General features: G+C 42.3%; 34 protein-coding genes and 7 long non-coding RNA genes across 52 annotated transcripts; 18 read left to right on the forward strand and 23 right to left on the reverse strand.

Annotated features, from left to right (window-relative positions):
- Nucleotides 1-571: 571 nt before the first annotated feature.
- On the reverse strand, nt 572-6695 carry LOC129602851 (uncharacterized). Its single transcript, XM_055502019.1, has 3 exons — nt 6601-6695; nt 1970-2760; nt 572-1383 (listed from the first exon to the last, which is right to left on the reverse strand). The coding sequence occupies exons 2-3, from the start codon at nt 2396-2398 to the stop codon at nt 1228-1230; spliced, it is 585 nt and encodes a 194-aa protein (XP_055357994.1). The 5' UTR covers nt 2399-2760; nt 6601-6695; the 3' UTR covers nt 572-1227.
- A 26159-nt stretch (nt 6696-32854) lies between these two features.
- Nucleotides 32855-45194, forward strand: LOC129580972 (uncharacterized). Its single transcript, XM_055471760.1, has 4 exons — nt 32855-33158; nt 43679-43882; nt 43943-44055; nt 44176-45194. Exons 1-4 carry the CDS (start codon nt 32885-32887, stop codon nt 45130-45132), a joined length of 1548 nt encoding a protein of 515 aa, XP_055327735.1. The 5' UTR covers nt 32855-32884; the 3' UTR covers nt 45133-45194.
- On the reverse strand, nt 41278-42672 carry LOC129580980 (uncharacterized). Its single transcript, XM_055471773.1, has 5 exons — nt 42521-42672; nt 42196-42362; nt 41995-42079; nt 41755-41921; nt 41278-41683 (listed from the first exon to the last, which is right to left on the reverse strand). The coding sequence occupies exons 1-5, from the start codon at nt 42570-42572 to the stop codon at nt 41279-41281; spliced, it is 876 nt and encodes a 291-aa protein (XP_055327748.1). The 5' UTR covers nt 42573-42672; the 3' UTR covers nt 41278.
- LOC129580983 (uncharacterized) lies at nt 42995-45702 on the reverse strand. Of its 2 annotated transcripts, none has more exons than XR_008689413.1 (3): nt 44313-45702; nt 44167-44243; nt 42995-44095 (listed from the first exon to the last, which is right to left on the reverse strand). It is a non-coding gene; the product is annotated as an uncharacterized LOC129580983 (long non-coding RNA). The 2 variants fall into 2 exon arrangements; XR_008689412.1 differs by having other exon boundaries at nt 44167-44255.
- A 293-nt stretch (nt 45703-45995) lies between these two features.
- Nucleotides 45996-47606, reverse strand: LOC129580866 (arp2/3 complex-activating protein rickA-like). Its single transcript, XM_055471592.1, has 4 exons — nt 47588-47606; nt 47410-47487; nt 47249-47346; nt 45996-47189 (listed from the first exon to the last, which is right to left on the reverse strand). Exon 4 carries the CDS (start codon nt 47106-47108, stop codon nt 46077-46079), a length of 1032 nt encoding a protein of 343 aa, XP_055327567.1. The 5' UTR covers nt 47109-47189; nt 47249-47346; nt 47410-47487; nt 47588-47606; the 3' UTR covers nt 45996-46076.
- A 2965-nt stretch (nt 47607-50571) lies between these two features.
- LOC129581246 (cysteinyl leukotriene receptor 1-like) lies at nt 50572-51706 on the reverse strand. The gene has a single exon (XM_055472217.1). It carries the CDS (start codon nt 51683-51685, stop codon nt 50612-50614), a length of 1074 nt encoding a protein of 357 aa, XP_055328192.1. The 5' UTR covers nt 51686-51706; the 3' UTR covers nt 50572-50611.
- Nucleotides 51707-54315: 2609 nt separating this feature from the next.
- LOC129602789 (soluble guanylate cyclase 88E-like) lies at nt 54316-59358 on the forward strand. The gene is made up of 17 exons (XM_055501942.1): nt 54316-54679; nt 55150-55176; nt 55250-55438; nt 55579-55807; nt 55970-56103; nt 56402-56568; nt 56639-56863; nt 56937-56985; nt 57047-57102; nt 57233; nt 57542-57611; nt 57812-57858; nt 57971-58118; nt 58334-58396; nt 58633-58668; nt 58766-58857; nt 58942-59358. Exons 1-17 carry the CDS (start codon nt 54449-54451, stop codon nt 59083-59085), a joined length of 1908 nt encoding a protein of 635 aa, XP_055357917.1. The 5' UTR covers nt 54316-54448; the 3' UTR covers nt 59086-59358.
- Nucleotides 59359-61205: 1847 nt separating this feature from the next.
- LOC129591163 (soluble guanylate cyclase 88E-like) lies at nt 61206-64694 on the forward strand. Its single transcript, XM_055486745.1, has 16 exons — nt 61206-61436; nt 61542-61568; nt 61638-61826; nt 62169-62391; nt 62476-62609; nt 62741-62907; nt 63088-63312; nt 63375-63438; nt 63504-63559; nt 63625-63695; nt 63787-63833; nt 63909-64056; nt 64123-64185; nt 64241-64276; nt 64383-64474; nt 64555-64694. The coding sequence occupies exons 1-16, from the start codon at nt 61206-61208 to the stop codon at nt 64606-64608; spliced, it is 1827 nt and encodes a 608-aa protein (XP_055342720.1). The 3' UTR covers nt 64609-64694.
- Nucleotides 64695-66465: 1771 nt separating this feature from the next.
- On the reverse strand, nt 66466-72089 carry LOC129587721 (putative carbonic anhydrase 3). Its single transcript, XM_055481632.1, has 7 exons — nt 71513-72089; nt 69305-69358; nt 68707-68895; nt 68215-68363; nt 67946-68105; nt 67686-67843; nt 66466-67192 (listed from the first exon to the last, which is right to left on the reverse strand). The coding sequence occupies exons 1-7, from the start codon at nt 71568-71570 to the stop codon at nt 66965-66967; spliced, it is 996 nt and encodes a 331-aa protein (XP_055337607.1). The 5' UTR covers nt 71571-72089; the 3' UTR covers nt 66466-66964.
- Nucleotides 72090-75129: 3040 nt separating this feature from the next.
- LOC129591245 (uncharacterized) lies at nt 75130-76725 on the reverse strand. The gene is made up of 5 exons (XM_055486868.1): nt 76440-76725; nt 76036-76132; nt 75882-75926; nt 75604-75715; nt 75130-75394 (listed from the first exon to the last, which is right to left on the reverse strand). Exons 2-5 carry the CDS (start codon nt 76088-76090, stop codon nt 75130-75132), a joined length of 477 nt encoding a protein of 158 aa, XP_055342843.1. The 5' UTR covers nt 76091-76132; nt 76440-76725.
- A 95-nt stretch (nt 76726-76820) lies between these two features.
- Nucleotides 76821-78354, reverse strand: LOC129581371 (uncharacterized). The gene is made up of 3 exons (XM_055472391.1): nt 77668-78354; nt 77088-77255; nt 76821-77012 (listed from the first exon to the last, which is right to left on the reverse strand). Exons 1-3 carry the CDS (start codon nt 77875-77877, stop codon nt 76983-76985), a joined length of 408 nt encoding a protein of 135 aa, XP_055328366.1. The 5' UTR covers nt 77878-78354; the 3' UTR covers nt 76821-76982.
- Nucleotides 78355-79330: 976 nt separating this feature from the next.
- On the reverse strand, nt 79331-81846 carry LOC129602608 (uncharacterized). The gene is made up of 5 exons (XM_055501683.1): nt 81467-81846; nt 80910-81150; nt 80304-80415; nt 79997-80179; nt 79331-79716 (listed from the first exon to the last, which is right to left on the reverse strand). Exons 1-5 carry the CDS (start codon nt 81549-81551, stop codon nt 79579-79581), a joined length of 759 nt encoding a protein of 252 aa, XP_055357658.1. The 5' UTR covers nt 81552-81846; the 3' UTR covers nt 79331-79578.
- Nucleotides 81847-82608: 762 nt separating this feature from the next.
- On the reverse strand, nt 82609-85129 carry LOC129587554 (dehydrogenase/reductase SDR family member 4-like). Its single transcript, XM_055481390.1, has 9 exons — nt 84914-85129; nt 84490-84667; nt 84018-84095; nt 83911-83934; nt 83771-83841; nt 83652-83706; nt 83396-83530; nt 83275-83333; nt 82609-82929 (listed from the first exon to the last, which is right to left on the reverse strand). The coding sequence occupies exons 1-9, from the start codon at nt 84964-84966 to the stop codon at nt 82815-82817; spliced, it is 768 nt and encodes a 255-aa protein (XP_055337365.1). The 5' UTR covers nt 84967-85129; the 3' UTR covers nt 82609-82814.
- A 989-nt stretch (nt 85130-86118) lies between these two features.
- Nucleotides 86119-90865, forward strand: LOC129602619 (serine protease 55-like). Its single transcript, XM_055501695.1, has 5 exons — nt 86119-86677; nt 87026-87441; nt 88803-88894; nt 89285-89420; nt 90094-90865. Exons 1-5 carry the CDS (start codon nt 86536-86538, stop codon nt 90757-90759), a joined length of 1452 nt encoding a protein of 483 aa, XP_055357670.1. The 5' UTR covers nt 86119-86535; the 3' UTR covers nt 90760-90865.
- Nucleotides 90866-92481: 1616 nt separating this feature from the next.
- On the forward strand, nt 92482-96899 carry LOC129598544 (potassium voltage-gated channel subfamily A member 2-like). Of its 3 annotated transcripts, none has more exons than XM_055496686.1 (4): nt 92482-92685; nt 94284-95432; nt 95861-96144; nt 96489-96899. In XM_055496686.1, the coding sequence occupies exons 2-4, from the start codon at nt 94378-94380 to the stop codon at nt 96695-96697; spliced, it is 1548 nt and encodes a 515-aa protein (XP_055352661.1). In that variant the 5' UTR covers nt 92482-92685; nt 94284-94377; the 3' UTR covers nt 96698-96899. The 3 variants fall into 3 exon arrangements, with proteins under 3 accessions (XP_055352661.1, XP_055352584.1, XP_055352520.1); XM_055496609.1 differs by lacking the exon at nt 92482-92685 and adding an exon at nt 93677-94015; XM_055496545.1 differs by lacking the exon at nt 92482-92685 and adding an exon at nt 94033-94165.
- A 544-nt stretch (nt 96900-97443) lies between these two features.
- LOC129602628 (uncharacterized) lies at nt 97444-98799 on the forward strand. The gene is made up of 2 exons (XM_055501708.1): nt 97444-97727; nt 97943-98799. The coding sequence occupies exons 1-2, from the start codon at nt 97665-97667 to the stop codon at nt 98420-98422; spliced, it is 543 nt and encodes a 180-aa protein (XP_055357683.1). The 5' UTR covers nt 97444-97664; the 3' UTR covers nt 98423-98799.
- Nucleotides 98800-99650: 851 nt separating this feature from the next.
- Nucleotides 99651-101378, forward strand: LOC129592064 (C-type lectin mannose-binding isoform-like). Its single transcript, XM_055488049.1, has 5 exons — nt 99651-99945; nt 100097-100200; nt 100365-100487; nt 100639-100779; nt 100966-101378. Exons 1-5 carry the CDS (start codon nt 99821-99823, stop codon nt 101028-101030), a joined length of 558 nt encoding a protein of 185 aa, XP_055344024.1. The 5' UTR covers nt 99651-99820; the 3' UTR covers nt 101031-101378.
- Nucleotides 101379-105966: 4588 nt separating this feature from the next.
- On the reverse strand, nt 105967-107665 carry LOC129598858 (serine/threonine-protein kinase 17A-like). Of its 2 annotated transcripts, XM_055496974.1 has the most exons (3): nt 107108-107665; nt 106489-107034; nt 105967-106422 (listed from the first exon to the last, which is right to left on the reverse strand). In XM_055496974.1, the coding sequence occupies exons 2-3, from the start codon at nt 106694-106696 to the stop codon at nt 106085-106087; spliced, it is 546 nt and encodes a 181-aa protein (XP_055352949.1). In that variant the 5' UTR covers nt 106697-107034; nt 107108-107665; the 3' UTR covers nt 105967-106084. The 2 variants fall into 2 exon arrangements, with proteins under 2 accessions (XP_055352949.1, XP_055353015.1); XM_055497040.1 differs by lacking the exon at nt 107108-107665 and having other exon boundaries at nt 106489-107084.
- A 175-nt stretch (nt 107666-107840) lies between these two features.
- LOC129586658 (uncharacterized) lies at nt 107841-111271 on the reverse strand. The gene is made up of 10 exons (XM_055480017.1): nt 111111-111271; nt 110907-111053; nt 110611-110746; nt 110326-110551; nt 109934-110171; nt 109351-109830; nt 109069-109259; nt 108772-108940; nt 108424-108668; nt 107841-108248 (listed from the first exon to the last, which is right to left on the reverse strand). Exons 1-10 carry the CDS (start codon nt 111172-111174, stop codon nt 108198-108200), a joined length of 1947 nt encoding a protein of 648 aa, XP_055335992.1. The 5' UTR covers nt 111175-111271; the 3' UTR covers nt 107841-108197.
- A 6374-nt stretch (nt 111272-117645) lies between these two features.
- Nucleotides 117646-120450, forward strand: LOC129580851 (uncharacterized). The gene is made up of 6 exons (XM_055471566.1): nt 117646-118024; nt 118107-118648; nt 118775-118900; nt 118998-119271; nt 119465-119970; nt 120046-120450. Exons 1-5 carry the CDS (start codon nt 117662-117664, stop codon nt 119924-119926), a joined length of 1767 nt encoding a protein of 588 aa, XP_055327541.1. The 5' UTR covers nt 117646-117661; the 3' UTR covers nt 119927-119970; nt 120046-120450.
- Nucleotides 120451-121880: 1430 nt separating this feature from the next.
- LOC129591329 (uncharacterized) lies at nt 121881-122882 on the forward strand. The gene is made up of 4 exons (XM_055486990.1): nt 121881-122114; nt 122189-122436; nt 122524-122744; nt 122863-122882. The coding sequence occupies exons 1-4, from the start codon at nt 121881-121883 to the stop codon at nt 122880-122882; spliced, it is 723 nt and encodes a 240-aa protein (XP_055342965.1).
- A 369-nt stretch (nt 122883-123251) lies between these two features.
- On the forward strand, nt 123252-126232 carry LOC129602732 (uncharacterized). 2 transcript variants are annotated; one of them, XR_008692436.1, is made up of 6 exons: nt 123252-123676; nt 123944-124490; nt 124575-124700; nt 124772-125045; nt 125117-125635; nt 125721-126232. XR_008692436.1 is itself a non-coding variant. In XM_055501864.1 (5 exons), exons 2-5 carry the CDS (start codon nt 124405-124407, stop codon nt 125501-125503), a joined length of 873 nt encoding a protein of 290 aa, XP_055357839.1. In that variant the 5' UTR covers nt 123252-123676; nt 123944-124404; the 3' UTR covers nt 125504-126232. The 2 variants fall into 2 exon arrangements, 1 of the variants encoding a protein (XP_055357839.1); XM_055501864.1 differs by having other exon boundaries at nt 125117-126232.
- Nucleotides 126233-126980: 748 nt separating this feature from the next.
- LOC129591423 (uncharacterized) lies at nt 126981-129235 on the forward strand. The gene is made up of 5 exons (XM_055487101.1): nt 126981-127316; nt 127671-128215; nt 128304-128429; nt 128493-128766; nt 128828-129235. Exons 1-5 carry the CDS (start codon nt 127137-127139, stop codon nt 129233-129235), a joined length of 1533 nt encoding a protein of 510 aa, XP_055343076.1. The 5' UTR covers nt 126981-127136.
- A 3974-nt stretch (nt 129236-133209) lies between these two features.
- LOC129580607 (potassium voltage-gated channel subfamily A member 2-like) lies at nt 133210-135258 on the forward strand. The gene is given in 3 exon segments (XM_055471209.1): nt 133210-133920; nt 133922-134642; nt 135011-135258. Coding segments are annotated over 3 exon segments (1545 nt in total). The 5' UTR covers nt 133210-133341; the 3' UTR covers nt 135256-135258.
- Nucleotides 135259-136403: 1145 nt separating this feature from the next.
- Nucleotides 136404-138857, reverse strand: LOC129581696 (uncharacterized). 2 transcript variants are annotated; one of them, XM_055472912.1, is made up of 5 exons: nt 137978-138857; nt 137796-137880; nt 137449-137648; nt 136727-137116; nt 136404-136691 (listed from the first exon to the last, which is right to left on the reverse strand). In XM_055472912.1, exons 2-4 carry the CDS (start codon nt 137804-137806, stop codon nt 136740-136742), a joined length of 588 nt encoding a protein of 195 aa, XP_055328887.1. In that variant the 5' UTR covers nt 137807-137880; nt 137978-138857; the 3' UTR covers nt 136404-136691; nt 136727-136739. The 2 variants fall into 2 exon arrangements, 1 of the variants encoding a protein (XP_055328887.1); XR_008689528.1 differs by lacking the exon at nt 136404-136691 and having other exon boundaries at nt 136698-137116; nt 137722-138856.
- Nucleotides 138858-139290: 433 nt separating this feature from the next.
- Nucleotides 139291-151282, forward strand: LOC129581685 (uncharacterized). Its single transcript, XM_055472900.1, has 4 exons — nt 139291-139590; nt 140034-140103; nt 147850-147900; nt 149046-151282. The coding sequence occupies exon 4, from the start codon at nt 149106-149108 to the stop codon at nt 150036-150038; it is 933 nt and encodes a 310-aa protein (XP_055328875.1). The 5' UTR covers nt 139291-139590; nt 140034-140103; nt 147850-147900; nt 149046-149105; the 3' UTR covers nt 150039-151282.
- A 179-nt stretch (nt 151283-151461) lies between these two features.
- LOC129581677 (trehalase-like) lies at nt 151462-154791 on the forward strand. Its single transcript, XM_055472889.1, has 9 exons — nt 151462-151785; nt 152078-152417; nt 152576-152769; nt 152857-153170; nt 153315-153500; nt 153644-153879; nt 153953-154073; nt 154154-154260; nt 154333-154791. The coding sequence occupies exons 1-9, from the start codon at nt 151613-151615 to the stop codon at nt 154555-154557; spliced, it is 1896 nt and encodes a 631-aa protein (XP_055328864.1). The 5' UTR covers nt 151462-151612; the 3' UTR covers nt 154558-154791.
- A 145-nt stretch (nt 154792-154936) lies between these two features.
- On the reverse strand, nt 154937-170554 carry LOC129581710 (dual specificity testis-specific protein kinase 2-like). Its single transcript, XM_055472927.1, is given in 8 exon segments — nt 154937-156058; nt 156515-156590; nt 156593-156926; nt 157388-157620; nt 157706-157754; nt 159036-159157; nt 168483-168966; nt 170008-170554. Coding segments are annotated over 7 exon segments (1890 nt in total). The 5' UTR covers nt 168708-168966; nt 170008-170554; the 3' UTR covers nt 154937-155207.
- On the forward strand, nt 170163-172807 carry LOC129581721 (uncharacterized). Its single transcript, XR_008689529.1, has 3 exons — nt 170163-170665; nt 171625-171694; nt 172279-172807. It is a non-coding gene; the product is annotated as an uncharacterized LOC129581721 (long non-coding RNA).
- A 5848-nt stretch (nt 172808-178655) lies between these two features.
- LOC129580590 (protein phosphatase Slingshot homolog 1-like) lies at nt 178656-185811 on the reverse strand. Its single transcript, XM_055475087.1, has 5 exons — nt 184991-185811; nt 183328-183869; nt 181328-181766; nt 180254-180864; nt 178656-179786 (listed from the first exon to the last, which is right to left on the reverse strand). The coding sequence occupies exons 1-5, from the start codon at nt 185123-185125 to the stop codon at nt 178847-178849; spliced, it is 2667 nt and encodes an 888-aa protein (XP_055331062.1). The 5' UTR covers nt 185126-185811; the 3' UTR covers nt 178656-178846.
- Nucleotides 185812-186794: 983 nt separating this feature from the next.
- Nucleotides 186795-191432, forward strand: LOC129588683 (V-type proton ATPase subunit H-like). The gene is made up of 12 exons (XM_055486988.1): nt 186795-187059; nt 187462-187693; nt 187908-188179; nt 188504-188722; nt 188998-189095; nt 189229-189339; nt 189400-189484; nt 189681-189862; nt 190112-190237; nt 190328-190429; nt 190805-190918; nt 191191-191432. The coding sequence occupies exons 1-12, from the start codon at nt 187033-187035 to the stop codon at nt 191252-191254; spliced, it is 1632 nt and encodes a 543-aa protein (XP_055342963.1). The 5' UTR covers nt 186795-187032; the 3' UTR covers nt 191255-191432.
- Nucleotides 191433-191469: 37 nt separating this feature from the next.
- LOC129597149 (homeobox protein orthopedia-like) lies at nt 191470-195570 on the reverse strand. Its single transcript, XM_055498349.1, has 5 exons — nt 195395-195570; nt 195008-195238; nt 194311-194357; nt 192464-192788; nt 191470-192150 (listed from the first exon to the last, which is right to left on the reverse strand). The coding sequence occupies exons 1-5, from the start codon at nt 195435-195437 to the stop codon at nt 191852-191854; spliced, it is 945 nt and encodes a 314-aa protein (XP_055354324.1). The 5' UTR covers nt 195438-195570; the 3' UTR covers nt 191470-191851.
- Nucleotides 195571-196020: 450 nt separating this feature from the next.
- On the reverse strand, nt 196021-198802 carry LOC129580781 (uncharacterized). Of its 5 annotated transcripts, none has more exons than XM_055471458.1 (6): nt 198699-198801; nt 198319-198611; nt 197368-197879; nt 196888-197102; nt 196377-196624; nt 196021-196281 (listed from the first exon to the last, which is right to left on the reverse strand). In XM_055471458.1, the coding sequence occupies exons 2-6, from the start codon at nt 198582-198584 to the stop codon at nt 196026-196028; spliced, it is 1497 nt and encodes a 498-aa protein (XP_055327433.1). In that variant the 5' UTR covers nt 198585-198611; nt 198699-198801; the 3' UTR covers nt 196021-196025. The 5 variants fall into 5 exon arrangements, with proteins under 5 accessions (XP_055327433.1, XP_055327438.1, XP_055327426.1 ...); XM_055471463.1 differs by having other exon boundaries at nt 198319-198605; nt 198699-198790; XM_055471451.1 differs by having other exon boundaries at nt 198319-198802.
- A 638-nt stretch (nt 198803-199440) lies between these two features.
- Nucleotides 199441-200812, forward strand: LOC129599003 (uncharacterized). The gene is made up of 2 exons (XR_008691854.1): nt 199441-200090; nt 200348-200812. It is a non-coding gene; the product is annotated as an uncharacterized LOC129599003 (long non-coding RNA).
- Nucleotides 200813-205377: 4565 nt separating this feature from the next.
- Nucleotides 205378-207159, reverse strand: LOC129601504 (uncharacterized). The gene is made up of 3 exons (XR_008692236.1): nt 206672-207159; nt 205981-206447; nt 205378-205912 (listed from the first exon to the last, which is right to left on the reverse strand). It is a non-coding gene; the product is annotated as an uncharacterized LOC129601504 (long non-coding RNA).
- LOC129601423 (uncharacterized) lies at nt 206373-208815 on the forward strand. Of its 2 annotated transcripts, XR_008692233.1 has the most exons (4): nt 206373-206433; nt 207602-207930; nt 208092-208381; nt 208646-208815. It is a non-coding gene; the product is annotated as an uncharacterized LOC129601423 (long non-coding RNA). The 2 variants fall into 2 exon arrangements; XR_008692230.1 differs by lacking the exon at nt 206373-206433 and having other exon boundaries at nt 207478-207930.
- Nucleotides 208816-231156: 22341 nt separating this feature from the next.
- On the reverse strand, nt 231157-232793 carry LOC129591504 (atrial natriuretic peptide receptor 1-like). Its single transcript, XM_055487208.1, has 6 exons — nt 232707-232793; nt 232509-232649; nt 232255-232431; nt 231855-232170; nt 231500-231770; nt 231157-231397 (listed from the first exon to the last, which is right to left on the reverse strand). Exons 1-6 carry the CDS (start codon nt 232782-232784, stop codon nt 231157-231159), a joined length of 1224 nt encoding a protein of 407 aa, XP_055343183.1. The 5' UTR covers nt 232785-232793.
- A 79-nt stretch (nt 232794-232872) lies between these two features.
- Nucleotides 232873-235637, reverse strand: LOC129591590 (uncharacterized). Its single transcript, XM_055487331.1, has 10 exons — nt 235138-235637; nt 234251-234406; nt 234145-234188; nt 234030-234068; nt 233891-233974; nt 233666-233812; nt 233556-233606; nt 233292-233480; nt 233080-233206; nt 232873-233000 (listed from the first exon to the last, which is right to left on the reverse strand). Exons 1-10 carry the CDS (start codon nt 235472-235474, stop codon nt 232900-232902), a joined length of 1275 nt encoding a protein of 424 aa, XP_055343306.1. The 5' UTR covers nt 235475-235637; the 3' UTR covers nt 232873-232899.
- Nucleotides 235638-236646: 1009 nt separating this feature from the next.
- Nucleotides 236647-237230, reverse strand: LOC129581759 (uncharacterized). Its single transcript, XR_008689536.1, has 3 exons — nt 237106-237230; nt 236942-236990; nt 236647-236776 (listed from the first exon to the last, which is right to left on the reverse strand). It is a non-coding gene; the product is annotated as an uncharacterized LOC129581759 (long non-coding RNA).
- Nucleotides 237231-238138: 908 nt separating this feature from the next.
- Nucleotides 238139-238643, reverse strand: LOC129581746 (uncharacterized). The gene is made up of 3 exons (XR_008689530.1): nt 238572-238643; nt 238329-238505; nt 238139-238240 (listed from the first exon to the last, which is right to left on the reverse strand). It is a non-coding gene; the product is annotated as an uncharacterized LOC129581746 (long non-coding RNA).
- Nucleotides 238644-245610: 6967 nt separating this feature from the next.
- Nucleotides 245611-250610, reverse strand: LOC129591668 (atrial natriuretic peptide receptor 1-like). The gene is made up of 21 exons (XM_055487449.1): nt 250265-250610; nt 250040-250081; nt 249933-249957; nt 249239-249543; nt 249133-249176; nt 249023-249061; nt 248881-248964; nt 248766-248825; nt 248681-248734; nt 248375-248614; nt 248163-248298; nt 248015-248102; nt 247854-247929; nt 247646-247783; nt 247387-247563; nt 247005-247323; nt 246634-246904; nt 246333-246552; nt 246131-246266; nt 245998-246046; nt 245611-245890 (listed from the first exon to the last, which is right to left on the reverse strand). Exons 1-21 carry the CDS (start codon nt 250590-250592, stop codon nt 245707-245709), a joined length of 3015 nt encoding a protein of 1004 aa, XP_055343424.1. The 5' UTR covers nt 250593-250610; the 3' UTR covers nt 245611-245706.
- Between the last annotated feature and the right edge of the window lie 2749 nt (nt 250611-253359).

Here is a 253359-nt window from a genome sequence, read left to right on the forward strand (position 1 = left end):
GGCAAGGCAAGCTTCCGCAAGCAGCACTGGTGGAAGCCACAAATAGCTATCGGCGACGTCCAACCGCTGACGCGTCGCCGCTCCCGTTAATTCCAAACGTAATATACATTAATCATTAATAAAGAACAACACGATTTTTTATAGCAATAAAAGGTCATTAAACTTTTCTGCTCCTTCCATTGCAAACTCAGATTGTTAAGATGCTGGGACTTTTTCCCATTCACCGCAAATTTACCCAGAGCGTAATTAAATATCTTGCCGCTGTGCGTGAAGTACTAACCAAGCGCAGTCAACCCAATCGTGCATTACCCAAGCAACATTTATTGTGTTCTTTTAAGCGATTCTGCAGATTCTCGGTAAATACCGGGATACATTCCGCAGCGTACCATTGTAGATTCTGAACGTCATCGTCAGCAAATACCGCACGGTAGTGAATCGCGGGTCAAGTTAACGATTGCCCTTCCTGAATGTGTACCAACTGTTCAGAACGGTGAATTGAGCGGATTAGATAACATTTATTTTGAAATCCACAAAGAGCACATAATGCAACGCTAGCTTAAAAGAAGGCTGAGCAAACGGATTTTCTATAAATAGACAAATTGTTGCACGGACACAGTCTTGTATGGAACGGTTAAATGAAAGTTGACGATTAACAGGTACAGTGCATGTAAGACAACAGAACGTGAGCAACACCAGTCGGTCCATGATTCCAAAATGGTGCAATAAAACCCGCAAGCAATGTGCAGCCGGAACACAACAACGCCATATGCATGCTCTGAGTTCGAGCAGGAAAGCGTTTTGTGGGAGCAATACTTTGACATTCGCTTTTCGGACATTTTGGGAATCCGGATTGACGTGATTCTCCGCGTTGCTTCACATGACAATAGCTTATTAAAAGCTGGCTACGTGGTTTTTATACAAGTTTATACATAAGATTAATAAAAATTCATCATGACGTTTTCCTATGTGGATCAATTTATCAACGTAGAGAAAACCATGTCTCCAGTACAGGAATCCGTATTGCAAAAGTATCCGAAACGCGATGAACTTCGCAGTATGCTACAGTTAGGCGTACAGGGATAATTACAAGTCTTCCAAACAAAATTAAGACAACGCTTCCGCCGGTAAACAGCAAAACTGCAGTTAACCATTGGCCATTTGATTCCGTACGGAGCCGACAGTGTTCCTCAACGATCGATAGTGGCAGTGATTTGGGAACTGGGAAAACTAAAAGGCTAACCGTCTCCGGCTTTCATTCAGAGCGACCGCCGTCAGTTGGGTCAGCTGGTTGACATCCAGCGTGGAGATATTGGCCTTGGACCACTCGCACTCGTGGAAATGGGAGGACGGGCGCGGGTCTGCGCTCTGATAGTAACGCAGTGTCTGCAAAACACCCGACAGACAAAGCTTTACAGCATTTACGTATCTCACCAAATTAAGCCAAAAACATGTAATTAACAAAAAATTTCAAAATTAACAAAAAATTGTTCCAGTGGCCTGGAAAAATATCTCTACCAAGAGGAGGAGCCTGCGTACATGCCTGCCCGGTTATCCAGCATGCAACAATACAGCCAAAGACGACAAAAACGCAGAAGTTACGTCAAACTACGCACAACAGCGTCATTTTTGTTCCACGGCGTGGCCGGTGCGCGCGAAATATTGATATGAAATCAGATATTGCAAATATTAAACAATGTATTACTAGAAAAGTAGATAAAAACTGGTAACTGACCAGAAGTATTAAATTTGTCTTCATTATGGTTGTATGTGCAGCCACTGGCCATTCGCTCGAACTGTGAACCGCTCAACGTAAAACTACATTAGCTGAGGGTGCTGCGCGTTAAATTTCAGGATAGGCTTGTACTGCTAAGACGGTAATCATAGTCTTAAGAAGAATGAGCTAAGAAACCTAAGAAGAACCTAAGAAGAGCCTAAGGGGAGCCAAGAAAACTATGTGAGAATAACGTACCGGCACTAGAAGATCTCTAACCGGCTCGTCTTCGTTTTCCGTAAATTGCGCAACGCAGCCAGCTATCCACCCGGCCAACTCCGGTCGATTCAGCGGACTGCGGAGAATGAGACCGGTTTCAAACAGATCCCACATCTGCAGCTCGATCTGATCTCGCAGGTCCACGCTGAAGGAGTGCTGCGCTACAAATGCTTCGAGAGGATCATCGAGCATCCAGCAGTTCTTCAGGATCACTCTGTCGCACGGCGAACACCGGCCGATCAGACGAGTCATGTCCTCCATAAGATCGGGAAAAAACAAATCGAAGCCAAGACCAAAACCACAGTCATGGAACACCAGCGCCCACAGGCGGCCGGGGCTGATAAGGCTCCTGATCAAACCGGTGATGTGATGGGCCTGGGGTGTGTCCAGCTGAGTAACAACCACCATCCTGGTTGCGCGGCTGAGGCATTTGAGTAGTCCAGCCGCCGGCAAGTACAAGCCGTGGGTGTCGAACGGTATTTCGTCGTACTCCGCCTCGGCATGGCCCCCGCATCCACGGACACGCGCACATCGGAAAAGTGTCCGTCCGTGTTGAGCAGCGTGTTCCACAAGGGACACACCCGCCGACAGCGAAAGCGCTGCATGGAGTCCAGCGAGCGGAAGACCTCTAGCAGCAGTACCGGCGGTAGCGACATGCCACCATCAGTTTCGGAAGGCTCAACTGGGCTCATGATCATCGGCTGCGCTGTTCGGGGTGACCGTGACCGTGACCACGTCGCCTTCTCCTGCGCAGCGGCGCAAACGTTTTCCTGCAGCCAGCCACATCATTCAGCAATATGATCACGTGCAGCAGATTAATAAATACGATATATAACTGTATCAGGTTGCTAGGGAACGGTGTTGGCTGGAATGAAAAGACCGAAGGGAAGCGGGAAACGAGATTAGCATTAGTCTGTTTACTGGGTTCAAAGACACATACTGTACGTTTCGTAATTCGTAGTATGTCTATCCAAGCACGGCAGATCTGTTTACTGGCTTCAGTAGCTTGGTGCTTAATTTTTTGTGAAAATACATAGTATTTAACTTTATAATTGCTGCTTTACTAAATTAACACAAAAATTAATGGGATAGTATTAATTTAACTTTAAAAAACCTAAGAAAATTATTTTTCAGCAAATTTTTAGAACAAACAATTTTACCGATATTTTTAAAAAAACCACTTCAAGCTTATTTTGCCATGCTCAGTTCGTTTTGGCGACCGTTTCCTCACGCTCCAACTGGGATCATTTTTTTATTTGATTAATGAATATTGTTTTTGTGACGCTGTCTACTATACTCAAGGTTAATACATTTTGCCATTTTACTTAAGTACTTTATTCATAACCATTCAGTGTTTTATTTTGCTTTTATTCACGAGGCGCATACCCCAACTCTTGATTCTCTGATCAGCCTGTGCTTGGTATCGTTAGAATCCTTAGAAATTAAGCGTTATTTTGCAAAAATTAACTTTTCCCCAGCTAAAGAACTGGGATTTAGAGATCGCTGAGAAACCAACGCATACATGATGGCTGACTTCGATCAGAACGTCAGCATGCGCCATACGCATTTGTGCGCAGTACCTGCGACTAGTCTCGCTTCGACACTGTTGATTCTGTATTGTGTTTTCTCGATTACTCCTACACGCCACGCGAGGGAACCGAAGGTGGGCTCGGAACTTTACTTCCTTTGGGCATTTATGCCGAACATGGCCGGAAACGGCCCCGAAGCCATCGCAGACAGAAAACAACAACAAACAAAAATTTTTCCTCTGGCAAATGCAAATGACGCGAGTAACAGTGCACATTTCCCTATTTATAGCCTTCACATGCATTTAACAAGAACACTACAGAGAGACGTGTCGTGTGTCGTAATACGCGGATTCCTTCGTCCGGCTGAATCCGTTCCATTACTCCTACACGCCACGCGAGGGAACCGAAGGTGGGCTCGGAACTTTACTTCCTTTGGGCATTTATGCCGAACATGGCCGGAAACGGCCCCGAAGCCCAAGAAACCCAAGACAAAAAACAACAGGAGCATGATCCGATGCCGCGCAGCATAGAAGACGACGAAGAGTTCACAATTACAAAGGCTGAATCCCGGGATTCCGGGCAATCGGACAAGGATAATCAGGAATGTACGGAATTCCGCGCATTTCCCAATGCATTAATGGGATACACAATAATAAAAAAAAATAAAGTAATTCTCTGGCGGAAATCACGCTCAGCGCATTACGGTGCTAGGAATGTATGCAGTCGCCGGGCCGTATACACAAAGCAGGGTGCTTAGGAAGTCCTGTCGCATCCCACGGCTACAGCAAAACGTTATCAACCGTTGTCCAGTCAATTTGGGAATTCCACAGATTGACCTGAATACACGCAAAATGAGGTCCGCATCGCGGAGGGAAGGCCAAAAGCTCACAACAACAATGCACATCAAAAATTCGCACAGATAAGGCAGTGGATCCGGGAAATGTCAAGTAAATGACCCGGTAATGACACGATTGGAGCAGCTGTAATTTATTAATGATGGCAAACTGGCGTAAGCGATGATAAAGTCCGGGTCAGAAGAACAATTAAAATCAGCACTTTGTAGAAATTGCACAGAAAACAAACCAGTACAGGAACTACAGGTCACGGTGGTTGAAGGTTATTTGGCGCTGGTTGCTGGATGCTGGCTGCAAGCAGAAGCACGGTGATCCTTTCGGCAAAACCCGCAAACATGTGGAAAACGGCAAGGGACATCTCGGCAAGCTCGGAGCTCGTTATAATTAAAGCAACAATAATGTGGGTAGCGGGATTCCGTTGTAGTTGTGCGATTCGCCTGGGGAAAGTTGACCTTGGCATTACCCGCTTGGAATCCGCAGTTTCGGCGGGAATCCGCTGAAAAGTACCCATCTGCTGTGCAGTCGCGACGCAAAGTGTCCGAAAGGTCAAACTTTTCAATCTCGGCTTCCTCACGAAATTCACAATCAAACGCTACAATAGCTGTGTCGTCGTACATACAGCGTTTGCGCGACAAGTAGACCTGGTATTCCAAGAACTCAATCAGCACCGGTAAGGCGTTGACCTTCCGTGCGAGGTCTAAGGCAGCCATAATGTTGCCGGCAAACAGTTCGTCGCATGAGATTTCATGCGGCTTAACATCCTTAGCGGCTTTGTGAGCTGCCTTCACGAATGGAAGCGTATGTGGTCTGGGTAATTCTCGGGCCTGGACGGACGTTCGGCCGCTCTGGGTGGAACTGCTGGAAGTACTTCCTGGGCTAATAGAGCCTTCTTTGTCCGAAGCTGACTGGTGGTGCTTGGTGGTGCGGTTTGGGGAACGACTGCAGCGGGAAGGCAGATCCTTGCCGGTTTCCGTCGCAGCAGAATGGCCGGCAGCGTGTTCCATGACAAACACCTCAAGCCGGTTGCGGTCACGCGTGTTGCTGATGAAGTCCAAATTGTCGGGAAATTTCCTGACCTTCGCCAACAGCATAACATCGTCAAGGGAATTGTATCCGTTGTCAAAGAGCTGGGAAACGGACGCTGCCGAAATTCCGATGGCTGCAGTCAGCTGTGAAGGGGGATCACCATCACCTGCTGCTGCGTCCTCCCCAGGATCCGAAGATTCATCCGGATGAAACAAATCGTAGAGCCGCTTGACAAGAACGGGTTTTGTTTCGTCAAATGCCTGCTCGCCTTCCTCTTCGACAATGAGCCGTTTGACCTCTTGGAGGTTCAAGCGGCCCAACTTCTTAAGGTTAAACGTGCGAGCTTCTTCAATAGTTACGGACATGATAACACGGTAAGGGTTAAACTGCTAAACCTAAAAAACGGTGGATAAGAATTAAAAATTTTTCCTCTGGCAAATGCAAATGACGCGAGTAACAGTGCACATTTCCCTATTTATAGCCTTCACATGCATTTAACAAGAACAATACAGAGAGACGTGTCGTGTGTCGTAATACGCGGATTCCTTCGTCCGGCTGAATCCGTTCCATTGCTGTCTCACCTTTTTTGCCCTACCGCGCGCCAGCGTCCACTGTTGCATTGATTCCGATGCAGCCAGTCGATGCTAGTACGGGCAGTGAGGCAAAAAGGTGCGATAGCTATCGTCAAAGCACTGTTTTGTAATCTCGATAAAAGACTGTTGCGTAAGCATTAATCCGTACATGGAAGCCGTAGATCGGTCTGAATAGCGTCTGCTGACGTTCTGGTCGAAGTTAACCATCATGTATGCGTAGGTTTCTCAGAGATCTCTAAATCCCAGTTCTTTCGCTGGGGAAAAGTTGATTTTTGGAAAAGATTGCTTAATTTTTAAGGATTCTAACGATACCAAGCGTAGACTGGTCAGAAAATCAAGAGCTGGGGTACGCGCCTCGTCAATGCAACTTATTTATGAAATGTTTACATTTTATTTCTTTTTTAATATTCTGTTTTGTGTTTACTAAACTTTGTATAACTAATTTTGTGTTTACAACAGCTGCCTCAGTATTTCTGATAATGATGTATGTGAATACTAATCGGTCAAGCGCTGGCATCGATCGATATTAAATATCGATAGCACTCCATATCGTGATATATCGATATCACTCCATAACCTTGCCGAATTATAATGATTAAGAAGCTTACCAAGTAGCTAGCAGTTAGCGGCCGGGCATCCCGACGTTGCAGATAGCGCAACGTCCGCTTGCGCGGACAGAATGAGATGCACACGATGTCTAACTGTCGCGCCAGCTCCCGCTTTAGGGTCTCCGCAAACAGCGGCGAAACACCTGCGCGGTGCGCCTCGGGCAGTCCATCAAAGCGGACCACAAAGTCCTTCTCTAACACACAACATCCCTCCCAGTCCCCGTCCGCGGGCGGTGGACGCACCTGGCCGCGGGGTACCAGCTCCTGGATACTGCCGGGCAGCGGCACTTGAACGCGTACGAAATTCTCATTAAGGTAGGCTCCCATGTCGACCATCGCTGCAGGATACCAAATCCACGCGCCATCGGGCGGACGGTGCAAGAGGACTTGCACGGCGCCCGGTGGCGGGAGCGAGTGGTCGTCGCCTCTGCTGTTGAAGCGGAAAATGCTTCCGTACTTGATTAACTGCGCCCGCTGTCCCGCACACAGGAAATCAATGATCAGACCGTCCTTGGCCACGTCGATGACTTCACCGTGCTGCAGGAGTCCATCGACGAGGACGTCCACGGCGTTCCACGCGTTTATCGGGTGCTCATCGTCTCCGCACAGATGCATCGCGCTGCTCGGTTCGGATAATGTGAGTCTCAAAAGTCGAGAAGCAATATTCTGAAAATGTGCACTTTCAATGTTTTATTCCCTGAATTCTAAGGTATAATCATCCATGAAACACGCTGCACTGGAAAAACACGAGTGACTTACAGTATCCTAGTTTTTCCAGTTCGATTTCAAAATGTGTAACGATATTCCATGCATCTTTGCACTGGCACATGTTTAAACGTGCAGTCTTCTCTAGGCGGTAGGCGCGGGCAAAATTTGCAGAACAGCCACCCACCCTTGGAAGCCGAGTTTCATACAATAGTGTACTGTACATAATTTGATTTAATTGCAATCAGAGCAGGTAGCCCATTTCCATTTTCGGTTAGGTTAACAGTCTAGCATGGAATTTTCAACCGGGCTGAACATCAAGAACTAATGTCGAAAAATCAGCATCCAATAACCACGATTTCAGAAAAAACACACAGGCAGAAAACAGAACGGTACAAAATTAAGAGTACAAAACCCCACATGAAAAAACAGGAGATAATTAAAAACAAACAACACAACATCTGGAGGTCACGGTGGTGCATACGTGAAATTAACTGAACGTCGCAAATAATTATACAATATAATTAGTGGCGTATTTATATACTGTTTTTATGAAATAACTGCACATCTTCAAATTTTCAGTAAATAAGCGAATCATGCAGAGCCTGTACTTTGTCCACTGTCCATGTCCTTGCCCAGCCACGGCCGTCCTCTATCTGAGGAGGCCACGTCTATCCACCGTCCATCCGTCCAGTTCGTCCACGTTCGCTAATTAGTAATACCCCGCGATTGGCACATGACACGGTGAAAAGTGAAAACCTTTACGGTCGATGTGTTAAGTGTTCACGTCTAGATTGGCAATGGCCGAGGCCGTCCAGCGCCACGCTGACAGCAATGAAAAAGCTCTCATGAATATGATTCCATCATACAAGTGTCGCGTGAAGCGGGAACACAACACGATAGCAAAATTAATAATGCGAATCATGTACGATTATGTGGTTTGAGAAGCGCATAGACACCATAGATGGAAAAGAAAAGTGACCAGCTGCACTTGTTGGCAAATTGAAAAATGCCCGTGATTCATACAGCCAGCACTCAATCTGTGATCTTATCTGTAACTGCCAAGCCACTCGCGCTGCGAAGTCATTAGCGCCCAGCGCTGCGATGCCCGAAACGGCCCACGCTGAAACTTGGATTCGAGCTCGGATTTGGATAACTCAACGGGTCAGCCAAGTTTACCTTCACCGCCCGTTCGCCTTTACCTTTACAGTAATGGTAAACGCCTCTTTCAAGTTTACCTTTGCCTTTACCGTTGCCATCGCAGAAAACTTCAGCGTTCTTTAGTTGACCGTTCCAAAAGCCTTCTCGATTACCTGTGCCGGTGCCACACAGGCAACGCTGAACATGGATTTGGATTGTCTAGCATCGCCGGCACCGCTTACGATGAAGGGCGTGATAAATCAACTGACATCATCGTCGGGTGAGGACCTGTTCGGGATCTGATTCTGACACGTAAGTTTTCTCAGATGTCAGGGTTTATTTCGAATTCTTTAAGTAAAAATTTATCAGGAATTATTCCATCGCAAGGGAAGAAACGAAGTCCAATGATGAGGACACAGATGAATATAAATTTACGCCTCCAGGGGCAGCCTTCGCGCTGACCGGAACTACTGATGCTAAAAGCACAGAAAAATAACACTCCTTGCTTGGGCCAGGTTACTCATGGTAAACGATTGTTTTCTTCAGTAGCTTACTCTAGAAAAACTAATTTTTCTTGAAAGGCAAATTTTTCGGACGCAATGAAGGGTCGAATTTACATAAAGTCAGCGCAAGCAACTTTGAGCGACCCATATGAAGCACTAAAGCTTCTTTGCTTTGAAGAAGATTGCGCCACTTCTGCGACGTCTGCCTCGAATAAACTGAGAAAGTTACCAGTACGAGGTATTTCCGATTTTAACTGCAGTAAGTTAACTGTATTTACATCTTTCGTTGTCGTTGCTTTATCATAAGCGTTTCTTTTAGTATTGTCAGAATTCAATGGTAAACTGCCTGACGCTATTCTGTCATGCAAAGGTCCCAGGCAACGGCAAAGGTAATTAAGAAAGCTTTTTGGAACGGTTAATTGAAATTGGGAGGTTTTTTCGATGGTAAAGGCAAAGGTAGCCTTGAAAAAGGCAGACTGTAAAGGCAAAGGCAAACAGGCGACAAAAGCAAACTTTGCCGGCCCGGCCGTAACCGGCCCATGTCAAAAGGAGGAAGGAAGTTTTCGAATAAGGAAATTTGTCGGGGTCAAAAGTAGGAAGGAAATTTTTCCGGTCAAAAAGAGGAAGGAAAATTTCATGGTACATGATAAAATTTTTAATTTAGTTTTATAAGTGGATAATTAATTTAGGGGATCGTAAGTGGGTAAGCATAATGTATAACGGCAGTTATCAGCATGTCAGTGTATTGCGCCAGCTATCTCGTTGTACAAAAGTTTTTTCAAACGAAATTTCATTTACCAGCTCCCGGAAGCGCTTCGGAACATGTGCAATCGCGTTACAGAAAATATTTTCTAAAACAAAAATTTATTCAAAAACACGAAACTACAAAAACGCAACGAGAAAACTTGAACCAAAATTACCAAAAGTAAAAACCTAACATTAAATTAAAGCAATAATGGAAATGACGAACGGTACTCGTTATGTCTAGAGTCAACGAGAATAAATGTAAAAACAACAAATTATATTGGTGAGAGTGTAGAGTAAGAAACCCACAATCTGGCGTACAAGCAGAACGAAAAGAATATTCCCTACACTTCCGTGCGGAGTTGCGCGACAAACGCGGTTCTTCGTAAAATTTTAACAGGAAATTAAGGTTGACCGCGTAAATAAGTCCCGGAAATTAAAAGTTAAAATTAATTAAATTAGATTTACTGCCGACTAGCGAATCTTTATGAGAACTGTAAGACTTCAACCACGAATTATTATTTGAAAATTTATCAGTTTAGCGCGCCTTCTTTCTTTGTTAGGCTCTTGAGTTTTTGGAACATTCTTCTGTGTCCTGTGTCAGACACAAAAAGTAAGTAAAACTACTCGGAAAATTTAAAATGGCCTTTTTTATACCATATACCCGTTTATACCATATTCCGATTGGGCCACCGGCCGGGACGAAGAGCAGCGCCTTTCGATGCCTTAAGGTCGGCTTTTCTGTTCGCAGTTCGCATCAACTTTTTTGCCTTCGCCTGACGAGGTTGGCCCTACCACTACTGAATATGCTGGGATCCTGTTGCGGAAATTCTCCAGAAACTTAGACATTCTGATTATATGTGTGCCACTGCGAGCAAATCACAATAAAACGATTTTGTTTTGAAATTCGCACAGTTGCACTCGGCGGTATCATCTGTTGACTACTTGACCTTCGCATAGGACCGGTATGGCTTCCACTTAAAAGACGTTGCTGTCCATTTACGCCGACGCGTTGTGGACCTTCCGGCATTTGATCTGTTGGTACGGAAGTTTTCAACAGACCTTCTGCATAGGTGAAACTCAAAAATTTTCTTTATGACAGAAATGCTGCAAGAGGAGTGATGCGGTGTGTAGAGTGCGCCCATGTGTCCCGGCGCCTTACCCGGCTACTGGCTAGATTGCAGTTGTCTCTCGTCAGCTGTGCAGGTCTAAACCTGGGGAAGTTTGGTTGTTTTGATGAGCATCAAAGAGATCAGACAAGATCGTATTTTCTTGTTATCGTGATTCGTGAAAAGCTCTTGTCCGTAAATTTATTTGGCTTCGCGGCGCGCGCATTAGTTTATGTCATGCCGATGTCCAGTGCCGCTGTGATTAAGTGCATGGCAAATCTACATTATTATGCGCTCATTCATTAGCAAAGAATAAATATATTCTGTCATCTACGATTGCTATTAAAATTAAGCATTTCCTTTTTTTAAAATAGCCGTGTAAGAAGAAATGTTTCGAAGCCTGTGATCATTTTTTCTGTCAGAAAAATTTCGATTTTGTCAAAACAATCCTTCCTCTTTTTGACCTGAGCAATTTCCTTCCCCTTTTTTACCACAAAGAATTTATCTCCTCGAAAATTTCCTTCCTCATTTTGACCACACACAATTTCCTTCCTTCTTTCGATATTGGCCACTCACACCTGAACTTATGCTAAGTCCGTACTTCGGTTGTAAGAAACAGCTGTAAGAAAAAGTTGTTTGGTTACGGTTGCATATTTTCACTTTCTGAAATTCAAGAAATGCAGGCAATGAAATGGAGATACAGCTTTTCGCTGACATTTGTAAGCCCTGGTCAAAATTCCGTTTTCAGCGCTTATGGCTAGTTAATTCCGAATATGGCAGCGCAGGAAATACACGGAAAAAGCCAGGCGGACAAAATGTAAGGTCAAAGTATCTTTTATTTGTGGGCAAGCAGTTTTACGCAAAAGTCCATTTACCAGCCATTACTTTATGTTTATGGAATAACCACAGTTTATGGAATCGGGGCATTTTGTTTGCTTATTCATAAGATTGCCGGCCGTCATTTTAGCTTACTCGTTAAGTACATGGGCTACTACGTAGTAGTATTGTTGGGCTGTGGAATAACGTATGTATGAAGGTGTACATTTTTTTGCTACCATGTACGGGTCACTCCTGTTACACGTTATTAACAACGAAACATAACTTTTTTTAAAAATAAATATAAGAAAACAGTGCATCTGTGAAATATGGTAACAGTTTACGAAATGTGAAGTTTAACGTCATATACATAAAATTAAAGATCTGTAATATGTTCCGAGCCCGCTTCCAGTTAGCACTTGTGCATCTGGGGGAGCGGAAGTACGTAGCCAAGTTTTAGCAACGGCGACGCCTTCTTGTCGTAGTTATTTATGACGATATTCTACATGTACGCTATATTTAGACGATATACTATATGTACGATATATTATCCAGATTCAGATCTATATTGCCACGAATGGGATACACCAGAGCCAGTAAACCAGAAAAGACTGACCCAGACCAATATTATATTCTGAAAGCCCGTAGTCGAAAACCCGGCCAGATAGTATTCATTTCTTTCTAAACCTCTCCCGCTTCGAACGCCAAAGCGGAAGAGTTTTGACTACCTTCACCAAATGCAACGAAATTATTATACTAATAATTATCATCGTGGTATTTTGAACCAGGCAATGTTGCCACGTAAACCAACTAAACGTATGTATACTACGTATGTAACGTATGTATACCACGTATGTATACTACGTATGTAACGTTGTCATCAAGTACAATTTCTGCACGAGTGCCGGCCGAGCAGCTATCGCTACGCTATCACTAGTCACGACCATGAGCGGTCACTACTGTTCGGTGCAAAGGGCGGTTAACAAGACCCGGTTAACACGGTTAACAAGACCGAACCGCGGTTAACAAGACTCTTTGGTGAACGAGCGACCGAACTACCACGGATGTCCGGTTACCAGAGCCCGCTAGGTTAGGGAGTAACCGAATTGTCTTAACCCTGTAGTAACAAGACTAGGTCAGTGAGTGACTGAACTATATTCAGTGCAAACGTTCTGGGATTTGTAGATTAGTACGTAGAAGACAGGGTAACCCGTCAATTGAACGAGTGACTGAGCTGACACTACCGTCCAGTTCGCAGAGCCCGTTAGGTCTACGATTGACCGAGCTACCGGTACTGTCCCGTGCACGGAGCCCGTTAGGTCAACTATGCCGTTAGGTAATATCCGATGCACAGTGCCGGTAAGGTGATAGGGTGACCGAGCTACCACTAGAGTCCATTTCACAGAGCCCGTTATTTGAACGAGTGACCCGTTAGTTGCACGAGTGACCGAGCTACCACTAATATCCAGTTCACAGAGCCCATTAGGTGACCGGGTGCCCGAGCTACCACTACTGTCTCAGTGCACAAATCCTGTTAGATAAGCAAGGTATCACTACTGACCGGACATATATTAGCGGGCACAAACCATTCGCCAGTGACAAAAGCCTGCGAAGTGACCGAGTTACCGAACTAGGGATGGTGTCCAGTGCACTTGCACTATTTCAGATTTAGTACTGTATAGACAGAGAGATTTTGGGTTTCTTTTCGGGTAAAGGATTTAACAAAAATTATCTGTACAGCCAGAGGGAATGCTTCCGACCTTAAGAGAATCATGAAGTTATTTTTATATAAATTCCATGCTTTTGCCTTATTGTGATGTACCTATCGATCATTTTTCGACGAAATATAGATGTATACCAACAAATATTCATTCCAAATTAAATAAAGTGGCCGTGGTCCGCGGACCACAAGAAACACGGAGGCGAAGCTGAGGCTGTTTCTTGTATACTATATTTAAACGATATACTAATTATTTGTACTAATTTGGACGATATACGATATGTAAGATGTAAAACGGTGCTATTCAATATCCACTCATACGGATGGCGCAATCGGCTGCACTTAATTCTTATTCTAATTATTTAATAATTTTATGAAGTTCATTGCAACTTTACGATTTGGGGTTCGTGTGACTGCGATGACTAAGAAAAGGAGTAAATAAACTCATATAACCAGGAAACTTGGAAATACGGATGGCCGGCCGTTAAGATTTATCAAATACTTACTGCTATACCTCGCAACGAACATTTGTCGCTTTTGGGCAAGCGGTTGAGGCGAGGCTGTATTCTTTGTGATGGTGGACGCAGTTACGTGAACCATGATCAGTTACGTGAACCTGAACAGTTACGCGATCCTGATAATTAAAAAAGATACAATGGACTTCATACATATTACACTCACAGCCGAATCCGATATCACAAGGCTCATGAGTGGATATTTCGTAACAACTTTTCGATTATACCTAAATACTGCCTCTTGTTCTGTCAGTCTGTGTTTGCAGCTACCAAATTATGGCAGGCCCTTGATAAAGCCATGTAACACGGAAACTAGGGAATATGGGTGACCCGGCTGTTGGAAACGCAAAAATGCCGTTTATGCCCTCCGGGGTGTGACAAAGTACCGCCGAAATATTTGCATGCAGACGGTCATATCGAAAAGCCATGCGCAAGGCCCCGAAAGAAGTCAAGCAGTGTGTATCCGGCTGTGTCTTTGTGGAAACGATTTGTCTTCGGGACCCCTGGCCATAAAATACCGGGTCCGGTAAATAGGCAATTAACAATGGTCTCCGCCTGGCCGATAGCTATCATAAAAACGAACGCGTCTGACCAATGGCTACCGTGAACACCAGTATCACACTGGAAATGCCAGTACCAATAAAGTCAATAGTTATGGAACTATCTTTCTGCGAAACTGCCAGCGCACCATTCCCGATATTATTATAAACCAGTTACCATTATTAACCAATTAAAATGAACTTACCTGTCTTACAAATGTTAAGACATCCCAGTTACGAGGGTACTTAATCAAGTCATGTCGTATATTTTTTATTTATTCCTAGATTCATACAATTAATCCAACATTTTCAAAAAACTGTTCATACACTCTCTACACATAGATTGCATCTATGTCCCGATTGGAAATGTTGATGCAAAAAAGTTACAAAATTATTAAGTGATGGCATCATCAAAATTTTCTTCGAGTTAGTCTTTCGTTCGTTAATTAATTAACTTGCAGAAAATCGTTTAGATCTGGAAATTTTTTTAAACTGCGCAAGTCTAAGGTAATTATTAATTTTATTTACGGAAGTATCTATACATCGGGCTTATCAGCATAAATTTTTTAGTATTTAGAAGCAACGGTCTTGGTCCGTCGTTATGCCAAATTGCACCGGTAAATCACCTTCCGTCCCTTTTTTTTGAATTTTCTCAAAGAAAGTTTCCAAAATATTTGCAGATTATTATACATAGATTATAATAGTTTCACGGCATAAAAATATTTTGTTACTAAAATCGTTATTACGCTGTAAAGAAGCAAAAACGTTCTTCGGAGTGTTCCCCGATTCAAGGCTTTGCACAGCAGTATCAGAACCTTGTCCTCTTCTGCAGCTTCCATCATGCATCGCGGTATGAAAACCAGAATCTTTCGTGGTTGTAGATGTTATACCGATGGCTACTTTATAGTAACTTGGCTATTCTTTGAGGAGTTAAACTGAAGAAAGCGTACCACCATAAGTCAGCAAAACAGGTACCCGAAGGTACGCCACACTGCGGAAAATCAGGTAGATGAGTAGAAAGGATTTCGGAGTTGCCTCAATAATCTGTGCTTGATTAGCTGTCTACCTAATAAATTTAATCGGGGATGGCTTTTAACCAGACGCTTTACAATGGCGCTCAAGTTTTGGCTCCTCCAAAAGTAGACTGTTCCGACCACCTCCTGTTGTCCCACGTCAAATTTTCAGAACGGAGACGAGAAGCACTTTGCTTACGAGTTTATAAAGAACGACCCTCATCCATAAACACAAGCGGCGCGTCAAAAAGTCAATGGGTTGGGTCCCACTTCTACAGGAATTTTTTATGTAAAATAGTGCAAAACCCATGTTACGATAATGTGCGCCAGTTTTTAATTGGTAATTAAATTTTATGTGAGTTAGGGTTGCTCTGACTCATGCTGACTGCCACCGAGAGGGGGCATTGACTCGGCCATCAGCCTACTGTTTCAGTTATGAATGCCCTATTTTTTAAAAATGATTTCATATTTTTATTTCATAACTTATATGCGAACGACATTACTTGATTAGGTACCCTCGTATCACAATACTGGTTCGCAAGGCTTATTTTGCCATTCAAACTGCCACGTTGTAATGAATTGAGTCTGTAATGATGAGGTGATGGTTTTTATGCAGTTTTTAAATCGAATAAAATTTGATATTGGTTTTTTCTCCATAGGCCGACGGCGAATTTTTGTTTACCGTTTTCCGGTTCCCTTTTTCTCTTTGTATTTGCTCTGTTTCATGGTGTACGGGAAGGTAATCATTTTTATGGAATTCTTAATTGGATTTATATTTAAATGCAGTTTTTCTCCGGACATGGGCGGTGCATTCTTATTAATCGTTTTACGGTCCAATTTTTCTATATTGATTTTTCACCTCGTTTGTTTGCGGCAAGGTGCTGTTTCTTATGGCATTTATTTAAATAAAATTATATTTTAACTCGGGTTTTTTCTCACTACGCCGGCGGTGCATCCTTAGTAAGTAACCTTTTTCTTTATATGCCTTATATTCACATGGTTTGCGGCAAAGTGGTCCTGCATATGACATTTACTTTTATTAGATAATATTGCAATACAGATTTTTTCTCAACACGTAGGCGGTGCATTCTTATTAACAGTTTTCCGGTCTCCTTTTTCCATAGGGCTTACTCACCCTGTTTTAAAGGTTATGCTTCTCATGACATTTATTTAAATTCGATAAAGTTTAAATACAGGTCTCTTCTTTATGCTTAGCCGGTGCAAGTTTAGTAAATATTTCCGGTCACCGGTCTGCATGGCCTATTCACTCTGTTTTCAAGAAATTCGGCTAAGTGATGCTTTTTACGGAATTTTTAAATTGGATAATACGAGTATTTTAATATGGAATAACTATGATAGTTACGTGCTCAGGTTCTGGGTACTCAGTACCTTAATGCTCTGGCCAATCGGGCGCTTAGTGAAGCGCAAAGTAGGCGGCAGACTGAAGTCTTTGGTGGATTTGGAGATGGCGGAAGTGGTGCGCGAAGGCGGACCCACGTACGTGTATACGCACTATGCTAGCACAATGCTAGCAGAATGCATACTACCCTACTGTCGTAAAAGGTAATATTATTACATTGTTCCTAATGCAGACGCCCTGCACTTAGCAAAGTCCAATGAACCACAAAAAGGATTTGAAATCAACCGTTCGTTGCGCGGTCGCGCTTCGTCAGCTTCTTTTAGTCATGCGCTGTATGTGCTAGATCGTTAGACATAATTATGTAGAACTAGAAGGAAGTTCGCTGCTGTTTTGGAAATGCGTCCCAAAAAAAGACTGATAGCGCTACCGATTTTGGTTGCTTCTTTACGATTAAATTTAAATCATTTATGTACAGTAGTATATTGCGAATGCGTTTTTTGTTAAATTAATGGCTTTTGCCCTATAACGGAGAATTTGTAAGATTCTTGACTGAAGCAGCATATTTTGCAGAAGTCCCGAATGGTCGAATTGTGCTTTGATGGGATAATAGTGCGTTGATGCACGGGCAGTTGATGCAACTTGTATTATTCCGTTGGTATAAGCATTTGCATGTCTTCGATCGCGGTGCGGTCATCGAGAAGATGCGGTTGATTATCAGCCGATTTCCGCTTATCTTATCGACTACCTTCGATGCAGTTCCGGTACTGCAAGTTCCGGTGCGTTTGCGGTCAACTGGCTTTACTTACTGGTCACTCTGGTGAGCAGGGTGAGTGGCTGCCACAGACACCATCTCAAAACTGCAGTCGCGGCTGTGACAGTTCTTTAAATTTTTGCATTTCCAGTTCAAGAGGTGGTGTAAGTTTCTGCTAAGTTATCTTAATAAAATTTTGCCGGCAGCACCTTTAACGCGAAATTTAAGACGACTGCCCGGCACACTCGCGACGTTTCAGTGATTCCAATGAAACTGTCATTAAAATCAGAAATCGGAAGTAAGTAAAAGGTGCCCGATGCACCGGAAACGTCTGCAGGAAGGCGCACAACCGCTTAAGGACCAGGGAATTTTACCTGCACTTGGTAAAGTATGTTCAACGCGTGAAAATCTAACACATGATTAACTTAAATTCGTGTAAGCGAGGTGTCCGTTCATTTTGGAAACCATACGTTATCACTTGTTATTGCAATACTAATATAACAGTAGTTGAATATCATTAGAACTGGTACTATTATGTTTAGTAGCCAGTGTACAGTCTGTGTATTTTGTATCTGTACAATTAAACGGGTTCCCAAAATAACAGTAATCCTTGTACAAATTCTGTACAATCTTCATTTCAGCGCAATGAAATGAAATACTTCTACGCGCAACTGCTGTGTTTTTTCGTGCAACAGAGATTATTGTTTTAGTTATGACGCCGCTTCTCTGCAGCTGTGTTCGATCGTGCGCACTTACAGTCGCCAAATGCGGGTAACATTGCTGCAGCTCGATTATGATGCAGTTAATTCTTGTGCTCACCTTGTAACCCACAACACAAGCAAATCGAACCGACATAGCAGTTGTCAGTTCAGTACATAAAAGACTAAAGTTTATGAAAAGATCCCTGAAAAGCTTTTTCGTTGGAATTCACAATTGTATAATCGTTTCTGTACAATAATGGCCGAAATAACTTTTTCTGTGACTAACTGTAAAGTAAAAGCGTTGAAATGCATGGTTTCTGGAATGAATGGTTCCGAAATGAATGGTTTCCGAAATGATAGGGTGCCGTAAGGCACCAGTGCCTAATCTTTTATCAACCTGATACGTTTTCGCGTAGGCTCTGTAAGAGCAGGACTTGGTGCAGCTGGAGGCTGTTGATGCAGCGCATCCGGTTGTGTGTATACCTGGTGGGGCATGCAGCCCGGTCTGTCACCAAGCCGTGGCTGGCGAACATTTCATACGGCGTCCGCAGTTGTCCACCCTGTGAACTACAGTATCCGGTCAGTCAGTTTTATGAACATCATTTTACCAACTGTCTAGTATTTTTCTGAGATTCTGTAAAGTTACTTCAAGCGTCAACAAAGGGAGCCGCTTGGACGACTAAAGACTACAACGGCGGAGATACAGTAAAACCTCCTCGTACGTACTCGCCTAAGGTACGTACACCTCTCGCTTGAGTACAAAAATTCTGTACCGAAACTCTCCGCAGACTACAAAACAAGGGGGAACCTGTACGTGATGCACACCTCTCCGATGCGTACACGTACACGTTTTCTCTGTACCGCCCAAGCAATGAACTGTACGCAATCACCTCGAACACACGTACACTTGTGAGTCAGCATTCGATTTTTTTAAAATTTAATATCTGACGGGAAAATTGTGAAAACCAAAAGAATTCAGCTCAGAATTGTAGGTTATGTTCTCTGAACTGATTCGGACGATGTTTTCTTTTTAAAGTGTGTGGGAGATACTTTTCCGCCTGCTGATATTCTTGTAAAAAGATAGAAAGTTGTGTAAACTAATGCATCGTATACATTTCAAAATGGCACGCAGTGTACACTGTACGGTGCAGTTGCATGCAGTATACAGAGCACTCCGCGGCGGTAGGGCAATGCCCCCATTATAGAGTCGTCCCCCAGTGGCGCTTGGGGGTGACGATTATGTGTTACGTACATTTCTGAGTTACGTACGAAATTTTTTGAAAGAAAGTGTACGTATCTTGGAGGTTTCACTTATCCATATCGGCCGAGGACGCTTTGGTTTGTAGCGGAAATGTCCGTTGTCGAGTACTAGCGTCCGAAACGGTGTTTTTGTATAGCATAATTTGTTTGCAGTTAATTATCAATTTGCAGTAAGTATCCTATAAGCCCTTATTGGACTAGTTTATCTGAATCAGCGTGGACAAACGGAAGAAAAGTCATCAATTACGAGGTGAAAAATTTAAAAGTAGTAGTTTGTAGTAATTCTTGGCCATGCTTACTGCGTACTAGCAAAACAGCAGAAAAATACTACGAGAAATGAAACTGAGTCACTGATGTAAACGTGTTCTTTCTTATTTTTAAATGCTTAACGGAAGCGATGCTGATGAGTTTTATTGAAAGTTGCAGTCAACCAACTGCCTGCGATTTTTATCCATTGCCGCAATCGAAGTTTATTTTAGGCAAGAGGCGCAATGATGCTAACACACCGCTGATTTTGTGGTTTACGCCTATTAATAATTGCACAATCTTGCAGAATTCCCACAACGAATAGGTGACAACAGACCAAACAACAGATCTGGTTATTGATACACCTCTACTCACAGAAGACAATAACAATTACACTAATAGCGTAAAAAGGTACAATTACGACAAGTTAGCTAGTGTACTGTGCAGGTGGCAAATCGAAAATTAATTCAAGGCAACGGCTCAGTTTAAAAACTGGATCCTGCAGCGCTTTGTCCAAGGCCAGACGGTTGACTGGATCGACACAAAGTAGCGATTTTATTAAATTAAACAGTGAAGTTACCATCAAATTATCGATATCTCCCTGGTAAACGTGCGACTGTAAACGTAAACATTTTTTTAAAAATGTTGAATGATAACCTAATAAGAAATAAAACCTAATAAGGAATACCTCCAGCAATTTGCAGCAGCCCCTGACCCCCCCCCCTGAATCTTTCTTTGGCAGTCGCATCCACAAAGGGCCAGGAGGCCAGAAGAAGCTCTGGAATTTCTCCAACCCCATTTTTGGGAATCTTCTGATCATGGTGTCACGAGTACGACTGGTTGAAGTACATTTTGTATGGACAGTCATACTGTGATGTGGTTTGCAGTGGAAGGAAGTGGCCAGAAAGTGTTAGCCAATTAGTAAAGTGTTAAGTGTACTTTGATCTCTCATAAAACAATCAATAAAATGTTGTCTCATGGTTTGTCTATGAGTGCTTTTAAGTTGAAGGCGTGTTTTGTCATCTTTCATATTTTTGCATCAGAAATCACTGTTGAGTGCTTGAGGGAGAAGAACTCCTTGTGAATGAATTAATGTCATCTTGCATAGCTAGCAGCTCTGGAATATCTGGTCTTGGAAAGTGTTCTCTAGAACGTCTTCTTAGCCTTGATGCTGTTGCAGTGTTAGCTTCAATCAGTTTACATAAAGGTCAACGTTAGCAGAACGATTGGGTTAGCGTCGTGTCTGAGTTTAGCTATTTAGTAAAGGTCATTCACCACCATAAACCATCAGTAGTTTACGCTATCTGACATGGAGGGCATTTGGTGGTGAAAGTTATTCAATGTGTGTTTCCGCGCAGTTGTTTGATTTTTCGGGTCGACGTATTTCAGTAGTCACTGTTACCTGTCCGATTTTACCTGTGCGATTTTACCTGTTCACCTGGATTGCCTGCCTGTTACCGGTCTACAGTGGGATACCTTTGTGTCTGTTGTTGCGGATTGGATGCCGGCGAGCACGGTGCCAACCGGATGACGCGGGTGAAGTTCGCGGATGAAAAACCACATGGATGGTGTAAGTGGCAGATCGATAGCCGTGCCTAGTGAAGCATGCTGTTTAATTTTGTTGCGATGAGTTTCTCCCTGCGTTAAGAAGATCGTTTCGTTTTGCACGATACTGCATGGAATGTTATTAATTATTATAATGGTTATTTCTACGTAACTTTCGATGGAACACCGGCGTGAATGGTATCGGTTAACTTTTGTTCTTGATACCGGGTTACGATTCAGTAAGACAGAAGTCAGCGTTAAATGTAATGGGATACAGCAGTTAGTGCACTACGTAGGTGATATTTGTTCTTATGTCCCTTGTGTACAAAGAGTGGAAGTTTTTTACCTAGACGGAAGTGTGGGGACGATATACCCATTGAGATAGAAAAATGTACGGGGTCAACGAACAGTATTTATTATGCTAATGATGCCTTTCGTTAAACTACGATAGCTGTGCTATTCTGTATAACTGCCGGCATACCACGCGTTTGTCAGCCATTTATCGGTTTGCTCCGTTGATGTGGTCGAAATGGCTTTCATAATGACGTAATGTACTCGTACATATATTTTTTTGGCCGTGACGGCAATGTCAGTTACTGATAGCCTAATGTACATAGCAGCTTTCAAAGAACTAGTCCCAGCAGTAATGGTCATTGTATAATGCATTACTTTTATAATAATTAATTATAAAATACACACAGGGCAGTTTCACATGCTTATGTTCATGATAACTTTTGTTGAACTGTAAGAGCTCTGTTCATTTTTTATTGATTGCCGGTATGACTGTAGTTCGGTTCGGCCGTGGTTATCCCGGCTTGTACGCATGCACTCGCATGACGCTTACTCATACAAAACTCTGTTAATACATGCAGAGTACTTGTACACTGCATACTCTGTACATGTATAAACTTAGTAACAGCAATGGCAATGCTGGTTGATACCAGTATGGTACTAAGCATGCATAAAAACATAATTATGCTCGTACCAGTTGTAACGATAATGCAGCTCTGCTCTTAGTAATAATTTTAATCATAATTGTAACTGTTAACCTTGAATTACAATGGCTAATAAACTATGCCTGCTACAAGAAGCACCTTACCGTTCATACATGTAAGTGAAAGGGAGCTTGTTGATAAAGGCGAAAAAGCTATAAAAAGTAGAAGTAACAAAGTGAGGCCGATTACCAGTAAAGAGCCGGTAACAGATGCGAGCAAAGTTATTAGAGTGGATGACCTGAATAGTACTTTTACTGACGATTCACAGGTTAAAATTATTAGGCCGGTCAGTGCATATTTAGATCTTTTGCAGAACGAAATAGCGGCTGAAGAAATAATCAAGAACAGCGAAATGGATGCAGCAGCGATAAACAAATTAGCTGATGCTTTAAATAAATTAAGTCCTGCCAAAGTCGAGAGAAAGGTTAACCTTACAGATTTGCCATCGTTTTCTGGGCAAAACTCAGAATCGGCAGCAGATTTTCTGATAAAATTCAAACTTTTCGGTGAGTATTTCGAATGGGATAACGAAAAACTGAAAGAAATGTTTCCGATGCGCTTAAGCAAAGACGCTTTAAAATGGTTTATTACGAATAAAACTAAGCTACCAGACTGGGATGAAGCTGAGAAAGAGTTTCTTAAAGTGTTTGGAAAAAGTGCGTACGACCTTGATTTGCAAACACTAAGCTTGTCTAATAATCCTTTAAAAAATCCTCTGGGTTACGTTTTCGAGATTCTCGATTACCTTCGCATAACAAACCCTCTTGCAACAGAGCAGGAGAAAGTACGAGTGATTTTTGAACACATGCCACCTGAACTGAAAGCAGCAGTTATCGAAGACAGACCAGATACTGTTGATAGGTTTGTTGAGAGGCTTAAAGATATTAAAAGAAAGCAACAGTACTTGTCGGTTGCCGGTAAAAATGATACATCGATAAAAAAACTAACGTGGCAATAAGTCCGAAATTTAATGAGAAAGTACGGTACACAACGTAGCGCAGGTGTAAAACTAAAGAAAAATAATAATATAGTAACTAATGATCGTCGATCAGTTTTTTATTGCTTGTTAGTTCAAATCCTTTAGAAATAAAACAAAACCATGACAGTAAGACAACAGGCGGACAGTATGGAGTATAGCAGTTAGCTGTGTGTTGAAAATAAAATTTTTTTGTGAGTGAATAAAGTTTTATCATGAATTTTAGCCATGGACAGTCAGGGCCCTGGTCTGTAAATGGTGCATATTCAAAAATGTACAAAAAAATTGTGTATGATGATGATGTAAGAAATGAGATTTTTGTGAGGAATTTAGAGAGTTGATAGTGTTAAATCAATGATTTATTTTGCCGCCTGTTGTCTATAAATTTTTATCTGTCAGTAATGATTTTGCAGTCTAGAGATCAATTAATTAAGAAAGGTTGCTACAAATTTTAAAAACTGATAAATTACCCTGCTACTTTCACTGAAAGTAAATTACAACTAAGTTCCTGTTTTGTTAAGTACCAAATCGGCTTTAACCGGCTTTGGGGGACGCCTCAATGATCGGTTACTTTAGTGCGCACCTGCGAATATCAAAGCGGCGGAAGCGAGTGCGATGACGTGTATGGTTTGTTATCAGATGCCCGCTCACTCAAGATATTATTAAGTACGTAAATGTAGCCCGCTGTCCAGTGTACAACCAAGTTGCCGCAGGGTACAGAGTGCATAAATGCCGAGCATGTTGCAAAGCGTCAATGGAAGCCTGCATGTTGTCAAACGAAAAGTGCAAGACGTGGTCCGTGGTATGCGAATTACAATTTATGATGATTTCTTTATCGTTTTCTATTTGCTCTTCAGTTATTCGTCCTAACTAAATTCGTTTTTCTCAGTTGGAATTTTCTCGGTTTTGCCAACTTCACGCATTCTTATATTTTGTTTGTTTTAAGTTTCGTTGTTTAGTATTTTGCGTTCAAATTTGGTTCTTTTTATTGAATTTGCATGCACGGCTATTAATCGATTCCTCTTGTAAGCGCCTTGTGCGGGTCGAAGCGCCGAGGTCGGGTGGATTTGTTTGTAGGCCCACCACAAGCTCACCACACAACCCATTAAAAGCACCGATTGCAGAGCAAGAAAAAAGGCGACTTACATTATTATTCCCCGTTGAATCAGTTTGTCGATAATGTACTGGAGAAAAATGTGCCAGTTCACGTGCACTGTACCGCAACGGAAGATCATTATGCGGCTGTGTCGGCAACGGAAACGTGTTGTTTAGACCGCAATGGATCGATAAGGAGCGTTTTGTGAATGACTCAGCGCAGATTGGCCTAGCGTCTGCGAATGCACTGACTTTTGCCACAGCGGAATTTGCTCAGCCTAAGAAGGAGCGCGTGACCTTTGCAGCAGATGCAGTGTGGATGCGGAGTGGAAAGCCCGATGTGGATAGTGGATACGGAGCGGAAGTAGATGCAGGAGCGAAGCGAGACTGGATTGGATGAACGGGTTGGTCGATAGCGCTCATTGTTCGGAAACGGGTTGGTCACTAACGCCCGCGTTGGAGCGCACATGTACTACGGCAGAGATATCAGGTTGGCTGCCGGCGCCTGGTGTTTTGTGAGTGCGCAGCGGCATATCATGTGGGCCGCGGAAGTTCTCTCATCAGTTGTTGCTGTTGCTGTTGTGACACCCATGGATGGTCCGAGTCCGTACCGCTACATGTTGCGGTGCTACCTAACGTTATTTTCGTGACCTTTCCTTGTATCGTCGTGACATCACTGGACGTTACCTGTCCTAGATTCCTAATCTTACTTCAAGTTCCTGTTCTCGTATTATCTTTATGACCTGACCATGTGTCACCACCTGTCAGCTGTATTGCGCCAGGAGTTTTACCCGGGGCCTCCATGTAGCCAACGGTTCTCGTGGCTGAAAGTCAGTTGTCTTAAGTTTCGTCAGCAATGGATGTTCGGATGGATCCTGTGGACGTTCGTGCCGGGGAGGTCACGGTCCAAAGAAGGAGCGTGTCACGAGTACGACTGGTTGAAGTACATTTTGTATGGACAGTCATACTGTGATGTGGTTTGCAGTGGAAGGAAGTGGCCAGAAAGTGTTAGCCAATTAGTAAAGTGTTAAGTGTACTTTGATCTCTCATAAAACAATCAATAAAATGTTGTCTCATGGTTTGTCTATGAGTGCTTTTAAGTTGAAGGCGTGTTTTGTCATCTTTCATATTTTTGCATCAGAAATCACTGTTGAGGTTGAGGAGAAGAACTCCTTGTGAATGAATTATCGTCATCTTGCATAGCTAGCAGCTCTGGAATATCTGGTCTTGGAAAGTGTTCTCTAGAACGTCTTCTTAGCCTTGATGCTGTTGCAGTGTTAGCTTCAATCAGTTTACATAAAGGTCAACGTTAGCAGAACGATTGGGTTAGCGTCGTGTCTGAGTTTAGCTATTTAGTAAAGGTCATTCACCACCATAAACCATCAGTAGTTTACGCTATCTGACAATGGCTTGTGAGATTGTTCCAAGCGTGCTGCTCAAGTAGCAAAATTTCAGGTTTTGTTAACGTCACATAACAGTTTCCAGTCAGTTTACCTTTCTATCATTGCGAGATGCACCTTTCGTTCGGCTGAAGGAAACAGGACCACACCAGTGTATAGCTCGAGAATAATACAGCCGATACTGAAGTTATCGGACTTCTGGTTCCATTCCAGTTCTAAAAAAAAACATTGTTAAAAATCCACTTTAAACTAACGGTAAAAGCAATTTTAATTATCAAAATTCAATTTCTTTTTGAAAACCGTAGCAATGCAATAATTAGACCATAAGAGAAATCTAAAAACTTACTCAGAAGAACCTCTGGGCCCTGTAATTCTTTGTTTAAATTTTCACTGGTTTTTTGAGTTCGCCATTGTGGATGGCCATTCCGAAATCAATAATACGGATTCTTGCGTCAGTCCGCTGTGTGATAAGGCTGCCTTCTGGTGGCTATGATCATACAATAATACGCATTTATTACTTCATGGCAGACAACTTAATTTGATTGTTTTGATTCGATTGGTTATTAGAAATTTAAATCCAATAAACTCTGCAGGTTAGCTGACGGCTTTTTTCCAAATTATATAAAGACATAATTATTTATCAAGATGATGTATTTACTTTAAAATCAGAACCCAGACACTTCGGCACTGGACAGTCGGTGTGTTCGACGGATGCCATGAGAATAGTCAAGAAATAGTATGTTTTCCGGCTTCAGATCTGTATGGGTATATCCCAAACCGTGCAGAAAATCCACGCCAGCGATTATCTGATGGCTTATGCTGATGACATGATTCAGTGGAAATCTGACGAATCCGTTATGGCGTAGCGTTTGGTACAAGCACGGTCCATGTTTTGGAAAGACAATACAATGGAATCCGTTCCAGTAAAAACTTTCGATCAGTCGCACGCAAAATCGTTTATTCGCGTTTTGGCTATCACGAATTTTTTTAAGGGCACTGATTTCTCGAGCTGTAGACTCTGCCCAACCGGTCTTATTTTCGATCAGTTTTATAGCTAGCTTCTCGCTCAGCGGATTAAACACGTCGCTGACTTCCACAACCTTTCCGTACATTCCCTTGCCCAGTTTTTTTTATTTGAAAACGTTTGTTGATGATGCTGACCGGCTTGAAAGCAAACGGCTTCCCACGCTTTCCTGCCGATGGATTAAGCAGAACTCTTTTCCTTATAATTTGGTCTTTTCTAAAAAGACAAATTGGCGGCAGTTCTACCGCTTTGGAACGCGGCTGGCCTCTGCCCGAAGAAGCGTTTTCCATTTCACTTCGAGACACGTGCTATTCAATAAACCTATTCTTACATCTTAGCGCAATGTGATAACAGTGAAAAGGAAAAACAAAAATTGTTAAGGGAAGTGGGCCGGTACATGATACCAAATTCGTGTACATGCACGAAGTTAAATTTCGCGCACTCGCAAACACATCTTTGTTTCGTTTCATGCCATTTTGTAGCCAGATGATTTGTATACACTGGCATGAAAACCGTTTGTGCGCGCAACATCTGGTGCAGAAGTTATGGCTGTTAGAAAATTAGAAGATATAGCGCTAGTTTACGGTCAACTCGGTTTCGGTCCGGTTCGGCTCGGTTTCGGTCCGGTTTTCAGTCGAACCGGTTTGGAGCCGGTTTGAACCGGTTGTTCCCCTTTCTTTGGTTTATTTTTCCCCACCCTCTTTTATTTATTCATGACATTTTATTTTATGGTATTTACAAATGAAAATATAAATTATCAGGACCATTGCTGGCAGGACAGTTGCTAGTCTTACATAAATGATCCCAACGGGGGTCAGAGAGAGGCTCAAAATCTTTAAGTTCACAGTTGCAGTAATAACACTGAACACAATCATGTGCGCCAAAATGAAAAATCCATCTCCAGCTAGTTCCATGGGTGAGGGTTTCAGATGTGGCCATCCTTTGAACGATTCCAAACGTGATCCTAAGGTACCGTAGTTGCAGAAATCATCTATTTCGCGATCGGTTAGAGTGTTGCTGGCGTGTTCGGCGAGTTTATCAGCGAGCGTAATACTGTTTTTGTATCCATCACACAGTTGGAACCATGTCTGCGGTATACTTTTGAGACCGTGCCAAGCTCCGGCAATAGCACCCGCCAAGGTTGCAATTCCGTCAGTGCATCCACCGACCCGTAGTGTGAGGGCCATGGTCGCTTCAAAAGCATTTTCAGGCGCCAGGCTGGTTCCTTTTAGTACGCAGTAAATAGCCATAGGTACAGCTTCTAGTCCCGCGGAATGATTACCAAGGGCTTTCACCACAACACTCGTTTCTTGAGACAGCAGCGTTTTCAAATGTACTAGTTTCGGAAGATACAGCTGAAGGTTAATGCCGGAGCCACACAGCGTGATTAGCATGTCCAGAAACTGTTCGGGAGTGAAGTAGGAGTAATGTAATGCTACGGCAATAGCGTAGGCTTGAAGTTCACACGCTCCGTAAGCTTCCATCGTAGGATGCGTGAGTTCGGCAACGCTACGTACGTTGCGGATCATTAGCTCTGTTTGATGTCTAAAGTATAGTGGGTACGCTGAAATCCACGCCGCTGGGCCGTATCCTTTGAGGAACGTTTTCGGTACAATGTTTTTCGGTAATGTGTCTAAGGTATTGTAATTGTTCCACTTCCAGTGATGTATTATATCCTTAAGCTTCCCGAAAGCTGAACGTATGACGGGATGTGCGCTGTAATAAGCTTCAACGCACGCTCGAGCGGCAGACACTGCATCATAACCCCCATTATCCAGCAATGCATTACCCAGCGCGTTTGTTAAGACAGTCTTCTCACGATAAGAGCGGTAGTCTCGTGTATCAACGAACAACTGCGCAACCTTGTGAACAATACCATGATACGCCTTCAAGGGAACGCATAAGCATTCCCCCAGCAAACCCCCAACTAAGCAACCACGAAATTGGTCCTTCTCCATTTTCCTTGCGAATGATAGATTTTTCAGTGCAACTCGAGTTTAAATATTCTAAAGAAAAAGTTGCTTTATTTACAACCAATCACCGCTCTCATTTCTAAAACATTTTTGAGTTTCCGAGCTACGTCACGTGCGGTTTGGCCAATCGGTAGGAGCCTACAGTATATAAGGGCGTATCTATTTTTGATTTTTCAGCCAATCATCGATGTAATAAAGTGTTTTTTTGTTTTGAATGACGTAAGCGTGAAAAAGGCGGAGTCTGATCGGAATTTACGACCAATGGGGTAAGCGGTTGGTTTTCTCAGACACAACTGGAGAGTATAAAAGCGACGCGACTGGTCTTTTCCAAATCATTCTGAAAAAAAGTTGAGAGCAAGTTTTTTACCATATCTCAAGAGAAATGGATTTCGCACGTATTTTAGATGTTGTTGGTGATCATGATGGCTACACTGTGTACAAAGTCAATAGTGTGGTTAGCCTGTTCTGGAATGCTAAAGAAGTACGGGCATTTCTTGTGTTCGAAGCAAATGCGGATGCTGAGGGCTTGCGCAAAGCATGGAATAAAGGAATCCGATTCGGATACAATGAAATCACTGAATTGCTAAAGATCCTGAAGAGTGGACATTTGAAAGATTCGCTGGATAACGCAGCATCTGAAGGCAAACAGGAGAAAATGAAATTCGATGGCCCCGCTTGCCTGGAATTGACTTTGAAGGTGCACGAAAAGTACGGGCGCACGATCAGGTTTTCTCAGCCCGGACGCTCTGTTCAGCTACCATACATGGGGTTCATCGATGTGGCTCGAATCTTGGACGATAGCTTTAAAGCGCAATCTCTTATTGTTTAACTGCCCTTCTCATGTTTTGTAACACTATAAAATTGTTGCTGTTGTTATTCTTGTTGGTTTTCTATTAGCCCCTTTTGTTATGAAAAAAAAAAGGCTGAAAAACGCCATTATTTGCGACAGTCTCAGCAGTGAAGTATATAAAGCCTTCTTGCTGACACTGTTGCAAGTAATGCGTTCAGTCATGGAAATCCACAACATTATTCTGGCGGTGCAATTCAACGAGAAAGTTGATCTTCAGCATGTTTTAGACGTTTTTGGGAAACATGCTACAAAGGTAAAAAATTTCAACGCAGTTAACATCAGACTTGCAGACCAGTCACATACATTCTGTCAAATCTTCCAGAATGGTAAGGTGATCGTAATAGGTGGTAAGTCCATAGAAGAATCAGATGGGCTATTAAAACAGTATTTAAGAATGTTGAGGGTAAACTGCATTGACGTGACTATTAAGGAGCGCTTTGTGGCAAATATAGTCTGCACGTATGCTTACAGTGAAATAATAAATTTAAATAAGCTGTACAGCCAGATTTTGAAAGAAAAACCAACGGGTGTCGCATTTTTCTACGAACCTGAGCTTTTTCCAGCGATCAAATTGCGGTTTCCGTTACTGAAAACTACCGTAAACGTTTTCCATACTGGAAAGTGTGTAGTTCTCGGAGGGAGATCACTGTTGCAGATTCAACGCACAATTGAACAGATTGAAACCCTCCTAGAAAAGTATACCAATACGGTGTGGAAAAGTTAAAACTTGATCGTTTCAGAAGCAACATTTGAAAGTTTTTGTATTCGAGTTTATTGTGAAGTGGCCGATAGTTAGCAACAAAAATCAGGAGAAATTAAAAATGGAAAAACTGAGTTTTGATTTCCGCTTTAAAACTCCCTGCGCGATATATATTTCTGGTCCAACTATGTCAGGAAAATCGACTTTTACAATGAATCTCTTGCGAAATCTGACGGAGAGTTTCACTCCACCCCCTGTTAGGATAGTATATGCTTATGGGACTTGGCAAGATGCCTTCCAAGATTTCGAAAAAAATATTGAACTTGTCCAAGGTCTTAGTCCCATCGTAGAAGATGAGAATTTTTTTGACAAAGACGTCCCAAGCCTGCTAGTTTTAGATGATTTAATGGAAGAAATTGCTGGAACGCCAAAGTGTTCCACGATTTTTACTCGCGACGTTCATCATAAAAATGTTTCTGTAATTTTTATATCTCAAAATTTGTACAAACAAGGAAGGAGCATGCGTGATATTGCTCTGAATTCTCAGTACTTGGTAATTTTTAAATCAGTTCGCGATGTTCAGCAAGTTAAAACACTTGCACGTCAGTTAGGTATGCCACATATGCTGGAGGCCTACCGAAAGGCTATAAAGGAACCTTTTGGTTATTTACTGATAAACCTTAGACCCGAAGCTCCAGACAATGTTCGCCTTCAGTCGCACGTGTTTGAGTATAGACGAATATATGTAGAAAAATGAAACCAGAAGATATTTTTCGACTTATTGAAGCGTTAAAGCTTCTGACACCACGTCAGAGAAGAAGCTTTTTTTCCAGCTGGCAACTAAACAACAAATAAGCGCAATCGAAGAAGCCTGCTTAAACCTAGTTAAGCAACCCACCGGTCTTAGCAAAGTTGATTTAGCTCGGGCTCGAAAACATTCTTCAACAATCAAGCGTCTAGCTGACCGCAGTACAGACCGTTCAAAAAAACGTAAAATATTACAACAAAAAAGGCGGATTTCTCAACGTTTTGCTTCCAGTTTTAGGAACGTTGGTCTCCACTTTTCTAGCAAAATGAAGACGTACGTTTTAGTTCCCGAAACCGAGTTTTTAAAACAAAAGCATGCTCGGGAAGGTGTTCCCGCGCCGACTGCTTGGAAAAAGGCTCAAGACATTGGTCATGAAATTACACAGCAGCTCATGGCGAAGGCTGCTTTTGATTACCAGCGTTCAAACAATACGGGTAACGCTCCAGTCGCGACTCCATTGTTGGAAACAGTGCAGGTTGAGTCTGCTGCTGCTACCAATACGTCACCCATAATGATTGATAAAAGTATACAAGCTCATTCTACAGGTGTTCTTAAAGATCAATATAGTCAAGCGGGTCCAAACGTAACCCATCAAGTTGTGCAGGCTGTGCCGACATTTCAAGAACAGGGTACTCAAGCAACAGCCTCACCGTTAGTTGAATATAAGTATGTCGAGGTACCATCACAACCAATTGTACAATATGTACAAGTGCCTGGTGAGCCGCAAATACAAGTTGTTCCAAGCAAACCGGTAGTCAAACATGTTTATCGGAAGCCGAAAAAACCCGCTTTGGTCAAAAAGTCCATGTTAGACGCATTCCGAAATCCGATAACACTTTAAATGCCGCTATAGAATACGCTCCTACTCCGCCTAGTGTTCCGATAGTAGAATTTCCTGCTGATGGTGTGTTAGAATATCAAGTACCTGTCAATGGATCTTTTCCGGCTTTGGAAAATACTCAACCAGCTATTGAAGGGTCAAAAGCGCTGTCCGTTAAACCGAAAACTTTAAACCGGCTCCGGCAAAAAGACAAAGATCAGCAACTTGCTATTGAAGGGTCGAAAACGGTGGCAATTAGGCCAAAAACCTCTAAAAAGCTCCAAAAGGCCACACCAAAACCTAAGAAAAGGGCTGCAATTGCTAGTGGTTCTGAAAGATTAGCAATAGAAGCCAGTGAGGAAGAGCAAGCAGCTATTACCGACGCAACGCCGCTTAAGGCTTTAACTTACATACAATCAAATAAGGCTGAAAGTTCAGGTCAGCACAAAATACAGTTGAGAAAACGTAATAAACCGTCAGGACCTCCCGCTAAAAGACACAAAGGTGGTATACAAAGAGGCGGCTGGCTCTCGTACACATGATGAAGCCCACATTAGATGATTTGTATTTGAATCCTGTTTCTCAAGGGAGTTTAGGTGGCATAGACCGCTTGTACAAAGAAGCCAGAAAACATGGATATACACGAAAGCAAGTTAAAGCTTACTTAGAAACCAAAGACGCATATACACAACACAAACCTTTTCGGTCAAAGTTCAAACGCCGAAAAATTATTTCCGTTAATGTGGGAGACCAACATCAAATTGATCTTGTGGATTTTCAAAAATTTGCTAGTTATAACGATGGCTTTAAGTATATTCTTATGTGTATCGACTGCTTTTCTCGTTATGCATGGGCTGAGCCGGTTAAATCAAAACGGCCTGCTAATATTCGTGAAGCGCTTTTGAAAATATACAAGAGCGATTATCCTCCATTACGCGTTCAAAGCGATAATGGTAAGGAATTTGTTAGTAAAGACATGCGTAAGTTTTTTGAAGAATGTAACGTTACATTTTTTACAACAAAAAACGATGATGTAAAGTGTGCGATGGTTGAACGTCTAAATCGTACAATTGAAGACCGGTTGTATGTGTTCATGACCGAAAACAACACATACCGATTCATTGATATCCTTCCTAAGGTTTTATCCGCTTACAATTCTACAAAACACTCGGCTACAGGAGTAGCCCCTAAAGACGTCGGTCCTGAAGAAGCTGAGCAAATTCTCCAGAAGATGGTTGATGAACAAAAAGGTATGAAAAATCCAGAACCAACATTTTCTGTTGGCGATCATGTACGTTTGGCAAAAAGAAACAGACATTTGAAAAAGGGTACGAGACTCGTTTCACAGAAGAAATTTTTAAAATAACCCACACTACACGAAGCAGGAGCCATTACCTTTACACGGTCGAAGATTTAGCAGGCGAACCTGTAGACGGTAAGTTTTATCCGGAAGAGTTATCTAAAGTCAAAATGGCAGAAAAGCCATATCACAGGATCTCTAGGATATTAAGGGAAAGGAAACATAAAGGAAAAGTACAATACTTAGTACGTTGGTATGGATACGGCCCTGCTTATGACTCTTGGGAAAACAAAGAAGATTTGAAATGAGTTTTTACATGACATTGCCGTCTTCGGCGTCAGAGGGGTTATACTCTGATAACTGCCCTGGTAAATTTACAACGCTTCTCGCTAGACCCATAGATTTAGACGGTGCGTGGGAAGTAGGTCTTTCGGAAATTATTCTACCGCCTATGCGGATAAAGTTTAATACCGGATTATCCATTGCTGTCTCGCGTGACGGTATGCCGTCTAGAATTCATAGATTCGTCGATCTACATGCTTTTGAGGATGAAAATCATTTAATTCGTACGGTTAACAAACTGCTGAGGGAAAACGTAGATGATAGGGACTCGAAAACCTACGGCCAGATAATAGTGAGTGGTCAAGCAGCTCAGTTAAACATCACGCCGGGCCTCTCTTTAACTTTTACGGGCTCCGAATACGCGCGCGCACTAGGCATACTACACCAGTACACATATAACAGCAGAGATGCTCTGACTCATATGTTATATCCGGGACAGCATAGTCGTCTCGTGCATGTATATTGTGACGTGATTACACATGGGTTGGTAGGTGACTCAATGGTGCCTTTACTACGCACCTTATCGACTCAAGCGAATTCATTTCGAGAGACAGTAATTCGTTTTGAAAATCCGCATTATATGCCGTTAGCCTACCATACGTTTCAAACTATAGAAATAGCGATGCGCGATGATTTAGGGAAAGAAGTACTCTTTCATCCAGGTACATCAGTAATTAAACTACACTTTCGACCAAAGAAGCATTAAAAATGGTTCTACAGGAGTTAAAATTTGACGAGCACCGCTACACCCAGATCTTTACCAAACAGCATGGGTACGGTATGCCATATTATCGTGGCGCACCCATGAAAGGTGGTAGTTTCTGGGGTCGCGTGATTGGCTTTGCAAAGGGTTTGTTCAGCAAAGCTGCACCACATATAAACAATTTAATTGCCACTGCACAACCTCACATGAAAACAATGGCCAGCAAAGCTGTGGAATCCGTAATCGATAAAGCTGTTGAGCGTGTTAGCGAGAAATTACGCAACACGGCTCAACAACAGGGGTCGGGTATTAAGGGTCGTCGTCGAAAGAGAATAATCAAAACCACGAAACGTCAACGCGCAATAGACGCTATAAAAGACAAACTGTAACGATGGCTCTTATTGAAGCTGGCTCAGAACCCTCCATGCTGTTGGAAAGTCACTTGTTTTATCTTCCAGCTACGCTAACGGAAAGGTGGAATACACATGACTATGACTTGGGACCGTCTCAAGCCGTAACTGACGATTCAAACGATATTGTATTTACAATTTCACCGTGTCAAACCGAGCTTATCAGTTTAGCTGACATTAGATTTTCATGTGATTTACACGTTACTAATTCTGCTGGTACTGTTCCAACAGAAAAAGACTGTCTTGCACCAATTAACAATATTTTGCATAGTTTATTTCAGTCAGTTACGGTTTCATTGGGAGGTCGCAACATAACCGATAACAGTCCTTTGTATCACATTCGAGCGTACATTGAATCCCTTCTGGGTTTCACTGTTCAGGCTCAGAACAGTCAGTTGAGCCTGTGTGGATTTGCGTTGGACACTGACCTTGACAAAGACCCGTTATACATGAATGAGATAAATGGGGCAACAACATTTCATAGTAAGGGTGCCGAAACGCGAAGAACATGGTTGCAGACTTTCCGTCCGTTGCAGTTGTCTGGTAAACTACACTGCGACTTGTTCCAGCAAGACCGACCACTAATTCCTGGTGTAGAGTTGAGCATTAAACTGATACGAAACAGGGCTAGTCTTTGTTTTCTTACTGATAATGATCTAGCAGCTCCAAAGGCTTTTGCTATTCGAAACCCCAAGCTGAAAGTTCGAAAGTATGAACCTTCTCCAGACTTTCTAGCAGCCATGACAAAGCAACTGGTCACAACTAATGCAAAATATCACATTGAACGGGTTGCTTTAAGACAGACCACAATGCAATCAGGCCAGCAGCAGCTATCCTGGGCAAATATTGTTATTGGACAGTTACCCAAGGTAATGTTCTTTGCAATGTCACCCAATCGGTCATTCGTTGGCGATTTTAAGTCAACTCCGTTCAATTTTCATCATTTCAACATATCTAACTTAAGTGCTGAAATTGATGGACAGCTTTTTCCTACGCGGGGGTACAATTTAGATTTCCAGAACGGTGCGTCAATTGAAGGGTATGAAGGGTTGTTAGATACTCTAGAGCGGCTGCATGAAGGTCATGGCGAACTACCATTTGACAGGTCCGTATTTAACAAGGGTGGTTTCAATATTTTTGGGTTTGACTTCACTCGCGGCCATACGGGCAGAGGAGCGTTGTCGCTGATAAGGCAAGGTAATTTAAACATCAATGTTAAATTTGCAAAACCGCTACCTGAAGGTATAGTTTGCGTAGCTATGATGGTCTTCGATAACATTATCGAAATTAACAACAATCGCCAAGTACTTTTCGACTTTGCGCCATGAACAGCCTACAAATAGATTCAGCGCTAAAGCAAGATCCTAACGTTCGCGACATTTTTGTCGGAGTATTTGCCAGTGATACACTGCCAGCAAAAGAATTTCCAGGTGCATACATATCTAACACTCAACCGTCAGGTGCGGCGGGTGAACACTGGGTAGCATTTTATTGTACGAAACCCGGTACGTTAGAAGTTTTTGATTCGTACGGAAAAAATCCCGGCGACTATTCAGATGACATTGAAAAATGGATAGACAACGACTTTGTTATAATGTCGAATACTGAGCGACAGAACGCTGATAGTACTGTATGTGGTCAATATTGTATGTTTTTCGTTTTATTACGTTGCTACGGGTTTTCGTATAAAGACGTCATGTCTGCTCTCACTAAGCATAAAGGTGTGAATGATAAATTTGTATGTAAATTCATCAACAAGTTTTTTCGACTAAGGACTGTAGTCCGTGACGCAACATTTATACGCGACCTTATAAGAAATGGTTAAGCCGTTAGCTAAAAAAGCAGCATCAGTATTCTTTGCAGTACTGGTCACCATGCTGCTGGTAGTTTTAATACTTTAGAGATTGTTTCCTATTTTATCAAGTCCGCCAATCGTACGCAGTTGGAAGAATCAAGAAAAATTACGAAAGAGGTGCTGGATGTAATGGTGAGCGACGAAGCGACGCAAACAGATTAGGTTTCCCCCTTTCTTTTATTGATTTTTTCCCCACCCTCTTTTTTTTATCGCGTGCCAAAAGGCAGCGTTGTAAAATCATCTAACATGATGCGCTTGTCGTAAACAAGCTTCAATTTTTAGCCAACTGAACAGTATTAATTTCTTGGGTTTTTCCATTTCGTTTGATGTATTCTGGATATACAACCTGCACATGCCCATCCACACCATCCAGTAACCGCTTCAGCTGGTTAAAATCCAAGGCTTTTCCAGTCCGCGTCAGCTCCTTCGTGACCGAGTCCCAATCCAGAATATCTTCCGTAAATCCGTTCTGCATCATCCCTTTCACTTTCAACTCAATGCGCCCCGTATTGGTTTCGTAGCTGTACACTTTTGGACCACACGAAACAAATTTGACGATATGATTCTCGCCAGCTTCTAGCTGGTTATCCCAGTCCCCAAGAATACTGCCGGTATCAGGAAGCCAGTCGCCAGGTCGGTGAATGAATATGACGGAATCCGTGTCGTAGTACAGGAGGCGCTCGCCCAACTTTTCCATGAGGGATAACAGTATAAGTCGCGCATGGCTGGTGGTGAAGGCGGCAATGACAACATTCGTACCGTTGCTACCTTCATTGTAGTCATCCACTTTCGAGTGTGTTACCATTAGACACGTTGGGCTTACGCCATACACATCATGTATTTCAATAGCTTTTGAACGACACAGATCAGAATACCGTTTGGGGTCGTAGACAAACTCCGTTGAGTTCATATCGCAACTTTGACCGGTTTTACCCCAAAGACTGTTCACCACAATCTTGGTAGTGCTTTTCTTTCCAGCATCGAAAACCATAGCATCAGGATCCAAGGAAATGCCTTCGCGTTCTCTAACCGTCTGAATAAACTTGGTTTTCTTTTCATCGGAATCGCACCACGCAGGCCAACCACTGGCTTCCATTTTCACTTTTAAAAACTTGTCCATGTATGCCGCAAAGAGTTTGGTGTCAGACTGCGTCCAGTGCCACACTTCATACATTTCCACAACACGATACCCCACATCGATGGCATGATGTAGCTCGGGTGTCGCCCAAACCCTTCGAAACAGCGATCATCGTCTGTATGCGCACAACGGCTTGACGCTTTTTCCATTGCGCATTTTTGCATAGAACAAACATAAGCTTGCCGTTTATTGTGGCCGGTAAGACTGGATACAGGCATTGATTCGGAGCCGCTACTTTGCAGTAGACCAGTCCAAAATAATCTTTGGCATCCTTGAAATTGGATACGATTACTTCAGGATGGCCGACCGGGTATGCCTTAGTCTTGTTCACGAATGGGTACAAGCTAACAACGTCATAGTGCCTAATTTCTTCGTCATCCTTCACTTGGTAGTACAAACGACTAGCATTCGTCCTGCCTCCTTTGAAGGCGTCACGAGGATTCATTGGCTCACGAATGTTCATATTCAGCAGAAATGCGGCAATATCGGGATCTTGTCGTTCTTTGAGCCACTCACAACTCCATTTCACCTCTACAGTGTAGCCCTGACTTTCAAGGAAGCGTTCGCGTTCCTGGAACTCTTCGTAAACTTCGCGCATTTTCTTTTTGGAGTATGGTACAACATCGTTTTCTTCAGTACAGAAAGGATGTCCATGGAAGACGCAGCCGTTATACTCGTAAACGGTTTGTGTCTCCTTGTCAAAACCGTCTACAAAGTATCGCCCAATTTTAACTTCTTTGCCGTTCCGACCATGTCGTATACGACCGTTTGCGCTCATGTTTTCCCATTCCAGCCATTGTGTGGCTTGAATGCTAGTCCGTCGGTTTCTGTGCGGTCCGTGACTGGATAACGCGGCAACTTTGTTCTCGGGAAGGTGAAACATTCTCCAGTACCGGTAGCAGGCCGAAGGCATGGTCATGCTTTCCATTGGATTCAGCGACGTCAGAGCTTGGTAATCGCTGATAAACTTCAGCGCACACACACGCAAAACCGTAACATCGTTCGAGCAGTATGTCATCATCTGCTCGCGAAAATTCGAACACCCCATTGGCGGCCGCTTTAGCTTCAGCGTGCCACTTTAGAAATTCTTCTTTTTGCTTTTTTCGCATTCCATCAATCATGTACTGTTCCGGCTCGGGCCAGGGCAAATCGGTTTTATCCCAATTTTCAGGCTTATTAAATCGATGTGGGAAGTCGCCTTTCTGCACTTCGATTTCCAAGCCAACTGCTTTTGGTAACTGGCTCAACTTCAAAGCCAGAAAGTTGAGTGTATCACGTGAACGGATCCCCAGTTTGCGGTACCGTAATTCCAACAACTGCGTCCCACGCTTGATGACCTCCACTCCTTTCAAACCATTGTCCAACATGTACTTTAGGACAAAATGTCCATCGTAGCCACGAAAATTGTGTGCTATGATAGTAAATCCCCGATGCTTTTCTTGAAACAGCCAGCGCCCAAATGCCTCATCAACTTCCGTATTCATCGGCTGACCATCTTCCGGAAAACGTACTTCCGAACCATCAGCATATTGCGCAACGATGCATGTGGGCACATGACCATTCACTGGATCGTTGTAGGTTTCGTAATCGAAGAAAATGTATTTCATTTCTTCTTGCTGCCATGGTGGCGGTGCCTTGAGCGGTTTTATGTAGCACAAATGCGTAGCTTGAAGAAAAAAACCATTGCACGTGTTGCAATAAATTTCTCCGCACTGGTGTTTTACGTTTTTGCCACGACTGGAAAGATTTACAAAAACACCGCATGCCTGGCAGATGAACATTTGCTCGCAATAATTCTTTCCATTTTTCCTTTTCTTCTTATGGATATCGAAACACTGTTGGTTGTGGAACCGACGGCTGCATTCAGTGCAGGAGATTGGGTTGTCCACCAGACAATCGCTCTTGTTGCGGTAGCACGACCTACATTTCCCCTCGCAACGATGACGTTCTTTATGATGATACGGTCGATCGCAATCATTGCAGAAGTAGGGAGAGCAGTAAAAGCCTGTCGCGGTTGTGACCAGGTCAAAATGCTCATTGTCCAGCAACAAAAAAATCTCCTGCATATCATGGGTTTTACGCTCGGGTACCCGTGCAATAATCATATCGCCTTGATTGGCCGATATAACTTTAATTTGAAACTCGGGAAATTCATTTTCCTGTAGCACGCCTAAGACATCAAGGTCGCAGTAATGGCCGGGTTGCAGATCGCAGTTATTCATTATCTTGGCGGCCTCCGCTTCCAAGTTGTGAGTGCGGTTAGCGCGAATATAATTGTACCATTTATTTTTATGCTGCGGAACTTCAAGGTCATGCGTCAGGCGAAATTTCCCCAGGAACAATGCGGCGGGTAAGCACAAGTTATTCCCTACACGAACGCTTACAATGGATTTCTTGAAACGATTTCTGTCATGCTTAACGTGCTGATGCCTGAGGAACCAGGATCCACCAGCCGGCATGATAGAACGCCAAATCCGTATGGTGAAAGAATCGTCAATCACCAACTTCTGGCCGGAGTTCAGAAGCTCAATACGATGCATAAAAGCGGGTATGCTAAAGTCAGAGAGCTTTCGCATGGTTAAATAAAACGCTCTTTCAAGCCCATCCGATTTAAGAGCCACAACAACGCGGTCCGTCGGGGCAAATTCTTTAAAACACAAATCCATTATGACGCGCAAGATTTCCGGCATGATGAGCATGGTTTCTTCTTTTGCAAATATTCGCGGTAGCGAGGCTATCTGGACACGGTATTTCTGTTCAGTGCTGTTGAATGTTTTGAAAACGCGTTCCGACTCTTTGACCAACTGGAATAGACCTGAGAAATCGGGCAGCGATTCATCACGGACCGCTTTTCCACCAGCTTGCGGCACTTGAGGATCTTCATACTGCCAGTCGTCCAGTTGCGCAAGAGCAAGAGCGGCAGCTAAAGATCCGGGGCTCAACTGATCAGCCTGATCCAGATGCAGCAAAGCCGTTGCTAGAGTCTGTTCATTGAACTCATTGGGATTAGCAAGCATGTGATCAAAAGCTGCTTGATCTTCAACGGTTAACTGGTACGCATCGTTAGCTTGCTGCTGCTGCTCATCATCAACATCCATCCACGGCTCACTGAGTATGGCCGCAATAGCCGCATGATCAGATGCAGACAACTCATAAGTCATTTTTTCGCCAGATGTGAGGGATTAAAATGAAGAAAAATCTCGTGCCGCGCGGGTTTTATACACGAGCTGAATTACTGCAGCGTGTGCTTATTGGTCTGATGTTTTCTGTAATGCGATGCAATTGGTTAACAGTGTTTAAGCCACACCTTTGGGCGTTCCAGTGGGCGCGAGTGGATACTTACCGGCGCTAGCAGCGCCGGTAAGTAACTGCTCGGCCTTTTTCGACATGTTTGAACGTGAAAAACTAACGAAAAAGAACCACGTTGTATTATTTCCAACAACAACCATCTCCATCGAAAACAGTCTACACCATTACCACAACACTGTAATTCCACTAATACTGTAACCATTATCCCACGGTATGCGGTATCAAATGAGAGGTATGAAAACTGTACTGCCGTTATCCCATGGTATGTATTGTATGTAAAAACAAAACCATAAAAGAAAAGCACTACGACATTTTAGTTTTGGGTGTTCACCTCAGTCTCTTGCTTCTTGGTAGGCGGTTCGTCGTTGTCGTCGTCGTCTTCCGAATGCTTCCGTTTGTTGCCACCTACGACAGTCTCCGCAGGCTCAGTGCTGTTCAGGTATTCTTCCAAGTCAATGTCTCCGACCAGGAGAGTGTCGTCCAGTTCCTCTTCGGCTTCGGTCTCCGGAACCGCGTCGTCGATTTCTCCTTCTTCAGCTTCAGTCGCCGGCTCACTCTCCAACGTGTCATCCGCAAGAACGTGTTCACCTTCTTCTTCGTTTTCGTCACCCACGTCGCTTTCAGCTTCATCCGACGGATCGCCCTCGAAGAAACCCGAGTCAAGCGAGTTGTCCGGGGCGCCAGCAATGCGTTCGTAGTAAAAGTCGTGCAGCCGCTTCTACAAACGCCATGCATTGAATATAAGTTAAACTATGCACAGAAAAATACATCAACGGTGAGGGTTCTTACCATAAAATCAGTTAGACGGAGAAACAAGAGGAGGACGCCAGCATTGCGGGTGTAACGCTGAAGATCGAACCACATATTCTTGGCCCGCTGGTAGTAAGTGTAGTAGGTGTGGATCTGGTCAAACTCAGTACGTGAAGCCCAGTCCGAAATCAAATCGTTGGCTTGCTCTAAAAGGTTAAGCATGTTATAAGTATTGGATTAGACGAACACGGAAATCTTCACGAAAATTCAGTGGCTCACCAATGTACTGTGCAAGTAGTGGAAATTCGTCAGGCAAATCCGGAGTGGGAACAATGAGCCGATAGTAGAAATCGTGAAGTTGTTTCTACATGGAAAATTTTAAAATTAGCGATAAATCGTAAACCAAAGTCAAAGGAGAATTGAGAAGTGCAAATTTAGGTGAAGAATAAGATTTACAGCTGAAATACAGTGGATGCTTACCAGAAATTCAGCGATATGGAGAAACAAGACGAGAGCATCATAATGGCGGATGTAGTGAGCAAGGTCAATCCACAACGCATAGGCTAGGTTGAAGTAGCCAGAATAACGCCGGATTCTGCGGCAGTGGTTGAGAGCCAACCAATCCGAAAACAATTCATTTGCGATCTCTATAAGAAGCCGAGGTTTTCTTTTGGCATTCGAGTAATAACCATGTTATAAAGAGCCTCAATCTAACTATGAAAGGTCACCATTGCTAATATTAGAAAATTAAATTTGACAGCTTTTGTAAATAAATAAGTTAGCAGTGCATACTGTTTGAACTTACCGGTGTACTCTTCAAGCAGTGGAAACTCGTCAGGAAAATCAGGAATAGCCATGGGAGATGCTGAAGATCCAGTTCCAGTGGTGTGTAAAAGAAAACTGTCCGAATGATTTGATTTTGTGCTAGAGAAATCGACTTATATCCTCTGGCTTGGAACTCAACATTTTTCCTGGTGCGGAGCCATTGGCTGTAGGTGATTTGTAAACTCCCACTACCCTTGACCAGACTGATGTGGTCCGAAGCAGAGAGTTTTTGGTCTGGTGGACACTGGTTCTCTAACGATGTGGGTTGGGCTGTATGATACGTGGAGCTACCAAGGAAAATTCCTTATGACCCATTCGGTAAAAAGGGCCGAGGAGAACTATTGTAAGAATCCGGAAAAACCGTTTTTTAAACAATGGAAGTCGCGACGGAATCCGGCTCCCAAATATCAAGGTACCAGACCAAATCAAAAGAACGTGTAACCCAGATAAACAGGATTATGTCGGTAGCAACACAATGCAATCTTAGTCAGTGTCGCGACAAATCCGGGATATTAGCTAGGCATCAGGGCAAATGGATAGGAGAACGACAGCCATTATACCAAAATTCTCAAACAATAGAAATCAGGTCGCTGACGCGACTTATTCAGGATCTAAGATACGGATGCAGGGTAAATCAAATCGTCGCTTGACCCAGAAAAACAAGAACATAATGGCTCTTATCCGGGTCGCGAGACGGATTACTGTTTATTGCTTGCGCTCTAACCTCTTGTCATAGGTCTCCTCTCAACTTTCCTTTACTTCAACGCATACCAAAATTCCACAAAAACTTGTCTTTTCTCTTAACATTTGTACTAAGAAACTCAGCCGTATGCTTCGTGCCTTGATGGTTAAAAGTTTTCCCTTACACGTATGTACGGAAACAGTAAGGTTTAGTCTTACGAAGGAGAAAGAGCCTTAACCAGACCGACTGTAAGGAAACAAAAGGCAAGTACGGTGAAAAATCTGGAAACCAAATTTTTGCTAATATAAACCAACTGCAGCCACAGTTAAACCATCAGTTGCTTGAGCAGTAGTTTTTGGACGCTTCTTGGATCTTTTACTGTTACCTTATAACAGCACTGTAGATTTAGTAAGCTTGAGTTAACGAGTGACCTTTACATAATGTCTTCCCGAGCAGATTCAGTAGCATCTACCGGATCTTCTTCATCCTCATTGTCCTACGCATCATCCACTTCCTCCGATGGCGTGTATCGCCCATACAACTTGGTGGATCCTGGTTGCCCGTTTGCTAACGCTTGCCTGGAGATCGACCAGTTTTTTCATGTGTTCACTCGCACGCCAACGACTGCAGAGCTGGCTGCCATCTCCAATAGAGCATTCGGTAAGATAATTTTCCAATTGATTTTTTTGTCTATTATTGCAACAAAATTAAATTAAACAGAAATTGCTACCCGTATACGCCGTGATATGCTGGCCCGACGTCCAAACGTAAGCGCCATGGATAATCTTCCGGATGCCTGGGTGCATGCTATCCATCTGGCTAATATGATTTTGGTAAGTTCCACGATAGTTTTGGTTTAGTTTATTGCCCCGTCTTCAAAGAAGTGATATATTTTGTTAGCAAAAATATATTAGACGCATTCTTTCTATAGTATAGTTTTCTACCATTTATAGGGAGACATTCAGTTTTTCCATGACGCCCGTCTTATTTCTTTGGTTGGTCCGTATGGCCCTTGCGCCGCCTACAATTCAGTCTACCAGTTTGGCGTGACCGGCACCGTGCCGTACATTGGTGAGAATACCTTACCCACCTTGCAGCTTTACGCACCGCCAAATCCACCACCACCACAACCACCTACTGGCTTCTACACTCCAGCCAACGACTATCCTCCAGACAACACCCGCCACATCTACACTCCAATCAACGACGGCTTCGTCTATACTGCCGCTTACGAGAACGTCTACTCTCCGTTGCCTGACGACCACGAGCAAGAGCTAGCATTTTCCCTGCCACAACGTTCTCGCACACCGGAACCGACCCAGATGGTGGAGTACAGTCCCGCTTCTCCTGACATGTCAACTTTGAGCCATTACCTTACGGAGCCAGCACATACCTCTCGTTGGAATGTTGCCCGCGTTGCCCGGGATCGAATGCCTTCACCGACTCGCACACAGCCTTTCAATTTGATTCGCTTGACGTCACCATCTTCTGCCAGCAGTCCATACCGCTCACGTCTTTTGGATGCGCCACGAGGTGGACGCCGCCGCTCTTCAACTCCACCGTCACCCACAATGCCTTCCACGTCTGATGCTTTTACTACACCGACACGCAATCCATGCCGACCACGCTTTGTGAATGCACCGCAACGCCGCCGCCGCCCGCCAACACCGTTCCATTCAACGCCTCCTCGCGCATCAACGCCAGTACAAGACTATTCACCAGACGACCAGACCGCCGTTGAAAGAATCAATAGCCTTCTTTCCCAGCCTTTCATCCTTGACCAGATCAACCGCATCGCTAACTCACCCCGGGACCATTATCCGGAGGAAATTTACAGCCAGCCGACTACGCGAAAGCGCTCCACCGATTCGCCAAATGAATCAGACCCTCGCCGTCGCCGCTATAATTAACTTGCAATTTGCCTAATTTTTAATATTTCTTGTTTTTTAAAAATTGTTTTGCTTGTTAGGAATCCAGGACTTGAACTATTGGTCACTGTCTTGTGTCTTTGTGGTAGAGGTTTAGCCTGGAACTAATGTTGTGGTATGTTGTACTACTGTTGTACTAATGTTGTACTAGCCAACTGTGTTATGTTGTAGTGGGTGGCGATTTGTATTAAACTACGTTAAACAGAGTGTGTGGTGCCATGTATTAAACTATGCTGACTAGCTTGTTTATAAGCACGAAGAAGCTCTGTCTAGCTTAGTCATTAAATCAAGTTTTTAGTCTATCTGTATTGGTATAATTGTAACAATGATAGGTCCGGCTGTAGAGGTTAACATACTATTACATTTTGTACCCATTCATTAAGTAAAAGAATGTCACAATTAGCTCCGGTTAGCTTTCCACGAATACGGAACTATCGTATTGTTTTATGAGATGAGTGGCATCGTTCTTTGAATATTAAATGCTTTCAATCCGGGTTCAACGTGTTTGTAGTCTGGAGTTTATTGTATATCAAATTATACACTAGCGGTCTATGGGTCAATAAAACAAAAGCCTTTTATGAACATCCGGGTTAATAAGATAGCTAGTGACGTAACGCGCGCGCCTCGGTCTGCCGCGGTCGCGCGCGCTCGCTTATGGACCTATGTTGCACTTCATTCTAAAGCGCTTTTGTGTTGCTGCGACAAGTCATTAAACCCGCATATCTCTTTTTTTTTTTTAAACAAACAGTTTAATAGACCGACAACTGATTTCATTCAGAGTTCACATCAAGAAGTTATTGTTAGACATATTGTTATTGTTAACATATTCTTAACAACATTGTACCCATCAACCGCAAGTTGCATAAAAGCATCATTAGCAAAATGGTTTAGCTTAGTTAACAGCATAAAGAAGAGAAAACAATTCATCAGTCTAAGTAATAACCAAATGCGTTCAACCAGCCCTCCACTGCCGTCATACCAGCTGTGTCCTCCATTGCATTGTTGTCCAATGAATACTGAGTAGACGTAAATGGCGGCTCGAAATCATCTTCGTCCATGTCTCCTAAGAATCCGTCGTCCATTTCATTACCGCCGTCTTCATCATTGTCCTCCATGTCGGTATCCTGGCCTCCGTCCAAAACGACCGCTCCACCCCCATTATCCGACTCAAAGCAAAGCGTTCTCATACCTTCGTCGTCCGAACTGTCAGAGTCATCCAAAGTAATGACGGGCGGCTCTTCTTTGTCTTCAATGATGATAGGATTTTCGGCACTGCCAAGTGGATCGTCTTTCACGGTAATCACGGTTTGAGTATTCGGGAAAGTAAACTTCTGCGGGATGAGAATTCCGTTATTCATAGGCAAAGGCACCTTGAAGTGTGAAGACGGTGGAGTAGGAATAGTGGGAGGGACAGGTAGTGTGTCTTCAATGGTCGTACCGTCAGCGAACGTTGCCTGGAATGTAATAATACCCTTGGAAACAATGGCGGTCTGGCTAACAGGAAACTCCATATGCATAGTAGCCGGATGGTCAGCAGTGACAGACACTGCCAATGGTGGAGTAGGCTGAGGTTGCTCAGTGATGACAGCCGCTGGCAATGGTGGAGTAGGCTGAGGTTGCTCAGTGATGACAGACACTGCCAATGGTGGAGTAGGCTGAGGTGGCTCAGTGATGACAGCCGCCGGCAAAGGTGGAGTAGGCTGAGCTGGCTCAGAGAAGACATGTGGCGATGGTTGGGGGGTGGGCTCCCGCTGCCGGGTGAAATCGTAACCGCCAAAGTCCGGGGTTGGAGAACGGCTTGACGGTGGAGAGGGTGTTGGTGATTGGATTACACGCTTAGCTGGGTTCTGCTTCTTCTTCTTCGGCTTGGCCTTGGAAGTGGATGGCTTCACTGATGATGAAGACTTGGCCTTCAGCTTCTCTTTCTTCTTTCGGTCACGCTCCACACTGCCTGCCATTATGATGGGGACCGTATCCAGTTGTAAGTTGGTACGACGCGGATCGGGAACAATGTCACAACTCAAGAAGGCAACCGACCACTAAACACATTATACAGATGTAACATTATTTTTGTGAAATTAAATAAAAATCAATATACCTCCAACCGGTTGACCGCATGTTGCAAACGGTCTACCTCCTTTCCCGGCTTACTCCATCTACAGCTTTCGACAAACTTCTTGACACTTGCACACAGATCTAATAAATTAAATTTTCATTGTTAAAGTTCAAACCTTTTAACAAATAATAACGAAAACGTACCGATATTATACTGGGCACACTCCCGTTGCTCTTGCTCCGAAAAACCATCCCACTGGGTTTTCAACCCCTTGATTATAGCTACAAATATTTTTCTCTTAGAACAATACTATTAGATAATTTCGATAATAAAAAAATTAAAAAATTATAAAGATTTTTAAAAAAAATGGATAAGACTTACCACATTGCTGGCGGCACCACTCCTGATAATCCGCAAGATACTTGAAGGAGCCATGGAGCAAAAGATAAACTGAACTAACTGAAAATATGAGGGGATCCAGGCAGGTATTCCAAGGTAAGTGGATAGGATTAAAAAACTTTGGAATGAAAAAATTTGCTTGGCCGCTGAGGTTTTATACTCAAAAAAGTGTAGGTTTCAAACCTCAAAATTTAAAACAACGTATTAACTATTGTTTTAATTACTTGTACTACGCCACCCGTTAACTGAACTCTGTTGACCAGACTAAAAATTGACGTTTAGACTAGTAACCAACCGTAACGTTTCACTGAACAATACCACCATTACTTGTATTACCGAAAGTAACTGGAACGTGCTAATATCAGAGAGAAACCTACGTGGGCGTACTGCAGTTTCCAATCAACCAGTAAAAATCGTTCCTAAAACAATGAGTGACTGAAACGCGCTAATATCAGAGAGAAACCTTTGGGGTCGTACTTCAGTTTGGAATCAACCAGTAAAAACCGTTCCTAAAACAATGAGTGACTGAAACGCGCTAATATCAGAGAGAACTCATGTGGGCGGGCTTAAACTAATACATCCATACTGATACAACAACCATCTAAAATACACAGACTTGAAATTGGGCATCGGCTTCACGCGCACACACCGAGAGGGCGCTGGTCTCTTCGCTCGGACCACTGTGTTACGTCACTAGCTATCTTATTAACCCGGATACTAATGAAATCTATGTTCATAAAAGGCTTTTGTTTTATTGACCCATAGACCGCTAGTGTATAATTTGATATACAATAAACTCCAGACTACAAACACGTTGAACCCGGATTGAAAGCATTTAATATTCAAAGAACGATGCCACTCATCTCATAAAACAATACGATAGTTCCGTATTCGTGGAAAGCTAACCGGAGCTAATTGTGACATTCTTTTACTTAATGAATGGGTACAAAATGTAATAGTATGTTAACCTCTACAGCCGGACCTATCATTGTTACAATTATACCAATACAGATAGACTAAAAACTTGATTTAATGACTAAGCTAGACAGAGCTTCTTCGTGCTTATAAACAAGCTAGTCAGCATAGTTTAATACATGGCACCACACACTCTGTTTAACGTAGTTTAATACAAATCGCCACCCACTACAACATAACACAGTTGGCTAGTACAACATTAGTACAACAGTAGTACAACATACCACAACATTAGTTCCAGGCTAAACCTCTACCACAAAGACACAAGACAGTGACCAATAGTTCAAGTCTAATACTCCAAGTAATGCTGTACTTGGAGACAACGAATCCGACCCATACGATAATCTTACAGTATAACTAGGGGTTGGGCTAAACGGTGATGAACCAATAGCTGGCGAGCGCACTGTACTAGGGGTTTTGCCTTGAGTTGTCACGCCTGATAGATACTATATAAACCCTAGCATTTCAGTTCGGTTGTTCAGTTGGTAGCCAAAATGGATATGACACAGATGAGCAATCGCTTCGAGAGTTTTGAAAACTGGGCGGATCAGTCCCTTGCCTTTATCAAGGGCAGCATGACGAAATCCAATGCGCATACTGTGGCCTTATTATGGGTGACTGGGTGAACTCACGGTATAAACCATACTACCGACACCGTTTAGCACGTCCAGACTGTGTTAGGGCTAAGGAGGGTTCCGAATCAAGAAAACACATTCCGCACTCACCGGCAATGAAAGACTACAAGACACGCTTTGCTACTTATGCTGAATGGCCTGTTAACAAACACCAGCATCCCAGGGATATGGCTGCAGCCGGCTTTTATTATGAAGGCCGGGATGACTGTGTACGCTGCTTTCACTGTGGTGGTGCACTTTATGCTTGGGACAAAGATGATGTTCCGTGGGAAGAGCACGCTTGGACTTACCCGAAATGTCCGTATCTTGTACAAACAAAGGGCTCAGCATTCATCATCGATGTTCGTAAAAACGCCAAGAAGCCGAAACAACATGTTGTGGACTAACGCGAAAAGCTGCAGCACCTACAACTTCCGAAGACCCCAAAGAGAAATTACGCTGTAAAGTATGCTATGAAAGTGATTCGGAAATCATGTTCAGACCATGCGGTCATTTAGTTTGCTGTGCGAAATGTTCAAGCAGGCTGCTGATGTGTCCGATTTGTCGGGGTGTCATTTTTCATAAGTGCTGGGCTTTCTTCTGTTAGTTTTACTGTCTGTATCATGCATGTTTATTCATGTTCATAGAAAAAAGAGGGTGGGGAAAAATAAACCAAAGAAAGGGGAACAACCGGTTCAAACCGGCTCCAAACCGGTTCGACTGAAAACCGGACCGAAACCGAGCCGAACCGGACCGAAACCGAGTTGACCGTAAACTAGCGCTATATCTTCTAATATACAGACTGTAGTTGTACAGACTTTGATCGGATCGGTGCCCAGTGTCTCCTGCTAATTTTAGCATGCTTGATGCATTTTTCAACATTATTAGTCAACAAATTCAACATTATTAGTCGAATAATTGTTTTAATATTTTTAGAAATGTCTTTGCATTAACGTAATCGAGGAAGCAGATTGAGTCCTTGGTAGCATGGGACTACATGTAATTTTTAAGCTTTATAATTTGATTTGATCAAGAACAGCCATTTCTAAAACCGGTACCTAATGTCTCATGCTAATTTTGGAGTGAAATTTTTTAACGCTAAAATTGTATATTTGCTGTCACCAGGAGTTACCCAACAAAGTTATTATGTACTTTAGCGGTTACAAGTTAAACCACAGAGTGTTCGCAAATTTACATTTTATACACATTGCTCGGTCTACAAGGCAGGCCGCTGCTTTTGCCCATCAGGCAAAAGCAGCGGCCGGATGGGCAAAAGCAGCGGCCGGAGCTGAAAGTGGTCTATAAACTGGTGACCCCGCTGCAGTACTTATTTCTGCGACGCTTCGGTCATGCAGTGCCCGCCAGAAGCGAGTGCACTTTCCTAATTAATTTAGTTTTTTTTTTGCTGTTACGAGTACTACACACATCGAAACACCCGTGCCCACCGTCTCAACCGGTCGTGCACCGATTGCCTCAAATCTCTTAAAACGAAAATAAAGGCAATGGGATCAACAACCGATTGTACCACATACAGAACAAAGCACACTTCGTCGGCCGTCTTGTTTTCCTGCAGTGTAAACATCATAATAGTCGTGTAAACTTGCGTCGGACCCCAGCATACGATAATGCTAGCCGTCAGGAAGCTGATGACCAGAAACGCCCGTGACGACACACGCCGCCGCCGCGGCTTTGTCGCACCTTCGCTCGCCGGCAGTCGCACTGTCGCTGGACCCTTGAACTTTTCACCGGGCGGCGGGGGCGGAGCTTCTCGCGAATCCGACGCATACCCACTGGATCCGGCCGCCTCGATTTTGAGCATCCGTTTGGTGGTTCCTGTGGGTCCCTTGGCCAGGGTTTCCAAACGATGGAGATCGGTGCGCCGTTGGGTTTTATACTGTATCAACAGCCAAGGGTAGGCCGCCGCCACGAATATCACCGGCAGATCGTACACGACAACCTGTGCCAGAAACAGCCACCCCCACACGGAGATTATATCGATATAGCAACCAATCGTAGCCGGCAACGCGTAATACGACAAATCCACGATGTAGGCCGGTAGCGCTACGACGTTGACGAATACGACAACGGCCAGACAGAGTATCGCGGCCGTTTGTTTGGAGTGATAATTGCGGTACGCGACCGGGAAGGTTATGGCCCAGATGCGGTTGGCCGTTATCAGCACGTGCAGGTATAAAATCACGCCGGAATAAACGTAAGTTCCGTATTTGTACATCTTACACAACGGTTCACCCAGCCACCAATAGTAAAAGTAAAGGTTATTGATGATATCCAGTGTCTGTTTAAAGATGACCCAGGCTAAGTTGCTTATCATCAGGATGATTATATACACGCCAAACGGTGTCTGGAGGTGGCGGTCACGTAGAAACGATAGCAGGACGAATCCGTTTAACGGCACGGAAATCAGACTGGATGCTAAAGCGGCGACGGAAGCGTAGCACCATGCCGGACTCGAGAATGGGGCGAGAACCATTGTCCCATCACCGAAAGCCGATGATTGGTTGGTTACTAACCACTGTGACCCGTCGGGAGTACCTACGGCTGTTACGGTAGCCATCGATGCCGACAATGGTAAGTATAGTTTTCCGCTAACTGACCGTGCGCCAAACCGTTAAACAGCAATACGTCCGCCTCTGGATAGTTCAAGAATTTCGGATAAAAAATGCATATATAGTTCAAGACAAATAGGCAAAAAAAGACTTCCGCAATCAGGATAAAAGCTTGACATCAACCGATACAGGAAGTTGGTCATTGAGGTGATGACTAATCAGATGACGGTCTGAGAGTCTGAGACAGTTAAATCCGTGAATGATACTAAATCGCGTGCGGTGTCCTGCGTATTATCAGCGTATATGTCACAATTTCTCTGTATTCCGTGCACAGTTGGAATAAATAACCTTTATCTGAACTATATATCCACAAAACAGTAAAGCATGCACAGTTTTGACGCGGCAAAGATCTGTACGAGAGGCCGGCATTTGGGTTACGCGATGGCTTTATATCGTTGCCGCACGGAACCATAGGAATACGCTGTACGTAATAAGGGACCGATCCTAGTGAAAAACGGATCTGCTGTTTGCAAAGTATTTATCGGCATTTATAGACTCGTTTCCATTTCTGCGTCTGAAAGGACCATACGCTGTGCTTGTGTCCATAGCTTGCTCAGCATAACTAGTATTATGCTTTGTGCGACCAAAGGATATCGCTCTTCGAAACGGACGAATCGACAAAATTTTCGGAAAAATGAACAATGTAAATTTATGTAGCTATTCCGGGATGGGAAATGCGTTGATCTTATAATAGAATTGGTCGAAGCTGAACGGTAAGCGGGCTCGGAAATCCTAATCGGCAATTATCGTCGACATTGGATTATGTGCTCTTTCTAAGCCTTGTTGTAGAAGTCATCGCACTAAGCATGCGTGGGCACATTGCTGATTGCGCGTTCGACGATATGAAAGGTCGTACACTGTGATGCAGATAAAGCGTAACACTTCATGACCATGATTCAGATGGGCGTTTCGCGTCGGTATTTAATTACAATTGTAAGCGGTATTTCATAAGCAAATGATAATTTGTCTTAATACAGTCGCTATTTTTCATGATTTGGATTCGGCACACAGACCCCCAAAGCTGTGACATAGTTCTTGCATGTTGCTTTCCCGCGCATGCACACCAATTTGATATCATATAATATGTATCAGGTCACTTCCCTTAACAAATTTACAACCAAACAGTCCAAACTTATCGGGCTTATACATGTATGTTTTCACAGGGTAACTAAATTCACAGCTAGAAAATGCACGGTGGATCACGTAATATCATTATAGACTAAGTGCGGTAAGTAAAAACAGCCAATTTTACGGTAGCTGATTGTCAGGTAAAACTACAAAAATGCAAAACACTTACTGATGTTGAAAGATGCGTAATCTCTTGAATATGCGTATTCGTAAGTCGTAAATACGTCGCCTAATAACGCTATCGTCACTAATTCCCTTATTTTAGCCAACCGTTTATTCGACATAAAACGATCCTAAGTAGTAAATTCCTTTTTTCAACCCATTTCGTTTCACAGTATGTAGAAAACAAGGTATTTATACTCGTACCGTCGTACGTATGTAAATAAGAACCGTTTTGTCGTTTAAGTGAAATCTGCTATATGGTTCATTTGGTGCTTCGAAAGCGTAGTATAATTGTATAGCCCGCAACCGAGCTGGACATTTCTGATTAATATGCACTGAAAATGGCTTATTGACTCCACTGCCGTTCCACGCTTTGGCGTATCCTTGAAACCTTGAAGCAAGCAGCATATACCCTGTTGTCCCATTCATAAAGAATTGCAATGCCTACCGTGCAAAAAGTCCACCGCCAATTATGGGATACATCAGGGAAGAAAGTATTAGTGTGGGGTTGATTACACTGACTCGCGCTATGTGGAAAACTATTTGGATGATTACAAAGAAAAACTCCCCTATGACCCAATAGATTAGCAACAATACCCCAGTCGTGCAAAACACCAATTGACACTGACGTTGCCGGTAGCCCCATTTCACTTCCTTATCTGCAGGGCGCAGTACACCCTCGCCTGACTGCATTATTACAAAACCTATCGATCCAGAAAATGACTGGCTCCGCCACTAGCGTCGCGAGGCTCATCTCGTTGTACGCTGCAAGTGGAGCGCTAATTTCTTTATTAAATCTCCAGCGCACTTCCATTAAATGCAGTAAAAAAAATAGCACCACTTCATCTGCAGTGGTTTTAACAAGAGATATTGCTGGGTGCCGTTGTATCATTAAGAAAATGGTACTGTTGCAAAAGTCCCTTATTTCCACTGCGGAGACGGAGATTTGTCCCAACTGGAGCGCGCTACGCCGGCCAATCAAACGTACGCTCAAGATATATACGCTTACAAAAGATCAGCAGCAAGCCTGCTTGACTGCCATTAGCTACTGTTACAACAGTGGCGCATTCAATTAGAGCGTACGTGTTAGCCGTTGCATACAATATATACCCCGGCGACGCGGAGCCATTCATCAGGCTATCACATCCGGCCACGCTTAACTTCATTTTCTTCACATCAAACAACAAATGACGGGGATCGCGAACTTGAGCATGTAATAATATAACAGCGACAGGCAGCCAGAAAATTGGTAGTGTGTACTGTGTAGTGTTGTGTGTTCTGCGTGTAAATGCCTGATCCCACCGACTACTTGATTATTTCAACAGCTGTCGCCCAAAATGTACGGCATGGTCATCCAGTCTATGGCGGCCTATCTGCAGCAGACCTATGGCGATCTGCTGTATCAAGAGGTCATCGAATGTGCCGGCATTCCGGTGACGGTTTTCAACACGCACGAAGTCTACCCGGATAAGTATGTAAAGGCGCTGGTACAGACCGCCGCCCGGGTGCTGGAGGAGGACAAAGAACCGGCGTTTTATTTGGAGATTTTCGGGAGGATGTTCGTCTTGGTATGTGATATCTGGGTTGCGCGTTATAACTGCATAATTACGCCGGTTTATGGCCGCAATGAAAGATGTAAAAGCAGGTTAATCGTATTAGCATTGTACTATTGATTCGCTGATAGATTGATCGGCTGATTTTATTGATAAGAAAAAAGTAATTACAATTACCATGGAAGACGTCTGCGGGTTAATTTGCTGACAGTGCAGTGTTGTCGGCATTGTCGTTCGTCATGGGATTCATTAGGTGACGGTTACGCATCGCTGATCAAGAATGTCTGGCTGCCAAGCGTTCTAAAAGATTTTGCTTAACCATTAGATTTTGAATTATGCGAGTAGTTAGGTTGCTTGTAAAGTTTATTTATTTCTTTGGAATTTTGAAGATATCAGTTATATACAGTATACAACTTACAGCATACTTATGTAATTAGCTAATGAGTGTTAGCAAAATAAGTTTAATTAATTTAATGCTATTGCAGTATTGCCATACATATGGACACGACAGGGTACGTAATACACTGTTTGCAAAGTACAAAGATATTAAAAAGATTATTTTATGAAATATTGTATGTAATGCAGATTCTTCGCGTGTCGGGCCGGCATTTTCGTGATTTAATTCGCAACATGAACCACCTCCATCACTGCATGCGCTACAGTTATCCCCGCATGATCCATCCATCCTTCGTGGTTGTCGCTGAGGATGTATCCGGTATGGTGCTGCATTATGAATCGGTGCGGCAAGGCTTCGCTCCCTATGTCACCGGTCAGGTAACCAAAGGAAATATTGCATTCCGCTGCCTTGCATAACTGCAGAATTATCAACATGACGACATTTTCCCAGTGTCACTACATGTACAATTTGACACATGGCCCGGGGCACGTGACTTGCTTTTCTTTATCTTGGACAGTTGAAAGAATTAGCCACTAACAGCAAATTCTTCAATAAGCCCTACTTCAATGTCAGCGTGATGGAAGAGCGCGAGCTGTCACAGCGTGGATCCTATCTGTCAGTATTACGTCTGGATTTCCCCAATACCGGATATGCAGGCTCAATATCCGGTTACAATCGCCAGTTTACACCCCGGTTCCCCTGCCTTAACTCGCAGACATTTTTCAATATTCTTCCCTATAGTCTCTGTGAGTTGGATTAAACTGTCTCATTCGTTGGTGTGGCGCACGCGTGCACATGGTGTCGTAACAGTGGCGTCGCGTCGTGTCAGTCCCTTTTTTCAGTGGGAAATTAATCACGTTACACTTGACGCCTGATCGTAGACGGGTTCTGATGTCATGTCGTTACAGTTCTGGACGAACAGCTGATAGTCAAGATGTGCAGTATCCGGCTGCAACGGTTGTTCGAAGACAAAGTTGCCGGCCGACCGTTGGCGGAGTTTTTCCGACCAGCGCAACCCACTTTTAATTTGACATTCGAAGAGGTACGACAACAGCAGTTAATGCTGAAAACGCATATAAGTACTACGAGTTTCAACAAATTTTTTTTTAAGTTGATGGTTGTCGAGTAATACTCGTACTATACTGACTTGTAATTTTGGCCTGCAACGCAGTTATACGGAAACGCCAAGCAGGATGATATAATAGTTTACGAATAGCATTCATATGATTGTGTACAGTCTATACAGGTACAATATTCGCAGCACCATTTGCTTAACGATGCCGTTAGCGACAATATGATAGCACAAGTAGGTATAACTATATTCTTGCGGCTTTTCGTAGATTTTACACTTGCAAGATGTCGTCATCGAACTGGAATCGGTGCCCACTATATGCGTGGAAAATCCTTACACCAAACAGAAATTCCTGTCACCTCACCGAGTACTGCTCAAGGGAGAATTCAAACAAACTGCCACCCAGCGCGTCCTATTCATAAGCTCAACGCCAACGTACGCGCCAAATTGACCCGATAAATTACTGAACCGTTGTCGTGCCTCACGGCGGGGTTTCTTTTTTCAGACTCAATGACCTTTCCGATTTAGAGCGCATCGGCTTCTATCTGAGTGATCTGCCGCTCCACAGCGGATCCGCGGATTTGGCCGCGTGCGGGTGGCATTCCCAGCAGAACACATTCCGACATTTTCAAAAAGAAGCAGAAAAAAGCAAACAGCTGGAAGATTCACTGAGGAAGTTAGACGAATGGCAGCGGCGTGGTGATTCTTTGCTGATGTCCATGATACCGAAGTAAGGCATTGCAGACCGCCCGGTGTATTAACGGTTGGCCGGTTACTGACGATCGGGAAATTATTTTGTTCAGGCACATAATCGAAAAAATGATGGATACAGGAGAACATTATTTTTGTGAGGTGGGAATCTAGTGCAATGTTTGCTACAGTGTGCTTGTATTTGGAGCAAGTCGTTTTGCAGCCGTATGATGAGGTCACCATCATGTTTGTTCGATTATTTGACTTCAACGTAGTTTGGTAAGTGCTTCAGTAAGAGTTTGGGGACATAACCCTGTTAACCCGGTCCATTTTGACTGAAGCACAAAAATATCTGCAAATGCCTATCATTATTCTGAAGAACGTGGAACCGATAATTATGGGCATGCAGTGCCCTGCACAGACATTTTTGTTTTTTTTTAAACCACATGAATACGTCCCAAATATTTAAAAGGATGTGAAATCGATATTTGGGATGTGTGTTGTGTGATTATGCGGCACATTTTTGCCTTTTGCATTCGGTCATTCAGCCAAAATTAATAATAAAAAAGATTTCTATAGCAAACACTCGTTTCTTGTAAATTTTTTCAATCTACAAAAAGTTCGTTTTTGCTGTTAATATCAGAATCGCCACATTTCATATATGTCTGAAAACAAAAAATATCGCTTATGGTATGATATATCTGCGCATGCATTGCAGTTCCAAAATTCCCCAACAGAAGTTGTGAAGGTCGTGAGTGAATGCTGGAGTGCACTGGATACTCTAACTGGTACAGAATTATCAAACTGTTTGTACAGCATTATCAAACTTCCATGTTTAATGTTTATATTGCAAGGGTAAATGATTTTTGCTATTTACTGTACAATGTGCATCGACATAAACCAATAATAACACTGAATATCTGAGTTTTAGCGTAAATGGCATTACTTCTAATAGTAACTGTTTAAACCAATTTTACCCTTTACGTAGATAATTATGACGTGTTAAAAGTGGAAAATCGAGGCGAAGAGTACATGGTACGTAGTGTTCTGAGCGGTGAAGCGGTGAAGCCAAGCCAACCAAAGCTCATTGTCCGCTTCTCATCAAGCTGATGTCGGCAAATAAACTCATCGTCCGGTTGTCCAATAGGTCGCCAGTGGGATTCCAGATAAAAACGGCAACCAGCACGCCAGCGAAACCGCTAGTCTAGCACTGCAAATCATGCAGACGGTTATGGACATGGACTTCGCCCCGCTACCCGATCGCAAACTGCAGATCAGAATCGGGATCAATTCCGGTAAATGTACCATCTGAAAAGCAGCGGATCGTAATGCAAGCAAGATTTTTTTGTGTTCATAAAAAGGTGTACATCTATCTGTAGACAGAAAAATTGTTATGCATCAGTTATTCAAGGTTCTGTATGCGGTAATTTTGACTTAGCCCTTACTCTAAGAAGGCTAGAATACGGTAGTCGGCATTAATTTTGTGATGCTTGAAGATCACTGTTTTTAGGGCCGGTTGTGGGGGGTGTTGTTGGACTGCATTTGCCTCGATTCTGCATATTCGGGGACACCGGTAAGATGACAAAGATACGCAGCACAAAATACTGCTATAGTGTAACCTTTAGACAATGCTGTGAGATCAGCCGTTGTTGCCGCACTGTTAGTAATAATTAATATTACTTAGCCAATACTACAGCAGCTTGAAAATTAAATTCATGGTAAGGGCCGCGTGTTACATCAGCTTTCCGGGTTTGCTGTGCTAGATCAGTTCCGCATGAACATTACCGTTTAATTTGTTCCTCATTGCAGTAAACACAGCATCCAGAATGGAATCTTCCGGCATGCGTAAGGCACCTCTGCTGATTAATTAACTTTATACCAATCGTATGATCGCATCCAACAAGTCTGTTCTTCCTAATGAAAATAGTGTCAATTTGTGCAGCTTTCCGGATTCAGTGTAGCGAGACAACAAGAAACATTCTGGTCACAACCGGTGATTTTGAGATGAAAAAGCGTGGAATTATGAAAATCAAAGTAACTACCCATGCGCTTTTATTAGTAATACTTTTATACAAATAATAATTTATAGTTAGTGCTAATCTGGCGTTTGATATACAGGGAAAAGGTGAAATGATGGTCTACTGGCTTGTGAGTAAACACGGATCGGATTTTGGTATTGAAATCGAAGACCATGCACTGCTTTCGTTGACTACAAGCACTTCTTATCTGATTGAGCCCGGTCCTCCGTCACCGGCATCTTAAAGGCCGGTTTGCTGAAGGCCTGCCTACCTGCTCGCCCTTTTTTAGGCGGTTTTAACACGACACAAAATCTGCGTGTTGCGATTTCTTACTAGGAGTATTTGGATGTTGCCTAACGCTGGGACGATGAGAAGATTAAGCTACCCAATCACAGCAGTATATCTTACCATTGGTTAGACTTTACTGAGCTCTGATTGTTGTTAAAAAACTTGGATTACAAGTTACGGCAAAGGGCACGCATACCCATTAGAAGGGTTCTAAATTTTGTAAACAAAGGTATTTAACGGAAAGCACCGATAAAGTAAAAGACCACTTGCTCTCTTACACTTTACATTTTTTGCCGCATGTACAGCATACATAAAACCAAGAGGTTTTGTACGTACAGAGTAGTGGAAAAGGTGAACAAAGGACAATCGACACATAAACAAGTCAGGAAACTTAAATCTGATATGCAGGGAATAACATGGTTTTTCACGGTCAGGAGAGCAAGGATGATTTGGTGGAATATGGGTAAATTTTCGTCGGAAACTCTGAATATTTAAGACATAATTACTTGTACAGTGTGTCTGTGAGTACTGCTATGGACTGCAGTTGCGCCGATCAGTAATGCATTCATGGTGCAGCGATGTTTGAACAAGTATGCAAAATTAATGTCCAATGCTCTCGGCAACACAGTGGTAATTTTTCATTTTTCTGAATCGCAGGACACGCAGGCCTGACCTTTAAACAACAAACCGAGGTCGTTTCTTTCACCATCACTGACTACCATTTAGTCATCGGTAAGGTGGATAACTGAACAAATGCTTCTTCGGCATGTTATTACAGGGTAGTCGAACGGATGAATGGATGGACTGGATGACTAGAAACTCCTAACAGTTTCATCTTCATCTGTCCCGCAAAAATGACAAATTTAAACCAGATGTTTCCCAACTTTCCAAGAAAGCAAAAATGAAGAATGATGATTGCTCACTGATGTATCGGACAGCAGGGTTGGCTCTGGTAGAACAAAGTCTGTAACCTTTGCTAACAACCATCAGGAGGCTCTAAAGGCTAATTAGAGCACAATAACCACTTCACCTCACTCACTTACTTCACTTATAGCACCAATAATCAGTTCACCTAAATGGACAATGCTAAGGAGAACATGATAGTCACAAAAACTTTAAAATCAACCCTCGCTCCACGGTACCTTTGCAGCTGCATAGTAGATGGGCACATTGATTGCCTTAAAAGCAAATTGCTGGATCCTGTCCATCTCACAAAAGCCAGAACAAAGAGTTTTCCGGCACCGGAACTAAAATGGCGAATGAAATGTAGCGTTGATCTGTCTACTTCGAATTTTGTAAAAGAAGATTAGTGTCCTACTTGAGCTTCTCTACGTATCTGTATAGATCCGTCTTAACCATCCATCTAATGCTTTGGACGGACGGAATATTTTTATCTGGTTTTATCTTGAAGCCAGTCAAAAAGTGCAGATACACAATTAACCAATAAAATGTTTTTACCTTACTAACCATTAAAACGTTTTTCCTTTCTGGTGTTTTATTAACTTTATTTAGCTTTAAAACACTATTCTAGTAAACCCCGTAACCGAAAGCATGGTGCATCTTACAAAGAGCTGCAGGTTAGTGAAGGAAGTCGCCCACATCCATAACGATTTGGAACGCCCACTATGTGTGAGCCACTGTGAGGCACCAGCATAGTAAATCTATCTGTTGTTAGCATGCCGGTTAATCGTCAGTGGTATAGGTCGAGCAGCAGAGGGATCACAGGAAGGACAATGCTCCTCCGGCATCCCGTTGGTCTGGTACATGTACGATTACCGTAACCATGATCGGCCATCCATCTTGCACAGTACTCCAGCGGTTCATCTTAATTGAGTATCTCCATAACTGCGAAAGCCTGCGGGCATTTAAGCAATAACAACTGGAAGTTCTGGAGCGTATCGCAAGCTCACCGGCATCGGTATAACAAGGATATATTCTCGACACTGGAGTTAATTATACGTTTTTAATAACTGTGACATCCAGGGCCCCCGTAACATCCAGGAACTTGTCTTAACCTGGTTACCTTATGAAATTTTCTGGCTTGGTGCTTTTATACCTTTTACACCTTTTATCATAATGTACGGTTTGTTACTGCAGTCGATCGCTGCGTATCTGCAAGAGACGTATGGAGAAATCATTTTTAAGAAAATAATCCATAAAGCGGGCATTCCGGTGACGATATTCAATACACACGACATCTATCCAGATGCTTACATGGAACAACTTACGGAAGGGGCAGCGGCGGTCATCGGAGACTGGCAAAGCGCTAAAGATTATCTCGAACTCTTTGGCCAGCTTTTTGTGCAGGTTTGTGGTTGCGAAATAATTAACGTTCGTTCATCTGTACTGTTACGTAGTTGCTGGTAAAGGTTCATTTTTTGTGAAACTGTTTGATCTAAATTTCTTTTACAGTACTGTCACACGTATGGACACGACAAGGTTAGAAATTATGGTGTAAAATGCCTACGTGAACATTTACCACATCTGGTGTTTCCTGGAAATATGTAGATTCTGCGAGTATCCGGAAAGAATTTTCGGGATGTAATGAAGAATATTAATCACATCCATCACTGTATGCGCTACAGTTATCCGCGCATGATCCATCCATCGTTTATTATCACGGCCGAAGATAGTTATGGAATGGTGTTACACTATGAATCCTGTCGGAAAGGTTACGCGCCGTACGTCACCGGACTAGTAAGGGTTAAATTAAGTATGGACCGTATAAAGCAGTTAATTTTCTCGAAAATTGTTCCATTGTGTGTGCCAATCAAATAATACAGGCGTCATATTGGAAAATGAGAATTTTAAATGATTTATCTGCTTTTGTACGCCCTGTGCACGGTTTGGACTACATTTGACAAATAGGAAGTTATTAACGTAATGTAAGACATTGTGTGACAATGTCCGTTTGGATCGCTTACACGGCTACACCCACACGGGTCAGGACAGGATCCCAGAAATGAACCACACAAAATTCTAGCGTATTATGAACCGTCTCTTGCTCACAAACATGTACTGAGCGTAATTAATTTTTAGCTGAAAGAACTGGCTCTGCGATTCTTCAACAAACGCCTGGGTAACGTTCGAGTTCTGCACGAAGAGGAAGTGCCGCACCGTGAAACATTTCTAACGGTGCTTCGGCTGGATTTTAACAACACCGGCTACGTGGAGGCACCCTCTATCTCGCAGATTGGACTTTGCCGGCGCTTTGCACAAATTACCACTAAGACCCTCTTTAATATACTGCCATATAGTATCTGTAAGTTGCGTGAGAAATCGCCACCTGTGTTGTTATTGTTCTACTACGAGTACCATGATTGCTGTATTTGTGGATTAAAAGCAGATTTGAATCACGCGTTGGTGGTTGCGCAATGCGGAGAAAAACTGAGTCGCCTGTTCAAAGACACAATCGAGGGTAAAACACTGGCTGACATTTTCCGACCAACCCAACCATGCTTTGACCTTTCTTTTGATATGGTATGGGCCTATGGCTATAATTTCTAGCATAATATTTACTTAAGCAAATTAGCAATTTCTCAAGAAAAAATTGTTAGCAACATAATCTGATTGGCTTGCAAAAAGCGACTTACGCAATAACTTTTTTATAGATTCTGCATCTGCAAGACGTACCTATTGAAATGGAATCTCTTCTGTACATCATGCTGGAGAATCCTAAAACGCGTGAAAGGGTTATGACAAAGCAGAAATTATTGCTCAAGGGACAATTTAAGCAGACATCGAGGAACAGTATTCTGTTCATGAGCTCGACTCCAACGTTAGCGAATTTGCTTTACTTTCTCTGTGCTACTACTGTCTATGCAGCAGCTATTTTTGTCTTGCTTGTCGCGCCTTTTACAATAATTGTTAGCGAAAAGATATTTTGCAATAGACTTGGGCACAATAGTCGCGCAGTTTTGAGGAAGTTGACAATAATAATTATTTTTAATGACTGCAGGGTAGGGGATCTGTCGGATTTGGAGCGTATAGGATTCTTCCTCAGCGATTTACCATTGCATAGCGGCTCCGCCGATCTGGCCGCCTGTGGCTGGCATTCGCATAAGCAGGTTTTCCAGCATTTTCAGACGGAATCGGAAAAAAGCCGCCAACTCGAGGAATCACTAACAAAGCTGGATGAATGGAAGAAACGGGGTGATATGTTGCTGGGATCCTTAGTTCCAAAGTAAGGCTTATGCATTTTACTTAATATTATCAACATGATTACTGTAATCGGCTTTCTGACAGTTATGTCCTGCAAAAATTGCAATCCAGCCAGATGAGTGGAACGCCAGGATACCACTACTGTGAGGTGAAAATCACAGACCGCCGCTCAAAAAGACTAGGTGAACTATATGCTGTACATTTTGTTCGCAGTTCTTCGAATCGGTAACCGTGACCTTTATCCGGCTGTATGATTTCGGGAGATTTTGGTACGCATTTATCGTTTACTGTCTTCCACAACCGTACGCTACTTTCATTACGGTACACTGTATAGTTCAAGCGTTGCTGCAACGGACCTGATGAAAATTGTCAGTCAGTGTTGGATGGCAATTGACTCTTTATCCGGTACAGATGTATTCAATTCATAAATGATGATGTAAACAGCCCTTTCCATTGCGACCGAACTGTGCTTGACTTACCTTTTGCGCCCCCACAGATAAGTATCGTGTTGTCAAAGTGGAAAACCGTGGAGAAGAATATTTGGTGAGATGCAGACCACCTTTACATTACAGCCACAATTCTGGGTGGCGTTTCTACAACGCTGGGCTTTATACGTAGATTGCCAGCGGGATTCCAGCAATGAAACCCTGTCAGCATGCTTCCGAAGCAGCCGCACTCTGTGTCGAGGTCATGAAACTAGTGGACAAAATGGATTTTCTGCGTCTACACGATACGCGATTGAAGATCCGAATTGGAATAAACACTGGTCAGTGTTGTTTGACTCATTAACAGTTCAAGATCTCGGTATTTTACAATAAAGTCTTGTTGGTAGGACCGGTTATGGCCGGTATTCTTGGATTCCAATTACCGCGATTTTGTCTTTTTGGAGACACCGGTATGTACAGCCTCGGTAACAGTGGGATAACCTAGCGTTTTGGTTTCTTTTACAGTAAACACCGCATCGCGCATGGAATCTACCGGTCTTCGTAAGTCATATTCGTAACTCTAATTCCTTACTCGCAAAAAACAATCTCACGTCAGCGAGGTTATAAAGTCAGTAAACTAGCTTGACCACGCTTCATTATTTTTCAGCATTTCGGATACAATGTAGTCAACAGACCGCGACATTTCTGAATTTGACAGAGAAATTCGTTCTGAACGAACGCGGCACTATTGAAATTAAGGTCAGACATGGATTCCAATTTCCAAATTCTTTTGCGCATGTAAGTGCGTTAAAAACGGGTTTAATGACAAGTTGTTGCAGGGAAAAGGCCGCATGAAAGTGTTTTGGTTAATTGCATATAAAACGCACATCTGATAAACCGCGTGGGTTTCGACTTTTCCTTTATAATTTTGATAAGAAAATTGCTGAAACCATAATTCCACAGTAAAATGTAGTTTTATACTGCTGTCAATAAATCAGAACAAAAAGCTACTTCTTTGGTATGGAACCTTTCGTTGTTGTGCGTTTTGATGAATTCGTTCGACAAGTGGTTACACTTTCCGGTGAGATTTTATCGGATTTGAGGGGTTTGAGTTTACTCTGACTATCACATTTTCCTTGGGATTTGGACGCTTTTGCTCTCACGCTGTCCGCTCTGGATTTCCACTCTACGTGGAAACTCGTGGAGTTTTTCGTTGATTGGCACTCACCCAGTTTGCTGTAGCTCATCGAGCACGGACAATGCGACAACATCGACGGCAACCATGGCGCTTCCTCTTCGGATGCATTCTTCCTGTACATCGTGGCGCCCTCTACCATCCCATCGTTTTGCGATAGAATACGGGAAAGGTGACCGGTTTGTTTCTCCAGCAACTGCCGCCGCAGGTGGTTCGCCGCAATCTGCATTTGCATATCGCGACGAGGATCCCCCGTCGGCCGGATCTTGCAGGGTCCGTACGGATCAGGATAGGCCAGAAGCAGGAGCTCCTGACGCTGGAGATTCTCAATCTCGTCCTCCAAGACCTTTATACGCGCTTGTGCCTGCTCGAACCGTTCATCGGGCTTGGGTTTGGTCTCCTTTGCGGCGACCAGTGGCAGTTTGGCACGGATAGCGGGGAGCTTTCCCGGGTTCGCCGCAGTTTGGCGGAGCTTCCTGCGTTCGGCCACAATAAACGTGGGGGAATTGCGCGTTTGCGCGACGAGTTTGATGGGCGTTGAAGGGGCATGATTGGTGGGTGGTTCCACAGTGAAAGTATCCATTGATTCGGAGCACTTGACAGGAAGTATTCGGAGAACCTTATTTTCATTCCTAGGATCGATGTCCTGACAGGGCAGTACTGAGGGTATTTGGACTGGAATTGGATCAAGTTGTCGCACATGAGAATTTTCATGGTGAAGAAATAAATTCAGAACTTCGACAAGCTTGCCAGTTATCTGCTTCAGACTGTGATTATTGTCAAGCGCATCCTCTGGGCGGCAAGCATCCCCTTCACCCGGATTGGCTGCAGATGTCTTTCGGGTCAAGGTCGTTGCGAGGAAATTTTCAATAGTTGAATGGAGACTTTCTAATTCTTGATAAAGGGAGTCAACAGAATTTCGTTCAACCCGCTCCATAAATACAGTACTCAAACACAGGCAACATAAAACCAGAATCTCTTTACCGACAAGCTACAGTATGTGGCCGTATGTCTCTGATACTTACCTGATTAATCTGGCTCCTTTGAACGTATCCATGACGATGCAGCTCTCCGCTTCGCAATAATTTTATTTACCACAATAAAAAACGTATATACTTGTACGTACTCTTCCTTACAAATTCACAGTAAGTACTGTTATCAATATTATGAATAAGTGCTTGTTTCAAAAAGAGGCACAATTTTTTGTCTTTGCAAGGTACCGAAGTAAGTAATTAACCTCTTCATGCGTACTTGTAGTACTTTAGCAGCAGCACTACGTAGTATTAATTTTAGCAGCAGAAAATTTATTGAATAATGAGTAAACGAGCAGAACGTAAACGCCTATCTAATTACGCGCAACCAGGTACGTTATCCTACGAAGTAAGTACGTGCCATACAAGTGAACGTTTAAGAATAATAACGTTGTTGTACAGTTTGCACCCGCTCAACTGCCTACTTTATAAGGTGTGGTAAATCTGCCACGAACCAGATCCACGCTAATACGGAATTTTACTCGAGTTAAACTGATGCACAATGTAGCCGCTTTAATGTACAGATACCGCAGTTTAATTTATTGCCATCGTTATGCAGGAAGCCCATCTTCGTTGTAGACATCATTCTTCATCTTCATTAATTACATTTAACACAATCACATACGCACATCTACCGTTAACGTTACAGTCATATGCCGCATCAGATTGGCTCACTTTTTAGACGTTCGGTTCAGAGCAAGGGACACAATTCTCACATGCTGTAGGTTGTTAACTTTTGTCAGCCAGTCAGTCTCATAATCTCATTAAGGCAATCCTTAGAAAATATTATTCACTATGAGCATTTTCCACACGAGAAAATCAAGAGGGCAACTTTAAATAATTAACTAATTTCTGGATATCCTCGTCGGTCGAGATACACCCACGGAAAGAATCTTCATCATGATCTGCACGAATAAACATCTCTCATTTCCATGTAGAATAATTGATTGTTTTGGTCAGAATCACAAGATAAACATCGACATTTCGGAAGAATCTCGTCGCTCCATGGCTTTTGGGCTGTGTTCAAAAGAAGGTGGCCACAAAGGTCACAGTCATCAAGAGGAACACAGTTACGGGTGATAGTTGGTTTGTTGTTCCGGAATCAAATGGTGTGTAGCCGCTGGATCGGTAACGTAGCACCTTCCTGTCGCCTACTTCCTGGACGGGTCGGTTGTTCTTGTCAATATACTTAGGGATATCGTTTGGATGGTGGTCGTCCGGAAAACGCTGCAGACTTCGGAATGCATCCAACTATACAGTGTCAAAACACATAGTAAGCGTTAAACAAATACAACGGAAAGGTCATAATTGTAGAATTTCCATGCCTAATGCTGAGCATGCGATGCGTCTTTTTGCGTCCCTTGTATTATAAAAAATCATTCTAAACATCGAGCCCGATAAATAACAAAACAATTAAAGACAAAATGTTTCAAAAACTCGTTTTTACTCTGTACAATACGATAGTTGTATGTTTAAGAGACCCTCGTTTTTGCTAGCAAAACGATGTCGAGTATTTTACGAGTACATATGTAATAAACAATATACGAGTATCAAAGTGCAAAAACTTGCTATTTATTTCACTGGATAGAAAAGTGAGTACAAAGAGCCCTTAATTTTTGTATCTCCTGTTTTGCTTTGGGAATTCTACCATACGGATATTATTTGTCAACTTAGGTTTTGTAAGGAGTTCGATAGCTCGCGCGCGACAACTAAACTTTTGTTAGTTGCCTTCGTCTGGTCTCACCTGACTTTTGGAAACTGTAACCGGTGCACGCATGACTGACCATTGGACAATTTGGTTACAGGGAGGCGTGGTTAATGAACCGTTGTAGCGGAAGTAATCGGCATTATGCGGCAAGAGGGATTTCAGTGTGAACCCGGGAAGCCTGATATATTTCGTTTCTGTAATGACATTGCATTTCCATCATCGACACAGCGTTGAGCAGTGCGCAGTGAGCCGGCTGTCAAGTGCCGAACCAGACAGCCATGCCGCCGCGTTCCTACCGTTCGTTGCAGCAATTTGGCTTAAGGCGTCGGTGATTGGCTTGAGATGCTCGTTAGGAGTGTTTGCATACTCGAAGAACACACCAATAACCGCCATCCCAATCTCATCCTGCATTAGAGCATCCGCTGCTTCGTTGCGGCGTGAGTGCACGATATGCATCTGTTGAGCAGCAGATGAAAGACATTAATTTAAAATCGTTGTCCTGACGTGTGCCGATGAAGTAACAACATATTCTCAGAATCTCAGGAACTTGGGTTTTGTAACTCACCTCTAAAGGATACAGTCGTCCGTCTATGTGATGCTCTGAGCCTTTCATTTTTTCTCCCCAGTGGAAATGCAATTGCGTGAACTGATATTTTGCCCTTAAGCTTCCGCCTTGTAATTGCGGTGGGCAGGTGTAATTTGCACTGATTGCCACTGTAAAGAGAAATTTCCGCCTTTACAAGACCGCAATAGCCTTATTTTATTGTGGAAAAGAATTTCTGCTCTACATACGCTAGAGTAAATAAATGCTAACCGCATCAGGAGAGCAACCTTTATCGTTACTAATCGTATGTATTTCTAAGGTATACGCGATAAATCAATCATTCTGCAAAAGTTTCTGTATCAGATTGCACGTATACTGTAAAATTTTTCCACCGATCCAGCATTTGCCCTTTTCTTCAGTAGCTACTGTACACTGAATACCGTAGACGCATGTGCGAAGAACTAGACTAGTTTGTACATACAGCGCATGTCACACAGAATTTGCGGCACATACCGGTATGGCCGTTATTTTGAAAATTCCACGTCCGCCCGGGTGGGAATTCATCGTAATCGACGAAGATGATCCTTTGCAGCGAGGGATCATCGATAACTTTTAGGGAATCAAAATTAATTGGACTCTGATGATGACGTCCACATGCCGGATATTCGTTGGCCCATGAAGACGGAGGAAACTCTCCCTCCACTACAAGAGCGGTAATGCAGTTAATTTGGAATGTTAATCTTGATTTGTGAAACCGATACGTAAGGAGCAACAAAATGTTTTCATTTGCGGGTACATGCAACGCTTGTTATATCCAAATACAGAAATGAAAAAGTTAATGGAACGTATGTTAAAATGGGCTTCACAAATTTCTACTCTAATAAATTTTGGAACGCTTTTTTTGCTATGAGTGCAAAACAGCTACAGTAGTTTAATCATCTATATATGAGAAAAGGTTAAACTAAGGAAAAGACAGCATTTGTCGTGTTTTAGTCGACATTTCGCTAAATCCTCTTGTAAACACCATAATTATCCTCAACACCGCCCAAACCGTTTTACTACCGCTAAACGGCAAGTAAATTGACGCCTAAAAAACCCCTCGTTCACAAACCTTTTCCGTGATAGCCCCAGTGTTCCGTGGCACGCGCAACGGCAAAAAGTCCAACTGCAAGCACAGAAGAGAGAGGAACCAGTCAGTCAATCCCTGTCAATGTCATTATCGTACAGCAGGAAGTCGTGTGGGAATTCTTTTATGACACTAAGAGATGGTCCAAGGTTACTTTCTCTAATACGCGCTGGGGGAGTTATGTAAGTGCACCGCGCCTATATAGTCATTATATCGATCGAGCTGGAGCCCGAGTACTTATTTCTGCACTATGAGCGAGCAGTTTTCGGGGGACAATGGAAAAATAGAGAAAGTTCTCTTTTACTGGCATCGCCAAAGAATTTCTATTCAGACTGATATATGTATCACAGCGCAGGTTACAAGGTAAATATATCTGAACGACGTCAAAGGTCACACGTAGGGGGATTCATTACGAAACGTTTACAAATGGATTGTGTCAAGTTGGCACAACTGACCAATTCTGTTTGACTCTGGAAATCGATGAGGAAAACCAACGCAGACGTTTTTGCGCTGGTTTGTTAGTGCAGTAGTGCCAGAGATTACAAACCGCGTGTAATTCTTCTGACAGCCTAAATGAAACCGTTTACATGAATACACTGCACGAAAGAAGCCCATTTTGTGTCTCCTTTTAAACTTTTGCCAATGCAAATGAAGTTTTTCATCATTTCACCCAAATCGAAGGCTTTTTTCCGTGCGGCCTGTTGGTTAAACAGGCATGCATTATTGATTACGATTGATATACTGTATGTCACCTTGATTAAGACTCATCCAGTACTGTAATGATTAAAGCAATAAACGCAACGCACAGCATTTATCACAATACTGATATGCCTGTCGTTTGCAGTATGCGACAGGCACAATGCCAGAACTGCGCCTAGCTATCGTTCTGTGCAAAACAGATTAATCCCGTAATGCAGGTTGCCGCACTGCTTGTCGGCTAACTTAATCCTAATGACTCCATGGAGCTTAATCCTTGTTTTTTCCTTTAATCGTTTGCCTGGCTTGCGCAGTGGGCGTGCGGCTGCCGGCACAGCTTTGTGTATGTGTATACAAGACCGCCGGTAAACTTAATAATGCATTTTCAAGAACACATTTTATGGATTTTTTCCCCTCGGTTCTGTAGGAAGCGGTACGGCCGGCTGTTGAAGGCCCAAGTAGTTGTGGCGCGCTGTGTACAGTGTGCTGGAGTAGCTATTATTGATTTTTTTTGGCTGTTGCCTGTGGGGGGTTAACGCACAAATTCCCTCTGATCGGAAGCATAAACCAGCTGTGTAACCTTGGGAGGAAGATGCTGCACGGCAGCTGTCCTCTGTGTTACAGCCTCGTACATTACGCTGCTAAATCGTTTCCGGGTTGCGGAACCTTTCGGGTTTCTGGTTATGCAGGAAATCTATGCCTCATTTGTACTACAGGAAATTAGACTGCAAATTATTCCACGTTTTATACCGATCATCATTTATGTTCAAATACCGAATTCCATTTTCAGAATGTAAGAAACTTGATGCCTACTATAGATCACAGCGCAGAAGAAAGAACCTTCGGATTCTATACGCAGTAACTTTTGTTAGTCTCTATGCACGGTATTCGAAAAATACCTTTTCTTAACGCAGAACAGAAAATAAACTAAGTCATTGTATATGATCTGTTGGAAAATTACAACAAATTCCGCAATCACAGCACACTAAGCAGCTGATCAAATAACTGCAAGTTGTACTTCGTTGTTTTTCAGTATTTCTATACCGAAATTGTTCAGACTGACGCAGCTATTATCAATCACTAACTTCAACTAAGTACATTAGCTGCGATGTATGCTTTGACGCAAGATGAGTCCCGTTTTCGTGATCTTTCTGTCAGCAGAAATATTGTAAAAAATTTCTAGCGTTGCAAAGGTGCGCTCTGAACACATGTTGCATTACAAAAATAACATCGCTCGAGTACGAGTAGTCATTACCGTGCAATTTAATGCACTCTTTTATGGCTGGATTACTCGACTTCCGGCGCGGATTGCGCACCTATTCTGAGCCTGGTATTGACAGGTAGCACAAAATTCGCTACTCCTTTATGTAAATTGTCCTGCGATTTGATCAACACCACACGACTTCCCGCTGTAACTATACGGCTGTAAATATAATTTAATGGGCCGCAATAGAGCATTAGATTTTAATTATGTACGACACACAGTTGTCAACATACCGGTAAAGAGATACGCTGGGCAGGTGAACTGCCAGGCCAGTTGTCGTCGCCGCTGCATTGTACATGTGTCCAGCACCGGTCCACGTCACAAACGTATTCCCACACTTTCATAACACCATGGACAAAGAATAATGCATCCGGCAGCAGCCAGCCAATGCGCGGTATGCAGCCTGACAGTGGCAGTGCGACGCAGCAGCAGAAACAGCATTGAGCAATAAATCATCAAGAAGGGTGTATATCATATTGGCCATATTTGGTGTTTTTTCTCCCGGCCGTCTCGCGATTTTCCGGCGTTGTTTTGTACTTGGTGGCGTGATTGAGATTGGGACAAAACTGACAAAAGATGCAAATGCAAACCAGGAGAAACGCGATCGAGGGAGAGCAGGCGAAAGCGTTATACACCAAAGAGAGCCGCACGCCGGAGAAGGAGAGAGAGGAGAAAAAAAATCAACGCATTTCCTTTTTCAAGTTCACAACGCGTCGATGTGTGTGTGTGTTTGTGTGCGCGGGCGCGGAGATGGCGAAACACCAACGGCAAGCCAGCGCAGCAATGAAAGAATATTAACGTTGCCGGCGTTTGGCGCGCTGCGTTACACGATACACGCATATATACATATATATATGCACCAGCGCGAGGGATCTTCTTCCCATGCGATGACGTCAGCGGCGTAATCCAAGCACCCGTCGGCATGTCGATCAATAATACTGCCGGCTTCCTGCTGGGAATGAGTTCCTTTTCGATCCCGCCCGTGAAATCCATATCGACATTGGCTAAATATCGGCATCATTAACAGATGTGGTCTGCGATTTCGTGGAAAATTTGCTGGATACTGAACAGCACCATGCTGCGTAGTTTGATTCACTTTTCCGGTTGAATCATATTTCTAGAAAAACGTAATTTTGCTAATTTTATCAGATTAATATCGGGTGTTTAATGTTTGACTTGTTAATTTTTGATTTCCATTCTCGTTTCTTGCGCAGAGCTGAGTGTATTATTCACATACGCATGACCTTTGCAGCGGCAATGCCACGTACGGATTTCGCCGGTCGTTGGCTGGCAAGCGAAGATAAACGATTGACGGCAATGGTGCTGGTTGATTGTGCGGATTTGCAAGAGTCGAGCAACTGTTAACGTTGCGTAACAGAAGAATCCATAACACTGCTGCTTTCTGACTGTATAGCGAGCTGCGCACAATTGGACCGCACCACTACTAACTGGCTTGCCCCGTCTCCGGTTACCGACAAATGTAAGTCGTTTATTGAACTTGGAAAAGTGCTTAGGCTTAACCACTGCAGTCGGTCGCGTTCCTCTGTTGACACTGGCCCGAAACTGCAGCGGATGCAGTGGATGTGTTGGATAAACGTCGGAGATTGCAGCCACGTGCGAAAACGACATCTGCTCAAATATTTATAGGATGGGAGTCTTTTTTCAAGCTGTGCCGCTCTGGTTTGTCCATGTGTAGTCGAATGTAATTTTCAGGAAAAATAAACAGATTTAAATGGATTTATGATGCATACAAAAACATGTTATGTGACTGTCCACTCGATTGGAAAAATAGCCGCGAACGTTTTCATGTACGCTACTGTGCTCTGCAGCGAGGCCAAAAATCTTGCGCTATGGAAATGCAGAAGGATGTTCAAGCAATAGCGACCGTATATTGTACACCGGCAATAGTTATGCATATTTCTAACCAAAAACGTGAAAAAGAGGAATTATTTATAAACAAAATTTATACACAGCATGGTTATCAGAACACTTCAAAATAATTGGTACAATTTTTAAAGACATTTACGGTCAAAGAACAAAATACAGAAGTCCCAAGATCAGCTCATGTAATACTGCGTCTGGTAAGTTTACAATACGCTCGCACCAGCATGTATCAAACCATGTTTACGTTTACACCGACTCGCCGAGGCTCTTGCTCAGATCTGTACGAAGTATAATACGGTACGTGTACAAAATTGCATAATTTTGAAGTTTACGGCCAGAAACTACCAACTGAATGATAAAACAGCAACTTAGACATGCAGATGATCTCCATTTTTATTGAGGATTATAATTATATACTTTGCTTAACACCTGAGAAACAGCAGCAACAAGTCAACAACCAACAACCTATGCTCGGGTATTAAAATTATTAACAGCTTTTAAATTGTGCAGTTTTCGCAGATACATCTTCCATTCTCCTACTGCGTTCGCCGTCCTGAAATAAAGGTAACAAAAACAGTAAGAACGCAATCAAAAATAGTGCGTATACTGTACACGCTTTATGCAGTAAAGTTGTATATATATTGATTTTCCGTGGTAAGCCGCTGCGTGAAGTTGGTGATTTTTTTTGCAACGACATTTAAGCTGCATCTACCCTGCGCAACATTAGGTATCTGAATTCCAGGCGGAATCGTAATAATGCACAGATCCTGACCACACTACGGTAAATGAATGAACTTACTGGAAATCAACGATGCCAAACCGGCATTTCTTGCAGTCATTTCCTCCTCAAACGCCTTCACATTTTCCATGGTCTTTAATAAGGTATAGATGTTCCCTTGGTGTACCGGTGAATCGGCTTCAAAAAACTCCAGTACATCAGCACAAAGCCCAACGCCACCAGTCCTGGTACACACTGTGACCACGCCCCGCCCGAACACGTCACACTGTACGCTGCATATGATCACATCCGCTGTCCAGGATGTCACAGTGTCGACGCAGTCCGCGCCACCAATAAACACATGCTTCAGATCCGCTCGAGACTCTCCAAAATTCTTTCCTACAATCTTCACTGTTGTGACGGTGTTGATGGGGATTCGCTTAGGCTGAATGCCGTAAACGAGCGGCGTGGTCGTTGACAAGTACGGTCGTGTTGACTGTAGTCGCGCGTAACAAAGACACGATGTCGATGTTCTGTTCAAAATCGGATAACAGATTGGAAAGACTTTTCCAGTCCGCTGATCTTTCTTCCGTCAAGAGGTTCGTAAACGACAGTCGCATTCGCAGCGCATCGAATCTTGATTTGTAAATCAGGAGCGATTTAACCCAGGAATTGTTAGGACCGAAGAATATGTCTGTGAGTAAGGTGAGGTAGGAAGAATGAACTCCCGGCTGTCCACCACATCTTCGTCCTCTTCATTGCGGAAGCGCAGACACGAATGCAGACTGAATCGTTTATACTCAGCGTACAACACCGAACCGACCCGCATGCGCTTGGCCAATGGCAGTTCGCGCCACTGCTGTACGTTGTCCAGGAAATCACTGGAATGTTATGGTCCAAACGTCGACTTTTTCTCCAGTCCGCTGATCTTTCTTCCGTCAAGAGGTTCGTAAACGACAGTCGCATTCGCAGCGCATCGAATCTTGTTTGTAAATCAGGAGCGATTTTAACCCGCAAGGAATTGTTAAGGACCGAAGAATATTTCTGTGAGTAAGGTGAAGTAGGAAGGATAAACTCCCGGCTGTCCATCACATCTTCGTCCTCTTCATTGCGGAAGCGCAGACACGAATGCAGATGAATCGTTTATTCCAGGCAGAACAAACCGAACACCCGCGCTTGGCCAATGGCAGTTCGCGCCACTGCTGTCAAAATCCACTTCTGCATCGTGCAGTTGTGGACGGTCCATCGTCATCGGCTGTTCACTTTGAAGTGCAGTTGCGTGACCCTTGCATTGAATAATAGCTCACACTGCTTTTCGCTATTAATCACCGTTACATCCGCCAGTTTGTCTGATGCGATGGTTGGTTTGAAGACAAAGGAAAATAAGGTTTTCCGGTCGCGATGAGGTGAATAAGGAATCTCCTCAAACGGCACTTCGTGGGAACCCAAAATTCCCAGCTCCATGTCCTTAATCTGGATGAATAATGGGCTGTGCTCTGGCATGGTGAATTTGCTGTGGAAATATTGAATGGAATTAGAGCACTTCCCAAATACATGTGTACCGTTCATTAAGTTCACTGCTTATTCAATTAATTTGCACGCTTTTAAGTACAGTACAATTAATAAATCTTACAGTACATAAGTAACAAAATAAAAGATGGTGGATAGCTAACAAGTTAATTACCACCGTAGCAGAATGTAGATTAAATTCCTTGGACTTACAAAGTCCAGGACTGATTGTAGACAGCATTTCCCGTTTCAGTAGAGCGTTCTAGGGTTCTCACAACCTGGTCGCCGATCGAAAAGATCACAATCGTACTGGAGCCATAATTTCCTGAACATTAAATAAACATAATTATCACGATAAATATGAATAAATAATTAGAATAAGGCAGTAAAAAAAAGCTATCAGGTGTCACAGCGTTTATCACGCAGTTAGTTCCGCAAATATAAAGTTTAAAACCAATAAAATAAAATGTAAGAAGAGTATAATCTCTTACCGCCTTTCCTTTTGCGGTACAATGGGAGATTGCGAGCATCAAGAACTAAAAAATACAATGGCCTTGCATATTTGGGGTCCGAAGTTGATCACGAAGCTCAGGAATAAAAACATTCTGGTTTTGAATTCTTGAAGGAATGTTTGAACATACCTACTGGAAACTTTCACTTCGCTTGGATGATATCCGGGCGCAGTGGAGGAGTTGCCCATAATGCTGTATTCCGCTGTCGCCACCTTTTGCTGAGACGTCTACTGCGCCAGGTAACAAAAAATTTAGCTCTTGGTTACATTCGATTGTGCTTTCATACCGTGGCGTGACCAAGAAGATCAGCGCGTCATGTTTTTAAATGATTTACACAAACAGAAAAATTTCCGATTATAGCGATGCTGTGGCCACTGCGCAGAGGTACATCATAATGCCCAGATTTGGCGCTTTTTCGTGATCAGAGTTTTTGGTTGTGTTCAGTGCACTGAAGTCATAATGACATAAAATTTTGCAAAATCGTGAGAATGTATCTCGTACATATAACACATAGTTATGCCAGTACGGTACCTATACCTTATACTCTTTCTTGTACATATGTACGGCTAAAATTGACGCGAATAAATCACGTAGCGCTGGACGGGAATCTTTACTGATTGCGTAAAAAGTGTTAAATGACTTGCTGTAAATTCCCATACCAAAATTAAATCGACCACCGAGCGCGCACGTATATTTTACAAGTTAAGCAAAAACAACAAATAATTAAATACAGTATAGAAATTTACTGTTCTCAATCGAATTAGCGCGGATGCTGTACTGGATAAAACCAGTTCTGCTTGTACTGTAAGTAATTTTAATTTCTATGTCGCTACGCATATGAACCAAAGACAAAACATTCAGCGAACTTAAACACGCGGAGCAAACAATTCTGCACGAAATCATTTTTTGGGACGGATATCGGCCTTCTTAGCAACAGAATCTATGTACCACTTCTTGCTGTTTGGTTCCAGACAGTGGCGTTTCTCACAAAACTGTGCAAATTCTTAAACCACGCTTCAGCATCTTCGTAGCTCAACAAGTAGCTCATATCCACCTTCTGGTCCTCCATTTGATAGATAATCAAAAGTGAGCCATCAATACTCCAATTATCTGTTAAACAAATATGGAATGCGTCACCTTAATCTTATAATAAGCATTTCATCTTAATTGTAATCGTGTTCATACCGAGATAATGAATTCATGTGTAATGGTGAAACAGCCAAAAGGAGATATCTGCACCAGATCGGTAGTAACTCTTTCCAGAAAATCCTGACATTCGAAATAGACATCGTCCACGGCGAATACATCTTTAATCAAAACGCGTTTTTCCAGTTGAGAAGTGACCTGTTTTGCCTAGATTAAAAGCCCGCGTTGCTAATAATGACAGTAGCCATATGTATAATGAATCTATATACAGTAGCTGCATGTTAAACTAATACCGGTAAAGGTCACCAAGAACTAGCCACCTTGCTGAAATATGGAAGATTTTCCAAAATGCGCTGTAGATCAATGTTAATATTTATATAAATCACAACTAAGCGATTGTTGCAATAGCTAACGAATGTGTTTAATTTTGTTTTTACAGTGTAGGTATTTACTCAAAAAGTTTTCATTACGTTTAACGATCTTTTTCTTGAGCTCGTCAAACACAGTACTTGCGGTGTTGCTTTACTATGTTTGCCAGCATTGCTTATATTATACGAGTGTCAAGTATTGTATCGATTCCAGCGCAACATAAACACACGTCAAGGTTTTGTTTACTCACCTGCGCCGTCAGCCATATACAAACATAGAACCGCATCCCGGCGTTTACCAAACCACTTAACGCGATGACCAGCAGTGCCGGTGTTGCGCCTTGATTGGCTATATCGGCAGCAACCCGCATTTCCTTTTCTTCGTGCGTCAATGTCTGGGGATTGTCGTCGCGTTGCAGTACAATGGAGCACAACGTCAGTCCACCGGTAATGTCCCTCATTAACCAGATAATATTCAAAAAGAAAACAAACAATTCACGCGGTCCGTAAGATCCTGTAACTGCCAGTGTTCCTTGCTTAGACAGCGAATACGCGCGGCAATTAATGCGTTCTTTGTATTGGTAGCAAAAACCAGTCGTACACTTTCGGTTATATCCCTGTAGCGATTTATTACAGCCAGAAGAATAACAACAAATAAACCTTGCGATAAAAGCTCTCCTCCCGCGACAATTAAAATTCCTGCTAAATAAATTAAGTTCCCGCCCAACATATTTGAACGGATAAAACCAAAATGCGTCTGTCGCCAATAACCGTATTCAACCGTACGAGGAAAATACATGTAGAATCGCTGAACGTTCAACGGTATAAGTAGACACAATGCCACTATCAGTGCTACCATAACCAACGTAATCCAAACATTTAAAAACCGGCACCATTTTGTCAAATACGGCGTCAATACCCCGCTTTTATCACATACATTTTTTAGCAAGTGCAGCACATCCGGTATACGCCGCGATACATACAGCATGATGACAATGGTGACGAAGCCGTTGGCGATAAAAAGAAAGCGCCCCAAAAAAGACACAATTTTTAAAAATTCCAGACGGGAAAGGGATGCGGCGTTGGCGGCACGGAAAAATGCAAAATCATAAATCAGGAAGAAAATCATATAGAGCATGATGACGATGGACCAGCACAGCCAGATCCCGCGATGGGCGAATCCAGCCAGTGGACGCTGGTCATCGTACGGATTGACGCCGAAGATGCGCATGATCGTCAGATAACGGTGGCATAATCGGGTGAAAGAAAAATCACCGTGAGATTTGTTACGGTCTGTTTGCCAGTCCATAACTCAATGATGAGTACTGGTACAAATCAATCAAATGTTTTTGGGCACTGGGCAGCTGGTGGCTTATAACGGCTTGCGGATTGCTCATAAGAACATCCAGGAAAGTATGTCTGGTTCAACCTCACTATGCATAGAAAGTCACATTAAAATATTATTTTTGCATGATCTACGTCTTAATCAGCAACTGCACACGAAGAAAACTGGATTATTTCCAAATTTGAACTACATGTATAATATGTATATTTCTATGTACCACAGCGGTATTTCCAAATGTAGGAGGAATTTTAATGCAAAGACAACACAGTGAAAGTGTAGCGTTCTCATCTGCAAGTGGTGAATTTTCCGAACCGTTTCTTCAGATTACAGAAGTATCGATACAACTAAACCTCCACCATAATGAATTATACTACTGTATTGATTATCGATTCGTTCTACTCGGTAGCACTTCTTTGACTGAACCTGGGAGGCTGTACGCAATATCGGTGACTGTACAAGTAATAACTCAACATTTTATAGAATTTGACTATTCCGTCTTAATTAATACGCAAAATACACGAAGTACTGTATATACAGTACAAGTACTTGCTATTGTCCATCAGTTCGTACTCCCAGATTTTAATTAGAGCCAAATACATATATTATTCAAATCCAAAAAAATCACCCAGTAGCGCCAACGTGGCACAATTTAAGAAACTAATAAGAAACAACCCGACGAAAAAAGCGGGCGTAGGAAAAACCAAAAACCAGGGAAATGCTCGTGAAGCGCCGTGCGGTATGTGCCAGGTACAAAAAACAGAAAAACAGACAAAATTCATACCATATGGTTTCGAGTAAATGTTCGACGCCAATAGAATTATTCTTTCTTATTATGATTTCCTGCAGCAACCGCGTCTTCATCGTGGGCCAACTGGACACTGTGCACCATGGAGCGCAGACGATCCAAACGCTTCACGTTGCTGCCGAAATCCGAAAACGGCAGCCAGAATAACGCCTAAAATTCACCAAAAAAAGCCAATGAAATTTCCAACTGAATATTTGTTTGACACGGCAAAAACGAAAGCAGGAAAAAAACTAAACGCAAAACTTTTCACATTATTTGCTAAATTTTAATAAAAGATTTAACAATCACTTTTCCTAGCCGCGAATACAGCTGCTGAAGAATTACAATATCAGCCCATTTTTCAATTTATTTTCTATTTTAGAATTTTGCTTTTTTTATTTAATTTTTATGATTTAGCTGTCGTTTCGTATGCAAGTAGCCAACCACTTACCGCGCTGGTTAGAACGCCAATATATGGAGGCAGAATCAGTGGCGCCGCACCGGTGGAAGAAGAGCCAGCACGAACAACAGCCCCGCCCATATCCGGTCCTATTTCCGTCTTGATGTCCACGATATCCAGCCACTTGTTCTTACTGAAGCAATGCGCCACGACTTCCAGTTTTTTGTTATCAGCCTAAGACAAACAAAAATGTCGATGCCAAATGGAGGCAGTTATCGTTACAATAATGCATATAACAACATCAGAAATAAGCAAGAGGGGCACTGATAAGGTATCGTAAATTCCTAACAGCACACACCTTGATGACTTCAAATTTGTCGCCGCTAACGTTGTCCTTCGCGTGCTCCAGCTTTTTAAGTGCGCTCACAATTTCTCCATGCACTTCCTCCGCTGATTTATTGCTAACCCATCTGCAAAGAAAATACCCATCAATGCTAATTACCGATGGAATCCAATTTGCATTTACAATAAATGTTTCAGTACATACTGTTCTATCTGTACACGCACAGGGCGGTGAAAATGCATAATTAATTACGAATTCATAGAAATACGTTAAATCAGGCGTGCCTGTTACTGCACCAAAAATTTAAATTCAATGATTTCGCTACCATTAATAAACTAAAAATAAACTTTCACGCCTTAGCTTTTAGCATGGTTATTTTAAAGCAAGTATTAAAAAGCCTTCACGATTTATGATTCAAATTCCAACCCAAATGGAAAAATCTGGTAAATTTTTCACCGATACTTTTTTAACGCTAAAAATTCGGGAAAACCTTGAAAATCTTTCAGAGTGAATCCGAGCGATTAAATCCATCAGTGAAGTTTTTTTCGTTATTTAATTTTTTAATGAAGTTTTTAACTATTCACGAATTTATTGGAAATGATTTAATAACTTCTCTCTTACTTCTGTTTGGCCGAATGGAAATCGCAAAAGCACGGAATCCAAGTAGCGGGCTTCCATTTGGCCTGCAGGTGAGCCTGTTTTTTCGCAAACAAACCACCCAGATCATATCCGAACAAGCGGCAGATTGGCACCATCAGGAGCAACGCAGCGACCAGGGCAACGATCGCCAGCGCGGTCAAAATCCCGCCAATGGGAATCGCGATCAGGTACGTCTGAATGCTGTGCCAAAATCCGCTTTTACCTAGAAATTCATTTTACTTATGATAAAAATGCCACAAACTCACAGCAAATTCTTACGGGAACGGTCATCTCATTGACAGAAAGTCACAACAGGATTTTGTGGTCAACCAGGAAGAAGCGAAAACGCGAACGAAAAAAACAAATTGAGTAATGCTGCTTCCCTGTTACGAACGTATTGGCACAAATTATAGCTACTACGATATCACTGGCTGCGCCGCATTTAAAACGTCCACTCGCTTCGCCACCATAATCACATCTTGCAGTTTAAACTTAAGACACAAAATTTTTATTATTTCAACAATTTTTTACTAGCTTACCTTTCTTCTCCTCGTGGGTGACGTAAGCCACAAATTCGTGCCATAATTCGATAATGTAAGCGACGAACGAATGGACGACAGTCATGTTGAAGGGATTCAGGAAATAAATAGTAATGGAGAAACTGCAATATACGAACTTCGGTAAGTTTAGTCACAAACGACTTCCAACTAGCAACGAAAAAGAACCACAAAGTGCAGTATTGCAGTCCGCAGCACAACTAGGTAGATACTGCTAATTGCTAAAGGACTTTTCCAAAGAAGCGAAATATGAGCCCAGTAGCCCGCAAGAATTCTCCCAATCAACAGAGCGAAGGATTGAGAGAATGGGAAAACCCCGCTTTTGATCAGCTTTCGCAGGACAAACGCATCTGCCGTTTCGCTACGAGGATGCACGCAGTCGAACCGACAGTAAATTTTTTCAGCGATACAAACCGACAACCGTGCACATAGTGCAAGCGACTGCCCACCATCCACGGATGGCTGTCACCTATACCACGCATACAGTGCAAACCATACCTTCCGTCCACGGGTAGCTGTTATGTGAAAAAATAATCTGCTTGTGTGCGTGGTTGTCGGTTGGTCTCGCTGAAAAAATTTACTGTCGGTTCGACTGCGCGCATCCTCGTACCTCATCCATTCCACAGTGCGCACAGCGCAGGCGTAGCCAGCCCAACTGACCGTACGCCATTGAACAAGCGCCAAGCAATGTAGCGAGGCGAGCATCTGCACGCCTATGTTAATGCAGCATATTGATAAAATTGCAATTTTTCCGTTACTATTCAAAATCATTTATTAATGTGCGCAGAAAATCAGCATAAAATTATTAACCGAAATACAGTACGTACACGCGAACAATAAGTGCGAATGCTGTGCCTCCTGTATTGGATACTGCTGTTACTTAATTTTAACAGTAGAAAGCACATTACAGTATAACTGATGAGTATGCACTATGCACCGTGCACTGAAGAATTACCGCCGTTACCATTTACGATTAATAAAAATTACGGTTTTGTTTGGGGCTTTCAAAACTCTCATAAACAAAGATAAAAAGTAGCTACAGCATCTCCCATTCAGTATTGCTGGCTTCTTTTTGACTTTTTCTCGGGAAAATATTGAAAGGAGAACTGAAACGACATCAGAACTACCCTGACAGTATTTATTACTAATAAAATTAAAACTTATTTCCGAAGTTCACAAAATGTACAGACTACAGAGTAGTCACTTCTGGCAACCAGCGCGAAGAATCCCAAACCCCCATACCAGAATTAAAACAAATACATTCTAAACTTATTTAAAACTCAAACAGTGCGTTGGAAAAATGCAGAACACGTAGAATTAATAATAAGACTTATAATCGGCTGCAAAGTCCGCCAGCAACAGATATCGTCTCTCCCGTCATATAAGCAGAATCGTCGGAAGCCAAAAATGCAGCTGCTCCAGCAATTTCATCCGGTTCCCCAAACCTGGAAAATTTATCCGTACCTTATATTCATCATTATATATTATTATTCACTTTCCATAATATTCTACAATTTGCACATCACGTAGGGATAATTTTGATTACTTCATTTTGAAAAAGCCGCAGTACCGTTAATATTTGTGGGGAAAATTGAATGATTTGCACTCTGAACATTTGCACGACGGCAGTTTTTTCTATTATATACGGTACTCCGTTCACGTAAAATGCAAAAAAAGTTCTAACGCATAACTCCACTCGGTAATTGGTCATTTTACAGCACGGTATGATGCATGTATCGCTCGAGACAACTAACGATCACCAATTTTGAATGAAAATCAGCACTACTAACCTGTGCAAAGGAATCATCTTCGTTGCCGCTTTCTGTGCTGGTCCTTCCTCTTTCCATAACTACACAGCGGTAAAAAGATCAGAAAATAAAACCGGCATAACAAATCCAAATTAAACCATACATAAGAACTGAATTTCGTTTTGATAATGCCAGGAGCCACGGCGTTGACGCGAATGTTCGATGAAGCCAGCTCGTTAGAAAGCGCTTTGCTCAATCCCAGCAAAGCGGTCTTGCTAATGCTGTAAGTACCAATTCCCTACACAAGAAAGATCAACTTAAAAAGCTAAAACAAATTTATAAAGCTCTAACAAATTTATAAAGCTCTGCGCATAATTTGGGAAACATGTACGACAATTCAAGAAAATTTTTGGACGAACCGGAAATGCATTATATCCAGCAACCGAAGAAATATAAATTATAGAGCCTCCTTTCCTAAAACCATAAAAAACCGCCGTCGATGAAAGAATCATTTTTATGCAATGCAAAATAATATTACCCTCTTTTCTCCATTTCTGGGACAACTAATTTCGTGAGCAAAAACGCTGCTTTAACGTTGGTATCAAATATCTGAAAAAAATAACGGAATAAAATTATACAGCGGCACCGATAGCAAACCCGATTAAGAAGAACACTTACTCTATCCCAAACTTCTTCCGTAGTCTGTAATTAAAATTCCAATTAGACAAATTAGTTCATACACAGTGGTAATTCATTGTATCAAATCGTAAACCATCTAGACTTACATCAATTATGGCTCCGACGGCTGGATTGACGGCCGCATTCGAGACGAAGACATCAATTCCGCCAAACTGTTTCACCGTCTACAAAATTATTTCCTTCATTAAACCGAAAAAGCACCCTACACCCAACTTCGCATAAAAAATCACGCAGCGATTCAATCACAAGAAAACATCAAAATAATAAAAATAACAATTAAGCACGCACTTGATATCACTAAAAATCGAACAAGGTTTTACTGATATAATAAATTAAGAGTCACTTAATTTTTTCTTAAGTCAATAGAAATAGCACGAAACTAAAAACGTACAAATAAAAAATAAAAGGAATTATAAAAAATTAATAGGGCGTATATTAATTACGAAAAATTTATTTTAAATTTTTAAACGTAAGTGGTTTAACTTTTGCGGTATGATGGTTCCAGCGATTACGAAATTTCGCATAAATAAAAATTAAAACAAAAAATTCTGCAAATACCTCTTCGACAAGATGATGACGGTCCTGTTCTTTGGCGACATGACAAACAGTGCCAGCCACTTTTATCCCTTCATCCTCCAAACTCTTTACGGTTTTCTCCACATTTTCCTTGCGACGGCTGCTCACCATCACTTTGGCTCCTTCCAGTCCCAATCTTCGAGCGATCGCAAGGCCTATGCTGCAACATTTACCAGTGGAAGTAAAGATTAAAGAACTCGTCAAAATGTAAGCACATCTGGTATCTCTTTTGGCGAACTAGTAGACGGTATCATACAACAACACCCTATGCGTTGCTATACTGATTTCAGTGGTGTAAAACAGATGCAACGACCACGAAAACAGTGACAGCTCTTCACAAACAAATCAAAATATCCATATTACTCGTCGTGTATTTCCGATCCTCAAATACGGTATTTCGACATACCCGTCTGTAGAAGCTGTCACTATTGCAACTTTTCCAGCAAGCCGAGAAGCCATCCTTGCTCCACAAAGTTTTTTTCCACAAAACTTCAGTCGTATTATCTATCACTCTTACCCGTTACGATTTGCAAAGCAAAAAACAGAAAACCTCGTTACGACGGCAGAACTCAGAAAAACTATAATAAATTACTGTAATAAAAATTATAAAATCATAAAAATGCATTGCATGAAATTTTCATTTTCATGATGAAAATTGGTAAGCAGAACAGCTGATTGATTGGCTAGTCGTTCGGCTCAAAATTTTAAGCGCTTGTCTGTGAATCGGACGATTCGGTTCGCGACGCCCGACCGCCCCGGCATCATCTCGGAATCGTGCCGCCGATTTCGTTTAACTGACCAGACTGATCATGACCACGGCGAAACCTTATTATTGTTTGTGGGAGATTGACATTTCCGCAAAAGATAAAAGTTGGTCATCTGGAACGATAGAAAGATGCATGGATTCAGTAACCAACTGTAAGGCCAAATTTTGATAGAAACATTCACGCCGCAGCTAGGAATTCATTGGTTTTTACAACATTGACCGTATCCGGCACTTTGGCGGTGATGCTCCTCATTGCTATGTAAATACTTTTTCATAATTTTTTTAAAAATTTTATTGTAGTGTCAAATTGATGTGAGTATGAAATCCGCATATCTCTGCAGCAAAGTGTAAACAGTTTAAACATGCTTCCAATTTTCAGTTTGAAATATTAATTGCTACAAGCCAATAATTTGAATAATTTGAAAAAGTAGAGATATAAAAACATTATCATAATATTATATGAAGAGCTTATATTGTTACATCGTATCTACGTAGATGTGGAGTATTGTACAACACTAATGCTACATATTATATTAAATTGTTACACATAATTCAGTATGGATATTTTGTTACTATCATTCAAAATACCGATACTTAACTTGTTTGTTTTTTTGGCTTAATCTTTGCTCACAAGCCGCACAAGTTGTTATTATTTTGTCACGTTGTTTTCCAGATCAGTTCTCGACACTTGACTGTTCAGATCCAAATATCCAAAAGGGTAATTAACCAATAATGCCGCTATGGAGCACATCGAACAAGCAAATCTGCCGGCAGTCAAATGAAAGTGAATACCGCTGCAGCATCCGTGCATAGTTAGAGTGTTCTCATTCGGCCATCGAAACCCATACATCAACCAGAACGTTTTACTCATAATATTCGTAATATTCGTAAGAGTGCTTAATAATCTCGCATCAAATTTTCGCCAGTAATTACTCTTAAACGGCCTATGTATCCGCACGAATTCCGCATTGTTGACAAGTAGATCGGCTCGCGCCGATCACCCAATAGCAGCTAATTAAGGCGGAGCTTAGTCAGCTTACCCTCCACGAGACAGCCCTAAACCGGAGCAGTACACCAGCTGTGCATCAGTAATTAAACACGTTTTTTTCTATAACCCACAGACGACTTGTTAATTTGGTGAAAACCAGAAATCGTTTTGGTTTTTTTTACAAGATTTATTAAAAGCCGATTTTGTAACGTGTTGAAGGTGATACATCAATCATACATTTTTGAATGCTGCAGTCTGCTGTGCGGTGAATCCTATGTGCGATTCGCACGTTGTGGGTGGAATTTCAATTATGCGCTGTGTCAGTGTTAAATTCTCTACATCCGTTGTTATTGCAATACTTTTACTAATTGTCCTCATATCGGAACCTGGATCGTGCGGAAATCTTGTGCGATTAGGTAAGCCATATAAATACAGTATATGAATGTAGAAGTGACCACTAGCGCCGTATAGTAAGTGCTTAAAGAATACGTGATGAAGCATCATAATACATGCATTCTATCATAATTACAATTGCCGGCTGCGTTAATTACATACTCGTACAATCAAAATTGTTTAATTAGCTAAACATAATTTTGTGATTTTGCTACAGTCGTCGTTTCCAGAAATCTTTTAAATTACACTGAGCATTTTATGATTTCGATTAATAAAGAAATAAATGAACAAAACGTAATTAAAAGATAATCAGCACAAATATCTGTATATTGTACGTCATGCAGCGAAAACTACCCATCGTTTTTTTGTAGTTTCGAAATGCACCACAAAAGCCGGTATTGGCCGGTGTACTTCCCTTCCATCCAGCTGCATGGACATGGGCGGCATCGTGGAGGATGAACTGCAGCTGACCAATGGCGAGCGTCCCCGTGATTACTGCCCGGACGATGAAGTCTGCTGTGTACTGCCGCCCATTCCCTTCACGGAAACCTGTCAGATCTGCGGTAAGAAAGGCAACGATCGGACAGCCCGTAAATCGAATCTGGAACGCAATCTCGACGAGAATAATGGTCAGCAGCGACACCGGCTGCGGGCGTTACGGGATGTGTGGCAGGCTGAACAGGATGCTGCGCGTGGACGCCTCATGCAGCCGGATCACACATATTATGGGCAAATGGGTCGAATTATGAATGGGGACAATGCCAGGAAAAGCGAATGGTGTTGGCAGGTACACGCGTGATACAGCAATTAGTTCATTATAATCAAGTGCCACCAGTATTCGTAACACTTTAGCGAAATATTTTTGTTTCACTGCATATTGCGTACCGATTGGTTGTTTTAAAAATTGAGAAAATACGCAGTTGTATAAGGCAAGCAGTTCTGTGATTATGCTATAGTTATCACCATTGCCTGAAATTTTGTAGCTTTTCCTTTTAAAAATGTAAAAACACTACAAATATATTTGTAATATTCGGGCAATAGCCACCTTTTTTGATAAAAAATGCAGGCGCGGTTACAACACTACACAGTTAGAAATTTCAAACAAATTAGGTAAACCAAAACACCTAGTTAGCTTCCGTTGCGTGTTACGATACAGTATTTATTACAATATTACAATTTACATACATGTTGTATCACTTATACGCATGTACAGTACGTGTTGTATAGATATACCTATCTATACTGTACGTGTTGCACACAATGACTGCGCCATCGGCCCTGAATTTTTTCGAACGTGTTTTGTGGGCGTGAATTTGTAATTACTATTTTACGTCGTTTGATCTTGGTGCTATATTTTTTGTTTTTCCTTCAAGATTTGATAGCCAAGGATTAAGTATATATTTTGGGAAGCTAATGCCTCTAATACAGATACAGATACATATAATTCAGTTTTCAAAAAACAAAGTGAATAAGGTAAAATTTAAGCGTAATTACGGTACGCCGCAAGGGTTGGTGTGCTGCAATTTTGATCTGCTTGCGCATTAAATTTTGGATCTACCAAATTGCTTGTTCTTCCCGCCCATACTTTCACTTTTCGGTTTTTACAATGGTCAACAACCAGTTGATGCATCATTTTCTGCTCGACACTCAACGAGCGGATGTCAGTTGTGTCAGAAAGATTAATTAAGAATTAGAACTTGGATGTAATCTGTCGAAGGGAAGATGAGCTACACTACACCGTACAGTAATTGTTCACGATGCGTTCCGGCTCATTTTTGGTGTGTAATGTGAAAAAACGTGTCAGTCCGTTCACTTTACTTCTGTCAGGCAGCCGCAATTGCATCCGATTGATGGGTGGCGTCGTTCCTAATGATTGACCAATTTCTGTTAAAATTAATCATGCTTTGACGAATAAATTTGCTGCCAAGTAAAGGCAAAAAATTTGTTTCGATTACTGGACTTTACATTCAATTGACCTTACCGTAAGAAATGGGAATTAAGCTAACTGCTAGTAAAGCTAGTTTTTTACTATAATTTAATCTACTTTATGTATATTGTAAATGTTGCATTCAAGGTTTTTAATTATTCTTTAAGGATGTTACATGCATCTATCATGTGTAATTTTAACACAACGTTATAATTGTACAGGTTGCACTGCTGAATATTGATGGGTCTGTTCTGGGAAGTGGATCGCTTATTGATGGACGTTACATTGTAACCGCAGCTCATAAAATTGCCGGGTAAGTTTCATGCGTAGCAGTCAGCACCAAATTTGAACTTCGTCTATTTTATTTTCTTTGTGAATTCCGTTAAACATGGATACTTCTATACGTACATACAAACCGTATGTTACTTGTGGTTTACCGCTACAGAAAATTGTTTATTCCAGGAGCCCTTAAATTGTTGTACCGTAGCGGTTTTATCGCAGCAAAACCACTGTTAATAAGGAGTCAAAATACGAGTATTAAGTTGCAGCTAGATTTCAGAATGTTACTTAGGAAAATGACTTTTAAGAAAAATCTGCCCAATATTACATTTTAATAATAATAATATGTGGGATAATACCTAACCCGTCAGTTTATACTGTTTACACTCCGTGACAACTGACAAGGTGAAATTAACTTTTTCAGGAGGAATATCAGTGAGCTGATTGTTCTTATCGGCCAGTATGACTTCGCCAATCCCATCAGTCCTGATGATAACGGCACGACAACCTGGTATGCGAAACCACTGGAAATCATCGTCCATGAACTATTCAATCCTCAGGTGAGTGATCCAAAAAAAACGTTATCAACCGCCATGAACACAATGCTGTGATTTTTAAACTTTCTATGATGTTCTGTTTATTAATTTTAGTTGTGCACAGTACGTTTCGCATGACGGTATATTACGTGAGAGCTGTCTGTTTGGTGACACGTATACTGCGAGCCAAAGTACATAAAAATGAAACTATCATAAACTACGAAGTAATTAAATTATAAGCGCGACAGAACTTTACTCTTGAATTATTTCCTTTTGTTTAGGACAACTTACTAATATTAAAACTGAGCGAAATGGCAACCTGATTTATAGTTCGTACGGTTTTATACTTATTGTAAACATAGCTGAGAAAGTAATGTTTCTATATTTGGAAACAGAAATTTTCTTTCGTACGGTTCGGTTCCGTAATAGATTCAATTTGTGCAGCAGCGTAGTGCAGTGGCCGACAGAATTCTCTTATGGAAATCTGGAAATCGCTTTGTGCGGTTTTGTAGACTATTAAAATGGCATTTGCTGACGGAACGTAACTTATCTTTACCATGAAAGGAGCTATTGCTTTTTTTAAATTAAACAGCACATACACTGTAGCATGTTTTTAAGTGCAAAAATTATTAGAATAAAAATGTTGCGCAATAGAAAGCAAAATGCAGTTGTCAAAGATATTCATGTATCTGTACAGACACTGGACAACAACATTGCTCTCATCCGTATCCCCATGGTCAACTGCAACACCGCCAACGTCTGTCCCGTATGCCTGAACTCCATCACCGACAGCGTCGACTACCTCTCCACCTTCACCAACTGCTACATCACCGGCTGGGGCGCCACCGTCTCCAAACGTACCTCCACCATCCTCCAGGAGGCCCGCGTCCGCATCCTGCCCACCTCCGAGTGCCTGCAGCGCTTCGCCACTCTCGGCCTAGCGGATCTGCAATTACCGGCATCGGCATTCTGCGCCGAAGGCACCGGCAGTAACGGCTTGACCACGGGCCCCACCAACCGGGTGATGAGTACGTGCGGCGGGGATGGCGGCGGCCCACTGGTCTGTGAGTCGGGCGACGGGCTGTGGCGTCTGGTGGGGCTGATTGCGCTGGGCCTAGATGAGTGCAAACAGGGCAAGGTGTCGGCACCCACCGTGTTTATCAACGTGGCCATGTTTGTGGATTGGGTACATGCGGTGCGGCGGCGCATGAGTAAGGGAGCGGATGTGGAGGAATTATGGGGTGGAAATAGTATTAATGTCAAGAATAAACCGGGCGACCGGGAGCCAAAATCCGTTGACCGGAGGAAGGCGGATGGGGAATATAAAAATGCTCAAAGTGTCTTTGGTCGGGCGCTGTTTTAAGATACTAAACTTATAGTATGTAAACTGGTTGTTGGTTTTTTTGCCGGATGACGTTAGCATTATAACCAATGGTTTTGTTATAATGAAATCCTACGATAATACCCATTTTGTTTTTTTTTTGTGAAACTAATTAAATACAGCTCTTACTAATTAACTAATTAATTTTAGAAGGGATTGGCCTATGCCACTGAACCGGGAGATAAACGATTTTACAAAAAATAGTATACTCGCACAAACGCAATTTCTGGCAGTAATTGCGTACAATGTGCATTTGCCGCTGCATAAAATGAATCGTCAAATTATACCTATACGCGTAATGGTAAATACACAGTAATGGGCATGAATATCGCGATGCGTTACTGAAGCGCAGTTATATATGTATGTCGAGCCAGTAGACGTGTGTCGAAACGTCGATTAATTACTACAATTTAGTAAGGTGCCGGTTATACAAAGTTAGTTTATCGTGCGAAAGCCGTTGTGCTGACCGTATACAAGGCTCATTTTCAACCGTGATCAAACTGCAGTACATAAGACCTTATCATACGAAGTAGCAAATAAGTTTTTGAAAATTATTGCAAACATTTCACCATTTTTTATTGAAGAAAAGCAACATGTTAGCCAAATTATTTTCTGACCTGGCAATGGTTGGTGGTATTCTGGATTATTTTAATTTAATCGATTCGAATTGACCCGGTCCATGATTCTATCTGTGCCGGGAATTATTGACAGTCACACTGCGTCATCAAAAGCGGAACATGGTTTGTCGACAGTAAATAAACACGCACTGCATCGGCTTAACATAATTAGGGATGTAGATTGAATGTACGTCAAGAAATCATGGACCCTCGCAAAGTTTCTTAACCGCGACGCATAAGAACCACCATCTCCGTCCATCCCGGCAGTCAGTGTGTACATTGCGTAGAATGTCGTATATCGATCATGTAATATGCATATTTTCCGATTTCACCCCCTTTTTATATCCCAATGGCCAACATGATAAAACAACACCGCATATACAGCACAGAATCAATAAAATTTACCCAGGACCATCAGCCCATTTATCCACTTTTCATGGGGAATCGGCCAGCCTTTATTTTTGCTCCATCGATCTGCCCGGCAATTTAACGCCTGACGAGATACCGTCAAAAGATTGGCGGTTGGTGATTTCTATTGTAACAAAGAACTAATTATTTACCCGCAGACAAAAGGTCAACGTGACATCTGACAGACACTGCTCAAGATTTTTCGTCTTACAACGCCAAGCAAAAAAATTTACAGAAGAAGAAATTTTATAAGAAAGTATGGATAATTGGTTAGGGGAAAAAACTGTGTAAACATTGTCCAGTGGTACAATTGCGCGTTGTGGATGGCTTGAGACAGTAGCAGATGGATGAACAAGTGCCCATTGCCGGCATCTCATGAATTACAAGTGATATCGCATTGGTTAACTCCTGTGTTTGTGTGCATATATGTGTGTATGTGTGCATAGCGCATGGTGACGTCGGTGCATATTGTACCGTATAATGTTATTCTTATAGAATTCCTTTAAGGAATTCAATTCCCACTTGGTCGCTGCCAGACGAATAGATTTGACTTTGTCTTTGTCGCCATTCTTCTGCACGTACCATTGTGCGGTACAGAAAAAATGATTTTTGTTAATATTCATATTCGGGGACTTAATTGTCGGTCACGCACGGTGCGTTTGGGGAGAAATTTCTCCCTATATTTTATTCGTCATTAAGGACTGGAATTTGAAATATGCCGGTATATAAAAAGCCGTTTCCGGCGGGAATAAAATGGATTATACAGATATTGGCATTCATCGTTAATTTTGATACGGCGCTTGCATGTGATACCAAAGTATACATGGACATGACGACGGAGTTCTGGGTGGTTTTTACGCAACGCTTGATCGTGTAACAAGAGGTATGTAATCACACCAGCTGTAACCCATACAAATAATGTTACTGCCTGTTTTTACGGTCTTTTCTTAAGACATGCTAACGTCAGAATTATAAAAACGGCTGCAAAAATACACACTGTCTGTGTGTAACGAGAGCGGGACTGTCGATAATTTTAGCGTTTCTCCGATGTTTATTATTGGCGCCGTGAAGTGGCTTCCGAGCTGAAGTGTTTATTTGTCCCAATACCAAGAGCGTTAATCATAGTTTAGTTTGACTTTTTTTATTTCTCTTATAACGTCAGTTTTGTACGAAGAATATTAAAAATAATAACTGGATTAAATTACTGTATGCTGAAAACTATGCTGACCTTTTTCCATGTCAAGAGCAGTGCGTGGGTAATTACCGGCAAATTGAACGCTAAATGCCATATAATTTATTAACCTTTCCCGGTTAATCGTCACAACATTAGTCACTTTGGCCAATCGCTTAGGGGGAGTGCCGTGACCTTGGTGTAATCAAATTTCATGTGCCGATCGAATCATCGCTGCATGGGTATACAATGTTACGCGCTCTAGTCAATCCGTTTCACAGGAAAAGTGCACTCATCATTTTTCAGGAAAGTCCGAATATTAACTGCATATTTTCGCACGCCCTCATTTTTATGATTGCCCCATTCGCATATCATCGGAAATGGCGTTCGCGCCGGCCACTGAAAGGATCCTTTTAAACAGCTCCGCAGATAACTCTGTGTATATATGTGTTGAATATTTATTGCATGATGAGAGGCTGCAAGAGAACACACACAGATGCCCCGATCTACTGCGGAAAGAGCTGATTAATGTATTATAAACCCCCGGCATTCGCTGTGACGCATGTGTACCGTTGCGCGCGCGGTAATTATTATTACCATCTTTACACCACTCACTTGTCCCATCTGACATGTGTACGGCGCGGGAAGCGGCAGTGTGAAGGAATTGCATTCATCTGTCAGTTGGTGAGTGTGAGTGTGTGTACGAAATCAGCAGGCGGATGTGCTGTTGCGCGGGATGTTTTTAGGAAGATCCTGTAATTTCTGTCTCTCCGTTTGTTGTTTGGCGGTTTGATGTGTTTTTTTGCATGGCGTGTAAATGAGTGGGCTGCCTATTGGTCAAACAGGAAGCGTTTATGATTTCGGTTTTGACACATCGTGACACCCGAGAAATAAATGAAATATACGTATGTAAGACATCCGATCTCTACGCCGAAACGTCGCGTAACAGCCGTTATGCGAAAAAGTTCTTAAGAAGTCCTTTCAGAATTTGTGCGTGCGTTGGCGCAGCGTCACGCGTTGTATAAGACGACGCGATGCTAAGGTATTTAATCATACCAGCAGAACTGTGCCATCCTAGTTTTATTACTTTGATTAGTCGTATGCGGTCATAAACTTTATGCGCTGTACTATGAACTTTGCCGTTGTGTCTTCGGTCTTTGCATATAAAAATGTCGCTTCCCTGTGTGAAAAGGTTTGTAGCTTGATTTTTAACTAAACACGCTTTTCATAGTGCAGCTCGGAAAAATGATCACTCGCGTGGGATTTGGTAATGATTCAGCTCCTGTTAACCGCGATTCGTATTCTTTCAGAACCAGCCGGAACTCCTTTCCGCGCCCGCAGGTCAAATACAAGAAATCCCGTCAGCATCCCCACGTTTTCGACTCGAACGAGGAGACATCCAACATGCCACCGTCTAGCACTCTGTTTCGGCGCCGCACCGCGTCGCCTCTTAAAGCTATCTCAAAACGCCGCTCGACCTTTGACCACAGCAACGTCAATGATCTCGAAATCGGTTATGTATGCCCACATGTCCCTTATTGCTTCGGTTATCCCTACGATCCATCCAATAGCTCCAGTTTAGTGCCGACACCACGGCATGACCTTTACGAGACAGCGGTGATTAACGTCGGCGGGAAGCGGTACGAGACGCTAATCAGCACACTGAATCGGTTTCCTGGAACGTTGTTAGGCGATCCGGTGAAACGTGATCGCTACTTCAATCCTAACACGAAGGAATATTTCTTCGATCGGAATCGCGCTTGTTTCGATCCCATCTTCGAGCTGTACCAGACCGGTGAGCCGCTGTACCGTCCGCATAACGTGCCGATCCAGAAGTTTGTTCGGGAGTTGTTCTTCTATGAAGTGGGCGAAGAGGTCATTAATGAGTTTCTCGAAGGGGAGGGGCTACTGCGCGAGCATGTACTACTGCCGAAGAATCCATTACAACGCTATATATGGAAGATATTCGAGACAACGGACAGCTGCTGGGCCGCGCGGATCATCGCGGTGGTGAACGTACTCATGGTGTTGATGGCGGTGGTGACATTCTGCATTCAGACACTACCCGAGTACCAGACCCGCGATGTATTTGTTAATGGGACATTAGCCATTAATGTTGATAGCTGGGGCGAGAATAATGTCTCCAATCCGTTCTTCATCGTGGAGACCTTGTGCACGATCTGGTTCACTCTGGACCTGGTGATCCGCTTCAGTGTCAGCCCACTGAAGAACCGGTTTTTCCTGAATGGGATGAATATTATCGATATACTATCGATTATGCCGTACTTCATTGATTTGGCGCTGAATTCGCCTCAGGAACACATTGCCGGGGAGCCGTCCAAAGTCATGTTGTTGACGATTCTACGCATTTTACGGGTGATTAAGATATTCAGAGTGTTTAAGCTGGGCCGGTATTCCAATGGACTGCAGACCTTGGCCATGACCTTACGAGCCGCAAGGTATGATACTGTACACCCTGTTCGATTACCTATTACTTTATATTATTAAAACAGCCATGCCTTCATATTTCCGTTCATCGGGATTCTCGGCATGCTCTTAAAGGAAAAATGTAATTATCGCGATAAAATCAGGAGCTACGTCACGATACTGTCGTGCATTTCGTACCGAAAAAGTAATTACATATACGCACATAAGAGCAAAATTTAATATCGACAAGTAATATTCGCTAAAGAAATGGTAAGTAATCGTGAGTAATTTAATTAGAGATGCACATACCACTTTACTGCGAACTTCTCGACATGAAGAGCAAGAAATTTGAAGATTGTCGTAGTATAGTGGCTTCAATACTCGGAAAATATGGAATGACAGCTTGGTCCCTTATTCAGAGAAGCCTGCAACATGATTTAAAAAGTTTTGTTTTTTCCAGGTACGAAGTCGGCCTCATGTTGGTCGTGGTGTCCATAGGAGTGATCGTATTCAGTGCGGCTGTTTATTACGCCGAACTGGGCAGTGGTCAGGAGACGAAGTTCACCAGTATTCCGGCTGGTTTTTGGTGGGCGATTATCACGTGGACCACCGTTGGCTATGGAGATGTTGTGCCGGTATCTATTGGTGGGAAAATCGTCGGTGGATTTTGTGCCTTATGTGGGATTCTGGGTCTGTCGTTCATGGTGCCGGTGATAGTGGCGCACTTTGAACATTTTTTCTATCGTGAGTAACGTGAACAGAACTGATGAAGAGTCAGTCGTTGAGTTCCCGACCATTTTGAAGACATGTAGTATAATACTACAGATACGAGTAGATACGAGTATCGTAGATTAGTGGCTAAAGTTTCGGTGGGTTCTTAGTCTTACCAATTTCCAGACTGGCAGATTGCAATAACTGAGTGATGAAATTACAATAAAACCATCGTGGTAGTAATACTGTAATAATTTTTCTAAGCCTCTAAGGCGCCAATTTTTTGCATGTTTATTATATGTTTACCCACTAATATTGCGTACTCGTTACGTATCCCACTTCGTTTTTTTTTAAAAACACATCTTTGCATTTTTAAGGTGCACAAGATCTAGAAAAGCTGGACGAGGTTTTTCAGGAGGTGAAGGAGCGAAAGAAATGTCTGACTGCCTTCACGAAAATGCGCCAACGCCAGATGAAGACCGGCGAATATGCCACGAAAATGTCCAATGGATCGCTTCTGGTTGTTCCCCTCAGAATCGACGAAGCTGTGATTGTCGATGAAACGACGAAGGAAAGCGAGGCCTAAAATTACTCTGAGTGACCCACCAACCTTGTTAGTTGTTAGCATTAACGTGTACCCCCGAGTAAAACACTGTTCGAATTTTGGCCTTTAACTAACGTTTAGCTAACGTATTTTTTACAAACTGTTTTACTCGGGACCGTGGTGAACGCGGAAATGCTTTAATGAACGGATGTTGATGACAAAACTTTGCGCCTTAATTATTTGATTCATATTATATACGCCTTCGGTCATGATTATTGCATTGAAATATGTCCTATAATAAGTTCTTCTATAAGATAATAATAATATGACACTTTTTTCGCTGCTTCGAAACAGCCTTTTCATTTCCTTTCGCGTAATTATCTACACTGAGAGGCAAAAAGCGAAGGAAAACATCAGATTTTGAAGCAAATGCAGTACATTCTGCGACGAGTACCGGTTAAATGGTATATTGAACTATTAATTTTACCGCTTGCTCTCCCGTTCCCGGTACTTGTTACTGGTGATAATGCGATTTTTCGTAGCATGCACTCATTGCGCAGTACTCGGAACATTGTTATTATGCGCTCTAAATTGCTATTTCCACTGCATCCACTTGCGCGTCATCCGCTATGGGTAGACTGTGTATGTAATGCGAGCGGAAATGATGATCCGCACTCATGTTAAGGGATGTGAGCATGCTATAGGAAGTGGAGAGCCTGCACGTACCGAGATTATCGATCCGTATCCGTGGCCTTAACACTATGCCGCATAGATCCAGGCGCCCTAGCTGCGTTATCCGCAGCCAGATTTCACTAACTCCAAAAATGTTTCTTGATTTTCGATTAGAAACGCGGTTTCTAATTGACATGACATTCTGATCCCTTAAATTCCCTGGTGCTAACACATTATCGAGAGGCTACGGTATATACAGGCTGTTAATTTGACTTTGACCTAAGGCGGCATTTGATTAAGGAGATCCGTGTAGAGATTACCTGCAAATCCTGCAATTATGGAATCCGTGGAAAGTGTTCGAGAGGAAGTGCTTGTTACTACCTCTCCCACAACAAAAAAGGTATGTCGAGATGAAGTGGATCATTGTTTATCAGCAATTAAATTAATTAGCTATAATCTAAATAGCTGATGATGTTTTGCACATGTTTATAATAATAATACGATTGCATGCCAAGTTTTTGTGAGTACCACTGCTGAGAATATGATTAGGAAAGACGGTGGAAAATTAACCGTTTTTAGGAAATGCATATAAGCACTGTGAAATTTTTTTGTAAGGTGTCCCACTCCGATAGTGAGGACCGTCGCGAACAATTGGACCGCGAACGCGAGCAGGACGAACTCGCCGCCATGAAACCGGAGTCCCCGTACAAATCCAGCGACGAGACCCGTATCCGCAAGGAGAACCTGGACCGTGACTACGACTACACGGAGACCACCAAGCGCCAGAAAACGGACACCACCCCGGAGTCTCCGTACAAAATGAGCGACGAGACGCGCTCCCGTCCGGAAAATCTGCAGCGGGACTTTGAGTACGAGGATGCCGAATGGGTGCCGCCGGCGAAAGCAGAAAGTGGTCGGCTCACCCCCGAAGAACCGTACAAGGTCACCGAGGAGACTCGGGCGCGTCGGGAGAATTTGGAGAAGGACTACGAGTATCCAGAGGAGGATCCCACTCTGACACCGGAGTCACCGTATAAGACCAATGAAGAAGAGAAAACCTGGGATACCGCCAAAAAGAAGCTGGAAAGCGAATAATCCAACTATGCAGCCGCGAGGATAGGCTGGTTTCTCATGCCAAAAATGATATCAAAATATCATGATTTTGTATATATAAATTGTAATGGGCACTCAATCATAGGAAAATACTTCCATTTTATATGTCTTGCGAGTTTACTCTTTATGCAGCATATCAAGCAGCGCGGAAGTCATGTACTTATCAAGGCCGATTTGCATTTACTGTAATTTTCAAATGCTTACAATTTCATGCACGTGTCATACGTATATAATTTGCAATTTTTACTATGCTTTTGGCGTGTATGAAATATTTGTGCTCATACTGAATTTTATTTCCGCGGAAATTCATTTATTCACAACAATGAACTGTATGGACAAAATGGAGTCCATTAGGCAGGTGCTGTGTACCGTTTATCATGCACACCACTGTCCGCTATTGAATAATATATGTTTTCATGTAGACTAAAGCATAAGTATATGTTATCCTAATCTGTCTGCAGATGAATGTTACGAAACCGTTGTTCATTCCCATCGGTGTTTAAAAACTACTGTCAGCATTACGTCCATGTAGTTATTCATATAGATACTGTGAATGCAGTGCAGAATACAATAAAATGCCCGTTAATTATCAGCTTGATATACAACAAAAATCAGCCGAACCCGTAATGTCAATTGAATGTTTTAAGTTTTGTGGTCGATCAATCCTAATAAATTTTTTGGGAATCGTTGAATAAGTCGCTGCCTATTAATGCCACAGATGAATTTTATAGCACTGCATCACAAGCTACTAGTAGGTATATTGAAGGCTGAAGCGTACGTATATACAATACAGCGTGACACGTATGCACGCATATACCGTGTTTCGCCGCAAAAAATAGCTACTCTGTATAGTTCGATATATAAATTAAGGTACCTTTTAATCATTGTCAATTGTTTGCCAGCATAAATCAGTTTCCGCAATTAGAATCTTTTGTATATATAGTGTATCTATTAATTATAAAGCTGGTATAAACAATTTAGTTGGTAGTTCGGAATATTCGTTCTCCAATGTTTTGTATCCAAAACTGCCTGGATGTATTCTCGTTATTTCTCGTGTGAGCATCATACTGGAAGAGTGCAAGGTCCATGCAGGTTCGGTCTGCGGCTTTTGTGGTATATAAAAACCAAGGTTAGCCGTAATCACCAAACCGCATCTTGGCATTTCAGACCGCATGATTGGTGCTGATATGTGATTGATAATTGATAAAAATTCGGTATGAACAAGTTAAAGGTTTCCAACCGCGATACCAACCACGGTCAAACAAATTTTTAAAAATTCCCATCTACGTGTAAATTGTTAAGTAAAAATATTCTACACTTATTCTGTCAGTTAATATTGTTCCCTTATACACGCGCTTTTGTGCGTTCTCTCAAATCATAATGAAGGTTACCTTATTTACCGGCTTGTTTGCCATATTATACAAAACCGCGCTGTGTGGGCAATGCCCGGATATGTGGATGAAATTCGGCAGTAATTGTTATTTTTTTGCAACTGATTTTCCTGGGTACGTTTTGTGTTAATCGATCAGGGTATACCAGTAGGCTATTGTCTAAAAAAGCCATTATAAATTTTTGAGCGCGCCAGCTGTCGAGAAGTAATAGCCGTTGAGTAGAATTCATTCACCTTTTTAATTCTCCAAATTTTTTATTTTAAAGGGGAAATTTTTGGGAAACGGCTGCGTTTTGTAAAATGTTTGGACCAAACGCTCATTTGGCGGAAATTAACAGTATGGCGGAATATTACTTCCTCCGCGATACAGGTACGTAAAATAGTGTTTTAGGTCATATTTACACAATCATTGCGCGAAAAGCTGCTTATAATACTTCACATTCCATATAATCTATGCAAATGTTGTTCCCATTATACTAATCGTAAAATATTACACTGAAACTGCTCTCCTTTCATAATGAACAACTTCCTTAGTGAAATCTTTGGGAAAGTGGCCGCTTGGACCATGGTTGGGCATGATACGACCGCATTCTACTAAGACCACGTACATGAACCCATCCACCGGAAAAGAAGCGGATGATCCAGAGTTCAATGAGAGTAAGACACTGTAATATTACAGTTTAATATTATTAGTGTCTGCGTAAATATGAGAAAATGAATTATCCTATACTGCGCGCAGCGCCGCAGACACTAAACATAATTTGTATATTACTGGAAGACGTAGTCAATTAAACTGATTAATTTAAAGTGGTGCACAATCTGGAGTCCAGAGTGCAGATTAATGAAAACTGCATGGGCTTCGATGCCAATGGAAATGGATTTGGATTCTGGAATTGCACACATAGCGGCAGTCCATTGTGTGAAATCGATGCCGGTGTATCTATCCAAGGTATACAATCAATTCTAAATTTTAAGTAGGTTTATTTCCAACAGGAAAGTATTGGTAGCGGATCTATCGCGCAGCGTTTTTACTCTTGTTCTCTTAAATACTGTAAACGTTTGTAGCGTGAGCATGAATATTTAACCTCAAGCGCAGTTAGCGCAATAAGAACTGATTCTCATGCTTTCATTACAGGAACTGCGACACTGATTTTATGCAGCCTCGCCATTACGCTGTTCAGCTGTTTTGTAAATGCTTAGTAAATTTCTTTTCTGGAACTACAAGTAAATGTCTCCAAGTGCTTCTTTTATACTGACAAGTTGCTGGAACGTGACCTGCATTCTTCTTATGACCTTGTAGCAAATTCCATTTTTTGTGGCGAGTGTCCAAGATAAGCAGAATAATGTCACCAGGTTATAACTTCACGTGTATAATTATGAAAATCTTTTGGTTAGCTAACGAGGTCCACAGTGTGCTGTGGTTCTGGTCTCAATTTACCTGTATAGTCCGTAATAATCGAGATTTATGGAACAATAATACGGTACATACCAGCTTGCGAAGGTTGGGCCCTGAAAATAAAAATATAAACTTCCACCGTACATGAACACTGCGGCTGGGCCGTCATGAGATGTGAATGATGTAAAATGACTTCATCATGAGATTTAATGGCCCACGTACGCAATCGTTATCAATTTTGCAATATTGTTATGTACTTATACTGTTTAACGGTTAATACACGAATGCAGACAAAAAGATGTTTCGTTTTATTGATGTACTGCAATAACTGCACAGATTTCGCTAGTAAACAGAAGATACCCTGCCATTAGTGCTCCTACGGTTGTTTGGCATTGACATGCCCACATGTGAGAATTTCTCTATCTTATCTCTTAGAGTTTGCTTACTCCCGTTTCTCAGATTTATACCAGTAGTTCATGTTTTTGTTTTTGGGACAAATCTGTCAAGTGATGGTTTGGATGATAGAGAACTATCGCGGTAGAGGCTAGAGACATGCTAGAATGAGAAATTAGTGGTAGTACGGCAAACAAAATCGACTTACTTTATTCATAACTGTATCAAGGCGGATGCAAAATAACTTACGATGATAACTTACCGCTATATATTTCCTCTATAAAGCACCTCGCTCGACACAAAGTTTACTATGAAGAAATGGTTAAGGGTGAATTTGCCTCGGGCCATTATGAATAAGGTACGAAGCAAACGACCATCTACTGGACGGTCCAGATCGTCGTCCACAAACAGTGAGGAATCGACACACAGTTCCGGTAAAATACATTTTCGGCTTTTGTCGCCACTATATTTTTCATCATATAAGCTGCTCGTTTAATAACTGATTTGGATATTGATGCTACTTAATGGTTACCGTATACTGATTTAACTGCATATTTGGCAGGTCATCCGACCTGCAAAAATGTCGAAGAATTGGTTTCACTGCACTCAACGCCGCTTGATCGCATGGAACTGCTACAAACACTCGCAATGCCTATTTTGGAAAATTTGCGAAATTTCCATGAGCAAGGGCAAACTGGATTTGAATTTCGACCAGATCGGATGATGCTCAGTGAAGCCGGAACTGTCGTATTGCAAGAGCGTCCGGAGAACGAAATGGAGGAAAAAGTTTCGAAACGACACTCAGACCAGGCATTCCGAAGCCTGCTTTACAGTTCGCCGGAAATGCTGCGTGGGACCGATGCAGACAACCCGGAAGTAGCTGCTTCATCTGATATCTGGAGTTTTGCTTGTCTATGTTTGTACATTCTGACCGGTAGTGACCCGGTTGTTTATCGTTTGCGCAAAGGCGAAGAAGTCTCGCTAAACCAGGATAAAAACCCTTTCGTGGCGGTAACCATGCACGTTGGCAACGGAGACAGCCGACCGGAGTACCGGCGATTCTGTCAAGATTATGCCACTTTGGAGGAGTTATTTGCACAGTGTTTCCGCTATTTCCCGAGGATCGACCATCGGCCGCAGCGCTTTTAGAAAGTGCCTTTTTCCGAAACGAGTCACTAAATTGTCGAATGTAATATCTGTTGACTATCAATGCCGTTGCAGATGTAAATGTAAAAGATGCTACCGTTTTATTTGCCTCAGCTGGATCTGGCGTTTAATTAAAGTATTTTTGATTAAGTTTATGATCTGTGGAGGTTTTGGTTCAATCAAGCATGCAATAAACCAAATCCTTACGTTATTACGATGACCAGTTGAGGTGTATGGTGATTAAAATCATGCTGGTGATTTTATTTTGCATTTCGCAGGTAGTTACTAGAGTAGGTATTCCCGTCGACGATAAGTTAAAATTTTAACCGCATGTCTATTGGGCTAGACACTAAATAAAATGATATAAGTACGTAGAAGGATACTTAACAGAAAATGGAATCACGAGGAATAACAACTGCCAAGTTGCCAACCACAACTGCGTGCCTACTGCACGCAGGCACGCAGCACACAAGTACTAAGCGTTGGTAGGTATCAGGAAGGACAATAATATAATTTATTGAGACAACGTACAATTCATGTACAACATAAATATAATAATACGACTATATCAGCATGCAGGCAAATGATGTAATCTCCTACAGTTTACACTGTACTGGGTCCAAGTATCAAGTTATATAGTACTTTCAAGTTATAGTATCAAGTTATATAGTGTATGACTACTTTCAAGGGTCATTGGCATTTTTGTGGGTTTATTACAGAGGCCATAGGCAAAGCGTGGTGGGTACGCGTATTTAAATTGGGTCGATCAATTATCCCATCTATGAAAATGTATCAGCGTGCAGTTCATAAAATTCAAATATGAACTGCTGATAGTTTAGAGCTGTTATCTCACTGCCGGCAGAGTTCAATGCTTCATAAAAACAAAGAAATGTTATAAAAATGATTGGCAAAACAACGATTCGGTTTCATCCAATGTTTTGCAGAGTACTTTCAATTTTTCCTAACACTATTGTAACAGTGCGATTTAGCGAAAGAGTTGGACGTAAAAGGATTACAGACTACAGTTGTCATGCCGAAGTGGTACGCTCATTTTCTTTTGTGTAGGGTCAGCAACAAGAAATCCAGCAGGAGGCCAGCAGGCGCAGCTCTTGACGAAACTGACGGAGCAGAAAGAATTGGTAAGCAAACGTATTAATTTTATCAATGCATCCATAAATGTAAAACCAGGCAAAGTAAACGCGGTTGAAAACGCGGTTTTTTTGAACACTTTATAATCTACGCATTCAAATTGTTACAGACGGAGATAGCATGCGAAATACCGAACAGCTGGTATCCCAGCAGCGCGGCTGTTCCGGTCGCCTGGAATTACTGTGCAGGCTGCTAAAACCGGTTTTGGAAGGGCTGGATCTCTTCACCTTCAGGGCAAAGCCGGTTTTGAATTCCGGCCGGATTTGCTGCTGATTAGCGAAGCCGGCACTGTCAGCTTCCAAGAACGCGTCGAGCGTGAGATCGATGAAAGATACTTGAAGAAGCATCCGGAGCAGGCGATACGGAGCCTGCTGTACAGTGCCCCGGAGGTACTACGCGGTGTGGAGAGAACAAACCTAGAAACAGCCAGGTGCTCCGATATCTGGGGTCTTGGTTGCTGGTGCGTGTATGTACTAAGCGGAAATGATCCGATGTTATACCGAAGACGGAAAGAAGAAGATATTTTGATAAATCAGGACAAGAACGCTTTTGTCGCCATTACGCTGCACGTGGGCAATGGGGACTCGCGACCGGAATACCGGCGATTTTGCCAGAATAATTCCGTTTTATTGGAGTTCTTCAGTCAGTGTTTCCAGTATGATCCGGAGAAACGACCGACTGCTGCTGCACTGCTAAACAGTGACTTTGTGTGTAATCCCTTGACCGGTGATCCGGCGTTCGATGGCGATTACGTGGATGGAGAATCTTTTTGGAGAAACGATTCCGTTTAAGAGCTTAGGTTCATCGTTCAGTCAGTGTGGATATTCGGTAGCAGGCAGAATACGTACGGTGAAATGAATTACCCAAATTGTGCTTGCTAGTGATTAATAAGTTCTTATAGGACAACATGCACACACCGATATACAATTTCGATACTTGTGGTGTGCCGAACTGAGAGATCTGCGACCACGGATTCCCGCTGTCACCGGGGCAGAGTTGAACTAGAGTTTTTACCGGAATTTGTATCGGAAGTAGCAACAGCAGACGATCAACCAAGAGATACTCAACAAAACCGCCGCAGATTCAAGGATTGTTATGAACTCTGCTTGAATGAATTACCGCACTCTGGGAGAACGTTCTGTTTGCCGAATTTAAATGATAAATTACTATTTGCAATTTCGATGCTCAACCGATGCCGCTTTCGAAACAACAAGCCGAATAAAGCTATCGCGAAGTGTTTTACTTGCAGCATAGACTCGTTATACAAATTTCCATCGTAGCTGATAAACTTAATGCAGACTCTTTACATCATGTGAATTTACCATCAAATCTGCGCCGTGCAGTAAACGCTTATCAGCCATGCATTCGCAATACGCGTACTTTTGGGTAAATCTGGGTTTTTTTAAAATTACCTACTACTGCAGATAGCAATTCAAAAAACCAGCTTTACTCAAAAGTACAAGCACATGGTTATTGTTATTTCACTCTTCGCAATTTCGTGGCGAGAAATTTAGTATAATGATATGAACACTGGATTTTGCAATAAAGAAATGTGACACTCTGATGCGGCAGACTGACTTTTTTACGTAGAATAAGGTATAACGGAAAGAATGCTATGTGTTGTTTACTATCAGCAACTCGATACAGTTAGATGAATTTATCGGTGGTACAAAGCGTCAACGGAAAAGAATGATTGAATCAATGATTTCGCAAACAAAATCAATGAAAAGATATCTGCAAAAGGACAAACTATCGGATTGATTATAATAGGCTAATAACAAGAAATGTTTATCACATTTGCAAAGCAGATCAAGCAGATCACAGCAACTATATGAGCATCACAAACTAAGCACATTAAAAATCTGAGCTGCACGGTGACCTTTACTCACTCTGATCAAAATAGGGATGCTGCAGCAGTTGGGCAGCAGTTGGACGATGTTCGGTGTCGAATTCCAAACATGACTCAATCAGTTCTAACAGCAGCCGATTAGCCACGACCTTTCGATCCAGTGGTGGCAGTTTAGGCTTAGCGAGACGTCGACCGACGTGGAACATAACCGGAGTAATGCCTTTGTGCACAACAAGGCCCTCACCACCGTCTCGCCATTCACAGATAACCGGTGCCTTTCCGGTAACCAGCACGATGCCCACACAACCAACACTCCATACATCAATCTTTCCGGAAATTTCTTCCTTGATTGTCGTCTATGTCGCCCAGTACGCGTAGCAGCTCAGGCGCGGCGTAACTAGGCGTGTAGGCATTGGTGACCTTTTCCGATTTCAACTGTCGTCCTACGGCGACACCCTCAAAATCGATGATAACGATGCGACCTTCTGGCATATGGAACACCAGGTTTTGCGGTTTAATATCGCAGTGGATCAACTGCAGATCGTGTTGATGTAAATAGTCCAAACCTTGAAGAACATCTCGAAGAATACGGCCTATTTTGCGGTGTTCGAAATTCTGTCTAAAGCGTGATTGTATGGCCCATTCGAGTAGATTGCCGCCTGCAACAATCTCTTATCGTACAAGCATTATCGGTCAAACTGTATAAACAAAATGAACGTACTTACCTGTACAATGCCCTAGCGCCAAAAGGTAATGCACTTTACCGCCAATACAGCCGGCAACGTGCAAGCCATAGTAGCGAATAACGTTATCTTGGCGGATGTTTTTGATCAGCATTTCTGCCTCCAGTATGACCGATAGGAATTCTTTTGGACTCGGCGATGAGTTCCTTAATAACAAAGCGTCTGTCTCCATGCTCAACAGAGAAAACATTCGTGCTGTAAATATGAAGCGGAGCCGGACGGTGGGTTAGGAAGTCAGGTGGACGAATCTCCACAAGGATCTTTTGGACATCTGGGCTCTGGTTCGTCATCACGGGTACATGGTGTAATTCAGCTTGGTGTGGCCCCTTTTAACAGCACTGGCGAGTACGTAATATGTGTTGTAGTTGTTGTCATCCAGTTGTAGTGAAATGAGGTAGTATTTATGCAAACAGTCCTTATATAGACTTGTGATGACACTGTAATAGAACACGAATAGAAACACTGTCTCCAAGTGTTTGTGCCATGATAAAAGTCCTTTCAAAAAGCTGAGATCCATCAATGCGGGTGCTAAATAAAACGATAAGATTGCATTGTTAACTTTGGCTACTAAGCCTTATTTCTACAACACCAGTTCACGCACTTTTCAGCACTGAGTGAAAGTAGACGTTTGGTGGCATGTGGACGCGATAGCCTCATTTCTAACGAATGGGCCGCCTTTCTGATTATTAATTCCGCTGAGACAATATGTAATGACTGCGGATATCATTAGATTTGCGCCATTTTTGGTGCCTTTACGGCGTCCTGGTGATCGCTCATTAATTTTGTGTATTGTGTATAGTACTGAAAACCTGTGGAAGAAGTAAATGGTAAAAGCTGTACAATTTCAGTTAGGTTCTATGCGTTCCGCTATTTTTTTAACGACAATGAATATTAATTTCGTTACGTATATACAGTATATGCCAGTATTTAGTAGAATGTCATATATAATTGCCGATAATGCTTTTGTCAGCAAAAGTAACTAAGTAAAAGTAATCCAATAAAAGTAATCCATTAAAAAATAAAAAATAAGGAATCTTTCACGTATAAAACCTGAACAGCTAGTGCAGCAGTAAAGAGCTTTTAATTTTAAAAACGATCACAAGTGAGCACTATATAATCAGAATCTCTTGCTATTTACTGGAAAAATTAATTACGGTAACAAAGTAAGCTTAATGTTCTGGATAGTTACTTTGACCAATTGACAGCATTTATACCATATTTGTACCGCAGTTCTCAAATAATTTGGATTGTTATTTCCTGATTAGAGATATCCTTAAACAATTAATGAATCCATTGTATTTGTTCTTTGTAGACAATCGTTGAAATTCAATGACTCACTGTGACTGCATTTTTATTGATATGCCCGTTTGAATGAGCCGCCCAGTTTTGACGGTGCATTGGACTTCTGCTATCAATACGGCCAAATTGTAAACTTTCGTAATAATAATATATCTCTACGCATCATCAGCTGACAAATTTTCTGAACCATGATTATTTATCTGAACCTGTAGCCTAAAAACCCAAAAATTTTATTTAACTCAACAAGGCAACAGTTTTTAATAGAACAGGCCAACATGAACTGGAGCGCTGGAAAATCAGAAATTATTATGAGAGAAAATAATCTTGTTAGAATGGCCGGATTACAGAGCAGCAACAAAACGCAGTGGCGATCAGGGTAAACGTGTATCTACTTAGCATCCCTCGATTCTCGTTGAAAGCAACGCGCTTGTACCGTTGTACCACTGCAAGCAAAAATTATTGTCATACTCAAAATAAAATAGACACTCGAAAATTCTGGCTGCTACAATTCCCTTTCCACGCTTACGTACACAGGCGCATGTACGCAAACCAACACTTACTCCGAGACCGCACCAATTTTACATACATTACACTAATTCTAATTTACTTTTTAATTACCTCGATAGGAGAGAGTGGAACGTTTGGATGCGCCACAATCGGCATATTAACAACGCCTGCGTACGTTTTCCCATCGTCACCAGTGCCAACGATGCCCATGACAATCGGATGTATATCCACCTCGTCCATAAGGATCTGTATAGCCGTAATACTGGCGATTTGCTTTTGTCCGGCGAGTAAACCTTGCGTGGTTTGTAGAGTGCTTTGGAAATTGGGGTCCATTAATTTGATTTCTTTTTTGGAGCCTGCAAAGAGTGTAGAGAAATAAGTACGGAAAAAGTTGTGCTGATGCATCTGAAATAAACAGAGAAATTTATGACATTGAGATTTTTCTAAATGACGACTTACTGTCCACAACATAGTGATACGTTTTAAAATCACCAACGTTCAACATTGAGGATATACTGGTAAGCCCGGCCGTTCCTGCAATCGAATTCGGGCCGGAAGGCGTTGGACAACTGGCGGCATGCGTGTCAAACAAACCATTGGTTGGGCAATGCAGAAGGCTGGCTCCGTTCTGCGGCGGAGGTAAAATGTATGAGTAGAACGAAAATAGTGCTATATTATTATGAAGTTAATTTAGTTGCGAATCATGCCAGTTATAAGGCACAAAAATGAAAACAGCCCAGGTACTTATAATCTTACATTGTTAATCAAGTTTAAATCAAATCCATCCGTGGTGTTTGTCTGATTTCTGTTCAGAAAAACTGGATTCACCGGCGGGACGAGGGTTGGTCCGCCGGGCGGCGGGAAGTACTCGGTCAGTAACTCAGGGTCACCAATGGGATTCAGGATATTGGTGGTCCAGTTAACAGTGTATTCCATAATGCAATTGCCTATAAAAAGAATTCACAGCTTCGTTACGTTTAGAATGCAAGCGATTCTTTCGAAACCGGCATAAGTACAAATAGTAACCACTTTCTTTACCGGAATACAACAAGTACGTCTGGTACGGTGAGTACGGTCCCAAAAGGAAGGACGACTCGTCGATGTTTCCCTGGCAAAAAGATTGCAGTGTGCACTGCGGAGCGGGGGTGGTGGTGGTAACCGTTGTAGTCGTTGTCGGCGCGGCCGTTGAAGTGGTGGTCGACGTGGTCGCCGTTGTCGTAGAAGTCGACGGCGTGGATGTTGATTGTGCTGTTGTCGTCACGGCCGGTGTACTGGAAACACTGGGCTTCGACGTCGAACCGCTAACAGTCGCTCGTGTGGTGCTGGTGACAATCGCCGCCGTTGTGGTCGTTGGGCGAGCTGTCGTTGTCGTTGGGCGAGTCGTGGTCGTAGGTGTCGTTGAATTCAGACGCGTTGTGGACGTTGACGGGCGGGCGGTAGACAGTGTCGTAGTCACGCGGGTTGTGGTTTTTGGAGTGTTTGCCCATGAGGTGTTCCACCGCTCAGCTTCGCAATCCCCTAATCATTAATTTAAAACATGTACCGCATTTCAGAATACATATATGAGATATAAGGGAGGTTTTGGGAAAGACAGTTTGTTCTTGATGTGCTTACTGCTTACAGTAGCGGCAGATACGAGGATTACAGCCGTACATATGACTGATCAGCTGACAGTCGGTTTGGCTCAGTCGTGGAATATCGGGCACGGCTTGCGGACCCCGACGGAAGGAGAAAGCAATGCTGCCCGGTCGGGCGAAGGCGGTCGGACGGTTGTGCGTGATACTGCAGGTGTCGTACGGTAGACCCATCCAAAAGTTTTCCAAGTACGCTTGTAAGAAATCGTATCGTTTGTATGCTTCCTAACAATAGGTACAATGTGTAATAATTATACTATTATGTTATCTATGTATTTCAAAGTATTGCGGTATATATAAAGTTAAGTCTATCTCTAGAATTTTATTTTAATAATAATGAATGATAAAGTCGTTTAATGGTTGCAGATATTATGTTTACCGGAAAGTCGATATTTTCCGGATGCAAACGGATATACTCGTTGCGATCCCAACGCTGATGTTCATTCAAGCGACCCAGAGTGATGGCCCAGCCTTTCATCAATCCGACCAATGTCTCATTTAGACAACTATCCGGTCCACGCGGTACGACAAACAACTGGTCGCGACCTTTTTGCGCGAAGCTATGACGGAACCCGGGAAAGGCTTTGCAGTACTGTTCCGGTCGGCTAAAACATCACATAATTTAAATCCTCAAACGCACCTTGGCCTGAACTGATTACTTTACTTATTGTGCAGGAACGGAGTGACCTTTATCTTGGGCCGGCGATCGCGACCATCGGTCTCTCTAAGCCGGATGCATCCCAGTAGATCGCGTTCAATAAAAGCAGCCGATTGTCGGATCCAGTACTGTTCCTTTGGACCTTTTGAATTTAAGTAATATATTCGGTAAATTAAGTTCATGAACTACGAGTACATAGTCCAATGACAAATTCAGATTAGTGGAAAGTGCAGAGTAATTAATACTAGTGAATAAAGTCGCTCTTTTATATAGCTGGCCAGTATTAAACGATTTATACGTACTGTAGTATGGGTCAATGTAAAATAAAATTTCATTAGGATCCGGCCAGCGCCAGTAAAGGTCGATAGTAAAGAATAATCCGCGTTGAACATGATGGGCGTTACGCTTGTTCACTTCTTCGGATGGCGCTTCGCCGTCCATGGAAATAACTGTAAAAAAAACCTGCCGTGATAAAGATCGTCAAGTAATACTGATATTTCGTTTACCATCGGCTAACGCTTCCTGCAAGCTCAGGAAGAAGCACAAGGTTGTCAACACTAATTTCCACATTTTCGGCTGTTTAAAGTGACCAGCATATAGCAAACGATCTACAGTACAGCAGCTAGCCGCACAGACTTCTGGGATATGCGCGTTCGCGTTGCCTTTACTGGACCGTCAGCGGTAGAATGGTCTCGTGGCACTCAAGTGATCCATAATAAGGCTTTTTAAAATTCGCTAAACCCTCCAAATCCTGCAATGCGTTAGCAAATCTTAATAAACCTGCCGCTTGAAAGCGTGCACGACAGCGGCCGTTGACGAAGATGTACGCTTGGAAAATGCTGTGCAAAGGAAAAATTTGGGACTTGTGCGCATTTGATACATTATTATTCAAACGATATTTTGGGTATTTTAATGTGGGTAAATCATTCAACCTTATGTTGACTGTCACGAAAAATATTGTACGGTTGATACGTTTGTGACGCGGTTCTGCCCAGTAGTGACCTCTCTAAACGATAGATGACTCATGCGGTTTGCGTTATGTATTTTTAGCTACGCAGTTCCTGGGAACGCGGCCTCTGTTCAGGGAACAGCTCCACTGGGAGAATATCTAGATCCGTTGTTCGCTGTTCTTAGACCGCCTGCGGTACTTCTATAGTAATACGTACAGAGTACTATGCTCGAGATCCCTGACATGCCATACTTATGGATTAATTCAATGAAGTAAACGTTCTGTGAATTATATTTACGCAGACCTTTCTCAGTTTTCTGCTCAATATGCAGGACGTAGAAACCACAAAATTAATAACCATTATAGTACTATTAGGAAAGGACAGTTTAGTGTTTAAACAATATCAAAATTCGCTGAGCTATACCGCTTCGTCGGCTACTGCTCTACGCCCATGCAAATGCTCTACGGGTAGGCATCGGGAAGACGGGGAACAGGGAGAGATGTCTCTGAAAAGTATCGACTAACGCCAGAACAGTGTCAGTAAGAAATATTTTGCTCGAACGTACATAGTTATGGCTAGATAAAGGTAGAATACAGTTACCAGAATATAACAGAAGTACAGACTGTTAAGAGTCGAACATATTATGGACAAAAACACACTTTATAGCTCTTGTCGGATTCTGAGATTGGCATTATGTCCTGACGCCTACGGACTTTATCAAACTGGCTCTTCGTGGAATTACACAGCGAAAAATGTTTTTAAGATTAGTGTGACGGACGATCCACCGTGGAGTTTCGAGAGTCCGCCTGGTTCAGGATGCTTTTGCGGGATTTCCATAACATTACTTGCTTTGATTGGTCAAAAACTGAATCTGAGGTATCTAAGTAATCAGTAACAGTACGTCTTAATTGCAACTGTTTCTTCCAGTTAGCTGGTTACCGTCACCAGTCCGATTTGCGTGAATTTCAGCCCAAGCTGCAATTTTGAGTTCATATTGAAAAAATAGTAATGCGATTGTGCACTTCAGATTTGTATGTATTGTGTACAGTTCATTTCAAAATTTTGACTCAATAGGAGAAACAAGGAATGTGGCTCGTACACAGCCTTACAGAGATGAGAATGTTTCGGCTATGAACATTCACATACGAGTTCATCCACAGCAAGTATAGTGCGCATTCAACCACGCTCACTATGTATAAATTTTTCCTCAAACTTAGTAAGTTTGAGGAAAAGTTTACCAATTGGGCTGTATATCTGACAGATCTGTTTATTCTGTTGTGATTTGCAAACGCTGTCTATTCTGTCGCAGGTATTCTATGCATATCGAAGACGTGATCACCTCCAGATTTACAACTCCGGACGGCGTCGTATACACCGGCGCACCAGCTGAACTGCTGCTCGGATATGTTAACATGAGCATCCGAGCATACTCCGTAACCGTCACACGCCGCAACCATTTCGCCATGGTCCCCACTTATTTACTACGCAGTTACAAAGTTGCCGTTCACGAGCGCCGCCTGGTTGATTCGGCGATGGTCGCGGACTCCATAATCTATGCGTTTTTCTACGCCCCAATGCTGGTCGTATGGACTGCCATCGTCAGTGCAGGACTGTGCGTTGTTTGTGTGCTAATATTCGTGCGCTACACATTGGACAAAAACAGCATCCGCAAGGCTAATCGTTTGCACCCGGCGAAGCCAGCAAGAACAGCGGATTCTTTCGCTAGCGTATTTATGCGAAACAGTTACAATGTTTTTGCCAGCCTTATGAGTCAAGGTAAAGGTCATCGTACTCAGCTACGGAATTGTAGGAAAAGACATTTAAATGACTGCTTTTAGATAACATCGAAAGACCTCTGAGGTTCCTTGGAGCCCAGGTAGTAGTGGTGATATGGTTGATCTGCACATATTACGCTGCTACGCTGGTGACGACAAATGTCACGTCGAGCTTGTCAACATCGTATTTGACACCTCCGTTTCATACCATGCCGGGATTTGTGCAGTCCGAATTTTATCCGCTGCTGACAACGGGAAGTTCAGAAGCGGAATTCATGGTAGGGAGCTGAATGCTCACCTCCGGCTACCAATAATATCGTTTTATAAAACGGCTGGGTTGCAGAATAGTCCCGCCCTGAAACCGCTGCTCGAAAGAATGCGGAAGTCAGATTACGGACAACCATTTGAACGGCGTATGGAAACGGCTGCCGCTCTGTCTAGAACGGAGAAGCTAGCCGTTTTCAGCAATGACGAAAAACCCTTGTTTCAGAAGATGGGTTTCGTCGTGGCCGTCGAGTCGGCATACGATCGCTTTGTTTCTACGTTCCAGCTGCCACTTGGCTCTCCGATGGACACAAAGCTGACAAACGTGTAAGACTCTTAAAACTGCATGCTTAACAGCATACGTCAAAGTTAGGCAAGTTTTCAGAATTCAGCGGATGGCCAAAACAGGAACTGTGCAGCGCTTAGCTCGGCTGCACAAGGAGATTTTGTATTTTGCGCACGGCGTGCCGTTTGCTCCGGGTTCCCAACCTCATACGAAAGGGAACTCAGCAATGCAAATGGATTCCTTAATCTCGGTGTGCTACATAATGGCCGGGATGTTGTGTCTCGCCTTTGTCTTGTTTCTGCTAGAACTGAAGTACGAAGCTAAACAATCCCGCTACAAAAAATTGCAGCAACAATGACCTTTTGTTGCATTACCTGAACGGCTAAAGTTGTAAAGCCATACTGGACAAAAAATTGACTAAAATTGTAAATTGTTATCGACTGCTGGTTTTGCGGAAGAAAGCTAAAATTCCTGGTATGTTTCCGGTCATTCAGCTGCAGCTAGCTTCATCTAACCAAAACGGTCTGCTAATGTACTCTTGTATTGCGGCCCCGGTCCATGTTATACCGTATACCGTAGGATAACGCTCCAGACAGCGTCATAATGCGAAAGCTTATTCACAACGTTACTGAGTAATGCTTAACCGTTAAGAAAGAGAGAGAAAGGAGTTCAGTCGGTGACTTAACGTCAGCGTATTAAAGGTCGGTTCAGTACGTATGTTAAGTAATGACAAACCGAGTCAACGACACAAGAATTTAATGTTGTTATTATCTTATACGTGCGGCGTTATTGCACAATTAACGAAACGTTAATTTGAATCAAGGCTGCCTGAAAGCCTAAATCGTACCGTATTAACATCGTAACTCGTACATCTCAGTTTACGTACAAGGCACCTTCACAATATTGTGCAGCTGTCAGATTTTCTGTTGCTGAAGTATCCATTTCATTGCGTGTGATCTACATGTTATTTCAACCGCGTGCGTACCTGTTAATTCAACCACTTCCCAGTTCAGTATCCCAAACACTAGTAATGTTTAGGTTATTGCACGAGGGAAAAATACAGATTTTTTAGCTTACCCTTTTGGCTGTCCATATGCGCACACCAGATTAATGGACCGGCAAGTAATCTATCACGGCTGCCACGTTTTACAGTTAACTGTCTGCAACAGCGCATTCTTTGCCGATGACATGCAAATGTCATCGCGAAGTGATTATACCTTTGCAAGGGTATTTAACATCAGCGTGAAAGATGAACCGCCATGGAGTTTTGAAAGTCCGCCTGGTTCCGGATGTTTTTGCGGGATTTCTATCAGTCTGTTGGCGTTAATTGGAGAAAAGCTGGGACTTCGGTAAGAAAGTTGTTATTAAAGCACTACTTCATTTGTTGATTCGTTTATTTTAGCAGTGTAATCGAGTGATTATAACGTGTGCTGATTGTAATTTGTAAGCATAACGAGGGAAAAGCATATTGTGAAAAACCATCAAGCGGTTTTTATCGTAATGTAAAAAATACTGACTATGGAATTGTGATTACGTTTAACTAGAATTTTCCTGCGCATCGAAAACGCCGATTCCCCAAACATCACCTTGGCCGACGGTCGAGAATATTACGGAGGTCTAGCAGAAATGCTACTGGGCTACGCGAATATGAGCATTCGTCCGTATTCAGTAACAACGGCACGCGAAAAGCATTTCAAGATGGCGTCCACCTATTTCATTCGGAGCTACAGTATTGCCGTACATGAACGATGGCAGAAGGAATCGGCTACTGTAGCCAATTCAATCATGTACGCACTGTTCTATGTCCCGTTGGCTGACCTTTGGCCGTTATTGCTACTGGCCGCAGTTTGCCTGCTGGGTGTGCTGACCTTCGTTAACTACGTAACAACTCAACAGTATCCAGACAAAAAAGCATTAATGCTGGGATTCAGCTGCCTGAGAATTGGGTATCTTGCTCTTACCAGCTTTTTTAGCCAAGGTATCCTTTTCACTATCCGTTATACAGTGCGTAGATTCATGTCTGCTTACCGTCGCCGCTATTTTTTGCAGATGACATTAAAAAGCCGCAACGCTTTACTGGAGCGCAGATCGCGGTGGTAGTATGGTTGCTGACGTCATACTGGAGCACAACTTTCATGTTGGCCCGTGTCAGCTCCAGTTTAACCGGATCGGTGCAGATGCCTCCTTTCCATAGTATGTCGGAGTTTGTTCAGTCGGAGTTTGATCCTCTGCTCCTGTCCGGGGCAAGCTCGGAAATTGAATTTATGGTATTGTGTTACCAGTGTAAAAGTGCATCAATAAAAGATGCGATGCATACGATAAAGTAAACAGTTTGCTCTGTTAAATGGAGTACGACATAATATACGGATCATGATGGCAATATGTATGTCGCATCCGCAAAACATCATAGTGAAACAGTATGCCGAAATCCCTCCTAATACAGTCAATACAACGCCCTACTTTAACAAGGAATTGCTCGCCACATGTCACTTAACACCTAGAACTTAATTTTAGGCACCATGATTGTAAGTTTTGGTTGCAATCTTGGTTGTCTTAGAATTTGTGACTGTTGAAAACATTTTACGCTTTCCTGGTATTATTTAGAACAGCACCACCCTCAAACCGTTGATAGCCAGAATGCATCGTGGCGATACACGGCCCCCGTTCGATGCGCGTGTTCAAGCTGCAGCCGGTCTTTGCCGAAAAGACAAACTCGCAGTGTTCACTACCGATGAGAAGCCGATATTTCGCAAGATGCGCTTTATTCCCGCCGTGGACCCCGCGTATAATACATTTATTTCCGTTTATCAAATACCGCTGCAATCAGATGTGGATTTGAAAGTATCAGCGCTGTACGTTGGTTAACGTTGGTTAATCCCGCAGTTTCCGTAGGTGTCCCTTATCAATCTCACACATGCGTTAAACTTTCAGAATGAAGCGAATGTCGGAAACGGGAACCATGAGGCGTATCGCGAGCATCCACAACGACATACTGTACCGGGCCTACAGCATGTCAGATGTATTAAATACCAAGCCACAAGTGGTACGAAAAGGTGCCATACGAGCGGAAGCGCTTGTATCCATGCATTATGTAATCCTCGGATTTTTATCACTGGCTGGAGTGATCTTTGTAGCAGAAATTGTTATTGAAAAATGGCACACTGTAATAAAGGCTGGATAATCAGCCGTTGTTTAAACTTCTTAATGCCAGTTAACCGGTGTTTTGAAATGTTGCTTTTGAGCCTTTCAAACTAAAAGCAACTAGATTCAATCTGCACTGAAGAATAGTCTGATTCTATTTCTAACCTTTTTTTTGTTAAAAACATAAAGTGTTTTATACAAACAACAGCTAAAAGAGCTCAAGGCATGCGCAGCTTTAGCAAAACAGCTCCATTGTGGTGATTTGGATACAGCGGTAGTGATTACAGCGGTAATACTGTAACATTTTGCTGATGGACATTTGTTTTCTCTGATAAAGCAATTAGCAGTCGAGTGAGTCGCAGCAATAATTACTTTGGCAGTACGTATTCTGCCATTGGAAATACCGATTAGCGCAATTAAGTAGTTAGTATTGCAGCCAATTAAGCGGACGCTGATTACTTACCGCGAATATATTGCCTGCCTTGCCTGCGGCATTGTATAGTATAAAATCACGAAGCAGAGATCGCAGGTATCATTAGGTATCTTCCTATGTACACTACTGTTGAGACATTTTTGCCGAAGCACTTTCGACATTACCCAGTGCAGCAGTATTATGAGCCCAAAAGCAGCCAAAGCGGACGATGACGACTGTTCCTTTTTCTGTGATAGACTTTTTCACATTTATTTGTGAGGTATTGTTATCAACAAAGAATGCCGTTTCCAGCGAATCTAGCGTACCAGTGCAAGCTATGAGTCGTCTATGCGCTACCAATGAAAGTGAACTGGTGGTGAGATTCCAGAACAGTTGCTCGTTTCTACAGAGCACCGACAGTTTACTAGGCGCTCTGGAAAAGCCGTGTGCGCTGTCAGCTGTGGACTCTTTGGCGGCGCAGTTTTGTCGCTGGTGGCAGAATGCCGAATATCCCAACGTGGCGATGTATCAAGCGTTCTGCCCCAATTTTCCTGCTATTAATTTCGACAATGCACATGGAATGCCAAGAGAGGTATTTAACCGGTGCGAGAGTTTACCGTTAAATTTGCATCACATCGACAAAAATAATTATTATCGACAGGCGCTTTTGTTAGGTAGCCTATCTCTATCTTTGTAAATGGGACAAATATACCAAGGAATATTCCCCACGCATATTCGAAGGCGCTGACTGCGACGCAAACAGCTCTAGCAATTTCTTTGTCACCCGACTGCGTCCAGCCGTTAACAACTGCCATAAACTAGAAGCGCTGATTGCATTGTATAATCAGACAAACCGAGCCTGCTCAAATTATGATGGACGCAACGGAACTCCGAGTAAAAGAAAAGTATGTGGATGGTGGAATAATCAAGAGGGGAAACTGCAAGAAATCATGCGCATTGTGAATGTGGCATTCTGCAAACCCTCCTTGTATCTTGACCGTTGTGGGACCAATGTCTCCCGGACATGGTTTTTCCATGCCGGTAGTGTGCTGTCGAAAACATCAACGCGACTGGTTTATATTATTGCATTTCCTCCGCTACTGGCCATTTCCACTGTTGGCAACGTCATCAGCGCAGTTGTCTTTGCGTCAGCGAAGAGCAGGAAGAGTGCCGTCACGTATTTGTTGGTTATCTGCATTTGCGACTTGCTGTTCATGTAAGAATGTACTGTAACTTCATTTTGAAAGCCATCAGACGTTAGTTCGCTTCAGTTCTCAAAAGTTTTTGAAAGTTTTTATCCTGATCTGGTTCGTTTGCAAATATTCTAATAAACTGATTTTAGGTGGTTCCAAATACCTCGATACATAGTTACGGTCAAGCCCGCAATTTTAAGCGGAAACAGGATCTACAACAGCATCAGTGGAGTTATAGCGTTTGCCGTGCAAACCTCAAAGGATATTTCCGATTGGTACGGAGTTAAATCGTGGGCCTCAATTCATTTCGTTTGGTTATTATTTTAGATTATTACGGTGAGCCAGCGAAATGTTTATTTTCTACTGTCTCAGGTCATTGCTGGTGTTCACTGTTGAGCGTTCAATGTCCATATGCAGACCGCTGCAGAATCGTCGTCAAGCGACTGCACGCGCAGCCTGGATTATTGTCGGCGTGGAGGCCGTTGTCGTAATCGGCATCAATGTAGTTGAACCAGTAGCAGCGCTTTATCAGTACTCCCGAGTTGAAACCCGGATCTTCGAGCTAATGTACCGAGATGTCCCGTCTTTCGACTCTGCCTATCCTCAGTGGATAAGGAATTGGGCTTACCTGCAGCTTTTGTACCGGGTACGTTGACACAAATAGTGTTCTTGTACGTTGTACTCGTACATTGTGTGTATATGCAGCTGGCGCTTCACTCATTTAATATTTTTAATCGCCTGTTTGACGTTTATCCGGATGCACAGACACCTTCAAGTAGTAGCTCCGGTAGTAAAATCTGATAGTGACAGCATACCGTTACATATATATTTTTTTGCAGAATATAAAAATCGCCCTCATCTTTGTAATTCTACTGATAGGCGATATACTCGTGGTTATTATTACACGGAAGCGCAAACGATCCCTGAAAGCCAACACGCACAAAAGCGGTACGAGTGAGCTGAATGTGGTGACCATCTTATCGGCCACGACGTACCTGTTGACACAGTCAGTCACACTTATCAACGAACTGCTGGCGGTGACATACGTGGCGTGTCTTCTCCAGGAAGTATACTCCTATGCCGTGTACTGGGACGTCTTTTCCGTACAGAACGCCTTGTCAGATATTAACCATTCCTGTAATATTCTGTTTTATTCTGTTTCTGCCAACTATCGTTCCGCCGTTGGCAACCTTTTCAACGCTATCAAAACTTGTAACTGCACTCATGTTTCGGCGCGGATGAAATCGATCAAACTGTTCAGCAGTCGGATCCTCGAAAAAATACCGGTCAACAACATCTAAGGCTCCCACTGCGCGTAGTGATAAAACTGATGAAACTGTGCACGGTACGTGGCATTTGAGCCCAGATCCTATGGTTCTGGTATCACGGCTAACTTTGTTGATTTTTGTCTCGCTTTCAGAGCAAGCTAGGACTGAACGAAATGGAGCGGTACAAAGCAATGCAAATCCATGTCATCAGAATAGCGGTGAGGCTGAGCTACAAATAAACCGGAGACCAATAGGCAACACTTTTCTCTAGGTTCCTGAATTTTGACAACAATTTCTGATTTTCCTGTCAGCTGTCTGTATGTTTATAGAGAATGTGCTCACTTATTAGTCTTTTAAACATCAGATGATCTTCAAATTGGTTTTACTGGCTGATGCGGAAGAATATGTACTAGCGCACGTGCGCGCCAAAGCAGAATGCAGCTGGAAAATGGCAACATTTGTAACGCTGTCTTATTTTCGGTTTACTGGAAATACGTACATCACTGTGTGATATTTTTCTCTACGAATCTTTCAGCTGCATGACGAAGTGTTGACACTACAGCTCGATCTACATTCTACAGCACCACAGCTGACAATTAGATGCAACAAAATGGTTCTGTATATTCTTTCCGAAAAATGGACGAGACGATGCAGATAACACTAAATCCATCGAGGCACTGATATACGTACCCTTGAGTTCCTTACGCCAATTTTTTAATAATAGTAAGGTGGCGCTTTTTGCGCGCATCATTCAGGGGTCTTAATTTTAAGGACGCGTGTTATTTTTCTTGAACGAAAAAGAATGCCGACAGTCTGATCAACATCTTGCTATTACAGTGAACAAAGGTGGCAGCTCCGATAAATTTCGGTTATTTTTGCGTTTGATGTTTACATACTTCGTACCCATAATGTCACTTGAATTCTTTGTGTACCTTGTGGCCTCATGACATTTGCATCCATATGGTGTACCGAAGCTGTACTGTATGTAAATTTACAATGTACAAACAATGGGAACTTTGCATAACAATCTGAAACCCAGCTTTACGAGTATGCATGAACAGACGCTCTGCGAAGAGCAGTTATTGGAATACAACTATTTGTCCGGCAACATTGTTGAGCGATCTCTAAATAAATGGATAGACGCATTCAGTACCGTGACTGTATAAATTTGAAACTGATCATGTGCAACAACAGAACGGCATCGGACTATGGACAAGAATTACTGCCACTTTCTTTTGCTAATTATTCCCGTATGGGTTTTTTCACGGTAAATGTGAAGGATGAACCGCCATGGAGCTTCGAAAGCCCTCCCGGCTCTGGATGTTTCTGTGGGATCTCCATTAGCTTGCTAGCAATAGTTGCTGGAAAACTGGGAATAAAGTAAGAAATCTTGGCACTCTACCAGTTGATGCATGTCAGTTAACTGTATTACGAATGTGCAGAATAATGCGAAAAGTTTCATGTGTCGCTTTATTGTCTGCTTTAGACTTTTCCTGCGCGCAGAAGATCCGGACTTTCCAAAATTTCGTACACGGGATGATACTGAATACACCGGTGGACTTGCTGAGATGCTGCTAGGACAAGCTAACATGAGTATGCGCGCGTACTCGGTGACGACGTCCCGTAAAAGCCATTTCAAGATGGTGTCGACGTATTTAGTGAGAACATACAGTGCAGCTGTGCACCAGCACTGGCTAAGAGAATCCGGTGTGGTAACTAATTCTATCGTCTACGGGCTTTTCTACACACCGATGACCTATCTGTGGCCGATTGTGCTAATGGCGACTGCATGTCTTGTCTGCGTGCTATTCGGCCTTCGTTATATTGTAAGATCTCCAACAAAACTCAAGAAAGGTCATCGGTTTATGGGCTCCGCTGCGTTGATAAAAGATATCGGGTACTCTTCTTTGCGGATTGGTTATGTGGCATTCGCGAGTTTTTTTGGACAAGGTAGGTTTGTTTTTTTTGTTGTCGCCGTTTGAGTACAATGCAGTTTGATATAGATGATGTAAAAAAACCTCAGCGTTTTGCGGGAGCCCAAGTGGGTGTGTTGGTGTGGCTGATGTCTTCATATTTCGCTACGACCTTAATGTACACTCATGTCAGTTCAACACTAACTGGTTCCTCCCTGATGCCGCCGTTTCGAACCATGGCGGAGTTTGTTCAGTCCGATTTTTCTCCTTTGCTCATGTCCTCGGGGAATTCCGAAATAGAATTTATGGTATTACATCACCGCTGTGTGGACTATTGTAGCCATTACTTGTTCTAACAGCATCAGTTTTTTTTGTCCTGTAGAATACGAGCGCCCTTAGGCCCCTTCTGTTAAGGATTCGGAGAAGCGATTATACACCGCCGTTTGATACTCGCATCCAGCTTGCAGCGGAACTGTCACAAACACAAAAGCTGGCGGTTTTCATTACGGATGAAAAGCCGCTGTTTCAGAAAGCCGGCTTTATCAGAGCTGTGGATTCTGCTTATGACACATTCATATCAGTCTACCAAATGCCATTGGCATCGGAAACAGAGCCACAGATCTCACACGTGTACGCACCGGCATTTTGTTAACATGATCATTCAAGCAGGTGTTACGAATAGCATTCCTAACTTAATCAAATTTGTTATGTTATTAGAATGAAGTGGATGGCAGCAACCGGGACACTGAAAAGCGTCGCTATTCAGCATAAAGCCATGCTATATCGGGCACACGGTATCCCGTACACGGTTCCGGGCGATCAGACGATTCCTACACACGACGCGGCCATCCGAATGGAGGCTCTGGTTTCCATGTGCTTTATCGGGGTGTCTATTTTCTCCGCAGCCGGATTGTTATTTTTACTAGAAATTATCCTTGGTAGACGGAAGGCAGTGCGAGTGCACGTTCTCTCAGACGCACAAACATAAATCATATTAGGAAGCCAGTGCTACGGACGCGAAATAAGCGTTTACAACTAGCTAAATGGTAATTGTAGTGTCAGACCGTCTGCTGTAAGGGCTTGGTCACGACTTATTACCGATCTCTGTCAGTGGAACTTTATTCTAGGGTTACAATACACAATTTACACATCACAAAAGAATGCTTTTGTACATTCGGACTTGTTCATGCTAGCAATATTCAACGCATTCTAATCTGATGTGCCGCTAGGCAGACTAATGAATAAACAACCTTCCATTTTTATCATAAATTTTAATTCCCACTGGTTGATGCGCTTTGCAGTTTAGCACATGTAATCGCTTAAGGCGAGTTAAAAGTGCACTGAATAAACTACAACATTACACAAGTATTCTACCGTAATGTAAGAACTGCTACCTGTGTACAGTCTACAGGCTTGTTCCTGGCTAATATGAATAACGTACGAGTTCAAAATTAATGATTTACTTATAACAGATAGTGCATAATTTACGTACATATAGTTATACACTATGACCATACCGTTTACTCTGCTAGAATTTGTCCAGTTCTTGTGTGGTGCCTGGATATCAGTGAACAACACAATCGCCACTAGACAAAATTTAGAATTCGACAATCATTTCCGTGACTTGTGTCAAGACGATGCCCGAGAACTTACCAATAAGTTCCACGACAGCTGCCAGTTTCTGCAAAGTATGGATAGTTTTTTAATTGGCTTGGAGAAACCTTGTCAGTTCGCTTTCGATGATCCTTTGGCCGACAAAGTGTGTCGATTTTGGCAGAAATCGGAATACCCCGCTTATAATATGTACTGGACGTTTTGCCCGCATTTTCCTTTGCTTAGGTTTAATTATTCAAACGGAATTCCGAGAGAGGTTAGTTAACATCCATCCACTAAATCCTGGCATTTTCTTGTAAGGAGAGTGGTTTTACTCGCATAATTCTATCGCAGCAGAAGCGTATGGTAAACTGGTACGTGATTACCATAGTTGGGAACCTGGTGACATGCCAAGTTACTTATCATCAGATGTGTTATTGATATTATGTGAACTTTAACATCACAAATATAATAAACTCTTTATTGCGTATATTCAGAACATACTTTTAAGCACAGCTTTTTGAATTTTTTATGGCGGCAACAGGTGGGCTATTTATACCTGTGCAAGTGGAGTCATTATACGAAAGAATTATCACCGCGAATTTTCGAAGCTACTGACTGCGATGCAGAGACCACAACTAATTATTCCGTCAGTCGATTACACCCTGAAATAAACAGCTGTCCTGCTCTGGACGCCATAATTCAGTTAACTTTCCGCGGAAATGATGTCTGCGCTCAGCAATATACCCGTGATAGCGCAACCACTCCTGGACGAGTCTGTGGCTGGTGGAAGGATCAAGATGGAAAAATGCAGGAGATTGTCCGCAATCTCAATGTGGAGTTCTGCAACACCCCATCCGAGTTCATAGATCACTGCGGCACCAATACGTCGCGGATGTGGTTTTTTCACGCATCAAGCGCGCTGGCCAAGAGTCCCACTGCTGCTGCTTTCACGGTGACCTTTCCAGTTCTACTAGCCTTCGCCACCTTCGGAAATGTGTCAGCATGGTGATTTTCGCATCGGTTAAGGAGAAAAAGACAAGCGCTACGGTTTATTTGCTGGTGATCTGCATTGGCGATTTCTTGCACATGTAAAACTTGAAATTACGGTATCAGAATTCGAAAACAACGGCACCAGAGGAAATAGTGGGCTAAGGTGTCTGGTTTGTGTGTAGGTGGTTTCAAGTTCCTCGATACATTTCCATCGTCAATCGCCGAGTTCTCAAGGAAAACTTAACTTTTAACAGTCTTATCGGTTTCATAAATTTGATATTGCACGTCGCCAAGGATATATCCGACTGGTATTGGTGCTTTGTATATCCTTAAAAGTTATTATTTAAGACCTACTATATTCTTATCCCTTTGCTTGAAGGGCTCTTGTGATATTTTCCGTGGAACGCTCGGTGTCCATTCTTCGACCACTGCAAAATCGTGAGCATGGTCGCACCAGGACAGCGTGGATCGCGATGCTGGTGATACTAGTTGTGCTGCTCGCCATCAATGCAGTGGAACCCATCGCCTCACAGTACACCCTATCGCGAGCCGGAGTTAGAGTGTTTGAACTCATGTATCGAGATGTTCCGGCACTGGATGCAGCGTATCCTCAGTGGATTCGAAGATGGATGTTTGCTGCACTCATCTACCGGGTATACACAAAATTTAATCACAACCGTAAGCAAAGTCTCAACTTCATTGTAGTAATTCGTGCTGTTTTTAGACCGTGAAAATTGTCGCCGTCTTTGTCATCCTCTTCGTAGCCGACTCTGTTGTCATTATCACAGTGATCAAGCGACAGCATGCGTTTAAAGCGCACTCTCGTAAAGGTCGCATTGGTGGCATGAATCTGATGATCATCTTCTCGGCCACATCGTACCTGTTGACGCAGGTCGTAATGCTGGTGAATGAGTTGCTGGTTATGTCGTATGTCGCTTGCATTATACACACGGACCAATACTCGTATCGGATCTACTGGAATGTGTATCCTGTTCAGAACGCTTTAGCGGATGTTAACCATTCTGTCAACTTCCTCTTCTATTCCTATTCCAAATCCTACCGCGAAGGAGCTAACACACTACTGGGTTTTGTAAAAGCTGCAAATGGATAAGCAGTGTTCACCTTTTCTGTACTCACAACCTGATAAAATTCCGTATGAAAAGGAGCAAAAGGAGTCAAAGACTGTCGATCGGAATGGAGCAAAGCATCGCAAAGGGCAAGCAGATGCAATCATCGTTAATGAGTATTTTCTGTATTTGTGGTGTCGTTGCAATAGCTATACAGCCTATACTATTATGGTTTCGTATCGCACGTGTATTTGTTTTTAGGTCTTAACATGTCGGTGTCAGAGCAGCACAGGAAACCGTTGCAGGCTGCGGATGACGACATGGAGCTTATGGTATTCCCTGGTTTTCCGTCCGCAAATGAAGCCGTTGACATGCCGACAAACATTAATGCCAATGAAATACGAAATACCGACCATAATAACATTACGAGGCTGCGGAGAGTAAGCGCCCCTACTGCCACATTTAGCGAAGCAGCTCCACCACGGATAAGGCCACGCACAGCGAGTACTGTTACTAGAACACGGCAACAGTCAAGCTGATCTCCATAGATTCTCAAAAAGAGTTCTGAGATAAATCGGATTGAAACTTTGCAACACACTCCTTGTCACTGTGAATTTCATCATTTAAAAAATTTACAAAGGTCGTTGCGGTGTCTAAGCTGAATAGTTGATTCAAAGACTAGACCGTCTAGGCATGGTATAGAATTCAGTTTGTGGTAAGAATTTTCAGATGTAATTGTGTGGCCTGCAACGATACGTATTGCAACTCTGTAAAGTATTGCGGGCGTTCTTCAGATTATTGTTTTGTGAGAACACTGCAAAAAAATTTGCGATTTTCAATCTACAAGTGGTTTATAGCTGACTTCTGTAATAAAAGGCGAAGGTTTGAAACAGGCTTAGGATTACAGGCTAAATCCCTTGGATTATTATTTAACGAAAATTATCCGTGAAACATCTGCCGCAAGGATTTGTTAACTGAGTTACGGTGTATCCAGAAATTCCAGAACAACTCGGGCGTGCAGTGTGTGGTACAGACTGTAGTTGTGAACATTAATTTCCAGTTCAGATATTACCAACCACAGTCAATAACGTTTTATTATACGGTCCCAGTAAAATTACGAAAGACAAACTCGAACAGACTCTCTTAACTGTTCGACTGAAATGTCGTGCGGCAAAAGATGAAACATTTTTTAAAAATGCGGTATGCCTTGGGCAAGATCATGATTCAACAGTCTTGCATTCATTCCCACCCATTTAAAAATTTCCACTGGTTGGAGCATTTTGCGGTTTGGCCACGTAATCGCTTTGGGCAAATTAGAACTACGCTGAACAAACTACAACTTAGCACAATTTCACGAGTATTTTATCGTAGTGCCAAACTGTCAGTGTACCACATGCATGCATCAAGCTGGTTGCACGCTTTATGCGCGGCCTTTGCAAATAAAATGCAGATTGAGCATAGTTCACATACTCTACTACTTATACTCCGTTATCAAAAATGACCATCCCATTTACTCTGCTAGAATTAATTCAGTTCTTGTGCGGTGCGTGGATATCAACGAACAGCACACTCCCCGTTGGACAAAATCTAAACTTTGACTTTCATTTCCGTGGATTATGCAAAGACGATGCACAACTTACCAACAAATTCCACGGCAGCTGCCATTTTCTGCAGAGCATGGACAGTTTTTTAAGCGGTTTGGAAAAACCTTGTGCAGTGGCATATGATGATCCTTTGGCCGACAAAGTGTGCCGGTTTTGGCAGCAGTCAGCATACCCTGTTTATAACATGTACAGAACGTTTTGTCCGGACTTTCCTTCGCTCAATTTCAATCATTCGAATGGAGTTCCAAAAGAGGTACGTCAATATTCGTGACTCTACTCCACGAATTTGAATTTTTTATGATAGGTAATTAATCGCCAAATTTTGCATAAAGCAATACATCGCCGAGCAGATGTGTGTATTATACTTTAAGTACTCGAGCACGCACGAGTACGCATGTTGTACAGAATAAATTATTGGAAACTTGGTGGCAGCATTTGCACTAGTCACCAGATTGTTAAGGGTCTTCCCGGTTTAATCATAACTGTCATATTGACGACTTGTAAAAATAATACTTAGGTGTCTCAAAGGTGCGCTTTTATGTACTGTACCAGAGAATCAGCTTTCGATCAATCTATCTTAACCTCGGTGTTAATTCGGTTTGGGTAGGTGGTTTATTTGTACTTATGCAAATGGAGTCAGTATACGAAAGAATTATCTCCACGAACTTTTGAAGCTACGGACTGTGATGCCGACCCTACATCCGATCATTTTGTCAGTCGATTACGTCCTGAAATAAACAACTGCCCTCCATTAGACGCAATCATTCAGTTAACTTCCCGTGGAAATGAGGTTTGCGCTCAGCACAATGCGGGCGATAGCGTAACCCTCGCTGGACGCGTCTGTGGCTGGTGGAACGATCAAGACGGAAAGATGCAGGAGATTGTCCGCCATCTTAATGTGGAGTTCTGTCATACCCCCTCCGAGTTTGTCGACTACTGCCGGGGCAATACTTCACGGATATGGTTTTTTCATGCATCAAGCGCACTGGCGAAAAGCACTACCGCTGCAGTACTTACGGTGACCTTTCCAGTGCTGTTAGCCTTCGCTACCATTGGAAATGTTATCAGTATAATGGTCTTCGCATCGGTTAAGGAGAAGAAGAGAGCTACGGTTTATCTGTTGGTTATCTGCGTCGGCGACATCTTGCACATGTAAGCTTACAATTGGTAGAGTTGTTAACCTGCAAAGACACCATCAAAAAATAAGAAGCGTGAAAGCCGAAAGGGTGTCTTTTTTTAGGTGGTTCCAAATTCCTCGATACATTTCCATCGTCAATCGTCTGATTCTCAAGGAACACGTTACTTATGATCGTCTTATCGGTTTTGTAAACTTGGTACTGCACGTCGCTAAGGATATGTCCGACTGGTATGTCGTCCGCTTGATCGCTTCTAAGAAATACCTTCAATACCGCATGTTATTTCTTAACAGGGCGCTCTTGATATTTTCCGTGGAACGTTCCATGTCCATTCTTCGACCACTGCAGAATCGAGAGCGTGGTCGAACCAAGCCAGCGTGGATTACGATGCTGGTGATACTGGTTGTGTTGATCGCCATCAACGCAGTTGATCCCGTTGCCTCACAGTTTATACTATCGCGATCTGGGGTTCGAGTATACGAACTCATGTACCGAGATGTTCCGGCGTTCGATGCCGCATATCCGCTGTGGATTCAGCACTGGATGTTTGCTGCAGTTATTTACCGGGTACACACAAGCGAAAGCAGTGCCTCAGATTCACCATGGTATCTTGCTGGTTTTTTTGTAGACCCTGAAAATTGTGGCCATTTTTGTCATCCTACTTGCAGCGGACTCTTTTGTCATTATCACGGTAATCAAGCGGCAGCGCGCGTTGAAGGAACACTCTCGTAAAGGCCACATCGGCGGTACGAATACAATCATCATCTTCTCTACTACATTGTACCTTTTGACGCAAGTCGTGGCGCTGGTGAATGAGTTGCTGGTCGTGTCGTACATTACATGTTTATTGCATAAAGACCATTACTCTTACGAGACCTACTGGAATGTGTATCCGGTACAAAACGCCCTCTCGGACATAAACCATTCCTTGAATTTCCTCTTTTACGCCCGTTCCAAATCCTTTCGTGCAGGATTAATGATGCTGTTGGATCCTGTGAAAAAGTGTAATTCACAAGCAGTGTTCGTCAGTTTTTGAACCGCAGCTTATTGGCATCCCGAATAAAAAGGACAAAAAGAAGCCAAAGTTTGCCGCATAGAATGGAGAAAAAGACCGTAAATGGCAAGCATGCGTGATAACTGTAAACGTATCGATTTGTGGTTATGTATTAGAAGCTTAGAACAATTTAGCGAGTAGCGGGACAACTAGTTAAAAATATTCGAAATATTGAAGGAAAGCTGCTAAGGAGATGCTGTATTAATTTGCACTTAATCTGTGACTTCCCTTTCAGGTCCTAACAAGTCCATGGCAGAGCAGCGGCAACAACCGATTGTGGCTGTGGATGACGACATGGAGCTTATGATAATTCCTAACGTTCTGCCAAAAAACGAATCCGCGGACACCTTGGCGAACATTAATGTCGTTAGAGACGCCACGGATATACTCGTACTGAATGCTGATCACAGTATTAATCTACGGACAATGAGCGCTCCTAGTGCCGCATTTGCCAAAGAATCTCTCCCACGGAAAAGGTCACGTACAACGAGTTTTGGCACACTGACTCGACATCAGCCAAGCGGAATTCATTAATTCTCAACATCGAACGGTTACATCGAACGCAAACTTTGCAGTATTCTGATTTGTGAATTTCCTGTTGACAATCTGAGCAAACGCCACATGCAGTGTCTAAACTGGATTTGTACGCAGTAATGAAGACTTTGTATCGAATTCAGTTTACGGATGGGGACTTGCATTTACGATATTATAAGCGGTAACCGCCATCGTACAGATGCTTTGTAAACAGAAATTTATGCGAAGATTTGCATAGGATTGCAGACGAGAATAATTGGATCTACACATGCAGTTACATATTTCTTTTTGGTGTTACAACTATCAACCAAGTTTTTTTAAAATATTTCCATCTGATATTACGGTTCAATATTGCATGGCGGACAGCACACCATAAAATTAAGTAATGATAGGACCAGCATGACTGAAAGAACCGGCAATTTGCAATACCGTGACGAAGTTTGCAGGTCACTTTAATACCAGTGGAAGTATTTTATGAAGCGAACTTTAAAGTGCACGATACGATTGTGTAAAAACGGTACAAGCCCTTGATTTCGGTGAGTTAGCCTTGGCTTTTATTATCAACAGGAGAAGGTGAGGGAATATCAGGTTCAATCGGACAACCCACTAAACGAGAACAGCGCTGCGCAGTTTATTGTGAATTGTAGAATATAAGCAGTACGAGTAAAATCCCAGCCAATAATCCTGATACAGCGGGAAACGTTGCATTTTCAAGCATGTCATACGCTAGAGATAGCAAGGAAGCAGTGGCTTCAGCCAGGGAAACAGTACCGCGGAGTAGATCTTCTCCCAGACAGCAGCAGGATATTAGAAAACGCAGAACAGTGGATAGCAGCGCAATCGCTTCTTGCAATATGGACAGCAAACCGGACAGAAGTTGTAGGAAAGAAACCACAGCATACAGTAGGTATTGTGCGGCTCCGACACCATACGCAGCAGCACGAGGCACGGTGCAGATGACAGGCTGGATCACGTGGACAACTGGATCCCAAAAGAAGCCGACCACCACAGTCGCCAGGAAAATCGGGATGGTCAGGTCTGCGGTGCAAAGCTTACGAAGAACTGCACTTCCGGCTGCAACTAATAAGGAAAATAATTATGCAAAAAGCTAATAACATGCAGAATTTTATCCCTCAGAGAAGGTACTACAGACTACTACTGTAGGTAGCAGCTCGTTTATGCATTACTGTCGGTAATCAAGTCAGCCGTTACACACATAATGAATACGAGTAATTTAATGCTGTAGGTAGTCTGTACTTCAACAGCTTTGGCAATAAAAGCCACTGTTAACAGAAATACGAGTAAATAAAACACATTTCTCACCCAAGTATGTGGATATCATCGTCGTGTTAAACCTCACATGAACAAAAGCAGCTTGCTAAGATTTTAACATTATTTTGCAGGAAAATGGTGACAACAATCCCATGTCACATAATTATGGAGCAGATTAATTACATTCCAAACTACTCTGGCTTTCTAGTCAGCGTATTGCTTGAAAAAATGCTATCCCTGGTTTTCCGTCTGGGCATTGAATCTGAAAATCAGCAGATAACCGTATGTACACAAATTTTATAGCATGTAAAAGGTGTTCTGTTAAGAATGAAACCTGAAGTACTGTGCAGCGATCGGCAAATTGTCCAACACAGATATCTAATTTATTGCTGATAAGCGGTGCAGTTTGTTTGCATTTTGTGTCGGTCGAGTACGATGGAAATCTGCATGTATTGTAGAGTTTTTGTTAACAACAAGGCTGAACAATCTGCAGCAGAAACACTGTACGTACTCGGGTGCTATCTGTGAAAGTAATAACTAGCGCAGTTGCACACTCTATCATGCACTTGTATAAACTTGTACCATTTTTGCCTAAGTGTATTTGGTCTTATTTTGTAATTGCTATGCGGATGCACAGTACAGTACACACGAGTAAAACATCGGCCGACAGTGTCTTCCGTAATTTTTCAAGTTGCCAAATAGGCCGTTCAAAGGGTCACGCTGGTCTTTCAGTGTATATGTATCCTAAATATTCTCGTTTGTTTCCACTGTGTTGCATGTAAACTCTATGATAGTTCACCGACTGCTTCGCGTTCACAGAATACTGACAGGGCGTTTTGTGATGGATGTCCTCTGATTTTGCTATTCCAAAAGTATGGGATCAGTGTTTCCGCTAGCAACTACACCTTTATAATGATTCCGAATCGTTAGAATCCTGACGCCAAAGAAATGGAAAAAAATAATTGTATGACATCAGAAATGACGTCTAGCCAAAAAATACCACGTAAATAAGATAAAGATGTTTAAATCTAAATCTATGCTAATCGTGCTATTGCATATCGCGTATGGTACTATCGCATATGCAGAGTTGCAGACTTTACGTACATGCTATGTGTACATGTACAGTACGTGTGTTTCAGGTTTAACAAAATGTTCTGCGCCATATTGCGTAGTTAGAGTGCACAACTTCGAATTCGGCATCGCCTTCCTCCGTACAATGGTCGAAAAGAATATTCTGCCGTCTGTAATTTTTAAGAGCAGAAAACTGGAGTATTAGTTAATGCAGCCGACAGCATTAGGCCTTCGCTTTATTCGGCCGTAATCGATTGGATTTGGTAACGACGGAAATTCTTTGTTCTTCCTCTAAGCCATTAAGTCATGTTTACATTGATGCAGCGGAAGTTTGTTTACAATATGAAATCGGACACCTAGGATTAAGCGACATGAATATGGACCAGTCACAGTGCTTACACACACACAGCCCAGCACCGTCCAAACACCATTGGTCAGCTGCGTGTGTTTGCATTGCGCATCCATTGTAAACATAAGCCGCTTAAGGAGGGAATATATTTCCCTTCCGAATAATCCATAAGGAGTTATGGTCTTTTAAGAAATCAGATCTCTTTGGGAAATAACGTTGGATTAATAAAAAAAATTGGTTTCCATTTAATAATCTTCATCTTCGATCGAACACGCCTATATCCAGCGCTGTAATGTAATAAATACAACGCATATCCGGTTCCTACCGGCTTAATTCTTCGCTGTCTTAAAATGCGTATTTCCCCGCTTATATGCACCGTTTGAAATGCTATTGAGCAAGCTTCCATGATTAATCAGATGCTTTAAATAATTGCCGATCGTTTGAAAGCAGGAAGCGTTTGTATATCACTAAGCGTGCACATGCGAGACGCCGTATATATATGTTCCATCGTATCCATGTTCCGGCAGGATTTTGACACTTTTATTTGCCATGTCTATCCTGTAGCTTATAAATGCGGTGTACGCCTCTCGGCAGTTTGTTTTTGCGCGATGATTAAATACCTAATCAAACAGTGAAATTTGCTGATCGTCGCATAAACTCACCTGTATATACGCGCAACGGATGCCGATCCCATTCAGCGTAAAAATAACTCCTTCATTGCCATCATCGCGCGCGCTTCTGAACGGACAACCGATTAGCATCCATATCATCATAATCTACACGAACTTGCCGTGGGAATAATCCGATCGAGACTGAATTTCCTGGATACTCCTTGGATGAGATTACTAAAATTAGCGTTATCATGGCGGCCGTCTCCATCTCCCAGGGCGCCCATAATTACCGCGCATCCCCGTACATCCGTAAAAATCTGCGCTTGAATTCACTGCGTCCCAACCGTCTGTCCATGGCGGATTTTAACAATGGGGATCCGCGCGCCGAAGACGATGAGACCGTCACTATAAACGTCAGCGGATTTCGCTATGAAACCCGTTTGTCCACATTATCCCGCTTTCCCGGCACCTTACTGGGGGATCCGCTGCGCCGGGCGACCTTTTATGATTCCGTCCGGAAAGAGTACTTTTTCGATCGGAACCGGAAGATTTTCGGCTCCGTCCTGGAATTCTACCAGACCGGGATCTTGCGGCGACCGGAAAGTGTCCCGCTGCACCGCTTCGTCTCGGAAATCCTCTTTTACGATCTCGGCGTGAAAGTGCTCAAAGAATTACTGGAGGTGGAGGAGATGCTGGACGAACCACCCACGGTCCCCATCAACGAGCGGCAACGAAAAATCTGGCTGATGCTGGAGGTTCCCAGTAGTTCGCCCACCGCGCAAGCCTTAGCGGCGATCAATATCATCATCGTGTTTATTGCACTGAGTAACTTTCTGTATACAGACACTACCGCGGTACCATACAAATTTCCCGGCGATTAACGCCACCGGATCATCATCAACATCATCCGGCACGAACAATGCCGGTGTCTCCGGTATCACCGGGCCGAAATTGTTCTTCATCGTCGAGTCCATCTGTAGTGTGTACTTTTGCCTGGATCTCATCGTGCGCTTCATTGCCAGTCCGATGAAGAAACACTTTCTCCTTCAGTTCACTAATGTCATCGACTTAGTCTCGGTCATACCGTATTTTGTCGATCTACTCCTACCGGAAACGACACTTATTAGTGGGACGACATCATTACGTGCGGAGAAGGTTGATTTCTTTCTTATACTGCGCGTGTTCCGCTTACTGCAGATCTTCCGCATCCTGAAGCTGAGCCGCTACTCAGATGGCCTGCAGATTTTATGGTTGACCGCCAAATCCGCCCGGCAAGAGCTTAGTGTACTGTTCCTCTTAACCGGCATTGGGATGACACTGTCCAGTGCGGCGGTGTACTATGCCGAACAGGGCTATCCGGATAGTGATTTTCCCAGTATTCCGCATGCCTTCTGGTGGACGGTGATTACGTGGACGGCGGTCGGCTACGGGGATATGGTACCGAAACGACCAATTGGGAAAGTCGTGGGCGGGATTTGTTGTGCGTGTGGCGTGGTGTGCCTGGCCTTTATTGTTCCCGTGGTTGTGGCACATTTTGAATATTATTTTCATCGTAAGTGCAGCTAACTTGAAAGCTGCTTAAAAATGGTGAAAATTTAGTCGTATTTTATGTATTTGCACATAAGGATTTGTAGAGGTACATGTGGTGTTAAAAACCAAAATATAGTTAAACTGAATGTTTAAATTAAATTAATTAAATGTGAGTATTTATTTTAAATGTGTGTTTTACTACTGTAATTAGATTTACACAGCACTGCGTCGATATTTGCAATTGTGTTGAATTACTTTGTACATTGTAATCAAATTTTGATACCATTAATTTGTGCAATCGTGTCGATATTTAGTAAAAAGGCAAAGGGTACAGTACTATTACAGTTGTGCAAACAGCAAAGATCATGTTTATTTTTCTGCTTCGTCTAGGAGGAAAAGAGATCCAGAAGCTGAGGGAAGTGTTGGCCGCTGCCGGCTACAAGGAACTAGCTGATCCCTCCTTCGAATGTTTTACCACCAAAGAAAAGCGTTCTACATCCATTTCGTTGGCCGATATAGCCATGAGCCACAAAGAGAAGGATGGAAATTCCTCGGGTTTGCTAAAACGGCGCACCGCGATTAATGTTGTTGACTGCGATACAGGAGAACGCACGACGCTGGAGACCGATTTATAAATGTCTGCAATATACTGTACTGTGACTGTGTATATGTAAGTAGTTTAATTCTTAATGCACAATGATGTGATGAATCAGTTGGTACTCGTCCGCAAACTGGAACGATTTAAATTCGTTGTATTAAAAATGAAGTACGTACTCGTAACTACCTGAATTCCTATAAAGATAAGTACAATTGTGTCACATTACGAGGTACCATACTACATTGTAAATCGATCAAATATCGTTAAGTGTTACGTTTATCGTTAGATATGTTTAGTACGTTTATCTGTACATTTAAGAAAACCTGATAGAAACGTCCACAGCTTGTCGTTTATTGTGGCGCTTCCAGTTAGCAACGAAAAGGTCACCGAAACAGAATTAAAGTGGGTGCGTCAAAGGACACAAATTTTTAGATTTTCTTTCACTGCGCTTCGCTGATCTCGCATCTCATTTGTTAAACTGTCAGCGAGTCCATCCTAACATAACTCTATAGTCTGCCAACCAGTGTAGCGGTCTATTGCTGACACAAATTTATACGAGTACGAGCAAGTTTTGTTTTTCTATTGAAAACTCTTTTCTTTTTCCGCAAAAATGTACTTCCGCACTTGCACAAGGTCTTGCGCGACTATTGACTACAAAACTATCGGATGTAGCGTAGTCGTACTTAGTGGTCGAGCGATGAGCCGAACATTTGACAGACCTTCGCCTAGAACTCACGAACATCTCCCTGGAGCAGCTGTTATCCCTACCCATATATAGTTGGCAACTGTAAAAATGAGGCACTTAAGGTACTTTACTCGTGTGGACAGCAGTTTGTCTTTGTTGAGGTTGAATCAAACGATTGGCGCAACTCGGTCGCACAGGTAACACTTGTAAATGGTCCCAAATTCGCTGACTGACTTGTAAGAACGATCCAGGAACAGCGAAATTACCTTGCAGTCGGCAGCAGTCATCCGGAGTTCGACTGTTTGGATTAACCTTTCATTTACCGCTAAGTGATTTCGACCCTGTCACAATTAACCAAGAACATTGTTGATCCAGTGGGTTATCCCGAAAGGAATACTACTGAGTACTTAGTCCATGCGGCAGTGGATACAAGTCTGGCTACAAGTTACAGCATCAAATCGGAAAAGTAATAAACTCTGGTTTCTGTTATTCCTCTTCAATGTTTACATAATCAAGTAGTACAATTCACGCTGTATCAAAACAATTTCGTTGCTCATTAGTTATTTGGTAGCTAGGCTGCAGTATCATACAAGCAAGACAGCTGTTTTATCATGTTGAGCATTAACCATTAATTACCGATACATGTTTGCGAAAACTCTCGGTTAAACATGAAAACAAGTATTCCCGTTAGTTAAACAGTGCAGTAGTTTCCCCAGGATTGTTATTGCAGACCGTATAGACGATGATTGGAAAGTCCTTCGTTGATCAACTGATGTAGTGAATACCAAGTCCTTCGTTGATCAACTGATGTAGTGAATACCAGCGGTTTGTTGTCGCTAACCGAAACGTCGTTTCTTCCGGCTACCCGACTGCAGGAACGCGGCTTTATCGAAACCATAAAATACCGTTTGAGCACGCGTACGCCGGCCTCGACGGACTGGTGACTGCGCGAAACCTTGTGCAACCATGCCGTCGTCACGGGACGCATCTTTGGTGAGCAGCTTTGCAGCACCGCGTAACGGCTTCCACAGATGGAAACCCCGGACTGGAATGAACACCTTTACGAAGCCTTGCTTGGCTGATGACGGTACGGCAGAAACCATTGATGCTCCAACTTGGCGTCGTTTGGCCGGCTTCTTTTTGGCAGCCAACGGCTGATTATTCGTGGAGGAACCATGCGAGAGACCGTTTTTATCGGATGATGTCGAAGGTTCTGCAAAGAGCAATCAAGATTACATTACCGTGACTCTGCAAGTAATTACATTACCGTAACCTATCAACCATTTGAAACAATAATACAGCCGCAACCAGTCACGGCGCGGGCCGCGGGGGACTCGTCAAGTTAATACAAACGTAAAACGCATGATGGTTCTATACTTAACTGCCAGTGGTCAATGAAAAACGCAACCAGACCAACAGCTTTTAAATCTTATGAAAAGCAGCTCACACTTAACCAGTGCAAATCCATAAAAGACTGGCCTTCCGATACAGAGAAATTACGTAGTTGACTAGTTGGTCCTATGCTAAGAATAAGATGCTACTTACCGCTTTTGGGACTTGACACTCGCTCGCTTTTGGGACTCGCTGCTGCTTTCGTTGTCTCTTCAGTAGCTTGATTTTCCAAAGCTAGATGCTGCGAAGCATCGTCTTGCTGGGTTCGGGGCACCTCGGTCGTGGCGCGAGTTCCATGTCGCCTATAAAGCCCACGACCCAGTCGGAGTCCAGCCATGGCAGGAACGACAACACTGGAAAAGTACAACGCAGAACTACAAATGACAGTGCTACAACAAGCCAGCGGCAACAGTTAACAGTAAGTACCAAGTATCACTTTGACTGGCTCAGCAAATGCAGAAACAGTAGCGAGCTCTAAAGGGTACTCTGTTTTTGCATACCCGTCGGCCATTATTCCGTCGGAAAACGCCACAGCTACGATTAACCAGACACTGGTTTACAGGAGGACGTCCAACCAACAACAATCTACAACAAATAGCTGGGTCGTACGAATCACTTCCTTGTCTGCAACTGTCAAACTGGGAGCCACAAGGCACAAGGTATGTGCCAAAGCATAAACTACCTGCTCTAACAATAAAGCAGATATCCACGAACACTGCACACAATTTATTTCCAAAACTCATTCAAGCAATCACAACTACACAGGGTGGTGATGGTTCAATAGAAAGAAATTCCGAAAAAATGAAAACCAGTTCAGAGAAGACTTTCAGCAGTGGCAGCGGCGCAGCGTTTAACAAGTGCAATCTGACGATTTGTGTAAGTACAACCGTCTAGCTGGCCGGGCATAGATACAAGCCACAAAGACAAAGATATACCGGAGCAGGATCAGGATGTATGTAAATAGTGACGGCTTACAACAACGGCAAAAATGTTGTTGCCTGCGTTACTGCGGCCTGCGATTGTAACAGTAGAATGCATGATACTGAAACGTTTACTGCCTTTTTTAGCAAACAAGGAAAGGTCATCTAAATAGGATTGTACAATTAAGCTGTATTAAGCCGGTCTTGCAAAGAATTGGCTGAACAAACCAATACACTACGCCAAGTACAATATTTTCATACTTGTGACTTGCTTAGCAGTTAGCAGTACGAGTCGGATGACGATGCTCGACTGTTAGGCAGTGTTGACAATAAGCTGAAAATGCCTGTCGGATTACATTTACCGTCAGTCGCAATTAAAAACGAAATTTTTCATCTTTCGTATCACGTATGTGAGCCAGTAACTGTTTGTACGCTATTAAAAGTCTGAAATATCTACGTAGTGCTTACTACCTACCCAGTACAAAAAAGGCGTTGATGTTTGTAGCACGTTACTGGATACACGTATAATATCATTTTGTATCCGTATATAGAAGTACACAAACATCCACAGATTGCGCTTTTTATAGTGAAAGCAAAAGTACTGCGGACGTAGAACTATGAAGAAGTGCCACTGCAATTTCTGCGAGCTCATTTGCGCACGACAGTTTCTTTGACGTTAATACTAGAGCCCGCACCGAAAATTTTCCATAACGAATGTGCATATTTTCCTTTACCAACAATTAAATTTTCCTGAGAAGCCGATTTGCCGCTTTTTTGTTTCGATACATACTTCTACCGCTGTTCGTGGTTTCCATCTCCATTGCTTATGCTGTAAAACAAGACTAGTGTCAGAGTGTTGTCCGTAGCGCACAGGATATTGGCGTGTTCGCCTCGCCATCACGGGATCGGCTCACCATTCGCCATTCTGCACACATGCAAAAGCATGTTTTGCCATTCGGGTGCCAGCATCGGAACCGTTAACATCGTTTCCTAGCTTTCCTTGGTTTCATGCCCTTTTTCTCACCTTTAGAGATTTGTTTTGATGCTGATTAGCATTTATTTCATTGAAATAAAAGCGATTATTTCGAGGAGATGTTGTTTCCGTTGTCATTTCTCTGTACAGCGTAGACGCTTCTCCGAGATGGTGGAGATGCCTTAAGATCCTCGTCATTCCCTCTAGTTTGCACTCAACAGCGTTCACTCACAAACGCTGTAACACGGAAGTTTCTCTTCTTCAGTGGAGACCCCGGGTCACCAGCGATAGCCCACAACAACCAGCAGCAGAAGAACCCGTACAGAAGCAAGGAGCGTCGCTGGTTCGGAAGGCACGCGGCCGCCAGCAAGGAGAAGAACCCAGGAACGCGATTTCTTACTCGTAAGCTTTCCTGCTTGTAAGCTCGTAAGCTTACTGCACAGATACTAGTAGATTAATTCTACTGTAAAGTAACCCGAATCATAGGGATCGTACTTTTCCCGAATTAGGGACAATTAAATTTGATACCGTGATTCTTTTTATGGAATTTTACGATAATAAGGGATTATTTCCCAGTACGAGCCTGCGACTTCTCGTTGGGTCTAACAGTTGCGAGGAGAAGGAAGGAAACGAACGTTTCCGAATAATCTAAAATATTATATTTAAACTATTTCGTGGTCGCGATCATTTTACACCAAAATGAAGAACGTTATGGTTGTCGTAATTGACAATGTAACCGTTAAAGTGATAGTCACTGATACAGTGACAGTTTATATCGACGATATTCTGTTATAAAGGAACGATAGTTCCAATAAAGAATTCAGGGAATCTGCTGAATATTGCAGGCTGGCAAAAGTCGACGCACTCACCGATCGTTATCGATACCAGCTATTCTTATGTGATGCTCGAGAAGCGGTAAAGCCACACAATAGACTTAACCAAGCAGGCTATTTATAGCCGCCCAGGCCAAATTTCTATCCTGTACAGCCAAGCCTGCAAAGCGGCGATACTTAAAATGCATTGACCTACAATGCAGTGCATTGCACATATAGTGTAAAAAACCTATTTCGAAATAAGTTTAGAATTCAACTCTGAATTCTATCGTCTGAGTTTTGACGGCATAATGCCCGTAAATCGTTCACCAGTAAGGAAACAACCAGCTATTGATCGGTTGAAACAGGGCGTAGAAGACGTCTTGAAATCAGCTAGCAAAGTTTTAAAAGGGATAACCGACGACCCGGCAAAGGCTGGCACAAGCGGAGCTCCACAACCGGATAAGGTTACTCGCAGTAAAACAAATCAGTTGAAGGAGGCAGGTGTGGAAATTACCCACAAAGTCCTCCAAGATAAAACCCGTAAACCGCGTAAAGCGACCGAAATGGATCAAGGAGATAATCTCCTCGATACACCAGTAATGGAGCCGCCTGATCAGTTATTTTTCAGGCCGCTAACGCCAGACAAAGTTAGACAAGTTAATCTCGATAATCGGGAAGAGGAACGCGCGCCTGCGCCAGAACGGTCTGAAAGTACTACAGAATCAACGGCCACGACGGGGTTGTTTTCTCAAGTAAGCGAGAGTGAACTTAACAAGTCCGCAACGGCGGACTAAGAAGAGGAACCTGTGACAGTGATACCGACTACCTTGCGTAAAACGCAATCGTATACAGCCAACTTGAACGAATTGTTAAATTCTGCGGCTAAGCCGGCAACAGGTTCCACTATTGTGGAACTGAAACAAGCGACCGAAACTATTTCGGCAAATCAAGTAGCAATTAAAGATTTGCAAAGAAAATTGGAAGTAGCTGAGGACGAAGTCCAACATCATAAGAACCAGTACAAACACGCACATAGTTCTTTTAAGAACATGGAAAAGATCGTATTGGGCTTACGAGCCTTAATAGGTGAGAAGATACGGCGATTGCCGGATTGAAAGAAAAGCAGATGAATTATGCAGTAAGAATGCCGATCTAAACCAGCAATTAGCTGAAAAAGATATAGCCTTGGATCAGACCTGGAAGGAACACCAAAAGATGAAAACTGATAATTTTCACCAAAAAGGGGAAACTTCCCATCTCCAGTCTATGTTGCACGAGAGCCAGACCGAACATAGATCCCTAATTGGGAAATTTAATTCACTAGCAAAAGACTACCGAGTATTATATGACCGGCAAATGAACCCGGAAGCCGTGGAATACGGCGAGCGACCGCTCAGCAGGGCATATGCCGCCAATACTGAAGCAGAATCATCCCGTGTCCAGCATACACCCTCGGCAATGAACGAGAATAATTCCCGGGAAATGCCGAGTGCTGACAAGCAGCAGTTTATCCGCAGTATTTTGCGGGAGGAGATTCAGCGAGCAGGCATCGGACAAAGCAGGACCGTAAGTCCTGTGAGAAAATCGGATTTGGCTGAAGTGATGCGACAGCCCGTACCGCGTCCCAGCTACAATGGTAGCAAGGAGGACATCGATAGTTTCATAATAAAATTTGATCACGCAGCCACCGCAAATCGGTGGACTACAGATGAGAGGAAAATTACGGAATTGGCATATTGCCTTGAAGATGAGGCCATTGTGTGGTACAATGGGCTGATAACTTCCAACGCTGCACCCATCACGTATCGTGAATGGAAACAGCAGTTAATCGCCAGATTTGGCGATTCAAAACGATCAGTTAACGCGTTAGCAGAGCTAACAAACCGTAATTACCGACCTGGCCAGGAAACCCTGGAGAGTTACTATCAGGCCATGATGACTTTGCGCGATCGCGCTGGGTTTAATAGCACACCTGAACAATTCGTGTCGTTTTTAATGCGCGGATTAAAACCGCATGAAAAACTCCATGACAAAATGGAAGTTATGCGACCGGATACTCCCGAGAGATTTCTCGAAATACTGCGATATTTGTCATCGAATAATCCGGAAAAATACGTTATTCCGATTGGTAACGTCCGACGTAAACAAGAGAGGGATACCGATGTAGTCACTGTGCGAACAGCACAAGTACAACCGAAGTCATACGCGGCAGCGGCAGCCAGCCCGCCGCGGCCAAGTAGTAAAAACAATGGAAAACCGAGTTACGGCAATCATAACAATAATAATAATAATATTCGTAGTAATATCAGCAAAGCTGAGAGTAACGACAGCCGAATTAACCAGGACGATAATCGCGCACCGTCTCGTAAAGAACAATGGGCAAACAACATTAACAGAATACAGGAAGTGGCCGATCGGTCACCGGCCTTGCAGAAAACCTTGCGTGGTAATAGAGTAGTGAAGTACTGCCAGCACTGTGATTTGTGCGGGCATTACTTCCGAGAGTGTCAGTTCCGCGATAAGCCGCGATGCGCGAATCCTACATATCTCGCTTATCACGATCCAGAGACTGGAAATCGGCGATATGCCGCCGATTTCTATCAGCGTCGTAGTGGCAGTCAGTCAGGAAGTGAACCTAGTTCGCCGGCAAGGCCGAGGAGTAATTCCCGCCAAAGTGCTGGCCCAGTAGAAGATCGGGTACGCCCGACGCCAGGATCACCGTTACCGGATAATAATCCGTTCTCCGGTTTGGCTGATCAGGAAAACGAGGAGGGGCGGTAAACTCCGGCTTTACCGACCCAATTCCACCCAAACCGCCGGATAAAACCGAAGAAACTGTAATCAATGGATTACGAGTAGTCGAAACGGATGCCGATGAATTATCGGATATCAGCTATGCTGATATTAACTTCACAACTTTAACTGACAGTGACGAACCCAAGAGAACCGCACCATTAATGCTGAAAGCAATAATAAATTATTGCGAAGTGCCGGTGATGCTTGACACCGGTGCGGAGACTTCACTAATTTCTAGTGAATTTGTGAACGAAATTAAAGCTGCAAGAATACCGTTAATTAAACCGCTACATATTCGCGGTATCGGAGGAGTCCGTGGATTCCTCGTTACACATTACTGTAGAATAGCAATTAAAATTAAAGATTTCGAATCTTTGCATTCGGCTTATATTAAGCCAACGACCGATGAAATAAAAGTACTGTTGGGGCAGGATTTCTTGTTGGATAAATTTTATGCCGTCCGGCACAACAAATTGCGGTATTTAGAATATCAACCCGATAAAAAACCGGGGCCGTTAATAATGAACGAACCGGTGTCGCCGGTTATTCAAACGACAAACACCGTAGTGGAAGAAGTCTTCCCGATACCCGTGGCAACGGGAGAAATTACTGGTGAACCAGTAGCATCGGCACAAGAGGCCGTACAGGAAGAAACCGTACCAATAGGGAGCGAAGTCTTCCCGATACCCGTGGCAAATGCCACAATAAACAAATCAGAAGAGTATATTAACCGTAAGTCGGTGCTAAAAAAAACCAAGAATCAGGCTAGTAGCGAAAGCTACCTTTCGGCGCCTTTGGGCAGAGTACAGAGTACTCGTAAAAGAAATACAGGAATTAATTAAGGCTAAAGAGGATGGTACAAATATAATGTACCTGTTTATGGATGATGAAATACCGGTACCCGGTATCGACTCTGCGAAAGCAGGAGAAATCGTAGCTAATCTTGCGAAGCAATATAAAGCAGAATATAACGCGTTGGAAGAGAAACAGAAATATCTGAACGAAATATTTAAATATCTTAAATTACCACTGCCGTATGTACTACGGACACCTTTGCGCATATTAGCGCAATTAGAACGGCGTAAGCTACCAGTATTGCCTTACCAGTTGAACGAGTGTAAACCGCTCAACAATTACGCTAATGAATCGGTTGTAAAAACCGTAGCGAACCATAATCGGTCAGTCAGTTTTGCGCCAATGGCGCGGGTAGTTGAATTTTTAAAAGACGATCCGTCTATCGTAGTGAGGAATACTCTCGATACTGCCGCTACTAACGAAACTAATAATAATAATTTAATTAATCAAGCTAGCATCGAAGTAGTACCGGATCCTAATAATTTAATTATCGTAAATGCAGAATTGGTAGGGCCCACTGATTCTGCCGAGATCATTAATCAACCTCCGACTTGGGAATTTTCCCAGTCTCCGAACATTAACCCCACTTACCGCGGTACACGCGCTAAGCCTATTAAAGTCTTCGCCGGCGACAAACTACTAATTAATCCGGGTACTAATTGGGCGACAGTGAATGTCCATTTCGATGCAGACGAGCAGTTCGATACCGACAAATTTTTATTTCTTCCAAGTCCGCTCCTGTATATGGAGCGGCGGATAAAACCGATGGAAGGAGTGGTTAAACCACTGAACAATAAATTTGATATGGTATTCGTTAATTTTCAACATCAGCGGCAGTCCATTAAGAAAGGCCAATTTATTGGCTATTTAGAACCGTACGAGGAGATTCCCGATATAAATATTCAAGTTAATGCCACAATGTTGGCAGAAATGACACCAGAGGAACAGGAAACTGTTAAAAAAGCCGTAGATGAATTAAAAATCAATCCTAATTTAACTGAACAAGAAATCAGGGAAATCAAGGAAATTTTTCTTGAATATCCTGGCTTATTTGCTACAAAGAGTCGCCCGTTCGGCGACGTACAAATCGTGAAACACCAAATCGATACCGGTGATATTGCACCGATAAAGTGTAAACCGCATAGAACTTCGTGGCGAGGCCGCGAAATTATTCAAGAGCACGTTAACGAAATGCTAGAGAAAGGGATAATTCGGAAATCGAATTCTCCCTGGTGTTTTCCCGTAGTACTAGCTAGTAAGAAAAATCCCGATGGAACCATCGGTACGCGATTTTGCGTTAATTACATTAAGCTTAATGACGCTACGAAAAAAAACAATTATCCTATTCCTAATCCGGATGAGTTACTGCAAGCGGTAGCTGACAACAAATATTATTGTGGCTTCGACTGCAATGCAGGATTCTGGCAGGTGCAAATGCACGAAAACTCTATAGAAAAAACTGCGTTTATTACGCAAGATGGACTGTATGAGTTTTTGAGGATGCCGTTCGGAGTGTGTAACGGTCCGGCAACGTTTCAGGAAGCTATGAACCGCACCTTATCTGATGTCCATTGCGAAAATATTTTCGCATACTTGGACGACATAATAGCGGCAGCAAAAGACGTTGAAGATCTAAAACGGAAAATCCGTTTAATGTGTGAATGTTTAATAAAAACTGGCTTCACATTGAAACCTAGTAAATGCCATATTGGCGAGACCGAACTTTATTTCTTAGGGCATATCGTGTCCAAAGACGGCATTAGGACAGATCCTAATAAAATATCTGCCATAGAAAAGTATCCGAAACCGGAGACCGAAAAGGACTTGAGATCATTTCTCGGTCTCTGTAATTATTATCGTAAATTCGTGAAAGATTTCGCTAGTAGAACGCGCCGTTTATACGGCCTACTAAAAGGAGAAATCGATGTAAAATCGAACTGGACCGTAGATCACGATAGTGAATTTGCTGATTTAAAATCAGCATTAATTAATGCGCCAGTATTGGCCAAATTTGATCCGAGTAAGCCGACCGTAATAGAATGCGACGCATCAACGATAGGAATAGGTGCGATATTGCACCAGGATGGACACCCGATTATTTACGCGAGCAAATTGCTCACCGATGCTGAAAAGAAATATCCAATTACAGAACTTGAATGTATAGCAGTAGTCTTCGCGTGTCGGAAATTTCGACACTTTATTGAATACTCCCATTTTCCGGTACAGACCGATCATCAAGCTTTAACTAACTTATTACGATCGGTTTCCCGCAAAGAGGGATTAAATGGCCGTTTAACGCGCTGGGCACTCCAGCCAAGCAGTCATAAAATGACGATACTTTATAGGCCGGGAAAACAGTGTGACAACGCTGATGCGTTGAGTAGACACCCGGTGGGAGAAGCTACCGAATGCCCAGACGATGACTGGGACGAATTTAAGGACTCTAAATTTAGTACTCCGTCCAATTGTGTAGTGACGATTAAGGATGGAGCTGAACATGAGGAGGAAGAGGATAACTTCAAGTTCTATAGGATAGAACAAGAGAAAGACCCGAATATCGAGCGTATAATTCACGCACTAGAAGGACGCGTAGAAAGCGTTCATTTGCTTAAACGCCCCGGTTATTCCGGTTATGAATTGTGGAACGGAGTATTGTATAAAATCTCCGAGAAAGACGGCAGAATTAATCGCCGATTTGTTGTGCCAAAGCACATGAGAGTCGATATCATGCATGCAATGCACGATGCACCGGCTAGCGGTCATCTAGGCCGCGCCAAAACTTATCAGGCGATCGCCTTGCGGTACTTCTGAGAGAATATGGTCTCTCAGATTATCAAGTACGTAGATCATTGTTTTGCATGCCAACATCGCAAGACACTGCGCAAAGCGCCACCAGGCAAGCTACAGCAGATTGCTATCGGCGAGCCGTGGTTTAGAATGCAAGTGGATTTGAAAGGGCCATTGCCCAAAACAACACGGGGAAATACCTATATCGCCGTGGCGATAGATGAACTTACGAAATTCGTAATTGCAAAACCGATACCCGACGCAAAGGCGGAAACCGTCGCTAATTTCTTGATTTACGACGTGTTCCTGCCGTATGGAACACCGCAAATTCTGAACACCGATAGAAGAACACATTTCCATAATTATTTATTGGAAGCAATAAATAAAAGACTAAGAATACAGCACCATTTTGGCGCTGCGTATCACCCGATCGGGCGTGGACTTGTCGAACGACAAATGCAAACAATTGCCGACTCACTCGCGATGTACGCCAGTGATGGCCGCGAGCGCAATTGGGACAAAGTCCTACCGTTTGTTATTGCTGGTAAAAACCGGGTAGCGAATAAAACGACAAATATGTCACCTTATTTCATGTTATATGGAAGAGAGCAGGTTATTCCTGCGGATACTGAAACAAAAACCAATTTACCGGTAGATCACCCGACAATTCGGGACTACCTGGAAGATCTCCAGTATAATCTGAAACGGGCTCGTGAAATCGCCGAAATTCATATAAATACAGAATTCGAAAAGAATGCCGAACGTTTCGACAAACGTCGATCCGAAGATACATATAACATTGGAGACCGAGTTATTCTCAAAATAGAGAAAAAGAAAGGCGAGACCGAGTCTTTCCGTCGTAAATTCGAAATAGAACCATGGGAAATCGTGGGATTTCCATACACAAATGCCGTGGAAATAAAGAGAATTAATTCCGATAAATCGGAAGAAATTAGAATTGTAAACTGTGAAAGACTTAAACCGTACAAAGCTACAGAGGAAGATCGCAAGAGCGAGATTTTACTAATTAAAGATTTGTTAGAAAGTCACGGACTGAGCGAACTTCCCCATAACGATGTGGTCCGTACCTCTGCGGATAATCCTGCAAATAATTCCCCCGTAACTGATACAGAGGAATGGGAAACAGTAGACGATGGTGGTAATAATATTCAGCGCAATAGCGCTAATAAATCGGTACCAAAAAAACGATTCATGTTGAAATTGCGCAAAAGCGCTAATGGATACACCAGAGTTAACCGTGTAATCATTGAACTACCGTACAAAGTACGTAAAGAATAAGATGATAAATTAAAACGATCGTTTTAATTGAAACACGATAGGAAAGCGAAGCTGATCAAAATACCGTACAAAAAATCCACAATTAAATTGTGTATTTTTTCCATTGCAGATATTTTCGCAATGGACCGCAATCAGCGACCGAACCGACCGGTTGGCAGAGGTAATCCTCGATTTTTCGCCCCACCTTTGGCGGGAAATCAAGCATACCGACCGATGCAGCGATTTGCTGCCCCGAACGTTCAAAATGCCGGTAATTTGCCCAATGTGGCACCAGAAGTAATTCCAGTGACTATGTCACGTAGCACGCAAACTGATCCAGTAATAGTGGCATCATATGCCGAATATGAGCTACTGTTGCGTAGTAATCGGGAACGCGACTTAGCATCATACAGACACCCGTTAGCAGCGACTGCTGCCCAACCAGAGGAAATAGCCGCAGTTGATCAACTGCATATTACTCCGCCAGCAGAAAGAGTGGCAAAGGCCATGATAGCGCGTGCAAAGGCACAGAGTGACGCGGCAGAAGCCTCAAAAGAAGTTGAAGAAGTGCCTTACGAGTCGATCGTGAAGAAACCTGTTAAATCACCTGCAAAAGCAGGAGTAGAAACAGCATTGAAGGCAAAGCCTAAACAAAGTAAATCACCGAAACCACCGGCAGACGCCGACGAGCGATTAGCAAAGCTGATTGCTGACCATGAGCAACAAGAGGCCAGAGATAGGCAGCGTTGGGGACAATCCTTCATAATGGAAGGTCCTTTTGCCCCGACGAAAACAGACGCTCCTAATGGAAAAGAGCTTCGAGTAGTTACGATACCGCAGCATGTGTACAACACGCCGCAGGTGTTGACTCAGATTAGACCTCAGTTGCAAGTGCAACCGCCCCCGGCGTTCTGGAAGGAAACTGGCTTGAAGCCAGCCGTAATTAGGTTTCCTACTCCGATGGGAATCGTACAGGCACCGGTTGAACATCAGCAGACGGCTGGAACTTTCAAACGGGGTCCGAACTCGGTACGAATTAAGGAAGAACAGAGCTATATCATCCCGAAATTATCGGGATCGCGAACGCCGTCGCCAGCCGTTAGTGTTAGTGCAATATCCAGTAAGACGCGTCCTTATCGCGTGCAAAGCACGCCCTCGCCAGGGGAAGAGGAAAAGAAGCGTAAACTGGAAGAAGACAGAGAGGAGACAGCTCGAAGAGTTGTTCAAGTGAAGGAAAAACTGATTGAGATTACCGTAGTAGACTGGGAGTTAATTTCCCAGTTTAAAATCTTATATACCGAACAACCGGAGGAATTCCTCCTACAGTTTATCTTACCGGACACGGATCCAGCAAAGTTCTGGTTCTTTTGCCGTGCCGCATGTGCGATGCAGCGAAAAACTGCTCCCATGAAAATTACATGGGATACGATCCCTATCGGATGGGGATTAAAGAAGTACATTTTGGTTATCCTCTCAGCATTAATGGGCAATTGCCACGCTCATCACTGGGCCCGGACATACCGGCAAGAGGAACAGAATCGCCGATTAAAAAGCTACGTTAATCGCCTGGGTGAACCTCTAAATGAGGAACAACAAGCGAAAGTCTTAAATGACATTCTGAGTGTCATGCAAATCGATGCATTGAAGACCGAAGCTATCCATAATGGACATTATGATGGAATTTACGATCTCGTTAAACGATTTGCTGAACGTCAGGGCCAAGGAAAGCGCAAAGTCGCCCCAAATTCCCCTGACACTCCGTCGACTAGTAAGACGGTTCAACCTGAACCGAAGAAAACCGTAGTGTCAATGGACACTGAAGAAACTGACGAAACGCCGGAGACAGCTGATGCTGCATCAGTAATTGCGGATAACACTGCAACTGTAGTAGCGCCGACTGTGAATACCGAATCTGCAGTGATCACTGCGCCACCTAGCGAAATCCCGCGAACGGATGTCGTGGCGTCGGTGGAATCACTGACGATTTCAGGAAGTGCACAGAAACTGCTTGAAGAAGCAGTAATGGAGACGGATGAGAAGCCGTCTATAGAGAATAATTTTCTCTATCCATCCCGCCAAGCCCTGCGGGACAGGCAGTACGAACTGGAAGCAATGGGCCAGGATTCGACCTTCACCGATGTGGACCATCTGATTTTTGCGGTACACATCCCGGATAACGATACTGACCCGTTGTACTATCCAGGGGGCAACGGAGGAGTGGATATGCTGGATGATAGTGCCGACATTAAGACTACGTCTGCCGTACTGAGCGACGCTCTTAATGTACTTAATGCTGAACCGCAGTTAGAAATACCGTAAAAGCATTAAATGCTAAAATTAAATCGCCGTAGTACACAATGTGTATACCGAAAATTAATCGCCGTAAAAGCCCAACGAGTGCATTAAAATCGAATTTATTTCGATCAGCTCTAAACAAAAAATTGAAAAGCCGTAGAAGCACAAATCGGTGCACAATACTTGGTTAACGAATTGCCGTAGTCCATTAATTGCATAACAAATGAATAAAATCGCCGAAGATGCACAAAGCTGCATATATGTCGTGGATCGACGCAACAATGCGTATGATTGGAGGAAACCCGGGAATGGATCGGAAAACCTGCAACATAACAAGGATTAATGCAGGATTGAATGGGATTTTACCGGAATAATTACCGGATTTTTGTTACGAGTTTGAAACTCGTTTGATTAATTTTACGCCGCATTTTGCAGCGTGTGTTCTCACTAACCTGTGATGGAATAATTGGCACATTTTTTTAATAAGAATTGTTCACTATGTTGCATTTAATATGCATTTTTCTCACTTTTCCCATTCCTGTTTTTGAGCCTCAAGGGGCCTCGGCATCCCGTCCCGTGGCATGTCAGAGTGTTGTGCGTAGCGCACAGGATATTGGCGTGTTCGCCTCACCATCACGGGATCGGCTCACCATTCGCCATTCTGCACACATGCAAAAGCATGTTTTGCCATTCGGGTGCCAGCATCGGAACCGTTAACATCGTTTCCTAGCTTTCCTTGGTTTCATGCCCTTTTTCTCACCTTTAGAGATTTGTTTTGATGCTGATTAGCATTTATTTCATTGAAATAAAAGCGATTATTTCGAGGAGATGTTGTTTCCGTTGTCATTTCTCTGTACAGCGTAGACGCTTCTCCGAGACTAGGATAGTGTATTGCAATCTACAGATCTAGCTAGACTGCATATCTTTGGACTTTTGTGCGGGAAACAGCTGTGTTGTCATGTTTGCTAAAGCTGTTTGCGGTTTTGTTTGGAACCCTGAAACATGCGTAGTTTCGGAAAAACCACAAAACTGCGAAGCTGCTGTGCATTAAGTACGTTGTGTCCAACCCAGGGTACTAATAATTTTCATACTCTTATTGCTGATAGATAATAATAGATATGACAAACAACGGTTGCACTGAATAAACAAAAGGTAAATGTCACAGTGGCACTAATACTGTACAAACATGTGACTCTCGGTATTCCGTAAAGTCTGCGCAGCGGAAGGCTCCCGAAAACTACTTTATCGGATGCACGTGGGTGGGTTTTATATGTTTGTGACAGCACAGGAATATCGGTTTACGCGCGATATGTCACTCTCGTGAGACAATAATCCTCGCTATTCGGCGGCTGTTCAACGGCTTGGCACAAGTGTTTATCGCGGCCTGTATGTTATCACATTGATAACCTGCACAATCGGCACAATTTAGCATTGAACTTCACGAAATTTTCCTGGACTAATTATCATGACAGTTGTAATGATGAGACTTTTATAGAGTACTCGCGTAAATAGTAGTCCTTGTTTTCGCTGGGTTTGACTTAACGACAGCGATACAAGCTGTGCGTAAACACTTGCACATAGTTACAATTTCGTTAAGAATGACCCAGAAACGAAGGACCAACTTTTCGGGGATCATCCAGATTTCGGCTGTTTGGATTGGGCTCTTATCCATGGGTGGATTGAGCGAAGCCATTTTGATTCCACAATCATTCACCAAGAATGCTGTTGAACCAGTGGCTGCTTCGGCTTCCGAAAGCTTACCATGTGACAGGTGACAACAACTTAGCTTGTAACTTACGGTTATTTATCTTCAATGTTTAGCTCAAACAAGCTGAAGTACTAAAGTTTAGCTCAATTACTAAAGTTTCAAATTGTAACAACAAACCTTGCTTGTAGTGCAGTTATTTACAAATTCCTTTGCTGAGTACAGTACAGAGTAATTACTTAAGCTGCATGAGTTGGCATTATATAGCAAAATAACTCTTTTACGATTATCAATCAATCCTCACCGGCGAAAAATTTAGCTTATGTTCTATACATTCTTTTTCTTTTTGCTTTTATAGTCCAGTATTTTGCCATGGATCATTGCTGCAGACCGTACAAATGATGCGGTTGTTTAATGATTCCAAATCCTTCGTTGATCTTCCGCTACGCTATCCAGTAAACAAGACGCTAACGGATTTTGCCGCCCTGGGCGATCCGGCATACCTGAATGCCACCACAGTCCGTAACTTTGTGGAAAGCTATTTTGATCCCCTGGACAGCGATCTGGAGGTGCACACCCCGTCCGATTTCAAAAATGTCACGCACGGCGGACTGCCGTTTGCGGCAGAAATCACGGATTCTTTGCTCAAAGATTTCGCCGTTAGACTGCACAACAAATGGCGCGATTTAGGCCGCAAGGTAGAACAGCAACTACTTAGATTTAGAAAAGCGTTGCTTGGTTGAATGACTTACTCTTCATGTAAAAAACATGTGACGTCCGATCTTCGTTATATTCTCCGTTCAGTGCGCAAGCATAACCGTGCCCAAATTTTAAAAAAGTTCGCCTCTCAACTCAGATTTCTTCTCATGCTTCGGATTTTCCCGAACAACATTCCATAATCTCCGTACCCCACCCGTTCATTGTTCCCGGTGGACGATTCGACGAGATTTATTACTGGGACTCCTACTGGGTAATGGAAGGTCTATTGGCTTCCAACATGCCGGAAACGGTGGCAGGAATGTTGAGGAATTTCGCCTATCTTATTGACAAGTATGTTTCTCGCTTTATAGACATACTCGCTTTTGTGGTTTATGCAGTACACAGATTGCAGCATTCGGTAAAATAAGTTGCTTGCAGATTTGGACACATCCTTAATGGAAATCGTGTCTACTATTCGAAAAGGTCACAGCCACCTTTCTTCGCCCTCATGGCTGCCCTTTATTTTGACCATTACAATGTGCAAGAACCACTGCCGTTGATTCGCGAACTGCTTCCAGTGCTGAAAAAAGAGCATGATTTCTGGATGACCAAACGAGCTATCGATGTTACGGTTAGTGGGAAAACGCACAAGCTAAACGTGTACCGAGGCGACATTACCCATCCACGTCCAGAATCCTACTTCGAAGATCACGAAAGTGGGCAGAAATATCTGCATGCCAATAACAAAACCGGTAAGTTGGGCCGAACATATAAAACAGAAGAATCGTATCCCGTTTTCATCGTAGTAAGACTTTTATGTAACTGATAAAGTCATCAGTAAGTCACGCCGCGCATAGAATATTCAAGGTGACCATGTATTTTGTTTCAAATGACAGACGCAAGTTTCGTTTTTACGAATATCGCCGCAGCGGCCGAAAGTGGATGGGATTTTTCCACGCGATGGCTGGATACACGCGAGTCCGAATTCTACACGATACGAACGGAAACTATTGTGCCGGTTGACCTTAATTCGGTTATCTGTGCACAAGAGCAGATTTTATCCCGCTTTTACAATCTCACCGGTACGTCCTCCGCTGATAGAAGCTTTCTGACCTTTATTATGGCAACGCTGTACACAGTATTATGCTGATTCCACTATTAGTTAGCGGAGTACAGTAAATGCAGTTCGTGAGGGAAATCCGGCATCTTTGGCATTGTTTTTCAGGCGACACTGTGAACGCCGAAAAGTACCGCAACTTGACACTGGACCGTGGAGACGCTGTGGAAGCCGTTTTCTGGAATGAAGCCAAGGGTGTTTGGTTTGATTATGATAGTTTGAAAAGCCGCCAATTGGAGCACTTTTATCTAAGTGGTGTTGTGCCCATCTTCACACGGTGTAATGGACGCGACGTCAATGTCACCAGTACCCAACGGTTGACCAAAGTGCTTAACTCACAAGATGTAGGTGTCAAAACTATTTTCATAGCAACATTTTTGGCCCTTTATTGAATTAAGTAAAAGTATAGTTTTTCAGGTCAAAGGTATCACCGCATTTTCTGGCGGTTTTCCTTGTTCCCTGTATCAGTCGCCAACGAACTGCTGTCAGTGGGATCTGCCGAATGCGTGGGCGCCGCTGCAGCTTATGCTGATTGAAGGTACGATTGTAACAGTTATACTTTTCTCGCATTGCCAGAGTTTTTTCAATACTGAATTATTCTACGTGTAATTTATAAAGGTTTTGCTCAAAACACCGAGATGCGTGCTCAGGCAATCAGGTGGGCACAGACATGGGTCAGCGCAGTTTATAAAGGTGAACAAAGTCATGGACGTTTTTATGAGAAGGTAATGCACACCCTTACACACAATGCGATGCTGCTAACACATTATATCGTTGTTTTCCCGAATGTTGTGCAGTATCACGCAAATTTTCCCGGTCAGTATGGATCCGGTGGCGAATATGTCGTACAGGAAGGATTCGGCTGGACAAACGGTGGAATTCTGCGACTGCTGGAAATGTTTCCAAAGGATCTAAAGGTCACGCCCGTTCCTAGCAGTGCCCCGGTGAGGGCAGCACCCGTATCCATTCTCACGTTTGTGTTTCTGATTATTTTTACACGATGGACGAGTGCACCGTCATAGCCTAATCAAGGGTGCTGTTTTGTTCACCGTTGTGTACTGCTATACGTAAGGACTGCTGAACAGATACTGGAAGCTGTGATCCAAATTATAATTTAAATAGAGTTAATATTTAATTACGGGGAAATTTCCGGATTCACCCTTTTTTCCGGTGTCCTGCTGTTAGAGTCAGAAACTTTGGACCCTTAACTGTACTGATGTTGTCTAACAAAACAAAAAGAATTTGACTGATGGTAACTTTCCTGCTGCTTAGTACTTACTATTTCGATAACATAGAACGGCATCATGTTTTTAAATCGATACATGCATACGGTACCAAAATACCCTTGGCTGGTACATTCCGCGGCAATCATAAAACGACCAAAAGACCCATCACACAATATCATATTAGTTTTTAATAAAGTATTATCGCTCTACAACAGATCTGCTTAGATTAAAAAAACCACACCACAATGACAAAAAACGCGTCACATACCACATCGCACACCCGAACCCTCGCCACAAAATGCAACCGTATTGCTAGCAAAATAATTTAGACTAAATGCCATTAGTATAGAAAAGAAAACCGCAAACAACATCTCTCTCTACACAACAGCAGCCTGGCGAATGCAGAAAAAACACAGCTGCCAGCACACCTCATGGTGCGGATTAGCTCATTTCAACACAGGAACACTAATATCGCCCATGACCCCCATGACCTTGATGACCGGCGGCCCCATCAAGCCCTCCGGCGACAGATCCGGCCCATCACTCTCATTGGAGCACCGCGACGAACTCTTGGGCGTGCACGACCCGCAGGAACTCTGATCCGACAGCGAATAGTAGGCCAACTCGGCGTCCGGACTCACCGGGCGGTTGGTGACGATCCCAAACGACTTCTCATCATCACAAATCAACACCTGGATGGCCTGCTTTAAGACCGGCCGTTTCTTGGCCTTCCGCGGCGGCGGACTGAGCACCACGTTGGGCGCTTCTAAGGGTTTCCGCGGGGGCGTCTCGTTCAGGAGGCGCCGATCGAACCGCGAATCCGACCCGATCTTTCGCACGGGCACATTCTCCTCGTCCGAACTCTCCTCGGAGTCCACGGCGCTGCTGGTGGCGTAGCAGTGCCAACTGCTGGACTCGTAGCTGGTGGTGGTGGGACCCTCCACCGGGACGCTGCGACGGAGAGCCCGCGGTGAGGTCGGACAGGAGTGGGAGTTTTTGAAGGGGGGAATGGGCACGCTGAGGTTGTCATGGGCGCCGCGCACCATCAGCGGCACGTCGAAGACGGTGGGGGATAGGGAGCTGCTGTAGCCGACGATCTTCTTGTTTCCGTCACGGTAGGCTTCCGATTGAGCAAAGGGATTGACGCGGGGGGTGTAGTGCGGGTCGGCCCGCGACATGTGCTCGCCCAGACAACGGTTCTGTGCGGCGGTCAGATCCACGCGGTCCACGTAGGCCAGGGAGGTGGAGCGCCGACAGTGGCGCGGACGAGAGGAGACGGTCGAGGTTTTCCGCGATGCTGAAAAAAGTACCACAATTTTAACTGCTGCTAAACAATTATCGTGCACTTTTAAACCAATGAAACTCACTATCACCTGACAGCCGCTACTCTACGAAGTAACACTTCATAATGATAGTTTTTGTTATTGAGAATTGAGAATCAATACTAAAAAAAATTCGAATCTTATTGTTCCGTTCTTGAGAAAAACAAAACTTTAATATCTTTCCTGTGCTACTGAAGAAATTAATATACAATAACCATAATCATAGTTAGTTAATAATCATTGTTACACAATAACTACTTAATCACAGCAACATATGTTCAACAAATTCATAGTTATTACCTATGGGCTTATTCGCGTAGAAATTCACCTTAAGGTAAATTTAAATTTTTTGACAAAGGTCGTTCTAGCCACGTGCGAAATGTACTCTGAAAATAACGCTGAATATTAAACACAACGCTACGAACATGCACCTTTACCTAAGCCTTGATTCAGGCGCTCATCATCCAGAAACCTCGGCGTCTTCCTTTCCATGGCCTCGCTATCGGCTTTTGCCGCAACTTCCTCGAGAGCTCTTCCAGAATCTTACACAACTCCACAAAGGTCGGCCGGGATTTGGGCTCCACCAGGCAGCACTTGAAGGTGATTTGTAGGAAATCAGGCGGACAGTCGTGCGACATCTCGCTGAAGGCCACATAGTCCACGCCAAAATTCTGTGTGCGCGGCAACACATCCGGATCGGAGGCGATACGGGCGATCATCTCGCAGAGGACAATCCCAAAGGAGAACACATCGGCACGCTCATCATACCATTTCCCGGTGAGAGTTTCCGGTGCCATGTACCAGGGGGAGCCGACCGTTGGCAGGCGTACCATATCACGTTTCCTGCAATAACACCAATGATGAAATTACAAACAGCGACAAAAAATTCCAATATTCGAAAAAACCGTCACCGTCACTGGTCACATACAAAAGCCAGCAAATAAATAACAAAAAACAAACTATTAAAATCTCAGTAATCTGTAAGTCGTTTCGGAAAACGCAAAACAAAATTCTTCGCTTACAAAATAAAGAAAAAAATTAATTATTTGAATCGGTGTGAACTTTCGCAAGCATACTGATCAGGGCACTGTCTGTTCCCGAACAAAAGCGTCCATTAATTGTCAATTCTATTGAGCCAAAGTTTTAATGCCTGCATTTACATTTTTTAGTTTCTAATAACTGGTTTACTGTCCTTCGCTACGAGGCTCTTTGCTCTATATTATACGTAATTTCCTTATTATGTACGTTTTCCTTATAATTTCTCTATGTCTTTCTTCTTATTCAGTGTTCAGACAATTAATTACATTGGATCGGGGATTTTATCGGCCAGTCCGAAATCGCCGACAATGGCGGTGGGGTCCTGGTTAACGACGTTGATGAGGATATTCTTGGACGTGAGGTCCCGATGAAAGACGCGTTTCGAGTGCAGATACAAAAGTCCCTTGGACATGTCATGGGCCAGCTTGATGCGCAGTTCCCACGGCATCAGCTTCTTGCAGTCTTGTATCCATTCCTCCAGGCTGCCGCCGTTGATGAACTAGAAAAAAACAACAAGCAAAAACATTATGCAACACATCCCAAAATAAACCGCCTAATTAGCTCGGCGACCCGGCACTACTTACTTCGGTTAACGCATGAAGACATCCAGCATGGACGCAGACACCGCGAAACCTACAACAACATAAAGTAAAATTCAATGATTAATAAATCAATCACGTAAAATCCAGGAACTGGATAAAAAACCCAAAAAAATATAAATACCGATGTACATAACAAAAAATTAAATAACTAAAATAAATAATAAAAGTATAAATAATCATGTAAACGAATACGATGAAATTAATATGCCAAAACATTACAAAACCGCAACGCCTAGGGCAGGTGCCCTTTAAGAGTTGTGACCTATCAAATAGTCGTATCTCATGAATTTGCATTCAGCGTCACCGCAATTACTTCCTTCTGATCACATGCTTCCCTGCGAGACATTACGCTGGATAATACTAAAAACAAACTTCTCATGCCAAATGTTTCATCTAAATCTGCAAACTTATCAAAAATCGCGGTGAAGGTTGCGTGAATATTTTTAGCCCCGACATGACTGTATTTGCTCCATTGACTGACTCACTCCGCGTGAGCTACTGGCACCTCAACGGCTTACATGCCGAGTATACACTCAAGATAAAAAATCTGACAACTGCTGACGGGGCACTATCATTCCCAAAAGGTCAAGATTAATCTCAAATGTTTATTGTTGGCAAATGCGAACAAAAAAGTGCTGAACACATCGGCACGGCTCGTTTTTGTCGGCGTTTTGCTTCTCAAGAGACCCAATTGTCAGTGCTGCCAACTTTGCCGATAAAATACTTACAGCAGATATATCAAAACCACCTACAACCTTAAAAAATTCCTGATGACGCTGAACGTTATATCGATTGGTAAATTAGAATACTGTAATCTGAATTTCATAAATTACAAGAAATAAATGAAAGGGTATTTGACATATTATTTTAACAGTTTATCATTTAACGTACTACACATTCAATCAACACTGTTCGGCCTTTTTCGAACGCTCCACAACTGTTCGTATTTATTTTAAAATGGGAATTCTTGTTTTAACTGTGAATAATTCGATAGAAAAAGTAATTTGCTAACATACTCTATAACTGTTCGTTGGGTTTTCCAAAAAACTGAACACCTTTTTTACGATAATAAATTCTAAAGTTCATAGAGGAAAACATGATATTATATTTCTAATGACATTATTGTCAAGATGAAGCTGCCGCACAAATTTGACAAGACCATCCACCGCAAAGAAAAAAACTGCAAAAATCCCCGCACTTAAGCCGCCGGTGAACAAACAAGTGGTGAAACGCATAAGTTATTCTAATGAGACGAAGAATCCGAGTGAAAACTGACACAAAATATGCAGACTTAATATCCATATGAGCGTACCTGAGAATATTCGGATGCTTCAATTGATTCATCAGCTGAACTTCACGGAGAACATTGGGTCGATTACTCAAGTTGACGTTCATTTTCAAAACCATCACTTGACCGGTGGTTTTGTGGCGGACCTGCAAAACGAGACCGTCAGCTACGACATGTACAGAACACATCTTTATATTGTCCATAATGCGCATTTTTGATTTATGGGAACCTGTCAAAGGGGGAAAAATGTACCGACCAGCACACGACAATGACTTGTTAAAGTTCAAGTACATCTTCAGACTTTCGCTATTAATATTCGCGCACGAGCGAACTTTCTTACGTTAGACCGACTTAAAAATGCTTATAATTCGCAAAAACAAACAGTTTCAAACTTAATTCTTAACCGATGCACGTCTCCATAATTTCATGTTGCGAACGAATCCAATATGAAATTTTAATCAATTCACCGTCTTATTTTCTTCAAGGCGGAAGCTTATACCGCCGTCATTTGCTTCTGTTCGGCTATTTTTTAAATGGTAAACAAATCGGATACATCCGCTGTGCAATTATAGTTTAAAGTTTTAACTTTATAGGGTTTCCTGAGCGCTCTTCAAGCCGTGCGTTCAACTAATAATCACGCATAGCAAGTGATCAGATAATTCCAATTGTTCCGCTATAACAGATTCCTCAGCGCTGCACAATTTGTGCGATGGACATTCAAAGTATGTGCTTTCCATCCTCACTGACCAAACAAACCCAATGTTTACCGATTTTTTCGCTTGTTATATGCACAAAAATTTTCCATTATGGATATGCATTACACCGTGCACCGGAATTGAACCGCAACCTGTGTCAATGTAGTTCGTTCGCCGTCTATAAAGCACTAAATTTTTACAGTATTTCGTAATATTTGCATATAATGCTAAGATATCGAAATTGCCGGCAATTTTCTAACCTGACGAAAATTACATAAACGCTATGTTGTAAAACGCTTTATGTATTCGAAAATAACAATAAGTGACCACACTGAAATCCATCAAATCAGTGCAGAACGTCACAAATATGGACGAAATGCGAACAGTCAAAAATCCATTAACGATATGAAACATGAAAACGGCACTAATCTTGTAAATCAAACAAGTGTCGTGTAGTATAATCAGGTTTATGCAGACTAAACTGACCTCAATTTGGTTAAATTTTTCAACAAACTTTGTGTTATTTCTACAAGGAAAGGTGCTGCAGGAACTGGTCAACTGGTACATCATCTTAAAAGACAGACTGCACAACCCATATGAAATTAATAGTTACTGACATCTCCAGCAGAGCTCCTCCGCGCAAAAAACAGTACCTGCACGAAATGCATTGCGACGCCATTAAATGTCATCTGAGGCGGAATATCAATGCTGCAGTTGCGCTTCACCAATTTTTTTAATAGTTTTTCTTGGAAGTTTGGAAATTTAATCCAACTTTATTATAAGCTGAGAAATTCGACTGCCTCGTATGTATCGCATTCAGAACAGTATTCTGAAAAATGGATCAAATAAATTCAAATGTGGCACAGAGCCGTTCATTCCTGAAATCTTGAAATTGATCTGTGATTCTATGATTTCTATCGGTTTCGACAAATCACATAAAACGAAATGAATGCTTGACTGCCATATCGAGTTAATAACGAACGGCATTTATGCATACAAGTTTTGTTATTTGATATTTAGCTAATGAACAGTCGAGCACTGTTCCACATATCCATTCCATCAATCTGATAATTAACTCGAATACGCCCGACCAGATGACAGTCTTCTTACGAACATCTGCTCCTGCTAATAATTTCTGACAATCGGCATCTGGATAGAATTATTCACCGGAAAAACAATACCGCTAACGTCAATTTTAGTATACAACGTGTACGCAACTAACCAGTAAAATTTTCAAACAAAAAGTATTTGTTTTTTTTATCAAAATTTTAGCTATGAAGATTTCGCGAAATTTCTGAAAAATTTTTATCCATGATATTCGTAACAAAATACGAATATTCGCTTATTCGTATTTACGTACACGAACGGCTAAACAGTAAGCTGCTATCGAGACAGAAATAAAAAAATACCCGGATATGCCTCATTAGCGGGGATAAAGCGCTGTCGTACTTCAGCTAACCGCACGACTTCCATTAATCTTTAAGAAATATGATTAAAAGACCGTTTACAGCAGAGCGGTTTGTGAGAAAACGCCCCATGTTGCGAGTACGTCGTGCGGTTACGCATTCCATTGCAAACAGCTATGGCACCGCTGACCTTGCACACCGTTATTATTGATAACAATGACGGCAGTGTTAAAGCCGCTTCTGGAAATCGCAACTCGACAACATCCAGATTTGCAGTGACAAATGCAATAATCTGTGCTCGTGTGGAGAACAAAACTGCACGTACCGGCTAAATATATTTAAGATGCGACACTTTAATTAAGTTACTATATTTTAACAAAAATTAATAAACCTATTAAACGAGATAGTTTAAAAATATATAAACTATAAACAGCGGGAAGTTTATGTCTGTGTACATTCTGTTGTGTTTTTGAACTTCTTGCTAAATCTGAAAAATATTTTTTTTAAACCGATAAGACATGTACGAAGTATTCTGTCGAAATCCGAATAGCCAGCATCCGCCAAAACAGCAGCGATTACCCGAGCAGACACACACATTTGGAGGTCAGGCCAGCATGAAAAGCAAACCACGCAGATCCCACGGCATGCTAAATCAATTTAATTTACCCGGCTAATATGCTTCATTAGCCGCAAGCCCCCCAACGCGAACCAAACACTGCCGCTAACCGGTCAGAAAAACAGCTACAAACAAGTTCAACTCGATTGTACAAGAATGAGCCACTTGAATGATGCAAAAACGCATCCCCAGCCAGACTGTCAGAGCGGCGCTGATTATGACAATACACCTGACCGGATATATTTAAACTGTTAAACAACTGTCCTCTCCTCACCGGCCCCATCATAATAATCGGCCAGCTGGTCATTTATCCATAATATTTGTCTACTTTGTGCATCCGACTGGAACCGCGTCGCCACCAAATGCCACAAAAAAATGCAGACTATCAGAGCCGACGCCCAAATCGGATATCCGTGGAAACAGCAGCTACCAATATTTTAATATCTATGCAAAAGCGAGCTGCTTTTGTAAAATCAAACTGATTTAAATTCATCTGACTTTACAAAAACAACTGCAGCATAAGTTCACTTTTACAGTAGTACCAATTTAAGTTAGCATTTCACTAAAAGCAAAATTGTGCTGCTTTGATCGAGCAACTGGAACGAAAACCCGAATTAAAATTCCTAGATACGAAATTTTTATCTCAAAGTACAAAACTCGTAAAAAAATGCCAAACAAGTTAAATAAGAAAAGAAAATTAACCATGCTCGTCCAACAATTTTTGAAAATTTTGTGCTCAAGTTAAACTAATAGGCAAAAAACATTATCAAATTTGTAATTTTCTATCTGTATCCGGGAAATCCAACCAGTAAATATATAAAAATAAAACCGATCTCAATCGCCGCACATTATTCCACAAACACAGTCACGACTGTTGAATATTCATAGCTGCTATTTTAACCATCGTGAATCAGATAGCGGAAATGCTCATTTACTGGCCGCCGGTGAATTGATCACGCCGCGGAAAACAATAGTGGCCGATCGTTTTTCCAACCACTGGTATGTAACACTCGAGAGCGACACATTATGGAAATATCAAATGAATCAGACGCCGACCGCTCTGCTCGTCTTTCACCCAGCATAAAAAACAATGCCCCCTGCGTAAGATTTGACCGCACGTTCATATCGCCTAAAATTAACAAGGCCGAAAAACAAACGATCAATACTACTACACAATTCACTTGTGAGTTGTGACGACTAACCTCCACTTATTCAATTAAATTTAGGCACCCTGATGGCATAAATGTATTAATGTGTACCACAACATTGCCAACCACACTTTAATGTGAAATAACAAATTTGATAAATTATCGCTAACTAAAAGACAATTTTTTAAAATAGTAATTTTAAGGAAATATCGCAGTTTCCAGTGTGCTATTAATTCCTGTGATTTCATTTATTTACAACGGTTTACACAATTCTGGGCAGGACCCCAGTTCCTGCTCTTTTTGCATGATTTCCCACGTTCTATGAATTTATGAGGATTTTTTGACATTTATAGCGTGCACCCCAAGGGGGCAATCTGTTCACTGTAGGAAAGATTAACTCGAAATAATCGCACAACATGCGAGCCGTAAACCGGCAACATCAACAAAGACGACCACAAAATAACACCGCAATAAAACCGCATCAGAGTCCTGTCGCACGGCGATTATCCAACAGATTACGCCCAATTTTACAACGGCAAAATAACATGCAGTATTTCCGTGCCTTAACTCATTTCTGTTACGTATTTCGGCTTCGATCGAAAAAACTCGCCAGGAAAACTTACGGAAATGTTTTTCTTCCGCAAACATTCCAGTTCGTGTAAAACCATAAATAAACTGTAAATTTTTTCGCATACTGCTCATCGACAAAAGTGTCATATCCAGCATATTTTGCAGTGTTTCCCTTCTCATTTTAATTTGTTTACCTTTACGCCCAGCCACGAAAACACTCCACCACGCTGCTACAAGATCCAGTTACAAAATCCATACCATCACGTTGGGTTATGCGTGTGGAAAAAGTGCTGCATTGTATTACATAACTGACGTAATGTGATGGCAAACGAGCGGAAATGAAACGTAATAACAGGAAGGGAACGTTATCCAGTTTGGCACTACACGCCGGCCACTGATGATGTACTAATAACCCTGTCCAACGCCAAAAAAACTGCACGACATCCGGTCACTAATATGGCTTCCCATAATTACTGATTTTTAACAAAGTAAAACATCCTTTCAAAAAACACCAACAATTCATAAAAAATAAATAGCAAGGCTACCTATCCAGTTTGGCAACTATATAATTTGAATATTATCCTAAAACTTTTTGCTGCAACTTCCTTAGTTCATGGTTGTTATAAGGTTAATTGGTCTAAATTTTACTAATTGTTAACTATTTGCTACTTTTTACCATTATTTAAACTATTTTTTGACAATTTTTTATGTCGGTCAATTTTCTAACTTTTTGGGTAACGAATATTTTTACAGCGTCCCAATCCTTTCTCAATTAACCCACATATACCCAACGAAGGATAATTCCCGAATATCACTAATACCCCATAAAGACAATCAATGCACTGTTGATTGCTTTTGATTCAATCGATAAGACCCTTTCCTAATGATACATTTCCCTCTTAACAAAACTTTCTGGTCCTGTCTCTCCAGAAAACCGTATCCCTGGCCCATTGATCCACTTAGCCCACTGGATATATGTGACTCTAGGGTTTTTGACAGTACAGTACATCGGCATTACGATGGACTTTCAAGATGGAACGTTATAAGGAAAAAAGCTGCTTGCGATCAAACATTGATCGCCGCGACACAACACAGTAATGTCAGTCCATCAAAGTAATTACAAGGCCAGTTCATTTTAAGTCTATGTTTGCTCAGAGTTTAATGAAAAGCAGACCAGGAGGTCTAATTTCAACCGTGGACCACAACGGGAGACGCACTTTACACTGGTATGTCCACTTAGACGGAATTAAAAATATGACTTGCATCTTACATAAGCCACTACACTACCGTTTTACGCCTCCGAAGGGTCCTACAGTTTCACGTATGCTGTCTTAATAATGCGGAAATTGTTTCGAAATGCGCCAAAATCAACAGCAATGTTTATTTACAGTTTACAGTACTGTAAATTTTCTGAATCAACGATGTACAAAACAAGATCACATTCAAATTTTAAATCACAACTACAACCGAACTACCGCACTGAAAAAATTTCACTTTTCAGGAAAATAAGCTAGCAAAATAATATTATTGGAATACCGCAGTTATAAGTCCGTACATGGGTGCATCTGGTGTTTTTCAAAATGTTAAGTTAGTAAATCCCCGCAAAATACAAAATTAACTGAAAGCTGTCCAGACTATAACTAAAAAACATTCTCTGGATAAATTTGGAAATTTTTGTTATTCGACAGCAAGCAATGCCAAAACATCCACATCAAGAAGTCTGGCAAAATATTGTCCAAAATGAACACAAATTTCCAGCTGGTCAGCAACAGAAAGCAGCACTGCTGGAATCAAATGCAATCGGATGGGCCACTTCAAATGTCCGAATGTTTTGACTGAATATCGTTTACCACTGACTGTGCAGCAGATGGAATTCAATAAAGTCAACGGAAGGGGCTTCATAAAATTAAACTCGTAAACGGATGTTTTTCGTCTCCGAATGCTGCTGTATAGTCTGCCGTTTAAATATCAATCACAAGAACAGTGGATTAATAGTGTGTCAGTACTGTAATATTAAACATCCACGGTTAAATCAACAAAATAAAGAAAAACACAAGTAAACGATAAAATGCTGTAATACATGAAAATTCATCTTACGAAGCGCTTTTTTAACCGAAAACAGAAACAGAAGAGGCAAATTTAAAATGAAAATTAAAAGTGTGAATCACCATTTTGAAATTTTATTACTTCAAACACGTATGTACTTAAGTATAATTTTTAGTGTTAAACGGCTGTACGAGTTAACCTCGACCGTGTGACTGCGATATCACGACAATCAACATCTTGACTTTTACACCACCCGGCATTTTTTTCCGTGCCAAGACGAAAATCTTTCTTTTTGCTAAACTGCCCATTAGCAATCAAATCCAGCAACATATGTTGCGAAAGACTCCACAGTCATTTAAAGATGTCGTTTACTGAGAAAAATGTGATGCTCTCTGGGCGATGGGAAACTCAGACGCGGCGACCGCACAATAAATAACCAAGCATAATCCAGCGTTCTAACGGTACGGATCAACTGGGTTTAAAACGGAAACGAGCAGCGCATCAGCTGCGATTAAATTACCACACTTCCCAGCCCAAATGATCAACACATTCTTTTAACGCGCACACAGACGTTCAACGGGACAGTTGTTGTTCAAATAAATAACCCAATGTCATCAACAATTAGCGTACGGTGAACGATAAAAAACACTGACCTACAACACACAATCATGTAATCAGTCATTGCATTCCCAGAAAACGGAAACTAAAAATAATTCTTCAAAAGATGCGGCACAAAAATAACTAATCAAAAACCAGTACCTCTTTGGAAAATCTAAATTAAAAGGAGTACAAAAACAGACAGAATTCATTTGAAAAAATGGTGAAATTCGCTTCGGAAGCTAAACCATAGCTCAGAAATATGTAAAAAAGAATCATCAGAAACGAAAAAACCATCAGCAAAAAACTGTTCAACATTAAGAGCATCAGATATCACAACGTAAAATACTGTACTGCAACTACTACAGATACAGCTACAGTAAAAATTTATCGAGTAAACAAAAGGACAATGAAGTTTATCTTTAAAAAGCGAGCTAGTAACTACTAACTACCACAGAATACACATGTAAACAATATTTTTTGTGCATCCAGATTACTGTTAGTTAGAGATCAACTCGTACAAAAAAAGTTGACCACACAGAAGCCCAGCAATAAGCCGGCGCGGCTGTACAAGAAAAAAAGCCGTCTTCTATTGATCCAGCACACTCGTTGACTGTTCGTTGCGGCGCTCGCGACTTGTCTTTTCACCAGGGCAAATCGTTTATTTGCACACCAGCAGTTTTCAAAATCCCCCCAAACCGATATGTGACAGATTAGCCAGTAAGCGCCGTGTAACCTTACGCAATGACATTTACATGTGGAGAGCAGAGCAGATTCTGAACACAGACCAGAAAAAAACACACCCTGGCTGCTGTCATTTAAATAATATTCGTTCCTAAAGCGCTTTTTCTGGCTAGACCAGACTATTCAATACATCGTAACGAATACGGCGCAACAGCACCAACCGGCTCCTTTCGAGCCGAACAGGATAAAAGTAACTTGAAATGTTACAACATTTTCCGGTTGGAAGATACCACGAAGAAGCTGCTACATTTAAAACTGACCTGTGCCTGATATTATAAAATCGTAGTACTTGTTTTTTTACTTCGTTACTTTATCTCTGAAATTTTTTTTACATTAATACATGACATACAAAATTCTACCAGTAGGAAATTTAAAGGCAGTGAAAATTAGACTGTTTACAAATTTTTACTGCGCTTTAAAATTTCACGCACGCCTGTTTTAATTAGGACAAAGTCGCGCTCATCGTTTGCATCGGTCGATTGGCAAACACATCTCCCTGCATTTTATGCAATCGTTAATTGAAAGGCACGAAGGTATGCGATAACCTCGATCTGTCGCCAGAGCAAGCAAACCGTTAAAAAACATCAGTCTAGTTGCGAGTGTCCGCTGCATCTTATTTTCGTTTGCCATGTGTAAATAAATGCAACCGGCTAAATTTAGCTGCTGCTCAACATCCCCATTACAACCAGTAAGCTCCGACTGATGAGCTACCCGCAATTGTCCTTTCATCCTTAAATTTTCACAGACACCTCGCAGAGGGCTATGCAAAACGCTTCCTCGTAAAGCAAGAGTAAACAAATTATCAAAAAAAATTTTTTTATCGTTAGCGCAAAACCGATAAACAGGTACGAGTAACGCAAAATCTAGTGGCATCAAAAATTTTTTTCAAATATCAAGAATAATTCAAAGAAATAAGTACTGAATCATTATTCCATCCACTACGCCCGTCAACCGTTTAAAAATTATGAAGATTGTCAGACAGCGATACGCCCAAGCAAATAGTTTGCATGGTAAACAGTAGATGGGAACGGTTAATTTATCTCATTAACCGGATAAGATGTTCCGCATCAGATAACACGGCAACACATCCATGACAGAATGCGCAACAAAGCAAACCAATAAACTAACAAAATTTGCACAAAACGACAAGGAAAGCACGCGAGAAAGTCATAAAAAATTATTCGAAACTCCTTCAGCGAATGCACCTCAAGACGCACGCTACTTTCTTTACCAAGCAGATCGATGCAGCGCAAGAAAAAACGCAAGTTTACCTCGTGCAAATGGAAAAGAAACACAACATAAATAATTTTGTCATGCTATCTCAATCAATAAATCTACTGCAAACCTGTTTGTATTGTTATGTACATTTAAAATATCCGAAATACTTCGTCAGAATACTACGAAAATCCTTTAGATTACAAATTTATTATCTTTATCCGAAAGAATAATTATTTTTAATTTTCGAAGACAGCTTCTCAAATTTGACTAGGAAACTTTTAAAAATTTAACACGTTGCAAATAGAAAATTATTACTGTATCGAAAAAAATAATCAGAAAAAGGAGAGAAATTAAGCCGGTTGACAGCAAAAACACTCAATCAGTTCCCATAAATTATGCTGCATTAGAAAGGAGTTTCTGAGATTTCTTACTTTATAAACATCGGAGAAAAATCCACTTCCAAGCCGCTCCAGGAAGAAATCATCCAGTCTGTACAGCGCGGCCAAGGCACTCCTCAACGCCTGACAGGACGGTCCGGGAATCCGGCACGTATCCCTCACCAGCTGCACATCGGCATCCTCGGCATCATCACGGGCCGGCGGAGGTGGTAGAGGGGGCGGCGGCGGCAAATTGGCCGTCTCACACAGCATCATCATTGTTCTGGCCAAGATGGGAACTTTCGCTTCGCCGTCAAAGAATGGCGCGTCTTTCAGCGTGAACTGACAAGGCCAACATTGGGGCCGCCCGAATACGATGCTGGTCTGAGTTTTTAAAGTCCGAAAGCGGGGCTCTATGCGTCTATGGATCGGCAGTGATGCGGTGATGAATCGGGCCTCTTGTATTCATTCACTGGCTCGAATCGGGATGGGAGAGAAATCTCAATACGCCACAATGTTCGTATGCGTGTGTGCCCGGCTAGAATAAATCACCAAATCATCGGATTGACAGTTATGGAACGCAGCTACTGTGAAGAGTACCACACCAGCACGTAAACAAAAATCATGGCGCTGATCTGATTATCGTAGATATCAGGCACTGCTGTGCATTTGTGGATACACACGTTATGCATACAATGGGCGGAAATATCCGAATATTTCTGCAGCTTTTATTTTCCAGAAGAATGAGCTGTATGTGCGCCGAAATTCGAAATAGATAATTAAATACTTTCAACGAACGTGGAAATATTTTTAAAAAGTATAATTATGCGCGACAATGTTAACGGAACTTTGCTGTAAGAAAAAGGCTTGTAAACATACAATTATGCAAAAGTTGGTGGAATGTAAACAAGTTTGGCTTCAGCAAGAAAAACACTGTAGTAAATGTAAAAACACTACTGTAGGTCAAAACAAAATTCACTAAATCGATCGTCTGCGGATCTGGCCTTGCCTCAAAAATTTCAATTCTGGTAGAAGTACAATCGTACATATACAAATTCCCCTTTAAAAATGAACAAAATCGCTGATCATCCAGCATCATGCGAATCAAAGCCAAAACAAGATTTTAAAACCAAACTTAATCGTTCCTCATGAAAACTGAATTTCTTATTTTTTATGGAGGAACACAAACGGTCTGCGCAAATCGAAGCGGTAAAAAATTTGTTTTTCTCACATGTTTGCGGTACATCTATAATCAAAAACAAGTTTTATTATTTCAAGCGCTTTATTTTTTTGGTTATTTAAATTTGAATTAACACGAAAATAAAACTAAGATAATATACCGTATTTTTACCCTTAATCTTTTTTTCTTAAAACTTTTCAATAGATCAGTTTGCCGAAAACACACTTGAGGGATCAATGATCCGGGATTTCTTGACAATTTCTGCTCACGCACATACAATCGAGCTGTCCTCACGGAACAGCGTCTTGTCGATTCCCAAACAACAACACGGTAGTAAGCCAAGCGCTGACTCAACGCCAAGGCAAACAACTCATTAAAATTCCCACTGGCATCTCCTACCTTGTCAAAATAGTCCCTTTGAATGCAAAGCAAATTCCACGCGCACAATACCACCGCAAACAGATCCGCTATATAACATCTCCCCCCGCGAAAATACCACTGGATCCCCAGCAACAAAAATCCACTATACAAAAACTGGGGAAATTATGAAAAAAATCCCAGACACAATCACGTTGGGAGAATGTTATCAAACTGCTGACGCGCTGTACCACTTTCGAAACACTTGGCGGCACCAGCGGAAGGACGGCTTATCTCGGAAGTGATGGTGAAAAAGTGAAATTGCCGTATCTCCTTCGCAGCCGCAGATTCTGTAATAATTTATGAGTAATGGCTCATGTGAAGAAAAGATAACGGCGCGACTTTATCGGGACTGCAATTGGATAAGATGAAAATATCCCAATAATAAACTTCCAGTTTGTTCTTCCACCGCCGTTCGAGAATGCGCGGATTTGATGGAGAACCGATGGGGAGGAAAATTCGGCCTGAGCGTCAAAGAGAAGCGATTGCAGCATCGCAATCGCACTGCGAAAAGATGCAGTGAAGGCGAAGACGACTGCTTGACTCATTCATAAACGATGATAGGACGGAGTGGGGCGGAGACAAAAGTTGATTGACCAATCGGGTTGATCGCGTTAAAACTATGCGTAGGGCGTGTGTGGTACGTATTGTACGAACTAAAGAAGCCACCGGAAGTTTCGCCACTACGTAATTTTTTCGTCGCGGCAAGCGCATGGCTGCCTTTGTTGTTTCCGGCTTCCCAACCCTTTGCTGTTTTACTGCCAAGTTTTGCCAAAAAAATCGCGATTAACAATTTCCTGTTTTGAAGTAATCACTCAGGAAATGATTAATTAGTAAACACTAAACAGTAATCGACCAATAATATTTCAAATTTAAAATTATAAAAAAATGTTTTTAATCGACATCCTAATAGGTAAGTACTAAATTAGTCCTTTATAGGTTAAGGTAGACTATAAGCCGTTGAACTATACTTACCTTATGCCTACTTCGTACCTCATTTCAAGGTTAGACGGTAACAGCAATACTAGTACGGTAACAGTAATACTATTACTAGTACATGCATTAATGCATACACCATTTTTTCCAAATTTCAGAATAATTTTAGAAATTTTTGAAGTTCATTTCAAAATCCGGGAAAAATGTCAGAACTCTGGGTCGGTACGTGTAAAAACGATCTTCACAAATGAGTGCGTTTGCATGCAAAATTTCAGGAAGGTTCCATAACGGGATTTTTGTGCACCTGATGGCTTTGAACCTTCATGTATATTGTATTTCACCCAAATAATTCCCCAACCCGAGGTACCTCGTATAAACGGTTTTCACACAATTAATGTGCGTATACGTACACAATCGACTTGGCGACACCATACACAATGCCATAAGATAAAATTATGGAAATTTAAAGAAGTGTTTAAAAGTTGCGCAAAAACTTTTATCGTGTATCTGTATCTGTATGTACAGATGTATCTACAACACATCTGTGCACGAATTTGGTGCAATGTATTGTACCGGCAGCACTTGCCTTAGAATACGAGTATCTATATTACATAGATATAACATGCGTTTTGTATACAGCAACTGCTGTACATGTGCGTGCAGGTGGTCGAATCACTGCCAACATTTTTTTATTTTGGCAAATTGACCGCTGGTGCCTGGTGGTGACTAGCCGGTAAGTGCTGTTCCCAGGACAAAGTCAGAGTTTGTTTCCTCGAATGCCTGAATTCAGGGTGATACGTACGCTCAGGCTCATTGAACTGGTGTTCGGCTGATCGATGGCACTTCACGTACCTGTTTCCTGTTGGATCTTCTTTTGCAATTCCGAGTTGAACAACTTTTCGCCTCCGGTTCGAAAGATTTCCTGGCGGTTGGCGTTGAAGCCCACCCGGCAGCACTAGAATAGTTCCGGGAGTCGGGAGATATTGCGAGTTTCCGTGATCTTACCAACTAATGCAACTATATTGCATGCTCGGCTTAAGTACCGCGCATGCGTCGACCAGTATGTCCGTACCGGCACGTAACGTCCCGCTTCAGCATTCTTCGCCCTTCCCATGGTGTCGCAGTGTCGCGCGCGCCCTGTGTATGTGTAACATACTTTCGGCTGCATATGGAGATTTTGAAACCATTACGTATTAATTGTACTGTACCGTATTGTTCTTACATAATTATCATATAAAGAGGTATTTATATAAAGACTAATGTAGTATTGGATACCATAGTTGACACTTTATAGTGTAAGACAAATTGTTATGGCAGAAACTTCATCCGAATTGATCCGGATCCTCAGAAATTTATGCGACGGCCTAATGTGCAAGCTGCAACAAAAGGCATGGACGCGGAACCCGACCCGGGCGTACAACTGCATAGATTTCAGCCCGAAACGCAGTTTCGCTCCTGCCAAAATTCAACCGCCGGGCATACGATTACGCACAAATACAAAGATACTTCTATATGAACCCCTTTTATGTTCGCCCAGTATCCTAAATTCCAAAAAAGTTCTATGATCATGAAATTACTCTCATGTCAGGAGATGTGCATGATAGTCGATTGTGCATGATTCTGGATGTGACGTTACTTACATTCGTTTCAGAACTTCTTAACTGTTTGAGTACAATCATACAATGCTTTTTTGGTCTGCACACGTAGCCTGACGTACAGTAGATTATGTACTTAGTTGTCTCAAGCACAATTTGGGCCAGAGGTTCGGCATCGAAATTCAACGTGGAAGCGCGGCATCCATCCTGGGAACGGCACCGTCTAATTTAGATCAGAAATGTTCTCTGTAATTCGGCCGCATGTTTCTGCTGCTTGTTAATATTAGGTTGTGATGTTCCTTTTGTGAATTGTAAGCTTATCTTTGAATTCGATCAATAAACAGCAGATACGGAAAAAAAGCACAATTCTAGTTTTTACAATATTTTTACAATTAGCGAATGATTTTGTAGTGGTATATATAGCGACAAAACTAGAATTAAGAATGTCAAAATTACTGTAATATGACTTTTATACCCTTCTGATTCGAACATTGAACAGTTGTCCAACTGGTGACGTGATGAAAATTCTGGATTCGTTTTTTATTGCTTTTTAAATGGACTAAAAGTGGCGACTGATCTACGTATATTTCGTACATGTTTTTACATTCTTGCATACTAGTAAAAAATTTTTGTATGTACTTAAACTGGTCCCACCTTTTGACTATTGTTCTACGATTTGCATGTGAACATTTGATGTTGTTATTTCTCGGCTGTGTAGCCAAAGGCCAGCTTGTACATCTTTACGGTTTTTACGTATGATCAATGCTTGCATGCATCCCAAAGTGTGTATAAAGCCCGCGGAATTTGAATGTGTCAGTAAAAAGGAACCTCGACACGTTTTCAATTCTTTCGCGCTTCTCAGTTCCCACAGATTTTCCTATACTTCCTATTTTCCACTTCCTATTTTCCACTTCCTATTTTCCTATTTTCCACAGAAGTACAGAATTCTCTGTACATTACTCTTATTCGTATACGTAGTTGCTCTCGGACTACAGTAAAGTGATACACAAGTATCTGCGGTTCACTCTCATTAATACTAGTGATCGAAGGTCACACTAATTTTATCTGGAGCAGTGCATTAATTTTTATCTAGCTCTCTTTAAATCGTAAGGATGTTCGCCTCTGCTTCCATCTGGCGCTGGCATTGTGTTTACTCCTCTGCTTCCATCTATATCTGGAGACACCACCGGATTTCGGATTCTTCTCTTCTACGTCGATCGAGCGGATTACCACACCGGATTCTTTAGGGTTCCGGACAGGGGCGCTCTCGAACTTCCAGGTCACATCTCCCACTCGAAGTTTCGTTCTAACAGTTTGAGATACAGAGTCGCTCTACCGATTTTGTCATAGCCGGTTACGGTACAATAAGGCAACCGGTACAATAAGGCGTCCGCGTACCATGAAGCACCGGCATGCGAGAGCAACTTTCAAAAACAATCCTAAAATATCTGAGGAAAATCAAGAAAACGGGCTGCCGGCTGCAATAATTGTAAACAAGTAAATCAGGGGAAGCGGGTTTTCATAATTTAGAATAGTAGCGTAGATCTGTGTTTACGCGATTAATTGCCGTGATGCCATGATATCACGTTGCAAGGTGCCGCCGTCCGCGATTCCATGCTGCAAGTGTGCGACTGTTTTTCCAAAGAAATTCTTTCAATGTAGTAAGTACTTAATTAGTTATTATGAACGATAATAAATTGCTTGCTTGTACGGTTGTAATTATGTTTAGTACGCTGCTAATGATAGTGCTTGTGCACAACTTACCTGCGACGTATCTTTACGTTGTTTCGTCATCTGCATAACTGGCCAAAATTAGGCCAGTTGCATTCTCGGGGTACGGATTTGTGTTCTAATAATTTTGATTATATTTCTATGCACTAGCATGATCAACATAATATTTTTTTTAGGTACTGTAGTCTGCAGCAGTATGTACTAAAGTAAGCGTGAAGACAGCGTGAAGAGTTGGCATCATCTACATAATAAATGTACAACATGTACATGCACTCAGTGCATGTACAAGTACATTACATAGCCCTATTAAAAACATTTATATGGAAAGACAGTTTTATATGTTTCGGATGAGTGATTCACAAAAAAACGCATGTGATACACAGGTTTGCACGTCGGTTCATGCAAATCGCTTTCAGCGCTGACTGATAACGCCTGGGTAGTGTAACTTCTATCTCGTTCGGCACGATTATTGTCGTGGTTTGGCAACTTTTGTTCGAAAACACACATACCTTATACACATACTAGCTAATAATCCTGCATTTTATCGGCAAAACCTCAGTTGCATACACTTTGTCTATTTTTATATACTTTATGTATTTTTGCTATGTTATACATTAAATATATTTTCCTTTTTCTAATTTTTTAAATAGGAAATGCTCAAGTTGATACACGCTCATCCATCGTCATTGTGAAAAACTGTGAAAATCAGGTGATCAGCCCTGCACTTCCAGTCAACCATTTTGCGCGTTTGCTTGCGCATAATGCGTAGCGGGACTTTCGACCGCATGCTATAGAACGCTATAATAATATGGATAAATCTCTATAAAATAGTATACACGGATAAACCTCTATGAATCTTGGTGCACGAGTACCTTAAAAGATTAGGTTTTTTTCATTTTTTGTTCTTAATAATTGATTATAAAATCTGCCCCTTATCAGTGATTACGCATAAGGCGCAGTATGCATCATTATGCATCTGCATATACGTACTTACATAATTATATGCATTCACATATATGGGTAGCACTTCGTATAAACATTTAAAATACTTCATATAATATCACTTTATAAATACTTTATAAATACTTTACTTCACAAATCTGGAGAGAGATCTATGCTGACTACGGAGAGTACGCACAATAACCGAGATAGTATGACCTACGGACTTCAGAATTTCGGGAGCAGCTAAACAGTGAGTAGACACTGTTAATGAAAGTCGGTATGTGTAATTTTTCACATGCGCCATGAAATACTAACCGATTACGTTAATTACTTAAAACATTAATCGCCTTGTGCCTGTAAATTAAATCGATTCCTAATCACGGTAAGCACAAAACCGAAACAGTCTGCTTTTATCCATAGTACTTACTGTAAAATTCTAAAATAACGGCTCTTGTAATCTTGTGATAGATGCAGCAAAAATTATTTCAAAAGCCCAAATACGCATACTTACACAACATGTGTACATATTATCGCTATGTGCATACTTATAATATAAGTAAATATTATAGATATTATATTATAGATCGATAATAATATATAGATAATATATCTATATTATAGATATTATATGTACGTACAGTATACTTTCGGAACGGTACAATATAATCTGTGTACCGTGCTTACGTATATAACGAACACCGCGGAAGTATGTACTGTAAAACGTTTGTTCATTTTATTTTTCCTTTTTCTGTTCATTAATCCTATGATTAATTAACAGAACACATTAAACAGTTACAATAGCTGAACTCCCATAGCAGACGCGCACGGACGCGTGCGTGATAATATTACTAGTATAAAAAAAGTCTCTTATCACAAGTTATCAGGATTTCACACGGAGTCGCGTCGCAACGGCTGAATGTGCCATATGTACAGTCCCATGGTGTGCGGCAAAAGTTGTCAGTGCGATGCAAACTCAAAATTTGATATTTTAGTCGATCGCAAGCTTCATACCGCACTGCACCACTAAATCTTGATTTCACTGGTCTTGCGTTTCCAAGTAAATAATTATCGGCGGCAGCTCATATGGAACTATTTAATTAATTGGGATATCAACAGGAGCAACAAGCTGTGTCACTGCGTCTTTAGGCAAAGATTTTGAAATCGTCTGAACAGTGCAGCCGCATTTTATTACAAACTGATGCCTGCCTACGATGCTCGTATTTCTTTGCTTTGGTGAATTGTTGCATGGTTATTGTGCGCATTGCACTGTTATGAATCCCTGATTGCTTCACAATCAAACCGCACGTTAAAATTTAATGCTAATCAAGCCAGAATTGGAGTGGATGGTTTGAATAAACCATCCACGCAGAAACCTGCAGCTGTCTGCATGCAGAATGCAGTGACCAAAAGTTATTTTTCCAGGAAACGATGAATACAATTTTGCCCAAACTGTTATTAATTAACTGTTCGATGCCAGTGTCATTTCTGTATCAGCCGAAAACTATTGCCACATTGATACATACACCACAACAACCAAATCCAGATTGCCCTGCTGATTAATGAAGAAAAGCGCCGAAACAAATGAATCCGCACAATCGCATTAAAATTACTAGTATCGTACTACAGAATACATATAACGGATAATATGTATAATATTTAGAATACAGCCGCAATTAATTTCATAAACGATTGGGGGGCGGGGAGGGCACAATTCGTACCGACAAAATTATTACGTTATGTCGGATTACGACAAAAAACTTCCAGGACAAATTTTGTCTTTTTCTAGACGAAAAAACACTGATTTAAGGGTGATTGTGATTCATACGTTTCCCGTATGAGTTAACGTCTAAATACTTGTACCGATATTACTATGATTCATATTTTTAATATTGATGGGGTAGGTAGAAGTATACATACATGTCACTACACTGTAGGAGAACGACGTTGTTTCCGTTTTATTAACTTGCTTTCGCGCTAAAAATTGCCATTAATGTTACCGCTAATTTAGCATTTTAACCTACTAAATAGTGCTGCAGACATAATTAACAGCATGATTAAAGTCAGAGTTTGCGTACAAACTGCACAGGATACGCCCAATACAATTCTTCAATCACAAGACGATCAGTACTTTAGGATAATGTAACAAGCGTGGATGATGCCGGGAATGAAACCAAAGATCGTTAGCAATATGTTAATAAGGAGATCTTTTCCGCATCCCTTCTCCGCCAGCACTCCCAGTGGAGGTAAAAATAAGGCAAGGATAAATTTGCAGATATCCGTACACGTCAGCGCCATTTCTGCATAACGTAGATTGCTTTAATATACGTGTCATATATAGATATTTATGTGATTGAAATAAGTCAAGACAACGCAATCACACACTGCGATACCGAACACAAAGATTTTACAAAAAAATCTGTACATACAAAAAATATCACAATTGGGATCTACGTGAATAAAAAGGATGAATTAGTGAATTAAAATATGCTGACCGACCGGTGACGAGAAAAGTACGTAAACTCAATGGCCGGCTTATATGATTATTAAACGGCGTTTTGCTCGTTTAAGTCATTGTCGAATAGTATTAAAAATAATCGTATAAAATTGCTACTATAGCTTGTAAATACAAAAAGATGACACCATTATTCACTTACCGGTCAAGGAGATCCTTTGACTGCTGGAAAAATTTTACGTATCACTAGAAGATCTGCACAACACCGCCTTAATTTCTTGGAACTCTCTGGGTTACGCCGGCGAAATGGTTATGCTTAAACGACAATTTATGGACACCCTCGATTTTATGCAATATGCTTTACACATTTGACTGGATGGAGAGAATCGAAATCGGATAAGTTTACAAAAGGCTGACTCACCGATAATAACGCGACTGTCGTACCTGCGATAACACATTACCTTCGTCCATGCTGTTATATACGCGAGAATAGTTACGCAAACAATACAATCTACAAAGCTCCGGCATATTACATGCCGATAAGGGCAACACATGAAATATATGTTTAACTTGTTTACACCAAACTATGAGAAACGCCGTTACTCATACTGATAAGCCTAAACTTTTGTGTTCGCTAAGCGCTTACGGTGTTCAAATTCCGCTAACGAAATAATAATGGCAGCAGCTAAATGGATCAGAGTTCAATAAGGCGGAAAACTAAATCAGGAGCTATGTTTGAATTTTAATTTACTCCTATTTTATTTCGCTCTATTGTAATTGGGAACACAAAGGTACTCATGACTTAAAATTTTCGTTTGGCAGCAAAGATCTTGTTTGAAATTTGATATTTCGCAGTTCGTACACATGCTAGCAATCTTATCAAAGTCTTATGGATCCCAGGCTATCGTACTATGCTAAAATTTTCAATTTACGTAGTGGCTCAACATGAGGAACCTAAACGAAAATCAGTGAAACAGAAAGCCAAAAGACTCGTATGTTCACTCTTTATTGACAACGTCAGTAAAACCAGAATAAATGCGATTATAAAATTCATTTTAAAATGTAAACCAAGAATCAGAAAAACCATTTCACTAGAAAAAAAACGAACGCAGAATCGATATAAACACGTGTGTCGTTTACCCCATCAAAGTTCGGGTTGTTCATATTACACCTGGGCAGCTTGGGGCGCGGGATTAGCCGCATGCGGCGGCGAGCCGACATTCAGCTCGTCAAAATATTTCACCAAGGTCTGTACAGGATCTTTGGGCTTTAAATAGGACGATACGTGGATGGAGGCGGGTCGCCGGTGTGCACTGTAATACTTATTCTCCTTCACAGGCGGCACGCCACTGCCACTCCCCTCCATCTGCAGACTGCCGAAAATCTGCCGGGATTTCGCTTTGGGGATGGTGGTGGAGGCGAAACTGCTGGCGGCCTGTCGCAGATGCTCCGTAATGGCGCGCGTCCCACTGGACGCCGCTTTCGAGCCATCCGGCTTCTTTCCGCCGTCCCCCACAAAATTCCGCTCGGTCAATATATCACCACGATGCTTCGTACAACCGGGATCAAACAGGCCCGCTCCGGGTATGTCGGACGTCGTCTTCCGTAGTTTCTGCACCGACGTGACTCGGCGGGTAATCTCCAGGTTCTCGGATCGTTGCTTCGTGTAGGAGAAACTCCCACTGCGATCGGCCGGCTTGTCACTGGACCGCTGCGAGGAATCCGCACCCCGGGAGGGTTCCAGGACGATGCGGAACATCCCGAAGGCGTCCTCGGGTTCCTCCTTGGAGACGTTCTCCTCAATGGCCTCCCACTTGCTCTCCCGCTTTTCCCGTTTGGCTTTGGCGGCCTTGGAGCTCGAGGAATCCGTATCACCGGCAAGATAGAACGTGGCAGGACGGGAGGGCAACTTGAGGGATTCGGAGCGCTGCGGGACCGCGGGGGCAAGGTTGGGGGCCGAGAAGAATTCCGAGGAGGTCCGTCGCAGGTTGGACAGGTCCAGGTCATCCAGTTCGGACGCGGAGAATTTGTTGGGGGAGCGGGTGTCGTTGAGCGACAGTGTGGATCCGGTTGTGGATACCGACTGCCAACTACTGCGATGCTTGCTGCAAAGAAGACAAACAATGTCATCAAATGAATAACTGCTTTAAAAATCGGTAGTAACACTAATGACTAAATAATACGTCAACTTTTACAATAAATAAGGATGTTGTGATATGTTGTGTTGAATAATGACTGAATATATCGACACCTACTGGATGCATCGTGCTAGCGTAGTGTAATGGCATTTTCGTAACAATAGCCGCTTTAACACTGCAATTATGCCCAGACCGACACAGTGCAGTTGCGACTTACGAGTACACAATATACAGTACTTCATTTTTAAATTTTTCCATAATTATTTTTATAACGGGAAAAGGAATGTCAATCGAAAACATGTACCCATATCCGGCATCCAAGGATTAGAAAATTTCAGAGAAAATAAAACAAGAAAATAAAACAATTTATCTTACTGCTTTTTCTACTTGTATCATGGCCCGTCAGTACCATACAGTTTTAACAAGAACCATACCTCGCTTCCAGTATGCCTTGATATACCTCCAACTGTTTCATAAATCCCGGATTAGGTTGCACGCAGCTCCGCCTCTCCTTGACAAACTGCATGGCCTTCTCCAGATCCCAATCGTTGGCTTTCATAGCATAAGCAATCACTACGGATGCCGACCGACTAACACCCATCTTACAGTGCACCAGCACCTTCTTCCCCTCCTTCTTCGCATCCGCAATGTACCGGAACGCCCGCTCCCAGTGCTGCAGCATATCCTCCTCCTCCGTATCGTTCACCCGGATGTTCTGGTAATGAAAGAGGTTCGGGAAGAAGTTGTTGATTTCCGTCGTGACGTTGAGGACCAGCTCGATGCCTTTCTTCCGGAGTTCCTCCAGATTTCCCGCATTCCATTCCGTACCAAGGTACAGGTGGTCAAAGATCTCCGACGCAGAATCCATCTGGCCCAGAATCACAAGAATTTCATGGTCAATGAAGGATTTGTACGCCGAAAGGTCCATTTTCAAGGTGGATTCGACGCGCTGTCGGATTTCTTTACTGTTGACTTGCTCCAGATCCAGTGTCAACATTACATCACGGAGGTGCTGGCGGATTTTCATCTCAGTTGGTGTGTATACCTTCAAGGAACAATCACAAAATTTATTCACTATAATTCGATTCAACGGTTTCTTCAGCACCAAAGCGAAGAAAAGTAGCGCATCATTAATCACAAATGCATTTTGCCACAGAATACAACAGTAAAAAGCGAAACTGTAAATATAATAATCCCGAAGAATGTGTAGGTCCGGTAAGCACCAACCAAACTAACAACGAAAAAACAAAACAATTTTTCAAAATATTCAATCAAAAATAAAAGCAGTAAAGCAAATAGCAGCTGGTCCAGAATATTGTATTCAACTCCAGGAAGGCACAGAAAAACATTTTTCAAAATCCTTTTATTAATCGGCATCCTATGCTGTTAACCCAGAAAATACCACTTATTAAATTAACATATGTTTTGTTTTTAACACAATTACTTCTTAAATAATTATTTTTCAATTTTTATTAATTAGGTTTCCTAAATTACAAAGCTTATATCACCTGCTGCCGGTGTCGCGACATATGGGGGCTCAAGGGCCTCCGCGTCTTCTCCCCACCCCCACCATGTCCCTCCGTGGTCAGACTGACAATATCATCGAAGATCAGATGCCATTCTTTCACCCACAGGGACTGCGAATCAATTTTTCGCGCATAATGATCCACCCAGCTGTGGGTGGCCGCGGCGGTCATCTGCTCCAGACTGACCATGGAACTGGTCTCCTGCTGCGTCAGTGTCGTCGTGGAGGAGCCCGGGGTGGTGGTGGTGGTCGTGGAGAGGGAGATAGTGGAGGAACACGTATGTAGTAGACGGTGTGCGGACTGCACGAAGCGTTTGGCATTTTCGCTGGCTTTCAGCAGGGTCTGCAGGACCGACCACATGGCCTGGACGCTCACCGGCTTGAAGATGTGGTGGTACAACCGGTTATCAATCCGGAAGCCCCTGCAAACGTACCAGGAAACACTGTCGGAAAGCAGTTCGAACAACATGCTGGCTTCCAGAATGTACAGCCGGTCTGAGCGACTTTTTTTAATTCCAAGGTTAAGCTATTAGCTATGCAGCAAATGAAAAACTAAGGCTGGTTGGTCAGTGGTTATGTATACTTCTACTTCTACGTACGGAAGGACCCGATATTATGCAAAACTGATCGAAACGTGTGCCGCATGTCAACCGGGATGATATTGCGCATTTCCGCGTTGTAAATGCGCATTCGAATACAATCGGTTTAAAAAGCGGTAGAGCGCGAAAGAATGCTAATGTCAATGGTCTGTCACACGTAGACAAATAACCGATATTTCTTCCATTTATGGGTATAACGCACATTGTCCGCTCGTGCACGCAGATGACAGCGCAACCGCACTTTTGACGTAAAGCCCTAAACAAACTGCAGTAACTCATATTCAGTAACTCATATTTATTGAAAATGCCGTCATAAATGGCAGTTTGGAATCAAATTATAAAAATTTTCCTGAAGTAAACGGACGGTGCACTCACTATACGAATTATTACTTTGTAGTGCGAACTCGTTGGCAGTTTTTGTGCTTTATTTTATACATCGCCTGCAGAACGAGACCTACAATTAATTAATTCGCAAGATCACTGTACTCCAAAAATAAAGTTTCAAACTATGAGTGTTCATGCGGGCAAGTTTGCTACGCGTAAATCTGGTTTTTGCATTAACGAACTCGTTCAAAAGATCTTTTTTCTGATTACTCTTTCTGCTTACCACAACTTCCCTTTAATGATTTGATCAAAACCAATCACAGCGGAACTAATCGATGCATATCGATCGAGCCACAAAAACAAGTGCTTACTTCCGACGAGAGTAATCCCAAAAGGAAACGAATACGCACTGGCTGCTTTTGTCATACATATGAAATCCGTTGACTAAAGTAAGTAATACGATTTACGGCTCCCTTACATAACGCCCCGTCTGCGTAAAATGAAACCTTAACAAACAGTTCCCTTCACGTCAGCATAAACCACTCAAACCGTACACATATCCCACAACATTCGGTAAAAAACTGTTCAAACAAAAGATTATTAGCGGAAACCTCGATGTCCGTCGACAATATCTGGCAAATTTCCCACGTTTTAACGAGAAAAAATTATACTTAAATATTCTTCCGTTATTTAAGTGGTACCGAACAAAAGAACATCTGCAGGCTGGCGAAAAAACTTTCCGGTCTGAATACAATTTGTTTAAAAGGGAACCAAATAAAAACAAAAATATATGCAAAATATTAGTACCTGCATAAAAAAGGGACGGAACAATTTCATATACAAGTATGATTAATACAAAGATATGAAATTCTTATGGCAATTTCCTCACGTTTTTAGAAAAGCTGAACTGAAATACTATTTCGTAATCAAGGAGCACCGAAAAACAAAACATCTGGCTGGTAACAAAATTTTGAATTCCATAGTTTGTATAAGAAAGTAACGTACGTATAAAATATGTATAGAAAGTGAATAAACATTTCGAAGCGTCCAAGGATCTTACCCGTCTCCATCCAGCGTGATCTTCATATCCGCCGTGATAGGCAATGCCAAACCCACGCAGATCTTCACGTCCTCTTTTTCCCCGTCCGTTTTCAAATCATCCAGCTTAATCACCACACTGGAGGAGATGCTGGGCCGTTTGGCCATCCGCGGGGATGTCGGACTGGGCTGCTGGGTGTGCTGTTTGGTCTGGCTCTTCTGTTTTGGCAGGGTAAGGAACTTGCGGGTGCGGGACGCGATGCGCGACCCAATCCCCTGGTGCTGGTCCGGCGACACGGTGGAGTGCGAGCGCTGGGCCTTCTGTGGGGAACCGGGAGCGGAGGTGGAGACCGCGGCGGGCTGGAGGGCGGGGGAAGGGGTGTGCAGGAGGGGATTGGTGGGGGTGATGGGCACGTCGATGCCCAGGATGCAGAACTCCTCCGGGAAAGACTCCAGTTGGGTCAGGTCTGTTAATGAGACGGATAGCCGGGGATCCTTGGTGGAGATGACGGCCAGGTAGCGGATGTGGTCATCCCAGGTTAACAGTGACTCCAGACGGACCACCTACAACAGCAAAAGATTTCATACAAATCGATGAAATTTAATCAATAATTTAGTTGACCTGCATTTTACTGCAGCCCCGTTTGTAAAAAGGCAGTCTCCGTTTAATTGTCAAGAGTGGTACAATATAATCGACTGCCGCTTTGCATCCGAATATGTAAATCGATGCAATATTAATGTGTACAGTTTACGAAGCGATCCTACACTGTAGTGTAGATAGTCAGGTATCTTTGACAGCGATACAAAATAAAATACTGCTGAATGTTCAAACAAAACATACGTAAACGGTAAAGGACCAGAAAACTAATAAACACAACGAAACAGCACGTAAACAGCACTTTTTTTACAAGTAAAACGGCAATATTTTCAGCGCTTAAACGCTACAATGAATAAAACAGTATCAATAAAAATCAGCAGAATAAATACAAGTAGGATACCCATAACAAAAATTTTGTAACACGGAATTACAGGAAAAAAGTTGGAGTAACTGAAAATTAACCAAGAGCTCCCATAAACTTATACAACCCTTTTTCTTCCCGTTCTAATACCAGCTGGCCTATGAAGATGATCCTGACTTACTTTCAAAAATCTATTAAAGTCAAGCTTTTTCCAGTGGATAAAATTATAAATATACTATTCAGCCAGGTGATTCGTCATGAAAAAAATGGGTCAATCTACGAAAAAAGCTCTCGAGCACGTGTGACGCGATGCCATAGGAATACTAATGCAATTCCCAAACAAGACACATCCGGTCAACAACCTCCTTCTGTTAAATATCTTTGGGCTTCGAATTTCTCCACAACCCACGTTATAATACTGCACGAATAAAAAATTCCGAAAAATAGGAAATTTTCTGAATAACTGTCTCCTGCTAAGAAAGACTTTCAACGACTAGCAAATGGCATTTTCGAGGCTTTAAAGAAAACTGCCAACCTTCAAAATCATGCCTTGATATTTCATTAACATTTTTTATAAAGCTAGCAACGCTCATCAGCCACCACAACAAACTGGAAGAAAAAAACAACGCTAAAACAATTAAAAAATTATCGAAATCTGGCTCGATCTCTACTTCGAAAACCCGCTGTTCTCAAAAAATGCTTGATTTCATTTAGGAAAAAACCTACCATTTTTAGTTGATCCTGCGGCCTCAGGAGCTTGAGCACCGCGGCCAAATGTTTCACCACCTCGCTAACGACATTGGGATGCGATGAGTGAATCGTGGCCAGCGATGAATCACTGTGCACGCTGATCTGCGACATGGCTCCTCTGGCGCGTTATCCCGCGAATTCTCCCCACTCCCACGTCGACTCACACGGACCACAGCGTCCACAAGACGCTCACACCGTCATCTGGCGTAACCACCAAACGGAACAGGAGAACTCATCATAAAAACACAGGAAGAAGCAACAACATGTCGTCGACCTCGACAGACACCATCACACTGCCAACAACTGTCAACTGCGGATTAGGACACCCTCAATCCGCTGGGTAGTCCCGGGATAAAACAATCACGCCATGGAGTATCGATCGGGGCATGCGAAGACGGTGCTGACGGAGGGGAAGCGCATCTGTTTACCATGGGACGATGCAGGCGACTTCAAGGGCGATGTTGACGTTTCCGATCCGCACTGATAACACACTGCGTAGCACTAACAGCGCCTTTTGGTTAAAAATAAAACACTAAAACCGAACCATTTCCCCCTTTCCTTCCCCGTTTTCAATTCGAATCGTGCGGAAATGTCGGGCTATTTTACAAAAAACTTTCCGGAGTGAAAAAACATAACAGGAAAAAAAGTGGCGTGTTGCGGTTATTAACATCTAATTAAATTCTCATTTGCATTTTATACGCATGATGTTGCTTTACTCTCTCTGCTGTCGTGCCAGGCTGCCAGCCAGTGTTGTGCTTTATTGGTGATTAGACAAAATACTTGACGTAAATGGAGATGCCCGAAGAAAGCATGTGGGACTTGAGAGTTGTGAAAGACATTCCATTCGTACATAAACTGTATAGCTTGGGCTGGAATTCCATTCTCCACACCGGAAATGCTTAGCGATGGTAGTAGTAATAACCGCCGCCTCGAGGTAGCGAGACACAGCCGCGCCGAGCAACCGAAAAATTATGTTTTGCAGTTTACTGTTAACTATTGAGGAGCAGAAAGTTGACACCGAAATTAAATGGTTCAACGTCCAGAAGATGGGTATCTTTTAACCGACAAAATTATCGTTCCCTTGCACAAATAAGGGTAATGATACGTTGCAAGTAATTAGCACTTCTTCAAGGCACTGACTCGAGTTGCTTACAAAATGCAGACGAAGTTACGAAGAGGCTTTAATATCCCTTTATTATCCCTTGCATAATACGTGCATGCATTAGCGTTTCCATTCCGAATCCCAGCAGAAGTTTGCATGCAAACGCAGTTGTTAGTATAAGCATATTTTAGTTTTTATTGCGCATTCAGAAATCCTATCGTTACTTTCGTTAGTGTATGATGATCAGGATTCATCACTGATTGCAAGTTATTAGCCACTGATGCTCACTTCGATTGCTTATTTTTCCGATACACTTGCTGTATACTAGTGATATGTTACCTTAATTAGCAAGTACAACCTGATGAATGTGAATTGTGATTTGCTTCGATCCAGGTACCGTGATCTACGATCGCTGCATCAGTAATCCGTGAAAACTAAAAACGCTTGACACCCGGATCATAACAATCGAACTGTATTTCTTTCGACAGGCAAGTGGCATTAAGCAGTACAGTACTTGTTATTTATAGTAAGTACAAGTATTGTAGTGGTAGGTTTACATTTACGGCACCAATATTGGATGCCCCGGGGTGATGTTGATATATTTTGTGGCCATATTCCGGGAAAAGAAGTCAGACGGGTATTTTTCACTAAAAACTCCGAAGACCAGCTAGAGCGAGACGGCATAATATGGCAAGAAGCTGTAGCAGCAGTTAAAAAGTTCCACTACGCTGAATATAGGTTGACTACCGCGTGTAGCTAGCGTTGTGGTTTGCAGCTCAAGCTGCACGAGAGCCATTAATAGATGTTGAAACTTTCAACTTGAAAGTGTCTCTCGTATGATATTTTTAAAATTTGTATAAATTATTACCGTTATTAGGAACGGTAGTCTTTTTCTAGAGTGATATAGTAGAGTATCATGAACAGTTTTGCCGGTAAGCTGAAGGTAAGTGCTAGAGCGCGTGTTGATAATATTTGCAAATTCAAAGTTAACTAAAGAATTAAAGAAACTGTATTCACTGGTAATCCTCGTAAGAATAGTCACAGCTCTTGATTAGCTTATTTTCTGGTTGGGAATACTTTAATGTTTAAATGATCGTAACTCGTAAACGAATGTGAGCTCTATCCTATTACCCGGAATTTTTACAGTCTTCTACTCTGTTACAGTGTTACTTCGCGCATTTCCTGACATAGTATGCCCGTATTAGTATGTAGATTAAAGTTGCACAATATTTACGGCCGAATTGCGGATAACAATATTTATTCATAACGCATTGGCGGCTCACTATAAAAAATCACTCGTAAGTTGTAGTGTACGTAAGATTTATCGGTTAGCGCATTTCTGCAGAAAATCAGGGAGCGGTCGCAAAGTCCGGGACGAGCACTGTCTCCCGAACGGAAGGCGGGATTAACAGGTCGCGGTACCTCCGTGCTGCCCTCGCATGTCGCAAGTGGGAGTCTGTCGCCAACGCAAAACCGGAAACTGGAACCAGTTCGGAAAATATCACAAGAATTCAACCAGAAGCTGTGGATCCGGCCCACCCTGGCGGCCGACACGGAAGTCATCGAAGACGTCAAAGGTCAGATCGTAAATTATACAGTTACGGTGCGCGCCGAAATTTGCATTAATTTTAGTGATTTTAATAGCACACGATGGAACAAGTTAAGAATTTCTACTTGTATGTCATTCAAGAAAATAGATAATGTATAACGTTGTTGTATAATGTTTACACTTTCGAGATGATTATGTATTGTACAAACACTGTGTAACGTGAGTTTCCGTTGCTTATGCAGAAGGAAAAATGCCGATTTCCGCGTTTTCGCAAAAAAGAGCGGAGATCCGGGAAAGAAAAATCAACTGGGGCGCTTATCTACAAAGCGGACTCATCACACAGGAACAGTTTGATGTCATCATCAACGTCGACAAATATTCACCGGAAAAGCGAGGATGGATATTCCGCGATCAGGGGGTTTTTGTAGCTGAATGCTTTATCGAATTGCTGAACAATATATCCAAAGACGATACCATCCAATATTTACTGACACTTATCGATGATTCCCTTGAGGTATACCATGAAATATAATTTCACTGGCTGATATCTACCGAATTAGGCATATAGCAAGATGACTAGAATGTTATTCACTTTCTGTTATCTGATGTCTTCTGCCGATTAGAGTATAATATATTATTTTAATACACAATACACAATAGGTGTATACTTTTTTGTGCCATAGACTTGCGCTTCGTATGTGTCTTGAACAACAGCATGTGGTGCCGCAAATTACATTGCGACGCTAATCTATTGTGCGAGTGCTAATGCGGCTGATTCTCGTACGCACCTTAATTATTGTGAGAATTGTTATTTATTATTTATTAACATTTGTTGCAGCAAGATCGCACCCGCATCGGAGGACTGAATATTTACGCGGAAAATCAGGCCGTCACAGTGGCCAGCCTGTTCATCCCATTCCTTAACCGGACAGATTTGTACATTATGCACCAAACTGCCCGCATTATTGCCAAATGTGCATGTTGGAGTGCGTCCCTGATGGAGGAGCCCGATCTGTCCAGTTATCTGGTTTTCCTTAAACTGATTCTACGCTCATCGGTAATTTCAAAGATTTGGGAAAATATAAAATTATGATCACCTGGAAAGTGGATGCTACCGGTGTAGTGTGGGTGTACTAATACGCCGATATCTCTCAAGAAAGGGAAATATCATTTGAACTGGTTCAGATTAGACGTCCTACCCTAGTGCCTGCGCACATTATTAATACAAAAACACTTCTGAAGTTTTAACTGTAAGAAATAAAATTACCGTAATCATGAAAACGTAAGACAGTTGAAATTGTTTGCACTAAAAAAACCGGTGTTTGCCTTTAGAATAACGAGTACAAGGAAACAACCGTTCGCTGCCTGCAAATGATGCTACGGATCCGTGAATACCGATTGGCTTTCCTTCAAAATGACGGTATCACGGGGTAATTAATCTTTAAGAACAGTCATCCATATGAACGCTGACTATGGTGGACCAATATGTTTAATAGTCCCACTCAACAGTGCTTAATATATCGTCGATGGAAGTATCAAATTTTAATTTTGATTATTTTTCAGAATCGTCAATGCGTTGAACGCTAATGCCAGCAACAGTCAATTACAGTATCAACTGATTTTCTGTTTGTGGTGTCTGACATTCGACGCGGACGTTGCCAAAGAATTTCTCAGGTAAACGTAATAACTGTGTGCGTTTCATGAACATAATAAAACTTGCAAATGTTTTGATAGCCATAACGTGGTTCCAATCATGGGAAAGATTCTTACGGATTGTCAGAAGGAAAAGGTCATTCGTATTACCTTGGCGATATTGCGGGTACGTCGGATTATACGTAGGTGCTTATTTGTACAATGTACATTTTTTCGTTATCAAAAATTAATGTGATCTGACTTAAAAATATGTAAAATTAAATTTGAAAGACGTTTCAATCTTGTGAAGTATTGTATTTTGACTTTTTAGCAAAACACGTTTTACTTACGATTAATACGGAAATATTTTCGTATATCTATAGAACTTATTAGAGAAGTGCGACGATGACCCGGAAGTCTTGAAGGAGCTGGGGATTTGTATGGTGCATGCCAGAATAATTCGTTCTCTGGAGCACATTGAGAAACGCCGTTTAGTTGACCCCGATTTACTGGAAGATGTGGAATATCTCGTGACGGCACTGCACAAAGCCGCTGAACATATCAGGTAACTTGCGTATTTAAGAAATGCGTACAGCTTGTTGCAGTACAGCTATGCGTATACAGTGTGCAAATGTACCTTTACTGATAAATTACCGGTACTGTGTTAGTTTTATGTGCGAGGTAATAAGCAACAAGTAATGTAAATAAATATTAACATTATATCGCAGTTAATGAGTGTACAGAGTGGTACACATGTGGTTAAAACGGTACGTGATTTTGTTGTACTTATTATTGATTACTGAATTGTTTTCAGTTCTTTCGACGAATATATGGCCGAATTGAAGAGCGGCAGTCTGGAATGGAGTCCCGCTCATAAGAGTGAAACATTCTGGAGAGAAAACGCTGCCCGGTTTAGCGAAGCCAATTACGAACTGCTTAAGTAAGCAGCCGCTATCGCGAAGTTTTCGTTCGAAATGTACTCGTACTCTGTGTGTAACTTGTAAGTATAAATCAAGCGCTGATTTTCCAGGATCCTGGTATATCTCATGCAACGCTCCAAAGAGCCGCTTGTATTAAGCGTGGCCGTGCACGATATTGGTCAATACGTTCGCTTCAGCCCTCGGGGGAAAGCGTAAGTTTGTGATTAACGTCGTGAAATTGTTTTGTGGAAATTGTAAAACAATTTTTTGTTATCGAACTACGCACACAGTCTAAGAAAAATAAATAATTATATGTAATATATTTATCGTTTATTTTTAGTCTGTGCATAGTTTACTTTCTTTCTCTCACGGAAACTGCATAATGTTGAAAATGAATTGCCTACTTAGAATATTGTTTCGCTGAAATAAGGGGTGTTTAAATTACAAAACACCAAAAACAGCAAAAAATGCACCGTAATGCGTAAAACTAAATGTATTTACTCTGTAGATGCTAGCATCTTATGAAAGTTTGCTTGCGAATGATGAAATACCATTAAATATTTTACTTATTGTAATAATACTTTTAGGATAATTGATAAAGTCGGAGGAAAAGAGGCTGCAATGGCACTTCTTTCCCATGCGGACGCTGATGTGCGTTACCAAGCCCTGCTGGCCGTTCAAAAAATGATGGTGACGAACTGGTATGTGATAAAACTATAGTCATGTATTGTGCATGCCCGCACATATAAAATTAAAATAGCATAAATATTATCGAGACATCATGTAAGGTTAAAGGATTAAGAAACACGATAACTTTGCAATATTCTTCGAATCTTTTATTTTTTGATGGTATTACAACAAGTGCCTTAACGAAAGCCTAATCGTGCTGTTCTGCCTTTAAGAAAAATCTTGAGCTGAGTTTCGGTATCGCCGCAATTTGTTAAAGTATGCAGCATGCATTTTTGTTTTACAGGGAATTTCTCGGCAAAAAGTCGGAGAAAGATCAAAACCAACAAGAAGTTAGCGTAAAATCATAACAAATTCTTACTGTCTGTTATAATTTTTGTTAGTAAAATGCGTATATGTGTCTTCAACACGAAAAAAACGGTGGGGGGAAGTTATGGGTTTGTTGGTAGGCATCATGGCTTCTTTATGCAGAAACTTATTAATATTAGTAAAAATTCGTCACTATTCCATTGCGCCGACTTTGAAGTTATAACCATGTCGGTGGCCGATATCATCGTAACACATCCCAACACATTATTATATTTTAGACTGTACAACACAAGCCAAAGTAAAAGCTACAGCGGTAGACAAAGAATAATTGTCCTGCAGTATAAGAAATCCTGAATGAAAATTTACATAGGCAGAAAAAATAAAAATTTACGGTACAAAAATGCACCAAGATCGACCAAACCAAAAGGAAACATCTACCATTATATGAACGGTAGTGTTACGATATTTTGCACTGCAATGAGTATTTACAATCAACGGGGTCACTATGACAGCACAAATTTATCGCGCCGTTCGCAAAGGTTATTGGAGAAAAGGAATGGAATGTGTTAAAAGTTCAACAAGCTATACAATCGAAGAGGGTTCCTGCGGAGAATTCTTGTTTATCCTTTTACCAAGTGTCAACGCATACTGTTCATGCCCTGCACGGCATGCTCCAGTGCCTTCCGTCGGAAACTGGAGATTGTGGAGTTAACGTTGCGCCAACCGTCGCCATGGGCTTCCGGGAAGGGATTCATTAGGATGTCCGGCAGGGCGTTTCCGGCCAGGGAGTATCCGGACTGGGTGCCCACCAGGGTAGGCGGGCACGTTGAGTAATTCGCATAGGGATTGCCCGCTGAGGAAAACAGTTGGCTGTTGTTGTTGTCCGGGATTTGATGCGGCACACCTGTCACTACCGGCGAACTCACCCATCCGTATTCTGTGGAGTATATGACGGGGACTATATACAAGTATGCCGAAAATATATTTTGTTGCTGGCCGTGTATTTGTGTTTAATTCTTTATTAACTAACGTAATAATTCAGCTGTTCTAAATGAAAGTCTCAAAACGAAAATAACCTACTAATGCTCAATATAAACTGTTTCGGTTTTTATCAGTATATTTCGTAAATGCTTCCTGGACAGCTATTCTGATGCATAATTACTAAACTACGATTCCAAAAAACGACTATTATTGCGAAATTTACACTGTTGAAAAAGAAATGTGCAGAATAAAGAAGTCGGCAAATTTACCTGCGTTATTCACCGGAAGGTTACTGGAATATTTGCTGGCGGCATTGGGAGCACCGCTCATTGGCGCAAATGCTGCTGCTCCCGGCCAAGTGCACGCACGTCCATCCGGCATATTTTGTCCGGCGTTCCCCGCGGCGGCGGCCGCAGCTGCCACATTAACGCCGAATGTCGCCGCTGCCATGGTGTTATTGGCGAAGCACTCCACCGCGGTGGCACCGAATCCCGGCAGACCTGGATGCGAGGGCAACAGAGCGCCGGGTGGACGCAGCAGACTAATGGCCTTCTTGCGTTTCTTCCACTTAGCTCGACGATTCTGGAACCACACCTGCAACACCCACAGGCGTGATATGCGGGATTTACGTAATATACAAATTCTGCATTTGCTTATAAGCTCCATATGTTGTATTAACATTCGTAGTGTAAAAGGTCACTTAACTTTGATAATGATTTCGTGATATACGAGTATGTATGTATGTGTGATTAGCCCTTGACAGAATTCTTGGTTTATAATCTGCATGTTTTTCTCTACAGGGTCATTTTTTACTTACCGTTTTACGCCACAAATTGTTGCGGTCTAACACAGTAGCAAGTAAATAATTTAGGATTTTCAGTAAACGGCGGTGCGTATTCGACCTTTTAACCAAGCAAACGAATTCCTGCATAAGTTTATTTGTGAGTCGGAAAACTTTCACTTAGGTGTGATAAGTAAATTACCGCAGTCAAAATGTACAAACAGTGCCCTTTGTCAGTAGCCGTTTGAAGTGCATCCTAATCCAATAATGGTCGCGTGTTAGGGCAGTGACGCGTGCGGGAAAGGCCACTTTAAGTCCGAGCCACTTGATTACGCACAAATGGTACAATATGGACGAAATTTGTTTGCCCTTAGCGTAACAGCCGAGTGACGGCCGAGTGGAAGAAAAGAGGCCTTAATGGCCTTTGACCAGAATACTGACCGAAATGCAGGTGGAACAAATTGCCCCTACTCTAACATCGCATGGAGAGCACCCTATCTTTTCATCTACACGTGTACATCTATTTTCATGTTGATTTACGCGACAAGCAAAACATCAGAAGTTCTTGTGATAATCATACGCAAATTAACGCAGGGTTGATAAGTATTTTCGGTTGTTATTTTTCTAGGCAATTCCCTGCGCATTTTATCATAAGATTTGATTCATTAACTTGTTTAAAAAAGTATTATTGGTGCGTTTGTTGAAGGTAAAAAGGCATAATTAGATTAAAGGTATTCTGTGAAACCTCAGTTCCGAGTGAGTACTTTAAAACAAGATGAATATCTTCAAAAGGATTTTGCAGTCGGTGAAAAATGCATTTTATAGTAGAATACCAGAGTTAATTAAACTATACGAGTAGGTATAATCAACAGACGATGCCGCAGCGAATTGATTTATAGCCAATCAACACCACCGGCCAGCGCCGCCCGCATCCGGGATGGCGGGTGGTCAAGCGATTTACAAGCGCACATTTGTCGCGTCAGTGTAAGCGCGCGGGTGTTAATGCCTGCTAATTGGACATACCGCCAAGATAAAAGCCGGCACTGCGCCATTACGCCATTAACTGTCACACTGTGCTGGAGCAGCAGCTTAATCTGTCCACTGTCCATGCGCGCCGCGCGCCCCTCAGTAAACACGTGGCCAGCGGCTAGTCGCGACAATGGCCACAGCGCACAGCCGCTATGTCAACAACGCACTACGCGGTAATTGCAGTCCGGCCAGACACAAACAAGATATGGGCATCAATTTTTATGATAGGTTCATCAGGATTCTTGGCATTCTTCGCGACTGGCTTAAGAACAATTTTGTGGTGGATGTTTACACAACGCTTTTTACCTGCACACGGGATTCCGTTAGGCCGATACGCATCGCAATCTCCTCACCTGCAAAAACATGTCAGAAACTGATCACTGTGATCTGTTTCGATACGGTATCGGAAGAGGACGCAGTTCCCTAATTAGACATGACAGCCTGCTTTCAGAAGCGGGTGTTAGATGGTGCAAAAACATGTCAGATACTGCTCTGTTTAGAACAATTTAGATACAGTATCGGAAGAAGGAAGCTGGCCAATTAACGTCAATCTGCCTGTAAAACCTGGTGCCAGAGGCAAGATGTTGCAAAAAGAACTTTTAAATAAGTTTTGCCGGAAAACATTTTTGCCGAATAAAACTTTAAGCGGTACGGTTAGTTCTCATCCACGACATTTGAACCTTAGTTAGATTTTCCCTGAATACTCCTGTTTGCAACAGCTGTACGACTGCAAAACAGGAAAGAAATAAAGTGTCCGCATATGCATGGCCGGTGCAAAATAACAGATACTAGGGGTCTACTCAGTACGACAGCCAGAAAAATAATAGACCGCCGCCTCTAGCGAACCCGCTTCTTCGGTTTTATGGTTAGAACCCATTTCACAAAAATTTCTGTAACTACGTTTTTGGAATTCAAACACCGTAGACCCCAATCATAACGCTTCTTAAACACCGCTGCATCAGTTCACTATTATTCCACAAAAATCGGTTCATATGCCACTTACGAACAAAAATATCTGGATAATGAGTTTTGGCGAAACATCGCTCCAGTTCATGCAGCTGTGGTGGGGTAAACCGGGTTCGATGGCGTTTCTGTTTGATGACCTTATCGGTGGAAGTGGTTAGCTCACACGCCTGCGACAAACTGGAGTCGCTCAAATCCCGGCTGGACGTAGTCTTTGGATGCATTGGCTCCTCGGTCTTAATGCCATGGATAACCGATCGCTGAATGGATTCTGTAAAGGTCACCGCCAACATATGAAACTTGCTGGGACAGTTTTCAATAGTTGTGACTCATATAGACTGAAGAATGCTTTTCAAAACGAGTAAAATAATGGACACCAGTGTAGTGTAATAATGTAGTAGTAAATTAATTGCAATTATTTACTAACCCTCTGCCAGCTGCGGCACGGCTGTCAAATTTCGGCGATCCATTGATGAGCTTATTTAGCGAAATTAACTACGAACACTTTTGCAGAAATCCAGTTTAGCCAGTTAGCTGCTAAATAATTTTCTCTGCTCATTATCCACCCCGCCGAAATACACCAAGGTGCCAATGAGAGTCTAATCCGTTTCTGACAAGCGGCTAAATGAGGTTTAATCAGCGGCCCGTCGTGTCTTTAAATGCGCCCATTTACCGCCGCCACACGGCGTCCAAACTGACCAATGGCAGTTTGGCTGTCTGCGTCGACCAATCGCAGCGTCGCGTGTTATATAGGCAGGAATGTATGACACACGGGAAGCGTAAGTGGGTAGGCTGCATGTTGATTGGGACGCTAATCGAATTAAGCCTGAAGAAGGGATGGACAAATTGGATGTAGGGCATTCAAGTGGCGGATACTGTGCGCGTTTCCGTTGGTCTAATTGATTAATGGACGGTTTATGCGGCGTAAACCGAAATCTGTAATTGAGTGATCAGCATGCTAATGGAATGTTGATCTTCCCGTTACGTGCGTTTACCTGTTTGTAATGGAAGTGCCCTTTTCACCCCCGGGAAAACGCAATGACTGGCCGGGTAACGTTTTATTTCTCGGTTGAACAAACATCTCGACTTTTTACAAACAGTTCGCCGAGGAGAAAAAGGCCACTGACGGCAAACATCGACAAGATTAGATTAAGAGTAGATTTTAAAACTAAGATCCGAATGGGAGTGTTATTGTTATCTTTATTGACTGGTGGCAGTTGGAATTTCATAGGTTCTCGGTGCGCCGCGTAGCCAATGGTTTTGTGAAGATCGATGAAATGTTGTAGAATCCCAGTTTTGGCTAGACGGTCCATTCTAGATATACAGTAAACTGCAGTGCATGATGCATCTTTGCTAATAAATCAGACATGTTAACGAAAATGGTTATACATGCAAACGGCAGCGCGTACAGTTCAGTAATATTCCGCGCAAAGGGCGATTGGTGTGGCAGCTGGAAAATGGCAATAAAACCAAAAAGGTTTGTTGGTGTAACCGGGATGAATCCTCCTTTGAGGAACACCGCCGTCTCTTCCGTGGCAATCAAGGCAATATTGCTGGTCTGCGATAGCGTTGTCGCATAGTCTACAAACTTGTCCACAGAGCTTCCCGAGTCATAGATCATCACTTTCGGGAGCACTTCGCGTAAACCACTGCTGTTCTGAAATCAAACAAATTATTCGCTGTGTACATTTATTTTCAATAGGGCTTTGTTAGAATGTATCTATGAGAGTAGAAAATTATATAACGGTCGCGCCCTAGTCTGCGTACTTTATTTACTTTATCTGCGTAACAGTTGCAAATAAGAAGTTTTATTGGTTTTAATTTATCACGGTTTTATGGTTTATTATCAGTTTCATCTACAGAGATGTGTTCTTATTATAATTATTATCGTAACATGTAATAATTACAGCAAATGCGGACCATTAAAGCAAGTTGTATCGTTCCCGCTTGGAGTAGTGGCACGAAATTGGAAGTGACGAATTCCGACACACTTTGAAATGGTGGTACAAATGGTGATGCCGTCAAACTAGAACTTAACCGGGCATCCATTATACTGGAAGTTACCAGCGAATACATTAGCAAAATTAATCCGGCGAGATTTGTTCCGTGGAAACGCCCAGGTCGGTAACGTTCACCTACATCAGACGCCCTGACTATCTCAGCGATTATGGTGAAATATGATACACAATTACACATGCCACGCCTTACTGCAAACATTAATTATGAAACTGTAATACTATTCTCGTGATTTAACGCTAACTTTTCAAGTTAAAATGACAACATTAGATAGCAAAAGCCTTCTGCGGTTTATTCACTTTATACTGCGGTTTATTCACTTTATTGTAATGCTTTTGTATATTTATATATTTATCAAACAACTTTATCAGATTGCGCTCTTACACTGCTTGAAAATACTAGCCGCGATCTTGAAGCCAACTTGTAAGGCATCCTGTCCCATAAATACAAACCGATCCCACATCGATTCGCTGTTTAATGCGCTGTCACCCTGAACAGATATCACAGTTCCACCGCTGACGGGTTTATGGTAGCGCCTATTGATTAACCGCTTTGTTATGTGGTTTGTCACCAGTGTCACGCATCCCAATCCGAATGCAGCCACCAGCATTCCCGGCCAGAGTTCCTGTAGCGAATTCCACACCAACGTCGTCAAGATGGGTTGCGACGTCATGGTAGCATCGAGGAAAGACCGGTTGTGCACGGAAATGTAGTAATCACGTGTGATGTATCCGGCAATCAGTTCGAAATCGCGGACACGTGCCGGATTGGCGGCCAGCGGACACGCGCTCATCATGACGTTGCCTAATAATACGTCGGCCGGCGAGCCATCGTACGACACGTTGTCCGATGTCCTAAACTTGTTTAGCGGTGACTTGGCAAAAATCAGCTGGAATCTGCACGAAATTTTAAGAAATCTTTTTTCTTGCATAAAGGTTACTAAAGTTATTATACAGTATACAACAATGTGATTTTTGGAAATACAAATAATACCGTAATTGTACAAAGTACTTATGGCTGATTTTACTCAATATCTAATTGAACCCACAGATAATTATATTTCCAACACAGTGTTAGGTGAAAGCCTTCGATTTTTTTAATTTGCAATGGTTCGAGAATTTTAAGCAGTAACTCGCAAGTAAAGTTTGTGCATCATGAACAATAGAGTGTCTTGATCAATTTTATGAAGTCTCTATGAATTGGTTACGGGCCGTAACGTATAGAGACTTACGGCCACAGTATTTGTAGAGTGTAGACTGTAGTGGATGAAAATCACAGAAAATTATACTTGTATTTATATTCGTATCATGCACGATTTTGCTGTTCGATACATACCGATAATTCAACTCCTTGGAAATAATGGACAGAATGCTAATGGACACTCCGCAAAAGCATCCAGAATTAGGGGGACTTTCGAAATTCCATGGCGGATTATCGGATACACTAACCGTTATGTAACGATCATCCCGGTGGTTGGCCTTTTCATGGGCATGATCGTAGTATGAGTAATCTCCATATTGGTCAGTGCAGATTCGTAGATGTAACAACTGACACAAACGGTATTGTCCACTGCGATTCATTTCAGTTATAAGGTCTTCCATAGAGGAGAAAACTGTGTGGACCTACAACTACAAGTAATAATTACTGCGAGTTCCTTCAAATGGAAAAGCAGTAGATTTCCATAATTCTGAACTAGATATTGGATTACAACCTACGGATTCAGCCTGTATTTTTATAATAGTCTATAAACGGCATTGTTGTACAGATCGCTGGTAATCGGCCATTCGATACGAAGGTTTCACGTTGCAGTCGCAGCTTCGCTCCACTTCCGGTTGCCATACAGCTGCTCAAACATCATGATTCTGCTGTTATCGAGGTTACTACCCATTTTGCGTTGTGCCAAAGGACGTTTTGAAATTTTATTGCAAAGTTACATATTCTGAAAATGGGTAACTACATCAAAGCTTAATTTTCATTTATTATATTTGTCGCCATTACTATTAGAATTATTACATGATTAGAATTAGCGCTTTTTCTATTCTAGACCTTAAGTTAGTCTATAATTATGATTCTAAAAAAACGTTTCCAATATAGTTCTACTTAGTTCCGTAACAAAAACCGGTTTTGATGTTTTTCTTTATATATGCATAGACTTCATTTAATTTAAAATTAGCATTTTACTGACAATCATAAAATTAAAATATCGCTGCATCATTTTTTATATAATGCTGCAGTACAATTCGATTTTAGCGAAGCGGGAAGATGGAAAAAGCTGTTCGTGTTTGTACTATAAAACGGAAATTGGAAGATTAACGTATTTGTATTGTTAAGCGGAAATTTAACGTTGAAGACTCTGCTTTGCTGGCAAATGTCCAGAAATGGCTGAGTAGGCCACTATTAATAATATTGCACTCTGTAGTCGTCGATCGAATAAACAACCATGTGTGTAGATTTCACGTTTGTGATCAAGGTGTAGCGCACCTGTATAAATGATTAACGACTTAGTTATGCTGCTTTGGAGTTCCTTCAAAAAATCTTTCCAATGCCTAATTTTGCATGCCAATAAATTCCATTCACCCATGGCCAAAAAGTGCTGTAACTTCTTCACTGAAGAAACCGTATTCACTTGATTGCCATGCGCTGTATTATGTTCAAATCGGCATGTGTATAATTATCGTTTATTTAGTTCGTCCGCCAAAACCCTTACCTACCACGTTTCTCGCATTGATGAACAAATTATTCGATTTTTTTCATAGTAATGATTACCGGCGCGTTTAACTTATGCGGCACACTTGTATGTGCATAATTAACGCTTCTGCTGGAGCGGCGCGTGGTGGAAATATGTTTTCTGTGTAGTCATGATCACATTTCGCCCGCAAGGTATTTGTGGAGGTAAACCGTATAAAGGCCCGGTTGACTCTGCGGACTAAGTTATTGCATATCATTGAACGGATTATTAATCGATCGCGTGCTACTTCAATAAACATTTTTAGCAGACGTGTTGGTGACCTTTCTTCATTTCCTCTGTTCCGCTAAATAATTCAGAATGAAGCTTTTAGCCATTGTTTTTGGAATAATCTTCGTGATTTGCGCCTTGACTCAGTCAGGTAATCTATTTTTACCTCTCACATTACTTACTTCCATATTAAGTGTACTGACGTGTTTCTGTAGTTAACATTAAACGATGGTACATCACTTAAATTAGTGTACGTAACAATTTATCACTAGCATAAACAAAATCATTTTTACTCTGCCTAATTGATTTGTCTCAGCGGAGTTACTGGAAATCTATTAGTACTTCTCTGCAGGATATTAGGAATTTCCGTTATGTACAAGTTATAATGCCTTATGTTCTTTTTTATAGCCTTGGCGCAAGGTGACATCTGGATTGGTGGTGGTGGATCCGGACCTGGAGGTGTCATATTTATGGCAAAAAATCCGCAGCCGAAGGACTTCCCATCGCTTCTCCAGGCTTTAAGAAAATAAACCCAATCGCTAACCGCACCGCTTTGCCGCGACAACATGACAAAAAGACGGATTCAAAACGTTTCTTGGGTTCTCATAACATTCATCATTTTACCGTGAACTGCTTTTATGCTTTTTGGCGTGCACACCCCATGACACTGTTCGATCGCTGTTCTGCGCTAGTTTGTTGACTTGACCACGCCCGCACCAGCGTGGCTGTCAAGTATACCTACAGATGCTGTTGTTTTAAACAGTCATGCGACTACTGAGCATTTTGTATAAACTTTTTTGTCCTTTCTTAAAACAAAAAATGTTTGTAATTCGCAGTTAACACCGGCAGGCTATTAAACTTCAGAACGATAAACTACTTCATAGCTTACTGGTAGTCAAACATTGCTCTTACCTTGATGAAATGTCAGTTTTTACCAGAATGCCAGATTGTGTGGTTTTATTGTCACCATAACTTGGGAAACTTTGCATTATTTTACACGTTACAGTAAAATAGCATTCGACGTACAAAAACACGGTGACAACTTTACGATACTGGTCAAACCCTGTATTCAAGAAAGCAGGCAACAGCTGCATTCACCGCGTGTAGTTGTCATATACTCGTATATATGTCAGCGATACAACTTTTAATAGTTTCTCTTTCAAATTTTCCTATTCCTGTTTTAGATATCGATACTATAAACACGAGCTCTTTAAATTTAATGATTGTGTGTACGTTTTTTCAGTGAAAAAACTTGGTAAACAATGCTTTTGAAGTTTTTTAACCTTGGAGAGAGCTCGTTGGGCTCGAGTGCCCATAGTTTTACCATGCAAGAAAGGTCAACAATTGAGAACTCTTCTTGCATTTTGCCTTCCAGTGACTGCAGCTGCAGATGTGCTAATCATAAAATTAATATCGTCCAGTGACGCATATAGGTAGTTATATTCGTACCGTATGTTTACAATAGCGCGCTAAAAAGTGTGGTCGTAAAAGGTTACATAAACAAAATTCTTATGTCGTGCACGTCCGTTAACTGCGCAGACCGGATACCGATAGGTATTTGCATTTAAACAGGCGCCAACATTTCCTGAAACCGGTAGCCACCAAATGTCACCTAGACAGCGTTCCTTCCATTGTCTGGGTGACTTTCGGTGGCCACCAAGTTGGCACTGTCAGATATTCTACCCTACTCTAAGAAAGGCACGAGAAATACAACTTGTCACACGCGCGTGTGTGCATCTTTAAAATATATGTCTGTAAAAGACATCATTGTACAGGCTACACTTCGTACCTGCAGTAAAAGACTTGGTCGGATGTAGAGTACTCGTACTACGTAGGTACCTGGAAAAATGTTAAGAAAAACCCGCACGTTGGCTGAGAAGAAACCGGTTGTAACTGTTGCGCTGCTTACTCATGCTGGTTTGTTAGCGGCATCTGTGTTCACTTCCGAGGTTGGGATGTACAAGTATTCGTCTACGTACAATGTGCCTGCATGAAAGCGGTGAATACACAAAAGGAACGGCACTGAAAGGAATCACTATCGACCAGTGGCTCGCGTATGATAGGCAGTTCCGGTTAGCTGTCTGTCGAAATCCGAACGATGTCATGCAATGGTCACACAGAAACGATGATGCATATACCGAGTACTTGCTGCAACCACTTGGGCATGACGCTGGTCAACCCACAGGCGGTGTAAGCAGAAATACTACGGTTCAGTGCTACAACTGCTGGGAATTCGGACACATCAGGCCTGAATGTCCGACGTTGCATAGTAACACCAGCAATCGTCGTTCTTCATGGGTTGGGCAGTCGTTTCTCAGTCCCCCGCTGGAAGCGGGGGAGCAAAAGTTGACGAAGTCTGCCACCTCTGGAACAAAGGTCACTGCACAGCCGGTCTGTTCTGCCGATATGGTCGCCAACACCGATGTACCAGCTGTGGTCAACGTGAACACCGCGACTTCCAGTGCAAATCAAGAGCCAGTAACAGTTCCCAGTAATATCATTACTCCGTTGAAAGCTGAAGCTTTTGCAAACTATCTTCGTGAACACCCAGATCAGGATTATGTTTCATATATTTTGTGTATTTTGCGTTATGGTGCTGATATCGGATACCGTGGTCCAATTCGGAGCATTTCTACGCCTAATGCCGCATCTGCACGCATGTATTCCGATCACTTGCAGGCGCAGATTAATGCGGAAGTATCTTTATCGCATTCAGTACAGTAGGTCCTTTCTCTAACCCGCCATTTCCAGTACTTCTAGTTAATTCGCTGGGCGTAAGACCAAAACCGGATGGGAAATTTCGTATACTGATGGACATGTCCCGGCCAGCTGGTGAAAGCGTCAATGATTATATCAGCAAGGATGATTACTCTCTAGCATTCTGCAGTGTAGATGACGCCGTTCGCATGCTTATTAAACTGGGCACAGGAGCTTTAATGGCTTATTTATTTGATTTGCAGCATGCTTTCCGACTTGTTCCGGTAAGACCTGCCGACTGGCATTTATTAGGCTATCAGTGCGACGGGTTGTACTACAGACTGTACTTCGATATCGTACTTCCTTTCGGTTCTCCCTCCTCTCCATTTCTATTCTGTCTAATATCGAATGCGGTACATTGGATATTCGTACATATAAACGGGCATGTTTTTATGCTACATTACGTTGACGACTTTTTTATCGCAACGTCGGCTGATCATCTCCTCTGCATGTCACTTATGAATAAATTTCCTGAATTGTGCGCAATTCTCGGTGTCCCATTAGCTGATAAAAAAACTGAAGGCCCGTCTACAACGCTTAACGGGATGTAACTGTTTACAACATGCCAATTTTATTGACAACTTTGAGAATTTGTTGTGCGCCTTTGGTTGGTCTGTTCTCGAAGTGCAAAGATTCATTAGAAACCTTATAAATTGCACTTTTTAACATATAAGTTTTAAAATGAAGCCTAAAAGTGCAAACGGGATATAAAATATTAAGTTGTATGTGCCCCAAAAACTACGCTGAAGCACCCAATGGGGCAACTTCAAGTTTGCTGTTTCTAAATATAACGTATAATTTTTTTACATATTGATTTATTTGGAAAAATCTTATGTAAAAATAGTAAAGATATAAATTTTAAACATGAAACTAATTCCCTAACTGAGAAAACCACTGAGCGTTGGAATTCGAATTGACTCCAAAACCAAAAAACCCAGTATGTAAAATAATTTTGTCTTCCAACGGTACCAAGAACAGCCAATTCCATTGCGGCAATGGATTACAAGGCGCGTAGAACTGTCCAAACTTTAATTCTAGTAAATATGGGTTTTGTTTTCGAAAATGGTCCTCTGCATCGGCGCAGAAAGTAAACATACCACCACGCTACCTGCAGGCTGCATATAGCGTTCATCAAATCGCAGTCTGCGCGCGGTAGCAGCGCAACGCAGACACGCAGCCCGCGTGCGGTTGTTTGCGGTTCGGTTTGAGAGGAGATGGCAGTTAAGTGAATCGAACGTACTGCTGGACCCGAGCGTCGTTTTAGACCCACGGTACCTTTTGATCTTTTACACAGTTGTGCTTTTATTTGGATCTTCGATTTTCGAAAAAACATCCATTTTAAAGAGCATTTTTTTCTACCTGGGAAACTGTAGCTATTGTAACTCCTCTGAAAATGAAGGCAAAACAATTACCTCGCCTTAAGTGTCTTGGCATTGTGCTTGGTTCTGTTTCGCAGACACTCAGTCTACCGCACGGGAAACTAGCTGATATAATAGCTCTTCTTAATACCTGGAAATTTAAAAGTGTGTGCAACCGTACAGAATTGCAAAGTCTAATTGGATCTCTCATGTTTGCATCGAAGTGTGTGCCGGTTGGTCGTCTGTTTACGAGGAGGCTTATTGCACAACTGTCAGTGGTAAAAAATTTAACTGAAAATAAGATCAGTCTCGACGACGATTTTCAAGGGGATATCGACTGGTGGCTTGAACTTCTTCCAAAGTGGAATGGTACAGCTAAATTTCTCGAACCAGATTGGACTCGTTGCGATACAATCCAGCTGTACACCGATGCATCAGCTACTATCGGTTGTGCCGGATATTTTAATGGCGCTTGGTTTCAGTATCGCTGGCCAGCTTATATATTGGATGCAGAACTATCAATAGAGTGCCTTGAGATGATTCCCATACTTGCTGCACTAACACTATGGGAATCAAAGTTGTGCAGGCGAAAAGTAATTTTTCACTGCGATAATCTCGGCGCCTCTCAAGCCTGGGAAAACTATACATCTTGTAGCAGAATTGTCCTCGAAATAATGCGTCGGATGGTGGCTATCGCAGCTCAACTTAATTTTTCTATTACTATTAAGCATATATCTGGTATTAACAATAGCATTGCTGATTCTTAATGACGGTTTTAGATGAAACCTTTTTTGCCAGCCTTGTGCCAAACGCAGATTCATTACAGCTAAATGTACCGGAAAGTCTACTGATCGATCTGCTAAATTGTCATGCGCTTCATCGCTAGATTGCCTTGATAAAACAGTCAACAGACTACGATTTCATCATATTGCGCTACCTTCTAGAAAAACCTGTGGAAGTGGCATGAATAAATTTACCGATTTCTGCCAGCTGTAACAGTTATCTCCGTTAAATATCACTCAATCAACAATATTGCGGTATTTGGCTTTTTCTGTTTGAAAGTGGTATTTCTTATTCTTCTGTCAAAGTTTACTTATCAGCGGTTTACAATTCGCTTAAAAAAACGGTTCAACTTTCGACTTTAGCTCCCTAGTATTTCTCAGTGTCTTCTCGGTTTTAAGCGTCTACAAGGCGTAATTACGGACAGCAGATTGCCAATTACCATTGATCACATGCGCGTTATCAAGTCAAATATCGATCGATCGGCGGTTTTATCAGTGCACGAAAAACATTCATATTGGAGCATGTTTAAATTGTGTTTCTTACAGCATGTTTACATTACATTGATTAATAGAAAATTATTATCTCTTGAGAGATGATTACACGTTGCGCCCGTTCCAACTCAAAAAGAAAGACTACTCAAAAAGAGATCATATTGTCGCAACTTTGCTGTCAATGGTTTAAGAGCTCTGCTGTTCTGGAACAGGCAAGAGAAGATTTACTAAGCGTATACAAATTATAAGCGGCACTTGACCTTTAAGTTAATTTAAGGTGTTTTTAAGCGCTGCATTTTAACGACAGCAAAAACATGAGGACGCATCTTATGGGACAAAAACACACATGGTACAATTGGTATGTACCATAAATTCAATGGAAGCCGTCTTGGCGAGAAACAGTGGATCAAATCCGGAGTCAACAAAACCGGTAATGGTCCGGAATGGCGGTACCCAAAGCGACCCGGCCGCTAAACGCGAACTAATATTTGCGTTCATCAAACTGGTTGCAAAATATGTGTAGAAGAGCCACTGCAGGAGCAAGAATTTAGCGCTGTGGTAGGTCTTGGGCGTCGAGATGTCATCTGGTCAGAATAAAAAGAAGTTCAAAATACGAAATTTATAATCATCTGATAAGGCCAAAAATGTTGACCTTGGTTGAAGAAGCCACTAACGACGTCGTGAAGGCTTCGAGAAATTACATTGACATTCTGCAAAGATTTCAGGCTGTGGGTAGCAGAACTGCGCATAACTGGTGTTCGTTTTCCATGATCATCTTCACCCACCGTACGAACAAAAATTAGAACCAAAAAAACGCAGAGCGACATCAGCAAGAGTTCCAGCCACAAGTACGTCAAGGCTTTGTAAAATAAAGCGTCAATGACTGAATTAGCTGCAACCGCGGAATCCACCAGCCAGCGCTTGTGGATGGCAATATCGCAACTGCGTAACAGAAATCCTGTTATCAGTTCGAAACGACGGACACGCGCTGGCGTAGCGGTCAAGGGACAAAGGCTCATATCGACATTGCCAGCTAAAAACTCGGCTGGCGCTCCTTCGTAGTCAGTTCCATAAGTAGTGAATTTTGTTGGAGCAGCAGTGACAGGTAACATAAGCAATCTTAAATAAAAGCAAAGATGATAAATTTTACAACAATTAATGATATACAGAGTCATATAGGTATGAATAACGTCATATAGGTATGAATAACAATTATAGCAGTTTATCCTTAGGGATACTATCACCTAGTCTGCATCGAGCCATTAATACATTTCACAACAGACTGCCATTCGATAATCGTTTTCGTATCCTACATTTTAGGAGCGTGCAAAATAGTTGCTCACCGCAGTCCTATGGTTTTCCTATTAACTGCAAAACTTTATAGATATTCCACAGAAGCACCCTGAACCATGCGGGTTTTCGAAGTTCCATGGGGGGTTATCCGAGACAGCGACGGTAAACCATGTACTGGAATTCAGCACCCCGAAATCTTCGCTACCACGTTTTCCCACCTCCGATTGCGACTGATTATTGCAGATAGTGAGCGATAGCTCGTCGCAGGCTCTGTGCAGCTTTTGATAACTATTTTCCATCCGAAAATGGAAATAACGTTATCAAAAATTAAAAACTACAAAAACAGGGCTGATCTGAGCGATAATCAGTCAAGTTAGTATCGCATCATGGTTGCTTTAGGGAGTATGTATGCTGCGCAAGTCAACATACTTAAGAAGTACTTAAACTGACCATTAATCTGCCCTCTGTGCTAGCAAATAAAGTATGCCACATGAAGATCTTTGGGGAAACTTGCAGTCGCTAGCGCCCCATCGCTGTCTGCCAACATATGTAGACTTGTTTTATCACCTTTTCCTCGCCTGTTGTTTCAGATGCACACTATTGCACTCGAGTTGCATTCGCCAACAGTTACTGTCGTACGAGTATGTGTTCACAAATTTGGCGTCCGTATTATACGTACGCGCGAAGTACGCATTGTATGGAAAGTATGCAGAAAGATTATTAATTTTTCATTTTTTCATTTCGATTCTGCTCCAGTTGTAGCCGAAGGGGCGATTTGGTGCAGAACCTTAAATTAGAGACGAGTCACTGAGTCAACTGTCTGACCATAAACTTTAAACTAGAGTACACAGAGAGGGCGTGCAGGTATATCTTTACTTTAACGTCCTGCCAACGAATCTTCGGGCATGTCCGAAATCGGCCCCGAAAAATTTATTTGTGCAAAACAATTGCGAAGAAAACTTGTGAATAAACCTTTTTAGTGGTTAATTTTTAGCGGAATCCTTTCGTCGAATATTTTACCCGGTTTCGTGCAGAATCGCTGATGTTCCGTTGTACAAGAAACTGAGGGAAGTATAAGCAATATAATTCCTGTTCGAAGCGGTCGAGGTTTCAGTTTCTTACAGGCGCTGTAATTGTTGTCGTACATATTACATAGCAACTTCCACAGCGTCATGTTAGCTGTTTGTGTTGCCATTAAAATATCGGCTGCTCGAGGTAGAAGCTTTGTCGACTTGGCGTCGATTGGAATCATACAATCGCACAAGGACGGGTAGCAGACTAGCAGGAAGTGGAAAATCGGCGTTGGGAGGTAAATAATACAGCTTTGACCGTCATTTTTATTGAATCATTATGCTGCTGTCGGCTTTTTGGTTTTCACATATTTAAGAAGTTACCACTGCCCATAAATATGACGTAAAGTACTACAAGTACATTCCGAAAATCAAGTACTTACTACGTACAACGTAGTAGATAATCAAGAAAATCAACCAGGAACGATCGATGGAAATGTTTTACGGTATGCTCTGCTTTTGCCGACCTCCATGAAGAACACGACTGCAGCCATAAAAAGCATTCCCAAAACCGTATAAATCGTGGTTAACAGAACCGGCATACGAATCTGAGCGACCCGTTTTTTGTTACGCTGGGATTCAGGAATGTACGGCACACTGTACGCAGAATAAAGCTGATCGAAATGGAGATCTACGATGCGCTGCAAGTTGCCGGTTTTAGCTAGTCGAACTACCCTGCAAATAAATTGGGTAAGTATCTGTATTTTGAAGAACAGAGTACAAAATGAACTATCGCCATATTGGCACAGAAAAGTTAAAAGCGCGGCGCATTCGATACCAGTATAATCACTTTTATTACTAGTATTGTACATGTCGGTTACTAAATTAAATTAATTCAAATTGTACAGTTAATGATGAAATAAGAAAGTAAAGATTACATTGTCCTACATGTCATCAATTTTAGAAGATAGCGATGACTGGTTTGGAAGCTGGTAGAAGGCAATATAGTTGTAGAAAGGTGCCTTAACCGCGGTGACAAAGCCTGCTTTCCGGAACAGCGGTGTTTCGTCCATGCTGAAAATAGCCACCTTATCGTACTCTGAAACTGATGCAGCGTATTCAAGGAACAAGGCCAAAGAGCTTCCGGAATCATATTGTCGCATCTTTGGAGTCAACGGTTTTAACACCCGGCTGTTCTAAAATGTACACTCATGCTAAGACTAAACACAGTATTAGGTCCATGAAAATTATTTTGGTTGGGTTACTATGATACGTACACAGTGTACAAACCCATTATTATCATAAAAACGAATGAAATGAATACAAAAATATGCCAACAAAGAGGAACCAACCATAAATTCAATAGACGCGGTTTTTGCGAGAAACAGTGGATCGAAACCGGAGTGTACGAAGCCGGTAACGGTCTGGAAGGGCGCTACCAAAATCGATCCCGTTAAACTCGAGCTAACATTGGCGTTCATCAAAGTGATGGCGAAGTACGTGTAGAACAGCCATTGCAGGACGACTAATTTCGCTCCATGGTACGTTTTGGGTGTCGCAATGTCACCTGTACGTATAATATAGAATTAACGTTCAAAACATGCAAGGTCACAACGATGTGGTAGAATCAAAGCCAGAGGTGACCTTGATTGAAGAAACCGGTGACAATGTCGTGCAGACTCCGAAGAACGACGTTGACATGGCGCGCAGAAGCCTGGCTTTTGCAGGAAGAACAAGACTTCGATGTATGTTTTTCTTGTGTAGTATGAAGATCACCAGCTGTTCGCACAAAAATCAAGACCAGGAAAGCGCAGAGCGTCGTCAACAGTAGTCCCAGCCACGAATCGCTCATGGCTTGATAAAGTAAGCCATTGATGATTGAATCAGCTGCAATTCCTGAATCCACTAGCCAACGCTCATGGATAGCAATATGGCAGTTTCGTAAGAGATAGCCAGTAATCAATTGGAAGTGGCGGACACGAGCGGGCGTGGCGGCCAAGGGACAAATGCTCATGTCAGCGTTTCCCGTTAGTAAATCGGCTGGTGCTCCCTCGTATTTAATTCCATCAGCGGTGGTAAATTTTGTAAGAGGAGGAGTAACCGGTGACAGCAAAAACCTTTGCAGAAATTGAAAGTGAGGGTGATTTAGGAAATTATTTGACATGCTTTCGAAAATTACAGTAATCGTAAGTTTATACAGATAGTAAAGTATCATGAATTACTAATTGACCAGTGCATATATTTCATCATGTAACGCGCTGTCACGTGGACTGTGACATGATCAGCTGTAGAACCATGATGTGGGCTAGCAATCTACCGTAGTTCTACACATCCTAGAACGGGTCCCCACCAAAAGAAAACTAGTTCTTCTGTTATCTGTATTGGTCAATTCGTAGCAAACTAGTTCTTCTGTGATCTGTATTGGTCAAACACATATTTATAGTTTTCAGCTATTAAATGTATTGTGCTTTTGTAAGGATAGCGCGGGCCAGATACTTATGCATGCAATATTAGACGTTCAGTCAATACATGTATTACGTATATACAGAACAATCTATGTAATACAAACCTTCAACTTTTTACTTGATTAAAAAAGACATTAATTTAAGGCAAAACAGTAAAAACTTAAAATGAACTCTCTTTAAACCTGTCTTTGAAGGTCTTAAGACATCGAATACATATGTTTGTGCATTTTTTTCTGAGCTCATTACCGTAATCCAAGCCTTTTCCCGATTAACCGTAAAACTGTTATGGATATTCCACAGAAACACCCGGAACCAGGTGGACTTTCGAAATTCCATGGTGGATTATCTGACACAGCGACCGTAAATAAGACACTGGAATTGTAAGCCATAAAATCTTCATTATCAGTTTCTGCCGTTCCAGATTGCGAGTGATCACTACATAGAATCAGTGAAAGCTCTTTACAGGTTCTGTATAACTTTTGATAACTGCTTTCCATCGGGCGGTCAGTGGTGGAACTGCGTCAAATTCGGCCAAACTAGAGCAAACTTACGGTTGTTTTGACTGTTAGTGTGAACTGTAAAGTTAAAATCGCGCAAGTGTCTGCGCCGAATCGGGGTGAAACAAACATTTTAGATCATGAAACAGTCAGAAAGTCGGCGTCAACATGTTGAGGTCAATTTGCAACTTTCATATGCAAATATTTATGAAGTGCTGCGTGAGCTCCACAAAGCATTGTGCGGCATAGGAATCATGAAAGTCGATACTCGGTGCATCACTATCCCCTGGGAACCCCAAAGGTCATTCATTACTGATCTGCATAAATATGGAGCAAGACAAAATAAATTAAGTTATCGGTACATTTACTATCCGTAAATACTTAGCCTAACCAGGACAAACGAGCAAAATCGTATATACGATCATATGTGACGAAGCCGTACTATGGCAAGCCCGAGTGGACTAAAGATACTAGTACTTTGTAGTGAAAATGTTAAACCGACTCGTTTTGCTAAAGCCTATACTGTACTTCACACTTTTTTAGGTACTAGCGGCAAAGGTAACAACGGCGATTGACAACGGCACAGAATGCCGCATTTTACAGCAAATCATTCACAACTTCGTTGCCAAGACCAGATGACGGTACCAAAGTTCATTTAGTGCCAAAGTCATCGCTTAACATGGTAGTTGATTTGCGCTTTGAGTGATTTCTCCTGTGCGCCCGTTTTGCTGCATAAACTTCTACCAACAGTACCATGCCAGAAAAGACAAGTAAATCAGCATGTAAAGCGTAGAATGCAAAACCGGCATTCTTATAGACGTTGTTCGCTGCTTGATTGGCGGATCAGCATGTAAAGCGTAGAATGCAAAACCGGCATTCTTATAGACGTTGTTCGCTGCTTGATTGGCGGATTCGAAAAGAACGGTACTCTGTACGCTGAATATAGCAGAGTCATATGTAGCTCAATCAATCGCTTTAAACTTCCTGATTTTGCCATCCAGATAACCCTAAATGGAACAGCAAAGGTTCGTAATTAGTAAACGTATTCTGTTCTCAGGAACTGTAAGTTAGACCAGAAGTATGCATAACCCCTTGTATTATTCGCTAGTTTGCTTAAGCTTACAAGTTGTTAATATGCGGGCTCAAAGGTGACCGCAGAGGCAGCTGGTACATTGCGACATGATTGTAGAACGGCGTACGAGCGGCCACAATAAACCCCGCTTTTTGCGGCAACGGGCGCATTGAACAACGCAATTTTCTCATCGGAAGAAAGCGATGCGACGTAATTGATAAAGAGTTCGAAAGAAGTTCCAGCATCGTATTGCCGCATTCGTGTCCGAAGCGGGCGCAGTGTTGCGCTATTCTACAGTATTTGCAGAATAGAGACGAATGGGTTAACAACAAACATGAATAATAACTGAAAAGGGCGTTCATAAAGGGGGTATTTTATAGGATGCATGTATATTGATGCCCCATGCTTTAAAGTTTAAGGGGAAACTTCGAACAGGTTTATTACACCAGATAATATTAACCAACAGCTTAGGGAACATTTTGATTATTAGTGCAGTACATACCATAAATTCGATAGATGCCGTTTTCGCCTGGAACATTGGATCAAACCCTGATTGTACAAAGCCCGTAACTGTGCGAAAGGGTGGTTCCAGAAACGATCCAGCCAGACTGGAACTAACGTTAGCGCCCATTAGATTGATTGCAAAGAAGGAGTACAGCAGCCATTGCACTACTGCCAGTTGTGCTCCGTGATAGTGCGGTATTTCGACGCCGCCTGTATTGCAAAAATTCGAACGGTTGCGCACTAAATTCTATTATTTCATTAATTTTTTGGTTTTCTCACCTTGACCAAAAAAGCTGCGAAATAAATCATACGCTGTGTCGAACAAAGCAATGATTTTCGAAAAGATCACGTTCTTCCAAAATTCACCAATCCATACGGCATTTGGCTTGCCAATGCTGCGCATAAACAGCAGGATGAAAAAAACACATATACCCGATAATAATAATCCCGGCCAAGAATCGCTCATTGCTTTGGAAAACAGGCCATTCAGGATGGAATTTCCCACAATCCCCGAATCGACCAACCACCGTTTGTGAATCTGAATTTCGTATTCCCGCAGGAAGAACCCGTTAATAAGTTCTAAATGACGTACCCGAGTTGTTGACGCAGCCAACGGAATAATACTCATGTTAACCTTCCCTGAAAGCAAATCCGCTGGCGCCCCATCGTATCTGGTCCCATCAGATGTAACAAAGGTTGTTACCGGTGCCGTAGCTGCCTTGAGAAGAAATCTGTTGATTTAAAACGAAATTGCTTAAATAGTTATAAAACTATTATTGTGACAACACTCACTGCAGTCCGAGCTTTTGACCTATCAGCGCTAACACAGCTATAGAAATCCCACAAAAACATCCGGAACCAGGCGGACTTTCAAAGTTCCACGGCGGATGGTCGGAAGCACTAATCGTGAGCACTTCCATGGTACCATTAAAGTTATCTACTGCCTTGCTATCTTCATCAGATCGAGGGTTGCACAGTGTTATAAACAGCGTTTCGCAAGCTCGATAGAGGCGCTGCTTTTCATCCATAGATTCACAAGTTCATTGCCTACTAGAAATATACATCTAGCACTTCACTGATTCAACACAAATTAGAAGAGGAACACAGGATTCCGGTATAAAATAAAAGCACGATCACGAAGTGACGAAGGTCAAGCTTTCTGTGCAGGCACACAGTGACAAGTATCCACTCTATTGTTTGCAGTAACGCAGGTGAACAGATATGTTTTATAGGGAAGCCTGGTTGGAGCGGAAACGTCCTACGCGGTGTACACGCTAGTTACTAATCAATCACTTTTAGTTTCAGGGTCGAAAACTGACATTTGAGCGTGACGTAGATCGTTTTAACAGGTTCTATCTAACTACTGCAGGATATACCACGTTTTAATTCTCTGTCTTTATAGGTACATAGTAGGTATGCACTCTCAACTGACAGGTACGAATAGTACTACCAATACCTATTTCTTTTTGTGAGAGCATAGTATGTCCCGCGAGGCTGGCTGCTTTATTGCTTCATTGCAGTAAAAATGCATTAATGCCCGAATTTTCGAGGTACATAATCTAACAGTTACTGTCGGTTAGCACAAAACAGGTACTCGAAATCGGAATACTTCTGCAGTATCATGATCAGATTCAGCATGTTCCGCCCGGTGTGTACGTTTATACTGCGTGAATTTCACGGTAGAACATAATATTATTATGCTCTTCGTTTCTTCAGCAAAACGATGCATAACGACGAATACGTTTCTGCTAACGCGTTTTATTTTGCAGTGCCTAGACGACGAGCGAAAAAACAAAAGGTTAACCTTTTAATAAGCAGCTGATGCTTGTTACTTTAGACAAATCATTTTAAAAATCACGTTTGCTGGGAGGATTTCTTTCTTTGCGCGAACTGTATCTCCAACGCTAATATAACGCCAGCAAAAACAAAAAAAGCAGATACAATATAAAAAGTAGAAAACAGTACAGGCAGTCTAATTGATGCAGTGCGATGCTTATTTGGCTTGGAATCGGGGAAATATGGCGCATCGTACGCCGAGTAAAGCATGTCCAAATGTACGCTGATGATACGCTTCAGACTGCCGGTTTTTGCCATTCGCATGACCCTAGTGCATTGCGGTTCGTTATTTACCAAGAAAAAACTGTAAAAGGAAATTTTAGGACCGGGTTATATCGTTTCTGTACTCAAAGATTTGCGGTTCCGATTCCGATACCCTGGTAAAACTAAAATAATTTTTTTTCTTACATGTAATTTATTTTAGGACTCAACGGTGATCGAAGTGGAAGTTGGTACATAGCGATGTAGTTGTAGAACTGCGATGCAACAGCAACAACAAATCCTGCTTTTTGATATAACGGCGTCTCATCCATGCTGAAAATGGCGATTCTTTCGGTCTGCGAAAGTTGCGCGGCGTAATCGAGAAACAGCGCTAAAGAGCTACCGGAATCATGCTGTCTGGCTCTAGGAGCTAATGGTTTCAACACGGTACTGTTCTGAAGCGAAAAATGCATACGAAATCAACTTTATTCACGCATGCTGCCAGCGCGTATATTTATGCCTTACCATAAATTCGATAGGAGCAGTTTTGGCAAGGAATAACGGATCAAACCCAGAGTGCACGAATCCTGTCACCGTCTGAAACGGCGGCACCAGAAACGATCCCGCCAGACTTGAACTAACGCTGGCATTCATCAAACTAATTGCAAAATAGGAATACAGTAGCCATTGCAGCACAGCAAGTTGCGCACCCGTGTAATACTTTGGCATACGGATTTCGTCTGAAAACATCAAAATTTGCAGTATTATTATCCAGATTTTATTTCCAAATTCGCGTTAACGGAAATTCATTTACCTTGATTAAAGAAATTAGAGATGATTACGGTCGCAGTGCGCACGAAAATCTTCCCAAATGACAGAATGCGGTTCGCAAAGGTCGTATGTCTGGTTTGCCGTGAAGCCGTGTATTTACTGTAAATTGATCCGGGTCTACCAACGGTTCGTACAAAAATCAGTGTAAGGAAAACGCATAAGGATGTCAGCAGCAATCCTGGCCACGAATTAGTCATGGCTTGGTGGAACAACCCGTTTATTATAGAATTGCCCACAATTCCAGAATCCACAAGCCATCGCTCATGGATGGAAAGGTGGTAGTCGCGTAGCAGAAAACCGGTAATGAGTTCAAAGTGACGTAAGCGTGTGGGCGTTGTGGCCAACGGACATGCACTCATTTGGACCTTTCCGGCTAGAAGGTCAGCTGGCGCTCCTTCAAACTTTGTTCCGTCCGGTGTAGTAAACTTCGTTAATGGTGGGACAGCGGGCATTAGGAATATCCTGTACAAATAAAACTGTAGCAAATGTGCAGACACTGACGATGTGCATACTTTAATGTCCTTAAAAGTTTATATCATCAACCGGAAACTGATAGAGTAAGCATTGTACATAATATACTCTGTACACAGAGCGTGTAATGTATTTGGTATCTGCTTTCACCATTTTCATACAGAAAATTATTTTGTACACGTCAAACAAAAATAACTATTTTAAAGCGGGACCAATATACCGTAAGTTTCTTCGGATCATAATGCCTAAACATTTTCATGGAAAGAACAGAGAAATGAGTGATCATGGGTGAATTAGCTTAGATCAAATGCTTTAATGCTTTACGATGGCTCAGAAATATTTCTTTTTGTACCATGAAAAAGTAGGTATGCAAAGTAATTTCAACATTTATCTTTGAAATCACTAGCATTAATTTTACAAATTTTTTTCGTACCGTACTCCAAGCTTTTTTCCGATAATTGCCAGTAACGCTATAGAAATACCACAGAAACATCCGGAACCGGGTGGGCTTTCGAAATTCCACGGAGCGTTATCAGATACACTGACCGTCAAGTACTGTGCAGAACTGGAATTTAGAAATTCCCGATTCGTAGTGGACTGACCATTACATACAGTCAACGACAAGGCTTTGCACGCTCTGTACAGTTTCTGATTGCTATCCATTGAGCTATACGTTCGTTTAGCTAACGTGAATGACCTATCGTACCAGGCTTTATCCTACTTTTATTTTGTGTTGACGCGGTCCGGGATGCGGCTTGTGAGATGTGACAGCTTGTCAATGTGTTTGTTTTATCATTACTTACTTTGACAGCAAACGGGCTACAAGACAGCCACAAAAATTTTCGGATAATACAATATCTTGCGTTTCAGAGAGTATTTGCTTTGGCTATCAGCTAAACACATATAAAGGGAAATATGCAGGTTTGTACTGGAACATGCCTAAAACGCTTCTCATCTCGTTACGCTAATGCAAGGCCAGGAATGCCAGGCATGCGTACGATAGGGGCTGGTCATGCCCGGGCACAGATATCGACCTCCGTTATACATTCTGAAATCTAGCTATCTGAAAACGTCGTAGCACACGTTTGGCGCATCATTTGTACTTCTATTTATTATCATCAGTCCAGGTGGTTTGCAATGGCTTAAACGATGACAGATATACATGACCTTTGTAGCACTTGTAAAATCGTAAATTTTTAAAGCTTTCATTGACGTTAGGAAACGTGCATCCCCGTAATGAAAGCTTTTCGCATTTCCTTGTGTTTGACACTACTGCCCTTTAGTCCTGTACCATAGTAGCACGCTGGATCAACGATTTCCAGCCCGTTGTTTAAATTTTAGTTCGATAATAAATGCTAAGCACCCTAGAAAAATAACCGTAAACAATAAATAAAACGTCGAATCGAGTGACCGCAAATTGATGGGGTAAGCTGTTCGAAATCCTGGCAGCGGTTTAACAGTAGGTGGCAAGGCATCATGCGCAATAAATGATATTGCCCGATGGAGATTAATTGTTCGTTTCGTGATTCCCGTAATGGCCAATCTCGTTATTCTGAAAAAACCGCTGTTATTCACAAAAAAATTAATTAAGGAAGGCGCATCAAGAAACTCCATCTTACGTGTCAGTGATGGGTGCATACAATGGTGAACCCAGAGGCAGCTGAAAAATAGACGGGAAATTTTGCAATCCCATTGGGGTGGCGGTTACGAAACCCTCTGATCGACAGTAAGTACTCTCCTCCATATCGCAGATAATTGCAAGCTTTTCTGTTTGGGACAGTTCTCGCGCATGCGCCGTAAATAATGTGACAACTGACCCGGAATCATAGAATTTGACCTTGGGGAGCACGGTTGAAAGACCAACGCTCTTCTGTATAATAAGTTTTACGATATAAATTTGTTGGGCTTTAAAGTAAAGAAATTATGAAATTTTCTCACCATGAGTAGTTCTTGTGAGCTGCTGGACTGCAGCAAAGGATAAAAGTCTGACTGGTCAAATTCGTGTACAGAACGGAAAGGAGGAATAAGCGGTGACCCGGTCAAACTGGAACTCAAATACGCATCCAGTATTGCGGCTGTTATCAATCCAAACAGTGACCACAGCAGAATGGTCGCAGATAATGCCGTGAAAATGGACCGTGGTACTAATACCCCTGCAAAGTGCGGTGCGCGCATACAGCTAAATTAGTTTTATCACGGCAGAGGAATTCAAAGGTTTTACCTTGCCCAAAAAAGCTACTAAACATTTCCAGGAAAGTCCGAAAAAATCCCTCCACAGCAACCGGAAGATTAGCACTTTTTTGTAACCGGAAACTCAGTAATTTCGTGAGCCAAAGAATTGTAAAAACAATTAAAACAGTAAAAGTTAACGTGGGCCATGATCGGTGCACAAAGAATGTCTCCAACACGCCCACAAGAATCGATTTGCTTTGTAAACTGGATTCCACCATCCAACGCTGGTGCACGGCAATGTAATATTCTCGCACACTGTAGGCTGGCACTAACAGAAAATGTTTCATGCGGTTCGCGTTGATAGCCAAAGGACACATGCTCATCATTGCGGTACCCAATAGCAGATCGGCAGGCGCACCGTCGTAAGAAATGTTATCTGGTGTCCGATACTTCGATAATGCGCCCGGTACGGCGGGAGTCAAATTTAATCTAACGAGACAATAAATTCATAATTAGTCGAGCATGGAAATCTAAAATATGAAAACGGCATGCTTAAACCGCTAATTTTTTTTTTGTATATGCATAATGCATTTGCACGAAAACCCGGTTGAAATGGAAATGAATTACCTGTAATTTAGTTTTGCAGCAACATAGCTGAGCAAGGTGATAGCGACTCCACAAAAGCAGCCCGATCCAACAGGACTTTCGTAGTTATATGGCGGATTGTCAGAGACACTAACTGTCAACACCAGCCGGTTGGGACCAGTTGCTTCCTTTGTTGGCAGCATCTCCGAACACACTGTCAAGCGCAACAACTGACATGCCAAATGCTCTCTAGGAGTGGCCGCGCTTTCCATATTAGAATGTTTGTAGCAGCGACGTGCTAAGAAATGTCAGATTATCTTTTAGTATACGTTTTTATAATATGCACATAAACGTAATTAACAAAGAAGTAGTTGAAATTAAGTAGTTCGGAGCTAAAGGTCCCAATCGAATTTGAATAGCCCGACTGGGAATGAAATACGACAAGTCGATTAACTGTACGTACAACACCGACAAACAGCTGCGTAACCAGGTGTCAATTGTGGCATTTGCATGCGGACACTAAAATGTATTTGCGCAGTGTCTAATGTGTAATGCTATAAAGCATAAAGTTTTGTACCTAAAAATCTCAATTTTGTTCTTATTGTACACATTTTGCTATTACTGTTACTATTTGCTTCAACTGGCAATAATAAGCAATCAGTATAGCAAAGCGGCGGCAAAACTGGCATCACTACTTCCTGATTGAAAATTTTCAAATATTAAAAACACCCATAAATAAACAACAGCGTTCCACCCATAGGTGAAAAAATAAATAATCAACACGGCCGTGTAGGTGTTCGAAGTCCAGCATTGTTAACAAGATTTGGTAGGATGTGCTTCCTCTGTTGTAACCTTTGATGCTTCGTCGGCCAACAAATTGAACCAGAACGCTTAAAGGCCTCACAAACTCTCAACCTTTTAACCGCAGATTAAAAGTAAAAACAGATTCAAGCATTCAGTATCGGGAAAAGCACGGCTCTTTCGTTTCGATATTTTGGCTAACTGGGCGATGCTTCAAGCTTTCTTTACCACTGCCATCCTGTTGCGCAGTAGGTGGTTTTGTCCCGTACTCCGTTCGTTAACCTTACTTACAAGTTGCAGTTGTACAAGTAACAAGTTACCGAACACTAGTCAATCAGTACCGCGTCATTCAACTAAAACGTTTAGTGACCTTGTTTGTGCACAAAGTTCTAAGCAGAAAGCTAAAAGCGCGCAACCAAACAGAATTAGAACAATGTAGATAGAAGACATCAAACTCGATATTCGAATGGATGCCATTTGGGGTCCCATTTTATGAGACCCATGTCCAGGAAGGAAAGGAACCTTATAGGCTAAATTAGCCATGTCAACATGTAGAGCAGCTAGATGCCTCAGATTTCCAGTTTTCGCCATCCAGATAATTCTTGTTAAAGGTCAGAGAAAAATAACATGATATTAATGCGCATGTACGAGAGTATGATCATTTAAATACAATATTTAACCATGCGCTGCATTGTGTTGCAAATAACAGCATTCTTACATATTATTAATGGTTTCGTCTAGGGGTGAATTGGTAGGCAGTTGATACAGCGCTACATAGCTATGGAAAGGGGACTCCACAGCAGCGATAAACCCGGCTTTTCTATACATTGGTGTTTCATAGTCGCCGAAGATCGCGATCTTTTCCGTTTTTGACAAGGAAACAGCGTAATCAATCCTGTCCGAGAAACTGTCGGCATCATACTGCATTAACTTTGAGGCTAGTGGTTTCAACGATGGACTATTCTAAAAGATCAAGAAATAAGGTCTCAGAAATTGCTGCGAATTCAACATTCCCGAATTCAAAAACAACCAGGTTCAAAATCCTATGCTAGACATCATCCTAGCTCGATATGGGCTACCTACACTGACTCGAAATAAATTAAATTAACACTGCCAGTTACATTAACGATTAGTTAATGTCGTCTTCCATGCCATCCACACATAGCGTTGTTACAGAAACTGAGGAAGCTGGTAACTGGAAACGCGCACCAGGTTTAACAACGGTGATCGCCGCACAAGAAAAGCGTTATTTTGGTTTAGTGCCACCAAAAAACAAAATGCAGCGGATGCGCGACGCGCGGGAGGACACAATATTATAATTGTTTCGATAGTAAAGTCAGTAGTTCAGAATGCGGAGCGCACAGTTCGAAGAAGGCGGCTAACAAAGATACCAGCGATGCCGTATGTGCAGAATGCCTGTAATTTGTACGTACGTCGTTATATACGTACGGTTTACCTATTCTTGTCTTGGGATTCTGATCGCTAATCTATCAGCAATTCTGAGTGGGGATTATGATTAGTATGAGTTTTTGGTTTTGGCCTCTTGAGTCTCGCAGTTTTGAGAGGGAGAGCCTGGATGCAGCGCGTGCAGTCTTCGGATGTGTTATCTGATCCTCAGTGACCTTCTTGTGGAGGATAACATCCAGATACTGGATGCGTGCGTACGGGTAGATCACCGTTAAGAGCAGATATTCCCGCTATACCGACTAAGTTGGTTGGTCATCTAGTACGAAAGTTGCACTACCTACTACGGAAATTGTAGTGCAACTTCCGTAGAAGTACTCGTATAGCATGTCACCAGCGTGCTGGACGGCGAACCGCGCGAATGACGGTCCTGTTTGAATGGTCGAGGCGACGAGCAGAAAGCAGAAGAAGCGTACCATTAACTTCACGTAACGACAACTAACGTCAACGTAACGTAACGTTAACTTCACTTCTTCGAGTCAATTAGCCATTAATAATTAGTTATTCCTCGTTTCTGCCTTGCGTGGCATTTATTATGTAGAAAAGCAGTTTGACGCCTTTACCTACCATAAATTCAATCGTTCCTGGTTTACCAAGAAAGAGCGGTTTGAATCCCGAATTAACGAAGCGATAACTGTTTGAAAGGGTGATACTAAGAACGACCTCGTCAAACTGGAATTCACACTGGCACACATTAGGCTTGTTACAAAATAAGAGTATAAAAACCATTGTAACAGCGCAAACCGGGCGGCATGACGGTGCTTTGGCATTTTGATGGCATCTACAAAAAGGTTAGCAAAGTAACCGATAATCATAATACCTTTAAGCAAACAGGTATCATAGTGAGGGAATCTCTTTTACTTGGTGCAATAATAATATTAAATCCCGGCGTGCGTTACCTTTACTAAAGAAACTGCTCAATCGCGTTGATAAAATATCCACCGAAGGCGGTAAATAAATTGTAACTACGGCCCACTACTGCATTTCTGGTGCGAAAGGAATGTATCGGAAGAATGACCTGTACTTTATTACTAGTACGCAAAACATTCAGCACGAAAAACACGCATAAGCCGGTTAGGAGCAATCCTGGCCAATAATCCACTAATGTCTTCCGAAACAGACCATCAGCGATCGAGCTGGCGACGCTTTCTGACTCTGTTAACCATCGCTCATGAATAAGAATATGATAGTCTCTCATTAGGACTCCCGTAATGAGCTCAAAATGGCGCACACGTGCTGGTGTCACTGATAAAGGGCAAATGCTGACATTGACTTTCCCCGCGAGCAGATCAGCTGGTGCACCGCTGTATTTAGTTCCGTCCGGTGTGGTGAATTTTGTTAACGGCGAAATGGCTGCGGATAGTATTAGCCTAGACAAAATTAAGTTGATAACCTTTGTTAAAACATTCTGCAGCAGGTAACATTCGTAGTACAGTTGGTATTATTACAAAAGTATATAATACATAGTTTTACAAAGCGTATTTCAGTTTTCAGTAACTTGTAAACAAAACTTCCTGTACCTCATTCTTAGCTTTTGCTGTATAAGAGCTAGTAACGTTATAGAAATTCCACAAAAGCATCCAGATCCAGGCGGGCTTTCGAAGTTCCAAGGAGGATTATCAGAAATGCTGACAGTAAGTACGTCAGCACTACTGCCGCCGAGGGCTGACCCATTGCGTGTGTCATTCACGGAGAAAATTGTCCGATCGCTGCATAATGTTAATGATAAAGATTCACATATCTGATGTAGCCGCGTGCTGGAGTCCATACTTCACGGATATGAAGTCTCGAGCGTTGCGTTATTTTGTTGTACAACATGAGAGATGGGTTTTTCTGTAATAATTATTGAATTTTAATGGTGAAGGATAGTTGAACGTCAATTATTGTGGATCTGAAGAGAGCGAGTAAGCGCATACGAAATTCAGCAATGTTTGTAGCAGTAGTTACACAAGTACCGCATCAGTGCATCACTGCTTATTTGAAGAAGAGCAAAACAGTGCGCAAGGGAATTCCAGAAGAGACTCTACGTACTACCGTCATCAGTGATAAATAAATGCAAGTTGTATGTCTCTTGGTTGAGTGCACAAACATCATCATAATTCCAAATAGAAGAAAAGCTGTTACAAAAAATAAATGAAGTCTATTTTATTGTAACCAGTCAGCTAGTGCGACAGGCTTTGCGCTTTTAGCATACGATGCAGCTGTAAAGTAAGCAGAAAAAGCCGTTGTTTCTATGGATCTTTTATTCCCTTGGGAAATATGGGATATGAAATTCATACCATTGTGTAAGTTTACCGTTTTCGGTGACCTTTTTCCTTTGTTAAAAACAATCAGTTCAAGCTCTGTACTATGAAAATAAAGCAAGCCAAATAAACCAGCCAGCATAAGTAACCCATGGAAAAGAATCCTGTAGCGGCGGTAATGGTGCTGGTTGCGTTGGTACGAAAGCATCCTTAATATTGAACATTCATACCGTGCTTTGAGCGAGGTAAAATCAACTGCGTAAACTGAAAACTCAAACGACAAAACAGGCATGAAACACGAAGTAGGAAGTCACTTGAGAAACTAAGCTCATGAACATTAGCAGCATTTTTACGATAATAAACTGCAATAAATTTCCTTTTGTATCGTCCTAACAAACAAAGTTAAATCAAAAAATCGTCTCTCTCATCGACCCCGACTAAATGGCGATCAAAATCTGAAAGACAACGTTTGACCAAACCGTCGTATCGCCGTATGCATGTGACCAGGTCAGGGAGTCCTGAGTCACCAGATTGGTCAGATTGAGTCACCAGGCCGCGTGATGACTTGTTGAGACAATATCTACTGCAGTTAATTAAGTATATCCTTCCGTCTTAATACAGTAAGCATTAACTTTACATTTACGCATCATCCTCTTTAAATACACATATACTTTCGCCGCGGTAACAAGTTGTATGACTATGCATTAGGTGCTATCAAATTTTTCTTTCTTCTACTTTTGCATTTCACAAGCTCCAATGCAAACATAAGCGCAGCAGCAGTCATGGAATATATCAGTAAGTAAAATGTTGAGCCTAGTGCCGTAGCAGTAATGGGGGTGGCTTTTTGTCGCTGCGGTAATGGAGCGGATGGTGGTGGGATGTTGCGCGTGATGAATGTTACTGCCGTGTGGATATTGACAATGCGTTTAATGGCTCCTGTGCGTGCTAGATGGGTTACCCTATCGGAGCAAAAATGAGCCGATTTTTTACTGTGCTTACTGTAAGCAGGGCGTTTACTTACACGTTCGTAATCGGTTCATACAGCGGCGATCCCATTGGCAGCTGGAACATGGTCACAAAGTTGTACAATCCCATTCTGGTAGCAGTGACAAAGTTCTCTACTTGACAGTAGGCACTCTCATGCATGGCACAGATAACGGCGACACGCTCACCGTACTCCGAAATTGCACGGGCGTGAGCGGCAAACTGTTGTACGCTGCTACCGGAATCGTAGGTTCTTACTCTAGGAAGCATTTCTCGAAGGCCCATACTGTTCTACGATAAAAAAAACTTCGCCAAACATGTAGCAATATTCTGAAAACAGCATAAAACAACCTACCGGTTTAAAGGCATGCAAACGTATTGCTGATATCAACTACACACGTATTTGTGCATGTTCCGAAATCTTGTTTCAGAAAACTGTGTAGTAATTAAATGCTATTACAATTTTAAAGAGGATCCTATTACTGAATATGTTTACCATGAGAGCAGGTTGCGAACTGCCAAACTGTAATAACGGATAAAACTTGGAATTCAAGAATTCAGTAACCGATCGAAACGGCGGGACGAGCTCAGTTGCCGTTAAATTCGAGCTCAAGAAAGCATTCATGACGGTAACAGCCAACAGACAGTAAAGAAGCCACACGATGATTGACAAATAGCTCCCAAGAAACTGTTGCGGTTGATCAATGTCAGCTGCAAATGAAGAAAAATCGAAATTTAGATATGTATTTTATACACCTGAATCCAAACCGTTCTAAAACAACTGCTTTGCGTGTGGGCTGTACTTGCTTTGGCTTAGAAAGTTTCCGATAAGATTAAAGAAAACGTTAATCAAATCCGCTACTGTCGTTCGCAACGTTCGCCTACTCCACTTCATTCGACCTCGCTTCCGGATATTGCCGCGCTGCCTTCGCCACACGCGTATAAAAACCAATATTCCCAGCATGCACACTACGGTCCCGGCTAGTCCCGGCCATGTATCCCGTCCAAAGAAGCTCTTAAAGATACCAAATAAGATAGACTCGGATAAGACGCCGGAATCTACTAGCCATCGCCTGTGCACGGAAATATAATATTCCCGGACGATGTAGCCGGGTACCAGCATGAAATGTCGCATCCGGTTGGCATTGACGGCTAAAGGGCACACGCTCATCATGACCGTACCCCACAATAATTCCGCTGGAGCGCCATCGTAGCTTACGTTATCGGCTGTTTTGAATTTGGTCAGTGGTGGCACGGCAGCTTGCAAAACCAATCTACAAAAGTACTGACGTAAAAGCTGAAGTCGTTTTTGTGATTTCTCCCTAAAATTTTAAGCACATTTACCTATAATTCAGTCGTTTAGCCATGTAGCTTAGAAGTGTAATGGAAAGGCCGCAGAAACATCCCGAACCGACTGGGCTTTCGTAATTGTACGGTGGATTGTCGGAGATGCTGACCGTTACTACCGTCTGATTATGGACATCCCAGCCAATCTTATCGGAACACACGGTTAACTGCAGCGCCTGGCAGAGGCGATGTTCGCGATCTGTAGCCATGGCCATCCTTGTAAAAGTAGAAGTAGCGATCAGCACGCAGCAACATGAAGTCTTATTCCCGCACTGCTTGCAAACAATCAAATACTGAAATTATCCACGCAGTGGCCAAGAAACTAAAGAGCTATCCATCAATGGTGCCACCGGCACTGACAGTTATAGTGAGAATTACACAAATCCATCCAGTTATCCATGCGATCGCGGATCGACAAACCAGGAAGCGCAACGCTGTAGGCTTATTTGTTTCCCAAAGAATCACGTACTTGTGACATATGAAACGTCTATTGACAAACAGAAAATTACCTAACTTCGTTTTCTGGCGATATTCAATATTCTGCAACTGAAAGTCTCTGCAAACATATGACTTGGACTGGTGCGCGTGCGTTTGAATACTGCGCGGTGAAGCTCAATCAAACTAATGTTGCCGATCGGTCTACTCGGAAGTCGATGAAGCGCACCTTTGTTTGCAAAATTAGGCTTTAATGCTGATTCGTATAAAAAAAGTATCTACTGAGAGGGGCTTTAAATAAACATAGTGTATCCACTATCCAGCGCACAGCGGTAGTCTCCTACTCGTAAAACCAAAAAACGAAAGCACATAATGGGTGAAATGCTATGTTTTCCCAGTATTGGCACGAGTATGAGGATAAAAAAGAGCAAGATTAACAAAATGCACCTTAAAATTAGTACGCTACCAATAAGAAATCATTCAAAGTGTATGCATGCATGCTTGTTTTACTGGTCAGTGAACCATAGAGAAATATGGATGACATGAAGTTATACCGCGCCTGTGAAACTCTCCGGCTTACTGTGTGCGCCCATTGGCCTTTTTCCGAAGCCGACGCCAACGATCACATTTTCCTGCACGAGAACAAATTCAACATTTCCAATGTGATCACAGTAAGCGTGAACAACGATCCTCCATGGAGCTTTCAAAGTCCACCCAATTTCGGATGTTTTTGCGGAATATCCGTTTCAATTCTAGAGTTAATTGGACGCGATCTCGGACTTCGGTAAATTAACGTTTCTAACTTGATGGTTTGAACCGAGGCATTAATTACGGAGCGTCTAAGTTTCTGTTTTCGATACATGCGCTGCTTTAATTACAAGTTTTCCCTGCATTTTAATAACATATTTAACAAGCTAGAAGCAATATGGTTTCAGTTTTATTTTACGCACGGAAAGCCGACTGGGCACTCTTGCGAAAACACCGGATGGTGTAAAGTATTACGGAGCAGCAGGTGATTTGCTCTTTGGATACGCCGATATGAGCATTGCTTCGTTATCTGTGACCTCGACTCGGCTGCAGCATTTCTGCATGGTGACCGGTTACCTGCTGCGGACCTACAAGGTATCCGTTCACGAGCGGTGGTTGGTTAAATCCAGTTCAGCGGCTGAGTCCATATTGGAAGCTTTGTTCTACACCGCCATGGCTAGCACGTGGCCAATAGTGTTAGTAACAGCCGTCTGTCTGTTTGTCACATTGATCTTGATGCGCTTTGTCAAGCACAAAAGTCTTCGGAAACACGCAGACGCGCATAAAGTGGTACCTCTGCATGTGCAATGCTTGGAGACCGGTTGGACAGTCATAAGCAACTTTTTCAGCCAAGGTAACCTCTTTGAATCAATGTTGGTTTTGTACTGTATTTACAGTTTCTATGCAAAATTGTTTTTTCTATGCAAAATGTTTCAAGTGATATAATTAAATTAGCCGTTCACATTTTACTCGAGACTGTTAATTTCGTGCACTAAAATAATCGCAGTAGAATGTTTCCCGGCAGATGACATGCAGCGACCTCGGCGCTTTGTGGGTGCAGCGCTAACAGTTACTGTCTGGTTGGTATGCCTATACTTCACCACCGCGATCATGTTCGCCCGCGTCAACTCCAGTTTAACGGGCTCCATTTGGGTACCACCTTTCTCTACGGTGCCACAGTTTGCTGAATCCGATTACAGCCCCATGCTGCTTACCGCAACTTCGCCCATCGAATTCATGGTAAACTGCTTGGAAAAATTAGTTTTAAAATTTTTTATGCGAAAAGCACCAACAGACGAGGTAGATGCAACGTCGTTAATAAAAGTATTTTGATATCGCGCAGACTGGCCGCGGAATGCAAATTTTGTTGAAGAGATTGCGTCGGTACGATGGTATCACTGTATTAGATGATTTATTGTCATTGGCCGCGATGCTTTCGGAGACAGAAAAAATCGCGATTTTTACCAACGATGACGAAACACCCATTTATCGAAAGAAGGGCTTCACTGCCGCAATAGAACTGGCATATGGAACATCAGTCGCTCCGTTTCAGCTACCGCTGGGGTCGCCAAAAGCACCACAGATGCAAAAACTGTATGCGGTACAGTGGGTACACCCACCTGAATTAATCAATGCCTTCATGTTTGGGTTTGCATAGCTTCTTTTTAAGGATTGAATGGCTAACCATGACGGGCAATACAAAGGCTCTAATTAATTTACACAAAGAAATCTTGTACCTGGCTCATGATTTTCCATTCGTGCCCAAATCGAAAATGGCTGTAAAGCGAGTGGCGTCAATCGGCACTGAAAGCTTGGAATCGACGATGAATGTTGTATTGATTCTTCTTGGCATTGCAGCTTTGTTGCTAGTTTTGGAAATTTCATGGCACTGGTTAGCTGTTTCGATGAACCGCTCTTATCCGGCAGCGGTACGCTGAGAAACTTTGCAAATTATCATGAGTGCAACTTCCGATTAAAGTGCTCGGCATTTGTTTGTGTAACCCGGTCGCACTTTGTCAATACCGGGTACGCTTAGTTAGGAAACTGGTGCTCCACAATGGATACGCTTACAAGGTACTTCGGCTCCCCACGGTATACGCAGACAATCGAACCGAATTCGATGGCACAGTTCTACTTCAAAGTAGAAGCAGCATACGTCACACCCTTTACCTTATATTCCAGTTTTAAGTTGCTATAATATTATATGTTTTTGAAGAAGCAACTGAGTAAGGTGGATTTACAAAACAAAGTGCAACACCTAAAAATATTGTAAATTTGTGCAAATCACGCATCCCCATTAGCATTTGCCATTTATCGAGCAAAGGTTGATGGAAAAAGAAAAACTTTATCGTGTTTGTGAGGCTCTGCAGTTAACGATCTGTGCGCCTCAGTTTCTAGCGCAATCGGCTTCCGAAACTAGAGGTGGCGTTTTCGTGCACGAACTCGCTGCCAACACTTCGAGCATACTTACTGCCAGTGTCGCCGAAGAGCCGCCTTGGAGTTTTGAAAGTCCACCTGGTTCGGGATGTTTTTGTGGGATAAGCATTACAGCACTGTATTTCATTGGGCAAAAGCTTGGACTAAGGTATATACGCTGCACAATAGCATTTAGCTGAGTCTTGATCACTAGAACGGCATCTTTGACCTTTTTTTTACCGATGCAACATATTTTGGCACATTTTTTCAGTTGATCGTAGCACCTTTGCCCTTATTTTCTAGGTTCATACTAAGTTCAGAGAATGTTAACGTAACTGTGGTGCGTAACGGGATCAAGTATTACGGAGCCCCCGCAGAGGTTATTCGAGGACATGCTGACGTCAGTATCTCGGCGCTATCCGTTATTTATACACGCCTGCAGCATTTAAACATGGTCACCGGTTATTTATTGCGGACTTATAAAATCTGTGTGCATGAGCGCTGGTATATGGATTCCGGATGGGCGGCACAATCCATCCTTGACGGGCTGTTTGATAAAGCCTTAACCGGCACTTGGCCGGCGCTCTTACTAACGGGAATCTCACTTTTTGCGGCACTGAGGTTGTTGCGTTCAGCTAGGGAAATCAGAAGGATCTCTCGCGCCTCCTTGGGATCCAAACAACAAAATCAGCTCAGATATACGCTGCTATACGATGTTTGGGCACTTGTAACCAGCTTCTTTAGTCAAGGTATGTAAAGAATAATTTTCCGCCGCAAGAGAGTAAAGATTTACAAGCGTGCTCCAAACCGCAGGCGATATTCATAAGCCACACCGATTTGGTGGAGCGGCGCTGGCGGTGGTGATCTGGCTTCTGTATATCTATTTTTTAACTGCTATGATGATTGCCAATATTAGCTCTAGTTTGACTGGAACCTTTCTGACGCCTCCATTTAATACAATATCGGAGTTTGCCGATTCGGATTATCAGCCACTTCTATGGACCGAAACATCTCCGATTGAATATATGGTAGGTGCACGGTACACCATTGCACAGATTACCTAAGTACATAGCGTTTATAAGAAAACGAAGCGCGAGCTTTTTCAGAAAACACGCTAGACGCTAAAGTTTGTTTGCTAAAAAACAGATTTTAGCGTCCGTGCTTGCAAAATCTAGGCACTCAAGGCATTCGTTAGTGTATTTAATAAAAAATGCATCTCCATGATTAATCACTTTAATGAGGGAGCGTTGTGGTTTATATAGAGTGGCAATCAACTGGCGCCACTTTTAGGCAGGATGCAGCGATTCGACAAAATCCCGACACTTGACGCATTTGTTGCCGTAGCCAGAAATCTTTCCGAGGATGTTAAAATTGCGACCTTTACCAAGGACGATCAAATTGCAATTTTTAAGCAAATGGGATTTATCTCATCCATCGAAAGGGCATACGAACGATTTATCTCTATGTACCAACTGCCACTTGGATCGCCTGTAGCACCTCGGTTTACACACTTGTATCCATACAAGTCTTCCTATATTATTTTATTAATTTTATTATTTATTGTTTAATCGTTGAAACTTAATTCTGCATTTTCAGGGTTAATTGGATGGGTATGACTGGAAGTCTAAAACCTACAATCAGTTTACAAAGAGAATTGATTTATCTGGCGCATGGAGTACCGTCCGACAGCCGGCCCCAACGCTTTATTAAAGAGGCACAGTCGATTGGAGCGGAGAGCTTAAGATCAACTATGTATGCCGTCGGAGGCATGCTGTGCTTGTCCAGTATTTTATGTCTAATGGAAATTTTGTTCTGGAAATGTAGTCACAGAAAACGGTTTGTGACAGGTGCGGCTTCACCTGAGATTATGCAATAGCGTACCCTTGAGTAGGGTCATACGATAACTCTAACAGGCGTGAGTAATATATATTAAGATGGTTTATAAATTTGTTAATCTTGAATTGCGAAGCCGCTTACAACTAGTCACAGCATAACCAAAACAACACAAAGACTAGTGACTGAACCACGGTGACTTGAATAAAATAAGTACTGCGGACTGCAAAAGGTTTACTGCGCAATATCCAGCCAATATGTGACCATTTTGCCTTTACCTTTGATAAGCACCTCTCCTCTAGAAATACACTGGAGGTTGCTTGTTGCTTTTACCAGAGCAGCGGCATCGCCACTTAGATGAATTTTCGAACCCTCTCCGTGACTTTCCATTCGAGATGTGGTATTCACTGTGTCGCCAAAGCTACAAAACTACTTTACAAACCATTCACGATGCAGATAAGTACCTATATGCAGTTTTATGCAAGTTCACGTGCTTCAATTTCGATCACAGTTTTTCGTTCGCTTACAGACAGTATCGTGGTCGCTGTAGTCCGGCCACCGCAGTGACGCATGGTCCTGCAGCAGAAAACAGATTCGAAAAGACTAGAACTATGGGGATTTGTGGATAATAATTATTGCATACCACTATGAATCCCAATGCGCAACTGCATTTTTGTGTATCCTAGCTTGTGGCCGAAAGTATGTATCAGGCGCCGTGCTACACGGCACATTTCTGAAGCGTGTTTGTCTCCGTTAGGCTTCGGTAATCCACTGGCAATCTACAGCCAAATGTAATACCAATGCTTTGGCAATCAAAATCTGCAGACAAAACTTCCTCGTATTAAGTATTTATAACACTCACAAAATATGAATCGCTTATTGTTTCCACTTTGTACACGTCGAAGCCTCCGATAACCTCATCGAATAATCCGTGGGACTTGTTCAAAAACTCCACAACACTGAATGGCTGCATTTCACGCACAAATTCCAGGAAACCTACGATATCGCTAAACTGCAAGGTAACACAGGAATAACTCTCCGGAAGAACGGTTTCACGACGTCGTAGTTTTTCCACGACGCTTCTGTAAAATGAACCAAATTACTTTCGGCGATGTGGACTGCACTGTCGACCAGTTAATGAGCAAGTCAAATGGTGATTTTCACGGCTCATGCTGAATACTCACGCTGGGAGCATATGTTGCAAAAGGGCATCACACTTGGCTCGTTCTACCAGGAGATCCTGAGTACGGAGTGCTACCGCATGCTCCAGTTCAGAAGCGTATTTTGCCAGCGTCTGCATTACTCTTTCGACCACGGTTCGTTTTCCGTTTGCTTCCCGCAGGAGTCCGCACAAAGTCTCCATGGTTGTCCGCTCCGATGGATTGTTGTCCATACATTTCAATAAAGCCTGCGCCAACGAGGTGCTCTTGAAAGTATTATGTTCTTGAGTAGCGCCTAACGCAAAGGTCAGTTAATTTAGTCCCCTAGCTGTTATGTTTTCAGAATGTATTGAGAAAGCCAATGGCATATTGTACCGACCGTCTTTCACAGAAATTGTATTGTCTTCATAACATTTCTCCGCAAAGATTTCCCAGAGTAGCGTTCCAGCGGCATACATGTTACTTCTACTCGAAGCCTTGCCGCAGTCGTCAACGGCGATAATTTCCGGGGCGATGTGGTACATATCAAAAGCCGTGCATCTTCCGAAGCCTTGCACACCGAATCCAAACTTTAACATGCTGTAGACTGAGAAGTCCACCAGTTTTAGGTTGAAGTGATTATCGACCATACACGTTGAGCAGCTGATCAGTCCATGTTGGCGAAACGGAATGCATGTGTTAACAATTTTCACCGCCTACGACACAAGCAATCTTTAAAGAAGAAATTCAAGAAGAAAGGCGTTGCTGTCACGCTGCAGCTTTACGGCTGCTCTTTATACCTGTAGTAAATCAACCGCCAAGCTAATTTTTAAATTCCAGTCGAGCGTTATACCCGGTAATAGGAGAAACTGTTGTAAGGTGCCCCGCTGACAGTATTCATGCAGAAACATAACAGTTGTTGCTGATCGTTGAATTCCAATAAATCGCGCAAAATTTGCATGTATTAGTTCCATTCTCTGGAAAATCACTCAATATTGTTGCAGGCTGTGGCAAACTTCACTAACGATGTCATCAGATTATTTGTTTAACGTACCGTTTTAACGCAAAGAAGGAAATCGCGCTTCATTCGGGCTTGCCGGAATCTAACTGCGCTGTCTAGCGCACAGATTGTTACCGTAACCGGGCGGTCCTTGTATATAGCTTTCGTGTGGAATTGAAGATCTTTTGTCATTGTCTAACAGAGGCTGTGGTTTCTCGTCGCTTGTCGGGAAATCAGAAAATAACTACGTACCGTTTCAACTAATCCATCGTCAAAAATAACTGGTTCTTCAACTCCGTATTTGATTTTGTCAAGTTCCGCATCCATCATGACCTTTCTGATAACCTCAGTAAAACATTATTCAGAACAGAATTAAGATCATTGCGCTAATATCATCGAATTAAGATCATTCGTATTTATCACATTGTAGTACATTTTATGTATATCATAGTGTACTTCCAGGCCAATACCTGAGAACGATTACGGTAGCAGCAACAAACAGTAGCACTCCGCCAACAATTTCAAAGATGTTCCGCCGGGAACTTTCTAAATAAGTCCGAACTTGGAGGAGCCGCAATGGAGTCAAAAGGGGATCTGATTAATGGTGACCGATTATTGAACTAACCGGCACACGGCCCAGTTTTTCCGCTGAAGCCGCACTCTGGCATATCGAGAGGCATTTCTCCGCTGAACCATTCAACTGGTTTGATAGGCTTCAGCCAAAAAGTTGCGGCATCCTGGATCATAACGGGCTACAAAAATATTCAGCACGCAAACTTGAATTTATCGTCTGCTACTGCCGCTGTTGACGTAGAACCTCAAAAAGTCAGAGCGAACCTCGAAATTTCCGGTACTGAAATTCAGCTGCTGCACCTCCAGCTGTATTTGTCGTTCGCCAACCTCATCAAAACTAATTGTCCCCACCGGTGTTTCAACGGTGCGATTCCAAAACCATTTGGCCATAAACCCGCTTTCTGGGATAATGGAATCGGATGAAGTCAACGTGGACAACGTCGCGTTGATTACCTACCGGTTAGAACAAAATTCAGATATTAATGGTCATTAATTATAGTACGTAGTCAGTTCTCCAAACTCGCTCACCATTCCTAACATTCGCATACAGGCGTACTGCGTAATAGCGATCGGAGTGGGCTAACAGAAATCAGTCAAGAAAAATTATGCGGAAAATATAGCAAAATCCAAAAGCTAACCACATCGTTTTGCCGGTATGTATAATTGTAATCTGCTTTGGATCGACGTATCAGCTCTGGATATAGCGATTCTCTTGTACGCCTAGCCGCTGGACTGGATGGTGATGGAATAACCAGAAGGAGTGATCTGTATGCTGCAAAAGCAATCTGCAAACAGCGTATTTCACAAGTCAGTGCTGCCGAAAAATCACACGCAATAAGAATGTCTTGGGAAATGCTGCCTACTTCGTCCCATTCGTCGTAGTTCTGCCATGTCACGTTACCATATAACGATGTGAAATATTCATACGGCGTCATGGTAATGTAAACCTGCCAAATGCGTTCGACATTTAATTTAGAAGAGTACTGGGAATTCGCAACTTACATAATCGCCATCCGTCATATTGTTCTGAGCTGCCTGAATCTAAATGGAAGAAAGCCGGCGGAAATTGCCGCGCAGCTTGTACAACCCCGTGACATCGTCGAATGAAAGGTCTTACCATGAAGTTGCGGAGAATATCGGCATGTCCAAAAAACATTACAACTATGATAAACACTGCCTTATACAAAGGTTAAGGCAAAAATAATGCATAACTCAGAACGTACTGCGAGCCGTCTTTTTAATTTCTTGGAGCACCGTTGCGAAGGACTGACTTTTGCTGGAATCGACAGTGGTAAAATAAGCTGCCGCATGAGGCGTGGCTTGTATTTGCCCCGCAATGGCTTGGCTGATGACCGAAGCTACGATACCGGCCGTTCCGCCTATATCACACACCACATACACCGTCCGCCAGTTAAACCTTTGCAAAATGGACATCATGATTGCAATGTTTGGTCTGCTCATGATGGGTCCGGCCTGAATGATGTTCGGGAACAAAGCTTTATTCCGCCATGAGAATTCGTTGTAGGAGCTACCAATATGTTTACAACTTATGGTTAGTCGAAGAGACAGTTCTAAACATACCGGCTGCGACGGCTGTATAGTACGACTTACATAATATGCTGATAAACTAAACTAATTCGTACACGAAAACTCAGTCTGAAATAATGCATTTTTTTGCGTATCATAACAATAATCTAGTAACTTTATAGTGCCACCATGTACACGAGTACTTGTTGCACCTAACCTACCCAACGAGAACAAACTGGTTCCAGCCTGAAAAAACGAAGGACCAAGTAAAAAACCCAGTTAAGTGATGTCACGGTTGTGGAATCTATTTTATAATTGTAAAAGATAAAGGGTTAATTCTTACCTGTCGCAAGTCGAGCCACAGCAACCGCTTCACTGAAGCAACCTGCAATACTGACACTTTGGATGCGGACTTCGGCACATACATATTAGACTGACTCCTATTAATTAATTATCTTAATAACTGATTTAGCAAATTCCGAAGACATGGCACGAATAGTACGTAAGCCCAATTATATTTATACTTCGTACTGTCTAGAATCGAATCACTACAACAGTACTAGTACGTCAGCGGCGCCTTCACCTGGGTAAGCAAAAACCACTATAGTGGAATTCAGGCGCCGTCGGTAATAATAATCAGAGAGCATAAAGTGAAACCCATCGGCTGCATCATCGCAAGTTGCAAAGGAATGGTTGAAAATATACGTTTGTTTAACCGAGAAAAATTCTGCGTAAATCTTTTGAATGTGTTCCAGCCCGAGATCCATGGCCGGGCCCGTCAACGGAAGATTGCTCATTCCAAAGGCGCGGATCATTCCCGGCGTAATGATTTCCACAGTAAAGTGTGTGCAGTTCGATCGTGTTACCAAATATCCGACGAGCACGACAAAACAGCAAACGCTTAGCCAAGCACCAAGCATTTCTGGATTGTGGCTAATTCATTGTTTATGCACACTACTACAGCGATAACAGTCACTTCCGGAAATATTCGTCAAATACGAAACTGCAGCAGGCTTAATGGCAAGATGCCCTTCTCAGTGCCTGGAGGCTGGATATATTATTGCGCTGAACTTGATGATACGAGCATCTGGCGGAGTCTGATGCTGTCACGATGGATACGTGCAAATGGAAGTGACCAACGCGATATTAACATCATCCATTTTTAATCTGCAGCGATGCTGCCTAATTCGCAGTTGCACCTGATGAAAAAATCTGATTGTTTCGAAAAACCACACGATATGTATCAGCAAATGTATGATATCCATCTACTGACTGATACATGTGTCTCTACTCTGAGTCTATTCGATTTATGCAAGTACGAGAAAATGCCCTTGAGTCAAAGCATCGTTACCAGCAGCCGAGGAATTCCATAGGGCGTACCTATAATGAATAATTTATATTCTTATTCCACCGCAGCCAGCGATATCCACGCAGTCTGGAAGAATAGAACTGTGAAGGGCTTTCCCGTTTACACAACTGTCACGTAAACATTCCGGTGGCACTTCGGCGCGGATGGATTTGTCACTCATGCACGGGGACACGCTTATTACGTGCATGGCGCGAATGCAACATGTGACTGTCAGGCGTCTAGTGGCGTGCCTGTGCCGCAAGGACCAAAGTTGGAGCGGTTTTCACTGTTGCGACTCAATGCTGGGTTACCCATTGCGGGCAGCGTTTGTGGCCACTGATGATTCCTTCGCTACAAAGCGATGAAAATATTGCTTTTGGTACAAATTCGATCTACTTTACCATTTTTGCCGGCATCTGGTTTTGCCGGGCTGAGTAATTGTGTGATTGACATACCGAAAATATTCCTCTAAGCACCTTCTAGCGGTTGTGGTTCACAGTGGTTATACTTTGTGCGAGTAGTATTTGAGTAGTGTAAACTACTCGTTAACGTTCTTACAGAATATTGTGGTCCTTTAGAATGCGAGCGCGCCTTACTCGTACAGTCTTGATAGTCCCAAACCTTTCGTTATTGTATTAGATCAGATTATTAGTAAATTAAAAATCTTGTATATATGGGAGAACATTATTCATTTCTTGCTAGCCAGAATGTTTCCATCTTTCCTTTCCCTTTTATTTCGGTGGCGCCTCGTGGTATGCATCGTGTGTCCGAATGCTTCTCGTTCAACATTATGGCCGTTGTACTGCTTAGATGAATCCTGGAGCCTTCACCATGGCTCTGCATTCTCGCTGCCGTATTAACGGTGTCACCAAAACTGCAATCCCAATGCAAATTAGAAGAGCTATACATTTGTTAAACCATTAGGGCTATGGTCAGTTGTGGCCGTCACTACTGTACTCCTCCTACATGGTAACTCAGTCAGTTATCGGATTAGTAAAATTGCCCTATCTTATGTGCGTAACTATGATTGGTCACGTACAGACAATATCTAGGCCGCTGAAGGCCCGCCACAGCCGCGACACAAGATCCTAAACGAATATAAAGCAACGATGATTTCAGTAATGAAAGGTAAAACCGTCTTGCGACGTAAGAGAGGAAGATCTAATTAAAGGCTTAGAAGAGAAATGATTCTGTTTGATATACCGCTGTGAATCCCAATTCGCAGCTGCATTGTCGTTTGAGGGAACTTATTTTGAAAATCCATCATTAGACGCATTGCTACCCGGCACATTTCGTAAGCATGCCGATCGCCAATACTGTTGGGCACACCACTGGCAATCTGGGGGTTAAAAAAAATTACAATGATATTCAGTGGTGCTGCTTGAATGAGAGTTAATTACAAAATAAGAATCGCTGATGGTCTCCACTTTATAGACATCGTATGTGCTGATTGCATGATCGAATAGACCGTGCGATTTGTTCAAGAAATCAATGACCTCCCATGGAAGAACGGTCTGTGCGAACTCCATGAATCCCACAATATCGCTGAACTGTAAAGTAATTGCGTCAAACACTTCCGGCAAAATAGGTTCGCGACGCCGCAGTTTTTCCACTACCAACCTGAAAATAACATTAAAACTTACTCCTGAAAAAAAATTGTGAAGAGGGGAAATAAGCTCCATAAGGATGCGTGCGTTATTACGTACAAGGGGAGCATGTGCAAGAGAAGAGCGTCGCATTTTGACCTCTCGGCCATAATCTCCTGAGTACGGACTGCTACTGCATACTCTAAATCGCTTGCATATCTAGAGAGCGTTTTTAGCAGTTTTTCGGCAACTGAACTCTTTTCCCGGCCGGCTTTGAAAAACGCTTTCAAAGGATCCAGATTGGTACGCTTTGAAGCGTTCTGCTCAATACAGCTATTCAGTGCCTTTTCCAATGCTGGGTTCTTTATGTCATCTAAAAGAACGGAAACACTAGGAATGACTAAGCAACGGTATAATGTGCTGCGATGTGTTTGCAGATACCTACATTTTGTTAGATGGTGCTCCAGAATGGTTTCCGTGAGAATCTCGAGGATAATCGTGGCAACAGAGTATGCGTTGGTCTTGGTGGAAGTGCTACCGAGCTTCCTTGTAGCAATAATTTCGGGTGCGATGTGAAACCGATCACATACGCTGCAGTTTTCCAAATAGTCCACGCCGAAACCACATCGTAGCATGTTCGGCACAGTAAAGTCCGTTAGTCTCAGATTGAAGTGATTATTAATCATGCAAGTAGAGCAGCTGATTACTCCGTGATATCGCAACGGAATGTTGGTGTTGACGAATTTTGCAATCTTTCAGGACGACAAAATTTGTTGTTTATCCGGACCAAGAGAACTGAACTATCATAAAAAGGTCACAAAAGGACATTATCATACTTACTCGGAATAAATCGTCTGCTAAGCCCATTTTCAGCTCCCAGTCGATGGTTATGGGTGGTGATGCCAAAAATTGTTTCAAGGGCCCTCTTTGGCAGCAGTCATACACAAAAGTAACGATATCTTCGGTCAGTTCAATTCCCCAAAATCGGGCAACGTTAGGATGAAGCAAACTCAACGTCTACATAGTTCCTGAATTTAAATAAATACAAAGAAAAGTGTAGGTTACCTCGCAATTTCTCTTTACCATTTTTATACATCGTACAAAATCTCGGTTTTTGGTCAGTTGATGTTTTGACTTCTCTGTGTTGGAATACCGGCAAACTGTTAGACCAACAGGTTGTTCCTTGTAAGAAGCAGTTGCGTGAGTTATTAGTTGCGTTGTCGCCTGTCAACAAGCGAACTAATTTAGAGATATGAACCCCCTGTAACTGTGGAATTGCTTTGAACAGTTTTACTTCTTAATCCTACCATAGAGAGGAGATTTTGGTTCCGATTTGTGACACCGTCGAGCAAGAATGTCACTGACCTTAGCTGGATTTCCAATATGACCTTTCTGTATCATCACATTGCAAATTGTTAAGCATTTACAGTAGTATCGTGGGTCTACTAACTTAATTACAGTTTACAGTATTTATATTGTACCTTATAACTAACACTCCAACCACAAGAAGGAGGATCACACCAGCAATTATACAGGCGTCCGTCACTGATGTGAACCATCCCTGGCGTTCTGAAAGTGAACCAAGAAACTCATCGTTCAGAAAAATGTTTCAACTCAAGTCTCAACGTCTTACCGACCATCGTGGTTTTTGCTAGTAGTTTTACTTCGTTCCCCACCAACTTACCTGCTATCAATGCGCATGGTCCAGTTTGCCCAGTAAAACCACATTCCGGAGTGTCACGTGGTATACTACCGCTAAACCAAGTCAGCGGTTTTATTTCGGACAGTTGGAATGAGCCTGGTGTTTGGATCAGAAAAGCCTACACAAAGGGCCAAAAACAGTTTGCGTATTTCCTCCCGATTAAACTTTTGGAGTATGTATATAACGTAGTAAGGCGAGAAAATCAGTGCATAGAAGGATTCGGACCGATATGGTCAGTCATCCAGAAAGTCTTTTTTTTCTATACGACCTTACAGCACGCGGTCAGTGGTACTCAGAACGAGAGTACTCGTCAAATTATTCTTTACCTCAAATCTTCCACTGGTGATATTCATCTGCTGTATTTCTAGTTGTATAATTCTTGAGCCCACTTCATCAAAGGTAAGAGAACCCACGGGGGTCGTGAATGTTCTGTTGAAAAAACGAGTAGCCAGCCCACCACTTTCTTGAAAGGTCACATCACGACTGTCCGCCATAAGCGTTTCGTTAATGACCGCTCCCAGCATGTGCATACATGCATATTGGGTAATTACAATTGGTGTTGGCTGAAAATGTACAAGGTTTCATAAAGAACTTTGGCACGCTACTGACAAGGTTAACCTAAAAACGTTGTGCGCTTTTAGTTTTTAAGTTTTTACAAGCTTCGCATCACATACCACTTCATCGATCTTGTACGTGTAATTATACTGTTGCTTGGATCGTCGCTTCAGCTCTGGGTACATGGATTCTCTTGTCTCTTCTGCTGTTTTGATCGATGGCTTTGGAGTGACGATCAGCAGAGAACGGAATGCTGCAAACGCAATCTGCAAACCAAAGACGATAAGCAGACCAATTCAACTAAAACATAAAACGCTGATTAGTGAGTACCTCATCCCATTCATCATAATTTTGCCACGTTATATTACCATACAAGGGTGTTGCGTATTCAAAGGGAGCCATAGCGATAAAAACCTGTAATTGTTCAACCACAGTGGGATACTTACTGCGATTGAAGATAATCGTTCCGTCAGGCGCAATAATCGGTCACGTGTACTAGTATTATACTTACATAATCGCCGTTCGTCATATTGTGTTGGTGTGCCTCAATCTGAGAAATAAAAATGGCATTCATCGAAACGTTTATTTTGCTCCACTGACCATGAGTATGTTTACAGTTCAGTGCAGTTTATGACTTACTAGGAATTTCCGTAAAGAACTAGCATGTCCCCAAAACGACACCACTAAAAATAGGTATGCCATATTTTAACTAGTAGACCCCGTATGATAAGCTTTCTTCTCTTACCACGGGCCTGTGACTGAATGTCGCGCAAAACTGGCGCAAAGGTAACATTTTTTGTGGAGTCCAGAACTGACAAATAGGCTACCGATCCATTGGAAGCGCGTATTCGGGCGGTGAAGGTCTGGCTTAAGATTGCAGACAGCGGCCCGGCAGTGCCAGCCTTGTCGGCCGCCACATAAACGGTTCTCCAGTTCATTCTCTCCAGGAAAGACAACATCACCGTCAAAAAAGTCCTTGTAGTCACAGGTCCGGCTTGAACCACATTAGGATATATCTGCTTGTTCCTGAGTAATTCGTCGTTGTATGACCTTCGAATTTTAAGCCACATTAGTTACAAAACCATGCAGGATCATCATCATCAGGATTATTAACATTAACTGAAAGACATAAAATAGATCTCATACTTAAGAGATGAATTACAAAATGGATGAACGTAAATTGAACGCACAAAATACAACTGCTCTATTCGTTATAGGCTTTCGTGGTACCATCGCAAAAGCTGAACAGCGTTTCTGCTGCGTCGCATTGATTGTCAAATCTAGGCGGGCATGAACTCATGTAAAAGAAACATGCTATTTTTCACGTAGTACATAACCTGTTAATAAGAAGTGCGTGATTTCGACATTCAGATCATGGAATCTATTAACGAGATTGATTCCGCTTGTATGTGGGTATCTCAATATCTGTATATTCATGAAATCTCGCCTGTGCTTTGAAGTGCAGTCTGAGTAATGAACAAAAAAATTAAATCAAGTACAGCACATTGGTACAAAACCAATGTTTTCCCGTGTGACTATTTTTCGCTTTTCGTTTGTCAGTATCTCGTTGCTGAGTCTGATCTTTACATAACGGTGATCTGTGCTTTATGACTGATAAGCAGCTGAGCATGGATATTTAATTATATGTATCAAGATTCAGATCTATATTGCCACGAATGGGATACACCAGAGCCGGCAAACCAGAAAAGACTGACCAAAACCAATATTATATTCTGAAAGCCCGTAGTCGAAAACCCGGCCAGATAGTATTCATTTCTTTTAAAACCTCTCCCGCTTCGAGCGCCACAGCGGAAGAGTTTTGACTACCTTCACCAAATGTAACTAAATTATTATAATAATAATTATCATCGTGGTATTTTTAACCAGGCAATGTTGCCACGTAAACCAAATAAAATATAGTTAAAAAATGAAAGTATTTTCCACTAATTAAAATATCAGAATCAATTTAATTAGCAGACCGTTGGCGTTATTGCGACAAGAACGACTACATATCCAACGTTGTCATCGAGGAAAATTTCTAAACAAGTGCCGGCCAAGCAGCGATAGACAGAACTACCGCCACTGTTCAGTGCACAAGCCCGTTAGTTGACCGAAATACCACTACATTCTAGTTAAAATAACCCGCTAAGCCAGTGAGTGGCCGAACTGCCACTATGGATAGCTATGTGAGCGGCTGACCGAGCTGTCATTACTGTCAGATGCCGAGTGACCGAGCTGTCACTACTTTTCAGTGTAAAAAGCCCGTTAGGGAACGAGTGACCGAGTTACCACTACTGTCCGGTGCACAGAGCCCGGTAGGAGAGCGGGTGACCGGGCTGCCAATGCTGTCCGGCGCAAAAAGCCCGTTCGGTGAAGGAGTGCTGAGCTGCCACTACTGTCCGTGCACAGATCCCGGAAGTTGAGCGGGTGACCGAGCAACCACTACTGTCCGGCGCAGAAAACCCCACCAGTCCACCACTACGATCCGGTTGACAGAGCCAAAAGATACGAATAAAAACGATTAAAATAAAAATTCGAACAGCCCAGTCGTAGACCTCAAGAAACGCGAAAGCGAAGCCGAGATGAAATGAGTGAACGAGCTACCACTACTGCCCGTGCACAGAGCCCCGGAGGTGATGCGAGTGACCGAGCTGTCACTACTGTCAGTGTACAAAGTCCGTTAGTTGAGCATGTAATCGAGCTAACACTGCTGTCCAGTGTACAAAGCCCGTTAGGTGAGCGGGTGATCGAGCTACCACTTCTGTCCGGCGCAGAAAGCCCGGGAGGTGAGCGGTGACCGAGCTGTCACTACTGTCCAGTGCACAAAGTCCGTTAGTTGAGCATGTAATCGAGCTAACACTGCTGTCCAGTGTACAAAGCCCGTTAGGTGAGCGGGTGACCGAGCTACCACTACTGTCCGGCGAACGGAACCGGTTAGCTAAGCAAGTAATCGAGCCACCACTACTGACCGGACATACACCACTGGGCACACACCAACGTCCAGTGAAAAGAGCCAGTGAAGTGATGAGTTACCGAACTAGTGATCCAGTGCACTATCACTGTTTCGAATTTCACACCTTATAGACTGATATTTCGGCTTTTCGGGTGGGGATATCGTAAAATTATCTGTATGTACAGCGAAAGGGAATGCTTTCAAGGTTGAGAGAATCATGAACTGATTTTCATAGAAAATTCGTGTTTGTCCTATTGCATGTACTGATCATGTTTCGAGGAATAGACTGATGTAATCTAATAAATATTCATTCAAATTCAAATAAAATGGCCATGGACCACAAGAAACGCGGAGGCGAAGCCGAGGCTGTTTCTTGTATAATATATTGGACTGCATAGTATTCACGTGCGCTACTTCCTAGTTCTCTGAATAGTTTACTCCAATTACGGATAACGAACGCTGTGCTCCGGAAAAACAAAAGCAAGCAGCCCCGCCAAGGAAAAGCGAGGAGCCTCACTACACGCTGAAGTCTACGCCGCATTACCTAAAGATAACTACAAACCTCAAGGCTTGAAGCGGATAACATCATTAAAGAACTGCTTACCCGACAAGGGCTAATTGGTTCCAACCTGTATGAATAAATTTCAACAGTGTAACCGTAGCTATAAGAAGCAAAATTTCGTAATATCATATTTCTGTACGGTACCTGTTGAAAGTTTTGCGACTGCTACGGCATCGACGTTGCATCCTACAAGTACAGATATAATTATATGATTTTTTATAAAATATAGTAAACGAAAACTACTACTATTGTACGAGTAGAGATAAAAAGAGGAATTAGCATTAATAACCACGTGCTGCCACATCAGATTCTAGCAACTTTTTTATCAGTTTAACGCTGTACTGTTTAAGATTGATCAGAACAGGACTGTAGTAATTTTCTTGCTTAGTTCTGTTGTTATGAATGGTTATAAAACCTAGTTGTATTAAATTTTGTTATTCAAAATAATGGGAAGATAGCGAAAAACCCACCTGGATAAGCAAAAACTGTCACGTTTGCCGGAATACGTCTCCGATAATAATAATCGGAGACCATGTAATCAAAACCAGCTGCGGCATCGTCACAATTAAGAATAGTCAAATTATACAGGTATGTCAACTGAATTTTAAAATATTTGGCGTAGATGACCTGAATTTCCATTACGCCGATATCAATGGCCGGACCGGTCAATGGGAGACTGCTCAAACTGGACACATAAGCTATCCCCGGAGAAATAATTTCCACAGTAAAATCAGTGCATTTTGAGAAATTTAGGTAAATTGTCAGGAAGCTCACAAGCGTCCCAGCCTGGCGCGTCCGCATTTGCGTAAAGGTGAAATGTGCCGAGCGTTAAGCTACTAGGATAAACAGAGAGTTATAGTATTAGGAAAATGTAATTAATGCCATTCATGAACGAAAGCAATTATGAAGCGTTTTTTTGCAGTTGCTTCTATAAGGCGCATGATGCTCTGCCAGTCTTTGTTTTTCTAAAGAATGATAACACAAGAAAGATTATGTCCAGATATGTTCTGGAGATGAAATCGAAATAAACACGATTCTGTATCTCCCGGAAATCTCCATAGTACCAAAAAAATTAACTTAATTCCGCTGGTAGCATGCAGAACTCTTGCCATTTAATCAATGTATCCGCAATTACGTGTGTATCACCGTAGCTGTTTTGTAGGTATTCGACCGTCAGCTGCGATCGACTGGCAGATGCGATCAAACGAATAACTGAAACATTCAAAACGAAATTAAGCCATTCCGATCGGAAATCTCAATACCATGCATGCAGTTGTCCCCTGTCAGCAGCACAACGGGCGATGAATAGCCAAACAACGGTTGTCCTAAAAATTTTCCGTGGGCGTAATGACAGAGCAAGGTGATGCAGCTTAGCAGCCAATTACGACACAACACAATGGCTTTTGGCGTCACAAAATAATAATTTTAATGTGGGCGTGGGATATTGTTATAACACGCAGTGACGCAGCAAATCTTATCAAGGGATAAGATTTATACAGATATATCACAACTACGTAGGTAAGGGCCTGCTTAGAGTCCCGTAATCTCTCCATTTCTGCCTAAAGCATTACTACCAGCACGTTCTGGCTTATTAAGCTTGCTATAATACAGCTTGGCGTTCCGGGATCACAACGAACATGAACAACGCCATCGAAGTTCAAGGGCTTAGGGCACATGCACTATTATGCGGCAATGTTGGCCTATCTGTTGGTTGTAGAGATTCACAAAACGCACTGATGCACGAGAGATGGATTTTAATAATAAAATCCTGGCGAACGATTTTATCCGCTGAAGTGAACACGGACTTTGGTTTGCTTTACCTTTCTGATCAGCGCAGTAAGCAAAGCAATTAAGTTTTCATTTAATTGTTAGAAAGTAAAAGGCGTGCAACAGTGTGCAGGGTTGGTGGCTTGACCGCACTCAGCTTTAGGGGAGACAGCAGTTCTTCGGGGGATCTGGACGCCTACTTGCGCGGCGCGGGCGTTAATTGCTCTTGTTCACTTTGGCGGACAGAAATGTCCGTCAGGGATTTTATTAACAAAATCCATCCCCCGTTCATAAGGGTGTTTCGTTGTAGCAGTAAGCCACCGGCGACTTGCTGTTGCGCGCAGCATAAGCAAGCGATAAATAGCCTTACGCCATTTGTCCAAAAACTAAAAAGCTTCCGTGGGCGTTATGACAGAGCAAGGGAAAGTTATTAAAAGCAGCCAATCTTGCCAAGGAATAAGACCCCGTCCTATATCATAACTGCGCGGGTTCTCGTAATTTCATTATTTCTGCCTAAAGTTGTACTAACCATAAGTTTAGGCTTAATGAACTTTCTATATTATTTGTACAGTTGGCATTGTGGGATCACAAAAAATTTTATCTAGAGTATGTCATGATCTCATCCACGTTCAAGTGTACATGCTCCAAAAGTCACCAAACCAAGGTGACAGAAATCTTCTCAGATTCTCAACCAGAATGTTTCCATTTCTCCTTTGCCTTTGATCTGGATGCTTCCACGCGAAATGCACTCAAGCTCGTTTGTGGTTTCCGTAAGTAATCGGGCTGTTACGCTGCTAAGATGGATTCGTGAACCCTCACCGTGGCTTTCCATTCTCGAAGTTGTGTTTACGGTATCACCAAACCTGTAGCACAGAAAACACTAAGGTGTCAGCATTTAGCTGAATCATTTAATGGACGAAACCCAAAAGTTTTTAAAGCGTTTGTTTTGTAGCGATTGGAGATCGCTTACAAACAATATCGTGGTCGCTGCAAGCCGGCTACAGCTGCCACACAGGATCCTGTTGATGCCCGCGAAAATAAAAAAAAAAAACAATTTACAATAAACAGTAAAGCATTTCAAAATAAAAGGTTCCCAAGCTTACCAGTGTGAATTCCGATTCGGAGCTGCATATCTGATTGGCTAAATTTTTCCCGAAACCTTTGCATCAAACACAGCGCAGCTCGGCACATTTCGCAGGCGTGCTTATCGCCAATGCGCTTTGGTAACCCGCTGGCAATCTAAATTCGAGCTCGTTGGTTATTTGGTTATTTGGTTAAGCATAATGCACACCTGCATTCTCTTACAAAATACGAATCGCTGATCGTCTCCACTTTGTACACTTCAAACCCACTTATTGTCTCATCAAACAAACCGTGAGATTTATTGAGGAACTCCACAACATCGAACGGAAGAACATCCCGTACAAACTCCATGAAACCCACTATATCACTGAACTGCAAGGTCACCGATTCGAAAGTTTCCGGGTGTACAATTTCTTGACGTCGCAGTTTTTCAACAACCGTCCTAAACAGCGCCGTCTGTTACCCGTGCTGGCCGTGCATAAAAATTCAAAACAGCACATTTAAATAAAACTTGGATGCTTACGCTGGAAGCATGTGCTGCAGCAGAGCATCACATTTTTGTCGCTCTGTCAGCAGATCTTGTGTTCGCAATGCCACCGCATGCTCCAGATCATTGGCGTACTTGGAAAGTGTTCGAATAACCTTTTCTACTACTGTCCGCTTCCCACTGTCCGCTTTGAACATATGCAGCAGCTTATCAAGTGTTGTCCGACTAGATGGATCTTCCTCCATACACTTCCAAATAGCCTTTTGTAATGACGGCTTCTTGATTACGGCCATGGAAGGAGCGCCTTCTGCATTGAAAAATACCAACTATATCTTATCAAATTTTCTACTATGGCAAATTGTGATAAGGCAAATTGTAGCAGCAAGCGCTGACTGCGAGTGTTTTACCTGCATTTAATGGTGTCATTGAATGCTTTTCCAAAACAGCTTCCATTACAATTTCTACAATGACTGTCCCAATGGAGTACATATGACTTTTTGCCGTTGTGGCTTTGAAATCTCTTGAGCGGACGATCTCAGGCGCTATGTGAAACTGGTCATAAGAGCTGCATTCCGCCCAGTAATCCAGAGAAAAACCACTCCTTAGCATGGATGGTGCCGTGAAATCCGTTATTTTTAGATTAAAATGATTATTGATCATACAGGTTGAGCAGCAAACCAGCCCATGATACCGCATTGGAATGCCCGTGTTAATTGCTTTTACACCCTGTCAGAAAATATGCGTATCTCCTTCTCGGAATTGTTCCACTTTTGAATCTATCACCCTTACTTGAAGCAAATCAATCGCCAATCCACTTTTTAGATCCCAGTCCAGAGTGATCTGCGGGCTAGTTAAAAAGCGCTTTAAAGTGCCCCGTTGGCAGTAGTTATAAACTAATAGAACTGCATCTGTTTGCAGCTCAATGCCAATGAACCGGCTGATATTCGGATGGAAAAGGTCCAGCGTCTGAAAAAATACGCCGGGTATATTCATAGAACAAATTATGCGAGTATGTTCATCGTATATTGGCAGCGCAGTCCGTCGTTACCCCTTTCACACAGATCAGGAATTCCCGATTGGTCGACATTGTTTTAGATTTTTCGTAATTGGAAAGAGGATACCGCACTACAGATACTGGTTGTTCCTTGTAGAGCGCCGTTTCATGAGCTTTCTCTTTGCCTGTGCCCTACACAAAACTTGTTACCCGGTTCGCCAGCTATTCTTACATCAGTTTCTGAAATAATCCACTAGTTTACCAAATTCTCGCTAAAGACAAGCGGCGAATCCAGATAAAACTTGGTTGCCTTTAGTTGAGACTCCGCCGTCAGTTTCCTAATGTAATGCCGATTGAGATGCAATGCCGATTGAGTAAACGTGCGATAATTACTCGTAAACCAGTGCTTAGAATGCCCCTTACCTGACGATTAGAGCACTTGAAACCAAAACAACAGTCACCCCAACGATAACACCAACAGCAATCGCTATCACAGCCCTACGCGCATTTTCTAAAAACAAAATACAATACAAGCTGACCAGCATCACATTATAGCACTAGTGAGTAGCACCTGCAGCTAGTGCACATGGTCCTGTTTGCCCAGTAAAGCCACATTCAGGGATGTCGCGAGGCAGATCTCCGCTGAACCACACAAGCGGCTTAACGGAGACCAGGCGAAACGTATACGGATCTTGGTACATAAACGCCTGTACAAGATATGCAACCATGTTTCAAACAATTTTGCATTGTGGAGCCATCAACGATTTCCGTATGTACGAGTACCTCAAATTTTCCTGTCGACAGATTCATCTGTTGCACTTCTTGCTGCACTCGGCGCTCACCAACTTCGTCGAAACTAAATGGTCCCACCGGTGTCTGAATCGTCCGATTCCAAAAACGTTTGGCCAGTCCACCGCTATTTTCAATGAACAGACTGGATCCGTTTGCACCAGTCAGTGTTTCGTTGATAATGGTACCCAGCATGTGTATGCAGCCAATCTGGGTAACAACGATGGGATTTGGCTGCAATCAAAGCCAACAATCAGCAAGAAGTGAAGCAAGAAAATGTAAGCGGACCACACGGCATACCACATCGCCGGGTTTGTACGTGTAGTTGTATTTGCTCTTCGACCGCCGGATCAATTCGGGAAATATTGATTCTCTCTTTTTTTGCGGCTTCCCCCGAAGAAGATGGGATAACGACGAACAAGGACTTGTACGCTTCGAATGCAATCTATCGCAACATTTTTTGAATTGTTGCTCGCAAAAGTCCCAAATTCCAGAACTACCTCGTCAAATTCGTCGTTGTACTGCCACGTTATGTTGCCATATAATGGCGTTGGATATTCAAACGGACCCAAGGCAACGTAAACCTTTACAAAAATACTTCCCTGTTCAAAAGTCCTATTGCCAAAACAGAAAACTGCTTACATATTCGCCATTCGTCATGTTGTTCTGGTGGGCCTCTATCTTTAAAAAAATTATTCACTTCTCAAATACCTGCACTCTTACAAAGCAATCTCTAGTAAGTACGTACTTACCATAAATTTTCGTAGTGCGTTGGCGTGACCCCAAAAGCTGATAACTACGAACAACATTAGTAAAGAAACTCTGGCAAAATAACGCTTGAATCCTTGGCACCCGTACTTCGTGCTGTTGTTTTAATGTCGCGAATGGTCGCTGTAAACGTGTCGTTTTTCGTGGTGTCTACTGTGGATAAGTACGCGACGGATCCTGGTGTCGCGCGTAACCGTGCCGTCACCGCTTGACTACCAATCACCGAGACTGCTCCTGCAGTGCCGCCTTTATCACAGACAACGTACACAGTCCTCCACGAGAATTTCTGGAAAATGGATAAGATAACCGCCAGGATCGGTCGGGCCATAATGGGGCCAGCTTGTATGAGGTTAGGGTACAGCGCCTTATTTCGCCAGGTATTCTCGTTATATGACCTGCAATCGAAGATATCGTGAAAGTTGAAACGTATTTTAGGGCGTTGCACTAAGTTAGCTTGTTACTACGGACGTGAGTGGTTAATTCTTATGTTTCCCGTGACAGTGCAAGATTTAAAGAAATCGAATTCGATTATTCGACCGGAACGCACTGCAAATTAAGGTTACGGTGAACGCTAAAAATATGAACTCCGCTTGCGTTGCAGCGGCGCATGAGTTACATCAGATCGCAAGAGCGACCGCAGTTTTTTCGTCACGCAAAATTTACACTGTTACCCAAAAGCGCATAATTCCAAGAACTGACGACCAGTTAGACATAATGGGCACATAAGCCGCTGAGTTAATCCATAAGCACGCCTTAAAACTGAATTTGTACCAGGAAAACTTACCCAACAAGCACCAACTGGTTCCAACCTAACGTCACGGAAGACCACAAACAAAGGGTCAGGTTAAACATATTAGCACGACCAGCGTAACCGTTGCACCATTCTTTTACCTGCTCCAAGCTTGGCAACCGCAATAGCCTCCATGTAACAACCTGGAATATGTAGGACGAAAATATAGCCTTACATATTACGGTATAAAGTACAAAGTATTAGCAGAAGCCAGAAAGTGTAACTACATTAGATACACCACTGCTTAACATCGACAAAAGAAACTTTGTGCAAAAATGATTATTATAATCTGATTTCAGCTAAATGCGTTCATTTTCACACAGCACCTGGATAAGTGAACAAAGTAAGGTTCACTGGCCGCCGTTTGCGGTAGTAATAGTCGGACACCATATAGTCGAAACCAGCGGCAGCATCATCACAATTCAAAATGGAAAGATTATACAGATAAGTCAGTTTCACTTGGAAATAATTGGAGTAAATTCTCTGAATATCTTCCACTCCTATATCAATAGCGGGACCGGTCATGGGAAGACTGCTCAGACTAGACACATAGGCTATTCCCGGCGAAATAATTTCGACACTGAAGTCGTCGCAATGTGATACGTAAGCCGCAAACGCTAACAACTGAACAGATTTTCTAAAGAAAAGTAACATGCTGTGGCTTTTTGGGGAACAAACAAATGCAAACCGAATTTCTTCCTCGATAAGACAAAAACACCGGAGCAATGAAAAAATTTGCGGTACTGAAGTATTGTTTATCCGCTCTAAGCTGGTATCCGTATTGCACAAATAATGATTATAAGAAATCGAAGACCTAGAAGTATTCGCATTAGTCGGGAGTTGTAGCGTATACGCAACATAAGTTCGATCACAGCAGCAGTATCCTGAAGACTATTCCAAGGTTTCCATTCCAGAAAGACTGCCATATTGGTGCACCAGTCAATGTACTTAATAAATTCATTACCGCACCGTTGTTTCTGCAGAGATCAGGGATGTCGAGTGACGTATATCGAACATTTATTGGATTTGACTGATTGATGCCTTATTATTAAAAATCAGTTGCCACAGCCAAATAAATGTAAGCGCCTAATTTGGTACTTTATGGCTTATGCTAAACCTGCAATAGGCCCAGTAGCCGGACACGGCTATTACTGCATAAGTGAAGGTGTTAAGTTATTTATTCAACATTTGACACCACAGTCGCGCATATCTTTTCGCATTCAGCTGCAGGGGTGACTCTTGTGACAGGGGGCAGACTCCATCCAGATTATCCGGAGAAAATGAATTAAATTTTTAAAAGAACGAAAGATTCGAAGGCGTGACCAATTGATTGTTATGGTTTGCTTCGTCGAAACTAAACTATATACGTAATAATTTTAACCCATTTCCCGTGAAAACCTACAGAGGTTGAAAAAGGTTGCCCAAAAAACGGAAGATGTAAATGCAATTCAAAGAAAACTTCTTTATGCGTGCTGTTTCCAGTTTCGGGGTATACTTTAGGGACAAAACGGTATTGTTTTTAGCGCAGATTAAGAGGTATCAAAACCATTAGGCGCGATTCAAGCATTACGTAAGCTATGCTGTTTTTTACGCCGTGTTCATGGGGTATCAAATTATGGACTGATTAATATTTTACTGAAAAATGTATTTTACCGCAGATTAAGTACAAGGTCAAAATCCAAAACCTATATGCCTTACTGGCATCTGGGATAAATTACAATTACACTTACCGATACCACGATTGACCTTGCAGAACGTGTGGATTTTTGGCGGCTTGTCATGTTTTAATTTGTAAATAAAACTGTAAATACAACTGGCAGACATTAATTTTATAGGGAAAACTAGGAACCACATTGTGCACATTGTGATTCACACTGATATTGGTTTTGCTGCAACATCCGAGGCCAAAACGAGATAAAATATTCGCTTTAATTTTGACCGATTCCGATCTGCCGTTCAGCGCATTAGTTCATCCGTACACTGTAATTTGTAACACCTTCAAGAAATTCACGAATTTCACCCTTTTCCGTACCTGCGTTAGGATAGGTTTATATAACTTCACCAAATCGGTGTGCATCAGGACATAACAAAACTTTTCAGCGTGCGAGCGTTATGAACTTGTTTATACTGTACACTCATAGCATTACGTAATCTCCAAACTTCGCTGACAGTAAATGACAAAACTTTGTTCCATTCTGTTTCTCCTTTCCCTTGTAGCCGGGTTACATGATAACGTTAAACCACCACCGAAAGAACGAGGGGTCCACAAATTTTTGTTACATCGGAAAGGAAAACGTTTCGTTCATAATTTTTGAGTGATTTAATCATCCTTGTCGCGCGCGCATGATACGAGTGAACTCAAAGTTCCAGAAAATGTTTTTTACAATGATCAGCAGGGGTGGTGAAGTGCAGACCGATGTCCGAATTTGGCAACTGAAAGGCCAAGCTGGTCAGTCTACCGCTTATGTAACCGTCCGCGACCAGACCCCTTCACTGATAAACCAGATAAATGATAAACGATAAATAATATGATGATAAACGATAAAAAATGTGATAAACATAAATGAGAGTGGAGGGTGGTTTTCGCTTTCGTAGGTATACAGGTATACGTAGAAGGTTCCAGTTTTATGGTTGTTTTCAATACGCGATGATGCGGTCACACTGGGAATGTGCGTATGAGCATCGTAATCCTATCACTACCTCCTCGCTCCCGCTAAACTGCTTTTCTACCAGAGCACATTGCTGACCTGAGTATTAATTAAGTCGTATTTTGCATTCTTGTTGTGTTTGCGTGGTATTCTATCAGTATGTGCCTGGAAACTGCGGAACAATTTAAGAACACAGTGCAACTTTTCATGCATTGTGTATTTTGTATTCGTATTAACTAGCAACTACCACGATAAGTAAACTAACAGGTGTGACAAAGCAATTTTCGCTCATATTGCACATATTACTAACTACCCTAGCTGTTTGTTAGCAGCTTTGTCTCGGCTGAATTTGACAACCGCAACAATTTTTTCTAATAGTGCAAACGGTATTCACATTTCACAAGCATCCACGGACAGTTCATGAAACTAATTCCCGCTCTGCTCTGACGGCTGTTGAGGGAATTTCGATCCAACGGCAATGACCACGAAGAATGGCAGAAAGCAAAAGGTTATGCGGCATTAACTGCAGTGTTTCTCTAATCATTATGGGCACACGCTATGCTCATTGATCCCCATTGGTTGATTGTCCGATGAGCTGTGCGCCGCGTTCAATTCCCCGAAGATGGACAGTACGCATACTAACCGCAAACATAAATAAATGCGATTATGTTTCCAATTGGACATTTCTAGGCCACGACAGCGGCAGAATGTACAATGAAACTCTGTATACCCCATTTCAGAGTCCCAAAGTGGGAAACCATTAAATTCTTTCA

This window comes from Paramacrobiotus metropolitanus, unplaced genomic scaffold, assembly GCF_019649055.1.
Source record: "Paramacrobiotus metropolitanus isolate TYO unplaced genomic scaffold, Prichtersi_v1.0 Parri_scaffold0000001, whole genome shotgun sequence".
Taxonomy (NCBI): Eukaryota; Metazoa; Tardigrada; class Eutardigrada; order Parachela; family Macrobiotidae; genus Paramacrobiotus; species Paramacrobiotus metropolitanus.

Bases quoted from the DNA above. Each gene is read 5' to 3' on its own strand.
- LOC129602851 (XM_055502019.1), bottom strand. From the start codon at position 2,398: ATGGTGGTTGTTACTCAGCTGGACACACCCCAGGCCCATCACATCACC. The intron at 1,384-1,969 runs GTACGTTATTCT...GGTGTTTTGCAG, and splicing joins TTAGAGATCTTCTAGTGCCG to ACACTGCGTTACTATCAGAG.
- LOC129580972 (XM_055471760.1), top strand. From the start codon at position 32,885: ATGCGTAAGTTTTTTGAAGAATGTAACGTTACATTTTTTACAACAAAA. The intron at 43,883-43,942 runs GTAAGATAATTT...TAAATTAAACAG, and splicing joins CATCTCCAATAGAGCATTCG to AAATTGCTACCCGTATACGC. The intron at 44,056-44,175 runs GTAAGTTCCACG...TACCATTTATAG, and splicing joins ATCTGGCTAATATGATTTTG to GGAGACATTCAGTTTTTCCA.
- LOC129580980 (XM_055471773.1), bottom strand. From the start codon at position 42,572: ATGGCTATTCCTGATTTTCCTGACGAGTTTCCACTGCTTGAAGAGTAC. The intron at 42,080-42,195 runs GTAAGCATCCAC...TTTTCCATGTAG, and splicing joins TCCATATCGCTGAATTTCTG to AAACAACTTCACGATTTCTA. The intron at 41,922-41,994 runs GTGAGCCACTGA...TTAACCTTTTAG, and splicing joins ACTACTTGCACAGTACATTG to AGCAAGCCAACGATTTGATT.
- LOC129580866 (XM_055471592.1), bottom strand. From the start codon at position 47,108: ATGGCAGGCAGTGTGGAGCGTGACCGAAAGAAGAAAGAGAAGCTGAAG.
- LOC129581246 (XM_055472217.1), bottom strand. From the start codon at position 51,685: ATGGTTCTCGCCCCATTCTCGAGTCCGGCATGGTGCTACGCTTCCGTC.
- LOC129602789 (XM_055501942.1), top strand. From the start codon at position 54,449: ATGTACGGCATGGTCATCCAGTCTATGGCGGCCTATCTGCAGCAGACC. The intron at 55,439-55,578 runs GTAACCAAAGGA...TATCTTGGACAG, and splicing joins CTCCCTATGTCACCGGTCAG to TTGAAAGAATTAGCCACTAA. The intron at 57,612-57,811 runs GTACAGAATTAT...CCCTTTACGTAG, and splicing joins TGCACTGGATACTCTAACTG to ATAATTATGACGTGTTAAAA.
- LOC129591163 (XM_055486745.1), top strand. From the start codon at position 61,206: ATGTACGGTTTGTTACTGCAGTCGATCGCTGCGTATCTGCAAGAGACG. The intron at 61,437-61,541 runs GTTTGTGGTTGC...TTTCTTTTACAG, and splicing joins TTGGCCAGCTTTTTGTGCAG to TACTGTCACACGTATGGACA. The intron at 63,313-63,374 runs GTAAGGCTTATG...GCTTTCTGACAG, and splicing joins CTGGGATCCTTAGTTCCAAA to TTATGTCCTGCAAAAATTGC.
- LOC129587721 (XM_055481632.1), bottom strand. From the start codon at position 71,570: ATGCAGCGGCGACGACAACTGGCCTGGCAGTTCACCTGCCCAGCGTAT. The intron at 68,364-68,706 runs GTATGTGCCGCA...TTCTCTTTACAG, and splicing joins TCAAAATAACGGCCATACCG to TGGCAATCAGTGCAAATTAC. The intron at 67,193-67,685 runs GTGAGACCAGAC...GACACTGTATAG, and splicing joins TTACAGTTTCCAAAAGTCAG to TTGGATGCATTCCGAAGTCT.
- LOC129591245 (XM_055486868.1), bottom strand. From the start codon at position 76,090: ATGGGCAACTCCTCCACTGCGCCCGGATATCATCCAAGCGAAGTGAAA. The intron at 75,927-76,035 runs GTAGGTATGTTC...TGTATTTTTTAG, and splicing joins AAGCGAAGTGAAAGTTTCCA to TTCTTGATGCTCGCAATCTC. The intron at 75,395-75,603 runs GTAAGTCCAAGG...ATATTTCCACAG, and splicing joins TACAATCAGTCCTGGACTTT to CAAATTCACCATGCCAGAGC.
- LOC129581371 (XM_055472391.1), bottom strand. From the start codon at position 77,877: ATGAGGGACATTACCGGTGGACTGACGTTGTGCTCCATTGTACTGCAA. The intron at 77,256-77,667 runs GTGAGTAAACAA...CTTTTAATCTAG, and splicing joins GTATATGGCTGACGGCGCAG to GCAAAACAGGTCACTTCTCA. The intron at 77,013-77,087 runs GTATGAACACGA...TTTGTTTAACAG, and splicing joins CACATGAATTCATTATCTCG to ATAATTGGAGTATTGATGGC.
- LOC129602608 (XM_055501683.1), bottom strand. From the start codon at position 81,551: ATGACTGTCGTCCATTCGTTCGTCGCTTACATTATCGAATTATGGCAC. The intron at 81,151-81,466 runs GTAAGCTAGTAA...ATGAATTTCTAG, and splicing joins CACCCACGAGGAGAAGAAAG to GTAAAAGCGGATTTTGGCAC. The intron at 79,717-79,996 runs GTAAGTGGTTGG...GGTGAATTTTAG, and splicing joins TTGGCGTTCTAACCAGCGCG to GCGTTATTCTGGCTGCCGTT.
- LOC129587554 (XM_055481390.1), bottom strand. From the start codon at position 84,966: ATGGCTTCTCGGCTTGCTGGAAAAGTTGCAATAGTGACAGCTTCTACA. The intron at 84,096-84,489 runs GTATTTGCAGAA...ATAATTTTGTAG, and splicing joins GTCATCATCTTGTCGAAGAG to ACGGTGAAACAGTTTGGCGG. The intron at 83,707-83,770 runs GTAATATTATTT...TTATGGTTTTAG, and splicing joins CCAGAAATGGAGAAAAGAGG to GAAAGGAGGCTCTATAATTT.
- LOC129602619 (XM_055501695.1), top strand. From the start codon at position 86,536: ATGTGCGATTCGCACGTTGTGGGTGGAATTTCAATTATGCGCTGTGTC. The intron at 87,442-88,802 runs GTACACGCGTGA...ATAATTGTACAG, and splicing joins AAAGCGAATGGTGTTGGCAG to GTTGCACTGCTGAATATTGA. The intron at 89,421-90,093 runs GTGAGTGATCCA...GTATCTGTACAG, and splicing joins ATGAACTATTCAATCCTCAG to ACACTGGACAACAACATTGC.
- LOC129598544 (XM_055496545.1), top strand. From the start codon at position 94,143: ATGTCGCTTCCCTGTGTGAAAAG. The intron at 95,433-95,860 runs GTATGATACTGT...TGTTTTTTCCAG, and splicing joins ATGACCTTACGAGCCGCAAG to GTACGAAGTCGGCCTCATGT. The intron at 96,145-96,488 runs GTGAGTAACGTG...TGCATTTTTAAG, and splicing joins CTTTGAACATTTTTTCTATC to GTGCACAAGATCTAGAAAAG.
- LOC129602628 (XM_055501708.1), top strand. From the start codon at position 97,665: ATGGAATCCGTGGAAAGTGTTCGAGAGGAAGTGCTTGTTACTACCTCT. The intron at 97,728-97,942 runs GTATGTCGAGAT...TTTTTTTGTAAG, and splicing joins CCTCTCCCACAACAAAAAAG to GTGTCCCACTCCGATAGTGA.
- LOC129592064 (XM_055488049.1), top strand. From the start codon at position 99,821: ATGAAGGTTACCTTATTTACCGGCTTGTTTGCCATATTATACAAAACC. The intron at 100,201-100,364 runs GTACGTAAAATA...CAACTTCCTTAG, and splicing joins TTACTTCCTCCGCGATACAG to TGAAATCTTTGGGAAAGTGG. The intron at 100,488-100,638 runs GTAAGACACTGT...ATTAATTTAAAG, and splicing joins TGATCCAGAGTTCAATGAGA to TGGTGCACAATCTGGAGTCC.
- LOC129598858 (XM_055496974.1), bottom strand. From the start codon at position 106,696: ATGTTTTCTCTGTTGAGCATGGAGACAGACGCTTTGTTATTAAGGAAC. The intron at 106,423-106,488 runs GTAAGTACGTTC...AGATTGTTGCAG, and splicing joins GGCGCTAGGGCATTGTACAG to GCGGCAATCTACTCGAATGG.
- LOC129586658 (XM_055480017.1), bottom strand. From the start codon at position 111,174: ATGTGGAAATTAGTGTTGACAACCTTGTGCTTCTTCCTGAGCTTGCAG. The intron at 110,552-110,610 runs GTAAAGTAATCA...GTGATGTTTTAG, and splicing joins ACTCCGTTCCTGCACAATAA to CCGACCGGAACAGTACTGCA. The intron at 110,172-110,325 runs GTAAACATAATA...ACCTATTGTTAG, and splicing joins CGGAAAATATCGACTTTCCG to GAAGCATACAAACGATACGA.
- LOC129580851 (XM_055471566.1), top strand. From the start codon at position 117,662: ATGACGACTGTTCCTTTTTCTGTGATAGACTTTTTCACATTTATTTGT. The intron at 118,901-118,997 runs GTACGGAGTTAA...CTACTGTCTCAG, and splicing joins TCAAAGGATATTTCCGATTG to GTCATTGCTGGTGTTCACTG. The intron at 119,272-119,464 runs GTACGTTGACAC...ATTTTTTTGCAG, and splicing joins ACCTGCAGCTTTTGTACCGG to AATATAAAAATCGCCCTCAT.
- LOC129591329 (XM_055486990.1), top strand. From the start codon at position 121,881: ATGCAGTTTGATATAGATGATGTAAAAAAACCTCAGCGTTTTGCGGGA. The intron at 122,437-122,523 runs GTACGCACCGGC...TTATGTTATTAG, and splicing joins GAGCCACAGATCTCACACGT to AATGAAGTGGATGGCAGCAA. The intron at 122,745-122,862 runs GTAGACGGAAGG...TGGTAATTGTAG, and splicing joins TTTACTAGAAATTATCCTTG to TGTCAGACCGTCTGCTGTAA.
- LOC129602732 (XM_055501864.1), top strand. From the start codon at position 124,405: ATGGTGATTTTCGCATCGGTTAAGGAGAAAAAGACAAGCGCTACGGTT. The intron at 124,491-124,574 runs GTAAAACTTGAA...GTTTGTGTGTAG, and splicing joins ATTGGCGATTTCTTGCACAT to GTGGTTTCAAGTTCCTCGAT. The intron at 124,701-124,771 runs GTATTGGTGCTT...CTTTGCTTGAAG, and splicing joins GCCAAGGATATATCCGACTG to GGCTCTTGTGATATTTTCCG.
- LOC129591423 (XM_055487101.1), top strand. From the start codon at position 127,137: ATGGACAGTTTTTTAAGCGGTTTGGAAAAACCTTGTGCAGTGGCATAT. The intron at 128,430-128,492 runs GTATGTCGTCCG...ATTTCTTAACAG, and splicing joins GCTAAGGATATGTCCGACTG to GGCGCTCTTGATATTTTCCG. The intron at 128,767-128,827 runs GTACACACAAGC...GTTTTTTTGTAG, and splicing joins TTGCTGCAGTTATTTACCGG to ACCCTGAAAATTGTGGCCAT.
- LOC129581696 (XM_055472912.1), bottom strand. The intron at 137,117-137,448 runs GTAAGTAGCATC...TGCTCTTTGCAG, and splicing joins AGTGTCAAGTCCCAAAAGCG to AACCTTCGACATCATCCGAT.
- LOC129581685 (XM_055472900.1), top strand. From the start codon at position 149,106: ATGCAGCGAAAAACTGCTCCCATGAAAATTACATGGGATACGATCCCT.
- LOC129581677 (XM_055472889.1), top strand. From the start codon at position 151,613: ATGACCCAGAAACGAAGGACCAACTTTTCGGGGATCATCCAGATTTCG. The intron at 152,770-152,856 runs GTATGTTTCTCG...AGTTGCTTGCAG, and splicing joins TTCGCCTATCTTATTGACAA to ATTTGGACACATCCTTAATG. The intron at 153,171-153,314 runs GTAAGTTGGGCC...TTCAAATGACAG, and splicing joins GCATGCCAATAACAAAACCG to ACGCAAGTTTCGTTTTTACG.
- LOC129580590 (XM_055475087.1), bottom strand. From the start codon at position 185,125: ATGTCGCAGATCAGCGTGCACAGTGATTCATCGCTGGCCACGATTCAC. The intron at 181,767-183,327 runs GTAAGATCCTTG...GTACGTTTGCAG, and splicing joins ATCACGCTGGATGGAGACGG to GGGCTTCCGGATTGATAACC. The intron at 180,865-181,327 runs GTGATATAAGCT...TGTTCCTTGAAG, and splicing joins TGTCGCGACACCGGCAGCAG to GTATACACACCAACTGAGAT.
- LOC129588683 (XM_055486988.1), top strand. From the start codon at position 187,033: ATGAACAGTTTTGCCGGTAAGCTGAAG. The intron at 187,694-187,907 runs GTCAGATCGTAA...TTGCTTATGCAG, and splicing joins AGTCATCGAAGACGTCAAAG to AAGGAAAAATGCCGATTTCC. The intron at 189,096-189,228 runs GTAATTAATCTT...ATTATTTTTCAG, and splicing joins CAAAATGACGGTATCACGGG to AATCGTCAATGCGTTGAACG.
- LOC129597149 (XM_055498349.1), bottom strand. From the start codon at position 195,437: ATGGATCGCCGAAATTTGACAGCCGTGCCGCAGCTGGCAGAGG. The intron at 194,358-195,007 runs GTAAGTGGCATA...ATGTTTTTGCAG, and splicing joins TTATCCAGATATTTTTGTTC to GTGAGGAGATTGCGATGCGT. The intron at 192,789-194,310 runs GTAAAAAGCGTT...TGGGTGTTGCAG, and splicing joins TAACGGAATCCCGTGTGCAG to GTGTGGTTCCAGAATCGTCG.
- LOC129580781 (XM_055471451.1), bottom strand. From the start codon at position 198,584: ATGGAAGACCTTATAACTGAAATGAATCGCAGTGGACAATACCGTTTG. The intron at 196,625-196,887 runs GTCCGCATTTGC...GTTTGATTTCAG, and splicing joins CGATACAACTTGCTTTAATG to AACAGCAGTGGTTTACGCGA. The intron at 196,282-196,376 runs GTACGCGCTGCC...CTGTATATCTAG, and splicing joins GCGCGGAATATTACTGAACT to AATGGACCGTCTAGCCAAAA.
- LOC129591504 (XM_055487208.1), bottom strand. From the start codon at position 232,784: ATGATGGATGCGGAACTTGACAAAATCAAATACGGAGTTGAAGAACCA. The intron at 232,432-232,508 runs GTACGTTAAACA...GTGATTTTCCAG, and splicing joins TCCTTCTTTGCGTTAAAACG to AGAATGGAACTAATACATGC. The intron at 231,771-231,854 runs GTCGGTACAATA...CCTTTGCGTTAG, and splicing joins TACAATTTCTGTGAAAGACG to GCGCTACTCAAGAACATAAT.
- LOC129591590 (XM_055487331.1), bottom strand. From the start codon at position 235,474: ATGCTTGGTGCTTGGCTAAGCGTTTGCTGTTTTGTCGTGCTCGTCGGA. The intron at 233,481-233,555 runs GTGAGCGAGTTT...TCTAACCGGTAG, and splicing joins GTATGCGAATGTTAGGAATG to GTAATCAACGCGACGTTGTC. The intron at 233,207-233,291 runs GTTCGCTCTGAC...ATATTTTTGTAG, and splicing joins TCAGTACCGGAAATTTCGAG to CCCGTTATGATCCAGGATGC.
- LOC129591668 (XM_055487449.1), bottom strand. From the start codon at position 250,592: ATGTTACTTTTCTTTAGAAAATCTGTTCAGTTGTTAGCGTTTGCGGCT. The intron at 247,784-247,853 runs GTAAACTAGTGG...AGTTTTGTGTAG, and splicing joins TTGTCTTTAGCGAGAATTTG to GGCACAGGCAAAGAGAAAGC. The intron at 246,553-246,633 runs GTAAGCATCCAA...GGCGCTGTTTAG, and splicing joins CTGCAGCACATGCTTCCAGC to GACGGTTGTTGAAAAACTGC.